The sequence below is a fragment of the Colletotrichum orchidophilum genome (genome assembly GCF_001831195.1).
Source record: "Colletotrichum orchidophilum strain IMI 309357 chromosome Unknown Scaffold_30.1, whole genome shotgun sequence".
NCBI classification, from domain to species: Eukaryota; Fungi; Ascomycota; class Sordariomycetes; order Glomerellales; family Glomerellaceae; genus Colletotrichum; species Colletotrichum orchidophilum.
The window spans coordinates 1-267687 of NW_019172986.1; the positions used below are offsets into that span (position 1 = coordinate 1).

The 267687-nt window shown below is 54.3% G+C and overlaps 79 protein-coding genes across 79 annotated transcripts in view; 42 read left to right on the top strand and 37 right to left on the bottom strand.

The window, feature by feature from the left end:
* Positions 1-349: 349 nt before the first annotated feature.
* On the top strand, positions 350-681 carry CORC01_04498 (uncharacterized protein; the record flags this gene model as incomplete). Its single annotated transcript, XM_022616145.1, has 2 exons — positions 350-435; positions 609-681. 2 exons carry the CDS (start codon positions 350-352, stop codon positions 679-681), a joined length of 159 nt encoding a protein of 52 aa, XP_022477234.1.
* A 5803-nt stretch (positions 682-6484) lies between these two features.
* On the top strand, positions 6485-8440 carry CORC01_04499 (uncharacterized protein; the record flags this gene model as incomplete). The annotated part of the gene is made up of 1 exon (XM_022616146.1): positions 6485-8440. One exon carries the CDS (start codon positions 6485-6487, stop codon positions 8438-8440), a length of 1956 nt encoding a protein of 651 aa, XP_022477235.1.
* A 1760-nt stretch (positions 8441-10200) lies between these two features.
* Positions 10201-12669, bottom strand: CORC01_04500 (transmembrane amino acid transporter; the record flags this gene model as incomplete). Its single annotated transcript, XM_022616147.1, has 7 exons — positions 10201-10354; positions 10431-10825; positions 10885-10950; positions 11006-11166; positions 11225-11637; positions 11700-12383; positions 12506-12669. The coding sequence occupies 7 exons, from the start codon at positions 12667-12669 to the stop codon at positions 10201-10203; spliced, it is 2037 nt and encodes a 678-aa protein (XP_022477236.1).
* A 2954-nt stretch (positions 12670-15623) lies between these two features.
* On the top strand, positions 15624-16539 carry CORC01_04501 (uncharacterized protein; the record flags this gene model as incomplete). The annotated part of the gene is made up of 2 exons (XM_022616148.1): positions 15624-16000; positions 16080-16539. 2 exons carry the CDS (start codon positions 15624-15626, stop codon positions 16537-16539), a joined length of 837 nt encoding a protein of 278 aa, XP_022477237.1.
* Positions 16540-16893: 354 nt separating this feature from the next.
* CORC01_04502 (WD domain-containing protein) lies at positions 16894-18921 on the bottom strand (the record flags this gene model as incomplete). Its single annotated transcript, XM_022616149.1, has 5 exons — positions 16894-17121; positions 17172-17639; positions 17696-18587; positions 18654-18735; positions 18789-18921. The coding sequence occupies 5 exons, from the start codon at positions 18919-18921 to the stop codon at positions 16894-16896; spliced, it is 1803 nt and encodes a 600-aa protein (XP_022477238.1).
* A 5390-nt stretch (positions 18922-24311) lies between these two features.
* Positions 24312-24686, top strand: CORC01_04503 (uncharacterized protein; the record flags this gene model as incomplete). The annotated part of the gene is made up of 1 exon (XM_022616150.1): positions 24312-24686. A coding segment is annotated over one exon (375 nt), but the record flags the coding sequence as incomplete, so codon positions are not given.
* Positions 24687-25379: 693 nt separating this feature from the next.
* Positions 25380-26555, top strand: CORC01_04504 (fatty acid hydroxylase superfamily protein; the record flags this gene model as incomplete). The annotated part of the gene is made up of 3 exons (XM_022616151.1): positions 25380-25627; positions 25699-26280; positions 26351-26555. The coding sequence occupies 3 exons, from the start codon at positions 25380-25382 to the stop codon at positions 26553-26555; spliced, it is 1035 nt and encodes a 344-aa protein (XP_022477240.1).
* Positions 26556-27531: 976 nt separating this feature from the next.
* On the bottom strand, positions 27532-27918 carry CORC01_04505 (uncharacterized protein; the record flags this gene model as incomplete). Its single annotated transcript, XM_022616152.1, has 1 exon — positions 27532-27918. The coding sequence occupies one exon, from the start codon at positions 27916-27918 to the stop codon at positions 27532-27534; it is 387 nt and encodes a 128-aa protein (XP_022477241.1).
* Positions 27919-30573: 2655 nt separating this feature from the next.
* CORC01_04506 (ribosomal L28e family protein) lies at positions 30574-31409 on the top strand (the record flags this gene model as incomplete). Its single annotated transcript, XM_022616153.1, has 5 exons — positions 30574-30625; positions 30712-30806; positions 30875-30898; positions 31003-31127; positions 31232-31409. The coding sequence occupies 5 exons, from the start codon at positions 30574-30576 to the stop codon at positions 31407-31409; spliced, it is 474 nt and encodes a 157-aa protein (XP_022477242.1).
* A 2252-nt stretch (positions 31410-33661) lies between these two features.
* On the top strand, positions 33662-35032 carry CORC01_04507 (malate dehydrogenase; the record flags this gene model as incomplete). Its single annotated transcript, XM_022616154.1, has 7 exons — positions 33662-33674; positions 33732-33763; positions 33839-33949; positions 34024-34111; positions 34170-34629; positions 34679-34823; positions 34892-35032. The coding sequence occupies 7 exons, from the start codon at positions 33662-33664 to the stop codon at positions 35030-35032; spliced, it is 990 nt and encodes a 329-aa protein (XP_022477243.1).
* Positions 35033-35476: 444 nt separating this feature from the next.
* On the bottom strand, positions 35477-36524 carry CORC01_04508 (transporter particle component; the record flags this gene model as incomplete). Its single annotated transcript, XM_022616155.1, has 4 exons — positions 35477-35608; positions 35676-35765; positions 35877-35994; positions 36139-36524. The coding sequence occupies 4 exons, from the start codon at positions 36522-36524 to the stop codon at positions 35477-35479; spliced, it is 726 nt and encodes a 241-aa protein (XP_022477244.1).
* Positions 36525-37381: 857 nt separating this feature from the next.
* CORC01_04509 (MIZ/SP-RING zinc finger) lies at positions 37382-39507 on the bottom strand (the record flags this gene model as incomplete). The annotated part of the gene is made up of 7 exons (XM_022616156.1): positions 37382-37826; positions 37878-38103; positions 38167-38272; positions 38353-38660; positions 38712-38780; positions 38830-39057; positions 39222-39507. Coding segments are annotated over 7 exons (1668 nt in total), but the record flags the coding sequence as incomplete, so codon positions are not given.
* A 1387-nt stretch (positions 39508-40894) lies between these two features.
* On the top strand, positions 40895-41400 carry CORC01_04510 (uncharacterized protein; the record flags this gene model as incomplete). Its single annotated transcript, XM_022616157.1, has 3 exons — positions 40895-41081; positions 41153-41203; positions 41261-41400. 3 exons carry the CDS (start codon positions 40895-40897, stop codon positions 41398-41400), a joined length of 378 nt encoding a protein of 125 aa, XP_022477246.1.
* Positions 41401-42336: 936 nt separating this feature from the next.
* CORC01_04511 (GPI ethanolamine phosphate transferase) lies at positions 42337-45314 on the top strand (the record flags this gene model as incomplete). Its single annotated transcript, XM_022616158.1, has 7 exons — positions 42337-42528; positions 42595-42647; positions 42702-42993; positions 43046-43173; positions 43226-43596; positions 43649-44207; positions 44267-45314. 7 exons carry the CDS (start codon positions 42337-42339, stop codon positions 45312-45314), a joined length of 2643 nt encoding a protein of 880 aa, XP_022477247.1.
* A 247-nt stretch (positions 45315-45561) lies between these two features.
* CORC01_04512 (uncharacterized protein) lies at positions 45562-48790 on the bottom strand (the record flags this gene model as incomplete). Its single annotated transcript, XM_022616159.1, has 2 exons — positions 45562-46016; positions 46078-48790. 2 exons carry the CDS (start codon positions 48788-48790, stop codon positions 45562-45564), a joined length of 3168 nt encoding a protein of 1055 aa, XP_022477248.1.
* A 507-nt stretch (positions 48791-49297) lies between these two features.
* CORC01_04513 (RNA recognition domain-containing protein) lies at positions 49298-51583 on the top strand (the record flags this gene model as incomplete). The annotated part of the gene is made up of 1 exon (XM_022616160.1): positions 49298-51583. The coding sequence occupies one exon, from the start codon at positions 49298-49300 to the stop codon at positions 51581-51583; it is 2286 nt and encodes a 761-aa protein (XP_022477249.1).
* A 654-nt stretch (positions 51584-52237) lies between these two features.
* On the bottom strand, positions 52238-54343 carry CORC01_04514 (uncharacterized protein; the record flags this gene model as incomplete). Its single annotated transcript, XM_022616161.1, has 2 exons — positions 52238-53454; positions 53518-54343. The coding sequence occupies 2 exons, from the start codon at positions 54341-54343 to the stop codon at positions 52238-52240; spliced, it is 2043 nt and encodes a 680-aa protein (XP_022477250.1).
* A 1605-nt stretch (positions 54344-55948) lies between these two features.
* CORC01_04515 (uncharacterized protein) lies at positions 55949-57118 on the top strand (the record flags this gene model as incomplete). Its single annotated transcript, XM_022616162.1, has 1 exon — positions 55949-57118. One exon carries the CDS (start codon positions 55949-55951, stop codon positions 57116-57118), a length of 1170 nt encoding a protein of 389 aa, XP_022477251.1.
* A 2814-nt stretch (positions 57119-59932) lies between these two features.
* CORC01_04516 (uncharacterized protein) lies at positions 59933-60388 on the bottom strand (the record flags this gene model as incomplete). Its single annotated transcript, XM_022616163.1, has 2 exons — positions 59933-60222; positions 60292-60388. Coding segments are annotated over 2 exons (387 nt in total), but the record flags the coding sequence as incomplete, so codon positions are not given.
* Positions 60389-64767: 4379 nt separating this feature from the next.
* CORC01_04517 (uncharacterized protein) lies at positions 64768-65205 on the bottom strand (the record flags this gene model as incomplete). The annotated part of the gene is made up of 1 exon (XM_022616164.1): positions 64768-65205. The coding sequence occupies one exon, from the start codon at positions 65203-65205 to the stop codon at positions 64768-64770; it is 438 nt and encodes a 145-aa protein (XP_022477253.1).
* Positions 65206-65914: 709 nt separating this feature from the next.
* Positions 65915-66178, top strand: CORC01_04518 (uncharacterized protein; the record flags this gene model as incomplete). Its single annotated transcript, XM_022616165.1, has 1 exon — positions 65915-66178. One exon carries the CDS (start codon positions 65915-65917, stop codon positions 66176-66178), a length of 264 nt encoding a protein of 87 aa, XP_022477254.1.
* Positions 66179-71831: 5653 nt separating this feature from the next.
* On the bottom strand, positions 71832-72050 carry CORC01_04519 (uncharacterized protein; the record flags this gene model as incomplete). The annotated part of the gene is made up of 1 exon (XM_022616166.1): positions 71832-72050. One exon carries the CDS (start codon positions 72048-72050, stop codon positions 71832-71834), a length of 219 nt encoding a protein of 72 aa, XP_022477255.1.
* An 883-nt stretch (positions 72051-72933) lies between these two features.
* Positions 72934-75576, top strand: CORC01_04520 (uncharacterized protein; the record flags this gene model as incomplete). Its single annotated transcript, XM_022616167.1, has 1 exon — positions 72934-75576. One exon carries the CDS (start codon positions 72934-72936, stop codon positions 75574-75576), a length of 2643 nt encoding a protein of 880 aa, XP_022477256.1.
* Positions 75577-78377: 2801 nt separating this feature from the next.
* On the bottom strand, positions 78378-80752 carry CORC01_04521 (helix-loop-helix DNA-binding domain-containing protein; the record flags this gene model as incomplete). Its single annotated transcript, XM_022616168.1, has 2 exons — positions 78378-80128; positions 80326-80752. The coding sequence occupies 2 exons, from the start codon at positions 80750-80752 to the stop codon at positions 78378-78380; spliced, it is 2178 nt and encodes a 725-aa protein (XP_022477257.1).
* A 638-nt stretch (positions 80753-81390) lies between these two features.
* CORC01_04522 (uncharacterized protein) lies at positions 81391-81663 on the top strand (the record flags this gene model as incomplete). The annotated part of the gene is made up of 1 exon (XM_022616169.1): positions 81391-81663. One exon carries the CDS (start codon positions 81391-81393, stop codon positions 81661-81663), a length of 273 nt encoding a protein of 90 aa, XP_022477258.1.
* Positions 81664-84115: 2452 nt separating this feature from the next.
* CORC01_04523 (AMP-binding enzyme) lies at positions 84116-86265 on the bottom strand (the record flags this gene model as incomplete). The annotated part of the gene is made up of 8 exons (XM_022616170.1): positions 84116-84420; positions 84476-84872; positions 84930-85046; positions 85108-85216; positions 85282-85302; positions 85353-85369; positions 85436-85491; positions 85563-86265. The coding sequence occupies 8 exons, from the start codon at positions 86263-86265 to the stop codon at positions 84116-84118; spliced, it is 1725 nt and encodes a 574-aa protein (XP_022477259.1).
* A 584-nt stretch (positions 86266-86849) lies between these two features.
* Positions 86850-89181, top strand: CORC01_04524 (FACT complex subunit pob-3; the record flags this gene model as incomplete). Its single annotated transcript, XM_022616171.1, has 5 exons — positions 86850-87145; positions 87312-87534; positions 87601-88103; positions 88160-88531; positions 88584-89181. Coding segments are annotated over 5 exons (1992 nt in total), but the record flags the coding sequence as incomplete, so codon positions are not given.
* A 447-nt stretch (positions 89182-89628) lies between these two features.
* On the top strand, positions 89629-90738 carry CORC01_04525 (uncharacterized protein; the record flags this gene model as incomplete). Its single annotated transcript, XM_022616172.1, has 2 exons — positions 89629-90204; positions 90331-90738. The coding sequence occupies 2 exons, from the start codon at positions 89629-89631 to the stop codon at positions 90736-90738; spliced, it is 984 nt and encodes a 327-aa protein (XP_022477261.1).
* Positions 90739-91350: 612 nt separating this feature from the next.
* CORC01_04526 (uncharacterized protein) lies at positions 91351-93422 on the top strand (the record flags this gene model as incomplete). The annotated part of the gene is made up of 3 exons (XM_022616173.1): positions 91351-91480; positions 91618-92204; positions 93372-93422. 3 exons carry the CDS (start codon positions 91351-91353, stop codon positions 93420-93422), a joined length of 768 nt encoding a protein of 255 aa, XP_022477262.1.
* Positions 93423-95076: 1654 nt separating this feature from the next.
* Positions 95077-96797, top strand: CORC01_04527 (glycosyl hydrolase family 1; the record flags this gene model as incomplete). The annotated part of the gene is made up of 2 exons (XM_022616174.1): positions 95077-95120; positions 95411-96797. 2 exons carry the CDS (start codon positions 95077-95079, stop codon positions 96795-96797), a joined length of 1431 nt encoding a protein of 476 aa, XP_022477263.1.
* A 1252-nt stretch (positions 96798-98049) lies between these two features.
* On the bottom strand, positions 98050-99279 carry CORC01_04528 (uncharacterized protein; the record flags this gene model as incomplete). Its single annotated transcript, XM_022616175.1, has 1 exon — positions 98050-99279. The coding sequence occupies one exon, from the start codon at positions 99277-99279 to the stop codon at positions 98050-98052; it is 1230 nt and encodes a 409-aa protein (XP_022477264.1).
* A 479-nt stretch (positions 99280-99758) lies between these two features.
* Positions 99759-101570, bottom strand: CORC01_04529 (sodium/bile acid cotransporter; the record flags this gene model as incomplete). Its single annotated transcript, XM_022616176.1, has 4 exons — positions 99759-100413; positions 100538-100976; positions 101071-101256; positions 101369-101570. The coding sequence occupies 4 exons, from the start codon at positions 101568-101570 to the stop codon at positions 99759-99761; spliced, it is 1482 nt and encodes a 493-aa protein (XP_022477265.1).
* Positions 101571-103209: 1639 nt separating this feature from the next.
* On the bottom strand, positions 103210-106647 carry CORC01_04530 (uncharacterized protein; the record flags this gene model as incomplete). Its single annotated transcript, XM_022616177.1, has 2 exons — positions 103210-106280; positions 106350-106647. The coding sequence occupies 2 exons, from the start codon at positions 106645-106647 to the stop codon at positions 103210-103212; spliced, it is 3369 nt and encodes a 1122-aa protein (XP_022477266.1).
* Positions 106648-107464: 817 nt separating this feature from the next.
* Positions 107465-107653, top strand: CORC01_04531 (uncharacterized protein; the record flags this gene model as incomplete). Its single annotated transcript, XM_022616178.1, has 1 exon — positions 107465-107653. One exon carries the CDS (start codon positions 107465-107467, stop codon positions 107651-107653), a length of 189 nt encoding a protein of 62 aa, XP_022477267.1.
* Positions 107654-113045: 5392 nt separating this feature from the next.
* Positions 113046-114655, bottom strand: CORC01_04532 (uncharacterized protein; the record flags this gene model as incomplete). Its single annotated transcript, XM_022616179.1, has 2 exons — positions 113046-114090; positions 114180-114655. The coding sequence occupies 2 exons, from the start codon at positions 114653-114655 to the stop codon at positions 113046-113048; spliced, it is 1521 nt and encodes a 506-aa protein (XP_022477268.1).
* Positions 114656-116437: 1782 nt separating this feature from the next.
* On the top strand, positions 116438-116563 carry CORC01_04533 (uncharacterized protein; the record flags this gene model as incomplete). The annotated part of the gene is made up of 1 exon (XM_022616180.1): positions 116438-116563. One exon carries the CDS (start codon positions 116438-116440, stop codon positions 116561-116563), a length of 126 nt encoding a protein of 41 aa, XP_022477269.1.
* Positions 116564-120626: 4063 nt separating this feature from the next.
* CORC01_04534 (uncharacterized protein) lies at positions 120627-123003 on the top strand (the record flags this gene model as incomplete). The annotated part of the gene is made up of 3 exons (XM_022616181.1): positions 120627-121427; positions 121529-122839; positions 122893-123003. The coding sequence occupies 3 exons, from the start codon at positions 120627-120629 to the stop codon at positions 123001-123003; spliced, it is 2223 nt and encodes a 740-aa protein (XP_022477270.1).
* A 1339-nt stretch (positions 123004-124342) lies between these two features.
* CORC01_04535 (pheromone receptor) lies at positions 124343-125518 on the bottom strand (the record flags this gene model as incomplete). Its single annotated transcript, XM_022616182.1, has 3 exons — positions 124343-124833; positions 124897-125014; positions 125084-125518. The coding sequence occupies 3 exons, from the start codon at positions 125516-125518 to the stop codon at positions 124343-124345; spliced, it is 1044 nt and encodes a 347-aa protein (XP_022477271.1).
* Positions 125519-126904: 1386 nt separating this feature from the next.
* Positions 126905-127498, top strand: CORC01_04536 (single-strand binding protein family; the record flags this gene model as incomplete). The annotated part of the gene is made up of 3 exons (XM_022616183.1): positions 126905-127185; positions 127282-127370; positions 127446-127498. The coding sequence occupies 3 exons, from the start codon at positions 126905-126907 to the stop codon at positions 127496-127498; spliced, it is 423 nt and encodes a 140-aa protein (XP_022477272.1).
* Positions 127499-127885: 387 nt separating this feature from the next.
* On the bottom strand, positions 127886-129633 carry CORC01_04537 (glutathione synthetase; the record flags this gene model as incomplete). The annotated part of the gene is made up of 4 exons (XM_022616184.1): positions 127886-128912; positions 128970-129118; positions 129166-129241; positions 129326-129633. The coding sequence occupies 4 exons, from the start codon at positions 129631-129633 to the stop codon at positions 127886-127888; spliced, it is 1560 nt and encodes a 519-aa protein (XP_022477273.1).
* A 1766-nt stretch (positions 129634-131399) lies between these two features.
* CORC01_04538 (SNF2 super family protein) lies at positions 131400-137212 on the top strand (the record flags this gene model as incomplete). The annotated part of the gene is made up of 3 exons (XM_022616185.1): positions 131400-136283; positions 136336-136839; positions 136943-137212. 3 exons carry the CDS (start codon positions 131400-131402, stop codon positions 137210-137212), a joined length of 5658 nt encoding a protein of 1885 aa, XP_022477274.1.
* A 1884-nt stretch (positions 137213-139096) lies between these two features.
* CORC01_04539 (5-aminolevulinate synthase) lies at positions 139097-141048 on the top strand (the record flags this gene model as incomplete). The annotated part of the gene is made up of 2 exons (XM_022616186.1): positions 139097-139463; positions 139520-141048. 2 exons carry the CDS (start codon positions 139097-139099, stop codon positions 141046-141048), a joined length of 1896 nt encoding a protein of 631 aa, XP_022477275.1.
* Positions 141049-141875: 827 nt separating this feature from the next.
* CORC01_04540 (uncharacterized protein) lies at positions 141876-144247 on the top strand (the record flags this gene model as incomplete). Its single annotated transcript, XM_022616187.1, has 5 exons — positions 141876-141979; positions 142060-142833; positions 142912-143148; positions 143219-143496; positions 143571-144247. 5 exons carry the CDS (start codon positions 141876-141878, stop codon positions 144245-144247), a joined length of 2070 nt encoding a protein of 689 aa, XP_022477276.1.
* Positions 144248-145120: 873 nt separating this feature from the next.
* Positions 145121-146994, top strand: CORC01_04541 (hydroxyethylthiazole kinase; the record flags this gene model as incomplete). The annotated part of the gene is made up of 3 exons (XM_022616188.1): positions 145121-145406; positions 145543-145678; positions 145803-146994. 3 exons carry the CDS (start codon positions 145121-145123, stop codon positions 146992-146994), a joined length of 1614 nt encoding a protein of 537 aa, XP_022477277.1.
* Positions 146995-147154: 160 nt separating this feature from the next.
* Positions 147155-147865, bottom strand: CORC01_04542 (isochorismatase; the record flags this gene model as incomplete). Its single annotated transcript, XM_022616189.1, has 2 exons — positions 147155-147725; positions 147822-147865. 2 exons carry the CDS (start codon positions 147863-147865, stop codon positions 147155-147157), a joined length of 615 nt encoding a protein of 204 aa, XP_022477278.1.
* An 857-nt stretch (positions 147866-148722) lies between these two features.
* On the bottom strand, positions 148723-150667 carry CORC01_04543 (uncharacterized protein; the record flags this gene model as incomplete). Its single annotated transcript, XM_022616190.1, has 2 exons — positions 148723-150413; positions 150472-150667. The coding sequence occupies 2 exons, from the start codon at positions 150665-150667 to the stop codon at positions 148723-148725; spliced, it is 1887 nt and encodes a 628-aa protein (XP_022477279.1).
* Positions 150668-152947: 2280 nt separating this feature from the next.
* Positions 152948-153907, bottom strand: CORC01_04544 (GDSL-like Lipase/Acylhydrolase; the record flags this gene model as incomplete). The annotated part of the gene is made up of 4 exons (XM_022616191.1): positions 152948-153505; positions 153565-153689; positions 153753-153849; positions 153902-153907. The coding sequence occupies 4 exons, from the start codon at positions 153905-153907 to the stop codon at positions 152948-152950; spliced, it is 786 nt and encodes a 261-aa protein (XP_022477280.1).
* An 834-nt stretch (positions 153908-154741) lies between these two features.
* CORC01_04545 (BP28CT domain-containing protein) lies at positions 154742-160250 on the top strand (the record flags this gene model as incomplete). The annotated part of the gene is made up of 3 exons (XM_022616192.1): positions 154742-155118; positions 155171-159296; positions 159348-160250. 3 exons carry the CDS (start codon positions 154742-154744, stop codon positions 160248-160250), a joined length of 5406 nt encoding a protein of 1801 aa, XP_022477281.1.
* Positions 160251-160424: 174 nt separating this feature from the next.
* Positions 160425-162773, top strand: CORC01_04546 (uncharacterized protein; the record flags this gene model as incomplete). The annotated part of the gene is made up of 5 exons (XM_022616193.1): positions 160425-160489; positions 160999-161066; positions 161224-161792; positions 161849-162587; positions 162655-162773. 5 exons carry the CDS (start codon positions 160425-160427, stop codon positions 162771-162773), a joined length of 1560 nt encoding a protein of 519 aa, XP_022477282.1.
* Positions 162774-163371: 598 nt separating this feature from the next.
* On the bottom strand, positions 163372-164456 carry CORC01_04547 (pyrroline-5-carboxylate reductase; the record flags this gene model as incomplete). Its single annotated transcript, XM_022616194.1, has 2 exons — positions 163372-164345; positions 164399-164456. The coding sequence occupies 2 exons, from the start codon at positions 164454-164456 to the stop codon at positions 163372-163374; spliced, it is 1032 nt and encodes a 343-aa protein (XP_022477283.1).
* Positions 164457-164869: 413 nt separating this feature from the next.
* CORC01_04548 (CTD kinase subunit gamma) lies at positions 164870-165989 on the top strand (the record flags this gene model as incomplete). The annotated part of the gene is made up of 3 exons (XM_022616195.1): positions 164870-165235; positions 165307-165483; positions 165540-165989. The coding sequence occupies 3 exons, from the start codon at positions 164870-164872 to the stop codon at positions 165987-165989; spliced, it is 993 nt and encodes a 330-aa protein (XP_022477284.1).
* Positions 165990-166382: 393 nt separating this feature from the next.
* CORC01_04549 (uncharacterized protein) lies at positions 166383-167026 on the bottom strand (the record flags this gene model as incomplete). The annotated part of the gene is made up of 2 exons (XM_022616196.1): positions 166383-166706; positions 166799-167026. The coding sequence occupies 2 exons, from the start codon at positions 167024-167026 to the stop codon at positions 166383-166385; spliced, it is 552 nt and encodes a 183-aa protein (XP_022477285.1).
* Positions 167027-167457: 431 nt separating this feature from the next.
* Positions 167458-182480, top strand: CORC01_04550 (ATPase; the record flags this gene model as incomplete). Its single annotated transcript, XM_022616197.1, has 2 exons — positions 167458-174732; positions 174789-182480. The coding sequence occupies 2 exons, from the start codon at positions 167458-167460 to the stop codon at positions 182478-182480; spliced, it is 14967 nt and encodes a 4988-aa protein (XP_022477286.1).
* Positions 182481-182857: 377 nt separating this feature from the next.
* On the bottom strand, positions 182858-184418 carry CORC01_04551 (histone acetyl transferase HAT1; the record flags this gene model as incomplete). The annotated part of the gene is made up of 3 exons (XM_022616198.1): positions 182858-184005; positions 184065-184340; positions 184400-184418. 3 exons carry the CDS (start codon positions 184416-184418, stop codon positions 182858-182860), a joined length of 1443 nt encoding a protein of 480 aa, XP_022477287.1.
* An 859-nt stretch (positions 184419-185277) lies between these two features.
* CORC01_04552 (ZIP Zinc transporter) lies at positions 185278-186728 on the top strand (the record flags this gene model as incomplete). Its single annotated transcript, XM_022616199.1, has 4 exons — positions 185278-185310; positions 185416-185432; positions 185505-186482; positions 186542-186728. 4 exons carry the CDS (start codon positions 185278-185280, stop codon positions 186726-186728), a joined length of 1215 nt encoding a protein of 404 aa, XP_022477288.1.
* Positions 186729-191739: 5011 nt separating this feature from the next.
* CORC01_04553 (WD domain-containing protein) lies at positions 191740-193993 on the top strand (the record flags this gene model as incomplete). Its single annotated transcript, XM_022616200.1, has 5 exons — positions 191740-192207; positions 192262-192857; positions 192908-193270; positions 193332-193680; positions 193748-193993. 5 exons carry the CDS (start codon positions 191740-191742, stop codon positions 193991-193993), a joined length of 2022 nt encoding a protein of 673 aa, XP_022477289.1.
* An 874-nt stretch (positions 193994-194867) lies between these two features.
* Positions 194868-196469, top strand: CORC01_04554 (pyruvate dehydrogenase E1 component; the record flags this gene model as incomplete). The annotated part of the gene is made up of 4 exons (XM_022616201.1): positions 194868-195122; positions 195253-195386; positions 195449-195903; positions 195961-196469. Coding segments are annotated over 4 exons (1353 nt in total), but the record flags the coding sequence as incomplete, so codon positions are not given.
* Positions 196470-196976: 507 nt separating this feature from the next.
* CORC01_04555 (DNA ligase I) lies at positions 196977-199915 on the top strand (the record flags this gene model as incomplete). Its single annotated transcript, XM_022616202.1, has 5 exons — positions 196977-197002; positions 197136-197278; positions 197341-198487; positions 198540-199308; positions 199379-199915. 5 exons carry the CDS (start codon positions 196977-196979, stop codon positions 199913-199915), a joined length of 2622 nt encoding a protein of 873 aa, XP_022477291.1.
* An 880-nt stretch (positions 199916-200795) lies between these two features.
* On the bottom strand, positions 200796-203294 carry CORC01_04556 (uncharacterized protein; the record flags this gene model as incomplete). The annotated part of the gene is made up of 1 exon (XM_022616203.1): positions 200796-203294. The coding sequence occupies one exon, from the start codon at positions 203292-203294 to the stop codon at positions 200796-200798; it is 2499 nt and encodes an 832-aa protein (XP_022477292.1).
* Positions 203295-205968: 2674 nt separating this feature from the next.
* Positions 205969-207575, top strand: CORC01_04557 (histidine acid phosphatase; the record flags this gene model as incomplete). The annotated part of the gene is made up of 2 exons (XM_022616204.1): positions 205969-207402; positions 207459-207575. 2 exons carry the CDS (start codon positions 205969-205971, stop codon positions 207573-207575), a joined length of 1551 nt encoding a protein of 516 aa, XP_022477293.1.
* Positions 207576-210639: 3064 nt separating this feature from the next.
* Positions 210640-211517, top strand: CORC01_04558 (mold-specific protein MS95; the record flags this gene model as incomplete). Its single annotated transcript, XM_022616205.1, has 2 exons — positions 210640-210663; positions 210720-211517. 2 exons carry the CDS (start codon positions 210640-210642, stop codon positions 211515-211517), a joined length of 822 nt encoding a protein of 273 aa, XP_022477294.1.
* Positions 211518-212007: 490 nt separating this feature from the next.
* On the bottom strand, positions 212008-214449 carry CORC01_04559 (phosphatidylinositol-specific phospholipase C; the record flags this gene model as incomplete). Its single annotated transcript, XM_022616206.1, has 2 exons — positions 212008-212525; positions 212808-214449. 2 exons carry the CDS (start codon positions 214447-214449, stop codon positions 212008-212010), a joined length of 2160 nt encoding a protein of 719 aa, XP_022477295.1.
* Positions 214450-215906: 1457 nt separating this feature from the next.
* Positions 215907-217829, bottom strand: CORC01_04560 (uncharacterized protein; the record flags this gene model as incomplete). Its single annotated transcript, XM_022616207.1, has 7 exons — positions 215907-216151; positions 216255-216444; positions 216509-217113; positions 217178-217359; positions 217416-217477; positions 217569-217640; positions 217743-217829. The coding sequence occupies 7 exons, from the start codon at positions 217827-217829 to the stop codon at positions 215907-215909; spliced, it is 1443 nt and encodes a 480-aa protein (XP_022477296.1).
* A 1343-nt stretch (positions 217830-219172) lies between these two features.
* Positions 219173-220892, bottom strand: CORC01_04561 (uncharacterized protein; the record flags this gene model as incomplete). Its single annotated transcript, XM_022616208.1, has 4 exons — positions 219173-219200; positions 219253-219627; positions 219687-219940; positions 220002-220892. 4 exons carry the CDS (start codon positions 220890-220892, stop codon positions 219173-219175), a joined length of 1548 nt encoding a protein of 515 aa, XP_022477297.1.
* A 4206-nt stretch (positions 220893-225098) lies between these two features.
* CORC01_04562 (legume-like lectin family protein) lies at positions 225099-226300 on the bottom strand (the record flags this gene model as incomplete). The annotated part of the gene is made up of 4 exons (XM_022616209.1): positions 225099-225876; positions 225962-226032; positions 226099-226122; positions 226208-226300. The coding sequence occupies 4 exons, from the start codon at positions 226298-226300 to the stop codon at positions 225099-225101; spliced, it is 966 nt and encodes a 321-aa protein (XP_022477298.1).
* Positions 226301-227016: 716 nt separating this feature from the next.
* CORC01_04563 (mitochondrial import inner membrane translocase subunit TIM13) lies at positions 227017-227349 on the top strand (the record flags this gene model as incomplete). Its single annotated transcript, XM_022616210.1, has 2 exons — positions 227017-227100; positions 227170-227349. The coding sequence occupies 2 exons, from the start codon at positions 227017-227019 to the stop codon at positions 227347-227349; spliced, it is 264 nt and encodes an 87-aa protein (XP_022477299.1).
* A 342-nt stretch (positions 227350-227691) lies between these two features.
* CORC01_04564 (coiled-coil domain-containing protein 55) lies at positions 227692-228915 on the bottom strand (the record flags this gene model as incomplete). The annotated part of the gene is made up of 1 exon (XM_022616211.1): positions 227692-228915. The coding sequence occupies one exon, from the start codon at positions 228913-228915 to the stop codon at positions 227692-227694; it is 1224 nt and encodes a 407-aa protein (XP_022477300.1).
* Positions 228916-229501: 586 nt separating this feature from the next.
* On the bottom strand, positions 229502-231657 carry CORC01_04565 (LMBR1 domain-containing protein; the record flags this gene model as incomplete). Its single annotated transcript, XM_022616212.1, has 2 exons — positions 229502-231290; positions 231347-231657. The coding sequence occupies 2 exons, from the start codon at positions 231655-231657 to the stop codon at positions 229502-229504; spliced, it is 2100 nt and encodes a 699-aa protein (XP_022477301.1).
* Positions 231658-234103: 2446 nt separating this feature from the next.
* CORC01_04566 (CAF1 family ribonuclease) lies at positions 234104-235671 on the bottom strand (the record flags this gene model as incomplete). Its single annotated transcript, XM_022616213.1, has 2 exons — positions 234104-235156; positions 235216-235671. The coding sequence occupies 2 exons, from the start codon at positions 235669-235671 to the stop codon at positions 234104-234106; spliced, it is 1509 nt and encodes a 502-aa protein (XP_022477302.1).
* A 635-nt stretch (positions 235672-236306) lies between these two features.
* CORC01_04567 (NADH-ubiquinone oxidoreductase B12 subunit) lies at positions 236307-236641 on the top strand (the record flags this gene model as incomplete). Its single annotated transcript, XM_022616214.1, has 2 exons — positions 236307-236407; positions 236473-236641. The coding sequence occupies 2 exons, from the start codon at positions 236307-236309 to the stop codon at positions 236639-236641; spliced, it is 270 nt and encodes an 89-aa protein (XP_022477303.1).
* Positions 236642-237696: 1055 nt separating this feature from the next.
* Positions 237697-238830, bottom strand: CORC01_04568 (uncharacterized protein; the record flags this gene model as incomplete). Its single annotated transcript, XM_022616215.1, has 1 exon — positions 237697-238830. The coding sequence occupies one exon, from the start codon at positions 238828-238830 to the stop codon at positions 237697-237699; it is 1134 nt and encodes a 377-aa protein (XP_022477304.1).
* Positions 238831-242450: 3620 nt separating this feature from the next.
* Positions 242451-243411, bottom strand: CORC01_04569 (eIF-6 family protein; the record flags this gene model as incomplete). Its single annotated transcript, XM_022616216.1, has 3 exons — positions 242451-242997; positions 243088-243246; positions 243377-243411. 3 exons carry the CDS (start codon positions 243409-243411, stop codon positions 242451-242453), a joined length of 741 nt encoding a protein of 246 aa, XP_022477305.1.
* A 786-nt stretch (positions 243412-244197) lies between these two features.
* On the bottom strand, positions 244198-247573 carry CORC01_04570 (uncharacterized protein; the record flags this gene model as incomplete). Its single annotated transcript, XM_022616217.1, has 3 exons — positions 244198-244720; positions 244771-245213; positions 245273-247573. 3 exons carry the CDS (start codon positions 247571-247573, stop codon positions 244198-244200), a joined length of 3267 nt encoding a protein of 1088 aa, XP_022477306.1.
* Positions 247574-249658: 2085 nt separating this feature from the next.
* On the top strand, positions 249659-252616 carry CORC01_04571 (voltage gated chloride channel; the record flags this gene model as incomplete). The annotated part of the gene is made up of 7 exons (XM_022616218.1): positions 249659-249878; positions 249958-250337; positions 250390-251526; positions 251576-251908; positions 251960-252340; positions 252394-252504; positions 252557-252616. The coding sequence occupies 7 exons, from the start codon at positions 249659-249661 to the stop codon at positions 252614-252616; spliced, it is 2622 nt and encodes an 873-aa protein (XP_022477307.1).
* A 2331-nt stretch (positions 252617-254947) lies between these two features.
* CORC01_04572 (4-aminobutyrate aminotransferase) lies at positions 254948-256534 on the top strand (the record flags this gene model as incomplete). Its single annotated transcript, XM_022616219.1, has 2 exons — positions 254948-255246; positions 255325-256534. 2 exons carry the CDS (start codon positions 254948-254950, stop codon positions 256532-256534), a joined length of 1509 nt encoding a protein of 502 aa, XP_022477308.1.
* Positions 256535-257188: 654 nt separating this feature from the next.
* Positions 257189-258263, bottom strand: CORC01_04573 (uncharacterized protein; the record flags this gene model as incomplete). Its single annotated transcript, XM_022616220.1, has 4 exons — positions 257189-257374; positions 257425-258008; positions 258061-258175; positions 258234-258263. 4 exons carry the CDS (start codon positions 258261-258263, stop codon positions 257189-257191), a joined length of 915 nt encoding a protein of 304 aa, XP_022477309.1.
* A 2297-nt stretch (positions 258264-260560) lies between these two features.
* Positions 260561-261132, top strand: CORC01_04574 (uncharacterized protein; the record flags this gene model as incomplete). The annotated part of the gene is made up of 2 exons (XM_022616221.1): positions 260561-260612; positions 260855-261132. 2 exons carry the CDS (start codon positions 260561-260563, stop codon positions 261130-261132), a joined length of 330 nt encoding a protein of 109 aa, XP_022477310.1.
* A 2439-nt stretch (positions 261133-263571) lies between these two features.
* CORC01_04575 (SET domain-containing protein) lies at positions 263572-266479 on the top strand (the record flags this gene model as incomplete). The annotated part of the gene is made up of 3 exons (XM_022616222.1): positions 263572-263965; positions 264043-265649; positions 265700-266479. 3 exons carry the CDS (start codon positions 263572-263574, stop codon positions 266477-266479), a joined length of 2781 nt encoding a protein of 926 aa, XP_022477311.1.
* A 957-nt stretch (positions 266480-267436) lies between these two features.
* The window catches only part of CORC01_04576 (uncharacterized protein), a gene marked incomplete at both ends in the record, with an annotated part of 1179 nt that continues 928 nt past the window's right edge, over positions 267437-267687 (bottom strand). Inside the window, one exon of the mRNA XM_022616223.1 lies at positions 267437-267687. This exon is cut by the window's right edge and continues 928 nt beyond it. Coding sequence (XP_022477312.1) covers positions 267437-267687 — 251 coding nt within the window.

The following is a 267687-nucleotide window of genomic DNA, read 5'->3' on the forward strand; positions in this document are numbered from 1 at the left end:
ATATATGTAAAGACCAGCTCTGGAGTTGACAATTGGTAGTTCGGAAACGACAAAGTTCACGAGCGCTACCGTAGAATCAAACAGGTCCTCGATCTCGGCATTCGACTTGTTCTTCTGCTCGTCGACATAGATACCTACCTCATCTATCCGTACAGATACCATGATGCAAGATAAAGCTCTCCGCAGGTAAAGAGCCCACCCGTTATCAACCGACGGGTCATCTGAGATAGTCCTCTCTGGGGTAAACCGTAAGAGAGGAAAGAGATTGGGGCCTTTGAAATAAGGAGGCAGGTGAGATCCCAATTGGGAAGGGACCCATGAAAGCCCGTTTTCTTGTTCTGGAAAGTTGATGGAGAAGGATTCGTGGCACAGGGCCAGTGACGCTTGGGGACCTCCCACGCTTTTGGGAAACTCTGGGGAACTCCTGGCCGTTCCGTGAGCAATTCTCTTTTCTTCCACGAGAGAGTTCAGAGAGGGATGGCGCCTCTGAACGCTGGTCAGACAAAAAAAGATACGGGACGGGATTGACAGTAAGGATACTTTGAACGGGTCCGCGACGCGATAGATGATGTCGAGCGGGCGCGATTATACTTCTGTCCCATCTGCAGGTCGAAAGGAGTGCAGAGAGATGCGGCCAATGAGACAAGAGCGAGTGAGCAAGTGAAACAGAACCCCAAGTGAATCAGTCGAGAGATTGTAGGAGGTAAACAGCTGGCGTTGTCGGCTGGAGTCTGAGTCTGAGTCTCTGGAGGCTTACCTGGAAGGAACTACCGTGCGCCTTCAGAAGACGGCACTGTAACTGAGGGGTTGAAGACCGTTGGGAAACGGTCGGTTGCTTACCTACTCTGCCTCTTTACTGTCCCGAATTCGTGAACTCTCAGCTCCAACTCCCTAAACTCTCCACAGTCGCCTCAAATTAGAAGGGGCAGGAGGAAGGAATGGCACTGGCAATGAACAACTGTCCTCACTACTCTGCCATATCCACAAGACATTTGTTGGGACAGGAGTCACAGGACTGACATGACGATTTGCAATCCTGCTGCTATTCTTGTTCAGGGGACCTGGGGATCGCGGCCGGTACCGTGGCAATGTGCTCCAATTTCGGTCCACGGCCAAATGACCAAATGACCAAATAATCATATTCTTCAGCCATGATCCAGGTCCACGTTTTCCGCGAATACTGGATCCCGCATTCTTTCCGAGCAAGAAGGAAATCGGGGGACCCGTTGCGCTGCCACTCTATCTTGGAAAGCTAAGCCATAACAGGCACGCCCACTCCTGTGAGATAGGTATCCAGATCTGCGAATCAGCAAGGGTAGCTTATGTAATAGGACACCCAATAGGAATAGCCGTAGTGGTGGCGTGGATGCTAGGCAGTCACGGGGTCTTCCGAATTCCAAGGACGGATAAGGCAAAGACGAGTTCACGATCAAATCCACTGGAAACGTGACATAACACATGGAGAAGGACCTCTTTTCCCCTAGGCGATATCCACTCGGTGGCTCATTCCGGACCGCATCCACTGCCCGAGGAAACGCCCTCGGCAGTTTGGTGTATTTGTGCAAAGTATGTGCGTATCCGTACGGGATACGTAAATGCAGTCGCAACTCAAGGAGGCCAGCGTCTGCTGGTACACGTACCTGGCAGGCGAGACTTGTGTTGGCGCCATGAGCGAATGAGAGCCTGTGGATGGTTTGATGGCACTATTAATTGCTAGTCTTGGATCCAAGGCCATCTGGACCCCGTCGATCGCCTTTCTTCTAGTATAGTAGTAGTAGAAGGTTGCGCGCTTCCCGCTGCGACCGCCCTGCACCACAGTGTATGTCCGTCGATGCTGCAGGCGACAGGCGATTTTGAGCCCGGGAGGGAGGCCTGGCACCCCGGGTTGTCGACGGACCTGACTGGCTGGCGACGGCTGCCGTGCCAGAAAGAAACATAATGGGAATGGAATAGGTAGCTTGGCTTTTCATGGCGGGTGGTAGCCTGCATGCATGCATTTCGCAGTACGCGGCAGTCAGGTCGAGGTTAGCGCTGGCGACGCCCAGACATCGATTAAGCTGTACTTGCTGACCACGTACCCTCAAGGTTGTGTGGCGACCAGCAACGCAGCCAAGTGGAGCCTACTTTCCTTGGATGGTTGTCGGTGGTCGCGGTGGATGTCAGGTACGTTGCCGGCAGTGCATGGAGTCCATGGACGACGGCCATGCAATAGGAACTCTGGGTTTTGGCGCGGGCTCTTAGTATACTTGCCTGGGTTTAACTTTCATGGCACTTCATGGCGTCGCGACCACGAGACATTCGCGCTCACGGGACGGTAGGCTCTCCGTCAGGACATACTTGCCGACCAAGATAGATCTACCGTGTACGAATACACACGTTAGAGCACGTTCCTTCTAACACGCAATACCTACCTTGGCTTCTTGATGCCATCTATCCGTGTTAGATTGCACGTCTCTCCTCCCAAGGCTACCTACTTATCTGTCTTCATTCGTACATCCACACGTGTACCTTCGTAACTAGGAACACGGCGTGGCACTGACAACGCCCAATCGGCAGAGAGACACAAAGTCACATCACTCGCACGCAATACTTTCGTTAAGGTCTTGCCATTCCCAGCACCAATTTCACACGAAGCGGCATAGCGATAGAGCTAACAAGAGCATCCAGAGAGGGGAAGATAGTTCGAGACCTCGAGTGTTCAACCCTAGACGGTCCCTTGCAGCCACTTCGCACATCACACACCTCCTTCATCACCAGCGAGTTTGCGAACATGCCCCCGGTCGAACAGCCTGCCAGCCATTCGCAGATTCATGCACTTCGCATGGGTTCGCCCGCTGTCTCAAGGAAACTTCCCACATTTCGAACCCAGTTTCCGAGAGGCCCTTGTCAATCGCACTGTCCCGCCGGCCATTGCCCCCCTCCCCTGGGACCGGGTTTGCAAGATACCTCTGACCCATCTGAAAATATGTGCCCATACCCGCTAGGTCTGTTCTCTGCTAGACGTATTTCGCTATCGAGCTTCGTCATAGTTACAGTGCTGCACGAGTTTAATTGCTCTGCAGGCACCCCTCCACGCCAACGTTCTTCGCAGGTTGTTGTTGTTATTGTTGCGGCGGCCGTATTGTTGATGTTTATGTTGATTTACAAAGTTATTCGGCTCCGGCATCTCTACACACCAACTACATACGTAGCGGCAACGCATTCTCGCCCTATGTATAAACACAGTGGTATAACCAGTTACCCAAAGATTGCGTATATTAGTCACTGCTTTCGTCTTGAATTCGCCATCCATCGAAGCCAATGGAAGACACGGCGGACGGTCTGATGCCGTGTACTCCGTTATGAGCAATCAAGTTTATCAATCAAAGCGGTCCCGTTCAATCACCCGCGCCGACAGTGACTAACAACCAAAGCCCCGTGTGAGATTCGCCGCAGCGGGCACGGAGTTAGCTCTTTACCCTCCCCTTTTTTCTCTGTGGACTATAGAGAGGATCCCGAGAGGTGTGACTCTTGCCTCCTCGCTGGCAGCTCCCAGGTCCAGCAAGCTACGGGACCCGGAGAGATGATGAAATGGCTCTCAAGACGGGGCGGACAGGTACATGTTGGGCGAGAATCACCGTGCCGGGACCCGTCGATTACCCACCGTGGGTTATGTCAGTAGTCAGCTGGGCGGGTACACCTGGCCTGGCCGCTGAGTGATGGGCCTCTGTGCTTGTGTGCTTTGGTACCAAAGTCGGTATTGGCTGGCAGCCCGTTCGGTACCTACATAACAGGTAACTCACACCAACTATTTGCACCAGGTTGACCACGGCGTCTACCTGGATGCCCGTCAGTGCGTCAGGCTTAGCCAGCACTGGGCACCGTGAACTGGCTATGACACTGCTGACAGCACAGTGTCGCAGTGTTTACACCCTCAGTTTTCGCCGTCCGAGGTCTGGACCTCCAGGCGCAGAGTTTCTTAACGGAGTCGTAAACGGAAGCTAAAGTATGGTCTCCTTGCGCCTCGAGAGAAGACACAAGCATCAGAACAGGCCATTCAGAGACAGCTAGCGGAGCATCTGGGCTGACACGGCCTTTCAATCACTGGCTGTCTCCTTCGTCTGTTCTCTGCTGCATAGGAATGGAGAGAGCTCCCCCCTACCCCCATCCACGGTCCAGACACCTGACTGCTGTCCACGTCTGAGGTAGGTCGTCGTGTGTCTGGGGAAGCAGCAGAGCATCCGCAAAGGGGCTGAGATCTGAACCGACGGGAGCGAGCAACCAAGTGTCGGTCTGTCGGTCTGCCAGTCTGGCTGACTGGAGCCATCCGGGCATGGCTGGGTTGCGTTGCATTGCGTCTCGTTGCCAGCCCAGCGAGAAAGAAAGCCCAGTCGTGTCCTGCAGGAGGATCAGGATAGCAAACTAAGTAGCTAGGTTTGCATACGGATAATATGCAGGAGACACTTGTCTGGCGCTGGGGATTGGTGAGGATTGAAGAGAGACAAGCAATCCTGCTTTGAATGCTTCTGCAAGTTGGTCAAGCGTGCGTTCCGGTCGTCCCAGTCGTCCCAGTCGTCCCACTTCCCTCCCCCCATCATTCCACGTAGCGCTCCATGCTTCCTGTGGACTTGTCCCAGTGCCTGTGCCAGATGCCAGCCCCGCAAGTGCAGAGGATACGTACTCTCCCCCACCGCCTTCTCGCCTTTCCCAAGGATACTACCTCAGTCTGCTCAGCGAAGGAACTTGCCTAGGTACCTCTCCCAGTCTCTCAGTCTGGCCCCGTCTGCTCGGTACGTATCGCCGTAAAGGTACTCGCACCTCACCGTCCCGGGACTGTCGCAATAAGATAGGTACACAGTCCTAGGTACGTACTCCCGCACTCGCCTTTCCACCCCCGGTCTGCGGTCTGCCTATCTCGCTCCTGTCCACCTCGCTCTCTGTCGCTCTGCCTCTCTCCCATCCCGTCCTTATCCAAGCCAATCCATCCTCGTCCATCCACCTCCATCCTCTTCTCTGGCCGTCTTTTGCTCCCACACTCGCTCATTCACCCTCACACCTCTCTTTCTCTCGCCTTGTCTTCCCTGTCCTGCACCACCTACCTACCACCACCCATCTGTTTCGTCCAACCTACTAGTAGTCCTCTCTACATCTGCCTGCACTTACCTACTTTACTCTAATACTCCCCCTTCCTCGCCATCGCCTTTTTTTGCGCTTGTCTACTTTGCTCTACCATCCTTCAACCTCATCGTCGTCAACGGCCTCTCTGCTTCTCCTTGCTTGTTAGCTCTCTCTCCCCGCCTCAACCTCCTCCCTTACCACCCTTTCCCTCTCCGACCTCCTTATCATCTATTCGCCCATCACCAACTACGCCGATACTCGCATCGCCAGCTCCCGCGTGCCCACCCGCGAGTCATACTGCAAGCAATCACGCAATCTCTCGTCACCCGCCCTGCCCTCGAGTTGACCAGTATATCAATCCGTCAACCCTTCGACAGAGATAGGAAAAGAGAGGCCTCAGGGACCACGATTCCGTACAGACTCCACCAGCCTCGGCTCTTGCTGTCATTGAACGTTGACTCATCCGTGTCCTTTGACTCACTTTGGCCCTCGCCTTGCCACTCAACACCGTCCGCGCTTTAGCAACAACACCTCACCCATCCATCGAGATAAGAGCTACCACCTCCCATCGACCGACTCGTCAACGATCTTCAGTCGATTCGTTGTTCCACTCTCCTCAACGCTCGAATGCTGCCGTAGCCACTACTCTTGCCGATCTCGGTAGTCAGCTTGCTTGCAAGCCGTTGCAATTCACACTTCAACGACAACTGCCTCCGGCCATCGACCATCACACCACCCGGCCTTTGTGCCTACCAGAGCCAGCAAACCAACGATCAACCACTCCAGCAGTTTGGTGCCTCTACGAAACATTGTCCGAATCCTCCAGCTAGGAATCGACGCCTTCATTTCTCCTGCGAATCAACTCCCAAACGTTGACATCGCAACCCCCTTCTTCGACCTCCGGGCGCCATTCTCTACACTTTTCCCAGCAAGCTTGCTCTATTTCAATGTCCTCATAACGATACTTCTTTGTCTTTTCCGGGCCCCAACGTCCAAATCCATCACGACCAATCAACCAACAACAGACTCTCGCTTTCATATGTCCGTCTACAGCCAAAAAATACCCTCAATGAGCCTCTGATAAGTCAACGAAAAGGAGTTAGAAATTCATCTTGTTTCCTGTTAGATTTGTTCTTTCAACCTTTGTACATTCTTGGTAACACCAAACCACCTCCTTCTCAAATCACGACAACCCTTCCGATTCCATCGCCACTTCCACACCCATCCTTCTCGATTCAGCAACTCCTGAATCCTCCTTCCGCCACAACGCCGAACATTCGAAACCCGGTGAAGAGCTTGCTTCAAGGTTGTAACATCACCTTCATTGCTATCTCGTTGTTTCCCAGCTCGATACCCCCAGCTCTACCACTTCTTTTCCAGTTTCGACATGGCATGCTTGAGAGACAACTTTCAGAATGGCGTGCTCCTTGGTGGTCGATATGAGACCATCTCTCCCCTCAACCATGGTTCCTTTGGAATGGTCTTCATGGCCAAGGACACAAAGACAAGCGATACCGTTGCCATCAAATGCTTGACTAAGAAGGAAGCTGCCGATGAATATGGGTTTGACTTCGCCATTGACGAGAAATCCGAGGAGCTAGTTCTACACAGCCGTCTTGGATCGCATCCCAATATCGTCAATCTTCTCGACACCTTCGAAACCGAAGCCCACCTTTACTTGGTTCTCGAGTTCTGTCCCCAGGGTGACTTGTACGAAGCTATCCGCAAGGGCCATGGGCCTCTCGAGACGGAGCATGTCCGACAGTTCATGCTGCAGCTTGTGGATGCTGTCGATTACATCCACTCCAAGGGCATCTTCCACCGCGACATCAAGCCGGAGAATATCTTCCTCACCAAGTCCGGTGACATGAAGCTTGGCGATTTTGGCCTCGCTACGACCGAGAATTGGACTTTGGAGAACACCGTTGGCAGCGACCGTTACATGTCCCCAGAGCAGTACGACTCTGCGGGTGCCGGCTACTCTCCTGCTCAAGCCGACATCTGGGCCATTGGTATCTGCCTCCTCAACATTCTCTTCTCGCGAAACCCTTTCACCACCCCGACCGAGGCGGATCCGTTGTTCTTGGATTTCTCCAGAGACAAGCAATCTCTTTTCGATGTTTTCCCCTCCATGTCGCTGGACACGTATGAGGTGATTGTTCAGTGCATGAGCTTGGATCCTAAGAAGAGATCTCTTGTTGGTGCCCGCGCTGCTCTCCAGCGTGTTATCAGCTTCACCACCTCCGAGGAGGATGACGACGACTTCTGCTCCGCCGACCGTCATGTCATGGCCAGCGCTAACCGCGAGCCTCTCCGCACCCCGTCCATCCAGAGTCCCCAGGTCGATCAGGGTGCCTTCCCATGGGCCAAGGCCCTGCATGCAAGCCCACCCCAGCCGATTCGCCAGCTCAGCGCCATTCCCGATGAGGACCTCTTCTCGAAGTCTGGTGAGACCCAGAATTCGGACTGGTTCAGTTCTGCCCAGGCACCTTCGATTTCATCTACGCTCAACTCCAGTCTCGGCATTTCCATGCAATCACTTCACATCGGCCGACAAATGAAGGCTGCTCCCCGTCCTATCCCTAAGGTTTCCCCCATGTCTGGCTCACTTCCCATTAACATGGCTAAGCCTCGAAGCAACTTGTCTTCCATGTCCTTGGTCTTCGGTCGTAAGGACGCCGTTTCCAAGAGCTGGAGCGACATGTGGGATGAGGATGAGGAGGAAGAAGAGGCTGAGCGCGAGAGAGAAATGCAATCCCGCAAGGATCTCAATTCGAGGACCTGGAGCCAGGATGGCAAGATTGATGACCAGGAAGACGACTGCGAGACAGTGGACGCTACGCCACTTGCGACCACACCTCAGCGCTCTTATCATGACACCCACAAACTGATTCACAACGACATCGATAGCGACCTCGCTGCCGATGGATTCTTCTTTCAACAGCCGTCCCCGCCCAAGGCAAGGCCCATGTTGCCCACGCATCAATCGTCGCCTCCTAAGCGTGACAATGTTGACAAGTGGGCTGCACTGGGTCAGCGTCGCCGTGGACTGACGGGATCTTCATATTCTCATATGTCACCAGACATTCCCCGACAACGACCAATCGGATTGGGATACAATTCCTATGCGGCTGGCGCGAATTCCCACATCACCGGAGCCTGGGATCATGGCGGACATCACATCAACCCCCTAAGTCACACGACGCAAAAACATTCACCGAAAGAAAAGGTTAAGGACTGCCCATGGAATAAGGGCAGAGATTGGAATTATTGGCGCAGGGAGAAGCGCAACGATCTCGCGGACGTCGAATGGGTTGGTGGCTGGCAGGAAGCACATTCCTAGCCATGCCACCTCTTGTGGTTGGGTTATCACCAGCAGGGCATCGCCACTTCCATCTGGCTTTCTAGTTGTGGCAGTAGTCACGGCTTGACTGTCGAGGTTCTACTTGGTCAAGACAAAACACCTGTTTGGATGAAGGAACTCAACTCGCTTTCTGTGTATTAGATATCTCCAGATTAATGAACTATACCAGAAGTTACCCACTCATATCAGTACATCTAAGCTACCTGTTGTGCCCTGTTATGCTAACTAATGAAACTCGATTCAACGTCATAATCAATTGTCAACCTATGAACCGACTGCGGGGTTCGTCGTCAGTGTCGTCCTTCCCAAGTATGGTACTAGGTAATGCGTCAAGTTACCCCTCACTTGACTCGACTCATGCGTGATCACTAACGCCGGGATAGCTAAAGATAACGAAGACTGGAATATACTATATGGACGAGAAATACAACTCCACAGGATCGGCAACTCCGGAATTGATCTAGCACTCCCCAGGTCCCCAGCTCAGCTATCGTCGGCAAACTCAGCAGTAAGGGGGCTTGGTTGATTATATCGGTGGTCTCCGGTCATGGCCGGCCGGACACCGTCGACTCCATTGTCCATGGAAATTCGCTTGTCCCCCTTCCTTGCTGTGGTATCGGGCGGTCCGAGGAGAGAATGACGGGGTTGCGGAACCTGTCGCGCATCGACACCCGTGGGCCGCAGGCGTAAATGAAGCCATATATCTATCTGCGGGCTGATCTTTTACTTTCTGACTGGTCCCTCTTTCTATTGTGTTGCCAAACTGACTCGATACGTTATCAATCCTATCCTCTGAAGACGGAGCGCTTTGCATTGGGATGCCACAACGGTTTTTCTCTAGTGTTCTCAGGAGATGGAAAGCGGGGTTGATAAGGTTTGCTGGGGGTTGGAACTGTGCTGAGTCGGTGTCATGGGCCGAGAGTTGAGAGATAGAGAGACAGGGAGACAGGGAGGGAAATAGAGAGAGAGAGAGAGAGAGAGAAAGCAATAGGATCTTTTCCTAGAGGACAGCGGTACTACCTACGTTACTATCGAATGGTCTGCAGTCCTACCGCTTACCTCTTGCTTCCGTCGAGCGGGTTGCCATTTTTGCTACCCGAGGCGGCTGTCGAGAAGCATAGGAACTTGAGGGTCGTCCTGTGAAGAGGCATCGCACACAGTACTCATTTTTCAGCATCTACCCTCGTCCATCCATCCTTCGGACGAGAGCTATACAGCGGCCCTTGAACAGGCAACAACTTTATCACGGGCTTTTGTGCTGTTGCGTTCGAGGGGGCTTTGGAGTGTGGTGGTTATGCTAGCAGCCGATTTGACTGACTGGCTGTTTGTACATACAGCTTTTCGACATTGTGACGAAGCCGTGCCCGGTACCTCTGGCCTATTCAATGCTAACCGCGGTGCTTGTTGAACAATACTTGGGTGTTAAAAGGCACCATAGAGCATGGTCGCCAATAGGCAAGAGATCATGTTTCCAGGTCCATACCATTCCATAAAGCATACGGCTTAGGATCGTTATACATGCATGCCATCATTGGATCGAGATTATATGTGTGCAATGTCATCAGAGACACGCAGCTCATCAATACATGCTATTGACACATCCTATGTACAGCAATGTACTAGCAAAGCATTATCCCACGCAGGCGTTTAAACCAGATGCCACTAGCGCCGTGCAATGAGAGCCAAACGACCACAGTATGGGACGCCAATTATGACAAAAGCTACAGCAAAACAGCCAACTATTCCGCACCGATGAGGCTCTTGGGCAAAAAGGCCCAGACCGTGCCAACGACGGAGAGGATCGTGGAGATGGTCATCAGGACGTAGCAAAGCAGCCTCTCTTGAGGCGAAATTTCCTTGCTGAAGAGCTTCACGTAGAACGCAAGGGGCAAACTGGAAGCATGGTCAGATTTGTCGTCTCAAGGGATCGACGTGGACGTCGTCAGACGTCAGATGGGGGTAAACTTACAGCACACAAATTGTGAAGCATAGGGCGCTTCCCATAAAGGCCATGATGCTGTCAAACGCTGGGAACAAGATGGAGATGACGAGGAACACCAGGACGGTGATCACACGGATGGCGATCTTCATGATGCCGCGGAAGGTCGCAGAGCGGCCGACCATGGCCGAGCTGTCGGCCACAGCCTGCTGGTGGATGCCCGTCAAGACTTCCAAAGTGGCAACAATAGGACGGGCGTTAAGCGGAATCTTGGTGAGGGGGATGATGGCTATGAAGATGCAAAGCAGAAAGTTGAGGGCACGGGGATAACCACTCGTCTGGAGGATGTTGGCGGTGATCTCATCCATGACACCGTCGCCGTACATCAGCAAACCAACCACAGCCGTGAAGGCGTCCAGGAGGTACTAATCAAAGGTCAGCAAGTGAGCATGAGGTGGCAAGTATGCTGTGTGTGGCCACTTACGACGGACGCAAAGACCGTCTTGATAGCCCGAGGGTACTTGTGAGGATGGCGCATGTCCCTGTAAATCTGGTCAAGGAGTTAGTATGCCATAGTTGCTCACCACATACAGATGAAAACTCACATTGGGGAATACACTGTGGCCACCCCACGGGCTCATCAATAGACCAAAACTCAGGGGTAGTGTACCCCAGTTCGCTGGGAACAGGTAGGTCGTGGCCGGCTCGATGAGGGAGCCCGGAGTTGTGGGCTTGATGAGTCCATCAACCACCAAAATCAGGACAACTAGTCGTACGTATCAGCAAGCAGACTTTGGTGTGAAAGGGAAGGAGGTGCCACCCACTGCTAAAACAACACACGATGCCAATGACACTGGTAAAACTCAATAGTCGTAGCGGGAGAAAGTTGAGGGGGATCATGATAATAGAGCACAGGAGCTTCCACATGTTGACGCTCAGGAAACCCGGGAACAACAGTGTCAGGGAATCGGCGAACAGGACAATCAAAGCCACGCAGGCAGCCAGCAATTCGAGGGTGAAGAGAATACTGGTGGCAATACGCGCATTACGACCGTAGGAGATGTAGGCCAGATCGGAGAACGTGATCAAGCTGGCATCGAGATCCATGCACTTGGCCAGGAGCTTCGCCGTATATGCGGTCACAGCCGCAGAGCCCGCCAAGACGATCATGCCACAAATCCAGCCTGCGTACTTGATACCCATAGGCAAACTCAACAGACCAACACCGATCAGGACACTTGCGCTGCGGGTTAGCTTTCATTCCCTTTGAATGCGCGCCAAAGCAGGGCTACTACTCACTTGATCGAGTTAAAGATGGTTTGGGGTAGCGTGGACTGTCCCTCCACAGCCAGAACAATCTTTCCGTCCTGTTCGACCTCCTTCACGAGAATGGGCATGTTCTCCCCATCAGGCACATTGCCCCCTGCCTCTTGCTGTTGGCGCCAAAGCTCGCCGGCCTGCGCCATTGACGGCTCGTCAACATCTGATATGGTGCCGTACGTCCTGTACGAGCTGAAACTTCCAACCAACGGCGGAGTCGCCAGGTGAGGCGGGACCGCAAAGATGGACTGCGATGGTCGGCGACCGCTACCAAAGCTGGAACCCTGGAAGGCTCCAGACAGCTCCGCCTCGACTGCCTTGCGCTCGCGGTCGCGGAAATCGTTCTGCGTGGAGGCGCCGTCCGCGCCGGAGGCGGAGGAGCCATTCTGGTGCGACGTGCTCGGTGCCGCCTCGGGGGTGGCCTCGAGGTGCTGCCTCAGCAGCGAGGTCCTCGGGTGGGAGCCGGACTCGACATGGCTGCGAGAATAGTCGAGGCCTTCGGTCGAGGCGATCGGGGCCTGGTCAGGCGCGAAAATAAAGGACGGCCGTTGGGGAATGACCTCTGCAAAGCCGGCCGCACGCGCCCAACTGCGCGTAAAGGAACGGATGCTGTTGACGCCGCCGATATCTGTGATGGCGGCGAGGTGCCGCGTTACTGAAGACCTGTAGGAGGTGCTGGTTAGCGGGGTGAACCGATTGTGTTGAATGCCGTGTCGCAGCGGCAGGGACAATGGCAGCAAGCTGACGTAAAGATGTGCTACTGGGTCTGGGTTGGAGTGAACAACCTTCTGCGACGAAGTCCATGAGAACTGCTGCCGTAGCCACCCTCGTCGTCTTCTCCCAGGAGTGACTGGTCCTCAGCCACGGCATTGGAGTCGATACTCACGGAGCGCTGGGGGGAGGCGCCCCGTTCGTATTCGTCCCAGGTGGACGGGTTTCTGGAGGGCATGAGGAAAAGCTCGTCGTTTCCAATAACAGCAAGAAGGGTTGATCAGAAACGCTTCAGCTTAGGCGTTCTCTTTAGAACGAGGATGTGAATGCAAGTAGAAGAGAGAGAAAAGAGAAGGGAGAGGGAAAGGAAAAAAAAAATCTGTAGTCGACTTGACGGCAGGGTAGACGGTCGCGACTGGGCTATTGCTCGCGCGGGCGTTTAGAGGTGGTATATAAGCCTGGTACGGAGTAGTTGCACACGGCGTGAGCGCGGTACCTTACTGAGTATGTACGGGATTTATTAGTGGCACATCCAAATGGCCGTGTATCGATAGAAGGCGAATCTACCTTGACGCACACAAAGCAAGCAAAGCACCCCTACAAAGGCCGGCCCCAAGTGGAGTAGTCGCGGGAGATGAGATGGGTTGCTAGGTAGTGCAGTGGGTTATCGGAAGCCCAGGTTGGGTTGGAACTTGTTGCAAGTGTCTGGTGAGGACCAACTGGGGTTTTTTTCACCCCTCCTGTCTGGCTCCAGTCTCCACGTCCAAGTGGATATGAAGGCAGAACAACAGAGATAACAGCAGTCGGAGCCAGTGATTGTTACGTCGTGGCGTTAGGAAGAGGTTCTATTAGTTTTGAGCAGGTCGAGTGGGTGCTAGCGTGTTGCTGTACCTCGGGTCGTAACACACGAGTGAGGCAGGAAAGAGCAAAGCGGGAGGAAAGCTGGAGAAAAGGCTGGAAGGAGGACGAAGGCAAGGTCAAGTTGTAAATGTTGGAAAGCCAAGGAATCCTGTCAACCAAGCCGGAAACCTCCACAAGCACCACGATCCTCAAGGTTAGAGTCAATGCTTCTTTCGCCTTTTCCCCTCCCTTTTAGATTTCCAAGTTCAGATGAGTAGGCAAAACAATCCCTTCCCTACCCCCCGGCATTGGGCTAGGGAGCGATGCCATTGGCATCTTGGATACATAGGTAGGTGACCATCTTACTCTCAGCCAAGGTGCGTCAAAATCTGGGTGGCTATCGGCGGCGATATCTGAAGATTGACATGCATTACGGAATCCGAGAACGCAACCCGAGATTGCGACGACGAATAGCAACATAGCAATGGTTCGATGCGGGTGAGGGAGAGGAGCCTGAGGAGGAAATGGGGAGGGGTACCTCTGCCGAGAAGCGGATGTGAGGCATCGAGCTAGGCCGACCAGGAGCAGGAAACGCAGGGGATAGGCCGAGAGAGTGATGGAATTGAAGAAAAGTCAGCTGGATATTCAACCTTGACTTTTCATGACGCCGTCTGCATCGTCAAAAGTTGGTCGGCTTATCGCGCCGGCGTCTCTGGTTGGACAATGGGACGGGCTCGCGCTGCACGTCTGCTGCAAGTTGCAGGGCCTTTGCAGGGCCTTTGCAGCAGCCAGAACTTGTGACTTGAACCAACCCCGGCCCCGCCCTCTCCACCCACTGAGACCCCCTTGGCCCCTCCCGGGTTGCAGCGGCGGTTGCTATTAAACGGAACCTGCGTGCGGCGTGCCTGCGCCTCTCCTGTGGCAGCCCATTTCCTTCCAGTTTGACCTCATATATCCGTACGTGTGCCTAAAGTAGGTCCTACCTACCTTACCTCCCAGTCCTACTCAGACCTGCTATTGTCGCTCTTCTGGCCCCACGACGTCTGTTGTACGTAATGTTGACCTGCAAGTCTTTTAACATCATCTACCACTGCGTCTTTTTGCTTTCTTATCATTCCCTGCATCCAAAATGTTTTGCCTGCTTGAGGAGCCATCGTGGGTTCCGTCATCAAACGGCTGACGGCGTTTCCTTAGCTAAGGAAGTTGTCAATATCCCGAGTGAGATGGCTCGACGTTCAGCGTCCGCCGGGTTGAAAACCTTGGATACTTTCTATCCTTTTCACATTATCCCACTACCTTGGCAAGATAACCGCCGAGTCCCCGTTCAGATCTCTCTGCATCCTACCTTACCTTGTTACTCACCGCTATTTTGCATACTTTCTCCCAAAAGGACCACATGACATGTCATCCAAATGTTCCTGAGACAGGTTCATGCATGCAAGTTCAGATGCAAATGATGCCCTCACCACCCGCCAAGTGGCTAGTTTAATAATGCAAGGTAGACTTTGTGGCTGCGCACTTGGAGAAGCTCTTGGAGAAACGGAAAGTCAAAGTATGAATCCTTGCAAGTAACGATCTGCTGCCGAGCCTCTTTTACCCCGGATGCTCGAGCCTCACTCTCACATGCCCTTACTTCCCGTCACCCAGAAAATCTCGCAATCTCGAATCCCATGACACACTCTCCAAAAACAGCGCAACCAGACCGTGTAAACCCCGGGCCTCGAACGGGTTGCGTCGCACAGACCCTGCTCCTTTCTTTATTCTCTCGCCCATCTTCACGAGATTGCCTGTTGCTCGGAATTCGCCCTACGTTACAGGGTAGATGTCTTTAGGCATTAGCAGACGCGGTAGCGCACGTTGACTGACTCTCTGTTACGTCAACTGCTGGCCGTCCTGTCCCACGTAACATGCGGCTCAAGCGGCCTCCAAGAAGAAATGGGAGAATATGACAGGGGGTATTTTTTTTCTTCAAAAAAAAAAAAACAGTCTACCTCGTCTCACTATGCTCGGCATACGTTAGAGCGTCAATTAACCTTCGTTACTTACGTTACTCGAGGCTAACCGCGCTCCGATCCGAACCAAGTCGATCAACATCCGGTCCGTCGTTGCTTCTTTTCAGCTTGAAAGTGCACGGTCCCTCTATCATATCCGTACATTTCACTCTCAACCAAGGGTAAGGTACCTGTTTATCAAACTTTTAGGTCGCGCATCATAGTTATCCGACGGCAGCCATCCACGCCTCACATCGTCGATTTTTAAAACTCTCTTTTCTTTTTCACATTTATTACTGGCAGTAGAAAAGGTCAATCCAGGGCCCACTGCCACGCAAAGAAGCACATGCAATCCTAGGACATGAAGACCGCCGCCGCTGCCGCCGCGCCTGACGAAGCCACCATCACAACCCTAATCCCCGTCCTCGCCATCCTCGACAGCTTCAACCACCGCAACAAGAACCAGCACCGCGTCGCCCACTGGTGGTCAACATTTGATATCCTCCGCCGCTCCGTCAGGCGCCTTCACGACGCTCTCGAAGCCCAGGCCCGTCACCGCCGCGCCTTGAGCTTCAAGTCCTCCTCCTCCTCCTCCTCCGCCTCTTCTTCTAAGTCGAAAAAGTCCGCCGTCGCAGGCAAACCCGTCAGCAGCGCGGAACGTCGCCAGAATGCGCTAGACGAAGACGTCGCTGCGAGGGTGCGGATGCTGCTGGATCCCACTATACCCTCGTCCTTCTCGTATGTAAACTCCCTTCATAATACAACGATCTGAAATTGCACGCAATCTTTGTCCGCCAGATATTGACACCAGAAGCAGATCATTCACACAAATTGCAGCAGACAACCAACACGCCGCTCTAGGTCTGGTGTTGCTAGGTCTCCTGGCACGCATCAACTCGGCCGTCGCACTCTTGGCGCCTCCTCGGCCCGAAAAGGTCACCCCAGTCGGCGACGCTGCGTCTTCGTCGTCGACCGGCCAAGTTGTAGTCGCCGTTGCGGATGAGAGGCAGCACCAGTCCGAATCAAAGGGGCTCGGCGTGGCCATCTCTCGGGACCAGCTCAAGTTGGCTGCCAAACCTTCAGATCACCGCTCATCATCACGTAATATCGATGAGGTGGTACCGGCTGTTCTCCCTCCAAAGAAGCGCAAATTGATCGCTGCTTCTGCCCTCGATACCAAACCTAACAAGCCAGCAAAGGAGGAAAACTCAGTAAAAAAGAAGAAGAAATCCAAAAAGGGAGACGACTTTTCGGACTTGTTCAGTTCCCTAATGTAGACGTTTGTTTCAATGTAATAGATGCCCAATTGGCAGCAAACAACGAAATTGATCGACGCATTTATGTAAAGCTTCAAATCTTTCATTAGCGACGGCTATTTGCTACGAGATTCCAACCTGTCCCTGCCTGTACGCCCCCTACCGGCCTGTGCGTCTCTCTATGAGAATATTCCAAGACATAGACAGGGACAACCTATTCCACCGCAAACGAACCCCTCCCTAGTAACAGAGCGACCCTACCTCTTCGACGACCGCTGTTTGGTATACATAACGAGCCACGAAACAAGCCTTCGCCAAGAAACATGAACTTCAGTCCTAGTACCAGAACCTGGGCCTTAATGGAGCGCCAGTTCCCTACTGAACGCTTCGGTAAGACCAGATACGCGCCCGCATGTCGCCGGAGCCGGTGGCGAAGTAGCCGCCTGTCGGGCTGGGGGCAACTGAAATGACCGAGTTCTTATGTCCCTGAAGCATCAACTGCGTAGCCCCAGTGCGGGGGTCCCAGAATTGCACTCCGCGGTCTTTGGAGCCAGACATGACCCAAGCGGCGTCAGGTGTAAGCGCAACGGAGAGAACAAAGTCCTAATTATATCAGCCAACCCGATTGTCAACTCTGCGGACGATTTACTTACCCTGTGACCCTCAAAAGTCTTGACGCAACGACCTCCCTTTGGTCCGGGGTTGGGCAAGCCGCGGGGCGTGCTAAGTTCCCACATCTTGATCGTCTTGTCCAGACTGCCACTGACGAGGTCTCTGCCATTGGGAGAGAAGGCAACACTGTAAACGCTGTCCTTGTGGCCATCGGGGCCTTCCAAGCGCTCGAGCAGATAGCCCTGGTGAATGTCCCATACGCGGACGCTCTTGTCAAGAGAACCGGCGGCAACGTACTTGGTATCGGGAGAAATGGCAACAGTCGTAACACCGTCCTCAATAGTCAAGGTGAGAGTATTGGTGCCTTGCTCGATGTCCCAGAGGCGGACGGTTCTGTCTCCACTACCGGATGCAATCGTGCGACCGTCGCGGGCAAAGTCGAGCGAATAGATATCTTGTTCGTGGCCGGAGAAGGTGTTGCGAATCGTTCTAGTCTGAATATCCCAGACCTGAAAATATATGTCAGCTTTTCCTCTGTGAATGTGCTTCTTCATCCAGCACTTACTCTGATCAATTTGTCCTCAGCACCAGTAGCAAGATACTTGCCATCAGGACTGAAACAAACGCTCCGAATGTACAGATCGCCGGTAATATCCACAGTGTCGTCCTGAAGGACACACAGCTTCTCGCCAGACTGAACGTCGTAGATCTGAGCGGAACGATTGCAGCCAGTGGCTACGTACTTGCCGTCGTGACTGAAGCGCACGCAGCAGACTACACTCTCATGCGCAAGAGTGTGGACAAGATCGACATCCAACATGCGAGGCACATGTTGATTGAAGATGACGAACCAGTCGTGACCCGATTTCTTTGAGTGAGGAGGCAGGCGATCAGGGTCAAGATCGCCAAGGGCGTTTCCCACAGGCGGAGCGTGGGGACCCCCCATCCGTGCGTGGTCGGGAGTAGGGTGACTGACTTGAGGCGACTGGGTGGCGCCCGGGAAAGGGATGGGAGTGTTGATCTGGGGTGTGGCCGGACCGACAGCCGCAGGTGGCCTTCCGATTCCGCGTCTGCCAGGACCCGGCGACGCGGTGGTCTGGGGGGGCTGAGAGCCGAGACCGTTGGATACGGGGCCGCCAGGACCCGGGGGGTATTGTTGGAAAGGCTGCTGCGACTGGGGCGGCGGTGGCGGCGGGACAGGCAGGCCTGGAGGTCCCTGAGCCATCTGATGCTGCGGGCCCATTTGCTGATCTTGAGGCGGAGGAGGGGGCGGAGGCGGGGCCAGCTGGCCCTGTCCACCGCCGGTCATGATGCCGTTAAAGAGACCGGTGCCGGGAGTGATGGAGGGGGGCTGTTGCGACGGGCCCGCATGAGGAGGGGGACCGCCGATGCTAGGAGGCGCGTTTCCACGAGCTCCCTCAAGCTGGCGGCGGAGCATGGCAATTTCCTCCTCGTATCTATTCGAGGCCTGCTGTTAGCTTCCTGCGGACTGCCTTGGCTCGAGGACGCATCGACCGACGTACTTTTGCTTGAGATTCATCTGCGCCTGCTCCATCGCGTACACCTTTTCTCTGACGAGCTGCATCTCCTGAACCTGGGCCTGAACTGCACAAGCCGTTAGCGAAAATGACGACAGGTATCGAGCGCAATCGTCTTACTTTGGTGCTCATAGCCCTCGGTCTGGCGCATCTGGGTGTCGAACTCGGATCTGATTTGGTCGAGGAGCTCATTGAGCCGGGCCGAGTTATTGGGGGGCACCGCGCCCATGGCGCGATGCGGATACATGGACATGGTTACCGTTGGAGGCGAGAATATTATTCAGGTCTGGAAACAAACAATTCGCGCCGGTGGGGTAAGTGGTGTTGATGGAAATAAGATAGCTGCGTTTATGAGAGTAGAGAAAATAGAAAGGAACCGCGGTTCCAGCGTCGATGATGAAAAGGATGCGTCGGGTCGGTGTTTGAGGTTGTCGTGGCTCGGAAAATTTGGCTGTTGCGGCTATGGGCCCCCTTCAATCGACGGGATGCACTGAGGCGAGGCGCGATTTGCCTTATGTAAGGTCTAGGGTGCTGGCGTTGACAGCGGCAGAGCCGTCCAGTCAGGAAAGACGCAGATGGGCGCTGCGCGATGCGGAGGGAATTCGGTTGGCGTAAGGGGATGATGAGATAGAAAGGTGATGGGCTCGATTGATGATGCTATGTGCGCGGCGCGCGTGTCGAGTTTGTCACGACGGAGATGGAGGAAAAGAGAGGAAGGGGGAAAAAGTTCGGGTTAGGCAAGCAGGTGGAAGGAGAGGAAGGACCCGTCCTGAAGAGGCTGGCGAGTGGAACGAGAGGAGACGGTGCAAGGTGCAAGGTGCACAGGCGAAAAAAGAAGACGGATGGGAGCCGCCTGGGGATTTGATCCAGAGGTGGATCCCATCAGAGGTGAGTGAACTGCTCTGTGCCGCCCCCCCTGGATCCAGGCGGACGCCAAGCTAAGGTGGATGACCGGAAGGTACCTTAGCTGGTGCTGTCGAGGTACCTGCTTGAGGTGCAGCGGTACGGCACTATGGGACTGTAAGCGAGCGTTGACGGGCACGGAACAGGCATTACGGGGGGGTGGCCATGTAGCATCAGGTACCTCTTCAAGTGGATACCGCTACGGACGTGGAGTCAGGTCTGTGCGCTCTAGCTTTTTGTATCTTTTATTCTCTTGGTGAGCTGGCTCCAAAGGGGTGTCTTCTCCATGTGGCGCTTGCTTGAATTGTTCTTCCCACAGGCTTTCAGCGGGTGTGGGTAGTTTCAATCTACCCAGGCTTGGGTTATGGTGCATAGGTACCTAGGCGGCGGCGACTGATTCGGTTTAGTAGGGCCAAGGGGGCCTTAGTGTTGACGCTAGCTACCGGGGTAGGGGTGTTCCTAGTGTGGTGGTGGGGTGCAGGTGCAGCCCGTACTCCGTACCTCGTTCGTACCTCATTCTCCCAAACCTTTGTCAACAGCCTCTATTTTGCTCCTACCCAGGATTGGAAGCAGCGCCTTTATATCATACCCCGAACTGATCACACCCTGGAATTTGATGTGATGTTACCTGTGCCTGCTTTTGTTAGCTGGTAGATGGGCACTTTGCATTTGTGAAATAGTTTTCGTGTCCTATCATTCCCTGTGCTCCGTGGCTTTCTTGGACACTATATAACCACCTCCTTTTTTCATCAATCCTCACCAGTACTGCAGCAAGGGCGCTACAGTATTACTGGCAAGAAGGTAGACGCCAGGTGGGCAATTGAGGCGATCAATTCCGCCGTAGACCAGGAAGTCAGAGATCTTGGCTCAACATCTATACAAAAGATGCGCGATATCAACACCTGATCATCCTCCGAAGGATGAAATCATTACGCCCCAGCCTTGTCATCGGAGAATTCTCGTGATGATCCACAGCAAAGAATCAGCCCAGGCCATGGTGAAGGTCCGTTGAAGCAGATTCTCTTGGGTAGAGAAAGCCCGATCAATCGTTCTCCCAAACATTGGCTGAGCTCCGTGCAAGCTCGCGGCCCCCAAATCCCCGGACTGTAAAGGCTGTATCTACGCACGTACGTTGTTATGGACGGATGTCACAACCCTGGCGGGAACGAAAAGCCCCCCCGGTCTATCATTACGTACCAGAGCAAGGCTGTTGGTGGCGGCACGCTGCGCCAGTCTCTCTCTCGAGTGGTGATGAGATTGGGAGACTTTGAGCAGAACCGGGTGTCGCCTGAATGCACTTGACACGGGCGGCAGCGGTCAGGAAGAAGCCGTCAGCCAGCAAAACCAACAGGCCAAACCCGGCATCTTCTTCAGGTTTGAGGAAACGAGATGAATGGGAGAGCGGGCGGGCAGGTAGGTGGCCAAGGTATGACAACAGGGTTGGGTATTGCGGAAGAAGTCACTTTGGGGAGTTATCGTGAGATGCAGCGATGCCGCATGGAGATGCGCAACATGGAGATGTGGCCGACGAGCGTGGCAGCGTGGCACCCACCATGACATGACACCCACTAAAGCACCAGAGCAAAACCTCCAAGCACCCACTGGGCCAGGGCAAGTCGCAACACACGGGGGGGGGAGGGGCGTGAGAGAGTGTGGATAACGCGTTGGTGGTGCAGGGTTGTATGGGTGGGCCATGGGTTGTGGTTGCGGGTGCGGTTGCAGATGCAGAATGTTCTGTTGGAAGACTTGATGGGATTGTTAGCCTTGAGGCTGCTAAGGAGCGAAGCAAGGGTTCGGCGAAAGGTGTGTGTGTGTAAGAGAGAGAGAGAGAGAGAGAGAGTATACGAAGCGTGGAACCTAAAGGGGGTCAAGGTACGAATAGAGGACAAGAGGCAGAGGCATGTGGGTGTGGTGAATGTGAGTGAGAGGGTTGTGTCCGTGGTGGATCGTCTGGTCTGGTATCCGCAGAGCAAAGATGGAAACGAGGGAGAGTTTGACGACGTCTGAGAACTGGGAGAACCTGGCCCAACCTTGCTAACTTATTAACAGCCTAGCGCCTGCGCCTGTTGTTATCGAAGCCTCCTTGTTCTCTCCTACATGCCTAGTAGCGGTTGGTGTGCAAGGTACGAAGAGGGAAGCCCTCTCTACATCGTCCTGTTTATATCCGTTCTATCATCAGCGTAAACGTCAATTGCTTGTACGGAATGTGACATGTCTACGGTGAGCCAAGGTGAGGAGGCGACACCTCACCTCACCTCACCTCATAGCCATCTTCGAGTTGTAGCCGCTGACCCAAAATATGAGAATCGCCTAAAAAGACGCGCTCCCTCATCTCATATTTGGGGCGGGCGGCGCGTACATGATGGGTGACGAGCCCCCGAAGACTGTAAGGTTGGGAGGGCGACCAAGCATGTTGCTTTCTTCGGCCATCCGCCCGCCGTGTCACACACCAAGAATCGTGGCCCTTGCCCTGTGCTGTGCCCATCCCATCCTCCTTTTTCTGACCATGGAAGCTGTCGAAATGTTCTATGCCCGTCGGGCTCACTTACCCTTGGGTCTTGTTAATTTCTACCTTTTCTATGACATATCCTACGCAAGAAGGGGAGACCGCCGAAAAAATGTGAAAATAATATCCGTAATCACAGAACAAGGTAAATTCCCCCCGCCTCTCGGCATCGCCAACACAATGTCATGGAGGCATTCCCGTTGTCGCATGCATGCGCCATGCAATGCCATTATTAGCGCAATTACGGTTGCCCCAAACAATCACGCGAGCACACACAGGCAAAATTCTGGGGACTTTGCTGCAGCTGTTATGGTAGCACAGGTCTTGCCCCATTCCACACCATCAGCTTGACGATGGTTTCTTTTGCCGCTGCGTTTCTTCCTTCTTCCTTTCTTGTACATATCTTGCCTGTTCCTGGTACGCGTGCAAAAGTACCTAATCCTATCGACATTGGTATGACCAAATTGATCAATGTGCAACACACTTTTCATAGACTTTGTCAGCGGCCATATCATACCACACGCCACACAGCTGCAGAGGGACTGCTGCGGCTGACACGGTGGCCAAAGTTGGGGACGAGGACGCCTCTCATGTCCTCGTGTTCGAACATTGGGAATACCTTAGACGCGTATACAGTAGATCTCGATGGGCGGGGAAATGCAATAATGAAACTCGACACAGTGCCTGCCATACTGGCAATACCAGAGCGAATGGAGCGGACTAGGATCCATGCGAGTCTAACTGGAACCGGTCATCCCATTTCGTCAATCTCCATCAATCTTTATTGTTCCGAAACGGCATTTCACGACCAAAGCCTACTCTATATACATCAGGCTTCGAGACGAGCTGTCGGGGCATATAAATCTTTTCTGAGCGAAGCACCAGGCTGAGATGCTCAGGAGTGTGCCTAGGTGAGAAGCGCGGTTGGCGATGGCCGCATAATTATGTAACCCCTCCCCCCCAAACATCGGCTGGCGGTCCCGGAACATAAAGGCGACGGTTCTGAGTGCCTTAGCATTGGGGTTGCAAAATCGGAAGGGTAAGGTGAGTTTGGGTAGCATTGAAAGCCTAAGCCGATTGAGCGGAGAAAAGGGTTCGCTGAGGTAAGCAGCGCTAGTAGGGCCTTGGTGTGAGGTGGCGAGGTCCGGTCGGTCAATGGACAGTTTTTGGGGTTCACCGAGGGCAGTACCTGTTTGCCTGTGTACGGCAATGCCGCATGTCCTCCCGTTACCATATTTCCAGTTTTTCATATCATACATGGGTCTGCAAGCATGCGCCAGAGATGTTGATGAAGCAGAACACAGAGACCGGCCGAAAACAGATTTGCTCCTCAGTCTCTATCAGTTCAAGATCGAGGCGTTGCGAATACATCCCGCCACAACCTCACGAGATGCTTTGCTCTCCAGGCTGTCTCTCCGCATCACGCGCCACGAACTCACCTTCGACAGAATGGCTTTAAGGGAAGACCCCAGTTACTTCGCCGAAGCGCCGGTGCTTAGTGCCCCACCTCCAGCAAACACGCTTCGTTTCAACAGCCACCGCAGACGTTCTAGACGCTCTTTGCGAATGTGCAACTGGCAGCAAGGGTGCTATGATCAGCGTTTGTGCAAGGGTGGCCTTACATAAGCTATTCTTCGTGCCAACATGCGTGATGGGTCAACGTACAGAACTCGTCGCATTATTGAGAACTCGCCCGTATTGTGATGCATCAAAGGGATATCTACGCAACCCTTCGCAATCCTCCGCCGTGTCTCGATCTCGAGAAGGCGGCACCAGCGATCTGCCTGGAGCACATCGTCATCCGGCAACATTTACATTTACATGGCTTTGACTGCGTCTAGCGGTGGCCTGGCAGTGGCTAGAAACAACCGATTGAACCGGCCCAGGATGTGATGGGTGGATTTGGATATTTCAGAAGACGCTGCTGCCAGGACGCAGAATCACCCCAGACCTGCTAGATCCCGAAGTACTGGCTGGCATCGGCGGTGATGCAGAATCTACCTTTGATGGAGGTTGAAGGTCGAGAGGCTAGAATCCGCCACTGCTACTTGACAAGCAATGATTACTCATTGTGCGTGCTGCAATGCTTGGTCGCCGTTACATGTGAAACAACCAGATGGCACACCCAGAGAGATGACGCTAACCAGACGTGCCAGAGCAGCAAGATCTCAGGGCACAAGTATCGTCAAATCAGACCACCACCCTAACCACAACGGCGGGACATTAGTGGGCGACTTGTCAGGAACCCGAATACGAGTCGGCCGTCTCTGATTCGCCAATGGGTTGCGCCAATAGGCTCCCTGGCCTTCCCACCTAAGCCAAAAGTCCAACATCAAAAACTGGTCAACGCGGGCCTGGGAACGCTCATCCCGCTGAATCATGCCATTTTCCAAGTGACGAACTGCCCACTGGGACATTACGTCGGACGACTCTCGAAGGACACGATGGGCTTGTGTACACCGAGTCGCCCGAGTTTCGCAGTTGCCCGCCCGCGACTAGAGATGAGTCGGATGGAATTAAAAGAAGTGCCATCCCGCCCAGGGACATCTTGTTGGCTTTTTGTTGAAAGGTTATTCGGCCTAGACTTACTGCAACATTTGCCATCCTGACGCCTTTTTGTGTTCGATTGTCATCTCAGCTGTACCCGTACCTTACCCTCAAACTCTAAGATCGGGTACGTGCCAGCGTCGAGGTCCCTCGACAGAACCGCTGCCAACCTTGACAGCCTGAACCTAAGTCTTCCGGTTCACTCTTCTTTTTAAGCCTCGCCGGGCAACCGACACATCCGTCCATTATCAAAGGAAAAGTCGTCGACGTTGGCTCAGCCGCTGGGCGTCCGTCGTGACACCCCATCACTCGTCTCTCGCCTCGAAAACGTCGGACAAGCCCAATCAGTTGTAGTCTGCTACAAAGCTCACAGCAATATCCCTGCCCAACTCTGCTGCTGGTGCAAGCTTCTACAGACGTGAAAGCGAAGGCTACCGATCCTGACCCTTGCTGGTCTCCTCGTCGCTCGGAAGCCAGGCCCATTAAACCAGAGGTAAACCTCATCTGCCCACCTTCGCGTGGCCCCAGGATTTCCATTAAACGTTCGATGATCTCAGGACCCCACCGAGTCATCCCGGCCGCGACCCTCCGCGACTTTGCGACCTCGAATCGCCTGCGACTCATAAGCCCGATTCGCACCGCTCTATTGCGTAACCACTAGTCCGTTTCTTACTCTCTCTCACGATCGCTTTGTTTAAGACTGCCGCGACACACGCACTGGTCATCCACCGATTAAGTCCTCGATTCAACCCGCCATGGACGTCGTTCTCGAGGTGGTCGACACCTTTGTCGGCGACCAGCTCTATGCCAAACTCCTACCGGCCGGCTCCGCGCCCTACGACTTCCCCCACCACGCGAACGCCACGGCGCAACCGCTCTCGACATGGCAGTATAGGCCGTCGACACAGATGTTCTACCTCGAGCCTTCTGAAGCCGCATACATGAGCGCCTGGCCAAGAGACAACATCCTCCGACAGTTCACATCCCTCTTCCTCGTCACTTGGTACGTTGTTGCTGCTACAGCTCCGCCCACCGTGTTCCTAGTCGGGCTTACCAATACTGCAATGATATCAGGTTCTTCGGCATCCTCAACTACTTTGTCTTCGCGACCCTGTCATACATCTTCATCTTTGACAAGAAGACGTTTAGCCACCCAAAGTTCCTCAAGGACCAGATCCGCCTCGAGATGAAACAAGCCAACATGGCCATGCCGGTCATGGCAATCTGCACCGCGCTCACCTTTGTCGCCGAGGTGCGCGGCTACTGCAAGCTCTACGATACCACCGAGGAGGGCCCCGGCCGTTGGTACGACTTTGCGCAGTTCCCGCTCTTCATCCTCTTCACCGACCTGTGCATCTACTGGGCTCACCGGTGGTTACACCTGCCGCTGGTTTACAAGCACCTTCACAAGCCTCACCACAAGTGGATCATGCCCTCGCCCTATGCCAGCCATGCATTCCACCCCCTCGACGGCTTCGCGCAGTCGGTCCCTTACCACCTCTACCCGATGCTGTTTCCCCTCAACAAGCTGGCGTACGTGGCCCTGTTCATGTTCATCAACTTTTGGACCATTCTTATCCACGACGGCGAGTACATTACCGACAACCCTATCATCAACGGCTCCGCGTGCCACACCGCCCACCACTTGTACTTTAAGTATGTTTTCCCTTGAATTCGCAGTTCCGACAACCCGAGAGAGGGTTTCAGATTCTGACAAACTTCGCAGCTACAACTACGGCCAGTTCACTACCTTCTGGGACCGTCTCGGCGGCACCTACCGCAAGCCTGACCTCGCCTGGTTCAACAAGAAGACCAAGATGGCCAAGGAGACTTGGGAATCCAACATGAAGGAGATGGAAGACATTCAAAAGGAGGTTGAGGGCGACGACGACCGCCAGTACGTTGCCGCTGAGGCGAAGAAGACGAATTGAGAGCCGGTCCAAAGTGTGCCGGACACGCTCAGTGCATGATGCCGCGAATGAACGTCCAAACAACCACTTTTTAGACTTTTGTAATACTTGGCTGCGGCCATACCTTTTACTGTATATATAGAATCGGTACCATTCATTGCTGGGAACAAGACGGACGGATGCTGATGGAATAATGGGAGCGAAGGCATCTGGCGGTTCGTTGTTGCAAATGGAGCCCCAAGTACAATAGTACATAGCATACCTGGACCCCTCGAAGGGTCCGGGACGACAACTCCAAAGGGTTGTGAGGTACAAATAAGAACGTCCTGGAAGATGCCGAGGAGAACCGGGGCCCGAATACTCGCTAGTCACCGGACCTCCCGGAACCCAGGAAACACACCCAGATTGACTCCATATCAAAAGTCAGTTCATGCATTCAGGAAAGAAATGACAATCAAAATTGGGAGTAAGAGTGAATAGGCATTGGAACCGCGTCACACGCAAACTCTACGTTGATAGGTGATACCAAAAAAGACGCCGTTCCATACCGGCGCAAAGGAGGCATTTCCACCAGACCTTCAGAAACGTCCGTCACAAAAAGGCAAGGACATAGAAAAAAACCCAAGAAGAAGAAAGAATCCGCTGCAACGCCTGATTCCTCCTATAGCTAGTGGAATATTATCATGTTGAAAAGCAAGGAAAGTTGTTGGGGCCTGTTTCGGCGTGGAATAAGTTTAGTGGTTGTTGTAGGAATAGCCAGGGAAATCGAGTAGTGATTTGCTGTGCAAGGTGGTCGTAGGTGGTGTATTTGGGCCCATGGATTCGTCGTGAATATTCCCTACCCTTATCGGAGCAGCCACGGGTTGTTCGCGTCGCAGTCTATTGCAAATGTATGCTGCAAATAACGTTTCCCACTTAGCCGATCTAAATAGGGTGCCCCCCTTCTCGTCTCTCCCCCTCTTTCTTTATTTCTTTCTCGCTGGCGCATGTATATCGCCTAGCTGAACGTCACAGCCTTGGGATCCAAAGGCCGACCGTCAGGTCCTATGCCGTTGGCCTTGAAGCGCTGCTCCATGTACACTTTGCGTGCGTCGTCAAACTTCATTCGGCGCTTCTTCATAATCTTGAGAATCTCCTTCTTGCTGCGGTCGTCCAGGCCCGCGCGGCTGTCGCCGGATTCGACGTTGCCCGCCAAGTCAAAGGTCGAGCTCGAGAGGCCGGCGTCTATGTCGCCGACGAAGGAGGAGGGCAGGCGGGAGTAGATGTAGTCGCGGCCGGGGATCGGGAGGTCGGGGAGGTGGGGGAGCCAGTGGGCACGGGTGAAGTAGAGGGCCGTTGCGATGATGAGGAGGAGGAAGGAGACTGAGTAGAGGAGGTACGACATTTTGGAGCGATTTCGGTTGGGAATTCGGGAGTGAAAGGTCGAGGTGAAATGACGTTTGGCCGGTTGTTGATGCGCCGGTGTGGTGCTTCGTGACCGTCGACTCACGTAGCTAGGCTCCAAAAAGCTAGTAGTGGTGGTGGTGGTGGTGGTTTGATGCGATTAGAACGGAGGAAAGAATATGAAGAGGGCGGGAAAGAAGTGACAAAGAGAATGATTTGTGCAAACGGTCAGGGACTGCCGTTCGGAAAGGTCAAACGATCATGTCGAGAGCTGCAAGGAGACGGTCGCGTTTGACTCCGGCAAAATGAGGCATGGGGAATGAAAGTGTAAGTAGTAAAGTTCAACGACCAGCCAGACGACCAACCGACGTACGATGATGTGGAGGTGCACTGGTGCGGCTGCGGAAGTGCGCTGCACTAGGTAACACAGGCCCTCTCCCAGTTGGCCTCTTTTGGGAACCATGGAAGAGTGTTCAACGCCGCTGAAAGTGGACTCGGACTGTCACTGCCCCCCGTAATCCCGTCTCATCCTGCAGCTTTTTGCTTTCCTTGGGGATCCACTTACTAAGGTCGGGCGGGCATAGAGCATTCGAGGGCGGACGTAAGGCTTGGGCGCAGGGCGCAGGGTACCGACAGCAGGGGTCAGGGCCGGCTGCAAGGGAGACCGCAACGGATGCCGATGGGCAAGCTTTGCATCACGTGAAATGTCCCACCCCGCCAGCTGGGTCCTGGGGTGGAAGGACGCAACCTGATACGGATACTTACCTACCAATCACCACACCACCTGCTCGTGCTGCAGGATACAAATGGAGACGACTGGATGACCGAAGGGGTCCGGCAGCCTCTTGTCCCTTAACCTATCTTTCATGCGAGCTAAGTGTGTCGAGAATCGTTGGTGACTATATACAAGTCGCTCCAACCTTCCTCAGACAGTGTGCTTTGCAAGATCCCCCGAGTTGAAAGGTAGTAGTTTGCGTGAAACGCGCAAACAACATTTTACATGGCGGACTATGTATCCGTACTGTGAGGGACCCCAAAGCTCAACCCCTGGTGACTTGGGAACCCTGGCAGTTGAGGCGTAGCGGCGCTCGCAGCTTGACAATCTTCATCCGGCCCGAGAAAGCCGGGTAGCATCCGACGACGGCTTGCCGAACGAGGTTTTGAGTCGGTTTGTTTGGCTTCGGCATCTACACCGTAGTAAGCTATCTTGGTTATAGTCTCACCTTTGATATTCGGGGCAGAGGGTCTGGTATATCTATGCCCAACCTCACCCCATCTGCTTTTCTCTGGTTTTCAATGCACAGGGTCGGCCTTCGGGAAAGCAATCAGCCGATTGCTGAGATACCGTCTGTGTAGCAGTCTAATTCTCTTGAGACAACCACTCGTTGGCTTAGATGCAGACACAATTAAACATTGACACATATCGTGGGTACAATCTAGATGAGGCGGCAACGTGCTCGTGTGGTACATTGCGAGGACACCACTATGATAGCATCTATGCTCAAGAAAATCATCGATGCGGGACGGCCTCCCAAATATGAAAGAAACCAGCTCTCGAGGCCAGTTCGACGTTGGACACATCTACGGCTTGGGGGCACAGCCTTTCAATAGTTTTACAGCACAGCAATCTTAGACGTGTTACATTCCGCTCACATGGCGGCCCTCAGTCCGTCCATGAGCGTATCATCGGCCAATCGAACGAGGCAACCTGAATGGGTAAGCCAAGGCCCGAATAAGCTAGCGTACTCAAAGTGGGAATGCGTAGACGTGGACAGTGTAGTGTGTGCTCGAAATCTAGTGCGTTGCACGAAGTGAAGCTGTAAGTAATTAAGATGGGACGACACGATTGATACGATCTTATTCATCGTATCGCCAGCGCCTATTACAACCAAGCGCATTGGAAAGGCTAGTATTGGGTATACAAAACTAGGCTCACAGATTTTCGTCGCCCGGCATCATGCGTATATACAACAGTGAGTCGACAATTGTTGTCTACAGTGGATGACTTGGGAGGTCGAATAGAGCATTAACTCTCACAGCCCGATTCAACCCAAGATCTTTTAAACTTTGTAAATCACATTCTTCCGAATGTAGGTTTTCTCTTGGGTTTAGACACGGATGCTAGGATACACGCAAAATGACTCCGACTGCTAGATACTTGTAACGAGAGAGCAAGTCCATCCCATGTTAGCATAGATCTATACGCACCTGGAAGCTCACAAAAATCCACTGGGCCTCGGAGCCCACGTTGTTGAACTTGGTCCATGACCACACTGTGTCGAAACATATCAGAAGCCGGAGGCGCTCTTGGCCTTGAAATAGCCAGCCACTTAAATGACTGGGGTTATAACCTATCAAACGGTGTAAGGTCGCATTTGAAGATCGCGTTGTCCGGCTCGGGGAGTCGGACGCACCGCCATCACCAGCCACATCCATACCGCGCCGCCGAGGAGGGCTTTTGTGCCCCGGAGGGGACTCGGGTGTGGCGTCGCCGACAGAATAAATGGGCCCTTCAGACGCTAGACCGCAAAGCGACTGCTAAGCGATAGCCCACACATTCAATTCTGGCCATTGAATTCTACGATCACGCAGACCGGCATCAGAGCAATCGTGAAGGTATTCATCAACCATTCCGTGATCCCTTAAATCAGTCAAAATGGCCGCCACTCTGCCCAACGTTTCCGCCGACCTGATCTGGGAGGTCGTCCGTAAGTTTCACCACGGCGCCTAGCCGCCAGCGATGCCGAACACGGTCAGATGCGCACTTGCTCACACTTTTTCTTTACGGACACAGGCGCCCAGAATGCGTTCCTGGTCAACCGCAACGATGCCGGCGGTCTCCAGCTCTCCCGCGACCCCCTTAACCTGGTCAACAAGCACTCCCGCAAAGTATGTTGCGATCGAAGCGTCAAATTACCGGCGGGGAGACGGGCATTTTTGGCTAACTTGCATTGCAGTACGCTGGTTTCGTCAACGACAAGGTACGATTACACCCCACGCTGAACGAACACGATATCCCTCCCGCGAACGATACGAGAATGCACAACATCATATAGCACAGGAATGACTGACAAGTAATGACTAGGCCATCGGCGTTGTCCCCAACGAGAAGGGTGGTGTCAAGGTGATCAGCAAGAACCAGAAGAACTTCAACAAGCCCTCCAAGGCCTACACCGAGGTTACCTTCGGCGGCAACAAGTCTTCCCGCAAGTGAGTCTGGACAGCACCACCATTGTGTCGCATTACGGCATATGGCAAGAAAAAGCACAGGGGTGTGCGTGGGAAACCAAGACACTGACGGTTCTCGAACCTAGGACCTACTCCGCCGTTGCCCGCCAGGCTGCCGCCGGCGGCTACCGTGGCGACCTCCGCGAGGCCGCCGTCCAGCGCGTCTCCGCCATCCGCCGCTCCCAGCGCCCCGTGAAGGCCACCCCCGAGAAGAAGGCCCGTGGCGTCAAGGCCAAGCAGGCCGCTGCCGAGGCTGAGGCATAAACGCGATATGCTGTTTTAGCGGAGGGGAAAAAGAAACAGGCTTGGTTTGGGCGTTACGTCGAGCAAATAGAATACCTTTTTGAGGGACACAGGCGAAACAAATCAAAAGCTTGAGTCAAAGGCCACAAAATAATGACTGGAACTGGGTTTTTCGTTGCTCCAAAGAGTGTCTCCCGTCCCGTCTGATGCCATGCACGTGAGGGAGTCATGAGGCTCTGGGCCAACGACTTGGTCGTGTGTCAAAGGTGTGAGCGACCTTAAGCCAAGACAAGCACTTCCACGGAGAGGAAAAGTTCGGAGCGGGAGTGGAGTGACCGTGGTTGACCAGGCCGATGTCAAGTGCACACAGTAGCCGGACTACGGGTCGTGGCTTTGTCGATGCCGTGGTCCTCAGCCATCACCCGGAGTTGCCCGACTCGAAGAGAGAGCGATTTCTTGCTGAACCTCGGGAACAGGGGCAAGCATCGGGATGTCGAGGGCCCGTTCGGCTTTGCCCATAACGTCTTTCCACCCAAAAACGACGAAGCGGGGCGTGATTTTTTTTTAAACGAGCCGTTGCCAGAGGATTGATCAGAGTTGACTGACAAAGACGCTTCTACGGTTTTCATGAAGCAAATCTTCGCCGACATTGACCTGGTTGAGGTACTCGTGCTCCTTAGAATGGGACATTTGCGCATATATGGCGGGGTAATTCTGCTAGGCCGGGTTATATAATTGCCTTACATAAGGCATTTTAGATACAAAGGCTCGTACTCTTCATATTGTGAATAATTCACGCCGCAAGGTGTGCAATTCTAAGAATATTTAAACGCCTCATAATAGATCAACGGCGAGAGACATGTAATTTTAGTGAGGTGCCGGGTCCGTCTCAAGACGACAGACAGGGCACGCATCCTACTGAGCTGTCTCATCGCCGAGGACAATCATATGAAGCATGTCACAGGCTTTCTATTGGATAACGGGGCGTCTTGCGTCTTGTTTCTACCGTGTTCGCACCCGAGTTTTGGCTATACATAGGAACAGCTACCCCTGGAGCTCGGGACGGGACCGTTCATCAACAGGAAAACATCGGAAGGCATTGGCCAGCTGGCCGGGAGTTGACGGGGGACGAGCTACCCACAGCCCGCCGTCTTTCCCATTGCCGTGTTAGCCTCGTCATTTCTCTCACATGCATCAGACCGAAGGTAAATGGCGAACGGGTTGGCAGCAGCGGTGGTCGGTGTCAATTGGTGGAGTGGGAAGGAGTAGTGGATTGGCGCAATCGGGGCCTAATGTAGGCACGTACTTAGGTAAGGTGGTGAGGTACCTTGTCTTTCCTTCAGCGCTATTTCCATGGCTGGGCGTGTCTCAGTGGCCGCCTTTGTTTGGGTTGAATGACGAGGTATCCGTATCTGCGACAGCTATTCCCTGGTGCGGCAAGCCCCCAGGTACCTTGCTTTCTCTTCGTCATAGGTATTCTGCAGCTCCCGATTCCCGAGACAGCAGCAAGCAGCAAGCAACAACTGGTCCGGCTAATATGCAAGCACCGCAACCGCGCAAGTACTGCTACGGGATCGGACTTGCTGGGTGCGGCGGCGCAGCGCATTACACCTGTAGTGCTTGCTGCGGTCGAGTCGCGGGCTCGCTGTCGCTCTTCTGCGCATCACTGGCGCCTGCCGTCGCTACCACGTCAGGAGCGAGCTACAAACTGGAACCCCCGTCGTGCCTCAGGAGCCCCCCCCCCGTCCCCAGGTCCCTTCGCACCCCTCCAAGTAACCCCTCTCTTGCCCCTCCATCCAATAATACAGACAATGCCACGGGACGAGGGGTGGGAACGCAGGCCGCAATTCTCCCCGCGGTTGAACCTACGTCCCCGCCGACAGCCTCCGGACTAGGTATCAGCTGGCTTAGACTACTTCTACGTAACCTTGGCTCTTCTGCTCTCCTCTCTTCTTTCTTGTCTCCCCTCAGTACTAAAACAAACGACTTCCCGCTCTCGAATTTGTTTACTCATTTACATCTTGCAAGCCAACTTCCGGTTACCTGACTTCAGTACGTCTGCCGATGACCTTCCCCCCCCCCCCAATCTTGACAAGCTTGGATGAAGCAGCGAAGCTCCCCACACTTCGCCCCATACCATGCGCCAGAGCTCGACGTGTTACGCAAGCAAGCTTCAAAGCTGAGATCTCCCCGCTAATCCGCGAGAACCCTTCAGGCTACCTCCTCCTTCATCCATCTGTTCCCCAAATCGAACCACCAGAAACACATTCAAAATGGTCAAGGCCGGTATGCTCCCCATCCGAGATCATCGTGCAGGCTTTCGTCAAACTAATCGTTCCTCAGTTGTTGCTGGCGCCTCCGGCGGTATTGGACAGGTACATAGTGAAAGCCGGACCCCGCGTGGTCAGCAAGTAACGTGCGCATTGGCTCACCAACATTTTTTATTCTAGCCTCTGTCTCTCCTCCTCAAGCTCTCTCCCCTCGTCGACGAGCTTGCTCTTTACGATGTTGTCAACACCCCTGGCGTTGCCACCGATCTCTCTCACATCTCTTCCAATGCGGTGCGTTGCATTGCAGTCTTTATTGCCATGTGGTGCTGTGGTATAGCTTGCTGAACAAAAGATGCCGCAAACAGAAGACAACCGGCTACCTGCCCAAGGATGACGGCGCAAAGGCCGCCTTCAAGGATGCCGACATCATCGTCATTCCTGCTGGCATTCCCCGTGAGTTACAGCTGCCGAACCCCGTCTGCCGCTTTCGTCTAATGTGAATTCCCTCCAGGCAAGCCCGGCATGACGCGTGATGATCTCTTCAACATCAACGCCGGTATCGTCAAGGGCCTTATCGAGGTCGCGGCCGAGGTTGCCCCCAAGGCCTTTATCCTCGTCATTTCCAACCCCGTCAACTCCACAGTCCCTATTTCCGCCGAGGTTCTCAAGGCTAAGGGTGTCTTCAACGCCCAGCGTCTCTTCGGTGTCACCACTCTCGACATCGTCAGAGCCGAGACATTCGTTGCCGAGATTTCCGGCAAGTCCACCAAGGAGCTCAACGTTCCCGTTATTGGCGGCCACTCCGGCGAGACAATTGTTCCCCTCTTCAGCAAGGTCAAGCCTTCCGTGTCCATTGCCGACGACAAATACGACGCTCTCGTCAACCGCGTCCAGTTCGGTGGTGACGAGGTTGTCAAGGCCAAGGACGGCGCTGGTTCCGCCACTCTATCCATGGCCTACGCTGGCTACAGGTACGAATGAAACCCCCACAACGCGGAGGTCGGGACTAACAGTTGGTAGATTCGCTGAAAAGGTCATCAAGGCTGTCAAGGGCGAGAAGGGTCTTGTTGAGCCTAGCTACGTCTACCTTCCCGGCGTTCCCGGCGGTAAGGAGATTGCTGAGAAGACCGGCGTCGACTTCTTCTCCGTTCCCATCGAGCTTGGCGTAAGTTGTGCAGCATCGCACTCGTCCCCTGTCCAATACCATACGGATTCTCACTGACATGTTCGCAGCCCAACGGTGCCGAGAAGGCCATCGACATCCTTGGCGACATCACGGAGAAGGAGCAAAAGCTGCTGCAGGCTGCGATTTCGGGATTGAAGGGCAACATTCAAAAGGGTGTCGAGTTCGCCCACAACCCCCCTCAAAAGTGATTCCCCCCTTTGTACACTTGTTTCAGTAACAGCCCCCGACCCCCTCTCGAGCAAGCCGCACAATGACAGCTTCCAACAATGTAGCCAAAATGGTGATAGATGAAATACAATCCGAGGGAGAATTATGGCTGATCGACTCTTCTTTTTCCTAGGCTGTGAGGTGTTGTTGGTCTCGCAAGTGTAAACGTGACCAGCGTATGACACCGGATGATCTCTTGTCTCCACGGTGCGTAGGGAAACGGCGTCGGTAGGTTTTGAATATGGCAATAATTGGTGCTGGTTTATAATTGGAGTTGGACACCTTGGACATCAGCTCGAATGACCAGATGCTTGGTCGATATTCTGTAAGAGTCTTATGTTTCAACGCTTGCATGCTGTGACTGCCCTCCCACGCGCTTTTGGCCCCGGAGAAGGCATCTCGTAAAACGTTAGTGAATTCGAGTGTTATGTGCTCGACGGCAGTGTCTTGATTTGGAAAATGGCGGCCGGAAGTTCGTTGGTCTCGGCCTGGACGGTGGCATTGATACCCAACGCCGCCAGTGCGCCGCGCACGATTCCGCACGGAAACCAGAGAAACTGTTATCAGAGAAGTCAACGACCCGTAAAGCGTGGCAATTACGAGGGAGCGTGTATTGGAACGTACCGGCTGTGCCCGAACAACAGCTTGCCCGCCAGCTTCTGTGCTCATCCTCGAGAACGGTTTAAATGAATTGTCCGTCAGGACGTAGACGCCCTAATCCCATGAACCGTATTAGCAAGCCAATTCTCAAGTCGCTCGTCTGTCACGTTGCCGCCAGCATAGATTATCATTATCGGTCGGAGGGGAGGAATGTTGCCAACGTACCCTGTGATTCGTCTTGAGGTTGTCAATCTGTTTCCTAAACACCAGTGACCAAAGATCTTTGCAGACGAACTTGATGACATCGAGCGTATCGTTGAACCGTGGTCGGTCTCTCGAGAACCTAAACAAGAGTCATGAACAGTCAGCCTCCAATTGTGGTAAAGCCCAATGTTGTGTCTTGCCCCGCCCTCCACGCCCTTTGCCATCGCCGCAGACGACGGGGATAGAGAGCGGGAGAACAAGGGGGAACATAAGCCGTTCTCACCTTTCAACTAGACCCTGCCCAACACGATAGCCCAGCGTCTCGAGCCGATAAAACACCGCATCCCGCTCCTCATCCTCATCCAGCTTCCTGCCTGTGCTACCCCCCGCGGCGCCTTCCGCGCTCGACGGCGCGGGACCTCCATCCGCGCCCGCTCCTCCGCCTTGGCTGCGGCTCACCGACGATAGCGCGTCAGCCGATGCGCCTCCTGCCACAGAATCACCGGCGCCGGTCCCGTTCGCGTCGGCCGGCGCGGCTTCCAGGTCCCTCGTCACGCGAAAGGCCATGGGCACCAGCTCGATGAGGAGGAAGTCTAGACAGGAGGAGTTGAGGAAGGAGGCCGACGGGTCCGTGGCGTTGTACGGCGGCATGACGCTGTCGAAGGACATGGCGTGCTGCGGATTCACCGTGGTGAAATGTGAATAATTGATGTCTTTCTCGTTCGTTGAGGAGGTTGTGCGGCGTTGCTTTCTTAAGGCTTGGTCGTTTGCTCTCTAGCCTTGATGGGATGGATATTTGGGGCTGTCGACGGTAAGGGAGATTATGCGACGACGTTTTGTAGAAATCGGCTCGGTAAGGGATGATGGACGGTGCGGGAACAATAGCGCTTGCAGAGAATCGCAGTAATGGCAATCTTTATGTGTCGTCGAGGTTGATGTGCGGTTCAAGTTAACACAGGTAGCTTGGCTGGTGGAGGACAGACGAACGTACGGCGTTACCGACGGAAGGTAACGAATGAGGTCAGGTACGTACCTGCTTTGACAATCCTGTGGGGCTCCGTCCAGAGCTTCCAGCTCCAACAGGGATTATAGTAGGTAGGCAACCTAAACGGCATGCCAGGCAAGGAAGGGGCGTTCAAGGACATAACAGAGAGTTTCCAGAGTGAGTGATATCTTATTGTGCGGATCTGACATCTGCAGCGCAATGTTTGGAATCTGTGCCCTTGCTTTCCTAGCTGGCAAAGTCTCTAAGGTACCTGCCTCACCATCGAAGTAGAGCTCTGCTCACACGCCCACTTTCGCTCGGCTTCATGCCATGTAATACAAGGCTGTTAAGGATGTCGATGTTTTGCCCCCTGAACGCCTGAACAACTATCCATCCGCCCTTTCCCACGCCAAAATGAAAAACACACATGAGCCAAAAATCCGCCTTCATTAGGTAGGGAGTATGTACGTGCTGGCTGAGGTGACTAATCTCATGCCCCGTATCCCATAGCTCATTGTTGGGAAATGCCAGGAAGGCTTCCTCAAAATAGGCTGCTGTTGTATCCGTTATGATGACTCGAACCCGGCCCCTGTAATTGCTGCCGCTTCGGAGGCGGTGCGACTGGTTCATCATCGTCGGATAGGGTCAGGTCTATTGTCACCCTGTCTGAATGCAGTCTCTTGGCACTTGTGGTGGCCACGCCCCGCGGCATCGTTGAGCTTTCTCGAGACATTGCCGTTGTCGTAGGGGTTGCCGTGCTAGCGACTGACCGGTTGGGAGTTTCGAAGTTTCGACTCCGAACGGGGTTGACCTCCACGATGCCCCAATCGTCGTCATCGTCATCGTCATCATCGTTAACTAGGCCGCTGCCGCCATTCGTAGGCTTGTTCTCGTCCTGCCCTGTGTTCACTCGCCATTGTCCGTCTGGTTCGATGGTGACCTGATCGAGGGATTTTGATGTGTTCGCCAATATGTCCCTTACGTACCTTTGACGACTGTTAGCTAGAGATCTAGAGGGCGTGAGACATGGAACCTACTCGTCAACAGCCAGCTGTGCAAATGGCGCCGATTTATTGCAAATCGGACATAGCCACTGAGGGCCCTGTTCTTGCAGTTGAAGGTACGACGTCGCGTCGAAACATTGAATGTGCGAGCAGTTGACAGAGCGGCACGGAACGTCTAGACGCATGTAGGACAGAGGACACTTGAGAGATAGGACTTGAGATGTCGTAACAATGTCTGTGTCCGCCGCCTTCTTGCTGACTAGAATATTTTAGTAAGCCGCTGAAGAGTCATACAAAACACATGTGAGATGACGAAACTTACTCTCTTCAATAACCTTGTTTTTGGGAATCTTTTGTCCAGTTTTGATCTTCTCGGCCAGGTCCTGCGCTGAGGTAATTTTGCAGACGTAGAGGACAAGATAGAATTTCTGCGGACAAAATGAATGTGAGCAAAAAAAAAAATGTGGTGCAACAGAACATTTTAATGCACATATTGGAGGCAACCTACCTTTTGAGTCAACGCATAAGTGAACTCAACGAGGTTTCTATTGTCATTTTTCAGACGCAAATAGCTCGTGACGTCGACTGGCCTCGTAGATCCTGGTTTGTTCTTCAAACCTCTGAGGTTTGCCTTGACCTCGTTGCCATTGATCTTGATCTCCGACTGGTGAGGGAACGCAATTTCTTGGGTGCCGCTGTTGTCTCCAGCGCAAAAGACCATGATACGTAGCGACTTGTCTTCGAGGACTCTGTTGACACCAGGGTTGTCGCTGATTCTGACTGGAATTGAGACCATGTTTCTATGCTGGCTCATGGCTACGCGGGAAATTAGCACTGGCCAATGTGAGGCGCGGAATGGTGACTTACCCTCGCAAGTGCGCACTTCGCCGACCCGGAACTGGATCTCGTAAAAGGGACTGTTCTTGAATGACGGTCCTGGATTCAAATTAGACGTCTGTTAACGAACTGTGGGCGAACCGCGTACCGCTTGATCCGTAACTGGGTAGCGCAGGGCCATTCGGACCGCCAAGACGAGCGTTGCGCCCCCAATATTGGTCTTGCCGCATTGTTGACACTGGCGGAGTCGCTGTGGCAGGGCGTCCGCCTTTCTGGGAGGCGGGCGAAGCAGAGGAACCGGTTCGCGTGGTCTCGATGCTTCTTTGTATTTGCTGAAAGCGTGTAGCATCGTTGTTCTTGAAAGCTTCTTCGATAGCTGACACGCGAGAGCTATTAGCTATGGGTAATTCCGAGAAAGAGCCCCGCAGCCCAGGACATTTCTTCGGCGTAGAAATGACCGTGGACCAGCAGAAGGCGAGGAAGGAGCGCAAGGGGCAGCGTGTGAGGCGGCCGGATGGGCTTGGGAGGGAAGGTGCTCACCACTAACGATGCGACTTTGCAGTGCCGCTTTAACGCCGCTGCTCGTGAGCCCGTTGAGCTGGCAAATGTTGGACAATTGGCGGTTAAGCAGCTGGTTGCTGTTAACCAGCTTGACCAGAGCCTGGAGCTCATGCCTCTGGATGGAGGTCATGGTTCCCGGGCGAGGTAGAAGGGTCGCAGTGGTATCTCCGGTGACAGCCTCATGAAGGTTCGCGGGTGCGACGTCGGATCGACTTCGGTCGTTGGTAAAGACGACGTCGATAGGCCGTGGGTGTACGTGGCGGTACTTTTTGTGTCAAGCTCGGCGGTGGAGTAATGGTTTGGAAACCGAGAAGAAAAGGAGAATGACGGGCCTCAAATGGAAAGAACAATCATGGGCGCGACCACACGAAGCAGGAGCGACGAGGCTCGTGGTGCGCGCCGACAGGCAAGAGCCAAAAGTGCGTGGGGAAGTTGCAGTCGGGTCGGTCGAGGAAGGCAAGGGCAGGGCAGCTCTGTGGTCTGGCTGGCTGGCTGTTGTTGGTGGCGGTGGTGCTGCTGCTGCAGCGACACTCTTTTTCTTCCTGTCCCGTCTTCCCTTTTTTTTTTTCACCCTCTGCTTTGCGACAAGAGAAAAATGTCCTCAACGGCGACCATAACAGTGATGTGTCCGAGATAATACAGATGTCTACCAGTACGAACTCTATTGCCTCGAGCAGATAGAGAGACAGCACGTCGGCATCCAAGGCAACAACGGCATTAGTCGAAGCGGAATGATGATGTGAGGTCAAACTGGGCCGTGGGCTATTTCTCGGGTCGGCAAAAGTTTGATGTCATTCGCGACCGGCGCCAACCTTTTGGGGCTCTGTGAGGAGGTACTGGACGGCCTGGAGTCTACAACACCTGAAATCCTAAGGTACCTTCTGAGTGCTGCGGATGTGAAGACGAGACTGGCTGCATCCAGGGTCGGGTGTGGGCCTAAAACAATCTACCTTAACCTGGAAGTGAAGGTGAGGCACCTAGGTATCTGTCAAGTGAACTGCTGAGGTGAGATTGGGAGTCGTCGAGACTAAGTGGACCAGAAAAAGATGGGAAGTATGGGTTTTAGGGGGGGCGTATGTATCCGTATGTTAGGTACCTAGGTAGGTAGATGAAGGTTCTATGAGCGCCCGAACCGATGAATCTTACAGCGGATGTGCGGCCGTTGTTTCAGCATCTGCATCCCCTAAGAAGGAAATCGAAAGTGCCTGGGCCTTCTCCCTTGCCGGGCACCGTGAGAACGACTGACAGTCAGAGGCACCTTATATTTGGACGAATGTGGGGGTGCCAATAGCCGGCAGCCCCCGCAACGGACCACTGACTGGTCTGGCCCATGTGAGACCCAAGGACTGCTGCCGTCCAAACCATCGTTACCTACCCTCCGTGCCTCCCTGAGTGGACGACTGGATTGGGAGGCGGGGCCCGGCTGCGACCGCCTGTGTAAAATTTCCTACCATCACTCAGTGAAGACCGTTCGCCTTCACATGGTCACTTTCACCGACTAGAAACCTCGACGTTTTTCAAGAACCGAAGGCATATCGCGATTGGTTCCCCCCCCCCCTAAACCTGCAGCTCATTTCTTGTCTGTGCATACTCATCGAGGCGCCACCTGAAAATCTTCACAAACACCACACCGCCGGCACATATCCGCAACAATGGCCAAAAGCGCAAGAGCCAGTGTCATCAAGAAGAACAACCAGAGACTCAAGGCAAATGTCTTTGGCCCTGTTGAGCAGGCGAGAGCTGAGCGTCTCTCGGCGAAGCTGCTAGAACTGGCAAAGGCCCCCAAGCCTGAGAGGGAGGCTGATATCAAGATGGATGTTGAGGAGCAGGACGACGAGGGTGAGCTCCCCGACCGGCTATTTGATGGTCTTTCCACGAGTTGATAAGTTCCGAAACTGACCTTCATACAGCGGCAATCAACGGTGAGGACGAGAAGAAGGAGGCCAAGGTGGATGATACCCGTAAGCTGAGTTCACATGGTAGTCTCTACGACTCACGAAAACTGACTCTCGCCACAGTCATGGACGTTGACTCGGCGAAACCCAAACGTCGCTCTGGCAGAATCCAGAAGCAAAGGAAGAAGACTTCCAAGGTCGTCTTCCCCAAGTACAGTGATCGTCGCGGAGGTTCCAAGGGCGGAGTTTCCAAGAGAAAGTAAAGGCTTGAAACCTCCACTGTTGGTTCCCCTGGCTTCTCGCAGTATCATGGGCGAAGAGCCGCTCATTGATAGGAAAGCCGCAGCGCACTCGCGCATTGAGTCTCGTGATAAGGGACTCGTTCCTGGCCATGTCCAATTCCTTTTCCGGCGTTCGTGTGAATAGTGGGAGACTAAAATTTTCATCGGTTATTTTGGGGGGTCATTTCACACTTTTCACCACATTGAGAGTATATTGGAGAGGCGGTCAAAAGTTGATAGACCGGTAGACATGGCACTGAGCATAGTTGTATAACTGCCAGACGAATAATGAAAAAAACTGTCAACCCCCAACCTCTTCATGTTGAAGATCACTTGGACTTACCTTAGTTTGGTCATTGATTCTCGGGTGAAGCGGAAGAATACTGCCCGTATCGGCCGGGGTCACTCTGCTACCGGGCTCGGACTCTCATATTAGGTATATTCTCGACCAATCACAGCCAGGGCGCGACTCCCTCCAGCTGGGTGCACCTCATCCCTGTGCAAGAGCTGTTACAGTGTCCTCTACCTTGAGCTCCTGTCGTGTCCATCATACCTACCTTACCGATATACCAGGGTAATCATCTTTCTACCTTGATACCTTACCATCCCTACGGATCCCTTACGGATCCCTCACAGCTGTTTACTCCGCCTGCCGGGCACTTGCTTTGCCCATTTGGAATCTAAACTGCCACCGTTGCCTGCAGATTGGCGATTCCAACCGTCTTCCAACTCACCGTGGCTCGCGCGCCGTTCATCCGTTGTCGCATTATGATCGAATAAGCCAATTGCTTTCTAAGAGTGATGACTTTGTTCTCCGGCCATCCAAAACCCGACAATCTCAATAATACCCACAAGTAAACGTGGCATTCCTCTTATGACCCTGCGGCCAATGGTCATCTTGATGGATACGCGGCGAACATGTCTTTTCGGTACGGCCCGGGCTTCCTGGCAACCCATCTCACAATCGCCAACATCCTGATCCCCCTGGCGGTTTTCATATTCGCTACCGGCTTCTTTCCCTATAAACCAGTTCTGCCAGGTTTGGCCCAGTATGAGGCCCTCGAATATGGTCCGCCGCCACCGGCACCCTTCAACCGCCTCATCTTCATGGTAGTCGATGCATTGCGAAGGTATACGCAGCTCATCATGCAGCTTTTATTATGGTGATATTGACAGAACCACAGCGATTTCGTGTACTTGAACGGTACCGGCTTCACATACACTCAAGAGTAAGCCGACGAGCACCCTACCGCTTTACCCTCGCTGTGTTAACAATCTTTCAGACTCATCCGCGATGGCGCCGCTCTGCCTTTCACTGCATACGCGCGGTCACCAACCGTCACCATGCCTAGAATCAAAGCCATCACCACTGGCTCAATCCCGTCTTTCCTGGACGTCATTTTGAATCTGGACGAGGCAGATTCGTCCTCGACTCTCGCTGCCCAGGACACCTGGCTTGCCCAGATGAAAGCCAAGCAGACCGGAAAAATGATCATGTACGGCGATGACACGTGGCTGAAGCTCTTCCCAGGCACATTTGATCGCGCCGATGGCACCGCGAGCTTCTTCGTAGCAGTCAGTCTTTATCATCCACCTCCATTTATCCTCCAACTGACTGGTGTCCCAGGATTTCACCGAGGTGGACAACAACGTCACCAGACACATAGATACCGAACTGCAGAATGATGATTGGAGCACGCTGGTCCTGCACTATCTCGGCGTCGATCACATCGGGCACAAAGCAGGGCCGCGAAGGTGAGACCGGCTTTGGACCGCACTCCTAGTTCCCCCTGTTAACTATAGTCAGCTCGCACATGGTACCAAAACAACAGGAAATGGACGATATCGTAAAGCGCATGTACAACGCCATGGAATCACGAGACCACATGGCTTCTACGTTGATGGTTCTCTGCGGCGATCACGGCATGAATGACGCCGGCAATCACGGAGCTTCTTCACCTGGAGAGACCTCCCCGGCCCTCGTTTTCATATCTCCCAAACTAAAGACCTTGCATCGAAACCTGGAAGCCCCTGTTCCGTTTCGAGAGGACTTTTCCTACTACACCAAGATTGAGCAGTCAGATCTGGCACCTACCCTCGGTGCTCTGCTGGGCTTTCCGGTGCCGCAAAACAACCTCGGCGCATTCATCTCCGACTTTCTTCCTTTCTGGCCAAACAGTGAGTTCGTCCGGCCTCCAAGTTCGACTGTGTAGTGATTCACACTGCGCAGAAAATGACCAGGTTCAATTGCTCGTCCGCAATGCTCGGCAGATATTGAACATTGTAACAGCAACTTTCGGCTCCGAGATGTTTGATTTAACGTCTAACATTGACCAAAAGGCTTGCTCAAACCCTCGGGATGATGCCCATGAGCTAGCGTGTGAATGGCACCGCGTCAACGAAGCACTTCAAACCATGGATGCCGAAGTAGACTTGGACCCAACTTGGCAAGAAGCCATGTCCAAGGTTCGCAAACCCTCTAACCCCGTTGATCTCAAACATGGATTTATACTGACACCCGGGCAGTGGCTTAGCAGAGCCCAGGATTTGATGAGCAGCATGGCCAGCAATTATGAAATGGGAAGGCTACATATCGGCGAAGCAATCGTCGGCCTCGTCACCGGCACCCTCGTCTTCGGTGCTCGGACCAGTCTCATACCGCTGCTAGTCATCTCGGTCACATATGGCATCATGATGTTCGCGAGCAGCTACGTGGAAGAAGAACACCACTTTTGGTACTGGGCTACGTCCATCTGGCTGGGTTCCATGGGCACCAAGAAGATGCAGTCGTGAGTGCCACGCAACTCACCAGCAACCACGGGCATCATGAAACTGACATGGGCTACAGCACTCGCAGCCTGTTCAAAACCCTCGTATCTCTCCTTATCGCCCTAACAGCGACCAGATTGATCCGAGGATGGAATCAAACAGGCCAAAAGCGTGCCGGCGAACCCGACATCGTCAAGACTTTCATCGTCACAAGCCCGTCCGTCCTCTGGGTCCTCGTCAGCGTAACCTACCTCTTGCTCTTTGTACAAATACTCAGAAAGCTCCGCGGCCTCCCTGGCACCGTCGCAACTGCCGCATCCGCCACTCTGGTCATCTCCGCCTTCACCTTCAAGCTCGCCTTCACCAGCGAAGACGCCCCCGAGCTCGTGACCGGCTGCCTAGCAACCCTGAACACCCTCATCCAAGGCGTCTCCCTTGTCACCCGAGCCCGCCTCGTCTTCGCCGGCATCGGCATCACGGCGCTCTATTCATCCTTCCTCGCCCTCTCCAAACCCAAGACCGAAGCAAGACACACGTCCCCTCTCCTCCACCACTTAGTAACCCTCCTCCTCGCGACCCAGTCCCGCGTCACAAACATCCCCCTCCTCTTCTTCTTCACCCTCCAACTCCCCTTCCTTGCCTCCCTCGACCTCTCCCTCCCCATCCTATCCACGACCTCCGTCCTACTCCAATACGCCTCCTTCTTCGCCTTTGGCGGCACAAATGCAATCTCCTCCGTCGACCTCTCGAGCGCCTACAACGGCGTGGGCGGCTTCAATGTCGTCGCCGTCGGCGCGCTGACCTTTGTGAGCAACTGGGTCGGGCCAATCTACTGGGCCTCGGCGACGAACCTGCTCCTTCTGCAGTATCGTAGCCGCAGGGCCGCCGAGGGTGGTAGCGGTGAGGGCAGACACGTGTTCCTGCGACATGTAGGGCACCTGACCCTGTTCACGGCGTGTAGCGTCGCGTTCGTCATGGTGGCGTGCGAGGCCCTGCGGACGCATCTCTTCGTGTGGACTGTCTTCTCGCCAAAGTATCTGTACTGCATGGCCTGGGCCATTGGGCAGCATCTCCTCGTCAATGTCGTGTTTGGCGGCCTATTATACCGATTGGGATCGGCTTGGTAGACGACCATTCACCTTTCACCAATTAGTAAACTTCAAGTTTCCATGCCAGGCAGGGTGTTAAAGAAGAATGATAGAAAGGGAAAAGGCATAGGCATTGTCAATCCTGCAAAAAGGTCATCATTACTAGTACATAGATCATCAATTCTTGTAGAGAAATCATTCCGCAATGCTCCCGAGACCCGGGAACAGGTATTCAAGCCAAAAGTACCACCCGAATTCAAGAATCCACCCATGCATAATCTGGTCATCACGCGACCTCCTCATCCGACAGCAGCTCGCTCACGATAGAGTTACCATCATCTTGCCGAGTGTTCTGGATCACAGTGTCATCACTGTTCTCGTCTTCCTCCTTGATATCAGGCTCCAAGGTGACAGTCTTGTCTTCGTCGGCGTCGTGCCTCTGAGATGAAGCGACAGAACCGGCAACGGACGGCGCGACGGAGCCAGCAACCGACGCGGCGACGGAGACGCTTCTGCTCATGCGGCGCGGCTCGCCTTCCTGCTGCTCGCCGAGGTTGGCGACAATCTTGCCCAGGCTGACGTGGATCTTGTTGAGGGCGTTGCGGCCCGTGGTGTCGGAGACGAGTTTGTCGTTGACGGCGATGGTGACCTCGTCATAGACTTCCCTGATTTTCTCCTCGGTACTCGTGGGCGAGATGTACAACTTTCCGAGGAGAGGAGCGACCACCTTCTTCTCTTCCTCTACAGATATGTGTTAGATTCAATTCTCTCAATGGTGGTAGGTGATGGCGTGGCAACTTACTGCTCAAGTTTGCGCCCAAGCGGTCCAGAATGTCCAGGGCGAATTCTAGGTGAATGTCACCATTGACAGTCTTTTTCTCCAAATCAAGCCCCGTAGCAGGGTTGAAGCACTTGCGAGGATCCGTCCAATCCACCAGGCAAGCACCAATGGTCGTCAGACTCTCCATCTCCTCATTTACATCAGCGTCATCGTCCTCCAAGTTCTCGCGGACGTTCAACAACGCGTGGAGGGCATCCAGAGCGACGGTACGCATGAGATCCTGGTTCTCCGCACGCGAGTAGCAGAATACAGGCAAGAAATAGTTGAGAGCCTGCCTGACACTTTGATTAGAAGCAGTGACGGGGTCGAAGTACTGAACAACCAGCGTCTTGAGCATTTCCGCCGAAGCTTCCGTGTCAGTGACGACACGTCCCAGCAGCAGCTTGGATACCGCTAGGGTTGCGGCAGCCTGGACTTCAGGTGACCGAACTCCCGACTTGAGAGCCTTGATGTAGACCTTGAGTAATGCTGGTGTTGAGCTGAGGAGTTGAGCGCCATGGACGTTGAGGATGTCAGTGAGAATTTGCAACGCGGTGATCTGGAGGGCAGTGTGGCCCTTGGTAAAGAAGTGCATGAAGAGCGTCAGGTTCTCCTCGGCCAGTGACCTGTCGAGCAAGGAGCAGAGGCCCAAGCAGACAAGACCCCTCTCACGAACCGGTGCCTCGTGACTCCGCACAGCTGGGACGACAAGATTGTTAAGCATCGACACCAGGTGGTCATTCTGTTGCAGGTCGCCGGCGACGTTTGACAACATACACTGCACAATGTGTAGGCACTTCATGTTGATCATGATCTCCTTAACCGCCTTTGCCCTGGCTTCTTCTTCACTGAGCTCAGGGCTCTTATTCCGGCTTCCACTCCTCGTGGGTGTGGTGTCGCCACTGACCTCGGACCTCGCCGAGTGAAAGCTATCATCGGTGCGGTCATCTGGTGCTGGGTCGTCGACGATAGTATCGTGAACGTCGGCAACGGCCTCCAGCACTACAGAACAGAATTCCTTCTCGCCGGCATTGTCCGGAGCACATATGTCTCGGAGAACATTGATCGTAAGCTTTGTTACGTCGTCGGGGAGCTCAGGGACTGAAAGGGATTGGCGGAGGAGAGCAAACATTTTGCGACGGCCAACCTCATCGGAGTAGTCAAGAGTGATGGCGATATGGAGCATCTGCTCGACGATGAACTCCTGCTCTACCGTGTCTTCCTCTTCGTCCTCCTCGCCCTCTGCTTGAGACACCCTCTTAATAGCCTCAATCAGGACGCCAAGGTATCTCTCGAGATAGAACGCGAGGGTGGTCACTTCCGGCAGCTTTTCCTCGACCAGAGACTCGAACTTGCCATTGCCCTCGGTTCTGCAAAAGTCGTTGAAACTGCGAGCCGTGAAGACAGACTCAGCAGAAAGCGTCTCCCAAAAGTTCTTATCAAATGTGACGGCTTCTCTGTAATCGGGTCTACCTTCCCAGAACCCCTTCATCGCCTCGAGCGCCACGCCGTTCTCCACGCCGGAGTTCACGACGTCGATACGCTCCAGGAGCTCATGGAGACCGTCAAAGTTTGGCGGCGAAGGTTCCGCAGGCGGCGCCCCCTCCTCGGGCGGCGGAACACCAGCGCAGTCTTCGATCCAACGTTCGCGGAAAAGCCTTCCCGCAGACTTGCGAACATTTTCGTCTCTGTCACGGAGACCCCATCTGAGGAGCTTCTCTCTCATTGAGAGTGAGAGATGTCGGAAATCGCCAAGGGCGGGTAGCAGTCGCGAGTATACCGCTCTACGAGTCAGAGCATCCTGATCTCTGGCGCGTTCGAGCAAGTATGGCAGAGTGGCAGGAAGAATGGGGAGATTGACGAGAAGTGACCTTCTCACATCTGCGCTTGGGTCGTTTTGTATAACTTCCAGCAGCTTCTCGAGCAGCCCGCTGGCCTCGTCGTCCTCGCTGCCGTCTTCGTTCGCGGCCGCATCAACCTGGTTGCCAGCCAAACGTCCCAGGCCCAGAACTGCCTGTGCACGAACCATTGCCTCTTTGTCACGAATGCGCTTAAGAAGTCCGTGACGAAGTTTTTGAAAAAGATCGTCGTCGATGGCGTCGAGGGAGTTGATGATGTGAGAAATCAGCTGGGTGGATCTGTATCGAACAAACTTGTCCTTGGCTGTCATCAGAGGCAAGATCGTGCTCATGAGATAGCTGGTAAGTCTGGTGCTGGGGGTCTCGGGCATGATGCTAGCATCCTCATCGACCTCTCCAAGAATCTCGTTGTCCTTGTCGTTCGCATGTCGTAGGAAGAATCCGACAAATCGAATCGTCTTCTCCCCAACACTCTCTGCCTTCTTGATGGGCATCACTCTCAAGACACATCGGACGAACTCGGAGTTGAAGGCTTCCTCATCGAAGTCGTTTGCTGCGGATTTCTTCAAGCTGGTTGGCTCGTATGCGCAAGCTTCCTGGATCTTGCGCAACGTGACGACCAATTTGCGGTGCGATGCCGTGTTTCTTTGCGCATCGCGGAATACAGCGCATACTTGGCCGCGAAGCTCATTGTCCGGTCTTTCGGTCGGGATATCTGCGGCGAGTGATGAGGAGCGGGATGCTGTTGATGCTCGAGAGCCAAGGGTCGCTGCGGACGATTTGTGCGACACTGCCGCGGAGGTCCTCGTAGACCTAGTTGATACTCGTGCGGGCATCTTGGGGTTTGTCGTCGTGTGTTGTCGTCAGATGGCGGCGGATCAGTCGAGACCGCATGAGACACAGGAAAAGGTGTCGTTGTGAATGAAGCCAAAAAATACTGTGTTTGTTGATTAGTCTGGGTGATGACAGGCGCCCCGTTCGCGAATTGGCTGCCAACGCACAATTACAGTGGGTGACCCCCCAGCGCGTTTTTGTTTTCATCCAGTCTGTAACAGGTAAGTCAATAGACTTCCAAAACAGGTATAGCGCGGGGTCGGTCAACTTCATCCCCGCTTCCCGACTCCAAGTACCCGCACGTGGTGATAAGCTCAGAAAAAAAATCCTTATCGAAGAATTTGGCAGCAGCGAATTGCCAGCCATCTCCTACCTACCACCTTATGCAGAGGACCAAACCTCTCCACAACCTCCCACGACAATTGAGGTTTTCAGTTTGTATCTTTGTTCTTCGTTTCATTAATACCCTCTGAAACCACTGTAGTGTATCGCCCTTCTCGCTACACAACATGTCGTCTCCCGGCAAGCCGTTGAAGCGGTCACGAGCGGAGGAGGACGAGCACGATGCTCTTGTTGCAGCCGCCGTCGCAGAGAACCTCGCCGCAGACGCTGTATCGGAACCGAAAGCCAAAAAGGCCCGAACGGAAGCAAATCGCTCTCTTTTCGTTCGGTCTCTTCCTGCAACCGCCACTAGCGAATCCCTGACCGATTTCTTCTCCGAACATTTTCCTGTCAAGCATGCGACGGTCGTTCTCGACAAGGCCACCAAAGCATCCCGAGGCTACGGCTTCGTTACTTTGACAGATGCTGAAGATGCCACGGAGGCCAAGAAGAAGCTCAACAATATCCTCTGGGAGGGACGCCGCATTAAGGTCGATGTTGCCGAAGCCAGATCTCGCGACGCAAAAGAGAGTGCCGTCGGCGCGGCCGCGTCTAGCTCGAAGCAGAAGCGTGCGGAAGATCTCGAAGAGGCCAGGAAAGCCCCGAAATTGATCATTCGCAACCTTCCTTGGTCTGTCAAGTCGTCTGCGCAGCTGGGTGCACTTTTCCGCGCCTACGGAATCGTCAAGTTCGCCGATCTTCCCCAAAACAAGGGCAAGCTCAAGGGTTTCGGTTTTGTCACTCTTCGCGGCAGGAAGAATGCCGAGAAGGCCTTGGAGATGAATGGAAAGGTCATTGACGGAAGAACCATTGCTGTTGATTGGGCTGTGGGCAAGGACGAATGGGAAAAGGTCAATGGCGCCAGAGAAGATGAAAGGGAGGAGAAGCCAAAGAAGGAGCAGCAGAAGGTGGAAGAGGATGAGGAGGAACCAGCCGAAGACGAAAATTCCGGCAAGGAACTCACTGGAGCCGACGCAGATCTGGAGAACTTCATGAAAAATCACATCATGAATCTCGAGGACGAGGAGGATAACGAGGACGAGGACGAGGATGAAGATGAGGATGAGGAGCTGTCTGACGGAGATGAGGCCAACGAAGACGAGGATGAGAAGAAGCCCGTCAAGAAGCCGCAAACATCAACCGACAACACATCAACACTTTTCATCAGAAACTTGCCTTTCACCGTCACCGACGACCAATTAAAGGAGCATTTTGTCAAGTTCGGTCCCGTCAGATACGCTCGCGTCGTCATGGATCGGGCAACTGATAGACCTGCGGGTACCGGATTTGTCTGCTTCGTCAACGAGGAAGACTCAAAAGCCTGCATCAAGGGCGCGCCACGTACACAAGCCAACACCCTACCTACAAAGCACTCTGTATTGCAGGACGAATCCGCAGATCATGACGGCCGCTATACTCTGGAGGGCCGTCTGCTGCAGGTTGCTCAGGCAGTCAGCAAAGATGATGCCGAGCGTCTGGCCGCCGACGGCAGTGCGAAGAGACGGGAGAAGGACAAGCGCCGTCTGTTCCTGCTCAACGAGGGTCAGCTCGACACTAGGTCTGCTCTTTACCACAAGCTCACGCCCAACGAGGTGAAGATGAGAGAGGACAGCGCCAAGCAGCGCAAGAAGCTCGTTCAAAGCAACCCCTCGCTGCACATCAGTCTCACCCGCCTGGCTGTCCGCAACATCCCCCGCAACATTGGCGCCAAGGAGCTCAAGGAGCTGGCCCGCAAGGCCTGCGTCGAGTTCGCCACGGATGTTAAGGAAGGTAGGCGCCAGCCCCTTTCCAAAGAGGAGAAGGTCAGAGGCGCAAAGGAGGACAAGGAGGCCGAGCATGACCGTAAGCTCAAGCGCAAGGGTATTGTCCGCCAGGCCAAGATCGAGTTTGAGAGTCGTGAGGGTACCAAGGTCCCAGAGACCAGCGGTGGCAAGTCCCGCGGTTATGGTTTCATCGAGTACTCTTCCCACCGCTGGGCGCTCATGGGCCTTCGTTTCCTCAACGGCTATCAGATGGAGAACGAGCAAGGCAAGAAGCAGCGCTTGATTGTCGAGTTTGCCATCGAGAACGCCTCGGTTGTCGCTCGTCGCAGGGCCAACGAGAAGAATCTTGACCGCAACAAGCCGAATGCGCAGGCTCCCCAGACCGCGCAGACCGGAAAGAAGGGCGGCAAGTTTGACAAGAAGGACAGCAAGGAGTTGCCCAACATGGCTTCCATAAAGGACCAGAAGAAGGGAAAGAAGGGCAAGAAGGGTAACATGAACAAGGGACCCAAGGTGGAGACCGAGGAGAAGGGGGAAAAGAAGTCTGGTGATAAGGCGCCAGCGGGCAAGGTTGATCGCGAAGACGTCAAGCCGCTGCTCATTGCGAGAAAGCGATTGATGAGGAAGAAGAAGGCCTCATCCCGAGGCTAGGCTTGATCGAAATGCAATCTTGTGTTGGAAGTAATTATGGGCGGCTGTATTTAGATGTGTTATGCATCAACCAAGGATATTCAAAAGTTTCAAATTTCACTTGACAACAAAACGCATCTGCCTAGTTGTGAGCCTGCCGTTTTCATGCTCGTCGTCGCTGAAAGTGGCCTTTCTCCTCGGTGCCTACTGCAGAAAAGGTCACTAGTGATTGCGTACAGCATACGAAAACAAGGTCATGTTGAAGCAGAGTTCGTCGCACAAGTAGTGCGCGAGTTTCTTATTAACAAAGTTGTCTATATACAAGAGTCAACCAAAAACGACCCAATTTCCTACCAGACGCGCCTCAAAACGATGGACAAGTGTGTTTGCGTGAGGGATGACACCGCAGTTTCCCTATTGCAAACTTTCTCTCTACCAGGAACGCCAATATGCAATGCTTGGTGAAAAATAATGACGCCTCCCACTCCAAAGCCCATTCGAAACCAGTCCGATAGCAATCCCAAGGCCCCCCCCCCCCCCCCCCCCCCCCCCCCCCCCCCCCCCCGCCTCCCCGAATTGCTGGTCACAAACAATGCCGCTCCCGCCTCCAACACCCCTCTGCACCCACTCAGCACTCAACCCCCAGGGCCCCCCCCCCCCTTCCTCTCTCCCACCTTATGCCTCCTCTTCCGGGTCCGTGTTGGTGTCCCTCCTCTTCTTTTTCACCTTGAAAAACTCGCCCAGCGTATCACTCAGACTCCGCGGTCTCCCGGGCAGTGGTTCGCGAGAGGCGCCCTCGCCCGCCGTGCGACTGCGCTCTGCGACGCCGCCATCTTGGTCGTTTCCCCTGCTCACCAGATCCTGCCTCTCGGCGTCGGCGTCTCCGCCCTCGCTGTTGTTGTCGGGCATGAAGAGGCTGGCTCTGATGCTGGAACGCAGCCGACGCACTGACGGCCTACGTAGAAGCGGACTCTCTGCGTTCCTCAGAAGAGTGTCCTTGACGACTGCGCTCACGGTAGAGGAGAGGGGGGATGGGGAGAAGAGGGGCCCCGGATAGTTGTGGCTGTGAGGTCGGGGCGGTAGTGAAGTGCGTGGTGTGACGGGCCTGTCTGTGGGGTTCGTGGGATACCTAGGTTGAATGTGCCCGTCGTAGAAGGGTGTTGTTGGCTCTGACGGCGAGAAGCCTAAGCCGGGGAACGAGTTGACAGACTCGTCTGATATGGTCCTCGTGCCAGGCGGGGGAAGCACTTCGTCCGCCGAATTGCTCCACGGGTTAGCCAATAGTGGTTCCGCCTCGGCGCCAGTAATGTTCCCCGTTGATGCGGCTGTAGGAACGCGAAGGGATGGAATGCCGGAGTCTCGCTGAAAACTGAACGGCTTCGACCCGTTATTCGTGTTGTTTCCGTTGGAGGCCCGAGACGACCGGCGTGAGATCGACGAGGGAATGGAGGTGGACGAAGGCGGGAGCGGTTGCGTCGGGCTGTAGCCGTCTTGCTCAGCTAGGCCAATTGTCTCCTCCACGCCGTCCACATCAGATATGCCATCATCCATGTCCTCCTCAACTCGACCGCTAGTAATGAGGAACACGCCGAAGAAGGTGAGTAAGCAACCGCCAATGAATTTGGCGGCCTGCTCAACTGACGTTCTCTCAAAGTCACGGTACAGAACGGCACTGCCAACGATGACGCTGAGGGTGAAGAGGACGAATTGGATCGGGATGACCTGGGTCGAGCTGAATCTCTGGAGCGACTTGTTGACGTAGCGCACTTGCATGACTGCTGTGAAAAGCAGAATGAAGATGAGTGCCCATGCGACAGGGGTCTTGAAGGCGGCCAAGAGAGTCGACGATAATATTGAAGACAAGCCCTTGGTCGAAAGAGCTGTGAAGCCGCCTATAGGAAACAAAGGTTAGTTCGTCTTCGTCTGTACGTCCGTCGGATGCAGGAAGCACATACCAAATAGCCCTACCAGGCCCAGATCGATCAAGATAGTCCGGTGGCCATACCTCGGGCTAGCCCACATGAGGATGACAATCAACGAAATCGTCACCGCCAAGTATATTTCAAATGCCAAAGTTGTAATCGCATCCCACACATCGTCAGGGTCGAGCTTTGTCTCTTCCTGCTTGGCGCTCAAAACCACAACGACGACCCCCGCCACGGCGATGATAACACCCCCGAAGTCGCGCCGCCTGAACTTCTCATTAAACAGTATCGGCGCAATGATGCAGTTTGAAATCAGGGCGACGACGCCTAGAGGCGACACGATGGAGGCGGGCGCGAAGCCGTACGCCAAAAAGTTGCCCAGCTCGCCTAACGTGATCAGGATCTGACCGGCCCACCAGTAAGGCGACTGGAGGTACGTGGAGGGGGCCTTCTCCTCGTCGCCGGAGTAGTCGGAGCCAGCGGAGTCCTCGGATCGGAAAGATGTTCTTAGAGGCTCGGATTCGTCGGCATGGTGGTCCGCATTCTGCCCGTTCTCTTGTTGGTCTCCATCTGTATCTCCTCCTCTTCCACCTCCGCCAACGGAACCGTAAGGTCCCGTCCGACCTCCGCTCGGCGCATGCTTCAGAGCCTCTTTCGCCCTCCGCCGAACCCGGATGCGTTCACGATGAAGTCGAAGGTGGGCGTAGCGCTGGACGTTAAGGGCAAGGGCGATGAGGACGTTACCGACGATGGCGGTGATGATGCCGATGAGGGATGACCAGTTCTGCAGGTCCTTGCCATCGTCACCCGGTCGTGCTGCGGGCTCAGCGGCGACGACCGCATCAGCTACCGTCATGACGGCTGGGTGGGTTGTATATATCGAGGCGAGGTAGAATGGGACAAGTCGTATCGCGGTCGGTCGGATCACGAGCTACTTTTCGACACAGCTGGGGATTTGTTGCTAGTTAGGCGCAGGCTGGAGATGATGACGACGGCGCGAATTGAGTCGCCTATCATCCAAGCGCGACGGATGGTTGGACACGGCCAAGATGCAGTATCATCTGGACGGTGCAAATGACGAGGGAAAGGGTACCTCAAGCTCTGCAGGAAAGCAAATCGTCGTAGCCGGCCATGAGGATTTGCGTCGAGAATACGGGAATTGAAGGTAAGGTTGAAAGAATAAAAGATAGCTTAGATTGGTAAGGTACTTAGGTACTCGACTGGACTGGACTGCGATAGATGGATCAATCAAGGATTTTAGTACAGGCGTTAGAACCAGCCGCTACGGTGTACTACTACTTGGGTGACGCTCCTGCTGCCGCGACTTTCTCCTCTTCTGGGTCCGACACTCAGTTTCGACACATCGGTCGACAATACAAGCCCAACCCGACCCTGACGCGCGGGTCTGGGCATTTTGGAGCATGAAAGCACGTTCCCACATTCAATCAGAGGGGAATCAGTCCCCCGGTCAAAGAGCCCCCAAACGACGTTCCTCAAAGGAGGTCCCTGAAAGGATGAAAGACAACTACCAGTAAAAGGTGGGGCCCGGACCGATGCTATTAAATGTCAAGTGTGGCTCAGGCGACATGTGGGGGCTCCCAGGCTTTCAACATTTGCTGCTCAATGCTGTCATTTCGTAGGTAGTGAAGTGAAAGAGCTCCGAGTAACAGGGGCAGATTGCATGTGAGAAAGAGAAATGTTCCAACTTCTTTGGTGTCTCTGGGCTGGTCTCATCTGTTCGCCTGGCAGCCACGCCGGCCGACCAAGTCAAATCTAGCCACAGCTTTACCTTAAGGTAGTGTAGTGGGTAGGTACGGACTACCTTTCCTCAGGTATCCGTACTCGCCAGCGACAGTGGCTCGCTTGGAACGCAGCCGGCTGGGGCAACCGGGCCAAGCCTCGGGGTCCATCCGCGTATCCGCATTCGCCGGGGTGGATGTTCTGTGTAGATTTATCGAGGTGTCGAGTACCCCGTTTGAACGATTGCGCCTTGGCCAGTTGTCAGAGTTCGCCACTACACGTGCGTGGAGCGAGGAGCGAGCTGTGGCTTGCGCGTTACTGAACCATCCCGGGCTCCCGCCGTGCGCCGTGCCGTCACTGTGCTCTCCACCAATCCCAGGTTGTTGGGAAATTGTCGGAACTTCAGAGTCTCCGACCCAAGGTACCTATCAATCAGCTGCACACCTGTTTGCAGACCCCGCGGTTCCCCGATCGCCACTGCCGGGTGAGCTGATGTTGCCAACGCCGTCCTTTTCATCACGATTCCTTTCTCAATTTGTTCCGATAAACAGCACCTCAACTCCCATGTAGGCCTTGAGCCTTTGACTGGCATTTGAGGACAAACTGCGAACTGCTTACGACAACCGATTCCATCCGACGCGTCTCATCAACTGAGACGCTCACGCGCAAAGTCATCGACTTATAGCCCCGAAACAAATCAAACACCCATCTCATTTTAATCATGTCGGACGGCAACTCTTCGGACAACGTTTTCGTCCGCTTCAAACAGAAAGTCGACGACCACATCGCCTCGGCCTTCCAGCGAGTCCTGGGCATTCCCACGGCCGTATCACGCCTCAACAGCCAATGGCCGGAACCGCCTCCGTCATCCAGTGACAAAGAGCTTGAGCAAAGAAGAGCAGTCAACGACGACAGTACCGGCCTGCAAACCCGTATGACATCTCCGCAGTACCCGCATCCCACAGTTTTCGATCTCTTCGGCTCCATGTCATCGATCTCCGCCCTCTTTAAAGCCGAAGAAGTCACCGAGTCTCTGTACCAGCTCATGTGCTTCTCATTCATCATTGACTCGCCCTACTCGCCGTTACGACTCCGCGATCTACCGCAGCCTGCACCCCGGGACCTCCCCAATGGTGAGGATCCGACCCTATTTGGGTTTGAAGATGCGTTTGAGGATCTGCTCATGGTGAGCAGCGGTCAAGGTCTGCCAGATATTCACGAACGTGTTCGCTTCAGGAAGGAGGTCCGCGATTCGTTTCCTCAAGGGCTACCTCCCATGCTTTGGCTTCACCAGCTCACTCGCCAAGGTCTGTGGGATGGCTGGGAACCCAGGCCAGAGGTGTTGGATAGGGCCGTGAGTGAGCGTTGGCAGCGGTGGCTGCAAGAACAAAACAATCCTTTCAACGAGCAACGGCCCCATCCTCCCCGGATCGACTCGGCGTTAGACGAGACTGGGAAGCCTTTGACACACGAGAACATGGAGCAAGAATCTTTAGGTCGTCCCGAGCAGGACCACAGAGAAACGGAGGAAGATTCATATTTTTCAATCATGGGGTCAGCCCGTTTGAACACCTCACGGGAGACATCCACGTCAACGTCACCAACCCCCAGAACCCACTCTTCGACAAAGGACCTGACACCACAAGGTCTCCCCCAAGGATGGCGCGTCATCGAAAAGGTACAGGAACGCGAGGACGGCAAGGGAAACGTACACATCACCAAGACCGTCACGACCTACAATGACAGAGGTGAGGAAGTTGGTAAGCAAACGGAGAGACACTCCAACTACACTTGGTCGGCGAGCTTCTCGACCGGCGGGTACAAGAATAGGGATCAGGACCAGCAAGAGAATGACAGAGTCAACGACAAGGGCAGCTGGTTCTGGAAGTGAACCAGGATTTTTTGATTTCAGTATGCTTTCCCATCATTGTTTAAGGAGTTTCATCGGGCTGTCATCGGGCTGGGAATTTGAACGAAATCTGTGAGGAAACACTGAACAAAGGGTTTTATTTGCGTAAAAGTCGGGCAAAAATTGAACAAAATTCTACGTCAAAGAAAAGGGAAATATGTTGAGAAAACCCGCGGCAAGAAGCCTTCTCTTGGAGCGTAAGACTTCCATTTTATCAGGACTAAAATGGCTAAGTGACTCGTGCCATCGCATTTGATGTCTTTGATGGCCATTATATCCGACTGGATTCCATATAAGCTCAGGTTTTCAGAGAATCAAGCCGTAAATTGATTGCCCAATTAAGACATAACGATAATGATTCTCCGTCCTGGGAAAGCATTAGCTCATACCACTTTCACCATAAATCATCCAGGCTATCTTACTGAGAGTGATGAACGTAGATTGTGCTGGACAGGACTAGGTAGATATGTACCAGAGGTCTTGCAACAAGCTGCTCTCTGGTCACGAAGCACTATCACCCTCGAGCGAGGGAAAAAACACGCCTCGCTGCCAACTAGATTAACCATGCCAGTGGGGTCTTTCCCAGCTTTCAACTGGTTACAAACGTGGCGGGTGTACCCCTTCGTTTCTGTTGTATGAGGCTCAGAATGACTGTTTGGTGCCAAAGTTGACTCCGTCGAGGCTATCTACTCCCAGTCCTGCGCTTCACGCCTCACAAAAAGGCAGGGCACATCTCGAACTCCCAGATTACTACGTCGCCGCAACGGAAACGAGGATTCAGGCAATGAGACCTCGGTCCCAACCTCGAGGGGCAGAGGGAGAGATTGGCCATTCAGCTTAGTCGGGGCGGCCCCTTGTTCGTCTGGAACTTTCTCAATTTTAAAGAAGCTTCAAGACTGATTTTTTCGTTTGTGGACATTGTTCTCGAGGGCACTTTGCTCGTAGTCTTGTCATTATGGTTTGGTAGCTTAAAATTCCAAAGCAGTCAAAGTTTCGACAGGGCTGGAATCGAACCATTTCGAAGAGGGAGAGTCTTTCCAGGCTTCAGTATGTACTCCTCCTCCTTCCAAATATCTCATGCTCAACCCCATGCGCTTCCGGCCCTTTCCCAACTCATCGTCCCAATCTAGGCCCTCCAAGCCTAAACAGCCGGTCCGAATACTAAGTCTGCAAAACAATCCCATCTCTGTCCTCATCCTTGGCGGGAAGGAAAACGGAAAATTCAAACCCGTATTAAGCCAGACCACCGATAAGTTTCGAAAATGGGATCGGCGAGGAATCCATATGTCCCTTTTTTCCATCATCGCGATATGCAAGGGGTCATACTTTACAAGCTTCCTTCGCCGTTGTCCCGTTGTCCCTTCCACACGCCCCCCCTTTGATGAAGCCCAATCACAATGAGCAAGTTTCTAGTAAACTGTAAATGTCTGGTCCCAAAACGGCCCCTTTTGAGAACCCGAATCAACGGCACAAGTGGCACACCGGAGGCCCTCTTAGCTGCCTTGACCCCTGTCGTCCCCGAGACTCTACCGGTCCTCCCCGTGACGATCTATTGAGAAGACAAACACCTCCACTACGAAGAGACAAAGACGCTCGCGCTACACGAGGTTGAGGGTTGCCAATAATCGCAACTTCCCGCTCACAAGTTCGGTTTCGTAGTTGATGGTGTGCGAATTCCGTCATCACACCGAGGTAGTTCCAACCCAGACTAACATCATCAACCAACAAAGCTCAGGGAATACGGAAGGGGAAGAACGAAGGCGGACGGGAGGAGCGCGTCAAATTGTCAACCGGTTCATTCTAATCCTTCTCCTCCTCAACAAGGACACCACCCCCCTTCTCCCCCTAGCCACCGCTCGGCATTAGCGTACTTGACTTCCTCCGTGAGCGGCCCCCAAGCACCAAGCAGTCGAGCGGCCTAAACCAAACTCAGGTATGCCCTCGGGGGCCTGGCGACATAGGATGATGACTTGCCCGTCAGAGGGGACGCGAGAAGCTCATGTCACTGTTTGGCCTTTAACCAATGGCTTAGGGACCTCGGGTGGTGCTGCAGGTCTTTACAGCATGTGAAGACACGGCTCAGTTCACAAGTCAAGTCCTTCTAGATGCAACCTGGCTCTCTGGTCATGGAAACAGCCAATATCAAGCAGGATTTTCAGAAGGCCAGTTACAATCCTCATCCCATCGACGTGCCGCGCCGCCCCCCCCCCCCTTCCTCTCCGCAGCTCCGTCACCCCTGAAGAAGATTGCGGTATGATACCACCAACTTCAGATCCACGAGAACAGGCGAACAGACACAGTCTACTTGACAGCGGTACGCGGACCCGCGGTCTACTTTAACTTTGGTCCAGCAGCTCGTTAGCGGCAGGGTAATGCGGCGGACTCCGTTAGTCACGAGGCTACGGACGCCTTAGCAAGCCCAACGAGAAGACGTCGGCTTGAGGGGGTGGGGGGGAGGGCGCCGTTAGGAAGCCACATTCTGCGGGAAATTCCCTCTCATCTCGTCGTCCCAACTGAGCTCTGCCAGACTTGGAATGGTTCATCAGTCACTTCTCATATCGTCCAAAGTGAAGCCCGGGAGAAGTGGCGGGCAAAGAGCTAAGAGCTACAACAACACTCTGTCACTTCGCCCCGTTGGTCGACTGGCAAGGACCCGTCCTCCGGCACGAGAGTCTCGACGGGCCCTCAATCCACAAGATTGTGGGCCAATTTCCATTGCGATACTTTGCCAAAAAAAAAAAAAAAAAAAAAACACGAAGATGAGAATCCTGGACAGTCTCGATGGTGGCTTGCTCACTAGAAAAGGGCCCCCTTTCTACCCCGGCATCTCCCGCACCAAGCCAATATCCTCCGAATTTGGGGCGGACGACGATCCCTCGAATTTGGCCGAAACAGGTCGATCCTTCGCATGGGGGGACGTGAAGGGGAATAGAAGGGCACGACTGTTCCGCCCAGGCCGCGCTCCAATAGTATTCCTTGACCCCGGCGACGAACGCCGGCAGTTGCACAAGCAACAAGACGGCGTCGGCCAACGTGCAAGCTCAACAGTCTTCTCTCCCTCAACGATACACTGGCTTCTTCATCGTCTGTGCGGGCCCGTATGCTGGCAGTCAGTCAGTCAGTCAGTGTGCCTACAAGCGGGTTTTGGGCATCAAGCTCGTCCCGGGACAATACGATTTGCCAGCACCAACGGGCCGGATGCGCACGGCCAGAGTTCGGGCAGTCAAGGGTGTCCGGGGGGCTGGAAGAGTCGGAGATCTCGTTGGTCGTATCCGACAAGCATGGCCCCAAGCAAGAGTGATATTGAATGAAATCAGATATCAAGATGACTCTGCAGGTCACTGCTCGACCCCATCACATTGATTGCGTGTAGTTATCCGTACGAATACGCTCAACCGCTCTCGCATCGGATTTGCTTTGGCGGCGTCCATAGGACAACCCAGGGAACAACGTTGGTTGCGTCGGGTCCAGATCAGGCGGTTTCGTTTCCCGCCTATCTGGAACACCAAACGCAGAGGTGAGGTATCATGAAGGCAGCATGTGAGACCAGAGAGACGAAAATCTGTCGTGGCTGGCTCGACCAGCGTCTGTCTTGACTTTCAACCTCATGGTCTGGCCCAGTCTGTCGACGAACGTGGTGGTTGCCCAAGCACAGTCGAGGACTGGCTGTGCTACTCTATTGACAAACTCGAGTCTGAGCGCTGGGCGGAGAAGAGTTTTCTCTCCATCCCACGGGCCACGGCTATCTCCTTCATATTTTCTGCTGATCACTACCGTCCGAGCGTTAGCGGGAGAAAGTTTGACAGGACTGCCTCTAGGCAACGTCACGCGCTGGTCTGTTGGAGATTGACAAAGAAACTCTGGGTTGTGCCTAGCTCGTTCGATGGACCATCCGAAAGGTGGGCGTTCGAGGCCATCAAGCCGCTCCCGGGACTGACGGCTTTGGGCCCGGAGGATACCCGGTTTGTTTGAAGCGTCGATGGGCCGGGAAATTCTTCCCAGGAACAAGACGATACCTTGGTTTCGTCGTCGTCGCATCGCTTACACGCTGCGTAGGCGATGTCTCCAACATCTGCACTCGATACGTCGGTAGTGTGTATATATGCCCTCTGTATAAGAAGAAAAAGGTGCGTATGCGTCGAGGCGATGAAACTCCAACGGGACAGTGGAACAGTGTGGGAAAGTTCGAGAGATGGATAAAGAAAGCGATAGGTGAAGCGCTATAATAGAAAAGCTACTATTGCAGTTGTGGACTCCCGAGAGCATGGGCAGAACTCTGGGTCCAAGTAACGCGGAGTTTGACAGGGAACATCGTTCGACCCCGTGATGCTACTTCAACGGTCGTTTGTTTCTGGAGAGGGATGGCTTGCCGGGCAGGGCCTCTCAACGCTCAACTAAGCAGAGCAGATGAAACGACGGTCCATTCTGGAGAGCTGGTCCGCCTGCCATCCAGTGGCAGCATGGACCCGGAGTTCTATCTGCTCAAGAGCGATATAGTGGATGTAGTCGGACACAGCAACACACGAACGAGACTGCAGACGGCACATGGGGAGCCGGCGCCGATTATGATTAAGCTATCGGGATTCTCCCTGCTCGGGGATGCGGTCGTACTGCCATTGAAACTCTAGATCGATGACACGATCCCTTATACTCTCCATGTAATGTTAGTGTACCTGTAACATCTCCACCCTTTGCGATAAGATCGGCCGTATTTCGAACGCGGCAGTCGAAGGAAAGTTAGTCACGGTTGGGTAATCCGAGGGCGGCGCTGCTGAGGCATGGGGGGGTGAGAAGTGAGCTGGTGACTGTGGCGTGATGAAGGAAGCATATTGGGAGTTGAGGAGCTGGGGAGATTGGAGTGACGGCACAACCAGTCGAGAGTCCAAGCCCTCTGCCAGAATGATGGCGAACCAGGAACACTAAAGGCGAGCGGTTGCTGCCTCGATCAAGAAACTTCATCCACACACACACACACACACACACACACACATGCACAGTAGGAGGGGCGCCATCAGGCCCCAACGAAATGCTGAGGCACAGACTTGGGTTGGTGTGCCTATTTCTCGGCGATTGTCTGTGACGATTTACCGTAGATAAAAGTTTGGCCCTTTTGCGACATGGTCATGCATGCACGACGTAGGCCGCGAAAATAGGCCATCTGGCCTTCTCTGGGGCTTCCATGTAAGCGTCGCGGGACCTTGCAGACTCGCAAGGCCGATCAGCGCTTCTTTGAGAGCATCGGCAGCACGCAGCTAGCAGTTGGACCGTCACACCGACTGACGAATCTGTTGTTAGACTGACGAATCTGTTGTTAGCCCAAGGTATGCTGGTTCCACGATGCACGAATCCTCGATGCCTCGCTGTGGCACAGTGCAGGGTTTATGTATCCTGGCGAATCCTCCAGGGTAGGCGGGGGTTGGAAGTTGGGTTGTAAAAGGTCGGCCATTAATAATCGCCGGTCCTCAGCAGAGGCTCTGTCGAGACACACCACAGCCGTTCGATTCCCGCGTTGAAGGAAGAAGAGAGTGGTCGGGCTGAGGTGGCCCGCCGCCCACCGCTCGCGTCGTGTGGAGCAATTTCAGTGGTCCTCCCGACCGACCGCTCATTGCCTTCCTTACCCTGCCTACCATGTAAGGTACCTTAGGGAAGCAAAGATGACAATTGCGGAAAAACCGCGGCGAATTGCAACCAACGCGACGCTGCACTCGTGGCGATCGATGGTGCTCCAACTGGCGCCTCGGGTCTAGAAAAGAGAAATACCTTCGTGTTGGCGCCTCTCCGGGGGCATAGGCGTGCTGTCGAGAAAGCGACAGTCGGTCGGCCCCTTGAAGATTGGTCCCTTGAAAGAGGATTTTGAAGACGTTGCTGCAGGCATATGTTCCCCGGGATCCAATCCTTCTCCGCATTCAAGGCCATACAGAGTACACCAAGACAGCCTATTCCGGATTTTGCTCGACGTGCATGGACGGCGCCAGCAATATTAAAAAAAAAAGTCTGCTTTTCGGTTACCAGTTTCTTTGCTACGCCCGAGATCTGGGATTGGAGCATCGGCCGATTTGCCTTCTCAGTGTCTCTTCAGCATCGTGTCATTATTCCTCTCTATGCTACGTCCCGTGTCCTTCGGACTGATCATTCAGTCTGATAGGAATCGTTGATCGTTGGGGAACCTGTGCGGATATCCGTGACGTTGAGTGCCGCGTCCGCTGTCCGCGGAAAGACGACTAATAACGACATGCACACTGCTGACGCTAGCTCACGAACGACGAAGTCGGAATCGGCCATCCTGGCCAACATTCCCAGAGACGAATCCTGAGAGGTAGAATGGACGAACGAGGCAACGCCCAACAACGTCTCGGGGCTTGTGTTCTGGAACTGACGGCATTGCAGTCGCCAAGGGTCAAACCGCGAGCCGCCTACCTACAGATGGAGTTGACTTTACCCGAGTGAGCGCTGAAGCAGTGAATATAGCTTTCTTTCCCAATGTCATCGGCCGAGGTGTCCGCAAGCTGCATTGGAAGCCTGGCGTCTGTCATGTATGGTTTGATGGAGAGCTGCACCTGGTATTCTACCACCCAACTGGTCTGGGACGCGTCCCTCCAACACGACATATCCAATTTCCCGGCCGCAGGGCAAAGGCTCTTGGATGTCCTGCGAGGCAGCAGGCGGGAGGATCAGCATAGCGAGAGATGTGTCAAGATGAGCGAATAGCAGCAAAGGTGGCGGCGGGTTGATCATGATGCCAATAAGAGGTCCTCATATCGGTCAGAAATAAATAACCCAGAGTTGGGTGGCCATGGAGATGGAGGGCGACGCGTGCGAATGATGGCTGGCTTTCCTGTCGTTTAGGTCATTGTTGATGGACTGGAATGAGCTTGGTAGTGAAGCTTGGTCGTGCCGAGTTTTCTTTAGTAGCAACTTAAAGGCGGCAGGGTGGGTAAAATACCTCAGAGTTGTTCCATCCATCCGGCGTCCAAAACGCGCTCATCGCGTGTCGTGATAGTTGACTGGTCCATTTCTGAATCCCACCAACTGTACGGAGGTAGAAAGCCTGGCTTCGCTTGACTCTCGCTAAAGGAACCTTCGCGCTCGCCTTGCAAAACGTCATGAACCTTATTGTTTCCAATTCTATCCTAGACCCTGGGCGGCTCGTCGACTTGCGGTGACATAGATTGCCACAAGAAATAGAGGGAGTGTTGCGTCAAGTAGAGAGCGGATAGGAGAAACGCCACGACTGACAACCGAGAGCATTTCAACCGTATCCGTACTGTACAGAGTTACAGTAGTCTTTTGCTGACAGCTTAGAGCAGCCTACATAGTACAGGCTATCCCGTACCGTGCGTTCGGTTGAGAAGTTGAGTAGCCAAAAAGAGACAAGGCAAGATGGTGCTGGAGGGGCGGGAGAGGGCGCCGTCTACTGCAGAACATGCTTGACGTCCAACGGTTGCAACGTTGACATGGCCAGTCCCGTTTCTTGAGTGGCAGACTTGCTCACACTGCCACAGTGCATTGAATTCCATAGCACCAGCCCACCCTTCTTGCCCGCGTCGCCCCAATCGAGGGGTCCGACATTCGAGCCAATGGTGGCCTGCCGTAGTATTTGGTGATATAGATGCCGGACTTGGCTCAACCTCTCAAGGAAAAGGGTCGCTTGCGAGAACCAGGGAGCTGTCTGACAGGCACAGGGACAGGCACATGCGCAAGCACAAGGGTTGGCGGGCCCCAACGTCGGGGAGCTTTCCATTGGAACCTTGGCCCGCCAAGGGAATGAGGATGAGGAGGATGCCGTTGCAGTTGTTCTGGGGTAAATGGACCTGTTTCTCTTCTGATTCGGGTGACTCGTCGTCCCGCTGTGATCCCAAAGTCCTACTCGTTATGGTAAGCTGCGACAGCCTTGACAATGGATGTGGAAGCCAGTCAAGAAGTTTGACAACCTCGAATTGTGGTGGACAACCAAGGCTCGCTCTCGGTATCTCCACTACCCACAGCCGTCCGCCATCGGCGCTCTGAAGGAAAGGCGCGGGAATCTCTCTGACGCTGCAATTCTGATTACTGAAATGGTTCTGTGCCATCCCAGCTCCCAGGTTCCGATTTGCAGCCTTGGGCCGAAGAGAGAGCCATAGCCTAGGCCTAGAACTCCGTGACCCAGAGATATCGCCGATTACCCCACCTCAGCCAACCGCCGCCTCTGCCGCCTTGGACTCGAGTCGAGTGTCGATAGTCGTGCTATGAGTTTGTGCCTGTGGACTCTGGCTGCTGTGGATTGAACAGAACCCCTGGTTGGGTCAAGTGGGCCGGACCATGGACTCATGGGCTCATGGAGTTCAGGGCATTTGCAGTTCGTCTCCATTCCCACCTTTGACTGCGTGCCTGCGGCCAGTGTCGCACTGTTGTGGGCTAAACTCGGGGTCGGTGGTGCTGCCGTGTGCTTGCTACAGCAGTTTACTTGGTACTAAGTATGTAGGTCTGAGTGCAGATGTGGAGACATGCGCTAGATCGAACTGGGACTCGTGGGAGGGAACGGTGTGGAGCCCCGGCTACCCTACGCAACGGCGGAAGGAGAGAGAACGGCAAGCACAGGCTGCTGGCAATGGAACTTGCAAGACACGCAAGTTGCGCCAGCCCGCCTTCCTCGACTCGACAAGCTCAATACGGATACACGTATCCGTGCCTAGGTACTGACAGGCACAGGCAGGACCACGCAAGGATATGCCATAAGGTAAGCTGGACATGCCTTCCTTGTGGCCCTCTCTGTCTCTCTGTTCACCTTCCCCGCCTTCAATGTGTCCTTACCACGCAATGGGTTTTGCTTTCCCGGACTGCGATGTTTCCCTTGTGTCCGTCGTCCTTCCGGAAACGACCACTTGCACCGACCAGTCAGAGTCATGGCCGGAGCCAGAGCCGGAGCGGAAGGCCATAATCAGATTGCCAGCTGCCGATCCGATAGAGCTGCGAAGCCTGCGATACCTAAGGAGGGGCACCTACGTGCCTGCCTACTACGTACACCTGACTAAGGTAAGGGTAGATAATGTCAGGTACGGATAGAGAAGGGGGAGGAGGAAAGAAAAACAAAAACGGCAGCAGCAATACGAGTACCTAGTCACACTCCCAGTGACAGAGAGTTCATCTCATTCTCAATTTCACGACTCCATAGCTGTCGTCCCTACTTCGTGCCTACCTATACTACGGATACTCCGTCCTTACCTTACAAAATGAATGGCAACCCTCTCAGGTACCGAGTCCCGCCTGCATCCCCCGGTCAGTTGCCATTTGCCAAATTCTACTCACTTTGCCCGGAAAGAATGCAATTTACCAGACAGCTGCCAGACAGGCCTGCCATGACATGCAATCCGACCGTCTGGAAATGTTCATCTCGTTTCTCCAATTCGCCCCCTTATCCCTCCATCACTGGACTCTGTCTGGTAAGCCCAATGGCAATCAATTCCCCAATCAGAATGCCTCATTACAACGGCACTGCCAACCCATAACACGACGCTCAGAATCAGTCTGCAGCAATTTTGAGTTCCCAATTCGACCCTCACCTGGCGGCAATCTTCCCAGGATACGGGATCCCACCAAAGCAGCCGCATATCTTGTCCCGAACTGAGGAATGAAGGCTCTCTTCACTTGTCGATACGCTACATCCCCGGAACCCTGGATTTCCTTCCCGTTCTCTCGGCCAATCCTGGTGGCCTCGTCTTCAGCCCGCTGCCCGCCTATACTATGTGGAAAATGACTGGGATCTTGGTCCTCTTCTCTTTCCAAAAGAGAGCACACCGCGTACGGTCATCTGTGGGCCACTGCACATTGCATCGCCCAGTTGCGTATAGCAGCCAAGGTACGTAATAAGGGCCTAGCAAACTTTCTTTCTCACCGGCTGGAAAGCCCCGTTCTGCAGAACCCAAGGTAGCAGTGGCCAGTAGCACCTTTCGGGCTCCGCAGAACCTGACTACCGCCAGTCCGGCCATCGCCAGTATCAGAAAGCCAGAACCCAATCGAAGCCACTTCCATCACTTTGCGCCTTTGGGACCTTGCCAGCCATGCCCATTGGATATCAAACCCGCACCTAATCCACTGCCCCTGCAGATGGCCTCGGCTTCGCTTGGCGGGCTTCACTACCATGTGCGCTTGCTTCGCTCTGCCGCACTGCTGCACCGTGCCGTCCCCGTCGCCGTCCCCCTTCGCCTCGAAAATGGGACTGGCGTACGTCCGTACCTACGCAGCTCTGGATATGCTGTCTTACTCGCCCTCGGTCCCGCGTTACGTATCCGCCATACTGCCAGACGGGACTTGGAAGCTGACCTGAATTGATATGCGAATTACGAAGCAGCATACGTACAGAGATCTACCCTGCACATCTCGCAGCCACAATCATGGATACCATCTGTACTGGTCCGCCATACGAGCTGTGAAAGAGCTCCTTCAGCCCACTAACACTACGTACACCATCCCCGGCCCCCGCCTGTCTAGTTAAGCCCGCCGCTTTGCTTCTCCATCGCTTCAACCTTCAACGAATAGGCAGCCGTCCCGCCTCTGTGGGACAGTGGAAACAGGAAAGGAAAAAAAAAAAAAAGGGCGCCGGCGCCGTCTGTGCGTTGGGTGTATGCAGGCACGCAACTCTGGTCTGCCTTCAGCAAACGCTCAATGAGTTGCCCAGCAAGGAAAATCGAGGGAAAGAAAAAGGCGCATTCTCGGATCACGTTCTGGGTAGCCAATGCCCGTCGAGAGTTCTGACGAGCTTTGGCAATACCCGGCGCCCGCAATGGGGAAGACACGAGCAACAAATGCAAGAGCTGACAGCATGGGGGGGAATAGAGGGTCCCAAAGCTCGGCTTGCTCTCGACTCAGTCCCTCATGGGATGTATCCGTATGCTCGACGGAATGCAAGACCCGGTCGGCGGGCTCGGAAATACCTAGCTTGCCGTTCACTTTACTCGGGCTACGGAAACTACTCTTCTCGACTGTGCGAAACTGTTGCTCACTCACTTTGCGCAGGCTTACGTGCTAGCGTATTCCGTATTGTGTATGTGAACTCTAGCTTTCCGCATATTTGGGCTTGTAGCTTGACAACACAATTCACATCATCTTGCAGCATGGTTTGAATTCCGGACCACCACTGCAACGGTCCTTCCTTTTTTCTTCTTGGTCGTTGCAAGTCGTCTCTCAATCCAAGCCAAGGCCAACCCCGCTGTCGTCATTTTCCCGTTTCCCGCCTCAAAGATGACATTTTTGACAAAAGGCCCTGTTCGGCCGACCTTACTATCTGGGAGATGGGTCACGCGTGGAGCACAAAATGTGTGTGATAGGGAATAATATCTGGATATCATTATGGCAGACATGCACCAGCTCCGGGGCCCCCGTGGAGCAAATGTGGCTGCTCATATTCAAGCCCCAGCTGGACCTAGCCCTGAGCTGGCTTGCCCTGGGCAAGGCTCGGCGTCGCCTTGCCTTGCCTTGTCCCATGGTACCCTCCCTGGCTGGTTTCTTCCGTCTACTTTGTACTGGCGTTTGGGCAACCTGGCTCGAACAGGGTCTGACGGGGAATTCCAGAACCGACCGACCGACAAATATCGACAGGGCAGAAGAGCTTACGAGAGAGAGCTTGTCAGTCGAGCTTGCCCTTCCTGCGCCTGGGAGCGCCAATCAATCGTGGATCTGAGGCTAGGGGTATCGGCCTTCGGGGGACGGGGAGTCTGGCACGCGGGCGAGGACGAGGCATGCCCGTCCCTTCGCACCCACCGATCGACCGCACTGCCATAATGCCAACAACGGTCGTTGTCTCAAGCTACGTAGAATGACTGGGCTGTCCCAGAGCCCCCATAACCACCGCAAACCTAACGGTCAGGTCAACGTCGGTCTTGACACTTGAGACACTCAGTTGTACAGCATTGACTATAGAGGCCGGGGGGCTGGCTCCGTCACGAGCTTGACCGCTTCGTTTCTCATACGCCGGACGGCGCCCTGCATCTGCCCGATTTCCAACCGATTTACTATTACCTGGATGGCGGATGCCGGATGATGGTGCACGGCAGCCCTCGGCACCTCGCAGCCTTGTCCAGGGATGGCCTCTCGCGCACGAAGAAGCAATACCGTACGGCCGGCAACCTGCAAAGCCCACAATTGCGTGGTCCCTTGTTCGCCCAGTCCACTCCAGTCTCCAGAGTCCAAGGACCCAGGCCTTTTCGCTATTCATGACACTGGGAAAGTCCTCTGGCGGGGACCACAGCCTTCTGGTAGTCGTCGATCATGATCTGTCATAAACTGGATCTAGCGCCGCTCAACGCGCTTTGGAAATCTTCAAACGCCTCATACAGATGAGTATCCACGGGCTAGCCACGTCAATGAGAAATAAGAAAATCAAATTTGTGCCATATCCCGCGGGTCTCGACTGCTTCCATACCTGACATCAACGACTTGCTGCTGTGTGGAGCTATTGCATGCAACTCACATCATCTTTGCATCGATACGAAATCAGCCTGGCAAGGAGCCATGCAGCGCAAAGAGACGCCGTGCTAGGCCGGCCAATTTGTTGGCTGGGCCCTCGGTAATCTTGCCAGAAATAGAAGCATCAGCAACAAATCCGTCGTCCTCTCAGTGCTGCTCGACGACGTACCACCATATTGGTGTACTTCCCTGGCGTATTGCAACATCTACATCCCGTGAGTACGCGTTGGCCAAAGCTCTCGAACCTCATGGCCACCTTAGATACCAAAGTTCAGACGAAAGCGATCAGCAATATTTGTTTTGGCTGAAGTAGGGATCCGAAGAGCGTCAGAGCTGCGGCCAGGGCATGGGTTGAAACAGGTGCTCAATAGAACTTCTATCCGTCCATCTCGACGCACGACTCAAGAACCTTATTCTGTCCCTGGTAGGCCGATCAAATGTTTGGCCAGTTCGGATGAAACTGGTCAAATTTTCAACATGTCAGGGTTTGAACGGTTCACCACCCATGAAATCAACTCGATCGAGGGTGTGTTGAGTTCGCTGGGCAGCTTGCCGTTACTGAAAGATGCAAGCTCGGCGGCCCATGGAGTTTGCTCGCCGTTTTCGAGCCTCTGAGATTGGTACGAATATCAATCAGAGGGCTTCGGAATAAAAGGCGGGACCTCGTTGGTAGAGAGATCAGCCTGTCCTCAGCAATCTCACCACAAACATGCGAGCGGTTTTTGCAAGCAACGCATTGAGAAATGGTTTGCTAGCTTTTGGCCAGGATTACCCTGTTCCAACCAACCAGACAGGCGGTAGTGCACAATCACGCAGATACACCTATACCACGCGCGCGTATCCGTACATGCATGGTAAGGTCCTGGTGGCTGCTGTGAATAGTGCATAGGAGCTGGTATCACAACATACAGAAGCGACACTATCCGTAGAAATATTGAAACTCTCTCGGCTGTTGAGTATTCCGCCGCCGTCGCCACATGATGGCTTCCTAGGCCAACCGCCAACCACCACCTGTCGTGACGACGGCCTGAAGTTGGGGACAAAATCGGTTCTGAGACCATCTGCTCATTGACCAACCACTAGCTTCAGGGGTAATCCTTTCAGTTTCGCGTACACCACATTGGTCCAAGATCAGTGTTGAAGAAAACAGGCGTGAGAGAAGTAGATGATAAGGAAAGGAAGAAGCAAGACTCTGGATAAACGCGTCACGTTAAACACGGCAACAAGAGTGACAATCCGATCCGCTCACTGAAAAGTATGGAAGTCTTCCAGACTTCCGCGCGGTGGACCTCGAAGGCGAAGCAAGCATCATGGCAAACTGCAACTAGAAACTTTGGTCAGTGGCCAGTCCACATACCACACTAGTGACTGACTACGCATCGTTTCTCTGTCACCGAGGAAGCTTTTGTATCGGAGCGCCATGCTTGCAACGTTATTGTACGTCGAGGCAAACGACCATCGACGACACGGCAAATTGGCGCCATTGACAAGAACATGTACGGCACGCACAGTGCATGACGGTCACCAGCTGGCATTTTTGACGCGCTCGATTTGTAGCTTTTTTCCAATCTACACTTGGCGCCATGCAGATGGTTGGGTGCATTGAAGTCTCATTTCCCTCCTTCATTTGGCGTTCCGGCTGAATCCAGGCCGTCTTCTTTCTCTTGCAGAGTGGAATAATCTCATCTACAATCATCCACTCGCCCATTTTCGTACTTTGGAAAGGCTTTTCCCATGCCCTTACATCCCCACCTGTCGCAGGAAGTCAGGCAGTCCTGGGGCTGCGAGACCTTGACCAGTCGCCAACCGCTTTGGCGGAATCTCATGGCCCAACAATCCTATCAGCGCATCAAAATTCACGGCGGCCGGAGTCTAAATATGACCGCAGTAAGGCAAGGATACGGATGCATTATTTGTCTATCCCGACTGACTGATCAGATACCGCTCAAGCGTCTGTCGGCCGGCTTTGGTCTCCAAAAAACCTTGCCGACCATATGCACGACTTCAGCCTGCTGATCGCGATATTTGCTGCTACTATCATTGCATATCCGTTCATACGCTCTACCTTTCATCCAATGAATTTAGGCACGCGACAGGGAAGCGACGCAAACGGCTGCTATGCAGTGCATTGTACGTGACCGGTATGTCTGCAGGTTGCAAGCCAAGTCTCAAGACTCGGGAAGAAGGATAATCAACACGGGGAGGGGGGGGTTCCCCCGGCCAGCATCACCCGGGCCGTCTGTGGCCAATCTGCTTAGGACCGCCGCATCCTGCATGCCGCCGCCGAACTCTCGCTGCCCAGGTTGTTGCTGTTGTCGTTGGTAGTGGTTGTGCCTAGTGCGTGGTGCGTGGTGCGTGGTGCGCGGTGCGTGGTGCTGCTGCTACCATCAACACTGGACTGCTTGCTTCTTTGCTTGCTGCTGTCCTGTCTCCTCTCTGCTCTCTTCAGACCACCAGATGTAGCTCGCTTCATGGGTGCGTGAGAGAGTTCGTTTGTACCCTACCTTACACCCACCCACCCACATCGGCCGACAGCCCCCCTCAATCCTCAGAGCAAGGCATCCTGGGCGACGGCACCACACCCCCGGCAGCACCTCCAGAGCCAGATCCCTCCATCCCCCCCCTAACCCCTTGTCCGCATCCTGGAAGAGGGGACAGACGGGGGGAGGGGGTAAGAGCTGCTGCGGCGTTGCATTCTAGGACTAGACTCTGCCAGAGACTGAGCATCGCACAGAGCAAGGTTGTGACGGGGTGCCGCTGGCATACCCCCGGTCTCTGGAGACTGGCCCTCCTCTCTGGTCTGGTCCATATCCATCTGCGTTGCGCGCCCAAAAAACGCATTGAAAACAGCACCATCTGAAATATATTACAGTCCCAAGCGCTTCCCCCACATTCTAGCTGGTTTCTTATCACCTGTCGCTCTCTCAGGACGAACAAAAGGACGCTGGACGGTTGATGCTGGTTGCTGGTTTCTTGTTGCGCGCGCGCTCATCCCTCCTTCTCGGCTCTCCTCGCTCTGTCTATCATTCAAACTTTTCCTACTCGGCGCAACGTAACGCAACGCCCACGAAATACATACCACAACCCAATCTATTACACAGACCACTCACTCACACACACTCACACACACGCAACTCGTATTCCCTCATAACATCTTCGATCCCAACCAGGACAAGATTCAGGTCCAGAGCGGCCCAGTTTTCTAAAAAAGTAACCTGGGAAAAAAACCATCAGCAGCAACGAAGAAGCCTCGACTTGCTCCAACCCTGTTCATAACACGCTGGAGAAGAAGGGGGATCCCTTGAGAGGGGGCGCGCCTGGCTTGACGTCGCCCTCTGCATTAAGTCGAAAACAAGATGTGGGCTACCGCTCCACAGCCGTACTACTCGGCCTACAAGCCAACCGGAAGGAAAGAGAGGGCAAGCATCAGCAACAAAGGTGGCACATCGCCGTCTGCTGTCAGCATCTCGCAACTTCCCCTCCCTCGTCTCTCAACCCAAGATCATCCCGACAACATCACAGATTTGTTCGAGCCTGCTCTTGATGGACCGCCTTCACCGGAAAGGATTCGTGCCTTGAGCAAGCAGATGCAGAGGGCCTCGGCCTTGGACAAACACCAGAGCCACGCCACCACCTCCTCTGGCTCGACGTCCTCGCTGCGCTCACTCAACTCGGACCGATCGTGGGAACACACCCTGGAAACCATCACTCTGTCTAGACGTTCTTCTGGCCGGTCAACTTCGAGCAGCATGCCTTCCAGAGACCGCCCCGAGAGCGTGCAGCTCTTTGGTAAAACCATTTTCAACCGGAGGGCCAAAATGAAGCGGGAAAGCAGTGGTAACCACAGTTCCTCTGGGAGTTCTCTTTACTCTGGTGAGCTTGCCCTGGATGGCCCGGCCTCGACAAACAAGGACCATTTCATCCCATCAATCTTCAGCCGCCGCAGAACTCTAAGACAAGACGGCTTAGGTGAAGACCCAGTCCCGGGACGCAAGTTGCAAATATCGGGCCCTTACAACTTCCAACATGTTACCCACACCAAGCGGGATCACCTACCGGACCTTCAGCGGGGCAGCCGCGCCGAATTGGTCTCCGAATTCTCAGCCATCCGCGCTGGCCAACGCCCGACCACCGGCCAGCTCAAGGGAATCAACGTCGAAGATTTGCACTTTTCCAACTTTTCATCCGAAGCGTTGCACATGCAGCAGGAGAACGCGTTGACGTCCGAAAACCAGCCAGACCTCTTTTCGAATCGCCCACCTGCCATCGCCCGGCATACAGGCCCGACTTCTGCGCCTCAACGATTGGTCAAGCACACACGATCTCAAGAACAACTCCGGTCGAGCCCGCCGCGCCCAGCACCTCCACGGCCGCCGCGGTCGCCCATTTATGAGGAGATTGTCTCACCAACACTGCCTGGCTCGCCTGTTTCTGTTCCTGCTCCTGTTCCTCCTCCAAGATCGTCGAGCCGCATCATGAAGCATTACACCGTTTCACAAGACTCACTCGCGACTATTGACATGTTCCCAGAGCGCCCCCAGACCAGCAGCGGTTTCCACTTGCCTGGTACTCTCGAGGCGCCGATCGAATTCGCCGAACCTACCATTTCGGAAGAAACAGAAGCTTTTACGGATCCGAGATTCTCTCACGCAATCACCACCCCTGACGATGCTGCGTGGCCACTTACAGCCAGTTCCACCGTCACTTATGAGATGGCATTGCCTGATGTGCCTGAAGAAGAGGAGCAATTTGTTTTGTCTCGGCAGTCTGGTAGTAGCTTGGCCAGCATTCGTTCGTCGCTTCGCGGAAGCCAGTCCGTGCCTGCTCTGCGTCAGGTCGTGCCTCAAACGCCAGAGGACGAGTCTCGACGGCCATCAAGCGGCGCATCGGACACGCTTGGCAGCGTCGACATGCTTGCCGCGCATAACGCTCTCAAGGAAGCTTTGGAGGTTGAGGGGCCGACTGCAGTTTCTCACCGAGCCAGCTGGGAGGACGACATCGACTACTGCTACGAGCACGAAGCTGAAGCTGATTGCGACTACGCATGGGACCGGCCGTCATTGGATCTCGTGAGGGACGACGCCGTACATACTCCCTTCGACAACGACGGCATCTTTGTGGCGCCGCTGTCAGCTGGTCTGAAGCCAGCATCGACAACGGGACACTCGGATATCCCAGCCCTCAGCCCCGTCAGCCAGACTTCCGTAAGTCAGACTTCCGTCAACGGCCACGAAGCGATCACGCCTACCATCACAGCGCTGCCAGTGAAGTCCAACTTCTCTCATCCCAGGAAGGAGACAAATTATCGAGGCACCTCCCATCTCCACGTGCGAACAGCATCGCGCGCCTCGAGCTTCAAGGAATCCCACGGCTTCAACCTCTCGCCCTCTCTTCTTATTCCAACGGACTTCCGCCAGCAAATGTTGGCAGACTCGGATATAGACGTCTACCCCATGGATGTATCGAGACATGACACTAGCCACTTCGCCTTTGACGAGGAGCCTGTCCTCACGATTGAAACCCCTGGACTGTTTGCCAGAGACCGTGCCAGCACCTCCACCACCGGCAGCGACTCCTCGAGCCAAACTAGCCTGACTGAGGCTCGCCATACATCGACCAACTCGACATGGACGGCGCTCACCAGGTACACGGGAAGCACGACTTTTGAGGGATGGAACCCCAAGTTTGAGGGCAGCGACCACTCGCGCTCCTTCAGCGTCGACGAATTTGCGGAGCTAGGATCCCCCAAAGGACGAAAGTCCACCATGACCCCGCTGCCCGAGTCTGAGGAGGTTCTGACCATGTCGCGTTCTACGGGCGATATCCGCGCCATCTCTGGATGTCTTGACGCCAGCATGTCCCAGGACTCTCTCCCGCTTGCCAAGATGAAGGAGCCGGTCAAGCAACACCGACGCCAACGTGCGCAGACACTCAGCGCACCGCCCCCACCTGGGCAGTACGCCCTTTTCCCGCCAATCTATGCCAGCGGCCGCGTCTGAACGACTGCTCGCCTCCCTCTGGACATCTCGAACCCACAACACCAAATCACGATCTCACATCACATCTCATGTATCTTGTTCCATAGACATGCGCGCGCTCGCATGTTCCCTCTCACCCTCGGCAGAGCGACGTACTACACACTACCAACCCCCTACATCTCATTGTTTGTTTCTCGACATATCACGGCGTTTCAAGACGGTCGTGATTTGTATAGACTTTCTTGGTATATCTTGGAGGAGTTTCACCTGCGCTCTCATCATTTCATTCACACATAGAACAAAATCCGGCTTGGTCATTCCGATCTCGACCACCAACTACCACTCGCTCAACACACTCACACGCCCGCTCGCGCAACGCACACACGAACAACTTTTCTTTATCTCTACAATCCGCTTCGAATGGGCGACACGACTCATACAGCCGCACTTCCACAAGTGACTAACTCTACTATTACTACCACCACCACCACCACCACCACCACCACCAACACTACCAGCAATACCCGCTGGTACTGATACTGTTATTTTGTTGTACAAAAAAAAAAAGGGCGCGAGCACTAAACCTACCAGCCGGAATTTACCTCCGCGGGGGTATGATTTGATGGATTATGACAACCTTTTTTCCAGGAAAAGGCAATGGAACAGAAAAGCAAAAAACACTTGTAAAAAATATCGGGAGGAAAGGGGGAATTTTCCTCGGTGCAGACTACAAAAGGAGCACCAAGGGGGGATTATGCATCTGTGCGATCACGAGGGGATTACTTGCGTCCCTTGGGGCCTCTTGGAGAGGCGGAGGACGGCGCGGAGGAGAGAGGAGAGAGAGAGGAAGCCCCCCCAGCTTTGGAGCTTGAGTTTTGGGGGGCTGGGCTTAAAAAAAAAGGAGGTGGTACTATTTCATCGCGGTTCGGAAGCATCTTTGTCGCTGCCGAACAAGATTCAACCAAAAAAGAGACTCCATTACTTGGTCCCATGATCCTGCTGCTATCGAATCCTGATTCCCTCAAGACTCTGTGATGAATATGTGCCGAGGACCGTCTCCGTAGCGTCGTAGCGTCGTGTATTTGCGTGGAAACATCAACTTTTGTTGTTTGCTATATGACCAGCTACCTACCTACCTTGCGTACGGCATTAAGGTGGCAAGAGGCGGGGTTTGAGAATAGGTAGCAACAACAACACACACCTCAACCGGTTCACACGATTACCTGTTGTGCCGAGGGTTTTTGTTTTGTTTTGTCCCCCATTCCCCCCCCCCCCCTCTTCTCTATTGACTTTTGAGGCATAAAAGTGACACAGCCCGAGATGCATGCACTCTTGCAACCACCAGGTCGGGTACGGCAGAGATGCTAGTCGAGCGTGTATCATGCAAATCGGAAAAGCTAAGGAAGCTGAGGTAGGTAGGTAAGTACCTTGGGTATCTCGACGAGGAGGCGAATGAGGAGGAGGATGAAGGGAACCGCTGGGTCTAGACTTTTTTTTTTTGGTTTTTGGTATTTTTGTGTTTTCTCCCGCATCCTTTTCTGCATAACGAACACGTCAAACGTTGGGATGGCATGGACACCCCCCAAAAAAGAGCCGAGTGACAAGACTCATGCAGCACCACCCTTCCATTTCTTCCGCGATGAATCAGTCCAAGGGAATGATACGCCTGAAAAGTCGACCGTGTGCCGCTGCAGTTCCAGCGCGTCGTGATATTGCTCTCTCTCTATATTTCGTCTGCCGAATGAACTATACCCTCATCAAGCTGGCTCCCTTTAGGTTTTTTTTCTTTTCTTTTTTCTCTTGCAGTTGCAAATTGGCCTTGGAACCAAACCGCCATCGTTTCCGAGTCCCTTTGCCCGTCCACCCTCATCCTGACGGGAAGACAGATATCCCTTACCCTACCCATCCTTCCGTCCTCCCATCCTTCCGAAGCACCTTGTTCATCCCTCTGTCCGTCACTCACGTACATGTACACCAACTGACATCCACACCACCTCCCTTCTCTTCCTACCCAAGTGGCATCTCTGCTAAACCCCCCCCTCCTCCACTTGCAATCCCCTCCCCGTCTGTCCTTCGGCCATCTTTGCCCACTCCCTTGGTCCACCATCTATTCTACCCCCGACATGCGGGGTGCCGGTATCCCGGTGGTCACCATCTGCGTCCAATCAAGCTGCCTCTCCCCGCCTTCATGAAACTGATTTCACCATCATCATAATTTGTCTGCGGGGGAAAAAAAACTTGAAAAAAAAAAAAACCATACCCGGGAGAATCTGACACCAAAAGCAAAACTCGATGGGACCAAGGCGATCGGCGGGACCGAGGGGAGAGAAGAGCAAAAAGAAGAAGAAGAAAAACCTGAATCGAGAAGCATGGCACCAGACCCTTCGTCGACTAGTGTCGATATCTGAGACGGGGAAAACAGGGCCGACCGGCCATTGGATGTCCTGACGTTCGCCCCCCCCCCCCCCCCCCCCCCCGGCGAGCACGCGCGGCCGCCGGGCCGCGCGCAACGCCACCCCCCCCCCCACCCCCCCCCCCCCCCCCGCCACCCCCCCCCCCGCCCCCCCCCCCCCCCCCCCCCCCCCCCCCCCCCCCCCCCCCCCCCCCGCGCGGCATGTACCGGACGGTCGGCGACGCTCCGAAAGAACCCTCCCCCCCGCGCCCCCCACCATCCCCGGGACCCTTGCCTCCGAGAGTTTGAAGCTCACGCGCTCCCCCCTTTCCAGACGTGCACTGCATTGGCTTCACACCCTGACACCCACTACCAAAGAATAGGCTCGCCGGCAGGCAGAGCGTCGCGGGGATGTCGCCATCAATGCACTTCAGGCATTTCTCCACGCCGACGACGCGCCTCTCTCATCCGAGGCCCCTTCGACGTCGAGGAACTCGTCCAGCCGGCCACCGCTGCCCCCGTTCACAGCCGCCTCCCGCTCCAGCGTCTCCAAGTTGCGCAGCAGCTCCCCCCTTTCGCGGTGGAGCGTCTCCCGTTCCCGCTCCAGGTTCTGGATGTGGCGGCGGGCCATGTCCAGCACCTCGGCCTTGCTGACCCGCCTTTCCTCATTCGCCGCCGCCGCCGCAGCCTGCGGGTCCGATTCGTCACCGTCTCCGGTGCCGGCCGGGCCGCGGACCTGCTCCGGTAGGGCATTGAGGAGACCTTCAAATTGAGCGTTGAGTCGATTGCGGTACTGCTTCTCGACTAGGTTGTGGGATGCGCGTGTTCGTCGCTCTTCGAGGGACTCGGTGGGCTTTTGCAATGCGTTCTTGGAGGTGCGGGAGGCACTGCGCAGTCGTGGCGCTGGCGCCGTCTTGGTGCTCGACCCGGCAGATGAGGCGACGGATGCCGACTTGACCGATCGGCCGCTGACGCTAGTTCGGCCCGCTGGGCTGGTGGGTTCGTCATCGTCGTCGATACCGCCGGCTCCGGGATCGGCTACGGCACGGCGCTTGCCCTTTCGCTGCGGCTTCCGGTTCCCAGGCGATGACGATGACGACGTCTGCTTTGCTCCAGCTCCGCCCCTTTTGTCTTGGGGCTCATTCTCGTCGTCATCCCACGAAGGGTCCTTGACGTCGCTATCGGTCTCCATGCTGCTTTTGCTGTGCTTGCGGACGTCGTGGTTCAATTCGACCGCAGCGACGGCTGCAATGTTTGGTGTCAGGGTGACGGAGCTGCTGTCTTGAAGCCGAGGCCGCCATGGTGAAGCATGGAAATCAAAAGTGGTCGTTGGTGGTTGCGGGTGAGCTGTTACAGCTAACGTGGTGGAAAGTGGCGTGATGTCGGCATAGACTCCGCCGCCCAGGAACGGCTGCTCACTCGGCGGTGGTGGAGGTGCTGCGAACCCGAAATCGAATAAGTGACCACCGCCAACACCAATGCTCTGGCTATTGCCATCAGTACTTAGGCTGCCTGCTGCAGAAAGAGTGACGGATGGGTTGACACCTGCTGCTGATGTGGAGGAGGACGTTGCATCGACATGCTGTTGCGGGTTGTCGTGGTACACCGGGATTCCATATCCGGGCGGAAGCCATGCGGCGGGTACTCTCTGATGGCCCTGCAAATGGAGCTGCGGCGACAATGTCCCCTGTTGATCAGCAATATTAGGCGCAGGCGCTGCCGCTGGACCGAATTGGTGCTGGAGACCCTGTCTGCCCTCTGCATGTGTCAACCCCAGAGTGCCCAGACCAAGACCCAGACCCAGGGTTGAAGGATGGAGCTGAGGCTGCAGCAGCTGCTGCTGAGTGTGGTTTTGCTGGTGTTGCCGATCCAGGTGATGGAGTCCTCCCAGACCGTGAACTTGCGGGAATTGCGCCGTCGGTACGGATAGTTCAGGAACACCCGCAATGGCCTGGGCCTGATTAAGTGGTGTCGCTGTGGTCGATTCATTGACGGTGTTGGGCCGATTATGGCCTGGGCTTAGCAGGGTGGTCTGATTACCGGGCCGAGTGGCGTGGTGTTGGCGGTCGCCGACGTCGAAAGCCCCTCCGAAAACTTCGGGAGAGAAGTGCGGGGACAACGGCGTCGAAGCTATCATCTGCTGATAGAAGAAACAATGGTCAGACTTTTTTTCTCTCTTCTCTTCTTTTTGTTTTTTTGAAAGAACCTGTGATCCTCGAACACGGCCATCTCTACTCTTTTGCGCCTCATTGCCGTCTGTCTCATCATTTTGCCGAACGCTTGTTCAGAGAACATCACCTTTGTCATCGCCCCATTCCGTGTGGCACACAGCCTTTCAGCTCCTTGATACTCCGCCGCCTCCCGTCCACATCCCATACCAAGCATCGGAGGCGACCATCGACAGACAAAATAGTGTAGAAAGTTTTGCACGGTCATTGGATCGTGGTTTGACTTCTCATCGGGGAGGTCCTTGAGGGGAGGGGGGATCTGGCTCGGCTTGGTGCTACCGAGTGGCATCATGTACTCACTCGCGCCTTCGATCGCTTGGTCCAGCGCTTGTCTTGTCACATTCATATGCCGCCCTGGTCGGCAGATGGAGAAAGTTGTAACGAGGCATTGTGCAGAATGAGCTGGTCGTTGGATTCGAGACTCGACCGCCAGAAAAGCGAGCCACTGAAGAGCCGCGCTCCGGGGAGAAGGACACCGAACGGAAAAGTGGAATGCAACGCCGGGTGAGATACTTACTTCTGGGTCATCCACGAGATACTCGTAGAAGGGAGTGTTTTCGTTTGGCGTGTGCGCCATCGTATCGTCTTGCCGGGGGTGGCGAGGGGTCTTGGTTCGATTGGAGAACCCCCTTTTTGAATCCCACCGTCCGACCTAAAGTAACGCAAAGCCGTTGGTGATTTATACAGGTTTTGTTTGAGTTTTCGAATCTTCGACCTTGTTCCCGTATCTGCTTTCCAATCCCGGGACCGAGGAAAGGACTCCTATCCCGCAAAGGGCCAAGATCGGGCGAGGAAGACAAAACCAGCCACGATTGGGAGACTCCGAATTAGGCGTGCGGCCAGACAATCCCAGTGGACGCAGGCCGCCGTTAGAAACGACCAGACGAGCGTCTGGCCAGCAGTTCCGGAGCGGAAGCCACGGCCTTCTCAGGGATAGCCCAAGAACAGTGGGCAATCGGGAGACAACTTGTGGCGCGGGATTCGCCCATATACCGTCCCCGTGGAGTGACTTTGGTCTCTAGGCGGACCACACCTTCCCAGGTCTAGGGGTCCGACAGAGTCAGCCGACCACGATAGCTGCTCGAGTGAATCGACTTCGTCGTAATGTTCAAGTTAGACTCGGGTGTTTAGTACGTACGGCGGCGGAAAGCGTTTGCAATGCGGCCGGCGCCCAGGACGCCGGCAATCGGGGGGGGATCGGGGTGGCCTGGCTTTATGCCAGAGTCACTCCACTCCAGGGCTGTCGCCAAAAAATCTTTGCTGCTGTGGCGCAGGGCATGCAGGATACACCGAACGAGCTCCGGACGACGTTGCCTCTTTCCTCAGCTTCGCCTACTCGTGTTGGTGACAGACCAATTTATAAATGACCTGTCGACGATGTTGTTTGTTCCTTCGAGATCTCGATCTATATATCTGGACAGGGCAGTCAGTCTCTTTTCATCTTCTTACTTGTACGGCAAGCTAGCCGTGGCTTGTCCGGGGTGCTGAGTATCCTCATCCACTGTCTTCTTTCCCATCGGGCCACTCTTCGTACCGAGCCCATGCCCATTGCCAGTCAGTTGTAGGACCTCTCATCTCCTTCTGTTCTTCTCAGTTTCCCTCTCTTCTTTCCTTGTGTCATCTGATAGTCGACTGCTTATGCGACTCAACTTACCAGCTGGAGCAAGTCTAGTAACTCGCTGCCTGAATGGGCTTTCCGCGTCCTCTAAGGTCTGTCAGCTATCACATTCGCAGTATCATCACTGACATTGTCGATGGTGCCTTTGAGACTTGGTTTTCTCAGAGAGGGGTTTAGGTGGGCTTTATGAGGACCCGGCGCGACAGGTTAATATTCGATAGGGCAATTTCCATGTGAGCTCGGCTTCGGATAACGCAGTCCCCAGACCGCTCGAAAGGATCCGCGGCGGTTGCTGGCGGACATGAACGGCATGGGGCGTGGAAGGCCCCCAAAGGTATGTGCAGCGCCTACATGGATTCTGTCACCCAATCCTGAGCAAGGACTTGCCCGCGCGCCCAATCTTTCTTGGTTGTAGAAGCAGCCATATCCACAGTGGCCTGCATGATGCAGCTGTTCAGGTCGGGTCTGCGTCCTTTGCATTCTCGTCCGAGAAAGCCATTCTGCTTGACTAGGCCTTGGGTTTCACCAGACCCGGAAAGCTGCTGCCTCCCTCTCTTTAGGGGCCTACAAAGAAAGGTAGAGGTAGAAAGAGCTGAGGTTTGTTGGTTCTCTAATGGTGGCGGAAAGAGATTATTGCTTGACAGAAACTAGTGGAGGTCTGACTCAAGTGGTCCTGAATCTCGGATGCTCGTATCAGGGGCGGTTAGGTTGGCAACACGTGCCAAGGTTGGGAGTGGACTGACAAGCGTCAGAAGAATCTTCTTGCCACTACCCTCGTCGGTCAAGCCATTGTATGACGCCTTTGCTCGGGTTCGAGAGAGAAAGGGCATTAGAGCCAGCTACACCGTTGATTATGTGGCTGAACCAGACGACTGTGAAGCTGGGGTCTCCTCTGCCGTCTTCCCGCACTCTGTAGCCACAAGGGGAACTTGGTTGGATAAGGGGGGAAATCTTGATCTACATCTGTCGGTGAGGATGCAGCCAAGAGCCTGATGATCTCGGGTCCCGATGAAAAGAAGCCTTTCTTCCGGGGTAAACAGCCGCAGCGTCATCAGGTAATGGCCTCCGGGAGTTGACTCGATGTATCAGGCTTCGCAAATTCTAGGATGCCCTTTACTGTTTCCGGGTGTTGTCCCGCCAAACCCTCATTCTGTTCATGGGATGATTGGGGGCCAGTGCCTCACTCACAGCTCCAGGGCCCGAAAACATTCGGAGATGAGACCATTGCCCTACGGCGGATGAGGGACTCTAATGTAATCCGTAATGGTCAGAATCTTACTGGGCTCCGTTTGGATTAACTCGAGTTGGCCGAGTGGTTCCGTCGAGCTCCCCGTCTGATGTTCAGGGGATATCCTCGTGGCGTGTTCCCGCCGCTTCGCTTCACGGAGTTTCGGATGTCTTTTGCTTGACGACAGAATCTTTGAGTCGTCTATGTTTGTGTCCCGGTCTCGGGACCAGGTGTGTCTGGTCACGCTCGCTCTCGAGCATTGCCAAATCGACCGTTGTCTGGTGCTTTAACGTTTGCTCCCAAAGTGTGGAAGCAGACCATGTGACCAGTCCTCCTGATCTCCGTTCGTGTGGTCTGTGGCTGCCTGTCTAAGCGAGGGTCGGGTTGCTTCTCGAGTACCGTGTAAACCTCACCTCAGTCAAGCAAGCCTGCTTTGCGTAGGGGTGTGGGTTGCCCCTTGCCCTAAGGTAACGTAGGGAGCAACAAGTTAAGAAAAGCGACCTTTCTAGAGGCAAGATGCACCTACCGTATCTTACCTCACTTGGGCACATCGCCTTACGGTCAGGTGCGATGGCGTTGAAGATTCCGTTCCGTTCTTTCCCCGTCCTGTCAAAACATCAACCCCTGTTTCTCCTTCCCTCCCCTTCAGGCAGTTGCCCATACGGTGTCTACCACCCTCGTCCGCTTACTGGCCCGCTACCGCCGGGTCCTAGGATCAGGGATGATGTAGGCGACTGCCACTTGCCTTAGGTCGGTACGTGGCCATGCACGAACTTCGTCACAGTATGACAGACTATCTCGAAACGGAGGCTGCGGGAAGGTGCCTCGGCCGTTGGAACCGTTGACCGTTGCAAGTGGCTTTTTGTCAGGGCCACCGTCCGCATTTGGCAAGGCTTGAATCTAATCATCCATTCGGGCGAACCACCTCACGTAAAGACCCATAGCATAGTCGTACGGAAGGGCACATGACTTTGCTTCTATCTGACTCGGCAAGGCTAAACTTCTCCTTCTCTTTCGTTCCGATTTGTCTCATTCTACTTCCTCTAGCTGCAGCGTCTTTGATGAAAAAACAACACTCATCTTATTTGTTTTGTCTACTCCCTGTGTCCCTTGGCCCATTCTCTAAGTACGTTCTTCTTCAGCTTGCCCGTGCTAGTCTTGGGAAGCTCATCAACTACTTCAACCTCCCGAGGCACCATGAACTTGGATATGTTACTCTGGTGCTTCGCCCACGAAATCAGGTCCTCCCCCTTCAAGCTCTTGCCTTCTTTGACAGTCACGTAGGCTTTCGGACGCTCACCCCAGTGAGAATCAGGCACCGCCACTACGGCCGCTTCCAAGAGATTGGGGTGTTGCACGAGCATGCCCTCGAGAGCCACCGAAGAGATATTCTCGCCGCCTGGTCCTTCGTCAGTACAATGATAAGCGCGACAGCTCGAAAGGCAAACGCGTACCTGAAATGATAATATCCTTTGCTCTGTCGAGAATTTGAGCCGATCCGTCGGGATGCCAGACTGCCAGATCCCCAGAATGCAGCGCACCGCCATCAAACAATTTCTTGGTAGCTTCGGCATCCTTCAAATACTCCTTAGCACAGATGTTTCCGAAGAACACAATCTCGCCGATTTCTTTGCCGTCCTTTGCGACATCAATGAGAACCCCTTCCGGTTGGTCTATCTTGATGATGCGAATGAGAAGGCTCGTCACGAAGCCATGACCTTGTCGAGCCATTCTGGCGTATTTTTCATTCGTTGGGAGGGTCTCCCATGATGGCATATGATAGCCTTTGGTGATGGGACCATAGGTCTCCGTCATGCCATATACGTGGACGGGAAAGAGGTTGAGGTTTGTCTAATTACGTCAACAACGTTTCGACAAGCCTCGGGAAACAGCATCAGCGGCACTCACCATCTGCTCAAATAAGTGTGCACTTGGTGGACTAGCAGCCACAGTCACCCGTACTTCCTGAGGCAATTTCTCGGCCTCTTTCGCTGAGCACAACATGGTGTTGACTGTCGGAGCTGCCTGCATGCGAAGCACCTTGTCAGCGAACCGCTTTCCCCGAGCTGCAAGAGAGACAACTGACGTTGAAGTGTGTGATGCCTTCTTCCTTGAGAAGTTTCCAGATGAGAGGATAGTCGATCTTTCTCAAACACACATGCGTGCCACGAACGGCCGTCACTGCCCAGGGGAACCTACGGTGTGTCAGTAGGTTCGAAAAAGACCGAAGAACACGATACTAAGGGTCAGGGGTTCTTACGTCCAACCAACGGCGTGGAACCTTGACAGAGTTAGCAGATCACCCTAAACAACCTATAACAATATACCTACATTGGTAAGGTCCACAACTAGATGGTTGGAATCCATAATCAGCGATGGCTAGCAGGCAAGGGTAGCTCTTGCTCGTCACGTACATATTTACAACGGCCGCTGTGATAGTTCAGTCCTGATTCGATGACGTTTCCGACAGCTACAGACAAGGATGCTCAGCGCGATTTCATAGGTAGACAAAGGTGTCAGATCAGTTTACGGGTCACTTACCGGCTAGATAGGCTCCCCGGTGTGTGTAGATCACGCCCTTGGGCCGACTCGTAGTTCCTGAGGTGAACGGGATCGCAAGAACGTCATCTTCATTACCGCACTGTGAGTGAAGGCCAGCCCAACCCTCACCGTGTTGCTGGTCATACTGCAGGCCCTCCAAGACAGCATCATCAAAGGGGCCACTTAAAGCGCCCTCCGTGAAGTCGGTATCGGTGTCAATAATCAGGGGAACTTTGGGGTGCTTTGCCTTGAATTCATCAAGGAGGTGGACAAACTCCTGGTCCACGATGATGGAGTCGACCTCGGCAAAGTCGAATATGTAGGTGATGTCATCCGGCTTCAATCTGTAATTGACACCCACATTAACCCCACCGGCGGCTGCAATGCCAAAGATGGACTCGAGAAAGGCGGGAGTATTGGGCGCGAGGATTCCAACCCTCTTGAAGCCATGTTTCTTGAGGTAATAAGCAAGGCCGCGCGCTCTGTCTGCAAACTCTATGTAAGACCGTCGCAGTGTTCGGCCGTTGGCTGTGACGTGGAAGATGGCTTCAGCATCGGGCTCTATCGCGGCGGCACGCTCGAGAAAGAAGGTTGGGGAAAGCTGATGTATGTGGTGCTTCGGACGAGGCTCATCTTTTTGGGCCGTGGAGGACGAGAGGAGGTGTCCGAGGATGTTCTTGAGACGAGATGGAGGGCTCGACATGACTACTGGTGACTGGAAGAGCTTTTTCTTCTACAGAATCGGGGGCAGAGACGCAGAAGTCAAGGTCAAAATTGTCAAAGTTTGCGACCCGGGTATGATGTTTATGCCTTGTACGAGGGTTGGCGGTCACGGGACATGTATGTAGATGAGGAGGAAATAGTGAGTGAGAGGAAGACGGCTTTAATCCTGCAATTGGAAGCCAGCCATTCTGTCTACCAGCCACATTCCCCTTCCACTTACCCGATCCCCGAGCCTGGCCCAGCTGTCCTTGCTGGCATACCCCAATTGTCCAGCTTTTTTGAGACACTTGAGGGACCGAACCCGACAGCTCCAGCTCCAGCTCCTGGTTAAGCCCGGCTGTCCTCGGTACCTTAGGAAATTACCCCACACTTGGCGACTGTGCTCCACGTCAGGTTCAAGCTCCCAGGCAAGTTGGGGTACCCGCGCTAGACTGCGATAGGTCGATGTACTATTGTATAAGCAGATCTCACAGAGAGGCAAATAGGCCCACGCCGTGGCGTGAAAGGAGCACGCCGTAAGGTCAGGTAAGGTACTACGAGGAAGGGACCCACTGCACTTAACAGAAAGTCGCGTCGCTGTGCCACCGTGCTGTAAGGCAAGGTAGCCTTGCGCGACCAAGAAAGTGCAGCGCGAAGTGCCAACGCCCGAAATTTTATCACCGACAACAACGGGACCTCCTCGAAGCACCACCGTCTCAATCCTTCCCACCTACCCATCTCGAGCATCAGTCATTCGAGTCGCACGTCACCTCCTCACATCTTCCGTCTCGAGGAGACCTTTCTCTGCGACGGTCTTACGACGACACCAACCGATATTTGTCTCGACGTTTCGACCTCTCGCGAGCAATCATGGCAGCTATGTGAGTGCCCGCCCACCCCCAGCTCCTTCTTTCGCACAAATCCCACACCCATCGAGTCGCCCAGAAATCATGCATTGCTTACGATAGATCCATTCTGTCATCGCGCGCACTTGTTTCCTCCCTGACGTTCCCATCATGCAATAACTGACGAGATACCCCCTCAAAGAGAGAGCTTCGACAGCATCTACTTGGACCTCTCCAAGGAGAGCGGCAAGTGCAGATTTGCTGAGAGCGGTCTCGGTTGGAAGCCGTCTGGCGGCGGCGACACTTTCACTCTCGATCACAGCACAATTGCTTCGGCGCAGTGGAGTCGAGCTGCCAAGGGCTACGAGATCAAGATCCTAAACCGAGACTCGCGCATAATCCAGCTCGATGGGTTCCAACAAGAGGTAATGAAGCGCGCGCAAGTCGACCGATTACAAAAGAATGGAAGCTGACCTTTTGTCTGGGTGAAGGACTACGAGCGTCTTGCCAAACTCTTCAAGAACTGGTACAGCACCGCCCTCGAGAACAGGGAGCACGCCTTGAGGGGATGGAACTGGGGCAAGGCCGACTTCGGAAAGGCTGAGTTGTCTTTCAACGTCCAAAACCGCCCTGCGTTCGAAATTCCCTACTCCGAAATCTCAAACACCAACTTGGCGGGTCGTAACGAAGTCGCGGTCGAATTCTCAGCTCCAACGGACAAGAACGACACCGGCACCAATGGCCACTTGGGCGGTGCGCGTGGAAAGGGCAAGAAGGCGGGTGCCGGCAAGGATCAGCTTGTCGAGATGCGCTTCTACATTCCCGGAACCGTCAAGAAGGAAGTGGAGGGCGACGAGGCTGGCAGCGACGCCGGCGAAGAGGAGAAGAACGCTGTCACCCTGTTCTACGATACCCTGATGGAGAAGGCCGAAATTGGCGAGACCGCGGGCGATACTATCGCCACGTTCCTGGACATTCTCCATCTCACACCCAGGTATGTACACAAAGCCACGGCTAGTCATAGCTCGGTAGCTTCTGACACCTCCACAGAGGTCGCTTCGACATCGATATGTACGATGCGTCTTTCCGTCTCCGTGGTAAGACGTACGACTACAAGATCCAGTACGACGCCATCAAGAAGTTCATGGTGCTTCCCAAGCCAGACGAAACCCATGTGCTTCTTTGCGTTGGCCTGGACCCGCCCCTGCGCCAGGGTCAGACAAGATACCCGTTCATCGTCATGCAGTTCAAGAAGGACGAGGAGGTGACGATCGATCTTAATCTCACCGAAGAGCAAATAGACGAGCGGTACAAGGACAGACTCCAGCCTCACTACGAGCAGCCTCTTCACCAAGTCATCACCTACATCTTCCGCGGACTTGCTAACAAGAAGATTACAACACCCGCCAAGGACTTCCAGACGTAAGTGTCTCTCGCCACCGATGCGACAGAACCTGTGCTAACATCTTCCCAGCCACCGTAACCAGTTCGGTATCAAATGCTCCATCAAGGCCAGCGAAGGTTTCCTGTACTGTTTGGAGAAGGCCTTCATGTTCGTACCCAAACCTGCGACGTACATTGCCTACGAGCAAACAGCATCCATCACATTCTCTCGTGTCGGCGGTGCCGTTTCTGCGCTGTCAACTTTTGATATCACCGTGCAGATGAAGAACGGCGCTGGCTCATCACAATTCAGCAACATCAACCGCGAGGATCTCAAGGGACTTGAGGAGTTCTTCAGACTGAAGGGTCTGCGCGTTAAGAACGAGATCGACGAAGAGTCCAACTTGATTGCCGCAGCCATGCGTGACCAAGCCATGGACGACTCGGAAGAAGAGGTCGTTGGCGCCGCCAAGGCGGACCGTGGTTCGGCCGACGAAGACGAAGAGAGCGTCGACGAGGATTTCAACGCCGAGAGCGAGAGTGACGTTGCTGAAGAGTTTGACAGTGACCATGAGAGTTCGGGTTCAGGCAGCCAGGAGAGTGACGTGGACAACGACGACGGTGATGATGGCGGGGATGACGAAGAAGAGGAAGAGGAGAGGCCCAAGAAGAAGAAGAAGACGGGCTGACCGCCCTCTCCCGACTTTTGGGTTTGTGTATCGCATGGGGTGAGAGGCTGTTGGGCGTTTTTACTTTGGGCGTCGGATGAAATGTAACACTACGATTATCTACTTCGACATTGGCCGACAGGGCGTCGCGGAGCCGAAGCAAAAGAGGTTAATTTTTTTTTTGGAAGAGACCTCGAGAGTTGTCTTTTTGCAATACCACAAATCTGCAGTGCGCTTGCAACACAGGATCGCGTGACTTTTACCCAACCTACCTAGGCGCCTTACCATGTGCGAGTGGGGTCCCTGTAAGCTTGCCCAAACGCCAATGAGTCAACAGATGCCACACGAAGACGCATACACACCATTTTTGCAGTCCGCAGCCGTCCACTCCAAGTCGTTTTCAGTACCTTACCTTGGCGCAGCGTTAACGAGCAACACCTGGCCCCACCACCCCTACGTACAAAAACCATGGACGAACCAGTCTCCGTACCAGGCTCGACAGCGACGATGCCCCGTCTCGGCCTCGGCGTCTACCAACTCAGGGGGGAAGAGTGCTTCGCGGCCTGCCTGGCGGGGTTGGAGGCCGGGTACCGGCACGTCGACACCGCGCAGCTGTATGGGAACGAGGCGGAGGTTGGTAGGGCGGTTGGGGTGTATTTGCGACGACAGCGGCAGCGGGAATCATCTCGATGCGATGACGCCCGTGCTGAAGGGGTCGGGAGGCAGGACGTGTTCTTGACGACCAAGGTTGGAAGGTGGGAGGGCAGCGCGGAGAAGATGTATAGGATTGCTTTACGGAGCGTGTTGAAGGTCGCTGGTGATGGTGGTGCCGGGGCTGGAGACGGGGAGGGGGAGGGGTACGTTGACCTGGTTCTCGTGCATCGTCCCGTCGAGCGGTGGAGGGAGATTTGGAGCGTGTTGAAGAGATTGGGGAGTGAAGGGCGGGCGAGGGCGATTGGGGTGAGTAATTTTGGGATCGAGGCGTTGGAGGAGATGAAGCGTGATGGTGGTGGTGGGGGGTTGCCGTGTGTGAATCAGATTGAGGTGAGTTCTTTCCCGCCCGGTCGGTGTCTTGGTTATGTGTGTGATTCGGAGGATTGCGTTTGCTGGATGGGACGGTAGAAGTGTGAGGCCAGTGACAGACGCTGACCGAGTGTGGGGTGAGGACAGCTTCATCCGTGGTGTCAGCAGCGCCGGCTAGTCGGCTACTGTCAGAGAAACGGCATCGTCGTGCAGGCGTACAGTCCGCTGGCGCGGGGCCGACGGATGGCGGATCCGGTGTTGATAAAAGTTGTGGAGCGGGTCCGGCGCCGTGTACTTGTACGGGCGGCGGCGGACAACCACCACTACGACCCACATGAGACGGCAGAAGCGGGTTCGGAGGTCACGGCGGCGCAGGTGCTGATCCGCTGGTCTCTGCAAAGGGGTTTCGTGCCGCTTCCCAAGAGCGGTGGCGCGGACCGGGTCAGAGAGAACGCAGATGTCTTTTGGTTCCGGCTTGACGGGGTGGAGATGGACATGTTGGATGGGTTGGATTTAGGGGCCGCCGGGGCGCTGTTTCCTGCGAATCTGAGTTGACCAAGCTGCTTTGCCCACGTTGGGAACTACCTTGGATTGAGGTAGCATGTAGAGACTAGTTGTCGGCGAAATGTTACTAATGCAGTGGCCATTGAGTTCTGGATATGTGACAGGGCAGTTGGTTTGCTTAGCTGCAAAAAATTGTTTCCTCTTTCTTATCACCATTGAACAGACATCCAAAGAGTCTGTCCCATCCATGACGAAGGGTGCCCGCCCCATGCGAACAGCGCCTCCCAGCGGCCGGGTCAGCGCGGAAGGTTCGCCGAGACCCGAACAGGGACCTTGTTCAGTCGCGGCTGGTGGCGCCTGAGGTGAGTGGTGGGTGGTGGGTGGTGGAACCACTGCAATTCCAGGGCAGCCAGTTGCCAGCTTCACCTGGAATCTTCGATGCCATCCCACCTCGCACTGGGGGCCAGTTAAAGCAGTGACCTGCCTGCTTGCAGCTGGGGTAAAAGATCGTTAACAAACAAAACCATCGACAAACGTCTCTGTCCATCGCCCTGCAAGCGCTTGATTTTGTTTTCAATGACTTAAAATTCCTTCGCTTCCGCCCCTCACCATCGTCCATTCAGATTTCAATTTCGTCGTATCCAACTTCGAGAGACGGCAACCATGAGCGATGGCAGCTTTCACCGTCCCTTGCGAGGCGGCTGCCACTGTGGGCGCAACCGTTACATCATCGACGTCCCGGAAGGCACCACCGAGAAAGCGCAGGTGCTCTTCTACACAGACTCAAAGCACAGTAAGTCGCTTCGTCTCGCCAATTTCTTGCGATGTGCATGGCTAGATCTTCTCAAACAAGCCCGCCATGCATATCAACGGCCATGACTTACCTTGCAAAGAGCGGGAGCTCCGCTAACACAATGGTCTGATGCGCAGGAGTCCCTCTCGCAACCCCACTAGCCGCCATGATCCGAGTGCCACTCTCGTGCTATCACAGCTCAACCCATGCCCTCCACCCGGACGAGAGGCACTCCATGATCCGCCACGTCTACGAATCACTCTCCCACCACCCCTCGAAACGAAACTTTTGCGGCTTCTGCGGCACCCCGCTGTCCTACTGGACCGAAAGGCCCCCAACCGAGGCGAACTTCATCCACCTGACCCTTGCGAGCCTGCGAGACGAAGACCTACGAGATCTGGAAGAATGGGGGTTGATTCCAGAGTTTGAAGAGCCGGAAGGGCAGCCCGCTTTTCCGACAACAACTACGGTAGTTGGAAGGGAAACCCGAGGCGTACCTTGGTTCGAGGGCATGATCGAGGGCACCCGTTTGGGCAACCTGCGTCACAGCCAGGTTGTTGATCACGGCAAGGACGTAAAGATTAGAGTTGAGTGGGAAATTACGGAGTGGACCGATGGAGACGATGCCAGCGACGTCGCTCCAGCAGCGGATGGCGATGTTGACATGACGACGAATCATCCCGGAAAACGCAAAATGAACGACCGAGAAGATGAGGATGCGGCCGTCGACGGCATGCATTGAGCATTGCCCATGTCGTGCATTACAGCGGCGGGATCGGTCGTAACGAGTCCAGGGTTGCCTTGAGCTGGGCCGGCTCACCTTCGTCCCGGCTTCCGTACACCTCAGTGAGGCTGTGGATAGAGTCTCCAAGACATTGACTTTGTTTCTGGCGCGGACTTTGTAACATCAGCCTTGAGTAAGATACCGCAACGCCGTGGTAACCCAAAAGGACGATACTTTTGAATGTGCGTGTGTGAGAGCATGTGTTCTGTGGCAGGCATGACAGGAAATGGGTCATGGTTCGGAGGAGACGCGCAAGCATGGGCTATACTGACTGCGGCGCCCACGATGATTACAGTCAAGTAGCCATAAAAGCGACAATTTGCGTCACATGCCCTAGTACCTTGATGAAAGATGATAAAGCTCCGATGATTTCCCAGGAGTCGTGTTCTTGTGCCTGGTGAGCTTCCGGTGCCTGGGCCGAAGGGTCGTTGGCTCGAAATTAAGGCCCCGCCAGCCGGGCAGACGGCTTCGTGAACCGAAAATGAGTAGACGTAAAAGCATCGCATCATGATCACCTTGACAGCCCAAATAAGACACCTGTCTTTCAAGCAGCGACGACAAGTCGGTGGTTCTTCATGTGATACGGCGGGTTGTAAGCCGCGCAAACTAAGACGATTACACTGGGGCTGGCGGTCTTGGAGGGGCGCAATTGGATTTCGAGCCAGACGCAGCTGTTCGCAATGTCGTATCTGTACATAGACTGCGTGAGAGTAGCGCTAGAGGGAGCAAGACATACCGGGAAAAGGCTCCAGGTAATAACAGGTCTTCTGAAGTCAAGATGTCGTCTATATCAGAGTCCTGTTATGAAGCTGAGGACAAGAATGCGCTTGAACGGTGCGGAGATGATGGGACGATAGCCGGAGTTGGAGAAGCTTACTATAGCGACATTGGACGAGCCTGATGCAGAGGGAGGTGGGAGGGAGGCTCTCCCGTCCGACATCCGCTCAACCAAAGCGACGGGGGTATATTAACAATTGAGACTGGAGGTGGCCAAAGCAGGGGGAATCGTGGTGGTAGCAGTTGGTTACCCGTCATCTGGAAGGCGAGAAGACCTCGGGAGGATTCCTCGTGGCCATCGTCGGTCGCCTTATGCTAACGATTGCGTAGGACGAGACCTTGCAGAGTGTGTCAAGCACGTCTGCTGCCAGCCGGCCTTGAGGGAGCAATCGAGTCGAGCTAACGGCCGGCGGAATTGAGCCGTCACCGAAGTTTTGGCGACAGCGTTTGGTGATATGCATGCCGCCGCCACCCAGTGTGCGCATGTGTATCCAGACAAGTATGTTTACGCAATTTCTGTGTGGTATGGAAGGACAGGGTCGTGCGCGGGCTCCAGAAGTTGTGACTACTCCACGATTGCGCTTGTACCGAATACAGACAAGTGCCCAATCAGATGGGCTCGGAGATCGTCAGGTGAGGGATCGAGGTTTGTTTGTGTTTCGAATTGGCTCTTGGAGCTGGTAAGATGAGCTGGGCAGAAGAAAGGGCATGTTTTGACGGAAAGACGGGCCGTCGTGTGCTCTCCGGGAAGCGGCGGAGGGGAGGGAAATGGGGGGACTTGGGAAAAAGGGGACCCCACGGCGGGGTAATGGAAGGCGCCCCTGGCCTACACGTGTAGGGGTAGGTGGCAGATGCACGTTGTGAGGTCCCCCCTTGTTGGGTCACTTGGGTGTAACTGGTGTGTCGGGTCGAAGAAACCGCAAGAAGCAGATAGTTAGCTTACTTGCCCACCTTATTTTACCTCTAAACTCTCAGAAGGAGGCATCATGACGAGAGCGCACCTACACAACTGTACATCTTCTCTCCTGCGTGCTATGTCTGAGGGCTGGGTCACACAATGTCACTTTTTTAGCGGCAGCTGCCGTGAACTTACCTCAGACCTCTCCAATTCCACCTGCTGCTGACTCCAGCGAATGGATCCTGACGATGCGCTTCTTTTCGGTATCCCATGCACGCTCTGCTGCGGAATAAATCCCCGCGCCATCTGGGTGACGGGATACATCGCACGAGTTAGAGGCTCTCGGCGGCCAAAGATACCTCACGTCGGACGCCTCACCTCTGCCAGCTTGTCAGATCACGCCTCCGACCCAACCCTCCAACGCCGACGCCAATGCCAGTGCCAACCCCAACCCCAACACCATCCATCTTCGGGCCTTGTTCTAGTCAGTCCTAGCTTTTCGGTCACGACGGTCCGATATTGGAGGCGTCCTGGGTGCCAGATTGACGCAGGCACTACTACCAGGACGTCCTCTCGTCCCGTGTCGTTGTCTAATGTGGTCTGTACCTTGGACACGATGCGGGTGTTTGTCCCATAATTTTTCTTCCCTGTACGGTCCGTATCTTGAGGTAGTTTACGGAGTACTATACTCGAGTAATCCTTGCAGCTGGTTACCTTCATTTTTGCCTAAACCTACCAAGGACAACCGAGTACCCCGTCCATCCCAGAGTCACAATGCCATTGTAATTGCACCGCTCTGCTTCCTTCCGTCTTTTGGCATCTTATAAGTATCACGGTAGCACCTTACTTCCCGTCTGTACGATCCCCTCTTGCTCTCTCTCCTCTCTCTGTCGCCTTCTTCCACATCTCAACTCGATCTTGAACCTCTTCCGACTATTATCAAGTAGTTCGTCTTTTATCGGGGTAAAACACCCACTCTCCGCCCGGCCCATCACCATCCCACCGTCAAGCCCGTCGAGTCCCCTCCATCCGTCAGTCTTCACATAGCTAGCTACCTTACCTGACAATACCGCCAATTCTGGGATTCGCAATACCAGTTCTCTCTACGGCAGCACACCACTTTTCAAACCGCCCATCATGTCTCTTCCAAACGACTTCCTCTGGGGCTTTGCCACCGCATCGTACGTATTCCATCCCATCATCAAACCGGCTCGGCCCATCCCCAAAACCCTGGCTGTTATCACCATGCATACTCGCGCCCTCTTCCGCCGACATCCCGATTCGGACGACTAACAAGCATCCTCCCACCACACTTCGCCCTCCTCCCTCCGTCTTTCCCGTCCAGCCTACAAATTCCACTTCCCCTCCAACCTGCCCCCACTCTCACCTTTCCCTTCTCCCCTCACCCATTAGCGAGCACGACAACACGGCATGCGAGACCCCTGCTGACCCTATCTGTCCACCGCTACAGTTACCAGGTTGAGGGTGCCGCCGAAAAGGACGGCCGTGGCCCTTCCATCTGGGACACATTCTGTGCCATTCCCGGCAAGATTGCCGATGGCAGCTCCGGTGTCGTTGCCTGCGATTCCTACAACCGCACTGCCGAGGACATTGCTCTGCTCAAGTCCGTCGGCGCAAATACCTACCGCTTTTCCCTTGCCTGGTCGAGAATCATCCCTGTCGGTGGTCGCAATGACCCCATCAACCAGGCCGGACTTGATCATTACATCAAATTCGTCGACGACCTCCTCGAGGCTGGCATCACCCCCTTCATCACCCTCTTCCACTGGGATCTTCCCGATGGACTCGACAAGCGCTACGGCGGTCTCCTGAACCGTGACGAGTTCCCTCTCGACTTTGAACACTACGCTCGCATCGTCTTCAAGGCTATTCCCAAGTGCAAGAATTGGATCACCTTCAACGAGCCTTGGTGTTCCTCCATTCTCGGCTACAGCAGCGGCTTTTTCGCCCCCGGTCACACCTCGGACCGCAGCAAATCTGCCGTTGGTGACTCTGCCCGCGAGCCCTGGATCGTCGGCCACAACCTGCTGGTCGCCCACGGCCGCGCAGTCAAGGTCTACCGCGATGAGTTCAAGCCCACCAATGGTGGCCAGATCGGCATCACTCTCAATGGCGACGCCACTTACCCATGGGATCCTGAGGACCCTGAGGACGTCGAGGCCTCCGACCGCAAGATCGAGTTCGCCATCTCCTGGTTTGCTGACCCAATCTACTTTGGCAAGTACCCTGACTCCATGCTCAAGCAGCTTGGCGACCGACTGCCCGAGTTTACAACCGAGGAGCTCGCCCTTGTCAAGGGATCCAACGACTTCTATGGCATGAACCACTACACGGCCAATTATATCAAGCACAAGACCACCCCTCCCGAAGAGGACGACTTCCTCGGCAACCTAGAGACCCTCTTCGAATCCAAGAGCGGCGAAAACATTGGTGAAGAGACTCAGTCCTTCTGGCTGCGCCCCAACCCCCAGGGCTTCCACAACCTCCTTGTCTGGCTCTCCAAGCGCTACGGGTACCCGCCCATCTACGTCACAGAAAACGGCACCTCCCTCAAGGGCGAGAACGACATGCCACTCGAGCAGATTCTCGAGGATGACTTCCGTGTCAAGTACTTTGACGGCTACGTCAAGGCCATGGCCGACGCCCATGAGAAGGACGGTGTCAACGTCAAGGGCTACATGGCGTGGTCCCTGATGGACAATTTTGAGTGGGCCGAAGGCTATGAGACCCGTTTCGGCGTCACCTTTGTCGACTACGAGAACGATCAGAAGAGATATCCCAAGAAGAGCGCCAAGAGCCTCAAGCCTCTCTTCGATAGCCTCATCAAGAAGGCCTAAGCATCTTTCTCTTTGGTTGATTGACGATGCATAGAAAGAGGAGGTTGAACTACGAGGGTATCCATTTGGATTGGATATGCATATCATTTATGAAAATGTACAGAGAGCACTGAGCTGCCAACGATGATATATGAAGTTGCTTTTGTTACGATCCGCCATATAGTTCGGACATGAATTACCGAAATGAGAAGGACTTGAAACCCTGTCATTGTTTATGACGTGAACCTGTTATCACTAGGCATGAGCATGGTCCCGTGGAAGGGTCCTTGCCTTATCCTATGACTGCCGGCTAAAGTTCATGTTGCCGGTGACAAGACCTTTGCCTACTATACATATTATCCATAGTTGCTGTGGATAGCCACTGTATCAGCGGGCTTGCTGAGATCGCACTTTAAAGCCTTGTTCTTTTCGACGCGACTCTCGTAAGAAGGGTCTGCGCGCGCTAGGAGTTTTTTTTCATAAGGGCGTAAGGCATTGCCGTAGTCGCAACTAGCTAAGCCTGCGTGTAAAAGAAGTCACAGAAGGAGCAGGCCGAAACCTTTTGTACAGGCCATTTGGACTAGGTCGGGTCGAGCAAGAAGCGCTGGCCATATTGAACGTTCAAGTAAGCCGGAACATGATGGGGACGAAGAAGAGGGAGACTGGATATGGGGAAGAAGGAAACTTGAGACGGAAAATAAGGCGACAAGACATTGAGAATGGCGGGAGTGCGGCGAAGAATTGTCTAGATCCTAGTGTCTCACGACGAGAAGAGGTTGAAGGTACCCTCACTCGGACTACGCAAAGGCTCCCATGTTCTCTCACAACACTTGCCAGAATTGAAAGTGATCAAGAACTGCTCCCCATTGCTTTCATCATGCAGATAGATGAACCGGCACCTGGATGTAGGTTGCCTCCGTCTTATGCCAGGGGTTGTAGAATCTTAGGATCACATCCTTGCCACTTCTTCCTCAGACGTGTGTGATACAACGTGCCCACATCTTCACGTGGACTATTTTGCACAACCCCGGAAAGATACGTCATTGATAGTAAAAATGGACTCGAGTCCAAATCGCAGTCATGACCTTATTCGTTCTTCGAGGTTGAAGGCCAAAAGTGTCCTGGGGGCCTAAACTCGACGAGTCGACGTGCTCCTCTGGCCTACATCTTGAGTTCTCATGTTCTTGACTACAATTTCCTGTAGCTTTAGTTGGATTTCTCTTCCAGGCTCTGCTTGAACCCATGCCATCGTGAAATTCAAACCAAGACTCTCTCACATGTCCGGGTTTCCACGGTTCAATGAAAACCCATTCTTCTGGCAGTCCTCTTCCATGTCCATCTGTAGCTTGGCTATAAGCTCCGGGCTCAAGAGGCTTCTCCAGGTGAAGACTTGGTCGCCCGACGATGTCGGCCTCTTACCTCCCCTGGAAGCATATGGCTTATACGATAGTTCCAGGGCTTCTAGCTTCTCTTCTTCCCAAATAGCCAGTCCCAGCTGACGGTACGGCCAGAACGGCACTCCACGGACGGGTGAATACGGATTCTTCAAGAGTCTGACCACGTAGAACGTCCAACATGGTGGTTGGTGCTTTGAAAGCTCCTCTTGTGACCATCTGGGGTCTATTACTCCTAGCAAAACTGGGTCTTGCCACTTCTCTGCGGAATCGTAGCCTGGAGGAGGGGCCGGGAGCCGCCGAAGGTCTGGCGAGAAAACGGGGCCGCCTTGGACACGTTCGACAAAGTCTGCAACGGTGAGAAACTCCTCCCTCTGCCAGGTCCAGCCTTCAAAGAGAGCGTCGGGAGTAATTTCTCGTTGGCTGTCTTCCAGGGTACAGTCCAAGCGGCCATCGGAAGCTGCGACCTTTACGTCGAACAGCAGCTGTAATCTCCAGAACCCGCGCATCACGCGCTGCTCCTCCATCCAGCAAGACGGTCCGATGGGCTGTAGCTCGTACGGCTTTCCGCTGGGATTCTGGCGCCATGGCTTTTCACGACCAGCGCCCCAAGCGAAGGGGCATTCGAGGTGAGCCGGGGTGACTGAGGACCATCGGCTACGGTAGTATTCCAGGCATGCCCACGCCAGGCAGCAGATGCGTCTTGCGGTCAATAGAATGCCCCGAAAGAGCTGAGGATGTTGGCCTCGAAGCGAGCTCGCGAGATTCGGTGCGGCTGAGGTGACAGACGGAGCCGAGCCGCCTTGGCAGTTGGTGTACTTTCTAACAAAGTCCTGGAGCGACGATGCCGGTGGGTGTCTCTGGGTTGAGGTGCGGATGAGGCTGACAAGACGGATCAGCTCGACCACGTGGGGTGACATGGTCCCTGAAAATACATAATCAAGAGCCTTCGGTCCTACTTCTGAGGACGCAAAGACGCGAGACGCAGCCGGGCTAGCCACGACGAGGTGGTAGATTGATCGGAGGTCAGTGATGGAGAAAATAATCCGTTCGAGGATCTCAGCTGGGAGGTGGTCGAGATTGGCAGTTGCCGTTGATCGAGATGACATGGCGAGAATAAGTCAGAGTCTCTATGTTGAAGAAGCCAAGACTGCAATGCAGGTTGAATGGGATCGACCTCGAACTCAGTTGCCAGGATTCGGGTTTAAACCAATTATGAGTATTTTGTTGATAGGGTTGCGACACCAGAAAGGGTCTGATCATCTGATAAGGTCCAAATTTCACCTGCGGCACAGCACTCCAGCTCAGCAGCGCTGAGTGCGTCCCGAGATGGACCGGCTCACAATCTCGACGATCCAAGTATGGAAAGCACAAAGTAGTATACGAGGTTAGTACATGTCAGGGTAGCGTATGGGGTAACATCATGACCTACATTAACGGGAAGTGGAGCTTTTATGAGAGGGGGTCAAGAGACGTCGTGAGTACGTCGAGTCTTTAAACGAGACAGACCACCTTTTCCTCTCCTCTATTCACATTTCTGGTTCACGTTGACCTTTGACTACACTCTAGGCCACTATGTGACAAGATATCATGCCCCAGAAATAGTCTTGACAAGCACCGGATCACTCCCGTCCCTGCCCTCGGCGCCCTTCTTCTCGTGGTCTCTCTCGCCAATCGACGTATCAGACGACCGATCCCCCTCTTCCTCTTCCCTCCGTTGCCCCGTCCCACTCGCCACATCTGGCCCGACACTACGATCCTCCTCCTCATCCCCCGTCCCATCGCCCTCAGCCTTCGCGGCCCGCCTCAAGTACCACTTGAAGACATACACCAAAATCTGCGCCATAAAGACCTGCTCAATAGTGTACAACAACACCGGGATCTGAATCAGCGCCCTGGTCAAGTCGTCCGACTGCGTCCACATGGCCGTCGCGAGGGGGATGCCCAACGACGTTGTCTTGGCCGCGCCGCAGAAGCAAACGGCGATCATCTGCTCCCTCGGCAGCTGCCGCACCGTCACGGCGTGCCGCAGGAACCGCGGGGCGTAGCGGGCCCGGAGGAGGCGGGAGTCGGCGAGGCGGCGATTCACCGCGTTGCAGACTGCCAGGGGGGGCCGGGCGGCGTAGAAGCAGATGACGGTGAAGAGCGCGTAGAGCGCGACGTTCATGAAGACGTTGAAGATGATGGAAGGGTGGGGGGTCACGAAAAGGGCGCCTGTTTTGAAGGCTGCTGAGAAGGTTGTCCTACACATACGAGTCTCGTCAGTCGTACGGATCACAGAGGGCGGAGGGGGGTTGGGGTTGGGGTGAGGGGAGGGGGAAGGTAGTGAAAAAGGGGTAGGTAGCCGCCCTGGGAGAGGCAACTCACCAGACCAGCAAAATGAGACAAAACGTCGACACCTTGGCGAGGTAAAACGTTCTCAGCGCCCAATCGACCCTCTTTTCCCAAAACCACCTCACGAGCTGCCCCACGGCCAGCGGCAACAGCACGCTCAGCCCCAGTTGTTTCAGGACGTTGGCGTACATGGCGCCCAAGGTGCTCGGGTTAGCGGGCTGCCAGTCGGCGAACTCTGGCGTCTTGGGGATGAAGCCGTAGATGAGCCCCGGGGAGATGAAGCTGCCCAGGACGTTTCCGATGACGACCTCGATGATGGCGGCGGCGTCGTCGCCGCCCGAGGCGCGCGTCATGACCACGTTGGAGGCGATTGTCGTGGGCAGGCAGGAGGCGACGACCATGCCTACGATGATTGGGGTCGAGAGGGCGTTGTTGCGGAGGCCGCCGGCGGCGATGATGATGCGGACGATGACTTTTTGGGTTTCCGTGTTAGCCGCGTCAAGGTACAAATTGCATTTCTCTGTGCCCTAGCCCTGCGGTGCGCAGGTGAGTGGGCGGCGACGTACTTAGGAGTATCACGGGTATGACGATGAAGCTGATGCCCTGTACGATGATGTGCAGGCGCCAGTTGGCCACGTTCTGCCTCAGCTTCGCGTGGGAGAGCTGCAGCCCGCTAACGAGGAAGATGATGGCGATGCCGCCGTAGATGATGGAGTACTCGGACCGAATCGGTCCACCTCTAGCCGCGACATCTGTGGGATATCAGTCGTTAGTCAAAATATTCATCTTTCATCTTTACACACTCTCTCTCAGAGTCTCTCTCTCAGCGAGATACAAAGAGATTGTCATTATCCGCCAACTTACTCGGGAAGAAGTACGCAAACACGCAGCTGAGAGCGAACCCGATAACGAGCCATTGCGCCACGATGAGTTTAAAGATTTTGACCGCTTTTACCCTGACGCGGGCCCATCTTGTTGTTGCCGTCGTTGTCGTCGTCGTCATCGTCGTCGTCGGCGCAGACTGAAGCTTTGCGCTCTCGTCGCGGCCGTCCACGGGGCCGGCCATGGTTCCAAAACTCGCTCCCGAGGTTCAGGCCGAATGAGACATCGGAGTTTGTGCGACGAACGGCGCAAAAAGGGTGGAGTCTCTTTGGTCGTTTGTTTGAACGCCCCTCCCGTATCTTTGGCTCCAAGTTACCTACCTAAGCGAAGAAGATTGACAAGACTTGTAGTGACCGAGGGCAAGTTGTATTGGATCAAGGTTTGAATCAACTTCACGTCCAAAAACGCAGTTGACTACGATTCCCTGGACCCCATCGTCCCTTAACGGCATGCCCAACGTTTTGGCCGTCACGCACACACAACTTTTTCAACCACCCGGACAAGTCTTCCTCCGCAGACAGGATTAGGTGGACTGCCAATGCGCGGGAAGAGAATGGATGACGCCAGCGCCCGGGTCACTTGTTCTGAGTCGTTGCTCGCGTCGCGAGGGCGGGGCCGGGTTATTACCGGCCGGCCAGAATCCCGACATCGGGATCGTCCGAAAGGTCCAACTCACTATCCGTACCTAGCACGTAGTTTGGAGTGGTGGAAAGGATGACTTGGCACTTGTAGGGATGGTCACAGTTCCTCACGTTAAGTACTTGGCAACTTGAGCCATCTAGGTATCATTTCTGTCAAAGTTTTCTTATCTTGGTATACACAGGCCATTGAGGTTATTATGAGCCTCGATGAGGAGGAGGTTTAATCATAAACCTTGATATCCCGACTTTTATTTTGAAAAGGATATATCAGCATTTAATGGATGCTGTAAGTGTGTTATATGTGAATGTGCAATACGATCATTTGGCCCTTATGAGGGATAAGAGTAGGCGCAGAGATACTACCCAGCACGCAAGACAATTACTGTCTATTTGATAGATCTGCGTGAGTGCGGGCAGAACTTGAAGGAGGTGAGTGTCTAGAGGCTTTGAGAACGACATTGTCCTTCGTGAGTATGCTCAAAAAGCAAGACAAAAGCCCCCAAGCATTTCGGGATTCTCCGCTTCGGCGCCGTGCCGGTTAGGCCGAAACGTGTCCCCGGCATGTGATCGGTGAGCCGGGGCAGCACCATCGCCGTACAAATTTGAACTCTCGGCCGACGTTTCCTTTCATCTCGGCTCCGCGGCTTTGGTGTACACCATCCAAGAGCACTCGAAAGTCATCCCTTCCGCCCGGTTCCCCAAAATAATTAGTGACGTGAACTCATTGTCGGCAACTGCGTCCCGTGTAAATGCCTTATGTAGTCGATGTTTGCTGCCAATAGTTTGTAACCCACCACGGGCAGAATAGTTCCGGATATTGAGATCATGACTTGTAAATAGGGTTTTCAAAAATCTTGGTTTACTAATTACGTTTACGACTAATAATAGCGGTAAAGCTGTCCCATTCTCGTCCGTTTTGTACGGACAACACCGCATTCATTTGCCATTTCCCGTCTCTCTTGAACCTCGTATCCCGTCGTCCAGGGAAATTACCTACCATTCTCTGTATCATGATCTTTTCTTGAACCGTTGTCCGACGTGCTGTTGTCCATGTTTTCCCCATCATCTGTAATCTAACCGTATTTTCCAAACCAGGGTATCTACCAATGTTGTATGAGTGAAAGCAAAGAAAAAGATGAAAAAAGAAATCCAGTCACATGCACCACTACCCGACGCCACCTCTCAGGCATCTCTGGCACTTTTCTGCATCTTCCGCATCGCCTCGCGGTGTAATTCAAACATCTCGCCGCTCTGCATACTCCTCGTAAACGCCTGATCGGACCTCTCCTTGTCGATCCTCGCCTTCTCCTTGCGCTTCGCCTCCGCCTCCTTCTGGCTCATCATGAAGCTCCGCTGCAGGTCAATGTTCCTCTGCATCTCGGCCTCGCGCGCGGCGGCCTGGCTGGCGGCCAGGTTCGAGGCGCTCGGCGCACGGCACATGCTCAGTGCCATGTCGCGGCCGTTGACAGCGGGGGCGGGGGAGGCCATACCCGCACGTAGATCGGCTCGAACAGAGTCCCGGAAGCTTGCGAGCCTGGCGTCGCGGGCGTCTTGCGAGGGGATGTTGGAGTAGCGCATTGGCTGGTGGGAGTCAAAGGCGACGTTCTCGGCGGACATACCGGGCTGCGGGTACGACCCGCTGGCTGATCTGGATCCTTCGGGAGAAGACCTCATTGTTCCAAAGCTACTCTGGCGGCGGATCATCTCCTTGCGCTGGCTCAACGGAAGGTCGTCCAGAGAAGCTGGCGGCATTTGCGACGGGTAGACGGGGTAGTTGTACGTGGAGCCTGTTTCGCTATGGGTCCGGTAGGGCGCGGCAGGGATCTCGGGCATGTTGTTGGCGCCAGTCAGGATTCCGTAGGTCTTGTTCCGCAGAGCAATGCTTCTCTGCGCAATCAAGCTCTGAGGGCTGTCGTAAGACATGATACCGGGTGGCGGCGGCGGCGGGATAAAGACAGCTGAGGCTGTTGCTGAAGAAACAATGCCGGGCACGAGGCCGGAGCTGCTGCTCTTTGTACTTGGGGCTCGGGAGAGCGCTCGTTGTTCTTCCTCTGCAATGGGATCGAACCGAGTCTTGCTTGATGCGCGGCGATGTGACTGGTAAGAGTTGTTTCTTGAGTGGCCGCGGCTTGCCGACTGGGTCGACTTTGGTCGGGTCAGCGTAGGTGAGGGTGTGGCGATGGGGCCAGGAGATATTGACGGAGTTGGCGCAGGCGTGGCGGATAGGGCCGTTTGCTGAAGTTCTTCGACATGTACAGGAGCTGGAGCTTCCCGCGTCTGCGGTCTGTCGTCTCCAGTCCTCAAGGTTTCAGGCTCGGGTGCCTCGGCGTGGCTCAGGTGCTTGGCCCATTCGTTCGTGCGATAGTGTAGCGCAACATTGGAGAAGCTGGGCGGGAGACGCTCTTGTGTCAGGTTCAGGGGCGTGGAATGGAGCGATGGTGTTGATTTGGCTTCCTGGGGTTGTTGGCTTTCATCTGACTCCGTTTGCTCTGGCTGCTTGAGGTTGTCTTCTTTGGCGACGTCGCCGACGGGAGTGACCGTCTCCGGTTCCATCCCTTCAACAGCAGAGGGGAGAGTGACTTCCTTGGTCGGAGACTGAATTGGCATGTCAGTGACGGCTGTCAAGGCTGACACTCGTCTAATAGAGTCTCCATCGGTGATACTTTGTCGAGGAACTGAAACTGATGAGGCCTCCGGCTTGTTGCTTGTCTGTTGCTCTCCTGAAAACTGAGCGTTGATCTCGATGCTGCGCCGGCATTCACCGTCTACGGTCCCCGCGCCGCTGTCGCTTTGAGTATCAATAGTTGCTGCAAGAGAAACGGCGTCGTCATCTCTCGGGCATTGAAGGGCCACCAACTCCTCATCGCCGTCTTCTTTACGAAGCGACATCGACGTCCTCTGGGAAACCCTCCGCATCAGCTGTGCCGAACTTTGGGAAAGACGCTTCGCAAAGGAACTCCGCTTGCTGCCGACACCTGCCTGGACCTCCTCATCATCATCGGCAAATGTTGCAATCGTAGATCGTTCCTCCTTGTCTCTGGCCATTGCCTCCTCATCAGGGAATCTGAATGGCAAAGGTACCACTTCAGGAACCGGGGCCACTTCTTGCACGCTCTGTACAACGGCTGTGTCTTTGGGGTCTTCCTTCTGATCAACCGCCTTATCCGCAGCATCGGCTTCTGTGGGGGTCTCATCCGTAGCAACGCGCACTGTTACGACGACGTCCTTCTCCTGTCCGGAAATTATCAAACCTTGAGACGTTGGCTTTGGGGGAACAGTGGGAGGGACGTCTGATCCTGGCATTTCAGCCACGGGAGGTGCGTGTGATCGAGGCGTAGCGGTGCTCTGACTGTATCGAATGGCCTTCTCACTCTCGCTGTCGCGAGCAAAGCCGGAATCATGATCATCGCTGTCTGGCACGTAATCCCCATGGGCTCTTTCCCATGCCCGTCGTTCCCGAGCGTTACGAGCCTCAAGCTCTCTTCCAATGTTGGCCTCTTCGTCGTCACGAGCTCGCTGAGCCTCGGCCAGTTCTTCTTCTCGCTTCCTGCGTCGATCCTTGATGACGTTCCACAACCTCTTCTGAGAAATGATGCCGATGAAGAAAATTACAAGTATGGCGCCGACCTCGACGCGAATGCCCTTGGTCAGCGGGTATGTATTGGTGTCTTGAGGAAAAAGGTTGTTGTTCAAATCCCAAATGTATGCCCAAAACTCCTTCAGTCCAGCGCGGCTGAAGCAGTCAATTCCAAGCACAGTTGCCGTGGCGCCACTGAAGGAGATTGTAGCCATGAGCGCCCAGTCCCGGGTCCATCGGGTAAAGTACGACGCGAATCCCACTAGTGAGAAGGCAATGATGAAGATGACTTTGCCGATTCCCGAGAGCAGTCCGCCCTCGTGGAGGCAAAGGATCCACATTGACAGGCAGAATCCGCCAAGAGCACATCCAAGGCACTCCGTGATCTCTTTGAAGAACCAAGAAGCAAGGGCGCCAACTGCAATGGCCGGTAGGATTGCCGCAACGACATAAGCCCCTTGAGATCCATTGGATACTGGGATGACCATGACGTAGACGACCAAGACCGTTATGCCCAAGCCGACGACGTACGCAACGGAGAAGGCATTGTGCAAGATTGTGTTCTTTATACCAATCAGACTGTAAATGACCCCGGTGCAAAGCAGGATGACGCCAGCTACGGCCCAACCTGGTGTGACCTTTGGCTCGATGGGTAGCTCTCCTTCCGGAATGGTAGCTGTGTTAAAGGTTAGCTTTTCCAAGTTTTGACCCGGGTATTAGACGCGTGAACCAGAAGCCCGCTTACCGGTGTCAAGGCTTGAGTTGCCAGAGGTGCTGCCTCCAGTTGGGGTGATCGGAGGACTAGAGACGGTGGCAGAAACAGAGGGTGAATCAGTGGTAGTAACTACCGTTGACATTGTTGAAGAAGCCGACGATGCAGTAGTTTCGGCATCTTGTACGCTTTGGGATAGAGCAGAAGAGGCAACCGCAGTCGTTGAGGTTCCGCTCTCTTGACGTCTCGCGGGCACGAAGGCTTGAGCAACAGCAACCTGAAGTAAGATTAAGAGAAGGCCCCAAGTGATCAGACTGTTCCACCTCGCCATGATGACGGAATGGCCACCGGGTTTCGAAAAAATTATGAGTCCGGTACTATCGTTTGGTGTTGTCACAATGGTTTCTTGACATTGATGGTGTACATCCACCTGGAGCACATGCGACGTAAAGAGGAGAGGGGATGCCAGCAAGGAGAAAGGAGTCGGTGAGGGACACGAGCGAGCTGAAGGGAGGAGCTGGGAGGAAGGCGGTATTATTAGATGAACGAACAACGTCCAGTAAGTGTCGACTCGAACCCCAGAGACCAGTGGGGTAGAAAGACAAGACAGCTCCAGGGCTGACAGCAGAGAAGGGGAGGAGAGAATGAAAGAAGAAGCAAAGGGTAGAGACAGGGGCAGGGAACAGCCCAGATGTCATGGGGTGGAGTCGAGGCCTGAGGTGATCAAACTATATAGAACAAGGAGGACAGCTTTAATGCCGGAGGGGGAAGATCCATATGGGGGGCGCTGCGGATCTGGCTGGTGACACCGAGCAGGGCACCCACAATTGGTGTACAAATACACGCGGATTTGCATCAGCTGCGATGGACTCGTCACAGTGAAGTGTGCAGTCCTGCTCACATGACGGAACAGACTCGGGACTGAGGCAACGCATGGAGGTCTTGGAGATGGTCAAAGACTATAAAGTGCTTCCTTTCTAGCCACCATCCAATGGACAACAGTGAGATCAGACCAAGGTTGAAGCTGCATTGCATGTTCGATAGCCAATTTGCAGCAACGACTTCCCAGCCTAGCTGGCATGACAAGAACGGTAGCGGGATCGTATTGGAAGAGGAAGTACAAACAGGACGGCGCGCGGGTACGGGAGATGAATACCACGGACGTTCGGAGAAAAAGAAACGTAGGTAGGCAAAAAGAGGGTGGCCAACCAAGAGGGCGAGGTCCTCCTTGGCAGCATCGGATACAAGCGAGTGACCTGCGGCTCTCGGCCAGGAACGGACAAGAGGACCAAGTCGAGGGTCCACGGCGTCGAGACGGATTGCGGACAACTACCTAGTCCTCTGACGATACCGACATCACCAGGCCTTGTAGCGGATAACAAGAATCTTGGCCTGCTTGCTAGCTATGCCACGGAGTCCAAGGGCGACACAAATAGCAGAGGGCAAGGTAGCAAACGCAGATGTATTCGTAGCCAAAGGCGACTTGGATTGAGAAGAATTGTGACGAAGAAGCTGTTGGCAAGTGGAAAGCAGTCGTCGGAAGTTGAGGCGCGTCCATCCTAAATTACAGGGACAGGGGACGACCCCGGCATACCGCACATTAGCGTTTGACTCGGGTGGGAACATCTGTAAGACAATCAGGAACAGCAAGGAATAATAGTCCGGCAAAATGGAGGGGGGAGGGGGCCTCTGGAGGCACAGGAGGGGTGGAAGGGCCTGCGGGGCTTGGGTTGGCCGTGAGGAAGGAATGCGGATGGATTGGATGGACGGACGGAAGGGATGACACGATGAAATGGACGAGATGAGAAAGACGGGATGGTCGTGAGAACTCGACATCTGGGCCCTCGACAGGGCTCCTCAACACCTCCAGGCTCCACAACCTCTTTGGTGCCAAAAGTCTGTCCTCACAGAAACGCCCGAGACGGGCGCGCGAACGATTTGCACTGGCCGAGCCACAGGTGCAGTGCGCAGCACGTCGCAGCACATCGCAGCGCTGAGTGAGCTGGCATGGGCAGGGCATGGTTTTGCATCTTGTGTACGGATGCGGATACTGGGTCCCCATTCGCAGCCACACTCTGTATCATGGCCATAAGGTAGGCATCCATCCATCTGTACAATGGTAGCAGCGTGGTGGTTCGTACCTTACCCATCATCAAGATGTGGATTTCCACATTGGTACATGACGCTTCTTTTCCCACAGCCACGTCGTCTGCATTACCGGAATGGGAGAGTCGAGTTGGGGATTTTCAATAGTCTTCTGCTACCCGCATGAATTCGTGTCCAGATGCGGACGCGTATGTCGACCGCGACCGCATCGTTGTAGGGAGTGCGATAAATTACTTTTTTCCCGCAGCGTTGGATGGGCGGCGGTTCGGCCGAGGTCGTTCATCAGCTGAGCTCCGAATAGAGGAAAAAGGAGATTATTGTAAAGTGCGTCAGGTTCGCCACAAGATCGGTGGCGCACCCCGAGGCAAGACAAGGCCGGTAGCCGCACAAGACGAACATTGGCGTGTCTTCTCTTCCTTGACTAGGTAAGTGGCCATGAAGGTGAGGTGGTATTGGGAAGCAATGGTGTGAGCTGCAGCCAACCACCACAGTCCGCAGCTGCAACCTGCACGTCTCCGGTCAAACGCGGGACGTGGACAGTCGTGATGCGAAATGAAAGAGTTGCACCGACGCAGCGGGACGAGGACGATCCAAGGTACGAAGTAAGGTAAGGTCCCTTGCCTGGCGGGGATACCCAGCCGGCGCTTTTCGATGGCCAGGGCCGAAGAGCAGGTGCAACCCTCGCTAGGCCCTCTCCAGATGCGCTAGCTGATCACGTCTTAGTCGGTTCCTGCTTTAGCTTAACGGCGCATCGAGGGAAGAAGGAAGCTGAGCACCAAGAAAGGCAAGAAAGAGAAAAGACACCAACGAGCACCTGCCTTGCCTATAGGTACGAAAAGAGCAAACGATAGATAGGTTACCTACGCATAACTCCGACCCGTGGAATTGATACTGAACCTTTTCCAAACAATGGAAGGGAATTTTCACCGCACCGCGCCTTACCCTCGCCCCACCTCTCCCGTCCTCACCACCACAGCAACATCGCTCATCCTTGATACCATCGAACCACCAACCCCCCACCTGGGTCCCTCCTAGCGTTTTGCAAGCCTGGACCACGGGATACCCATGTTTGCAATGGCAGGCTGTGCGTCATTAAGTTCCGATCACGCGCTTGCTCGGCAATAGACCTGACAGTCGGCCTAGTCTTCCTACATTGCCATTGATTGTATTCCAGCTGGTTTTTTCCCTCCCTTGGTCTCAAATCTTTTCTGTCTCTGCTACATGGCGCAACAATCTACTGAACCGATCGAGATTACGAGGGACGGTCCCAACAAGTTCCACCGAAAACCATCATGATCCGGCGTGATCGGATTGCGGCTACGTAGTCTAGGCCTACCTACCTGTTGTTTTGGATTTCCGTGCCCGTCCTTAATTATTGAACTCTCTTGCCGACTAACACGCCCACTCGAAATCCACTTAGGCTTGAGAGGAAACTCTGCTCCTCCACATGGACGGCCCAGTCATGGGTGCTCTCCACGGCATTGGGCCCGGATATGGGGCATGCAGATCCATTGTTACAAGACGGCCTTGCTGACATTGACGAGTTTGGCATACGGGCCCCTGAGTCTGCCTAGGGTAGGAGAGACTGATTCTGACTCTGAGTAGCATGGAACAGCTGGCTAGCACGTCGACACGGCCACATACATCGTGACGTTGACAGTTCTGTTTTCATCTCATCAGATGATGCCTCCTACACGCTTTACAATATGGCATTGTTTCGAGATTTGCCTCTGGAAACAATGGCTTTCGGACTGCTTTGACTGGCACCAAGCCAGAATTCTATTTTTTCTTTTCAACACAATCGCGATGACATGTCGGAAGCAAAGCACGTTCGTCCATTACCTGCGGCTATCGCATCACTGATCTGGGTCGAAATCGGGCTGCCGGCGCCACTATTCCCCAAGCTAGGCGCGTGTGAAATTGAAGGGTCCACACATGCCTTGGCCCGATCCAACAAGCCAAGGGAGAAGAAATTTCTTTGAGCTTCGACTCTTGCCATGTGCTTGATGGCAGCAGGTCAATCAACAGCGGAAGCTTACGGAGCGTCGTTCTCCTCAGCTTCTTGTTAGCTGTTGTTGAATGCCCTTATTCGACAGTCCGACCGCAGACGGTACACTTGCCCCATGTTCTGCGCCTCATCGCATAAAGGGGTCCTCGAATCCCTGCTCGCTCTGATACGAGCAAAGCCTCACTGCATGAGCGTCCCCCATACTAGTGACCTTGAGATTGCTTTCTAAATCAGACTGTCTTTCACCTCGATATTCCGAGTACCATCTCAGATACTGGGCTGAACACCCATGTCGACAGCTGCTCATGTAACCCAAGAAAAGAAACTGCTTCATCTGGGCGCCGCGACGCCATACCGCCAATACCGCCAACGCCGGAACCCTTGCGCCTTCCCGCTGGTGTCCGACACAAAGTATTGGCGTTTTCATCCCATAGACCCCGTCGTGTCTGCGGAACCCCGTGAACCACTAACTGATCGGCCCTTGAGGGCCCCCTTGGCATTACAATTTTCCGGTCATCGTGGGACAATCTCACTGAATCACAAACTCATGCTTGGGACGGTTGGTGGAATGGCCCGGCCGGCTGAACTGGTTCCCCTGAACGGTTCGTCCGACAATTGTGGGGAGAGGGGCAGATTCATGCCGTGGCCCGGGGAATGGCCTCCCCCCGGTTCAAGACTTTGTCTCTTTTGAAAGTCAAGCACTGACAAGCCGTCAATCAACACCATCCATGTCATCTGTAGCAGCGGCTGATTGGCATGGTTTGTCTGGGCTATCGACTCTGAGCCGCACTCTTGCGATCTGTGTTCGTTCGCTTGTCTGTGGCTTCGAGTCATTGTGAAAACGATCCTCCTCGTCTCGCCCTCACAGTCCGGACCTCGTCTGCCCATGACACATTCCTCGCACATGGCCCTGACATCTGCCAGTCCTCGTTCGCCGTCTGGAACACCCGTTTCCCTCATCCTCCGGTCATCCACATCCCGGCTAGCAAATCAGTCACTGTACCGCGACTATGGCCACGACCACAATCACATTGTCAGCTCTCTCGCGACCTAAGCGTCTACAACCTACCGGATCGTCACTGGACTTCCCCAGCTTTCCCAGGGAAACTCAAAATACTCTTGGACCGTTTCCCCTTCCTCTCGCGGAAGGGTTGGTCAGGGCGAGGCAGAAAAAGTTCCATGAAACCTTCTAGGACGTGGCGACATGACCGCACGTGGATGGGCACGGATGTGTGTATACATGAATGTCTATCCCCAACCTCCTCCTGCCTTGTATTGGATGAATATTCAAGGATCTAGTACGAAGGCACTACGCGTCATCGAAGCCTCGGAGACGATGGTGGCGAGACCAGATACTAGGCGGCCGTATAGCCTCTCACCTCGGCGTGTCATGGCATTCGTGATCGAGTCATAGAACCCGTCGCGGAATATTTGACTTGGGACTCTTCCCCGAGGGCGACATTGCGATGCAGCAACAGCTCAACAGCAATCTGTTGGAAAGTGATGGCCAATTGTGGACAGTATAAGAACTCTCCAAGCGGAAGACTCTACTTTTGTTCTTTCTGAACAAGCGGTCTACGGACGTTGCGTTGCTCCTCTCCCTGTCCCATGAAACACTTCGTTCCGCCCGTCCGCTGGTATGCTTGTATATATATATAAGCCTGCATGCATATCCCCTTCTTTCCCCAACCGGAATCACTTCACGCTCCGGAATTGGACTAGACGTTCTTCGCCTGCTGTGATACCAGCCAACTGATACTCCAGCCGAAGTGCTGCCATCAGCCGGGCAGCCAGCTCGGATGAGATCCTACTTGGAAATCTTTGCAATTCTGAATGCACGTACTGATACGCTCGCTGGCCTTGACAGAGACCAAGCTCATGCAGAAAAGCCCCCCCGATTTAATGACTTGGCGGAGTCAAATGACCCTCATACAACTGAACAGTCCATGTCAGTCTTGCTTGACGAGGCAGATCATACACCGCGTACCTTGCACATATCCGTCACTCACATGACAGTTGAATAAAAGACTCTAGATGCCCATGATGAGACGGTCTCTCAGGAACAATCATTTACTCGCAACAAACGACCGTATCACAAGTCATCTGTCGGTTTGAAATATCCACACGCCTGAAGGCAATTTTCTTCTTATTGCATACAAGACGAGATCTCGTTCGGGTCTTTGCTCATTTCTCGTGTCTCCGATGTCGGGATTATTTCCAATGAATGCGGAGTGAGTGACCTGATTCAGACATATTCATTGCTCTTGGAACCCAACGTATCCGTTGAATGATGGGACCATTAAACGTTGGCTGATCAAGTTAGTCTGTCAATGGTTGAGAAAGGCAAGGCAAGTTAATTCTCATACAAGACCTTGATGAGAAGATAATTCGAGACTAACAGTACAGTGTAGGTGATGTTTCTCCAAACACGTCGAACCAGTATTTTGACTGGTTTCGGAAACCACATTACAACGCCGCTTCATTCAAAGCCCTTTTCTTTTTGTCCCATGGATGGTATTCGTGCCTGAAACCACAGCCTGTTTCTGATTGTGAAGAGAATATCTTGCAACTCCAACCCCTTTCGCGCCAGCCTACACCCTCGATACCTCTGCTGATCATCTCTTTGAGACGCGGCTCGGTTGCCTGTCTGCAGCCATCCTCCCGTGACCCATGCCCTTCCCGTTGCGACTGGACTTTGACGTTCTTTCCGGAAGGGACTTCTTCTTACGCTTGAGCAAACCACGAACCGTCTTGAACGGTAGCACCAACAGAGCAACCACGGCAAAAAAGGGCATCATGATAATGGCCCACACGGACTCGACTAGCCACTGCATGAAGCCCGGCCGGGCAACACTGTTCTTGGCTGCTGCTGCCGCGAGTGCGATGGCATCATTCAGGCGGGTATCGACTGCCGCGAAGCGTGATTCGGTCTGGAATGCGAGTACCGTTGCCTTCTTCTCGTATCGTCGCACAGCCCTATTCAGCGCATCCAGATCGGGCTGGATGGCGTTGCGAACATCGCGGGCAATGGCGGCCTCTTGCTTGACCTTGGAACTGTCCGAGTTCCCGTTGTGCTTCATCGGTATCGGCTCAGGCCGTGACTCCAACATTTCCAACCGTGCCTTGAGCACTCTCATCTGATCTGACGTGGCGCCGTCGTCCTTGTACGGGTTCACGTGGACGTCCCGCTGCAGTTGAATAGTCCTGCACTGCACGAGTTTCATAAGGTGTGAAATTGGCCGTACCTCCGCCGCCAAGAGGAAGATGGTCAAATTGTAGTTGGAAACCAGTCCCTCCGAGGGCCGGCTAAGCTGGGCGCGGATGGCATGCAGCAAATACGCACCCAGCATGGGAAACATGAAGCAAGATACCAAAGCCAGTATCTCGTGCACCCAGAGCTCAGCCATTGCGTCCTCCTTTTTGTTTCTTGGCGTCGTCGTCGTCGGCGTCTTCCGTACTCGTTCCTGTACGAAGGAAGTGGGCGTTGTGGGTACTTCGGACGCTTCGTCCACATTCCCGTTCCCCGTGTGGCCGTTAGCCGTCGATGCTGTCGGCGAGGGACTTCCGACTGCCTGCTCCGTCTCGCTCTCATCGTCAATTACGGCGCTCGTGCTGATCTCTGCCCGAACACGCACTGCTTGCGCCGAGTGATACCAATTCCTGGCGGCTGGTGTCAGCGCTCGGATAGTTCTGTTCTCCCGCAAAAACGAGCCGGTCGCGATATGCCGCAAAACAAGGCGTCGACTTACCATGGATGTGTCACGGACCAGTGCAGGAACACGGCCGACAAGCCCAACAACATGACGTCCGTCACAACGGCGCTGCCATTCTTAAAAAGTAGACCACCGACGGCTGGTAAGAGGGCAAATGCCAAAGGAACCGAGGCCCAGTTGGACATGTCGTCCATTGATGTTGACGGTGTACCATCTCCAGGCCTAGGGTTCAGCAAGTCTCTCGCATCGCCAAAGCTGTAGTCCGACAAGGTCGAACTTCTCCTCCTCCCAAGGCCTCTCTCGGCGAACGAGTTCTCTGTAGGAATATGGCTGAAAGGTGGCCGTCGCCGCATCTGAGATGTCTCGTCTACCGTCACAGCGCGCTTAAAGGAATGTCCCGAGGGTGCTGGTGAAGTCGTGGTCCCTGGTGACGATACTGTCTGCTTCCTACTGGTGTTGCTTGTTGTTGTGAGCGGCGAAGTTGGACTTCGCGGACTGTTCTCGTCCGACATGATGGGCGGAGCGAAAGGTATCAGCTCGAATATTTGGACGTATTACAATTTTTTCTCGCTTTCTATCGTTTCTGCTGGCGAGCTTTTCTATTATTTCTCTTAGGTTGTTGGTGACTGGAAGGTCGTAGCGAGACGTGCAAGTCCGAGCTTGGGACAGGCAGTCAAGGGGTTTTGAAGGCTCCTCATCCGACACACGCCACGTCCTGATAATAATCCTTGCGGGATCGTCTTACACAACGCGCTCTTGAGCCCAAGGAAAGGAGAGGGAAGGGAAAAGGAGGAAAGGAGGAAGAGGGGCGGAGAGGGAAGAATGGCCGCTAGGCACAAATGAGGAGCTGCGTGTCTTGCAGTAGGCGTACACACTGCAGCATGTGCGTGTACGTGTACGTGCGACAGAGCCAGTCAGATCAGGGTGTACCAAGGGCGAGAAGGGCGAGAAGTGAAGCGCCACGAGCTGAGGATTCGGGCTGGCGTCAATGGTATGTCGCTGGCGGGAATGGACGTGGTTTTAGCCTCTGGGCTTGGTGGCGACTTGGATCGTCCCTGCCTGCCTTAGCTAGGCAAGGTACCGCGAGGTGATTGGGTGGGGAGGAAACGTCCGGCGACTTTTCTCAGTCGGAACGAATGGCCGAGGTACCGTGTCCCTGCTAGGCGTCGCGAGTGTCGCGAGGTGGAATGGAGGGACGGGGGTCGGGGACGATGGGCAGATGGTTGAAAAGGACGAGAGCACGAGGTTCGAGTAGAGGAATAAGAAATGTCGGGGAGATGGGTGGGGATGGATGGAAATGGAAGGAGAGGGGGGTTTTGCGAGATGAACTGTACGGAGTACTGCACTGGCAAATTGTCTCGTGGGAAGGGAAGATGAGGTAAGGTAAGGATGCAGACGGATGCACGGCAGAGTCAGGTACCTCAAGATAGGTAGCCAAGGCAGGAAGTAGCGAAGGTAGGTAACTCTGTCAGTCTGCCCGGAGGGATGGATGGCAGGTACTCGGGCTTGCATCTGGGGCCTGTCTCTTTCTTGATGGAGGTAGGTACTCAATTCTAGTTCTAGGTACCCGGGCTCGGTCAAGTAAGATGAGTGCCGGCGTGCCTTTGTACATACGGATACAACCTGGAAGCAACAAGAAAGCAGCCACAAGCTGCCTTGAGTATTACCTACAGAGCTGTTCCTAGCTGGATTACATGTCCGGTGCAAAAGGAGGTCGCTGCTTGCCAATGTATGGCTGCTTCTTGCTCATGCTGATGGATGCTGACGACAGGGATGATGATGCAGTGATGCAACCTATCCGCGGGTCCCCTCACCCTTTCCCCCGCTCCCGCTCTGCCCGCATCACATCCCTATCCGCATCCAGCCCTGAGGACCCTGTTAAGATCCACAGTAGACGCCGGACTGGGCCGGGGGTGGGAGGGGAGGATGGAGGCCTTCCACTTACAACTTCAACCTCATCCACTCTACACATCGCGTGCGCTCGTGCCACAACTAGTTGCGTCTCCTCAGTGGTTTCGTTGCACATGTTTTTTGAGAAGCACTGAAATTTCAGCAATATGATCGAGAAGTCAAGATTGCTGCCCTCGTCCTACCGCATCGCCTCGGTCCATCGCCGTGGGCTAGCGGTACGTGAAACGGCCATCCCATCCCACCACTTCGCCCCTCCTCGGCGAGCTCATCTACGCAGTATTAGTGCCGCCGTATGGCCCCTACATCGATATCCCCGTCATCTTTGTTGGTGAGGGTTCAAAGATAAAGGGACAGCCAGAGGCTAGATTGCCCGTCATTTGCCGATGCCAATTTCACCTTATAACCTTATCTGGTCTTCCACCACGACCCTCTTACCCGGCTCGTCATCTCGCCGCACCATACCGGCCCAGGTTCGCATACTACGCAGCAAGACAGGCATCAACAGATGAACGTCTACTCCAAGAGACCAATTATGTCTCGGCCACGCCCCATGCTCCCCGTCCTTGCCTCATAGCATTCCGAGTTCCGTCGACGAGCAGTATGGTATTGGACCAGGTATCGGCAAAAGCAGCAAACTTTTTTGAACGTCTGTATGTCTTCCAGCCTGCCGCCCCAACAAAACGAATGTGCGGGTTGGGTTATCCCAGTAGCACATGTGCTACATCTGCGAGCTGTTGATTGTTGCCTCCACTCCGATGCGGATGTTGCGTGTAGGACAGAGTATAGATCGAACGAGAGCACACAACCCGGTCTCGGCGTTTGATCACTGCCAGTATCCATACTCTGCCTACTATTTCTATGCCACAGAGAAGCGGCTGGCGAACAGACGTTGCGGCCTCTTCGTCATGGATTGCTTTCTGGAGCCGCGCGTGCCACGGGACCTCTGCTTTTTTCTGTGCCATCGTCTAATTCTCGCTGCATCAAATGTCATTGGGGAAGTAGGAGGAAAGCCTCCCTGGCTGTGTTGATGTATCGTTGTAATTGCCCCGCCGTTGATCTCGGTCGAGCATGCGAGCATTTGGTTCAGCCACATCGCCAAGGTTTGCCATCGCTGGGTGCCATACAGAACGGTGCCAAAAGTCTGCGTTCAACTAGCAGTGCGCCACACAAAACCCACTAACCTACTATTTACATAAGCTTAATTATCTTAAGGAACCTAAGTATTAATATAATAATATCAATTTCTAAAACTTATTTATTTATAAAATATATTATAGATATTTTTTATATATTTGAATAAGTTATTTTGAGTAAGTTATAATAATATAAAATATTGAAAATAAAATAAGTAAAAACGCCTCTACGTAGTACAGTGTGATTAGCACTCAAAGTGCTCTATAACCTACTGTATTAAAAACTAATATTAAGACGTTTATTATAATCTTACATAACTCCATTATAATTTAATAAAAATAATTAAAAACTTCTCAATATATATAATATTAACTAAAATATTTTTCTTTATTTTTATTTTTTTAATTAGAGTTATATTCATGTTTTTATTTACTATTATAATTAGGGGATTTTCGGTGGGATACTGTGCATTGAACGCAAACTTGTGGCACCCCACTGTACAGCCCTGCCCGTTCCCGTAGCCAAGTATCGCGTCCTGGTCCCCAAAATGTTGAATCTCGGCTCCGCAAATTTAAAGATTGACTGACAGACACGTAGCAGCCGATTGATTGTTTCGAGCGAGCCGGGACCGCCGCGTGCCGCATGCATTTCTATCCCTCGAATACGTGGCACAGCCCAATTAAGACGCATGATTCGATGTCGTTAGATTCAATCCAACGGAGCCAACCGAGGCATGCCGGTCCAAGTTACGCACGAGCAGTTTCTGTATTGAGAAACAAAAAAGCAGGCCGATTTCGTACCAGATTGGCATGCCACGAGCTAACTCAACAGGCGCGGTTGCACAAAAGGAGACGCGGGCTGGCTGAAAACATGTCTGAGAGACCAGTGTCAGACGGAACCCCGCAATTCCCCATGTTGGTCTTGACGCATGTCTTGTCGATGTATCCGTATGTTGCCAGCCACCGAAGTCGAATGAGACTATCCCCAGGACCGCGAAATCCCCTTGGCCCGAAGCAGATTGCCAGATGAATCAAACTTTGTGATCGTGTTTGTTCGGAGTCTTTCTCCGGTTGAGCTTTCCCATGACATCAATTCCCATCAATGACCGTAAGACTGTCGGGGAGAGAGCTGCACGCGATTGACTCTCTTGGTTGGGCAATAAGGCCGCTCAATGACATAACCTGCTTGTTCCGTTTCAATTCCATATCAAGCCGAGACCATTGAAATGCCTGTTTCTTTATCCCGCGAGTGGGATGGTGCTTTCATATTCCAACAGTCTAAGTCATACAACCAGATCTGTGTCAGGCAGAATAACATTGCGAATCTAAAGAGTGCGAAAGGATGCGAGTCGTTTCATACCAACCTCCCAATATCCGCGAGCACTGCTGAGGGAATTCGTGCCAGACAAGTATGCGCCCTGCATTATGTGATCATTTCAAAATGGCGAGTTAGCGAGTCGCTTGTAGCAATCCATTGAAGAATAATGTTGCGAAAGGCGGCTCTCCCGGAAACTGCAAGATCATCGTGAGCATTCAACCATTGTCCACTAAACCGGGATTAGCAATAGGTAGCTAGCCCTTCAGGCGTACCGCAACTAAGGTTCCTTGGTGCTGGATAATAAGGGGTAAATAGATTGGCTGTATTGACGCCCCGCTTTCCGAACCCGACTCTTCAACAGAAGTCCAACCTGTGAATCTCTGAGCATCCGAATTTGGCTGCTTCGTTGATCGGCATTCCCCTTTGATGCTTATTTGCCTGATGATATTGGCTTGTCTTGGGTCGACTGGAGAGGCCAGTGCAACACGATGGGAACGCAGGGTTGCGCTGGAGGCTGGAGCGCTAGAGCACTACCGCAATGTGGACAGTTTTTAATAGAAGTTTCTAGCTGTCCAGAAACTACATGCTTTGGTTTGTTTGTCATCGGCAGAGTCGAAGAGTCGTCACGCACAGGCAGACCGGGTGCGACGGTAGCCGCTTGTTCATCGTGCAGAGACAAGACGACGGGCGCGCGATCAGGTGGCTTGAGACCATTTGGCGATACGACAGCACCGCTCCGCCGTTGAAAGTTTACTGGAGACTGAGGGCATGGCACACTGCTGCTTACGAAGCAGGAGCCAACTTGCTACTCTGGAGTCTGGACTTTTTCCCGAATGGGATGGCGGGCTGTTGTCTCCCTCATCCCGACTTTGCGTTGATTCGACGCGCCGGGGCAGTAGGGCCACAAATGCTTTTACGCAGTTGCGCTGCAATGTGCCATTCGGCGAGAGAGCAAGGCGCAAATTGGTGTCTGCCGACGCGGACAACCCCGTCTGAACCCTGTTTTTTGGTGGCCTCGGCGAGCAAGGACAACCAGGATGGTTTGATGGGTCCTGGAGGTACATAGTGCATCGCCCGGGTCCAAAATTGATTGAGTACAGCGTCGCCGTCAGGACAAAGGTAAGCCTGTTTGAAAATCTCTGCACGATCCAAAATAGACAATTTAAAGCACCTTGGAGGTTGGCCAGCAAGACAGGGAGGCACCTGCCAGGCTGAACGCCATCGAGGTCAGGTGAGAGTTGTGTACGAGGCAGGCCGTCGTCATATATTGACGGGCTGGGAACGGGTTGTTGGCGAGAAATCTCGTGTCGTATCTGGATTTTCTTTTTCTTCTTGCTGTTGGTGCGAGACCCAAGTATCCGAGACCCTCCACAAAACGACGGGTGAAGCACCGGCGGAATCCTCTAGTCCTGTATCTGTAACAGGAACCGCCTTGCAGGGCCACCGGTTGTCGTATAACCTGCGTCGCTGCGCTGGCAAATGCTGACGGGAGACTCTGGTTTTCGATTTCATTGATTGTCTCTCTTCAACCCTCGATCCTTTCTGCGACAGATCCTGCGGCCGACGATAAGCAGCCCTGCTGCTTGTTAAAGGGCGAGCCGCAAGAGCACTCGGCCAACGACGACGAAACGCGGTTGGCCGGTCTCCTTCTCTTGCAGAAGAGGTCTCGGCTTACCGGCGAATGAGCGAACAGACATTGACGTAGCTTGGACGGCAAAGCAGTAACGAGAAGAGACGACGAGAAGAAGAGCAATCGACGACATCGAATACACGACGACTCGACAGCAACAACGACGCCGCTACCTTCGAAGGCTTCCGTTGGTTTGGTTTGAGTGAGTAAAGTGGGCATTGAGCTGCAGGAACGTTCATCCCGGGCCAGCTGGATCCGAACCACACAATTCGAGCAGCAGGAACAGTGAACCCAACGCAAGAGCCACAGAGAAGGACCATCCTGCCTTCCGTTCCTGCGCATTGCGGCAACCAACAGGCAGAAGCTACAGGCTAGAGCCTACCTAGCCCAACTTCCAAGCAGAGAAAAAGGCGGGCGGGCTTCTCGGGCCCAGTGGAGGAACCTTGGGAAGGATCCCCCCCCTGCCTCCCACCAACGAGCGGCTTCCCAAAATGCTGGGACTGAGAGCCAGAGCCTCTAACCCAATCTCGGCCATCTCCTCCCCCCTGATCGCGCGCTCCACTTTTCACGACTCCACGGCCGCCTCACTGTCGCCGCCCAGCTGCAACTTCTGGACGACTTGGACGCTCATTCGGGCGCAATTATTCACCACCTACGGATCCAGTTGCACTTGCAGCAATTATTCATTGCCGCCAGTCACCAACGCTACGCCGTCTTCTCCTCGGTCCAAACCGAAGAACACCACCACCTCTTCCACCACCACCACCGTTGCATCCACACGGGCATCCACATCCGCAAACACCTCGGCCTTCGAGGCTGCTGCCAATCACGCTCCTCGTCCGCTTCTCCCACTGCCATTCACCATTGGCCGCTTTGCCCACGCTTGCATTGAAATCAGCACCACCACTACCACCACCGTTCAAGCGAAAGCCAAAGCTGCAGTCCGAGCCACTCCCTGCACGTCGTCGCCTTCGCATTTCTTTGTCCGGGTCTCCACATATCTAGCTGCAAACCTAATCGTTTTGCACCTGCGACTGCTGCTGCACCTGCGCGACTCTTCCTTTGGACGTCTTTTCCCCAATTCCATCCCGTCAACTTCCCCTCTAACCCGGCGACCAATTCAATCACTTCGTCCGCCGTCGACATCACAGTTGACGTTTCTGCCGCCGCCGCTTAAAGAGGCCCTGGCGACCTCCACGAGCCTGGCCCAGGCGCTGCTGCAAACTCCTCGACAACCAAAAGACCCGTTCTCCACCGTACCCCGTAAGGCCGTCGTCCTCACGGCGGCCTTCGTCGAACCATTCTCCCCACGGCTTCATACGCGAGAAACAAGTCTCCATCACCGGCCACCGTAGATGCGTCCGCAAATCCTCGCATCACAACGCTTTCACAGCAGCCCACATATCCCGGCGCTTCGCCTGACCTGCAAACTCCAGTAGCCGCCGCCGCCGCCCTACCCCAAGCTCGCAGTCCATCCTTGCTACGCCAATACGACCCCAAAGAGTACTTTTTGCAGTCTCCCTTCCGCAATCGTGCCGCCGCTTCTGCTCCCCATCGACTTCCTCACCTTTCGCCTGCTCGTCTGTGGAACCCAACCAACTCTACACCAAGACTTCCCGAAAAGCCTGTCCGCAAACGACGCCCCTCGACACCGCCTCCTCCTGCCGTCCCTCTATCGCATCCGACTCTCGATCGGTTATCTGTCGACCCTGCCGACCCCCTCGGCATCGGCGCTGGCGACTACCCGCTGCTAACTCTTCCGGAACAGCGCCAGACGCGACATCCGACATCGAATCGAAACAGCCTCCAATTTGATCGGAGTGGGAGTGGTGCCGAGCATCGCATCAATCTTCCAACATCACTGCGCCATTCATACGACGGACGAAGGTCCGCTGATCCTTCGCCAACATTTTTGGATCCTGACGCCAGCTCCGCCAACGAGGAAGAAGAAACACCCGCAGAGCCTCCTCCCGAACCCCGAGTAACTGGTCTGAGGAAACGCGGACAGAGTGTTTCCGACCCAGTCATACGAGACTTCGCAATAACCCTCAACGACAAGGGAAAAGGGAAGGCAGCCATGGAGCAAGGCACTGAAAATCAGGGGCGAGGGTCTTCGAAGGACTTGGAACGCGGGCCAGACGTGCTCCCGCGCCACTCGAATGTGTCGGCCGGCGATGCTATCGGTATTGGGTCGGCCATATCATCTTCCAACTCGTCGATTATGGGAGAGGAACTGCCGCCAGATATGGGCGAGGAATGGGGACCGCAACACCCGTGCTTTCCCCATATGAACCCTCATGTTCCCCTGGACTCGCCAGAGTACCACAATACTCGAATCATTCGCATACGTCGAGATTGGTTGATCGAGGGAGATTTGGCTCCGACGTTTTCCAACTTGTACCCTGAAATTTTGGATCCAGCCGGTTTGTCCGAACAAGAATTCCGGAGGATCATCGACAAGCTCAACGGCGAACTCATTCCAATATTCAGCCCGTACAGCTGGAGGAACGTGGTCGATGGCGTGCTGGGCCTCGTGACGGGTTGGCTATGGGATGACTTGGGTTTTACTGGCGTCAAGGCTCGGTTGAAGCGCCTGGAACGTTGGATTGACCAGTGGAACAACGAAATGGAAAAGACGATCGGCAATGAGGACAGCTCAATGGCTCCGCGAATCATCTCGCTGAGAAAGACGGGCTACATGACAGTAAGTTAACCTTATCAAAATCACATGAAATCCCGTACTCATCGAGATGAAAGCTGGACATACAGATCCCAGATCCGGAAATCGCACCTGCTCCTAGCACACCTGGCGGTTCTAGATCTGGAAGTATACCAATGGAGCCGCCAACCGCCATAATGGCACAATAATCTGGCGAGGCTGCTCCCCTGTCTGCCTTTGCCAACCTACCTTCTTCCCTTCGATTTCGTATTTCACCATACACTCTTTCTAATCACGGATCGGCCGCGGCCTGTGGGACGAACCGGCATGAGCTTATACGACCGTAGCCTCACTTCTTCACGAGGCACTCGATATCCATTTACTACTACCCGGGGTTATTTTACTCTTTTTTTCCGTCCCCACCCCCTACTACTACTATTACCTTATACCAAGACATGGCGCGGAGTTTTAGGATCCCTTGGCTGGGACAGTCACGAAATGTGAAGCAAATGATTTCTTACGCGTCTTTTTCAGGGTTCACGTTTTGGGTGACCAACGTGTTTTTCATGCCAGAATGTACGAAATGGGAGCGATCCTGATGTTGGGGGAACCCGTCTGTATGCGGGATGACGAAGGAGGAGCAGCTAAGCTCCGGAGGCCCCTATAATTTGTTTAGATACCTGATGTGCCATTAAAAACTCGTTTCTTCTCTACGCAGGCCTGTCTCTGACCTCATGAGGTGTACCTAGGAGGCACCCTCTCTTGATTCGCTCAAAAATTTGCCAACTCTTTTATCATGAACATGGCCGCTACATGACTGACTTGTGCGGATTGTGCCCGAAATAGCTAGCATTACGCCCGCAACGTCTCTCACTGGAAGGGAGGGGACGGAGGGAGAGGTTATTAGAAGCCATCCTGGTGTAGATTCCTATCAGTCGAATGGAAAAAGTGGCCGAGATGCCTGAGTATTTTGAAAGACCAATCCTCGGATCATGTTCCCGCCGAATTCACGATGATAGCTCCCACATGTTGTTGGATGTCCCTTGAGAATGTTGTCGGATCATTGTACCAAGGCTCGACTGCGGAGTTAAACACGGTAGCCAGGATCTCCGACTTGCGTGGTCAAACTCACGTTCATCAGGGCTCCCATCCAGCCATGATCGATCGTACAGGTGAGTCACTGCCGGCGTGGCGATTGTGGGTTCTTCATTGTCACAGGCTGACTGATCCAGAGGGGAGTGTCGAGGCACGCAGGACCAGCTATGCCGAATCGTGATATGGCTTCGGGGCGGCGGAAGAAGACTTGCTCCCTGCTCGATGGTATGCCGTGCCATTGGATCCGAGTTGCTTTCCGCGGCAGGACTATATGATCCCTGGGACCACATATAGGACGATGGTGAAGATATCGAGTCCCGTGTGGTTGAAACATGGCTGATCTGTGTGTCCTTCTGAGAAGTCTCACCGTTGACTTTGAACGACGCAGAGCTGCGGAAAGAAAAGCACGCACAGTCAGAATCTAGGCCCTCTGAACTTGGAAGGGTCGGGCACTCACACTCTTTGAACGACCGACTCTCCTTGCAGACCCTTTGGTCTTACCCCTGAAGCACCAGCATCTTTCCGGAGTCCGCGGAAGATTCCACCGCAGCCCAGCTTCAGCAATATACTGCGATAGGTCCTCATGATGTCCTCCGTCATACCGGAGAAGAAAAAGATGGGTACCGCCGACGCGATGACTAGATATTGGTGGTTGAGCTGAAAGAAACTAAGGCCGCTGTGGGGGTATAGAAGGACCGTATCCCACGGCAGGGGGTCATTCTTCTTTCGAATGTTGTCAAAGTCAAAGGTCTGGAACATGAAGGTGGTCCTCAGTTGGATTATGATTTGGTAGCAGTATAGGGGAATGTAAAGGACGAGGACGCAGATCATCACGGAGAAGATTCGCCATCTCGTCCGGCTTGCTCTTGCGGCGGCGGAGCTGTTTGACATGAGTGTTGACCGGGTGAGCAGCTCGATACGTGTGTAGCGCTTCCAAGTGAGGACTGTATGTTGGAGTGAGTAGAAATGATTTCCAGTGGGTGGGGGGGTGTCTGTCCGTAACTCACCCGCGTAGAAGCCCGCCGCAAGAGCCAGAATGGGATTTGGAAGCAGAAAGAAGACAAAGACGACCCAGTCGCCATGACCGCTCCATATACAGCCGCTCAGCGTAGCGATGGAATACCTCTGCGATGAAGTAGGTTACAGCAGACCCATCTGTAGCAACGGAATAGGGAAGATGATGAGCGCCTGCACGAGCATCTTCCTGCGTTTCTCCTGGGTAGATAAAGGCGTGGCCCGGGACAACCCCATCTGCTGCGCCAGATTCCGCGTGATAGCGAGGCACGAGGTCGAGTAGAGGGGGATCAGGGGCTGGTAGACGTAGGCGTGGATGTCGCACCAGATCTGTCCCTGGAGCCACTCGTACACATTGTCATTGCGCCAGACGAGGGCATTGATGGCGGTAGAGAAGTTCATGAGTATGACTGTGCCGACGAAGACGGCTGGGGCGAACTCGCCGTGGCGGTAGAGGTTTTTGAGGGGCACGAGACAGCCGATGTTGGAGAGGATGCCAAGGACTACCCGGCAGATGAGGTTGGCCGTCAGAGATGGGGTGGTGTAGGGCGCTGTTGGCGGGTAGGGTATTGCGAGTGTGCTGCGCGTTGATAGTATGTTTGGGATCGGTGACATCTCGATGGGCTGAGTACTTGGGGGATCTCGCAAGATACGCTACTCATCGTCGTCAGTGCTTAGGTGATTACTTGTGAGTGACCGGACCTGCTACAAGATGAGTTTCTTACTGCGGCCTTTCGTCCCAGATCATGAAGAGCAGCGCCTACGTAGTAGATGTAGAATTGATGGCCAGCAGCTTGCGTATCTTGAGAAAGTCACGGATGAATAATGAGAGATTAGTAAGTGTCAGGTAAGATGTTAAAGAGCAAACAGGAAATCTGGAGTGTACCCGGAGCCAGCTCCTCAAAAATTCTGTGATAGAGATGGAGGATGAAGACGTTTAGTCAATGAGAACCCAATGGGAAACGAATCAGAAGTGAGAGCGGGATGTAGGGAGACATGGAAAACAAGTGGTTCTTATGGGAAGTGCCAGAGATGGCCGAGTCTTGGTCCAAGAAGGAAAATTGATGGACAAGAGGAATGGCAGAACAGAAGAAGGAGCTGGCGCACCACCTCGATATCAAGTCGCGATTGCCAAGCTCACTCTAATGCATGGGAGACAGCCCTTCCTGAAGATCTCCCTGGCCGTCCTCGATGCTTGAGGTCCTCATATTTACTCGGTGTAAGCCGCAAATGGGCACCCGTTTCGACACATGGGTTACGTCTTTGAGCAATGACCTGTGTGCTTCTCTTTCGTCGTGGTCACGGCTATGGCCAAACATGACAGATATAAGCCACAACATGATATTCAGAAGCAAGTCTCAAATTAGCAACAGATATTTTCATCTCGTAATAGCGTTTGATTCAGACATGAGTAAGCAGAGATAATAGCCTCAAGAGTCATCTGGGTACATTGACTTGAGCAACCAAAGTGAAGGGGGCCAAGCCAGAAGCGATTTCATTTCAGGATCCCTCGAGGTTCTTGAAGAAAAAGTAAAGAGTTAACAAATAAATAGAAGCTTTGAAGATTGGTGAAGATGGATATGAGAAGCGAACTACCTAGGTAAGGGGGTCCCTACTGCTGTTACCTTATCCTTACTAGCTGCTTCCGGTTAGCGAATATTCCGAACTGGTATAAGGTAGCTTCGATATAGGAATGAGAGGACATCCAATTTCAGGGGTCAATGCGAAAAGTCAAGGGACCTGAGGTGGCATGCACGAGCCACTTTGTAGCCCAGCAAGCTGCGGTAGCGCCCCTGGACCGCGTCGACGCAACGCGCCCACCGCGAACGAAATCGATAGGTCCCATACCAGCCCATAAGCTCCCCCCCCCCGAAACGAACATCTCGTCAAGTTCGACACATCATCAACCACCCATTCGCTACACCTTTTTGTCCTCCGTCTCACCTTTTCGCCGCTCCTTCAATCAAAACGTCCCTTTTGCTACACACCCAAAACCGAAACATGTCTGCCTCCGCCCTCTTCCGCCGCGCCGCCGTCGCCCCGCGCATCGCCGCCCGCGCATTCAGCACCACCCCCTCCAACAACTTCGCCCGCATCACCATCGTCGGCAACCTCGCCGACACCCCCGAGCTCGTCCCCACCAGCACCGGCCGCGAGATCATCAGATACGCCGTCGCCAGCAACAGCGGCTCCAAGGAAAACCGCCAGACCAGCTGGTTCCGCGTCACTAGCTTCGAACCCGAAGGTCCCCGTCGCGACTTCCTCCAGTCCTTGCCCAAGGGGTACGCACGCACGATAAACCTGATGATACCTTGGAGAGAGAAAGAGAAACGAGTGATAAAAGAGCCTAGAGTGCTAATGTGTGTCTTTACATATAGAGCTACAGTCTATGTCGAGGGCGATGCTACCATCGGCACCTACCAAGATGCCGAGGGCAAGACCCGTAACTCCCTGAGAGTTATCCACCGTACGTCTCCTTCTTCTCTAGCACACGTTTGTTTTTATATAAGGGGGTTCGGAGGCGTCCTAACATCAACTACAGGCAGCATTGAAGTCCTCAAGCGCCCGTTTACTGGCACCAACGCCAGCGAGTAAATGTTCGCTCTATTGCTATCAATACGACAAACGGAGTTCTCTGCCATCTACGAACGACGCAAGACGAGTGTACTCTTTAGAGATCCTGACCTGACTGGCCATTCTCTCTCTCCACTCTATCGAGATCTTTGTTTTCTTTTTTGTGTAAAATGACCTGATAAATGGGCTGGTTGAGGCGTGCTGTACGAAAACTCTTTCTAGGACGATAATTGATACCATGGGTTGCTCCTCTCACTTGCGCCTCAAACGCATCTTGCGCCACGTGGTCTCCTGCTGCTTAGTCCTTTTGCCCAATCGAACGGTTGCATACAATATGCACGGGAACCGGCTTGTCGAATTTCAACGGCTCTATAAACTCGTAACCCTCAATGGGCCAAATTGCCCTCCTCAGACGAGCGTACAGCTATCCATGCATCCAAAGCCCGCAGCCACACCCCCCTCATTGCTGGTGTCACCCTTGGTGCGGAGCAAATAGCCAGCCTCCTCATTGTGAATCACCTTCCCGGTGCCCTGATTCCACACCGTAGTGCCGTAAATGCCAAGCTCGCAGATGACGCCGCCTTCTTCGAGGTTGCCGTTCCGGAGGATGATGTTGTCTTGCTTGGGCGGTGTGATCAACTCCATCAAAATATACGAGCCCCAGTGCGTCTCGGGAGTCTTCTTCAAGAATTCGGGAATGTCCTCGCGGTAGTGGTTGTTCCCGCCGCCTTCTCTCTGCGGCTTGAGGACGTAGCTCTTGCACAGCTCGGGATCCTGCGCAATCTTGCGCGCCTTGAGCCCGGCCTCGGAGGTGTCCATCGGGAAAATGTTGGTAAAGGTCTCGAAAACCTCGGCAGTGCTGGGAGAATCGTCGGGGATGAAGCGCCCGAGAACCGAAGGCGAGGATCCTGCTGCTCTCGGCGTGGCCAGAACCTGTTGGATCTTCTTGCTGCCGGCCAGCTGGGTCAGGACGGTGGGGCACTTGATGGCAGACGACCTCTCGAGGTGGTAGCGGGCCTCCCAGGCGCTCTCGTCCGGGTAGTCTGACGGGTCGTACCAGCATCTCAGGTACGCGACGGCGACCTCGAAGACCTTGGAGGGGTCCCGGGGCAGCTTGTACAGCAGCTGACGCTTGGGGGTGTCGGCAACCTCGGTGTGCTGCAGGAGCTCAGAGACGGGGACGCGGAAGACGTTGACGGGGTCGGCGGAGTTGACGAGGGCGTACTCAAGGTGGCGCTGATCAAAGATGTTCCTTTCGCCGCCCTGGACGACGAAGATGACGCACTTCTTGTGGCCGAGCTCCGACGGGCCGTAGGCATTGAACGCGGCGCGAATACCGCTTGAGAGACCCTGGACGCTCTTGTTCTCGGGCAGGTCGAGTGACGCGGATTCGATGGGACGATCCAGCAGTGGGTATTCTGCCACGGAAAGGAATCTATCGTCATAAGTTTCCTGAGCTTCTCTTCTATATCAGGTAGGAGATTGTGATTACTTATGGAGCAGCGAGGTTCGGGATGAAAGACCACCAAAGGATGAAGCTATCGTATTGAATTCGACCTGCTTGACCTGGCGTTTAGGTTCACCTGACGAGATATCCTGATGGACAAGATAGTCTGATCTGAACAATCCCAAGGAGAGGCTCTGTTCATCATTAGTCTCATTCTCTTCCACGTTGATAAATCACTTACTTGAGTATATCCTTCCTTCTTCACACGCACATGGGTATCCCATAACTTGCTGATGAAGTCGTCGCCTCCCTTGACCCTACGCACTGTTAGAATCAATTTTCATAGTTCTGCAGGCTTCACCAGGTGCGTGACCAGGTGTCAGGCGGGATTGAAAACGTACTCATCCACCATGGCACTCAGAAACTCCTCGTCCCTACTGATGGCGGCATAGAGCTCATTATACGTCTTTTGCACGGATCTCGCCTGCTCGAAGCATCCCTTGGGGAAAGGACTAGGGAACAGCGTAACGGGCACGTTGACAGCAAGAATACCTTTGGGGTCTGACTCTGGCGTCACGACGGCGGGAGGCGGCCTGACTGACAAGCCGTTGCCAATAGCCCAGTCCTTGACGGTCTGCACGAGGGCGTTTTGCTCCGACTGGGACAGTCGGGGCGGGTACTGCTCCTTTGTCAGCGTTGTAGTCGCCATGTTGTTGAGGAAGCTTTCCAGGCGAGACTGGCAAGTCTGAAGCTCCGGTAGCAACTACAGTAGGCTACTATGGTCCTAAATTGGGCGGTTTTAGTGTTGCGCCTTGGTGATTAATAATTGTTGGCCAAGCTAGGTGGATGAACTGGGTTGCGGACAGAAACAGTAATAGATGGCCTTGAAAGATAGGTCTTCGGCCGGGGAAAGAAGACAGGTCTGAATCAAATTTGAGACAAGAAAAAATTCGAATGAATTGTTGAGTCTATTGAGGGTTTTGTGAGAGTGAGATATCACCAGATGAGGAGCGAGTGTTGACCTTGGTGAGGTATGTTCGGCGGGGGAGGGACGAGAAATCGGCTGCCCCACCACGAGCTTCTGGGTCTGGATTCAAATTGTCCAGTACCCTCACTGTACCTTTAGCTGGTAAGGTAAGGTAGGTGCGACGCAGACAAGACGTGATCAGTCTAAGTGGGGAGAATACTTCAAGCATTAACTTTTGGCTGCGATAGGATTGAAGGATCTTCACAATCATCGGTATGTGACGTTCAAATATTCATGGTGGGCTTTAGCTGCCACAATGCCGAAGTCTTCTCTACTTGGTTTCTCTAGAGGCAAGATATGTCGTGAATTGCAAACAAAATATTCTGACGGCGGGGTTAGCAGGTAGGTAGTCTGGAGGAGCCGGGCCTGGGTCAACTATGTTCTACCTTACGCCTGCCATTTATTACCCCTCCATCCCGGGCTCTGGCTGCTCCAGCCAGAGGCGACCTACGTTATCTTAAATCCGAAAACGCGGTCACGTGTCGACTACCTAAGGTAGCGACTCGAATTTTTATTACCTAGGCGCCATAGGTACCTTACCTTATCTGTACTAAGGTAACCTAGAGGTACGGAAAGATACATTGCATTAATCCCAGCGTCTAAGTTAAAGTCAGCTCAGGTAAGGCGTCCTGCCTGATCATGGAAGGTGGGGCTTCCATTGCGACTTCCGCGACTTCTCTAACTTACGCGCCGTGATTCTGCAGAGAAAACCCGGCGGCAATGCCTACGCTCACTCTTCGATTTCAGTATATTCCCTACACTAAAACCGCCTATTTCCAGGCGCTTGCACATGACCTGAGTCAAATCACAACCCCATTTCGACTGATCATTCCGTTCCTCTTCTCCCTACAACGGCTTTCTTCACGGCTTTCTTCACTACACAGCTGGAAAGCCCTCCCCAGCAGGTGGTTTTGTTCACAGTCATCAAGTTTTTGTTTGCTGGAACAAGGACGTTCACATCTTTGTTGAGGCCCCTCGAACAGTCTAGGCTTCAAAGACACACCTCGATTTTCGGAAAAAGGCAACCATCTCGGCTTTGTTGTCTTCTCTGTGGTCCTCGATTCGTTTGAACACGGAATCAAGGGTTGAGAATACTCATGCACTTTGGGGCAAAAGTTAGCAGCCCTAAACTCCATCGTAAGTCGGTCACTACTTGGTACTCCCCCCAAAGTCTCAACCTGGCACCTTTCACTCAGCATCTTTCGCCAGCGGGCTGTACTTTCTGGGTGACTCCATAGTATCGCAAGTCCTCTCGAGCTTCCCGCTTTTTTCTCACACAATCTATCTTCCTACACATATTGCTTCAAATTCCATTGAACCTCACTCATCCTATCTGGTCTGTCTTTGTTCCACATGGCTAAGATCCTGTGTTTTCAACATGTACTTATGTTTAGTGCTGATCCATCCCTGGTCTTCTAGCCATTCTCATGTCCTAAGCGGCAGGCATCATGGAGGGCAATGAGGATGATCCCTTTACCTGGGACGTCGAACAGCTGGTGCATGAGCTATGCACCGCTGAAAACCGGCCATGGCATCCGAAGCTCGTGAGCAAGAGACCCAACCCGGTGGCCCTCGCAAATGCACTACGTGAGCATGACATCGACGGTGAAACGCTTCTTACCTACGAAGATGTCATGCCACCCCTCGATGGTCTCCTCAGGGACCTCGGTGTCGTCAAGATCGTCCACAAGATGACGATGGTCAAAGCTATTAACCATCTCAAGTCGAATAGCCGTGGTTATCGTCAGCAAAAGGCCGAAATGGCGAAAGAGGAGGCAGACAGCCAAGAAAGCTCGCAGGAGGTGCAAATGAACAGCAAACCGGAACGTGGAGCCCCGGATGTTAGTGCTACGGAGCATCCCTCAACGATCACCACGGTCCAAGATGTCCCAATGCAGGCCATCACGGATCAAAATGTATTAGTCTCCGGTGTTGACGATGCGGACAAACCGACGAGTGAACCTCCTCAGAAGAAGAGGAAGATGGCGCCGACTTTGATCACGACCGCTGTCACCGGAATTGGCAACGCACCCATCCGTACTGCAGCTGACGATGTTGTTCTTTCCCGGAACCCTGTTACCGCAAATGCATGGCCTCCTACATCCAGTGCGATTCCCAGCAGAAGCCGTGGGAAGACACTACCAGTGGAAAAAGAGCTCATCTCAAGATACGGCACTGCGAGGGCTTACTTTGGACCCGATGCGCTCATTATCGGCCGTGAAATCCCCAAGTCGAGTCTTGTACCAAGTGGAAGCGCCGCAGATGAAGATGGCAGAAGTTTTCTCTTCAGTTCTAAGGATTTTGTCCCTGCTGGACACAGTCGGCAAGTCCACCGAGCGTTACAACGACTTTTGCGCACGAACAGCCAGTCTCTGAGGTTGATGCAGAACGGTGAATCTCCTTTTGTGGAGCCTGAAGAGGAAGATGAGGTTCTCCCTCTATTTGGCGACTCCGACGTTGATGACGGTTATGACACGGAGACAAGGGACGCGATCGAGGATGAAGAAGAAGAGAGACACCAAGAAATGAAACGCAAGTCTCATCACTTGACGCCAGATGATGTTGAACGTGTATTAGAGGAGGAGATCCAGCGGATAGAAGATTCTTGGAAAGAGAGAAAGCTCCTCAAAAAAGAGTGGAAGGCCAATACCCTCTGGAACAAGGCTCGCCGTCATGGTCTGGTCCGACAAATAGCGAGTGCTACGTCTCGGCTCGAGGCTCTCAATAGCCGCATAGACAAACTTTGTCGAGAGATCAAGCGAGATGAATGGCCCACTGAAGATCAGCTGCGCAGACAAGCACGGTGCCTTGAGTGTAGCGTGGAGGACCGGAAAGCTGAGAAGTGGCTTCTCGAAACCTTGCGAGGCCCCGAACCTATCCGGCCGCTGACGATGCCTAAGCCCCGGCCGATGAGAGTTACAAGACCCGATCTCTCTGACGAAGATGGAGAGCTCATCACCAGTGGCGACGATGAAGACGATTTTGTCGTTGACGACATGATGAGCATTGCGGGTTCGCCCGTGCTGGTCGCGTCACGATCAGCAAGCCTAATGAATCTGGACAACCCCAAAGATGTCTCAACACGGGAAAGCAAGACTCCTCCGCGATTGCGCAAGGACGAATATTCAGCCGATGCTCTAATCGACACGAAATCCGACGATGGCATTATCGATTTGACAATGGTCGACTCCGAACTTGAGACTGAGCTTGCGCTTCCTGAGAGGGATATCATATCTCTGGTCACGCCTGACACGCCAAATGCTTGGGCATTTGCATCACCAGCTCCTGAAAGCGATGATAATGAGCAGCCACCGCTAACCCAGGAACAGCTTGAGACTCCATACGACCAGCCTGGAAAGATTGGGGACATTGCACCAAAGATGTGGAGACTTCACGGAGACAACAAACGACTTCTGATCTGTGTCATATCGCGGCTAGCCCTACGATGGAGAGAGGCTTTCTTCCTCATCATCCAGGCCCTGACCCCCGCTGATATCTGGACTGACTTCGTAATCACAGCCCTAGAAGACTCCCCTGGAAGTCATGGCCCAGAGAGTGCGGTCGAGCTCGGCACCGTAATTGCCCGCCTATTCAGAGTCTTCGCACTCTGCAAGCCGGCGGCCGCCAATACCATCACCAGAAGGCTCAACAACAAATTAAAGGTCAAGAAAATAAAGGCAAAAGTAGATCAGTTTGGAAATTTCTGCGATTTCGTGAAAACTGGTATCCTACCCAACTTTTCAGAGGGCACCCGAGCCAGCGGCTCCGACCGGCGCGGAAGCGTTGATGACAGACGCTCCTGGGCAGATCACAGCGACGACGATATTGAAGATTCTCTGTCTAAGAAACGGAAGACTTTGGTAGCGATGGATCAGACCGCCAAAGATCTTCGCGAAAGCGACCGACGCCGGAGAGAAGAGCAGGAGCAGCGACGGAAAGAATTGCGCAGGAAGCTAGCCGCATCCGACACCATTTCGAGCGACAAGTCACGTCTCATTATCAACGAAACCAAGGAAGATGACGAAGGGCTGATTTACGTTAACGGCGAAATCGGCCAACGCATCAAGGACCACCAGATTGAAGGTGTTCGTTTCCTGTGGAATCAGATCGTCTACGACGCCAAAGTGCGGCAGGGATGTCTTCTGGCTCACACTATGGGACTCGGCAAGACCATGCAGGTCATCACTTTGCTTGTTGCTATCGCCGAGGCCGCGCGATCGAAAGATGAATCTATTCGGTCACAGATTCCAAAGGACCTGAGGCGGTCTAAGACTCTCGTACTATGTCCGGCCTTGCTTGTGGACAACTGGATGGATGAGTTGTTGATGTGGGCTCCTGAAGGGCTTCTCGGCCACTTCTACAAACTGGAAGCCGTCGTCAATGTGCTGGAGCGGGCCCCCATAATCCGCGATTGGGACAAAACCGGCGGCGTGATGATCATTGGTTACGACATGTTCAAGAGATTGGCCGATCCATCAGGGGACGAGATGCTCACGCCCGTGGAGGCCAAGTCGATTGCGCAAATCCTTACAGAAAGCCCTAACCTCGTTGTTGCGGATGAGGCTCACAAAATGAAGAACCCCGACTCGAAAATAGCTTTGGCAGCCGCCAAGTTCAGAACTCAACGACGAATCGCACTCACTGGTTCTCCCCTGGCAAACAACGTGATAGAGTTCTATTGCATGATCAACTGGGTTGCACCCAACTATTTGGGTCCTCTAACAGAATTCAAGGACTACTATGCCGAACCAATCCAGTCTGGTCTCTACGAGGACAGCACTGCAGGTCAATATCGAAAGGCAAAGAAACAACTTGCTGTGTTGGAGGCTACCGTAGCACCAAAGACGAACAGAGCAACAGTCAAATCCTGTCTCAAAAATGACCTTCCGCCAAAGATGGAATTCGTACTCACTGTACCTGTGACGCCGCTCCAGGCTAAGCTCTACGACACTTTTTCTGCCGCCCTCCAGAACGACGCGAACGTTCCAGGCATCAAGACTCTTGGTGCCAACGTTAACTTTGGACTCATCGTCAACCACCCTCGTTGTTGGCAAAGGAGACTTATGGATGAGCGTTTGGAACTGGAAAAGAAGGAGTCGACCAGCCTGACTCTGACCAGCACAATCATCAGTGAGGGCCTGAAAATCTTGCAGCGAGAAAAGGATGTGCCTGCGCCTGCCTTATCGTGGAAGGTGCAGCTTCTTGTCGCCATTCTGGACCAGTGCGAGAAGATAAACGAGAAAGTTCTCATCTTTTCACAATCGATCCCAACACTAGATTACCTGGACAATCTTTTCCGGCAACAGCGAAGAAAGGTTTCTCGGCTGGATGGAACTACACCGATCCATCGAAGACAGCAACAAGTAAAGAACTTCAACAGTGGAGATACTCAATTGTATCTCATTTCAACAACAGCCGGAGGAGTCGGCCTCAACATTCACGGCGCCAGTCGCGTAGTCATATTTGACTTCAAGTACAACCCCATTCACGAGCAGCAAGCGGTCGGTCGAGCATACCGCATTGGTCAGCGAAGGCCGGTATATGTCTACAAGTTCATATCTGGTGGAACGTACGAACAGGCGCTTCACAACAGAGCTGTATTCAAAACTCAATTGGCATCACGCGTTGTGGACAACGAAAACCCAAGACGATGGTCTAAGAAGGATAACGAATACACGAAATCCCGCGAAGAGCCCCCTCAGGAAGACCTCAGTCCATTCGCTGGCAAGGACATTGTTCTCGACAGCCTGTTGACCCACCCGGACATGTCCCAGGGCATCCGCTCGATTGTCATGACGGACACCTTTGAAGAAGAAGACACGTCCGAAATCTTAACGCCTGAGGACTTGAAAGATGTGAAGGACCAGGTCTATATGAACTCTATCCGCAACACCGACCCAGAGAAGTATCGCGAAATGGAGCTGGCACGAATTGCTAGACTTGGCGCTCCAGCCTTAGTTGGTGCAACATCATTTGTACCGCAAATTGTCAACCAGGCATTCGGTATAGTCAAGAGCAGTGTCGCTCCAACATCAAGACCACTCGAAACACCGATTCCACTTCCAAACATCCCTCATGTGCCTACCGTCAAAGCAGGACAGGCATCTAACCCACTGAAGGGTATCAAGAACGTCTTGGCCGACCCAATGAACCCGCCGCAGATCACGCCTGTGCCTGCACCGAGTATTGGTGCTCTTACAAGCAAGGTGGACGCTGCAGTGACACAACAGGCTGCCCCTTCTTCACAGCCAACCCAGCCTGCCAGTATCGGTTCCAGTGTTCAAACTGCTGAGCAGCCGACTGAGCAGCCGACCGAGCAGAAATCAGTAGAGGTACAGTCAATTCCATAGTTGGGTGAATAGTGCTAACCTGACCGAACACCAGTCTCGAGTAGCTCCCCCCATGCCCATGGCTGGTGCCAATACCTTCTTCAGATCTCCGCAGGCACAAGTCACTCTCCCGCCTGGAGAAAATTCACTTTCATCCCCTGCGGTGAAAAGGCCCAAGAGGCCCGGAATTGATTGGGAACAGCATTTCAAGCAGAAAATCCTCGAGTCACTCGATACGATAACGGACTCGGTGGTATCTAATGCGATCAAAGAGGACAAGAACATACTGTCTGATCAAATCGCAAGCTCGACATGGCTCGTGAGATTGGAAATGAAGGAAGGAGACTTACCCAACTTATCGCACATGAAGAAACTGTGCACCTTGATGGGAAATTCCAGATTTGCAGCCGCAGTCCTCACAGGGCATTTCCCTCCGTCCCAGCTTGCGCACGCATCAATCGACGGACTCGATAACCTCTTGAGCGAGTTGATGGCGCTGGAGGAACACCAATTCCGCGACAAACTCAAACTTGTTCAAGGCATAACTGAGGAGCCTAAAGTATGAGCCCGACGCCTCTCATTACGTTGCTCTGGAATTGTGTTTTCGTCTTTCAGCACTCACTTGTTCAGCAACTTTTTGCAGCTAACGACTTGATCCACAGCACCCGCAGACAGTTTTCGACCTACCCAAACCCTTACCAATGGTTCGCCGAACGAATCCTTTCCGGGAAGACGACGACGATTTGGATTTGCTCAAGGAAGTCGCAGAAGCAAGGCGACATCGTGCGCCTAGGCTTCCCACCTGGGCAAGCAAAGCTGTTGAGGAAGGGAAATGGGGGGACCAGCGGCGGACACGGGAGTCCTCGTCATCGGCATCAGCACCAGCATCAGCACCAGCATCAGCATCGGCATCGGCAGCGCCAGGTTTGTGAGTGCGCAAGTAGGCGTTTGCGATAAGGCATTCAGGTCGTTCTTTTTTCAGGGAGCATTTTCAGGCATCTTGGCAGGCATGGGCGTTTGACGGCATTGCAACGCTGGCTTTATGATACCCTTTTTGAGGCGTTCATTTCGAGGTTGTTTGTTTTTCTCGTGGAGGACTCTCTTAACGACAGTATAAGAGTCATATGAGCATCGACGTTTAGGCCAAAAAGCAGGCAAATGAACACGGAGATTTCGTACACCAAGCTGTTCGCCCTCAAGGTTCCTCGGGGGAATCAGACTCAGAGGCTGTGGCTTACGCGGAGTGGTAGATGCAACTAGTGATGGTCAAACGACTAGTTGTTGAGCCCGCAGAGTTCCGTGTCTCACTTCCTGTGGCTGACTGTATACCTCGTATTAATGATGTCGGATGGGACAAGCTGAGGTGACTGCAAGTAAACTCGGCGAATGATGACAGCGTACCCTAAAGGCTCCTCTTGGCCCCATACTCCATATTGCATATTCCGCTGACAGCCCATTATCAGAGGCGTACAGTTGAGACACGGGCGATGTGACAAGTGACCAAAGGTAACAACAGCTGCAAATCTGAAACCAAGAGAATAAAAGTCAAGTGCGCTACAAATTTGTCTCGTCGCTTACTTGGCTTTGCTTCCATGTCACCTGGGACTCTACTTTGCATGCCTTGTTTTAGACCCTCGTACACACTGCTGCACCTTTTGATCTTGGAAGCAACGCGTCCCGGAAGCGGAAGCTACCAGGTACCTACACGGAACGGACTCTGTCATGTTCGGTCTCGGAAGACCCCGGCGAAATGTTCGTACGATTTTGCAGGATCCACAGCGGTGTTTCCAGAAGAGCAGGGGCCCTGAAGAAGACCATGTGGATGTTTTCAAAGAAGACAATTGACATTTTCATAGGACCATTCTGCGGATCTCGAGCCAGGCGATGGGAAAAAGGACAGACAACAAACACCGAACTGGGGCATTATTACCAAGAGAATTAAATAAGAAGGGGACACAAGGGATCTGACCAGACTGACCTCAGGTCACTTTCACATTTGCGCAGGGCTTTTGGCAAGCCTACCAATCAGATGTTATGAGAAATTGGCTATAGACGAGCGATGATTGGTCGCAACACCGATTTTCGGTATTCGGAGACCCCACTTGCAGACTTAGGTGCCCCACCATCAACGCCCTACAACCCCGGCCCCAGGGATGGGATTGGATGTACCTGAGTACAGCAACTCTCTCTGGCCCGAGGGGCGCTGAGGATGGAATTGCATGCAGCGGCACCCGCCATCCTACCGCCTAGAGCACATTGGATCTCGGGGCGGGCTGCCGGCCTGAACCCGCCCACCACTCACGACAGTCCCAAACTTGCGCAGGCTGCACCTACCACACCTGTGCCGAGTCGCTGGTGCAGTAGGGTGTCCTGGGGTCAGCCAGATGGCGGGGCGGCCGGTTGTACTAGGTACCTTACCCTCCAGTGCGCCCTTCAGGTTGGAATTGGTGTCATGGCGACTCTTCACCGGAGACACTAAAATAAAGGACTTGTCCGGGAATCTGCTCGTTTTTCGCTTCCCTCCTGTTTCTCCTCATCTGCTTAGCCTCTCCCCTTCCCCTTCTTTCTGCTCTTGCCAGCAGGATCCCGTCATTGTCGATCCAGAGTCGACCGCTTCTTCTACCAATTGACCTGTGTTCAGTCCCTCAGCGCTGACCACTTTTCACTGGCAACCCGCTGACCTCACATGTACGTCGCGCTTTGAATCGCCACACCGAATTCTACAACGCACAACAAATCGAGAGTCGCACCGTCTGCTCCGAACAAACCCTCAACAACACGAAAACGCCGTTCGAATACCTGCCGCCGTCAATAAAATGGAGGCTGCTCTTCGTCAGTCCAAGGCCATGTGCCCTTTCCTGAAGTCGGCCTCGCCCGCCAAACTGCGCGCGCTGTCTACCTCGGCCCGCCCTCATGCCATTCAGGCGGCGCCCCAGACGGCTGTCTCTCCTTGCGGCGGGACCATGTCCAAGTTGCAGCTCCTCGCCCACCGCTGCCCCGTCATGGGCAAGGCTCTGACAGTCCAATCTGCTCAGTACGGCCATGGACGCCCGGCCAAGATGGGAAACTCCTCTGTCGCTGGTATCCGCGCTCTCAGCACCAATTCCAAGCCTGGTCGCGCGAATATCCACACCAGCCGCAGCAAGGATGCCCGGGCCGTCGATGCTCCCTTGCTGAATAAAGGTACGGAAACCACAGTGTGAAGAAGAGGAACCTCCCTCGGCTGACCCTCGACGTAGCTCAAGTCCCTCCCGGCATGCCAGCCGTTCGTCAGAGCGCTACTTCCCATGTCGGCATGGGCAATTCGGACGCCTCCAAGGCCAAGTTCAACTATGAGGCCTACTACAACGCCGAGCTGGAGAAGAAGCACAAGGACAAGTCATACCGCTACTTCAACAACATCAACCGTCTTGCCAAGGAGTTCCCCCGCGCTCATATGGCTGGAAAGGAAGAGAAGGTGACAGTCTGGTGTGCTAACGATTACCTCGGAATGGGCCGCAACTCCCACGTCCTCAAATCGATGCACGAGACCCTGGACGAGTATGGCGCCGGTGCTGGTGGCACGAGAAATATCTCTGGACACAACAAGCACGCTGTCGAGTTAGAAGGCACCGTTGCCAAACTTCATGCCAAGGAGGCCGCTCTCGTCTTCAGCTCATGCTATGTGGCGAACGATGCCACTCTGGCAACTTTGGGTAGCAAGATGCCCGAGTGTGTCATTTTGTCTGATAGTCTGAACCACGCGTCCATGATTCAGGGTATTCGTCATTCCGGAACGAAGAAGATTGTCTTCAAGCACAATGATGTTGCGGACCTCGAGGCCAAGCTGGCTTCGCTGCCGCTTCACGTGCCCAAGCTGATTGCTTTTGAGTCGGTATACAGCATGTGCGGATCGATTGGTCCCATCGAGGAGATTTGCGATTTGGCCGAGAAGTACGGCGCCATCACATTCCTCGACGAAGTCCATGCTGTGGGCATGTATGGCCCGCACGGCGCTGGTGTCGCAGAGCACTTGGACTTTGAAGCGCATCAGCAGGGCCGCCCCAAGGGCAGCATCATGGATCGTATTGACATCATCACTGGTACCCTTGGAAAAGCTTACGGATGCGTTGGCGGCTACATTGCCGGTAGCGCCAAGCTCGTCGACATGATCCGCTCCCTCGCCCCTGGATTCATTTTCACCACGTCACTCCCACCCGCGACCATGGCCGGCGCAAAGACGGCCATTGAGTACCAGATGGAGTATGACGGTGACCGCCGCCTTCAGCAGCTCCACACCCGCGCGGTGAAGGAGGCTCTGAACGACCGCGATATTCCCGTCATTCCCAACCCCTCCCACATCATCCCTATCCTGGTTGGCAACGCCGAGCTTGCTAAGCAGGCATCGGATATGTTGCTCCAGGACTACCAGATCTACGTGCAGTCGATTAACTACCCCACAGTCCCCGTTGGGCAGGAGAGACTGCGCGTCACGCCTACCCCTGGCCACAAGAAGGAGTACCGCGACCAGCTGGTCCAAGCCCTCGACGAGATCTGGACCAAGCTTGGCATCAAGCGCACTTCCGAGTGGGCTGCCGAGGGCGGCTTCATTGGCGTCGGGGAGGCTGACGCCGCGCCTGAGGAGCCCCTGTGGACCGACAACCAGCTTGGCATCGAGCAGGCTGCGAAGGAGATCAAGGCCGCGGGAAACATCAGCAACGGCTTCGTCGAGGCCCTGCTGGAGCGTGAGTCCAAGGCGACCGGTCAGGCCGTGAGCTCTGCCATCTGATTTACGTTCTCTGGCTGGTTATTTGACCTAGCACCATTTGACGTTGATATCTGAAAGGGGGGCTCATCGGACCTAGACCACGTTCTTTGGAGCGATCAACAGTTTATTGATTTTTACCACGCCCGTGGCCAGCTGTTCTCTTTCGATTTGAGATCTTTTGTCTACACGATGACCTGATCTCAGTGTTGGTCGCAATACCAATAGTTTACAATATGAATGTCGTCTACTGACGTACTTACTCAAACACCTAAAGTTACTAGTTAATGCGTAACAATGTGATGTGTGATTGCAACCTCAAAAAGCCGTCCGATGTAGAAGGCCGAAAACATGATGCATGATTGACACTCGGTATCGCATAGGTAGTTTTGCGAATGCGACGTTCCGCGTCGGCAAGAATGGCGCAGCCCGACTTTCACCCGGCAGGCGAGGCGGGTCTGCGCGGTGTCCGTTAGCTGGGGGAAGGCACACCGTATGAACACAGCATCCGGTGTGTCGCGCCACCACACCTCTGCCGGATCCAGCCCAAAGAGCGTCTTGCTTGTCTGACTAAGCAACTCCGACGGAGGCGGACACAGAGAGTTGCTCCGTCTCCGTTCGAGAAAGCCTTCTTTAGGCTATGCCATTGGTGGGAGGGTGTGTCCACCGTGACTTACACGAACCCAGGAGATCCGTCATGAAGCAATAACTCAAATGACGGCTTACGACGCGAATTGAATCCCGGAAAGAAAAAGGGTTGTTTCATGTCATTGATTTACTCTTTGGATTTGGCTCTTCTCTTCTTCCCAACCTTTCGTCCCGTATGAGCAAGGTTGGTAGAAACGTGCCAAATGGACATTGACCACAAGACCAAAGGCCCGCGAGCCTGTACTACCTGCGCCAAGGCCAAGGCGAGATGCATCTCGGGACCGGATGGAAGTAACAAGTGTGAACGGTATGTCGTCGTCTTCGTATCCGCGAATCGCCAACTCTCTTTTTCCGTACGAGACGGGATCTGACAAGACATTTATTTAGATGCCACCGGCTCCGGAAGCCGTGCGGTTTGCAGACCCCTGCGCCGCCTAGGGTGAAGAAGGAACCTAAGCCCACCAAGGTCGCTGAGCTGGAGAAGAGGCTGAGTGAGTTGACGACGCAGCTGAGCGCGACGCAGCATGGTGGAGGTGGCGGCGTTGGTGTTGGTGGTAGTGGTGGTGTTGGCGGGAGCGGCGGGAGCGGCGGCAACGGCACCGTGGCAGCAAGCACTGTTGCCAATGGGACCGTCGTGGGAAGCGCCAACTCTCCGCTCCCGCCGAGCGGCAGTATTGCACCGGCATCGGCCAAGATCCCGATCAACTGCGACCACCTCTTCCCACCGGAGGAGGCAGTTACCAGCGACGGAGGGGTTTGGTCGGACACGTCCCCGGCGCCGAGCACCTCGACGGCGGACGACCACCACACGGTCGGGAGCAGCCAGGCCGACGGCCCGGCGAAGACGGGGACGGGGACCAGGACGAGGACGGAGTCGCCCTGGCCGTTGAATAATGAGCATAGTAAAATGCTCCGGACCTTCTTGGACGACATGCAGCCGCTGTACCCCTTTGTGATTGTCCCTCCCAACATGAACGCGGCGCAGTTGGCAGCGGAGAGACCGTTCCTGTGGAAGGGCATCATGATGGCGGCGTCCCACTTGGACGCAACGAAGCAGGTTTTGTTGGGAGAGGAACTGTTGCAGGCAATCGTGCAGGCTGCGTTTATGAAGGCCAAGAAGAGTTTGGATGTGCTGCAGGGCTTGCAGCTTTTGATTGCCTGGTAAATGGACTTTGCTTGCCCTGAGTGAATATTGATGACGAGAGGGATTTGATGGCTAACCTGAGAGGGCGGGCGCAGGTATCACTACAACATCAACAGCTATCAGCTTACGAATTTCCTCTTTCTGGCGAGGTCAATGTGCATCAGTCTGGGATTCAAGGACAGCCCGATGCAACTGGGCGAAAGGGGCAAGGGGATTTCCATCAGCTTCCGGAACCCGGAGAACGAAGCCAAAAAGGTGCAGACCAAGGAGCAGATTTCGGCGCAGCTGGAGCTGATGAGGGCTTTTGCCGGGTGTTACTACCTGAACACGCTGTGAGTGACTTTTTTTTTTGGCTATTTCAATTCAGAGAGATGAACTAGAGATTGGCTGACTATAAGGAAGCGTCTTCACGACGAATAAGCGGCCTGACGCATTCATGAACACGACCTATCTGGAGTCCTGCTGCAGACAAATCGAGGAGGTCGCAGAATACCATAGTGATGCGCTTCTGGTTCACCTTTTCAAGATTCAGCAGCTCGCGCAGACAATTTCACTTACGCTCGGGGCGGAGAGCACGAGTTTCCAGTCGCTGCAGCTGCCCCTGACAATGGTCGTGCAGTCGTTCCAGCAGCAGCTTGATATTTTCAAGACGTCGCTGCCGCAGCATCTCAAGGATAATGGTAAGTCGTTACAGCCTCGCAACCGTGAAGAGCCACGTGCAGTTTTTAATTGACGGATGCGTGACGGAAAATAGTTGGCCTTCTCGCCCACATCAGCATCGCCGAAGTCCTCCTCTACGAAATCGGCATACCAGAACCCCAGGGCCCGGCGTCCTTCATCTCGCTGACGGAACGCCTCGAGCTCCTATGGGGCTGCTGCAGCGCCGTAAAGTACTTTTTAGAGATTCGCTTCCCGCGGAATCACCTCAGCCTGCAGCCGCGCTTTACTTGTCTGAGCTCCTCGGATTTTCTCTACGTCTTCATCGTGTGCCTCAAGCTCATGACGCTGGACCAGGTGCCCGGCTGGGACTTGCCGCTGGTGCAGAAGCACCTGGACCTCGGCGGGGTTGTCGAGAGCCAGGTCGCGCATCTGGAGGTATTTGTGGCGCATCGAAGCGGGAAGTTTAGGAGGGCGACGGCAGCGGCAGGAGAAGAGGCGACGGATGTGCCGGGCCCAAAAGTCACTGACCCATTTCTGAGACTCACGGAGATGCTGCGGTATTTCAAGGATATTGTCAAGGGCGAGCTCTGCGGGTTAAAATCGAAACCGGCGATCCAGGAGCCGATCCAGCTTCCCGCCAACTTGTCGGACGGCACGCAGGCCATGATAAGGGATCTGGATGCGTCGTTTTGGGCCGGTGTGCCTGGCGAAGATCCCGAGACCTGGGATATCGGGAGTATGTTCCCGTCCATGGACTGGACTGCTACTTGAGGGCTTGTTGGTGTAAGAGGACTGCGGGCCTATTTCGTTTCTGCAGACGACCGTTGGGGAGATGATGTGTGCCACCACCGGCGGAGGACCGTAAAGGACTGACGCATATGAATGTGATGAATGAATGACATGGACAGGAAGGAACTCTCTTTGAATGAGTGTGGTGCCAGATCAACGGGCCATCTCTTGACTACTATCTATCCGAGAGGAGGGAATGCGGGAAGGGGTTGCCCACTACTTGGAGGTCAAGTCGAGAGGCAGGTTTCAAATTTGGCCTGCGGAGTTTAGCTGGTTCACCCGGGATTTGAATCTTCTTGTTGTTGTATACTTAGGACATATGGTAATTTTTTATTTGAAATCTCTCAAGCAATTGTACAAACTTTGGGACGATGCCAAGAACTGCGAAGACTTGTCTTGATAAGGAATCACAATCGTGTTCTATTCCCTTTCGGAAACCCGTTAGGGTGTTTGCGAGCGAAGCAGTCTCTTGAAGCGTGGTGTGTTTATATGTAATCTTTGATGCAACGGACCCCAAATCAGATGGCATCATGAACGCCAATTCTTCTGCCATAGGTCAAATAAACTAGTTGATGTCATCACCGACCCCCACCGCAACCCGCGTCCCGCAGCGCCATCGGCGCCATCGGATCGCGGCCGTCCGTCCTCGGCCGCTTGTATCCGCATTTACACGCTGGAAAAAAACCGGCGCCGATCCAAGGAACCTCATCCGCAGTCCATCCCACCACCCCCGGTCTAATATTCCCTCAACCGGCCCTGATCCGATCTCTGGCTTGCTTTTTTTGTGCCCTTTCCCTTCGACGCAAACCCCCCTTCCCCCCAAACGAGAGGTCATATTACTCCCCAAGCCCAACAATGCCGAAACCAACAGTGGACTATTCCCTCTACCTCGTCACCGACTCCACCCCCGCCATCCTCGGCGACCGTGACCTGTCCTCCGTCGTCGCGGCCGCCGTCCGGGGCGGCGTCACCGTCGTGCAGTACCGCGACAAGACGAGCGACACGGGCGAGCTCGTCGCCAACGCGAATAAGCTGCACGGCATCTGCCGCGCCGCCGGCGTGCCGCTGCTCATCAACGATCGTGTGGACGTCGCCCTCGCTGTTGGGTGTGAGGGCGTGCACATCGGCCAGGATGATATGGGTGCGTTGCTTTTTTCAATCCTTTCTTCGTCTTATTTCTCTCTTCACTCAACACTCGATTGCCCCCTTGTGTATACACATATTATGTGTAGATATCTATAACGCTTCAAGACATGGCCTGACTGACGTCCAACTAGAACTCACCGCCGCGAGAAAGATCCTTGGCCCCGACGCCATCATCGGGGTAACGGCCAGCACCGTTGACGAGGCCCTCAAGGCTTGCGAGGATGGAGCAGATTATCTTGGCATCGGCACCGTCTTTGCTACCTCGACGTATGTTCTCTTCTCAGTCTCTCAATTCTACAAAGTCACCACCCCGTGTTGTAGCCAACTGCTCACCCCATGGTCCTTGTTTCCTCACTACCCATCTGAACTAACACCACCCTCACCCATCCAGCAAAGAAAACACAAAACACATCATCGGCACCGCGGGTCTCCGCACCATCCTCACCCAGCTCTCCTGGGCAGGCCACCTCCCCCGCGTCAAGACCGTCTGCATCGGCGGCATCAAGCCCGACAACATCCAGCGCGTCCTCTACCAGTCCGCCGTCACCTCAGCGTCCCCCGCAGCAGCCCTCGACGGCGTCGCCCTCGTCAGCGCCATCGTCGCCGCCCCGGACCCGGAAAGCGAGTCCCGCCGCCTCCTCGAGCTCGTCAAGACCAGCGCGTCGTATCAAACAACCCCCAAACCCTCCTCCTCCTCCAGCGATGCCGCTCTCGGAGCCGTCGAGCCGCTCCTCGCCCTCGTACCCGACGTCATCAAGTCCGTCGCGGAAACCTCCCCGCTCTCCCACAACATGACCAACCTCGTCGTCCAAAACTTTGCCGCAAACGTCGCCCTCGCCGTCGGCGCCTCCCCCATCATGGCAAACTACGGCGAGGAAGCCCCCGACCTCGCCCGCCTGGGCGGCAGCCTCGTCATCAACATGGGCACCGTCACCCCCGACGGCATCCAAAACTACCTCAAGGCCCTGGCGGCCTACAACGCCGCCCGCAGGCCCGTCGTCTTTGACCCCGTCGGCGCGGGCGCCACCTCGATCCGCCGAAACGCCGTCAAGACGATCCTGGCGGGCGGGTACCTGGACCTGATCAAGGGCAACGAGGGCGAGATCGCCACCGTCTACGGCGGGGGGGAGGTGCAGGAGCAGCAAAAGGGGGTCGACTCGTCGTCGACGCTGGGCCCCGCGCAAAAGGCCGCGCTGGTGCGAGACCTGGCGAGGCGGGAGAGGAACGTGGTGCTGATGACGGGCAAGACGGATTACGTCTCGGACGGGACCCGCACGTTTTCCGTGGACAACGGGCACGAGCTGCTGGGCCAGGTCACGGGGACCGGGTGCGTGCTGGGCACGACGGTGTCGGCTATGCTGGCGGTGTCGGCGTCGGGGCACGATAAGCTGCTCGCTGTCGTGGCGGGGTTGTTGCACTTTGAGATTGCGGCCGAGTGGGCTGCTGTTCGCCCAGATGTCCAGGGTCCTGGAACGTTTGTGCCGGCGTTTCTTGATGAGCTTGCGAGGGTAAGGCGGTTGACGGTTGAGGGGGATTTGAAGTGGTTGCAAGGGGCCAAAGTCAAGGCCGTGGACGTTGCGTAAAGGGACTCGATCAGACCATTTAGTCTGCCTCGCTGAATCTGGGATATGGACATAAAAAAGAAAAGGCTTGTATTTAAACCAACATTCAAGGCTCCCAAATCTTTGTAGAGGTATGTGTCTATAACCAGACTCTGTCGAACCAAACCCCCCCCCCCCGACTCTAAATCTTGGGCGCCAAGGCCTGCAAAACCTCCTTGGTATCCTTCCCCGTATCCTTGACCAGCCCAACAATACTCTTAAACTCGGGCCTCGCCGCATCCCCCATCATCTCGTAAATAATGCTCTCACTCGTCGTGACAACAACACCCTCGTGCCTCAACCTCGCCAGCGCAATCGGCACCTCCTCGCGGTTACAGCTGCTCACCCCGTCCGCCAGCACATACACCCTGTGACCCCCGGCCAACAGATCCAGCGCCGTCTGCGTGACGCAAATGTGCGATTCAATCCCCACAATCAGCACCTCGTGTCCGCCCTTTCCCTCAAACTGCGCTGCGATCTCGGGAACCCACATGCTGAACTTGGTCTTGTCCACGGGCGGGCGCACGCGCTCCGATTCTTGGAGGAAGGGCGCGAGCTCCGTGACCGTGTCGCCGAGGCGGGCGCGGTTCTGGGTCGTCGTGTAGACGGGGATCTCGAGAGTCTCGGCGGCGCGGAGGAGCTTGGAGATTGTCTTGACGACCTTGTCGAACTCAAAGATTGCGTTGCGGAACTTGTCTTGGAGATCGCAGACGCTGGGAAACAGGGAGAAACAACTCTTTTGTTAACGGAAAATCTTCTTTGCATAAAGTGTAGGGATATCTAGGGGCAGGAGGGAAGCATCGACGCACAAAATGACCGGCCGTTGCAGGCGGCGATTCGCTGTGCCGGGCATGATCGCGGTCGTCAAGAAGCGGGGTCGGAGCAAGAGCCAGGTCGGTCGAGGTTGGGACAATTGGACAAAGGGCATATATATCTGAACAGTTCTCGCAATCAACATGTCTTTTGGGGAAAAGGAAGTTCAATCCAGGTCATCAATAGATCCAAAGGTCAGTTCATTACAAAGGTTTCGTTCATTCCGCGACTCGGAGCTTAGGACTCGGCATGTCACCCTCGGCGTTGGAGCAGTGCGGGGAACCGGATCGTGGAGCGCATCGAAGTGGGGTACCTAGCGCCGGACGGGGCCTCCTTAGACACTGCAATGAGAACTAGGGAGGTATATGACCTCGAAGCGCGCTGCTCATGGCGAGCGCAAACCAACAAACCTGCGTTTCTGCTTGCAACATAGGAATGGTACTGGCAATCATCGTCTGGTTGGTCGAATAACTGCAAAATGGAGAACTGCAGAGCCGGCATCAACTTTAATCACTTTCTGGACTTTGGCCCACAGAGGTGGAACAAAGAAGATCCTCGATGCAGCTAACGCTTTGGGCTTCCTGATTGCTGATCAAGTTTTGGCATGGCCAGAGAACATTGCACACCGTTATGTGAACTCATAGATTTTTGTTATTTAATTTCCGCCGCGGGGCGGACTTTTCTAGCCTTTGTGTCGTGAGACCCATCTGTCCTGCGCCACTGCCTGGCTACCTAATAGTCGGCCTAACTTACGTTGTTTTGAAGCCTTCCATCTCACCTCTTCATGCTGGAGGGAGCCATCTTGTAAAAGCAAAGGAAAAGAAGATTAATGCTCTGGCCATGTTCGGCCACATTCACGTCCAGTGCCGCCGGGGCTGTGCGTTCTCTCCACTTCATTCACTCTGCCGTTGCCGTGGGCTTCGCCTTGCCGGCCGGGTTCATCCAGGAGAAAGCCGAGGCACCACCGATGGGATTCGCCGACCGCGGCAAAGCTGGCCCCGCGTTCTTCGTCTCGCGTTGGGCCTTGGCTTCCGTGGCGCTGCCGATCGTGGTGTTGCTGATTGACCTCTTGGGTTCCCAGCGGACGTTGGTCGGCGGGTTGCTCTCTGCCACTGCGTTGACCTGGCTTTTGCGTCGATGCTCTCCACTCGTTCTGGGTGCTGGCGGCGGCTCGTAAGCTGCTCCAGTTCGGGCAGAGGATGATGAACCCGATTTCAGGGGCTTCAACACCTTCATGTTCCGGCTTCCGCGCCCGGCGGGCTGATATCCGCTGAGCGGGCCATTTGCTTCCCGTTGCCCGTTCTCGGCGCCATTTGCTGAAGTACCCTGGCGCCAAGAGCCCCAGATGCCGCCGGCAGACTCACGCCGATTTCCCTCTCCGCTGACCGAGCTGTTTTGCGCCGTGGAATACTCCCTTGCCCCAGATTCGGACCCGCTGGCGTTGTCCTTGCCATGCCTTTCACTCTCCCCGCCACTTTCAGACAGGTTGCTTGCTCCAATCGACTTGTTGGGTACAGAGTGATTGTCCATGGGTGAGAGTGGCCCTTGTGACTCGGCATCTTCATGCTGCATGCTAGATATGCTGCTCTCCAATGCACTTTGCGTTGCGGGGGCTTGAGGTCGTGGGTCTCCAGACACAAAAGGCGCTGCGTTGGCGTTGAGTCGGGGCTTCTCGGGGATGAAGTTGATTGTACTTATGTGCTTGAAAGCAGCTTCGTCCTCTGGGCGCACGAAAGGAACAGATAACTTCTCACGCTCGCTGCCATAGAGACACATGCGGTTCTGGGATAGGAGAATGTCGGCCTGATGAGCTCTGAGGGTGTCGCTGCCAATGAAGATCTGGATGCCCCTTTTAGGTTCGGCGCCTTCAGATTGCTCCATGCCGGATACCTCAAAGGTTGCGATGAGGCAGGGCATTGAATGTCCCGGACTCGACGATCGGCTGCTGCGTTCGGAAACAGTGGCTTCGACCAGGTATACAGGGAGTCGAACTTTGTAGATGCCATCCATGTCATGTTGAATGTCGTCCAACAAGTCGAGCTCCTTGAGGACAGAATAATCCACCACAGATTTCTGAGAGCCCGTACACAGATCAGCGTATAAGACTGTGTCGTGCGCGAAGCTCGTTGTAAGCCAACATCGGATGATGGTCGGGACGGAACCCAGGAAGAAGAGGCCCGGCGGAGGCTCCGGCATGTCTATCGGAGAGTCGTCTTCATGACTGCTGACCATGAAGTTGGTATCCAGCCCCAAGCTGCTCGCCCTGCCAGATGCCACAGAGTGAAATGAGTGAACGGAGTGGCCGGCAGAACTGTGGCGTCCATCCGACTTGTGGGACAAAGATCGCTCCATCATCAACCCGCTAGTTGGTCGGGGAGGTCCGAATTCCCCAGAGTGGCGATTGCTCTGACTAGACCAATCTGCTCCTCGCAATGCACTTTCGTCGAAACGTACGCTGTTGGCTCGGGAAGCAGCGCCCCGACGAGTAGGCTCTTCCTCAGCAGGTCCTAGATGAAGGGAGCTCAGCAGATGCTGGCCTTGCTCATCAAAATCATCAAACATGTCGTTGGGTGAGACGTGAGTCGGCCCTTCGAAGTGGAACGTTAGCAAAAGGCAATCATACACACAGAGAGAACCTAGAATTACCTTGCTGCGGAGTTCCGGCTAGGACGCCAGGAAAAGGGTGCTGTTGCCACACGGACTTGAGGCTCGCATCTTGTTCCTGGCGCCTTTCGAGTCTTATAAGTCTCTCACCCTGATTACTCTGAACCAGTTGGATTTGCTTCAAATCCATCTGGATGTTGAAGAGGTCGTCGCGGGTGATTGGGAACCGTTGATCCATTCCCGAGGGCAACCGCGTGGAGCTCAGTGTAGTGCTCGCGAACCGAATAAACTCAAGGGAAGTTGGGTGCGTAGGTCGGCAGAGTGTATGAGCGACAGACAACGGCAAGCGAGTGTATACGGATCAAAGGGTGATCGAATTGGAGCGCCAGTGGGGCTATCGACAAAGCCGTTGGAAGGATCGTTCAGGTAGGTGTTCACGCCCATGGGTTTCTGTGTCGAGTCCAGGCGCGTTTGAATGACGGGTCGAGGAAGGCTGTGGGCTCTTCCGACCTCGATCCCTACGATATCAGTTCACGAGGTCCTCCTCCCCCGCCACATCGCACGGTGAGACCAAACAGGTCGTCAACGGCAGCGGCAGCAGGTACAAATGTGAAATCTCTTCGTATCGCAGAAGCTTGGTCTTCCAGAGTCCAGTCGAACTGATCGACTGCGGCAGCTAATGATCGATGGTGGTGCTATGCTGGTTTTGCACGATGGTCTACAGAGGCGGCTCTGCCCCAGGGACGATGGCTTGGAAAGGTTACGTGTATGATCGAAGATTCTCGACACCAAGGTGCAGTCAAATGACGACTTTGGAGACACGTATATGGGTCGCAGATTGTGTGTATATAGGGCGTAGACCCGAAAGGCTTTTCGTTTAATCGTCGAAGGATATATATCGTGACGGGTGAAGCGCTAGAGACGATCCCGAATGGTAGATGCTTTGGTTCGACAGAAGACTTGCAGAGGACTCGATTGATCGGGATGGGGTGTGGCGGCTGTTCCGATTTGAAGGTGTACGTTGAGATAGAGAGGCCTTTGAGAGGGGCAGGGTGTCGAGCGTTCCGTAGAGGAATATGAAGAGAGAAGGGAGGTAGACAGGACGGGGAGTAGACAAACGAAGCCCCCAGGTTAATTTGGACCGGCACGTTGAATTAGTGAAGCGGGCAGGACATGAACAGAGACAGACGGGCTTGATAGAGGTGAAGTGAACGGGCAGCAACGGGAGAGAGGTGTGGTCCCGGGGGTTTGGCGCATGGGTGAAGGTATCGCAGAAGTACTCCAAGCCTATCGCTGCCAGGAAGCTGCACTATCCAGGCCGGTACGTAGGGGGGACGAGAGCAATGGAAGAACGGGGCCCGGCTGATGATTTGTGGATTCAGGGTGTTGGACCCAGCTTCGGACCATCCAGTATACTTGAAAGGTACAAAGTGGGCTGCCTGGCGGCCGAATACTTAAGGAGCATACTACGTATTTAGGTAGACACCACACGCTGTGGGAATTCGAGTGCAGTTCGGTGCAGTGCGCCTCACCTGGTTGCTTGCCAGGTCCAGTCGTCGCCCTCCCGCCTATTCACTCGTTGGAACTCGCAACGGGGTGTGAGTCGTGACGCCGTAGGAGGTGCTGATTGGGGGGGCACCACCCCAACCCCTATGCCAGGGACGTGCTGAAGACTTCCAGCGTCATTCCACCCGACCCGACCTCCCTCATACCTTACTCCGTGGCCCCCGCCATGACAAAGTGACTTCCATTTCTTCACCTTCCTGCACACATTCAAACTCTAAAGCAGCCGAGATGCCAGTGCAGAAACGACCAAAACCTGCCTGGACTACAGATTGCTAGGATGGTGTCACCATCTCCGCATCTCAGCTGGCTTGCCCTACCCCTACCCCTACCTTGCCTCTGTTCTTACTTGGACAGGGAAACCTCGCCGTGGCCAGCGGCGCATTTCGTTGGGTGCATTAGGTACGCGGGGTTGGCCTCAAAGGTAGACGTGTAGATCTTCAAGAGATCACGTAATTGAAGGCAAATTAAGAAACTCTCCCATCTTACTCTAATCTTACACAAAGTAATGGGACGCAGTTATACAAGGTAGTTAGGGAGCACATGTGGTTAAGCATCCGTCATCAATTCTCCAACGCCATATACGTCGTTGAATAGCCCATAGCGTGGGCGTCGCAGATTCTTACCGAGACCAGCAGAGGCTTTGATATCTCCTGTCCCTTGGCGATTCCCGGTGATGTCTCAGAAGGGCCGGATTTCTACCTGTGGCTCGGCGCGAAGCGACACGCAGACATAAGGTAGGCCAGGCTAATAGTGAGATAAGTAGAGACATGTACGGTGCTATCTTCACATGCTTGCTATTTTAGAACCATCATCTTGAAGTGCTGGAACTCGGGCAGTTTTTTCGAGATTCAGTTGATTTGAAATGCTACTGCAGTGCTCCTGCAGAATGCATGCAGCATCGCATGGGCCGCTCTATTAGCTTCTCTCGCCATGTCAAAGTCACCTACCTCACCTACGCCGGAGGGTTGAGATCCCGCCAGTCTGGGAAAACGTAGTCCGTACGATCGTCCTCAGGCAAACCCACGTACTCTTGACCAATGTGAGGCAGCACCGTCTGGTAAAAAACCCTATACGCTTCTCCGCTCAAGTGGAGGCCGTCCGGCAGGAGGTCCGCGAGCCCGCCCTGCTCGCCGAGCTCTGGCGTGCCGAGCAAGGGCCCTCCGGACTTGAAGCCGGGCGTCTTGGAGACGGCGTGGTCCATCAAAGCCTGCCACAGGTCGATCAAAATCACGCCCGGCACCTCGGCGGCAACGTCACGAGCCGCTTGGGTATATCCCGCACTGATCTTGGCAGTCCGGGTCGGCTTTGGATGGCCCCAGGCCAGGTCCAGCTTGGTGATGCGAATCTCGTCAATTGGAGGCGGCGTGACGAGGAGAATCTTGGGTTTGTGAGCTGTGATATTGGGGTGCGTGACAATCTTGGTGAGATTCTGCTTGTAGTCTTCTAGGGGTATATGCTGGGTTGTTGTATGCATGGGTTGAACAGCATCGTTTGCACCAAGAAGAATCAACTAGAAGAAGCATGTTTAGCATGTAGGTTCCAGTGGGATACAAACAACTGGGTACTCACCAGGTATTTCAGTTGCGGTCCTGAAGATGAAGGGGAAGGAAACATCTCAGGGAGATATTTCAGAGCATTCGCCGAATTCCAACCGGAAAATCCGCGGTTCACAACATCATAACGGCGATTCACATCTAAGAGATGGCTTGTAAGTGTCTGAGCCCGACTCGACACGACTTTGGCTTCGTCAAACTCACGGCATTGAAGCTCAGCCTGGAAGCAGAAGCCTTCGAAGGTCACCACAGACCCCTGGAACAGAGAATCTCCAAAGAGCACAACTTGGGGGTATGGTTTCTTGCACAGAGGGTAAGCAAGATGTAGCATCTGAATCACCAATGCCACTTACAGCCATGCTGGATGGTAATTTCTAGGCCGAACTCTTTCGCTGCGCCGAGGGAAATGTATACCTGGGTTCGGGGTGTTGAGTGGCTTGCTCGGCCTTATAAGCGTCTGCGTAACCTTATTGCGTGCGGGGAGCCCGAAACAGCCTTCTCCTCAATTTGCAGATACACCTACGGAGCCACTTGCACGGCATAGTAGCCCGCAAAGCCGAAAGCACGATACCCTCACTGGTTAGGCTGTGTGAGAGCACCTGTAGCCTGCGGTTATCGGCCTATCTATTGCACGAGATGACCGTACCGCCAACACCAAGCTTCCAGGTTTGGAGAAGCACTTTGGGTTCCACTCTTTAGACTACCAGCGGTGGCAACACAATGTTCTGAAATGTCCAGCGTTCAGTGGCCCGTTACGGGCGACCACCCGAACCGGGAGACCACCGAACCGGGAGAAGTTAATGAATTCTATGGATCAAGAATAGAGTATTTTGATATTCCATGTCCCTCACCTCCAAGCCCAGCTCATTACAGCATGTTTCCAAGAGCTAGGCGCATCAGTGACATAAGGTAGAGCAATGTACCAGACTGGTGCCACAGCAGCGTACACAAAAGTTGACGAAGGGGACTGGCGGGGCTCGATACGTACTTTATTGAGCCCACTTTCTTATCTAAGAAGCCAGCGATTCGCTCAATGGCTTATCGGCAGGAAAAAGTCGGTGGAACTAATCCCCGTAAGAAAAAAAAAATCCAGAACTCCAGGAAAATGCTCCAAGAGAAAATAACCCCAGTCTCGTTGCTCTCCCCGCCATTGAGCATTCAATCACTGCGGAATGCCGCAAATTCTCTGAACAATGGCGTCCTCTCTTGCTGCGCAGTTAGCGCAGATCGCCGCCAACTCAAAGGCATCTTTGGATGTAAGGGCGCAAAAGGCTGCCCACTCCAAGTCACTTCTCTTCGAGCCGAGGGTTGCCACGACACAGAGCTACCAGGCCCTTTACACGATATGTTTGGAAGGCTTCGAGGAGCTGTGCGAGCTCGATGGCCGTTTCAAACCGTTCGCCCTGACGCTCTTCAGCGAGCAGAGCATGAGCGAAGACCGCACCCAGATGACCGCTGCTGAGAATGCCGAGTTGGACAAGAAAGTCGAGTCCTTTTTGCGCCTCATTGGCAGCAGGCTGAGACTGATGCCTTCGCTTCGTGCCCTCGAATGGCTTGTACGGAGGTTCAGGTATGTCGAACCTCACTCCTCGCTAATCTCGCTCAGTCTAACGCGGTCACAGAATTCACGAGAACAACACCAAGTCTCTCATCACGACCTTCCTCCCGTACCACTCGATTCCCGCCTTCGTCACCTTGCTCTCGATCCTACCGTCAAGAATCCCCCACGAATACCGATTTTTGAGCCCCTACATCAAGTCCCTCACTTCGCCCCCGCGATCTGTGTTGGTCCACGAAGCGATCCACAAGGCCGACTTCCTCAACACCCTCTCCGAATACACCCTCGAGGCCTGCAGGAATCAGCAGCAATACCCGACCTTGATCTCTTTCTGGGGCGGAATCATGACGGAAGCCGTGAACGGTCTCCTCGAGAATATGCGCTCGGGTCGCCAGGCTGTTCAGCAGGACAATAACGAAGCGTTCCTGCACCGCGTTGGCCCTACCCTCGCCGAGGCAATGACTATGAAGAAAGTCCCCAACATGCAGATCGCTTCTTACATGGCCGTCACCATCGTTGCGGCGAAGGGAAGCTTCGATGACGCAACATTGTCGGCTTTCATGGAGCAGATTGTCCACGGTTGGACCAGCGAAACCGTGCGCCCCGGTCTGGTTTGCTTGTGCATTCTGGCGCAGTATCGATCCGCGAAACAGCTTTCAGGAAAGGTCACCAAGGCCTTGTTGAAGGTGCAGAACCTTGGCGAAATTCTCGTTGAGCTAGGCCAGGAACGGAGGGTTGATAAGCTCACTAACGGACTGTGCATCGCTTTTATCGAAAGACTTTGCAAGAAGGGTGATGCTCGGGGATTGCCAATCATTCGGGCCATCTTGATGAGCAAGATCTTGAAGGGGAAGCAGATTGCCGTTATCTTCAAGTCTCTGGTTCTTGCTGCCCACAGACTTGACGATGAGGTCGACAAGGATGGCGAAATCCGCAAGGAGCTTGGCTCGACATTGATTGACCTCTCGCGCTTCTCTGGAGACACTAGTGAGATCATCCGGACGGTTCTCGAGGAGGTCGATTTCGATGTGGAGGAGCTGGAAATGAAACTCGACGTCTCGATTCGCCAGAGAAAGGCCCTGCCCGGAAGCCAGGAGGATATCGAGATGGACAAATCCCAGCCCGCTGCGCCGACCAAGGAAAACCTGAGAGAGACTATCCAGGAGCTCTCGGGCCAGACGCGTGCGCTACCCGCATGCCTCTCAACCAGCACTGGCGAGGTCTACGACGAGTTCAGTCGCCTTTTCCTCCGGGTTGTTTCACAGCAGTCCGAGGACCCGACTCTGCTTGCCGATTTCGACCAGCTGCCGTCCCTGAGCCGACGAACGGCAGTCAGCGACCACACCTACATCACCTTCTTCGTTCGCATTTGGTCCGGCCCTTACCCAACCCTGGCTCGCGCTGCTGCTATCGACACAGTCAGGAGACGTTTGAGCGACGGCGATGGCAATGATCTCGACTTTCAAGCGCTTATCCCCTACTGCCTCGTGGCCCTGGTTGACTCCTCGAAGAAGGTCCGTCGTGCTGCGGCTGAGCTCCTCATCCAAATAGGCCACTTCTTCCCTCACCAGTCCAAGGCCGCGAAGGCTTCTGTCTGGGGTGGCAAGAAGCTTTACGATGACAGCGACAAGGTGCAGTGGCTGGATGCCGATACCGTTTCTCGTCTCCTTCACGGCGTTATCCTCCCCGCTCTGGAAGAATGCATCATGCATGAGGACCACATCCGTGCAGTCCTTCACTCTACCCTCGATAGCAGCGCCAAGGGTGAGAACAGCGAAGGAAAGAAGGCACTGAGCTCATCGGGCCGAGCATCAATCCTCTCATTCCTTGCCAGTCACGTTGTTGCAACGCCGCTCCTCAGGGTCAAGTCCAACCTACTTTCAATCCTCAACCGCATCAGAGGAGTGTCATCTACCTCAAGAACAAAGGTCCTGCTGCCGGCTTTCCGATGGTGGGCATCACTGTCTGCCGATGAAGCGGACCGTCTCTCCGAGGCTGAGGAAGTAGACCAGTCGCTGCTGCACACTACATTTGCCGAGATTGTCGTACCGAACGACAGCGAAGGCCTCGATTGCCTCCTCTCTATTATGAAGGATTCTGCTTCCGCCAAGCGTCCGGAGCTCGTTAGATCTATTTCTGCGCGCATCCGCGCTATCTGGGGCTCCATGAAGGCCGATACGAAATTCGATGTGGCCCAGACGATGTTGGAGCTTTCTCAGGCCCGACAAGCATCCCAGGACGAGGAGGACATCATTGCTGACGAAGCTGCCGATTTCCTGAGGAACGTTGAGCTCACCACAGAAATCCTGGCCTACTTCCTCGAGTCCATCCAGACCGGCACCAAGCTCATTACCGAACCCCCTGCCAACAAGCGGCGCAGAACTAGCTCGTCTGAGGCCAACCGGGGCGTCAGCGCCCAAGCCAGTGCTGAGCTCAGCGCAACCCTGAGATCAGTCACTTTTGTTCTCCAGCTTGTTGACGGTTCACAGCCTGCTGCCCATCCCGAGTTGTTGGACAGCCTCTTTGGCACGCTCTCCGAGCTTCAGCACTTCCGTACTGTCATCGGATCGGAGCTTGGATACCTGCAAAATCTGGTGCTCACAAGCCTGATTGCTATGGTCCCTGCCTACAGAGACAACAAGAACCTGAAGATCGACAGCTCAGGAGGCCACGGCGACTTGCTTGTGAACTGCATCCAAAAGTCTTCCAGCCCTATCGTGCAAAACTCGGCTCTCCTCCTGATTGCGAGCCTCGCCACTGCTGCGCCTGATCTTGTGCTTCACAGCGTGATGCCCATCTTCACCTTCATGGGTGCCTCGGTCCTCCGCCAGAACGATGATCACTCAGCTCACGTCGTCAACCAGACCATTAAGGAAGTTGTTCCACCTCTGATGGCGTCGCTCAAAAAGGGCAAGAGAAACCCTATCGCGGGTGCCACAGAGTTGCTGCAGAGCTTCGTCACTGCCTACGAGCATATCCCTGCACACCGCAAGCAAGGCTTGTTTGTCGCGCTCATCAATACACTCGGACCCGAAGAGTTCATGTTTGCCCTGTTGGCTATGTTGGTCGATAGATACGGCCCCAACGACAGCCTTATGGCGTTTGCCTCTGAGCTTCTCGGCGTTTACAGCGCCGAGGTTCAGCTTCAGACCCTGGCTAAGCTCCTGGACTTGATCAGTGACATTTTCAAGCCCAAGCCAGGCCTTTCTGTCACCCTTTTGGGAGTTGGCGAGGATTTGTCAGAGAAGAAGCCCGAGGCTATTGCCATCCAGCAGCTGACAGTGTTCCCGGCTCTCCTCTCCAGCAGGAAATTGCGGAAGGAGATCACCATCCTCACCGAGAGAGACGACATGGATTCTTCCAAGATTCGGGACCTGTACGCAATTCTTCTTCGAGACGTCCTGGCTCTTGCGGAGACGGTCAAGCAGCAGAAGGCTCTGCACGAGTGCTGCGGCAATGCCTTGGCCAATCTCCTCAACCTCCTCTCTATCGGCGAGTTCATCAAGTCGGTCGAGAACCTCCTGGATCGCACCGAGATCGACCTCCGTCGCAAGGTCCTCCGTGCTCTTGAGGTCCGTGTGGATCAGGAGGGTGTCGCAGATGTTGCCTCGAGAACGGCTCTGCTTGCTTTCCTTCCGCAGCTCACCGCCGCAATCCGGGACACAGACGATCTCAAGTACAAGCACACTGCGGTGGCGTGTATTGACAAGATCGCGGAGAAGTACGGCAAGAAGGACATCGAAGCCGTCGCGGGTGCCGCAGCGACCATCGCCGGACCCCACTGCCTTGGCCAGCCCGATGTTCGTCTCCGCGTCATGGCATTGCTTTGCCTTGCCTCTTTGGTTGATGTTCTCCAAGATGGTATTCTGCCCATTGTCAACATTGCCATTTCCCAGGCAATTCTCTACATCGAGCAGAGCGTAAAGAACGATGAGGCCGCCACCGAATTGCACAATGCGGCGTTTGCATTCATCACTGCTCTCGCGCAACACCTGCCTTACATGATTTCGGAGAAGCACCTGGATAACATCTTGCTCGCCTCCAACAAGTCAGCTGAAGCCAACCTGGACGATGAGGCTGACGATGAGCGCATCAACTGTCTCAGATTCCTTGCCAGAAAGGTTGAGGCCAAGACGATGTTGGCCAGCCTGCAGAAGAACTGGATCCCGGCTGCTGAGGCTGGTTTCGACGTAAGTTGCCTGCCAAGAGAGAGTTACAGACCCATACTGACAGTTAAACAGGCCACCGACGAATGGGTCGATATCTTTGGTGTTGTGGTTGATAGCCAACCCAAGACGGTTGTCACAAAGAACGTCACTACCTTGTCTACGATCCTCCTCAACTCTTTGGACCTTCGGAGACGGGAACAGATCAAGGGCAAGCTTACAAACGCGACGGCCCAACATGTGGCCAAGATCGAGGCCTCCATCAATGACGTTACGCTCAAGATGATTTACAAGCTGAATGATGCGGCGTTCAGGCCCGTCTTCACCCAGATCGTTGAATGGTCTACGCAGCTGCCCAAGCAAGACGTCGCAGGACGCGCTCTGCGTCGCTACAGCGTCTACGGGTTCCTCCAGGTCTTCTTTGAGGGCCTGAAATCCATCGTCACCAACTACGCGACTTACATCGTGGACGACGCCGTTGAGATTATCAATGCCGCCGACTTAAAGTTGCCCGAGCAAAAGGAGCTCTGGCAACGCGTACTGTCTACACTGGCGAGGTGCTTTGAGCACGACCAGGACGATTTCTGGCAGGCGCCTGCCCACTTTGGCAAGGTCGCTCCTGTTCTGACTGCGCAGTTCCTCCACGCCTCGTCTGTTGACCTGTCTGGCGAGCTCATCCCCGCGATGGTCGAGCTGGCCTCTGCGGCGGACTCTCAGGAGCATCAGAAGGAGCTCAACACCGCCATCCTGCGCCACCTTCGTTCCGAGCAGGCATCCGTCCGTCTGGCGGCGGTCAAGTGTCAGCAGCAACTTGCCGAGAAGCTTGGCGAGGAGTGGCTGTCGGCGCTGCCTGAGATGCTCCCTTACATCAGTGAGCTCCAGGACGATGATGACGAGACCGTCGAGCGGGAGACGCACCAGTGGATCGTCAAGATCGAGGGAGTCCTTGGTGAAAGCTTGGACTCTATGTTGCAGTAAAAGTCTAGACACAAAAAATGGAGACAGCGATGGCTGCGTGTGGGATCGTAACGGACGGAGATTTGTGCGGACAATTAATCCCGTGTACCTTATTCAATGCGTGCAGAGAAAGTAAAAAAGTAAAATCTTGAGACGTCATTTGGATATCAAAGCAAAGGAAAAAGCGGGAACGCCATGCCGGAGCCGCCGGACGAAAAGAGTGGAGACAGAGGACGTCACTTGTCCGTTGACGCCGTGCAGTGAGTCGCCTGTCAGCTTGGTGACGCAGACCTGAGGAAAAATGTAATTGAGTTTGACAAATAGCATCCTTAATTAAAGGATCAACAACTTGCCCTTGACCAACTTATCCTATCTACTTTTCAAATCTCCCCCCGCTTGTCTCGCGAGCAAAAAATAAGAGCATTGACTCACAGGCCAGGCCCCCAAGATTTTCTGATGTCAGCGCCCCGGTCCCGTCCCGTCCCGTCCCGTAGTAGTCGCGCTCTTTGACAACTCCCCGATAGACCGAGGGCCTCTACCTCCGGACCATTATCGTGCCCGCTTCCCAACCGCCCAAACGCCTAGGTTGAGCCATCGGTTTTAACCCACCGCCGTGGAACGGCCGTATAACAGGTTCGGAGGACTGCTTAATCAGAGAAAGGGAAGGGGGGGGAGGGCCTTTGCGGGTTTTATATAGCCAACTGCCCGACCCGTTTCTTGTCTGCAGGTTGGTGGTGTGATTTTGACCACATCATGGCCTCATCGAAAGTTGCACACCAATATTGGAGAAGGTTGGCTCGGCCCGGACGCCGGGGGCCGGCCGGAACGGCATTGCAGGTCGAGGCTCTGACTAATACGAGTCTTGTGAACCATTGCTACAGCACGAGTTCGAGCTCGCCGACAGGTATATTTTCCTCACTCGATCTACCAACCCTGGCATTTGATATTTCCGTCGCGACGTAAACACACAAACTCCCACTAATACACCTCCTAGAAACAAAACGTGAGAGAGTCGTCGTTTTAGGCTCGGGATGGGCGGGCTACGCCTTTGCCCGCGAACTCGACCCCAAAAAGTACGAGCGCATCCTCATCTCCCCGCGCTCCTACTTCGTCTTCACCCCCTTGCTCGCATCCACCTCTGTCGGCACCCTCGAGTTCCGCTCCGTCCTCGAGCCCGTCCGCCGCCTGAGTCTGGACTCGTTCCACCAGGCCTGGGCCGACGACATTGACTTTACAAAGAAGCTCATCCGCATCGAAAAGGTCACCTCCGAGGACGCCACGTCCAAGACGGTTCCCGCCAGGGATCCGCACGCGCCCAAGGGCGAGGTGGTTGACGTGGCCTACGATAAGCTGGTCGTCGCCGTGGGGTCGTATTCGCAGACGTTTGGAATCGAGGGCGTGAAGGAGTATGCTAATTTCTTGAGGGATATCGGGGACGCGAGGAGTATCCGGTTGAGGGTCCTCCAGTGCTTTGAAAAGGCGGACTGGCCGACTACTACCGATGAGCAGCGAAGGAAGTTGCTGCACTTCGCCGTCGTCGGCGGAGGGCCGACGGGTATCGAGGTCAGTCGGCTACCCCCTATTCGACTAGCAATACCCTCGCAACTAACTCTTTGCAGTTCGCTGCTGAGCTCCACGACCTGATCCACGAAGATCTGTCCAAGCTCTATCCCCACCTCATGAAGTTCGTCGGCATCACAATCTACGACATCGCCTCCAAGGTCCTGCCCATGTTCGACCAGCAGTTGGCCTCCTACGCCGAGGACCTCTTCCGCCGCCAGGGAATTAATGTGAAAACCAACCACCACCTGCAGCGCATCCGCCCAGACGAGGACGACTCGCGCGGCGCGCTGAAGCTCAAGATCCAGGAGAACGGCGAGGAGGAGGTCGGTGCGGGAATCGTGGTCTGGAGCACCGGGCTGATGCAGAACCCGCTCATCCAGACGCTGATGAAGAAGGAGCTAAGGAACCCGAATGCCGCAGCTCCTGCGGCGGAAGGAGAAGAAGGGCAGCAGAGCGGCGGTGGTGAGATGGTGAAGATTCTCAAGGGGGAGCGGAGCGGCGGCATCGTCACGGATTCGCATCTGAGGGTGCGCCTGGACGACCCGAACAACGAGGGCGCCGTGCTGCCGGACGTGTACTCCATGGGCGACTGTTCGGTCCTCGAGAACGAGACCCTGCCCGCCACGGCGCAGGTCGCGAGCCAGCAGGCAAAGTATCTCGCCAAGGCGCTCAATAAGGCCGCGGCTGGCCCGGAGAGCAAGCCCTTCAAGTTTCGGAATCTCGGCGCCATGGCGTACTTGGGTAGCTGGCGCGCGATCCACCAGAGTTCTGCGGATGAGATCAAGGGGCGAGCCGGTACGTTGTCTCAATTTTTTGCACGTTTTTTGTGGGAGGGACCGGATGAGCTAACGCGATGTGCCAGCGTGGATTCTGTGGCGGTGTGCGTATTTGACCAAGTCGATGAGTATCCGGAACAAGATTCTGGTTCCGGTGTATTGGTTCATCACGTGGGTTTTTGGAAGAGATATTTCTCGATTTTGAGCGGTGTTGAATAATGGATACCTGGGCGAGAGAGAAAGGAAAAACTAGTCTGAGAGGTGTCGTTATGGACTTCTCAGACATGGGCGGCGATTGTACGAGGGTAGCGATCTTGGACAGGACAGGCTGAGGCAATTTGCCTATACGGTGATTGGCGATAGACATAGACGGGGGAGGCCAAGAACCTGGCAATGATAGATCAGAGGGGGCAACCTTGGTGTCTCGTCTGAATGTAAAATATAATGGCTACGTGCTTCTCTATTCAAAATCAAGTGTGCCAACATGCCAGAGACATGTGAAAGATTAAGTATTAGTAGATGTAATTGTTTACTAATACTGACTGCTTTCAGTTCTTAATCAATTAGGGTAATGCTTGACAAGACCTAAATCTCACAACCATACCTCCATATTCACGGCGCCTTCTTTGAAACCTATACCACCTGCAATAATGATTAACGGACAGCAGCTAAATGAACACTGGGAAGGCAAATGCAGGGTCAGCCGCTCATATCGAGATAGATAACAAATGTTTATTCATTATTCATGAGTATAGTACACTATGTACTTTTGTGCAGAGATCTCCATCACTATACGTCCCTTTCTAGAAATTAGGGTATCCTGACTGCGGAGGGAAACGAATGCCGTTTACTCCCTGAATGCCCTGGCCCTGCTGGCTGGCAACAACAGTGGCCTCACGCACGGCGCGCGAAACGGTGCCTCTCACACGACCCTCCTCAAGCACCAACAGACCGCCGATGGTGCACCCACCAGGTGTAGTAACCTTGTCGCGAAGGAGAGCGGGATGATCACCGTTCTGGACTAAGCCCGCGGCGCCCTTCATAGTCTGGGCAGCCATTCTCGTGGCCTCGACGCGGGGGAGACCCATGGCAACGGCGCCGTCAATGGCGGCCTCGAGGACCAAGGAGAAGAAGGCCGGGCCGGCACCGCAGAGGGCGGTGCTGACGTCCATGTTGTTGGCGGGCAGGTAGACAACGTCGCCGATGCGCTTGAAGATCCAGGTGACGAGGTTGGCGGCATCGCGGGGCAAGGGGTAGGTCGGCGCGCCGATGACGGTCATGCTCTCGCGGATGAGAGAGGCGGTGTTGGGGAGAGCACGGATGATGCGGCATCGGCCGTCTTCCTCGGGGTCCTTGGTCGGCACGGCGCCGTGGAGGATCTCTTCCAGGTGTTCCTCGGTGAGGCCGGCGCAGATGCTGATGAGGAGTTTGCCGTGCAGGGCGCGGGTCATGCCGGCCTCGCTGAGGACGTCCTTGACCATGTAGGGCTTGCAGGCGAGGATGACGACGTCCGACTGGTGGACCGAGTTGACGTTGTCGTTTTGGACGACTTTGAGTATGGAGGAGTGCTCCCACAGGGCCTTCTTCACCTTCTTAGCGCTCTCGGGACGACGGACGCAGGCAATGAAGCGCGAAGGCAGGCGAGAGGGGACCTCCTCGTTCAGAGGGGTGGAAGTGCCCGATGCCGAAGGGGTGTGGAGTATCTGGAGAGGCTTGGGAGCCTGCATCTCCAGCAGGGAAGTGAAGATGCCGTTGAGGATGGCAATGCCCATGGTTCCTATTCAGCGTCAGAATGTTTTCTTCATTCTGAGCACGAGTACTTCTGCTTACCGCAACCGAGGACGGTAATGGTGAGCTCCGAAGAGCTGTAATCTCCCATGACAGACATAATGAAGTGGCGGTATGAGTATGAGAGAGGATGAGATTGCGGTGTAAGTGATGAATTTCTACTGCGCCAACGTTGTGGCTTCTAATCAGACACTTATAGTCCAAAAAACACCAGAAACACAGGGTGAGTTGCACAAACAAGTTCAGCTGTTCAGTTTCGGAGACAGGTTCTTTGAGTGCAAGAACAAAGTTTATCAGACAGAGATACGAAATGAAGGCCGAATTACCTTAAAAGAGTCCCCTGGCCAATATTATCCACCTCCTTTGGCAGAAAAAGAAGCTCTCCACTGTTCTGATAGGTACCGTCCATTCTCAACCACTAAACTGCCTTTTCTTTCACGCTAAACCAAACTCTGCTTAGCGTGTTTCCTCCCTCATTCGCACCGTGCTGACCATACCAAAACACCACTCAATATGGAGGCAACATCACAGGGATTCCCTGTGGGAAACTCTCCAGCGATTTCAGTTGGAAAGAGTGACAGCTCGGATTCGGATGCTCAGCGGCCTCAACTCAGCCCCAGCATCACCAGCGATTTTCATCATCATCCCGGACTCTCGCCCCAGACTCCGTCGCCCGATTCGAATTTGAACCAGGACTGGGACGGACAGTCCGTTGAATCCACCATGGCGGACCCTTTCGAGGTTCGAATGCGCTTCACGGGCCAGCTGCAGCATTTGAATGCGTCAGTCACTTCTGCCCAGAAGGCGGCTCAGTATGCCCTCAAGTACAAGGACATGGACGAGGATCTGCACTCGTGTATTCTGGAGCAGTTGGAGCGCGTGAGTCTTACTGATGAGAATCGATGAGACGGACCATGGCTGATTTTTATTTTTTCCCCCCTTTTGCGCAGAACAACATGAACACGCGCGCCAACATCATGTACTTCATTGAGCATTTCCTTGAGATGGCTCAGAAGGACAAGCACATGGACTACATCCGCATGATGCAGCGCGACATCATCCGCATCGTCGACGCCGTCGCCCCCGACGATGGATCCGGCGCTGCCAATGTCAAGGTCGTCCGAAGAGTAAGTTTTCTCTCATTCCAAGTCGTACATCGTGTGTAACTGACATGAGGGAACAGGTCCTTCGAGGCCTCCAGGACAAGGATTTCCTCGAGGCTCGTACAGTCACGGAGATTGAAGAGGTCCTCAAGGAGCGCGAGACGAGCGCGCACGATGCGGGCCTCTCGTCCCCCGTCAACGGCGACGTCGAGATGGGCGACGCGCCCCCCAGCCACGCGATCCCGACTAACGGCCGGGCCCCGCGCCTGGAGAAGCGCCAGATTGAGCAGCGCATCGAAGAGGACCGCGAGCGGCACAAGCGGCTGCGCGAGAGCATCTGGGCCATCTCGTCGCACGCAAACGCCGAGATCGACAAGATCTGGGATGAGACGAGCGACTTTGGCGATGACGACCACATTCTGGGCGAGGAGGAGTCTGCCGAGTTCACCCAGGCCATGAAACACTCGTGCCCTCCCAAGCCGCCTGCCGGTCCTGCTAGCACTCGCATCACCAATGGGAAGAAGAACTGAGGGTTTGCGGGTTCTCTTGCAAGCTACGAGCATATCTTGGCGTTTCGGGGAACAGGGAAAAAAAAAAAAGGCGTTCGACGGGGGTCAGGTTTCGCGACAGATACCACAGGTAGCACTGGGTTCAAGGGTTCATAAAGGTTAGCTCAAGTACACTGGGTAGCTTGAGGCAAAGTCAAGAAATTCCAAAAGGTTCATTCAGCTTGGCAATACAAAAAAGGTGGTGTATGTCTTTGTGATAATATTGTTACATGGGTGTTTATACACTCATACATGTCCGTCTGGACTAATCCAATCCAGATGTCCGACAACACAATGCCCCTCCGAGTTTTACATCTCCTCCCAAGGAGAGGGTGCCCTTCGCCTACATCAGCCTGCCAGCCATCGTTATGACATTTACTCCATGGTGACGGTGGCGCCAAGCTCCTTCATCGCGGCGATAATCTTCTCGGCCTCGTCCTTGGCCACGTTCTCCTTCATCAGCTTCGGCGCGCTCTCGACGAACTTCTTGCTGTCCACCAAGCTCAGACCCAACAGGTTCTTGATCTCCTTGATGACCTTGGGCTTCGAGCCGGCGTCAAAGGCCTGAAGCTTGATGTTGAAGACGCTCTTCTCGGCGGCCGCCGGTGCGGCCTCCTCCGCCTCCTCAACAGCAGCGGGGGCCGCTGCGGGGGCAGCGGCGAAGCCACCGACGGGGAGATCGGGAATATTCAGCTTGGACTGCGATTGAGGAAAAGACGGTCAGCATCAGGCCATTCCCCCCCCATGACGAGTCCATTTGGGTGCTGCGCTCGTCACTGCTCTTAACTAACCTTCAAGCTTGAAACGAGGTCTGCCGTCTCGAGAAGGGTAAGGGTGCTAATCTGGTCGACAATGGCGGCGATCTTGGGGTTTGTGGGGGCAGCGGCCTCGGTCGAGTTGTATCTTCGTGCGGTTGCGGGAGTTCGGGTCTGGAAGAGGGCTGTCGAGGCACGGAGCGAGCCGGAGACACGGAGCTGACGGGCGCAGCTCTGGGCTGCGTATCTGCAAGAGAGGGCCATTGTGTTTTGTGGGATGGGAAGAAATTGGGAGGAGCGAGGCCAATTGGCGTTGTTGAGGAGAGCGGAGCGGAGCCGATTGTCGTCGAGTTTCAAGTCGGCCTCAAGCAACAGGGAGGTTCTAGCTCGGGATATCTCTGGCTTGAAGTTTTTCGAGCTCCTGCGAATGGTTCCAGTCGCGTGAATGGTGCAGAGTCGTCTCCACTTTGATTGGTTCGGGGGCTCTGTAGCGCCGCCTTCCGCCCGTGGGTAGCTGCAGCCCAGGGACCCCTGCCACCGCCGGGCCCATCAGAAAAAAAGTTGCCTTTGGCTGGCGCGCTGGGAAAGGGTCCTCTTGGAGTACGGGCCAAAAAAAAAAAAAGTTCATAGTCGGCCGGTTTGCATGTACGTCGAACACCACCGCCGCCGACATATCTCATAATTGAGCCACGACCATGGCCTCCATAGACGTGTCGACGCAGAGGACTGCTCTCCTGAACGATGCGACCGTTCTGGAGTACTTACCCACCGAAATACTAGAGGTCATCAGAAATCACACAACCTCACACCTCCTCGATGCTGTTGCCGAGGCGGCTCTCATTCCCCAACTTACAGATCGAATTTTCCTTCATTTTGAGAATGTCTTTCCCGACATCTGCGCCCGTTGGCTCCTCAACCTCGACAACCAAGCCGTCAATGGCAAGAACAGACAAATACTTGCGTCTATTGCAAGGATATTAACCTTTGCTCCGTATTTATCGGAATTTTTGCAGCATGTCATGAGAGACGACTTGACGAAAACGACGTCGGATAACATCCAGACGCTCAACCTCCGATTCCCAAAACTCACAACTTTTTCTCCCACACAAGACTCCGACCTCCTAACGCTGTTGCTGGCAGCATGGCGGCTGGTCTGTTTCGACCAAAGGACCTATGGCGTCCTGGTCTCACCAACACACATGCAAGCTCTCTTCTCACATGAGAGCCGCGCCATCCGATACTTGGCGATCCGGATTTTCACCCAGCTCCTCCGCGCCGCCGACTCGAAGCTGGAAGCTCTCATTACCGAGCATGTCGGAACGACGGAGGTCATTCTCGCTGAATTCGATGGGCGCGAGATAGACTACGGGTTTCTGAGTCTGTATGAAGATTCACGGATCAAGAAGGTATCGGCGCTGCGCCGTGAGCTTTGCGATGCTTCGCAGAGCAATGAAATCCACTCTTTCCCACCGCAGTCCCTGACTCCTTACGTTGCGTGCTACGGCAAGACAATACTGCCGAGACCGTCGGGCCCGGTTGAGAAGAACTCATCCCTCGTGCTGACGTCCACCACCACCAAAAACCTTGAGAGTCTGGCTGGCCTCTTGAAGAACCCAAGCCCAATTCTCCTTCATGGCCTTCCCGGCTCTGGAAAGACCTCCTTGGTCCATGAAGTTGCAAAGGAGTTTGGAAAGCATTCCGAGATGGTGACATTACACATCAATGAGCAAACAGATGCAAAGATGCTCATTGGACTCTATTCGACCGACTCAAAACCGGGAACTTTCTCATGGAGAGCCGGTGTACTGACAACCGCGGTCAGAGAAGGTCGTTGGGTCCTCATCGAAGACCTGGACAGAGCGCCGAACGAAGTCATCAGCACACTTCTTCCCCTGATCGAGCGAGGTGAGCTCCTCATCCCGAGTAGGGGTGAGCGAATCAAGGCTGCCAACGGATTCCGTCTCTTTGGCACGGTGAGAAGCTCCCGCGGCATGCATGGTCGCGAGACGCTTCCTAATCTCCTAGGCATGCGGTTCTGGCAACTTCTCTCGGTGCAGACCCCCACAGAGCCCGAACTACAGGATATCATTGTTGGATCCCACCCCATCTTACACAAGTTTGCCCCTGGCATCCTTGCCGTATATAAGCGGTTGTCAAAGCCAATATCTGGCAACATTCCCTTGTCGTCCAGCCGCGGCATGGCCGATCGCCAAACCAGCTTGCGAGACCTATTGCGGTGGTGCAGACGCCTCGGAGCCACGCTGTCCGAGGCAGGCTGCAAAACTGGCGAAGAACCCGTCACTGACACTATCCGGATGAACATGTTCAAGGAGGCCATTGACTGCTTCGTTGCTGGTATTCCGGACGTTCAAGCCAAACAACACTTGATTTTCGGCATCGCTGAGGAGATGCATATACCCAGGGAGCTAGTCGAGCATCACCTGGGAAACTACACCCCTGAACTCGAGCAAACCGACAGCCTCTTCAAGATTGGCCGATGTACACTGCGCAAGCGCAAGGAGCGCGTGAACAAGGCTGCCCTAGCCAAAAAGCCTTTTGCCAGTACAACGCACGCAAAAAAGTTGTTGGAGCAGACCGCAGTGGCCGTGAACCTGGGCGAGCCGATCCTCCTCGTCGGTGAGACCGGCATCGGAAAGACGACAGTCGTTCAACAGTTGGCCGACACGTTGGGCCACAAGCTAGTTGCCATCAACTTGTCTCAGCAGAGTGAAACTGGAGATCTTCTCGGAGGCTTCAAGCCAGTCAACGTGAGGAGTCTGGCTGTTCCTTTGAAGGAGGAGTTTGAGGACCTATTTTCGGCAACTGGCATCTCGACAACGAAGAACCAGCGATATCTCGAGCAGCTGGGAAAGTCATTCGCCAAGGGACAATGGGCCAAGGCGGCCAAGTTGTGGCGCGAAGCACCCAAGATGTTCAAGAAGATCATCGACGAGCTGGCCCGGCGAGAGAGGGAGCAAGGCCAAGCTCGCGACGAAGCAGGCCAGCCCACGAAGCGTCGCAAGACTGAGTCCAAACTTCAGACCCTTGTCGAACTCAGTCCTCGTTGGGAAAAGTTCTCCAACAGCCTGGATCAGTTCGAGGTCCAGCTGTCTGGAGGCTCGACGGCGTTCGCGTTCTCTTTCGTGGAGGGCAACATTATCAAGGCCGCTCGGAATGGTGACTGGGTACTTCTTGACGAGATCAACTTGGCATCGCCCGATACTTTGGAGAGCGTTGCAGATCTCCTGACGGGACCCGTTGATACACCCTCCATTCTCCTATCTGAAACGGGAGAGATCGAGAGGATCAAAGCACACCCGAACTTCCGCATCTTTGGTGCCATGAACCCGGCAACAGATGTGGGCAAGCGCGATCTTCCTATTGGCATCCGGTCTCGATTCACTGAGCTTTACGTAGACAGTCCGGACAAGGACGTCAAGGACTTGGTCACCATCGTCAAGACATACCTGAGAAACAGCAGCATCAAGGATGAACACGCAGCAGACGACATTGCGGCGTTGTACATGAACACCAAGAGACACGCCGAGGAGAAGAGGATTGTGGATGGAGCCAACGAGGTGCCGCATTTCAGTCTTCGTACTCTTACCCGCGTCTTGACATTTGTCAATTACATTGCCCCCTTTTACGGTATTCGAAGAGCCTTGTACGAGGGATTCTCCATGGGATTCCTTACACTTCTCGACAGGAACTCGGAAAAGATGGTAATGCCGTTGATCGACCTCCACCTATTTGGCCGAGTCTCAAATCCACAGTCCTTGCTTTCACAGCCGCCAAGACAGCCTGACGATGGTAAGCAGTATGTCCGCTTCCGTAATAAGGCAAAGGACCGTCACTACTGGCTTGCTCAGGGAGAAGAAAAGACTCTGGAGCGGACTGACTACATCATCACACCCTACGTGGAGCGCAATCTTCTCAATCTCGTTCGAGCGACATCCACGCGACGATTCCCCATCCTCATCCAGGGCCCGACATCAGCAGGAAAGACGAGTATGATCGAGTATCTGGCCAACTTCACGGGTAACAAGTTTGTGCGTATCAACAACCACGAACACACGGATCTGCAAGAATACCTGGGAACGTATGTGTCGGACTCATCAGGAAGGCTTCGTTTCCAAGAAGGTCTCCTTGTTCAAGCCATGCGACAGGGACATTGGATCGTTCTGGACGAACTGAATCTTGCTCCCACCGACGTTCTCGAAGCACTGAATCGTCTGCTTGACGACAACCGAGAGCTCCTGATCCCCGAGACACAAGAAATCGTGCGACCGCACGAGAACTTCATGTTATTCTCCACGCAGAACCCTCCTGGCTTGTACGGTGGCCGCAAGGTGCTGTCGCGCGCGTTCCGTAATCGTTTCTTGGAGCTGCACTTCGACGACATCCCCGAGGACGAGTTGGAGTACATCCTTCAAAACAGAAGCATCAATACTGCACCCTCAGACTGTAAGCGAATTGTCACAGTCTACAAGGAGCTCTCCCGTCTGCGCCAAACGAGTCGACTGTTTGAGCAGAAGGACAGTTTCGCCACGCTCCGTGACCTGTTCCGATGGGCCCTGCGAAAGGCAGACACGCGAGAACAAATCGCCGTCAATGGATTCATGCTTCTTGCCGAGCGAGTCCGAGTCGAGGAGGAGCGAACTGCGGTCAGAGAGGTCATCGAGAACGTGTTCAAGGTCAAGATTGACCCAGACGTTCTATACACTGCCAACTCATCACCAATCTTGACCGAGGTTCTGGGCAAGTCCAACAACCATGGCGTAGTGTGGACTCGTGCCATGCGTCGTCTCTATGTTTTGGTGCATGCTGCTATCCTCAACAATGAGCCAGTTCTTCTCGTGGGCGAGACTGGATGTGGCAAAACCACTGTCTGCCAGATTCTAGGTGATGTACTTGGAAAGGAGCTGCACATTGTCAACGCTCACCAGAACACCGAAACGGGAGATCTCATCGGCTCCCAGAGGCCCGTGAGAAACCGCGGGGCCATCTCAGAGGCTCTGAAGAGCGATCTGAGTGCTCTCCTCGGAGCGCTTGGCGAAGATGCAACAGGCCCTCTGGACGTTCTGCTGCAACAATACCACGGCATTCCGGCGGACAAATTGGCTAGGGTCGACGCTGCCACACAGGACAAGATTGCGTTGCTTGAGGCCAAGAGCAAAGCTTTGTTCGAGTGGTCTGACGGAAGTCTCGTTCACGCAATGAAGTCTGGTCAATATTTCCTGCTCGACGAGATTTCTCTTGCTGATGACTCTGTCCTGGAACGTCTGAACTCGGTTCTCGAGCCTCAGCGGTCCCTTCTTCTGGCAGAAAAGGGCATTGATAACTCTTTCGTCACCGCAGCTGATGGCTTCCAGTTCTTCGCCACCATGAACCCAGGCGGCGATTTCGGCAAGAAAGAACTGTCGCCAGCGCTGAGGAACCGCTTCACCGAGATCTGGGTTCCCGCCATGTCTGAGATGGACGATATGCTCGACATCGTCGTCTCGAAACTGGACCCGTCCTTCCAGGCCTTCGGCAAGCCAGTGGTGCAATTTGCCCATTGGTTTGGCCAGACTTTTAGATCGTCGTCCTCCACCGCGTTTTCAATCCGTGACATCCTCATCTGGGTAAACTTTATCAATTTGTGCGGTCCTGCTGCACCCCAGTTTGCCATTGTTCATGGTGCGGCGACCGTCTTCATCGACAGCTTAGGTGCCAATCCCTCGGCGTTGCTGGCAATGGATCCCAAGGCTCTCGATTCACAACGGCAGAAGTGCCTCGACAAGCTCAGCGAACTTCTTGGGTACGATACTACAGCAATTTACCGCGCACAGCCCGAGGTAGTCTTGACCGACGACAGACTGTCCATCGGCGACTTTGGTCTACCCCGTGAAGCAGGCCGTTCCACAGACCCAAGCTTTGCGTTCAACGCCCCGACTACAAGACTCAACGCCATGCGAGTGATGCGTTCCCTTCAAATGCGAAAGCCCATCCTGCTCGAGGGTAGCCCAGGTGTCGGCAAGACGACCCTTGTGGCTGCATTGGCTCGTGTTTGCGGTCGCCCTCTGACTCGTATCAACTTGTCAGATCAAACTGACCTGATGGACCTTTTCGGTACGGACATGCCTGTCGAGGGCGCCGAAGCGGGCAACTTTGCTTGGCGTGATGCTCCTTTCCTCCAGGCTATGCAGAACGGCGAATGGGTATTGCTTGATGAGATGAACTTGGCCTCTCAGTCTGTGCTGGAAGGTCTCAACGCCTGTCTCGACCATCGTGGCGAGGTGTACATCTCCGAACTGGACCAGGTCTTCAGGAGGCATCCTGATTTCAGGCTATTCGCTGCACAGAATCCCCATCATCAGGGAGGTGGGAGAAAGGGTCTTCCCAGCTCTTTCGTGAACAGATTCATCGTCGTTTACGCCGACGTCTTCACGGCGGAAGACCTCTTACTTATTGCTCAACACAACTTCCCCGCTATCCCCACCGATGTTGTCAGCGGCGTCATACAGTTCATTTCTCGTCTGGATCATCAGGTCGCGATCGAGAAGGCATTTGGGTCACACGGTAGCCCCTGGGAGTTCAATTTGAGAGATATTTTGAGATGGCTGCATCTCGTAGCCACAAAGGATCCCCTGCTCGCTACTGGCAAGCCAGACGACTTCCTCGACCTCATCATCCGTCAACGGTTCCGATCTTCCACGGATCGTGAGGAGGTGAACAAGCTCTTCACCGAGGTGTTTTCCAGAGACCCAGAAAGCCACAGTCTTTACCACGATACCAACGCTGCCTTCTCTCAGGTCGGAAATGCACTACTGCCCAGAAACCAGACTTCCCAGCCTTTGGAACTGCCTGGCATCGACATTGTACCGCGACTTCCCGAGATTGAGTCCCTGATGATCTGCATCAAACAAGATATCCCATGCATTCTCAGTGGCCCCTCCGGTAGCGGAAAGTCGGTGCTCCTCGAGCATGTCGCTGCTCTCGTCGGCAAGCCCCTGATTGTGTTTCCCCTCAATGCGGACATTGACACGATGGACTTGGTCGGTGGGTTTGAGCAGTCAGACCCTCTTCGCGAAGTCAACGCTACTTTGCGAGAGCTTTATGAGGGCCTTCAGACCACAGTTCTGAGCAGAGTACCAAGTCAAGTTCCGCCGTCAGCGTTGGCTCTGCTGTACCTTTTGGAGACTTATCGTGGAGACACCGATGACCTACCCGCCCTCAGAAGTGCAGTCGAACAAGTACTCACCGAGGTATCGAGCGAGTCGGATATTGGAGCTCTTCTTTTCACGGCTCATTCAGTTCTGCGAAGCCCGTTGGTTGTCAGCAATCCCCGTTTCGAGTGGCTTGATGGAGTCATAGTCAAGGCCTTGGAAACTGGACAGTGGCTGGTGCTGGACAATGCCAACCTGTGTAACGCGTCCGTGCTGGACAGACTCAACTCGCTCCTTGAGCCCAACGGCTTTTTGAGTATCAACGAACACTGCGGACCCAACGGAGAGCCTCGTATCATTAGACCACATCCAGAGTTCCGCATCTTCCTCACAGTGGATCCTCGATATGGAGAGTTGTCGCGAGCCATGAGAAACAGAGCCGTTGAGATCCATCTCAGCGAGAGGAAGACGCAGCATTTCAACAGCTCCAGTTCCCAAGTTCATGTGGAGAGCAGCCTTCAACGATTCTCTTCCTCAAAGGACATCTCCTTTTCTACCTTGAGTGCGAACGACTCCTCCGATGTGAGCCACGCCACCTTTGGAAACCTGTCGCTCAGAGACACAGCGCTCATGGAGAGATTCTCTCACTCTCTGCGCCGTGGCTTGGCTGATCCTAACTGGCCTGGACTCGACAAATACGAAGGTTCCCTGAATGAGCAACTTGGGTTCCTGGGTGCTGCCGATACAGCTAGCATCCGCGGCGCGATTTCCCAACTCTATACCAAATTGCCTGGCTCCGACTCAGGCCTCAAAGAAGCTCAGGTAGGACTACACTTCACTCCCCTAGAGGTTATATTTACTGATAACAAACTGCATAGCCTCTTAACCCTCTCCACAATGCTTCCATGGTGAGAGTCCTGGGCCGCAATCACGACGAATTGCCGTTCTGGCTTTCTGCCTGCTACGAATTCCTATTGGAAGTCCAACGCTGCCAATCTGCCATTTCCGCGCAAGCTACCAAGGCCAAGGCGGTGAAGCTCGCCTCCCTGAACCGACTCCAGCGATCCATCGTCTCGGACCGCATCGCAGCCGTAGCGAAGGATTCGACGGTCAGGGTGTCGAAGTTCCTGTCAAGAACTCTCCAGGTCATCAAAACCTTCATCCAGTCCAACCTCGGGACAGCTCAAGGCTGGAAAGAACGGGCCCAAGTCATCCGGAACATGCTCGATTTCTGGTGGCGAACCCTCAATTTGACCACTGGGGACATGTTTGAGGAAGCGCGATTCCAGGCTCACTTGGTCCATGGCACCGAGTCCGTCCAAAAGCTTCTCTCGCCAGCAACGCAATCCATCAATCGACAGCTTGCCGATCGCTACCTTCAGACTGTGGAAGAGGACTTCACCACTGGTTTCCGCCTTACCACTGGTTTGAGCATGGAGATCATGTGGAAGCGGATCAAGCCGCTTCCCATCATGAGCGAGGAAACCCTCAAGAAAAGCCAGGAGGTTGAGCGTTTGGGTATTCGACTTGACGAGCTCAAGTGGAAGGTCAAGGCATCCGTCTCCGATCTTGCCAGAGCCATGACAACACTCGTCAAAGCCGATCAAATTGTTCGGAGCACCGATCTCGATGCCACCGAGCTCATTCAGGACCTGTCCAAGGAGATTGAACTTTTGGAATCCAAGGTTGCCTCGGGAACCAGCGAAGTGAAACCGTTCTTCGCGGCAGAGTTTGAAACTCTCCGGCAGGCCTCCGTCTTGAAGTCTCACGCCAGCCAATACTTCGAAGCCGTGCCATATGGAGCCAATGTGACTGATCTTACAGTCTTGTCGAACCAGAATACTATCGACCAAATCCGCCTGGGCAGCTTTCAAGCCAAGGAAGCGCATTCATTGACGATTGGCCTGCTTGCGTCCCAAGACCCAGCCACGTATGTATGGAACGGCAGACTTACAACATCGCTCTTGTCAAGGCTCAACTCCATTCAGTCGACCAGCCTGCGTTCCCTGGGTCTCCTAGAGACCGAACTTCCCGCTATGGGCCGGTCCGTTGCCGCTTTGGCTCCGGTGCTGCAGAAGAACCACCTCGTTGCTTTCAACAGAGTAATCAAGTCACTTCTCGCAGACATCTTCAGTCTCTATGGCAACAAAGGAGACGTCTACTGTGAGGCGCTATATAACAGCATCAACCAGATGTTCGAGGACACCAAGGCAGAGACAACTTTGGAGGCTTTGGCAATGGTCTTGAGTCTAAAGTTTGAGAAGACACTTGACTGCAGCGACTGGCCCAAACATATGCAGCAACTTATCGTGGACCACTTCAGCAAGGCGGTGCTTTACCTTGTAGCATCTGACAGGATGCATCAACACCACGGAGAATTTGAATCTATCGAAGCCTCACTGATGCCCGGTCTTACTGCTACGGCATGGTTTGAGTTTGCCAACGGCGCCATCAAGCTCTACGTGCCCGATAAATCCTTCGACCCGCAACTTCGGCCGCAATTCGAAAAGGACGTCCATGACGAGTTGACCAAGAACCTACAGCATAAGATCTCATCTTTGTTGGACTTTGAAACTCAATTTACGGGCCAGCAAACGTCTCTTCGCATTCAGCTTGCGCAAGAGGAAATCACCGCACTGGGACCTGCGCCGGCACCTGCACAGCTACTCCACCGACCTGTTCGATCAGAACTCAACTATGTCCAGACGGACTTCAACAACGTCCTGAAAATGGTCAGAGACCAGGATATCTCCAGACTCCATCTCGAGTTTATAGCGCAACAACCCGACCACCCAACGCCGGAAATTGATCTCCTCAAGCAGAACCTAGCTCTGATGTACGACCGTCTTGCAAACCGATTTCATGCCTACCAAGACATGACTCGGCCTCTCGTCAATATTCTAGGCTGTCTCCAAATAGGTCTGTCAATGAGCACAGCGACTGTCCACTTGAGTAAGCATGCTCGGGGAGCCGTAGGAGCGGAGGAAAGCCTAATGTACCTCACGCCTTTCCTTGGCGGCGAGCCCATGCACCATGTGGTCAAAAAGCTCCCGAACAAGAGTTTGGAGTTCCTCGACTACGTTGGTCTGGTCGCGTCAGTCGAGGGCTTGTCAAAGTTGAACGCTCGTGTCCGCGAAGCGCTTTTTGAATGCGTGCACAGGTTCTATCAAGAATGGGTCAAGAAACTCGAAGAAGATCGCAAGGCTGAGGAGGCCAGAACGAATCTTTACCGGCACAAGGGAAGTTGGGAGGACGAAGAGGAGGTTGATGAGGAAGAGTTCAATGAGCTTTTCCCCACATATGATCAGGAAGAAGAAGAGAAGCCCGCCATTGGCCACCAGAAGGTTCGCGACGTGTCGGTTCGTCTCGCAGAATCTCATCGCAAGGTCTTCCTGGAGCAAGCCACCCCCTCCGAAGCACTGAAGAACGTCTGCCAGAAGGTCGGGAACAGCGTTGTGACGGACCTCAAGGAAATGTACGCTGTTTTCCCAGGCATGAACCGTCGACTCCTCCCCCTGTCTCTCTGGTCACTCGATGAGCAGATGATCACGCTCACCGCGAACGGCGTCAGCGCCACGTACAACTTTTATACCGAAGCCAACCTTCCCGAGGTTCGTCGCCTGATTGCGCTGATTGACAAGGTGGAGGCCCGTTTCCGAGATCTGCAACAAGTCGATGAGATCGGTCACATGCAGCCTTTGGCAGATGTGCGAGCAGCTTGCGAGCAGCTCCTCGAGCTCACCCACTCGGAGCCTCTGGCCAAGATCCTCCCCAAGCTGGAGCACTTGCACGGCATCGTTTACGAGTGGCAACACGGAGGCTACGCTCCCGCCATCTATGGAGCTCCTACACTCTACACGTCCCTAACGGATACCATCATTAGCTGGCGTCGCCTGGAACTCTCAACTTGGGCGAAGCTCTTCGACATGGAAGCCCAGAAGTGCACGGCAGACGCCGACTCGTGGTTCTTCGTCGCCTACCAGGTCCTCATTGCCGTTCCCCTGTCTCTCGTCGACTCCCCCGAGCTCAAGGACTACGCCGTCAATCTCGTCAGAGAGCTTGAGACCTACTTCTCAACCGCAATCATTGGTCAGTTCTCTGCTCGCCTCAGACTTCTGAGACAGCTGCAAAAGCACCTTGAGCTGCTCTCGGTCGATTACCCCTCCTTGGCTGTGGTCTCCGACGCAGCCATCAACTTCATCGGTTTCTATTCTCGCTTTGAGAAGGTCGTCCACCAAACGATTGTCAAGGGACGGGCGCCATTCGAAAAGACTATGAAGGAGGTCGTGCTGTTGGCCAGCTGGAAGGACACAAACATCAACGCCCTCCGTGAGAGCGCACGTAAGTCTCATTTGAAGCTCTTCCGGCTCGTTCGCAAATTCCGCGCTCTTCTCGGTCAGCCGATGAAGCCCATCCTGGACCAAGGTATCCCCGATGAGGAGGTTCCCATTCTCCAAAATGCGGTGGCCGCGGACGCGATTGATATCAAGGTCGATCCCGCAGCCATTAGCACCTGCAATCAAGGCTTGCCAGGCTGGCTCGCTCAACATAAGCGTCTCTCGAATGCCTCAAAGACGCTTTCCATCATGGCCAGCGTTTCTGCACATGCCAACGAAAGCCCCCTCGACGCCACCCAGGAGATCGTTTCGTACGTCAAAGAACTCAACACCTCCATCGCCGAACTGCGCAAGGAGACGCCCAGCACCTTGACCGATGAGACCAAGGATCAGGTCAAGCACCTCAAGACGCGCAAGCGCAACCTCTTTGCCGACGTACTCAAGATGATGAGGCAAATGGGCTTCCGATACAACCTCGGAACCGACGAGTTGGCCCGTCAAGAGTCTGCTGCTGTTATTCTGGCTGGCTCGCCAGCCTCTGCACTTTGGGAGGACAGCATCGATGACGCCTCCGAGTTTTACTTCCATAAGGTCGTCGATATCGCACCCAAGGTCAGAGCCTCCATCCACGAGTACTCGGGCGACCTTACCGGTGCCGAGATGCAACGAAGCACCGGCTTCATGGAGGGTATGATGGCCGTTCTACTGGGTCAACACAGCTCCCTGTCTTCTGCTCGTAAGGCGATTACCTCGCTTGACCGCGTCATCGCCACCGTTCAAAGCTTGAATGGCACAACCATCAGACACGACACCACGCCCGTCCACCCAGGCCTCTCTATGAGCTGGGTGAAGCCAGTTCTGGACTTTGGTATCAAGATTGTGGACATTCACGGCAATTTAGCATCCGTCGACAATCAGCCCATCTCGAATATCCTGAAAACTGTGCTGCAGGAAGTCGAAACGCTGTCGGAGAGCTGGTCTACCTCCGCTTCAAAGCACGACAAGTTCACCAACGAATGGCACAGCAATCTGCTGACAAAATTCCGGTCTGTGGCGCAGACCTTGAACGGCCAGCTTCCTTCAAGTCGCCGCGATCTTGACTTCGTCTTGGAGCAGATCAAGATATGGGCTAGCACCCCGATTCACTTCGGCCGCGAGATGCCGAGCCTCGATGCCACCGCCCAGAAGTTCAAGCACGCGATATCCAGTCTCTGTGATGCCGTCCTCGTCGCGGTCCAAGGTTACAAGAAAGCTATGGCTGATCTGCCAAGCTCATCCGACGATGCAGGCTGGCTGGCAAAGACGTCCACTGTTCGCAGTTCTGGACTCAACGCACTTCATATCAACGCAATCGTGAACAAGGTCGAGGATTGCTTTGCTGCCTTGGAGGTTGTCGATTTGGACAAGAACCACATGGATACAGTTGCTTCGTCACTCTTCTCCATCGTACTCCCGATTCTTCAGCAGTATTCCCTCACTTGTCGCCAGAGTCTGTCCCAGCTTCAAAGCTTGCAGGCGGCAACTGGCCACATGACCTATAACCTGGCACAGACCTTCACTCAGCTTGCCGCCAAGGGATTCTGCTCCCCTCAGGAAAAGTCCAACGAGCAGTCTGGAGACTCTGGAAAGATGGAATCCGGAACAGGTCTAGGAGACGGAGATGGCGCAGAGGACATCAGCAAAGACATCCAGCCTGACGAGGACCTCTCTGAGCTCGCTCAAGAACCCAACAAGGAGAAGGACGGAGAAATGGAAGACGAAAAGGATGCGGTCGACATGGCGGACGAGGAGATGGAGGGAGAAATGGGCAGTGTCGGAGGCGGAGATGATGAGGAAGACAAGTCTGACGGAGAAGGCGAAGACGGTGAAAAGGACGACATGGAGGAAGAGGTTGGCGATGTTGATGATTTTGATCCCACTGCTGTCGACGAGAAGATGTGGGATGGAGACAATGAGGAGGAAGCAGAGAAAGACCAGCAGGGCGAGAAGGCCAAGGGTCAGAAGAAGGACGAGCAGATGGCTGCCGATGCCGAAGCCAATGCTGACGAGAACGACGCCGAAGATGACGATAACAAGATGGACCAAGGCGATGACGAGGAAGCGGAGGATGAAGAGCCTGGTCCGGAGCAGGAGGACGCCAAGTTTGAAGACGACCAAGTCAAGCAAGACCAGAACGTTGAAGAGAACGATGCTCTTGAGATGCCTGAAGAGATGGACTTTGACTTTGAGGATGAAGGAGAAGACGCAAAATCCGAGGACGATGAGCTTGACAAGCTGTCCGACGTTGACAAGGAAGACGCTAAAGAACAGCATGATTCCGACATTGAGGATGGAGAAGAGGAGACTCAGCGGCCGGACGACAAGGATCCTGAAGAGGAGGACGAGGATGGCAAGGAGGAGGAGGAGGAGGCGCCCGAGGAAGATCTTGCAGGCGAGCCTGAGCTCGACATGGAGCCCAAGGCCGAGGATGAGGAAGAAGAGGCCGCTCAGCCTGAGCAGCCCGATGCTCTCGCGGAGCCGCCCAAGGACAATGCCAACGCCGACGCGAACGCTGCGCCGAGTGATGTCAAGGGTGGCGGCCAAGACCAAGACGTCGACCAAATGGACGTTGAAAACGACTTTAACAACAACGCGGCCCAGAAAGACGACGGAGACGCGGGAGAAGGGTCTGCTGAGCAACAGACGAGTGCCGGCAAGAAGGGACAACTCTCCCGGTCCGATGACCAAGCCCAGCCTACCGAACAGGACCAGGACGATTCAGCCGAGGAGAAGAGTCGCCAGGACCCCTTCAAGAAGCTCGGCGATGCCCTGGAACGCTGGCATCGCCAGCAAAGCGACATCAAGGACCCCGAGAAGCAGGAGCAGGAAGAGGGTGAGCAGAAGCAGAAGCAGCCGCACGACACCAGTGCAGACCTCGGCGCCCGCGAGTTCCAGCACCTCGAGGACGACGAGACCGCGGTCGACGCTCAGGCCATGGGCGCCGCCTCGGAGGACCAGGTACAGCCCATTGACGAGGCCATGGCCATTGACGAGGAGAAGGAGGACCCGCAGAGCCGCGTGATGCCCGAGACGGAGGACGTGGAGATGGAGCAGGATGCCGATCAGATGGATACCGCGGAGGAAGCCGCCCCCGAGACGCAGGAGAAGGACGGCAGCGCCGACAAGGACGACGGTCGTTCCGGAGTCAAGACGCGACAGGGCAACTTTGACCGCGAGCCCTCGCCCTCGGAAGACGAAGTCCAAAGAGCAGACGAAGACTCGGACGAGGAGGAGCAGGTCATTGATGAAGCGTCGACGCAGCTCTCCACGACCCACATCAGCGAGGACAATAGCCTCCCCCTCCGCGACTTCTCCGAATCCCTCTCGTCGTGGACGGCCTTCCAGACAAAGACGCACCCCTTGTCCCTCTCCCTGACCTCCCAGCTCCGCCTCATCCTTACGCCCTCACAGTCCACAAAACTATCGGGCTCCTACCGCACGGGCAAGCGCCTCAACATCAAAAAGATCATCCCCTACATTGCGTCGAGCTACAAGCGCGACAAGATCTGGATGCGCCGCGCCGTCCCCACGAAACGCTCCTACCAGATCCTCTTGGCTGTCGACGACTCCCGCAGCATGGGCGAGTCCTCCTCCGGGAACCTCGCCCTCGAGTCCCTCGTCATGGTCTCCCGCGCCCTGACGATGCTCGAGGTGGGCCAAGTCGGCGTCCTCGGCTTCGGCGCAGACACCTTTATGGCGCACGACTTTTCCTCCCCCTTTGCCTCCCACGACGCCGGCGCAAAAGTCCTGCAGCACTTCAACTTCAAGCAGGACCGCACCGATATCGCCCTCCTCGTCCGCCGCACAATCGACCACTTCCGCACCGCGCGGCTGCAGAACCCGGCCCGCGGCGGCGCAGAGGACCTGTGGCAGCTGGCCCTCATCCTGTCCGACGGCCTGACGCCGTCCAACCAGCACGAGCCGATCCGCCGCCTCCTCCGCGAGGCCATGGAAGAGCGCATCATGGTCGTCTTCATCGTCATGGATGACACGGGCAACAAGAAGGGCGATAGCGTGCTGGACCTCAAGGAGGCGAAATTCGTAAAGGACGAGCACGGCGGCAGCCGCGTCGTCATTGAGAGGTATCTCGATACCTTCCCCTTCCAGTACTACCTCATCGTGCACAACCTCGAGGACCTGCCCGGCGCGCTGGCTGGACTGCTGAGAACATGGTTTGCCGAGGTCAATTCGTGAAGCAGATAGAGAAACGGGGAGGAGGGAGAGAAAAGTTTTTGGTGTTTTGGTCAATTTCGTGAGAAACAGGAGTTTGGGATGGGTTTCATCATTGTTGGCCTACTATCTCCGAGATTAGGACGGCGTAAATAATATGTTTTTCACAAAAAAGTTTAGATAGATTTAGACAGAAATCGAGCAACGCATTGCTAATCACGTTCCATTGTATTGTGAAGCTAGCCGTGACCTTCTTATGTGGTATCAACCGGGCCGTAGCCGCCATAGCCAGCGCGTAGAATTGCAGAGAGGAAATACACTCCAAGACCACCGTTAACTCCATACCCCAACCGGCCCGCCCACACAAACGTGCTCTCGGGCATCTAAGTAAATGCCACGTGCTAGGCGCCCTCAACCCTGACCTTCTTGGTCGCACCCTGCTCCTCGCCGTCATCCACAGTTTTGCGCTTGCTGCCCGAGTCCTCGGCAGACGAGGCAGCCATATTCTTCACCCAGCGAGCGTGCCAGTCAAGGATTCTGGCATACTCGAGCTCGACACTGACGAGAGCTTCGTTGAGCTTCTCTGACCGCTCAGACTGGTCCAGTTGACCGAGTACATCGGCGTTCTGTCGATACAAGCGCTGCTTGACAAACAGCTGCCACAGACGGTACTGGTGCTTCGCCTCCTTTGTAGGCGTGGGCTTCTTCTCGTCGCCGAATCCGACCCGGACAGACTCGGGTAGCTGGGACATTGTCTGTATCTCAATCAGGCGCTTAAACTGACGCTCTACGATCTTGGTCTTCTGTCGGAGGTCTCTGAGAAGGTCTTGGTCCACCAGGTCCTTGGGGACGGTGCCGCTAGGTGGGTTGGGGAGGGCGATGCTTGTGTTGATCTTGACCTTGTCGAACTCTGGCAGCGACCGCAGGAAGGTCAGGTCGGCCAAGTCGCGCATGTCGTCGAAAGCTTCGTTGGGGTCCTCTACAGTCAGCTCGAGGGTCTGCGGGTTGTTGTAGTAGTGCATAAAGATGGTCTTGTAGAGGCGAGCACCGATGCCCTTGCCTTGGAAAGGTGGCAAGATTAAGAATTGAGAGAGCCGAGACCGACAGGGAAGCTCTTCCAGCAGGTTAAACTCCTCTTTTGGCAGATCCCACTCGGACGACGGCGGCGTAGGCGGCCGGAAACAGAAGAATTTGTAAACGGTCGAGTAGCCGACGAAGGTGTAGGAAGGCTTATCGCTAGTTTCCGGGGATAGTTGCTTTCGGTACAGGAAGAATGTGGTCCAGCGGTTGGCGTCCTCAAGGTCCTTCCACGGGTCGTCCTCGTTGTGCGGATCACGAGAGACGTACGAGCCTCCTTCGATGAACATGGGAACCATAACCTCGACTCGGGTGACGATCTGACGGACACCAGGGTCCGCGAGGCTTCCCTTCCACACCTCGTATGTTCCATCATGGGCCTCAAAGCTCGAGTGGAGGGTGCCGGGAGGAGTCCAGTCGGTGGGTTGGCTCTGGGAACTTGTGTTGAATTCGCGCGCGGGTTGGAAGGCAACTATGATAGGACCCTGATTAACGAAGCACTTTCATTGCGACAAGAGCAGCATGACTTACCTAGCGGTAGGTGCTCTTTGAGGATGGCATCGACATCTGCCGCCTCGGTCTCTCCAACGGACTGGAACTTCCTGCCGTAGAAGATCTGAACATTGGGGCGCATGTCGAATGTGCGGTAGCGCAGGTTGATCTTGAGATCCTTGTACCCAAAGATGCGCTCATCATCTCCGAAGATAGAGTATGTGAACTTTGGATTGAAAGAGGCAATAGTCTTTGTAGCTCCTGCTGCTGGTGCGATCAAGCTGATGTTCAGCGATTCAGTGGCATTGGCCGACCCTTTTTAGCATGTTAGTAATCATTGCGACGATGGGCCATGAGGAAGTTGAGGTTCATACATTCGTCCGTCTCGGCCATGATATCGATGGAGGTCTGATTCTGAGACACAGATCCGTGGCAGTAGTTTCTTCTGCGATTTTTTAATGTGATGCAAAACGCCAAAAATCGCGATTGAGAGCCCGTTATCCTGTAATCAAACGAACGGCGGTTGGGTCTTGTTTGCTTGTCGATGTTGACGTTAAGGTCGATTAGTCGAGAGCTCTATTTTTTTCTTTGCGGCGAAGTCAGTCTTGGGGGGACGCGCAGTCTAGAGCCGTCGCGACGAGACGCGCCTGTGAGTTAATTGAGCCCCGCTGCAGTCGGATCGGGTGGCTCCTGGAGGTGCCTCTCAAATCAATCGGCTGTCAGCGTTTCGGGGGACGCTAATACTGGAACGCCTTAGCTCTGGTCCATCCTCGCAGCAGCCGCACAAGCAGCGAGCAGGAGCTGCAACGGGAAGGACCCACCAGATTACGACATGGGGTGACAAGGCTCAGAAAGGGGGGCGGGGGAGGTTCAAGGGGACGGGAGTACACCTCTGTCAAGCTTGGAAGGCCAATGGATTTGCGTACCTAGTGTCCAATGGTTTGCGCCCGCTGCCCGGTGCACCTCGGGAGCCAGCTCAGCTCCCCCAACCTCGATGATATTCTCCCTGTGCACTCCAAACTTGAAATCCAAAAAATAAGTCGAGGCAGGAGTTGAGCAAGCTCAGTCTCTTTTCCGCCGCCCTGCCATTTTCATCCAGTCACGCCAGAGCTGCCGACGACAATTGAACCTCAGACATGCTGGCATGATCCAACAAAGTCTCGATAAACCCTCTTCCTTTCTCTCTCTTTCATCATCCACGCCACAATAACGCGCACGCCGAAACGCATCGATTGATGATCTCTACCCAATTATGGGAGGATTACTGTTGCTGCTCTTGCTGAGCGTATGTACACTATCCCCTTACACCTGCCTTAGCTTGACTCCCGGCCAGACGATACACTTTGACGGCTATGCACGATGGAAAGCTAACAAATCATCTCCATGATAGACGGTCATGGCCTTGGCGTAGGTTGCACAAGCGATGCCCCCAGCCTTCCGAACCCTCCGTAAAACTGACGAGGTATCCCGCGATCCCAGGTCCTTCTTCGCCGGCTCACTACCACTCGCAATAACCCTCACACAGTCGCAGCTCCGATTGATATCAAGCGTAGGCGTCGGTATCTTGGTTGGGACATCTATGATTGTGATTATACCTGAAGGCATCGAAGCCGTCGCAACGACCGGCGGGCACTCGCACGGCAAGAGGAGTTTGATGGATGCGGCTAGCAAGCAAGGGAGGCTGGCCATTCGGTGGACGACAGACAAAGATATACCCCAGTTGGCGGATGCTACCAACTTTGTGCGGACAGTGGAGGAGGAAATCCACGTCCTCGGCAGCGATGTGGAATACACTGCAAAGCTGCATAGACGGGAGGAGCAGGACGAGCATGGCCACGAGCAACCCCCAGCAGCCGCCCCTGGCCCCGAGCCTCATCATGACAACGAGATGCACCAGAATGAGGTCCCGACGTTCTATATCGGCCTGTCTATGATTCTCGGCTTCGTCCTCATGTACCTCATTGACAGGCTGCCCCGTCACGCGGCAGGTCGCAGTGGATCCGAGCCGCAGATGCGTCACGTTAGCTTGGATAATCTCGGGGGTTCGTCAAGCGTTGGTGACGAGGAAACGGAAGGCTTCCTCGGTCCTCTTGCGCCCCCGCCGAAGCAATCCCGAAGCCTAGCCACCACCATCGGGTTGGTGATCCATGCCGCAGCTGACGGCATCGCAATGGGCGCGTCCACATCCACATCCAACACAAAGTTGGGCCTTATAATATTCGTCGCCATCATGGTTCACAAGGCGCCAGCAGCATTTGGCCTCACATCGGTGCTTCTGAAGCAGGGATTGTCCAAACGAACGGCGCGAGGACATCTAATCGTCTTCAGCCTCGCCGCCCCTTTTGGAGCTATTAGTACATGGGCGATCATTCGAATATTGGGCGGTGGAAATTTTGAGGGCGAATCCGGCCAGTGGTGGACGGGTATGCTTCTACTGTTCTCCGCAGGAACTTTTTTGTAAGTTGAACGATGGCCCAAGGATGAAGAAGCGTGATTACTTGCTAACGACCTACGAGGTTTGTTGCGATGCACGCCATGCAGGAAGACGCCAGTTCTCCAAAGCACGAACACGGCGGCATGAATGGCTATTCGGACGGGAATGGCACACAAAGGGGTCCGCAGCGGCCGCAGATGCGTGATACTTTTGCGACAGTGGCAGGCATGCTTCTGCCGCTGCTCACTCAGTTTGGACATCACCACTGAACGTTTGCCAGCGCAAGTGGCGAGAGTTTCCATGCCCCTGGGATGAGAAGATGTAATGTTGGGATTTCTTGTACGAATAAATCGTGGCACCGACAGGGCTGGGGATCCTCCTGACACATGACGATGATGATTGTATAGACTTCGAAAAAAAGGTTGGGTTCATCTCTGAATCTGGAGGAAATAAGCCCGGATGATATATTATAGGTATCTGTACTATTATGCCGAATAGGACCGCTTTCGAACCGCCATAGAATGCATACCAATCCCAAAATTTCGCCTGGACGCGTTCCAGAAGCTGCGGTGGAGTTGCCCAGAAGCAATTCGTTAGTGACTCGGTGGTCCATTGATCGGGGCCGAGAACTCCTATGCTGGCGCAAGGGTAGGAGGGGCCGGCTCGACGGGGGCGCCAGGGAAGCCCTTGTCGAACGAGCGTCCAAAGTCGAGCTAGGTTTCTGGTTGGGGTGTTTCAAGTTCGTACGATGACCTTGGCTCCAATGAGGCGCTCATGGCACCGCCTCCTGGCCACGGGTTGGCTTGAGAGGATTGCCCGGCCCTTGATATCACGTTTGCTTGTCCTTGTCGGCGCAGCAAGGGCGCGGAATATCCTCAGCGACAGGAAGCGGCTGATAATCCTGTTTCGTAGGTCAATCAAGGCCCCGGGGAGTCTGCAGTCGAGAGTCAAAAGGGAGAGAGGTGTCCGCAGCGTCGTGCCTCTGCCGTGGAAATAGTACCCCGGCCGCCCGGCGAAGAAAGAGTCTGCAAGGCTAAACACTGCATTTGGACAACTGCACATTGCTGGTTTGGTGTGTTTCTTCAGACACAGATCATCTCATGAGTAAGCTGACATTGCCTACCCTCTTATTATTGAACAATCCGATTTGTGAGAAGCAAGGAGGACTCGAGTTTCGAGAAAGTCAGCCCCTGTGGGCCTGAGCGCAGCAGGATAACTACACCCCTGCACTGTAACGTTGAGGTACATCTGAGCCATCCGAGCCGCCAGTGTCGCAAGTGGTTGTTGGCCTTTGACTTTTTATGGAGCTGCACAGTTGAAGGCCACACCTGACTAATTCGTATGGCGCGTTCTCCCAGCCGCATTCAGCGAACAGTTCAGACGCAGATTTGCTTTTCGGTCCCATCGCACATATCTAGTGTACGCAGTGGGTAAAAGTAGGAACGTGGGACCAACCATGGGGCAGCTCCCTCACAGGCAAGGAGGTGTGGTGGATTCGACAGCGACCGGTACTTGCCTAGACTTACCGTTCAGGATCTGCAGTCCGACTTGACTCGGACACAACCATGGGTTTTCTACTCGAGACAGGCGGCGATATACAGTTCGAAAAGCCGTGATAGTCGTGTTTTGAAGACCTGGCAATTCAATGATCCGTAAGCCAAGACGTGCTTTTGGTGACTTTCGTATAAGCAAGTGAATCGGGGTAAGGTATCTTGCCGGCGGGGCCTACAGCATAGCACAATCTGCTAGGCCAAACCGACAGATTGACAGGGCACCGTAGAAATCCCCAAGAGTACACATAGTTCAGCGGTTTCTTATGCTGGCGAGCCAACCGTGTACCGTGCGCTGTCGCAAAGGCCAAGTCCCTGTTCGCGAACGAACGTGAGTAAACATGCTTGTGCGGTAGCTGCAATGCTATGGTATTGTTCACCAATGACCAAAGACCTGGGAGGGGCGGGAGTCTTCTCTTTCCTAATCGCAGAAGCAGCTATTCGTAGGCTAGAGCGTGCTGTTGCATGGCTGCGGTGGAACCTGGGCCGAATTATGAGTCGATAGTTGCAAAGGACGTTGGATGTGCGAAATTGGCTATTCCTGCGAGACCTTGAAAGACAACATCCCGGATAATAGCGCCGACTCTCAGGGCTCAAAGATGGGAGGGCGGCTGTGGCCGTCCTCCAAGACCGGGGAAAGACGCTGCTGGGTCCTTTTCGGGCGCAGATGCTAGACTGTCCATTGCGCCATCATGCTTTATTACCCATCGTAGACTGAGGTGCGGAAACTTCAAAGGCCAGAGGACAATCCAATAGCCGAGTGCGCAAGACGACTCGGACCTGAAGCCAGACTCGGTCGCGACATTGGCGTGAAAGAATCGATCGACGTCACGGATACCCACTACTGTGCCTACCAAGTGCAGACGGGGTGGGCACTAGTGGAGGCATGTAAGCGCCGCTAACTCGGACCCTGCAGGCCACCCCGGAGGCCCAAGGAAGGCAGAGATGTGTGGTTTATTGTTTGCGGCGACTCCAAAGAATGTGAGACGTGCTCTCTCTCAGCTGGTCTTGGTTAGCTTGTGAAAGACAATAGACCCTAGAGTTGCTCATGCGTAGGTAGGTTCGGACAGCAATGGTGTTTGGAATCTGGGGAAGCAGTGACAGCGTTTATGCCCGATCGCGGCCAGCGTTGAAGCATGACATTGTTCGCTGCGTGACATCCGCATTCGGAATCTTCTGCGGCGACAACGGTATGACAGAATCTGCGAGCCAACCGCCAAGACCTACGCGAGAGAGTTATCAATCACCGAGAATGCTCACACCTTCAAATTTCTCTCTCGCTCGTAGAACGATCACAGGTGGAGACCCGAACGGTTGCGGAGCCCGTAAAGACTGCCGTTCCAGAGCCGGAGGTATTCTCGGGACCACCAATGCAGGAATGCCCCGAAAGCCGATGTCCCATTCATCACGAGCGGCTGGTGATGATATTCCCGGGAATGAAGCTGAGGTAGTGCGTACGCCAGTCGTTCGCCGGTAATGCAAAGATTCGATGTGTGTATGTCTCCATAGCTTATACGTAGGTATTAGTTCGTAGGTTAGGTGTGCCGGGGTAGTGTCTTGGACGATGCGCGCTTTGGGTAGATTGCCAGGCCGGCTCTACGGTGTCAAATGTCAGAGCTGTGAAGGAGGGTGGGTGTCAGTAATAAAGAGATGGGCAGCTGGAACGAAACAACGCTAGAGAAAGACCCAGAATAAAATTCTGTTTTGTTTGGGAATCATGACCTGAGCCTGAGCCTGAGCCTGTGCCGGTGTCTGAATAGGAAGAAATCCAAGGCGACGCTGGTTGTGTTGGTGTGAGGTGGGAGGCGGTGTGAGAATAGGTAGGCAATGTCTTTGTGTGATTCAACATGAGACGGCATTTCCCTCCCCTCTAATAGAGGCTTGCTCCATCGATGGTTGGTCAAGTCGAAGAGGTGTTGTTGCAGTTCCTATCTGTCTGGAAGGTCAGAACTCCTTGTACCCTCCTGTTGGTGTAAGCCATGGAGTACTCCGTACAGGGTACAGATGCTTTACTCTGTATTACTGGCAGTGCCAAGATCAATCGACTTCAATGCGTCTTCCATTAATTCTTCGCTGGCCCTTCTCTCCCTCCCCCGTCCAGTGTGTGTGTCTATTTCTCGCTCTTTCGCGGTCAGCATGCCAGGCCCATATTGTGACACCTACCTAATCAGGATAGTACCCGTCACTGTATACTTTTCCTTGGGATTGTCGGGTTCGAGTGGTGAAAGAAATCTTGAAGACAAAGAAAGACGAATGCACCGTGACCTGGGTGGCACCCGTCCCACAGTCTGCTCCTTCCCTCTCAAAAGGCACTCAACCGGGCTACCTACCCACATCGTCTCGAGCCCAGGCCTTCTTCGGCGCACCTCCTCCTAGCGCACTCCCGTCGTGCCCCCCTTGCCCTTCCCGTCCCGTCCTCACTGCATCCTTTCCTTCCTCCCCGAAAACCAGGGCCACCTACCTAAGGTATACCACCCACCGCCTCCGCCTTCGCCTCTGCGTTGCTTCCAGCTTGGTTTACCTTGCCTTACTACCTGCCCAGTGCCAGGCGCTGTTCCTTCCAACTTGCCTCTGCGTCCGTCTTGAGCCTTGACTCTCTCGACCTCTTTTCACCACTCTCTCTCTGCCTTGGTCTTGTTCGTCCCGGCCTGGTTCCTTTGCCATTTTCCTCTTCCCATCTCTACCCTGCCCACAACACACACCCGTCCTCCCACACCCACACCTACACACGCAGAGGCGTAGGCGTGCTCAGAGTCAGTCTGTCTTACCTCAAAGTGCCTGGGCCTATCTCGTCTCTCTCTCTTCCTTCACTCCCCCTTCCCCAAGATCCCCAATCCCGGCCAACAAACACTCCCGTCTGCAGCTGGATTTCTCCTCTCCAATCCAATCCCATCCCTTCTCCTCTCCTTTTTCCCCTCCAACACATCTTTACTTTCGCTCCCTACGACGACGACGACCGAAAAAAAAAAGACGAGAGACACTACATTGCAGGGAGGTGCGAAAGGCATTTGGGCGTCAATCAAGTGAAATCCTCCGATACCACCGAACAATCCACTTTCTATTGAGTCGCCCTGTAGCATTCCACACTACAAGGCCCAAGACGACCCACGCTTTCCGCCTGACACCTCCGATTGTTAAGCTTCCCGTCTCCCGCTGGCCCCATACACATACGGCACGCACGCTATTCTGTACCGCTGCCAGACAGAACCTCTCATCGTCCAAGTCGACTCCCGATCCAGGAACCGACCACCATCTTCTGCTTTCCCATCCGACGCCGCCAATTCCCCATGGGAGACGTCCCGTCGCCTTGCCCTGTCGCATTCGCACTCTGCATCACATATCGTCGCCTCACCGAATCATTGTCGTCATCCGAGTTGCTCGAGTCTGTGAGACTTGCGCATTGATTACCAACGTGCAACAATTTGCCATCACCCTCTCATACTGCCGAACAGCCCTCGCCTCGGATACCGCATCGTCTTCACGCTGAGCTGAATTCTTGCACTTGTGCCTTTGTGCCTACTGCGACATTTTCGAGAGCTTGTCACTGATCTTCGATAATAAATGCACCCTCAGTAACGACTCCGCATACTACGAAGCGACCCCCGAATTCACCACCGCTCAACGACTGCATTCCAGTCTTCAAGGGACTCCTGTCATTGAGCCGTTGTGCACTCACGATACCACAATCGGGCAGCGCTTCGAGCACGATCGTTTCATACCGCAAATCATCATGGCTGGCTACAATAATAGACCACTGAGTTTCTCCGAGAGAAGAGGGAGCATGCTCAGCGACGACATGACGCTCAACACCGGAAGCAGTCCAAGCAGCTCAAGACTCGAGAAGATGCCTCAACGGCCGGGACACATCAGAGGTCCTCCCACACCTAGCATGACCACACCTGCTGCAGACTTCGATCAGCAGTTGACAGGCTCGCCACCTCCACCGCCCACACCAGCCGCCTCTCCAGGCCCCTCACATCATCAACTTGACTGGAGCGATGCTGCTGATGACGAAGATTTCTTTCTGGCCAAAGTGCGCCATCATTTCAAAAATTCTGGCGGCCCTCACCGAACCCGCCTTCTGGCCGATCTCTTGAACATGTGCACAAGTCAACAGCTGAGCTTTGTTCACCAGTTTGTCAGCCCCCTTCTCAAGAAGGATCCGTTCACAAGTCTTCCAGATGAGTTGTGCTTACGCGTAAGGAGTGCTCAATGCCCACTAAGTTTGCCATACTAACATTTTCTACCCAAGATCCTCTCCTTCATAGATGACCCAAAGGTCTTGGCTCGTGCCTCGCAGGTGTCCCGAAGATGGCGAGACTTGTTGAGTGATGATATGACGTGGAAGAACCTTTGCGTCAAGCACGACTACGGCAGACGCCTGCCCGAAGTGGCTTCATCGATGGGGAGCGCATCTCGACCTGGTGCCCTGCCTCTGTGGGGAGATGACTATGTCAGCAGTAGTTTCCCGGGTGCCCTGCCTATGACAGCCCACGCCTCTGGGTCCCGCAGTCTAGATGGATCCGGTAATCCCAGGCCCAAAATGAGGTCTTACAAATCGCACTTCAAGCAGCGGTATCTCGTTGAGGCAGCCTGGAGATCCGGTGGCACCAGCACCACTAGGAACATTACTCAGGAGGGCGGCGTAGTTACGAGCTTGCACTTGACGCCCAAGTACATTATCGTGGCCCTTGATAATGCCAAGATCCACGTCTTTGACACAAAGGGCAATCAGCAGCGCACTTTACAGGGACATGTCATGGGTGTATGGGCGATGGTCCCTTGGGATGATATCCTCGTCAGTGGTGGGTGTGATCGTGATGTGCGGGTATGGAACCTGGCTACAGGGTATGTTGAATTCGAACGCTATACCAACTCAGGTGAGCTAACATTGCCAGTGCCTGTCTCCACACGCTCCGCGGACATACGTCAACGGTACGATGTCTGAAAATGTCTGACGCAAACACGGCGATATCGGGCTCGCGCGATACGACGCTTCGAGTATGGGATATACGCACCGGTTTATGCAGAAACGTTCTCGTCGGCCACGGTGCCAGTGTTCGATGCCTAGAGATCAAGGGAGACATCGTTGTTTCTGGCAGTTACGATACCATGGCGAAGGTCTGGAGCATCTCCGAGGGTAGATGCATACAAACGCTTCAGGGTCACTTCAGCCAGATCTACGCCATCGCCTTCGACGGCAAGAGAGTAGTCACTGGAAGCCTAGACACCAATGTCCGCATTTGGGACCCCAGAACAGCGTAAGTTCATTGCACACCATGTATGTGCCTCTACCTTTATTTGCGTGCTAACCAGTCTCAGTGAGTGCTTGGCTATCCTGCAGGGTCACACGTCGCTCGTTGGCCAGCTACAGATGCGCGGAGATACCCTCGTGACAGGCGGCTCAGATGGCTCAGTGCGAGTCTGGTCACTGGAGAAGATGTGCCCCATTCATCGACTTGCGGCGCACGATAACAGCGTGACCAGCTTGCAGTTTGATGACACCAGGGTCGTCAGTGGTGGAAGTGATGGCCGGGTTAAAATCTGGGATTTGAAAACAGGTCACCTGGTCCGAGAGCTCATTGCTCAAGGAGAGGCTGTCTGGAGGGTGGCTTTCGAGGATGAGAAGTGCGTCGCTCTGGCTTTGCGGCAGAACCGTACCGTCATGGAGGTAAGAGTTATTGCATTATCTTGTTCAGGAAAACGAATTTTACGCATTGCTAACCAACTTTATAAAGGTATGGTCTTTCTCTCCTCCGGAGGATGTCCTATATGATCGTCCGCTCTCCCTTCAACAGCGAGTTCTACAAGAGGCGCCAACTCGACCCTTGAGCGCCATGCAGCTCGATTATAGACAAACCCAGCCGACTATCGCTGGGTCTAGTCGAGAAGCTACCGGAAGTCAAGACGTTGATATGAGGGACGCTGGTCCTTCTACAGCCCCACTTCAGGGTGGCAACAAGACTTTCTTCCATGACGATTAGACGCGGTCGTACCTTGAAGCCATCCGCATGTCGAGGTGTTACGGTTTACGTGGTGATTGGCGAGTCCATACACTTCATGGTATGGCCATCTTCGAAATGCTTCCGAGCCGAGAATGGGGCGGCCAGCGAGAAAAGGGTGTCGTCTTTCGGCGTTGGTCAGGAAGCATCAAATGCATTTCAAAGGACGGCCGGCATGGTTTTGATAGCATTGGGAACTTCATTTCAGTGGTTTAAAGGGTGTCAATTGAAGGATTAGGGGTTCGGGACGCGAAGTCATGCAGCTTTGTAGTGCGGTTGGCCTAGCCGCACCTTAATATACCCCGAGGTAGCGTATTGTAGAACTATACACCATCTCAGAACGAGTGCGACAGACCGTCTCTCGGATTTCCGGTTTGATCAATGACAAGTAGCCTGACAGCCAGCCATGTTTACATTACAAGATGTAACGGCCAGACCCGAAGCCGCTTTCACTGTGGTCTTTTACTCCTTCCTACCTGACCACTAGAGATGTGGCATACAACACGATTGGGAAGAATTGCCTCGTCGGACTTGACTATCTGGAGCGCAAAACCCATTCGCGCGGCTTTGTTATTTGTTTTAATTAACCCTGTACGGACGGAGTAGGGGTTTGGGTATTTGCGGCGATTGGCCCCTGGTGCTGGCACTGTTTCCTTGTTATCTCCGAAGGCCGCTCTCGCTGTCCACTGAATGAGAACTCAATGGGACCCGTGCGAAAATATGGCCGACCGTTGGAAGCCGGGCCCGCCAAAGTCACAGCACATCGAGGTGCACGCCTCGCAGATCCCGTTGAGATAGAGTCACGTGAAAGAAAGCTAGCCTCAAACGGACTAGTAGTTTTCAACAAGCAGCAGCTCCCTTCCCAACCAACGCCGCGATTTTTCGGAGCTCCAGCGATCAAATAATTTGTTATCACCCTCCTTCCCCCGAACCCTTCTCATCCTCATCGTCCGGAGGCTCCATCATCAACACCCCCACGATGTTCTCCCGCGCAATCAGGTTAAACAGAGCGGTGCCTCTGCGCACTCGCGCCCCCGCCACTTTTGCTGCTGCGTCCCGGTCCGTCACCACCAACGCTGCATCGGCAACTTTGGAGAAGGGAGTTCCGCAGGTTAGTTTGCGCTCTTTTCCCGCCGTCACAGTCGTCAAATATCCTGCGGCAACAACACAACAACAACAACACTCTCTCGTATATATAGACATGATCAATTGCATCGTGCTAACTTACCGCGCTATCCCAGTCCGACGATGAGCCTTTCCAGATCACCCTGAGCGATGAGAGCTTCGAGACCTACCAGCTCGACCCCCCGCCGTACACACTCGATGTTACGAAGAAGGAACTGAAGCAGATGTACAAGGATATGGTTGTTGTCAGGTACGGGCTATCCTGTCTCTGCAAAAGTGCTACGTTATCTTCGTTACTCACCGTCTGCATAGACAACTCGAGATGGCCGCCGATCGTCTGTACAAGGAGAAGAAGATCCGCGGTTTCTGCCACTTGTCTACCGGTCAGGAGGCTGTCGCTGTCGGCATTGAGCACGCTCTCACCCGCGAGGACGATTTGATCACTGCTTACCGTTGCCACGGCTTCGCTTACATGCGTGGCGGTACCGTTCGCTCCATTATCGGCGAGCTCTTGGGCCGCCGCGAAGGTATCGCGTACGGCAAGGGAGGTTCCATGCACATGTTCACCAAGGGCTTCTATGGTGGTAACGGTATCGTCGGTGCACAGGTGCCCGTCGGTGCCGGTCTCGCTTTTGCTCACCAGTACACTGGCCGGAAGAACGCCTCCGTTATCCTGTACGGTGACGGTGCCTCCAACCAGGGTCAGGTCTTTGAGGCTTTCAACATGGCCAAGCTCTGGAACTTGCCCGCTCTGTTCGGCTGCGAGAGTGAGTTCTGGGACCTGTGAAAAGCTCATTAGTTCGTCTCACTAACCATTTCACCAGACAACAAGTACGGTATGGGTACCGCTGCTGCCCGTTCCTCCGCCCTTACGGATTACTACAAGCGCGGCCAGTACATCCCTGGTCTCAAGGTCAACGGCATGGACGTCCTTGCTGTCAAGGCCGCCGTCAAGTACGGAAAGGACTACACTGTCGCCGAGAACGGACCCCTCGTCCTCGAGTACGTCACCTACCGGTACGGTGGTCACTCCATGTCCGACCCCGGTACCACCTACCGTACCCGTGAGGAGATCCAGCGCATGCGTTCCACCAACGACCCCATTGCTGGCCTCAAGCAGAAGATCATGGACTGGGAGGTCGTCACCGAGGACGAGCTCAAGACCATTGACAAGGAGGCCCGCAGCTTCGTCAACGAGGAGGTTGCCGCCGCTGAGGCCATGGCCGTCCCCGACACCACCCCCAAGATCCTCTACGAGGACATCTACGTCCCCGGTACCGAGCCGCAGTTCATCCGTGGCCGCACCCCTGATGAGACCTACTACTTCCACTAAATTCCTGCGCATGACGAATAATTGTTTCCTAACCTTTCTGTCCTATTGTACAATACCTACTAGCTAGAGAGGGTGAAGTGGTCACAATCTGAACATGGCCAGGGTCTGCAGATATCCTCCTGGTTCGACAAAATATTTTTGCCCAAAGTGAAAGGTGGCGCACTGTGATGTTGTCTGGCTGTGGAAATAAAAAGCTCCTTGGACCAGTGCATTAAGCCCAATCGGGGCGGTTAAGAAAACTTGCCCGAAGCGGCACAGCGATGGCCACTGCCTGGAAAGTTTATATGGGTCCGTGCAGTTACGGGCCCTTTTCGCGTCACCAGGCAGGAGCTCTTAACGCGATTATTCTGCTCCCAGCGCGTCGAGTGTCCCCAAAGTCCTCCTCCAACCTTCATGTCCGTCCTTCCCCGCCTTCTGAGCAGCTCAATTGGTCAAAGAAACGCATATCGGGCAGCGTTTCACAACAGCTTTCGACTCTTCGCTGTATACACTCGACCAGACGTCAAAATGGCGCCGAAGCAGGCGACGCTGGGGTACGTCAAGCCATCTCAGACAACGTTGGGGTGTGTAAAGGACAATGTTTCTAGGACTACCACAGACGTAACGGAGCTTTGGACCTCCAGCTTTCGTGTGGTTGCAAGGATATCTGCTGACAGAGTTGTATAGAAAGTTCTTCGGAGCGAAGGGATCCAAGCCTGAGCCTCAGCAGAGCAAGCTGAGCTTCGCCACCAAGGCGGCCCCGAAGAAAGATGTCAAAAAGGAGGACGATCCCGTGGATGTCGCCATTACGACACGGCATTCCCCTAGCAGTAGATTTTGAACTCATACACCAGATGTCTTTCGTTTCAATTGACTAATAAATTGACTACAGAGCCACGGAAACGTACCAGAAGCCCGAGCCCAAAGGTCAAGAATGAGGTCGTCGAGGAGGAGGAAGATGATGAACCTGCCACAAAGAGGCCGCGCAGAGGCCGCAAACGTGTCATCGAGGACGAAGACGAAGATGAAGTGATGGATGAAGCTCCGACCAAGTCACCTTCAACGTCACCGAATACTTCCAAGGCCAGGAAGAACAGTCCAGTGAAGTCCGCGAAGGCTGCAAAGCCTAACTCTGACGCACCAAAGACGTCCCGATCGAGGAGAGTAACCAAGTCTCCTATACCTGCACCTGCCGTCGAGTACGAAAAGGGGGATACAACGGAGTCTGCGTCCGAAGACGACGTTGTTGAAGATGACGAAGAGGAGGCCAAGCCTACGGTAGCGAAAAAGACCTTGGAAAAGGTGCAGATGAAACTGAAGACCCAAACAAAGAACCCATATCCCGACTGGAAGGCGGGCGAACCAGTTCCCTACGCCGCACTCTGTACGACGTTCTCCCTCATCGAGCTCACGACCAAGCGGCTAGAGATCATGGCTCATTGCTCTCTGTTCCTTCGGCAAGTTCTGCGTTTGACCCCCGACGATCTTCTTCCCACTGTTCTGCTCATGATCAATAAGCTGGCTCCTGACTATGCTGGCATTGAGCTGGGCATTGGGGAGTCGCTCATCATGAAGGCCATTGGCGAATCTACGGGACGAAGTCTCGCAGTCATCAAGCAGGACCAAAAGGAGATTGGAGATCTTGGTCTTGTTGCCGTCAAGAGTAGATCAACGCAGCCAACCATGTTCAAGCCCAAAGCTTTGACAATACGAGGAGTTCACAAGGGTCTCATGGGCATCGCTACTGTTTCCGGGAATGGTGCCCAAGGCCGGAAGGTGGACGCCATCAAGAAGCTACTGTCAGCAGCCGACTCTCATTCCTCCGGAAGGGTGGACATCACTAAGGATAAAGGCGGTCCCAGCGAAGCCAAGTATCTTGTCCGGTTCCTCGAGGGCAAGCTTCGATTGGGACTGGCTGAGAGGTCTGTTTTGGTATCTTTGGCTCAAGCTGTGATATTCCACGAGGCCGACGTCAAAGGTCAGGCACCCAAGACGACAGACGTAGAGCAAGCCGAATCCGTTCTCAAGACAGTCTACAGGTTTGTGGTTCGCTCCCGTATTCCTCAACAGCGTTGTGCTAATCATCAACAGCGAACTCCCGAGCTACGATGTCATCATCCCCGCCATGGTGGAACACGGCATCATGAACTTGCGCGATCATTGCAAGCTGCAGCCCGGCATACCCCTGAAGCCCATGTTGGCGAAACCGACGAAAGCTATCACTGAAGTTCTTGACCGCTTTGAAAACCAGACCTTCACCTGCGAGTACAAGTACGACGGTGAACGAGCGCAGATCCATTACGTTGCGAAGTCTGCGGATGAGGAGATTTGTCAATCTTTACCGGGGGCTACGACAGCTGCGGCAGACGGTGTTGCCGCCATCTTTTCCCGTAACTCGGAAGATCTGTCCAAGAAATACCCAGACATTCTTGCCAAACTTCACACTTGGGTCAAGGCGGATACGAAGAGCTTCGTCCTTGACTGTGAGACAGTTGCGTGGGATATCGACGAGAAGAAGGTCCTGCCTTTTCAGCAGCTGATGACGCGGAAGAAAAAGGACGTCAAAATCGAAGATGTCAAGGTCAAGGTCTGCGTTTTTGCGTTCGACCTCCTCTACCTCAACGGCGAGGCCATTGTCGAAAAGTCACTCAGGGAGCGTCGTGAGCTCCTGTTGAATGCGTTTACACCGGTGGAAGGTGAATTCGCCCTTGCTACACACATGGATGGACAGGAACTGGAGCAGATCCAAGTGTTCCTCGATGAGAGCGTCAAGGCGTCCTGCGAGGGTCTGATGGTGAAGATGTTGGACGGCTCGGAGAGCGGGTATGAGCCCAGCAAGAGGAGCCGAAACTGGCTCAAGGTAAGCCGCTTGGATCCCCTACAGATATTTATTGCGCCGACGATTTTTCGTGCTGACTGCATATTCGTAGATCAAAAAGGATTACTTAAGCGGCATCGGCGACTCGCTCGATCTCGTAGTATTAGGTGCATACTACGGTAAAGGGAAGCGTACATCTGTCTATGGCGCGTTCCTCTTGGCATGCTATAACCCGTCGTCCGAATCGTATGAAACTGTCTGCAATATCGGCACGGGATTCTCCGAGGCCGTTCTCGAGGAGCTGCACAAGCAGCTCTCGGACATTGTCATTGACCGGCCAAAGCCGTTCTACGCACACTCCTCGGGCGGGCAACATCAGCCCGACGTGTGGTTCGAGCCTCGTTACGTCTGGGAGGTCAAGACGGCCGATTTGACGCTCAGCCCGCGCTACAAGGCCGGGTGCAAAGAAGGAGTCGACCCTGGCGGCGAGAAGGGAATCAGCCTGCGCTTCCCGCGCTTTATCAAGGTGCGCGACGACAAGAAGGCCGACGAGGCTACATCCAGTCGCCAGGTGGCCGAGATGTATCGCAAGCAGGAGAGCGTAACCAAGAGCAAAGGCCCCGCGGTGGATGATGATTTTGAGTATTAATCAACAAACATTTTGAGGTTTAAACCTGCACTAAGAGAATCGGCGAATCATGGCGTTCTTACATGGCTCTGGGAGGTATTGCAATGTACGTGGATGCTTCCGCTCATCATGACGACAGAGGGGTCGGGTTGAGGAATATTGCAAGCATGGCTTTTACTTAGCAACTCGCATACATGACTCTTTAAGTAGGTTTCAATATTTGCGTCGGATGGAGGCGCAAATACACGCCCCAATATCTCTCTGAATACCTCTCTTAGCGCCGAACATGTGCATGTGTATTCGTCCAGTCTTTCTTTTGGCTCGGTTCTCTTCTCTAATCTTGCATGTCTCACGGAGAAGAAGCGTAAACCTGCGGGATATGTAAGCGTCGATCGAAAAGTTCTTGTAAAAGATTTGCTTTGCGTGTGCATGCGGCCGGCCGCGCCGGCCGCTGCATGTGCGGTCATTGTCATTGAGCATTTGATTTTCTCACTTCGTAAAAATAAGAAAAAAATTTAGTGCCTCTTGTTCTCGAGGTCAATGCCTCGGATAATTTGCATCGGAGTTTTCTTCGTGTGCACTGGGAAACGTGCATAGAGGAACATGTGTTGATGACTCTTTTGTCCTCGAGGTAGTTTTACTATTCTGGAGAGTCAAGTCAACCACTATGCCTCTGGTCAACCGCGGAAGTCACCTCACGAAGAGCAATAAGAATGTTTGATATATTGAATGTGATATGTCCATGCTTGTAACCATAAAAGTGTCGTCGCACTCTAGTGTACAACTAGCTATACAAACATTTGGCCCTGGGCCCCCCCGTGTCAAGTTCTGCTCAATACCAATACAGTTCGATTTAACATAATCCGCTGTACATAACCCGAAGGGACCGGACGAAAACCCTCTAGGCTTTAGTGACACCCCCCTTTTGGTCCGTCTCGACACCTTCTTTCGCGACGTTTCCCATGCCGATTCCTTTCCTTCGCCCCCGAATCACAGCCTCCAACGCCTTGCCTATGGCGGGCATGTCACCGAGCATGGTCAAGTGTCCGCGCTCGGTGCTAACACGCCCGCCACGCACCAGCTCGTACCCCTCTGGCAGCTGCGCCTCACGTGCGAGAACCACACCGTCGCCGGCACGGAAGATGAGGTCGTCGTAGGCTTGTGCATGAGCGATGGCCTCGCGGCTGCTGACCTTGACAGCGTAAACGGTGGGGACTTCCTTGCCGTAGATGATTCCGAGAGGAGGATATGCGTTGGCCTCTGATAGAACTGGGTTGAATTGTGTTTCTTGACGGAACCGCTTGATCTCGGCCAAGGTACGCTCTAGGTAGGCGATGTTTCTGGCGCGGTTGGGGGGCGTTGGTGCGTTGAGTGCTCCCTTGGTGAATGGTGACGGTTTGTTGCCGTCTATTTGTGGGTTGATGCTTCCTTCACGAACCTGTTCTACTCTCCGGGCTGCGTCGGCTATTGATGGCGGCAAAACGTGACTCTGTTTCTTCTCGCTTGAGCTGCGACTGCGAACCGAGAGAAGAGAGCTCAACGTTGTCGACTTCTCCTTTGGTACCAGCGGGGGCAAAGGAGGCTCAATGCATGGCGAGAGGCGATATTTGATCCATTCATTCACGTCGTGGAAGTCGACTTTGTACTCCTCCTTCGTGTCCTTGTTGACGAAGCAGAAGCCGTCGTCGGGCAGAAAGACGAAGGACGTCCTTAATGAGAAATTGACCTGTGCAGTCAATATTTTCTCGTTGAGGAGGACTGCATCGCCGTCTCTCAGAGGTCCTAGGACGTTGATGCACCGCTGAGGTGTACCAACGTAGACGACACCCGAGAAAAGATCCGGTCTCTGGTTGACGACGTGGCGGGTGATGAGACCGCCGAGACTGTGGGCTAAAACAAGAGCGCCTCTGGGCTCTTTCGAATCCCCCTGATTGCACGGCAACTTTTCCAAGAACTCCACCATCTTGCGTGACAGTAGATGAGGACTCAGTCTCCAGTCGTAGCCGTAATCATGCAGACGTAATTTTCCTTTCCGAACGTTTTCGCAGGCGGCAATTTTCTTGAACAGCTTCCTGGAGATATCAATGGGGCCAATATTTTGGAGCATGCCTGATGGAATAATGCGCTCTTCCATAGACTCTTCGTCTTCGGGATCGAGGCCGACCTCCAAATCCGCCTTCCTCATATTGAGGCCGATTTTGACTGGAGCCCATAGTTGGTGGTGCGGAGGCTCTGCTGATCGTAAAATCGAACCGCGGTAACCGCCGAGAATCACAATATCCCCGGTCAACGTCTCCAGCACTCTGTCTAGAGTTGAGAGTCCATCGTTGTCAGATTTTGGTGCCGGAGCCTCGGGGATAGCCTTGCCCGTTGCGTCTTCGTTCAGTCTGAGTGACGACCCGAGTTTGGGTAAGCTCGGCATTTTAAACGTCGGTCTTTCGGGTAGACTGTCTTTAATTGCCTTCATTCTTACATTGGCCATTTCTCTGACATGGTCAAACCTACCATCATCATCCCCGATAGACGATGTGCGGGAGAGAGAGTGGTATAGCAGCGAGTCGTCAGATGTGACTCTCCTCAAAACGCGGGGCCTTGTGGTAGAAGGTCTTCCCGATGATACGGAAGGGCGGTTACCGGATGCCTCATGGGCCATTGTTTGCGCACGAGGAAGCCCGTTGGCACCGCTGGACATGGCAGGCGTGTTGTTGTACGGCCTCCCATTCTGAACCAGTTGGGATTTCCGCTGATCAGTCGACCTCGGATCCGCCTTCTCTGCAGCCGCAGTGAAGAAGGATAAGGAGTTGAAAATTGCTGAAGGGGCCGGGAATGAAGAGAACGCATTCGAAAACTTCTTCAGCGCATCAGCACCCGCCGAGGATGAGCGTTTATGCCGGGATTGACCGAAGGACACAGATTCGAGGGCGCTCTTGGGCGCTTCACCGTCCCCACCACCGAATATCATGCTCCTTGGACTTGACTGCCATGGCGAGGGTAGGTCCTTCGGTGCCGGCCTTGTTTTTTGGAGCTTTTGAGATTCTCGTCTGCGAGGCGGCGCTGGCGAAATGGGGATATCCGACTCAGTCTCGAAATTGGTAGGGATCTCGTCGGGAAAGGGCGTTAGTTCTGGCGAGCTAGCCGAATCGTCACTGCTGGCAAGACCAGGCAGAAAGAGTCCGGATGACTTCCTCTCCCTTTCCAACGCAGCAGCCTTCTCGGCTTTGGATGTTTGGGGTAGTGTGAGTCGAGTGGCAGCAACACTCAGTGCGGGCTGCATGACGGACTGGGCGCCATCCTGGTCATCATCGCCATAAACTGGATCTTCAAACGGGACCTTTTCCAGAGTCGGGGACGGAGAACTCCTCCTCTCAGTGACGCCTTCCTTTTGAGACATGGCCACCATCGTGAACTTTTTCCGTCAAACAGGCTGAGGAATCGAGTAATTGAGTCGCGGGGTGTATAAGAGTAATAAAGTCGCAATTTGCAGCCGGGCGTTCCGGGTGTTATGTTAGCTCAATGGCACATGCTCAGCCTTTTTGGGAAGAGTGAGAGTGGACACCAGTCGGTGCTGCACCGAGGTCAGGACGGGAGATTGACCTGAATAAGAGGCAAGAACCGAAAAGGTGAAGCAAAAGAGGATCTCAAAAGCCTGGGGAAAAGCTGGGTCAAGGGGTTTGTGGCCCAATAAACGGAAAAGAATAGAAATGTGTATGTCTGAGGTGTAGGACCGTTAGGCTGTGTATTGAGGTATTGGGTTTAGGAAGGATGATGCAGTACAACGCTCCGATCTGAGAAAACGTAGAATTGGCTATGACGAAGCAGATCAATGGGACAGGGGTAGGGAAGCACCGAGTAGGTAATATATAAAAGAGAAGCTAGCAGTAGTACGGATAGAGTGCGGACCTTTCTACTCTCTACTTGAAAAAGCAGTGCACCTGAACGCGTATCTGTACCAAGCAAGGAGGGCAACACACGTGTGCCCACATGTTGCTGTCCTGCCAATCCATATGGTATGTACCTGACGTTTGACGTGCGTGCGTGCCTTGCCTTGACAGAAAAACGATGAAGGAAAGGCAAGGTACCACCCTCAACTCAGTCCAGGGTGTGGGTAGGTAGCCAACCACCCAACACACACACCAAGACTGGAGCACTGAAGGAGCACTGAAGGGAAGCTTGCTGATGTTCTTCCCGCTGCGCACCGTGGTGCGTAGAGAGACCAGAAGTCTGATATGCAGAGAGCTGCGCCCCCCCCCTCGCCCGAGAACAAGGGGTATCCTCTTTCGGTCGTACATCGTATGGATCTCCGGTAGGTAGAACTTTTAGAAACGGGCTCATGCGTCACGCTGCCATATGTCGAATGCGGCTAGACTGGGGATCGCTGTGTGTTCATCTCACTGCTGTTTCTTCCGCGCTCGACCGATATTTGGTATGCCATACCGGACCGTCCTTTCTGTCAGAGAGGCACGGATAGCGGCAGCGAGTAAAGGTTGTTGCGCGGGCGGGCAGCTGTGCTTTTGCTCTTTCAAAGCCAGTGTGCGGGCCGTGGGAGAAGCCTTGGGCAAATTCTTCTCCTTCTCCTTCTCCCTCCACTTTGTTTTGTTCTTCAACGCTGCGCTGTTTTGTATCAGAGGCGCTCTGGCCGATCCAATCGCATGGGTGACCCTTCCCCGCCCCCAGGTTGAGGTTGCGATTCATTGACTGATGAGTGGTATTGAAGATTGTTTCTAGGTGTAGTCAGCGGGCGTGTCATTTTTCCATGGTTCCTATTTCTGCTCTCCCTACGGATATGCCACTGACATAATCACATGCGCCGTCTGAGTGCTAGCTTCTGCCCCACTGTATCTTAGCCACCAATGGAATTGGAAGTAGCGTCATTGGCCAATGCCCACTTGGTCGTCCGGCAGCTACGGGCCCTGCGGCACCCGATGATCCGGCATTACTATGTCGATCGGTCCAAGTCAGTATGTCAGACTTTCCTGTCGATTTTCCTGGTTGACTCTGATGCCTACAATTGTGGAGGGGATATGGGGAGATATTCTCTTACGCCAACGGAAACAGGGAGGATGCCAGATCACATGTCTATGCCAACATAAAAAACATCGTTGATTCATGACGCATGCATAAATGGGAACTAGGTAGATGGATATCTGTATCTGTACCTCAATGAGGTACGGATACCCAGTACTTGGAAAGCTTACCTCCGGCACCTCAGGTTATCTGAGAGCATCGAAATATAAGGTGTTATCGGCAAAGTAAGCTCGGGCAAGTGGCCTGATGGTAACCTCAAACTTGCAAGCCTCGAGGCTCTTGGATCCAGATTGGCCTGCTCGGACGTTCCATGATGATTCCAGATTCCAGATTCTTGCTTGAGCTGATGTGCGGCGCGCCCGGTGCAGCAATCTACCGATGCCGAGCCAGCCAGCACAAAGCACGTTTCCACGCTCCCACGGACCGACTTGGAGCCTCAACCTCAATGCTGTTTTTGGACTTCCATTTGGCCATCCAGATAAGAAATCTTATCGCCCCACTAATTGCTGGAGACATTTGCAGGCGCAGCTACCTCTCCTACCTTATTACGTGCTTACCTAGCTACCTTAGCACCTTAGGTAGCTACACCTGCCGCTTGCCGCCTGCGTCCTTGAGGTAATTAAGTTTGTGCCTAAGCACGTTGGACGTCATTGCCTGGCAAACCCGCCAACCCAAACAAAGCGTCTCCCGCCCGCGACCGCGACGCTGCCAAGTTGGCCCGGCTTCAACGTCGAATCCCTGCCCCGCGAAACCAGTGCATCGTCCTGCAGTTTGCATGTACCTACTTTCCCTCCAGCATCCAGGTAAGGTCGCTCAAGGGGGCTTAGACCAAACCGCCTTGCCAAACAGTCCTCAACGTCTTGTCACAAACACAAACAGCTCTCGAGCTTCGTTTCCCACCCTCCGTCACTGCTGTCGTCGTCCCATGTATAACCCTGTTTGTTGAGCTTACTCATTCTCCTCCCCTCGCCGGCCTCGTCCCGCAAACATTCCTCCGGTCTCCCTGATCACCTCCATCCATCCCGAGCCGTAAAATAATCTCCGTAGCTATGACTACCCTTGAACCTCGCCAACCTTACAGCGACGCCGAGCTGCGCCAGCTGTACCCTCCACAGCTCAAGCTTCAGCTCGTGCAGATCCTCCTCCGTCATGGCGAACGAACTCCCGTCACGCCTCGTTTCCAGAACACCGGCCTTCCAGCATATTGGCCTTACTGCCGTGCTGTCCGCCACCTCCGATCTGCCGTTCTCGATCCGGATACCGGTGAATACTCTTACCTTGACTGGAAGCGTCGTCTCGAGATATTCAGTTCAAACGATGACAGTCCCATGATCGCTACCGGCCCCAATGCCGAGCTTGACGACATCTGTGACCAGGGCATGCTTACGGACCGCGGCCGAGAAACCACGCGCAACCTAGGACGCCGCTTTCGTGACCTCTACGTCGAACGACTCGGATTCTTGCCCACCGATCTCATCGACGCCGATTCTATGTACCTCAGGTCTACGCCAGTCCCGCGAGCTCTGGAGTCTCTCCAACAAGCTCTCTCTGGTCTATATCCAGCCAAGCACCGGGCTCCCGATCTACCCGCACTCACGCTTCTGACCAGGGCGCCTCAAGATGAAACTCTCTTCCCCAACGATTCAAATTGCCGCCGATTTGCAGCTCTCTCTCGTGCTTTTGCCCAGCGGACCGCCGAGCGATGGAACAATACGCCGGAGATGGACTACGTCAACAAGAAGCTTGGGAAATGGATGCCCGATAACGCTCGCATCGCCGTCGATTCCAAGCCCAGGTTGAGCGGTGTTATGGACACGATCAACGCAACGCGCGCACATGGTCCGAAGACCAAGCTGCCCTCGGAGTTCTATGATCCCAAGGTAATTGCCATCATAGAGAGAATTGGCGTAGAAGAATGGTACAGCGGTTACACAGAGAGCCAGGAGTATCGCACCCTCGGCATCGGTGGCTTGATGGGCGATGTTGTGGCTCGTATGGTCGGAAGCGTCGAGCACAGCCCGGCAGACGGAGACTATGAGATCAAGCAGCCCAGTGCAGTTCCTCAGCCCATCAGGTTTGGTATGAGCGGCTGCCATGATACCACCTTGGCAGGTGTGCTAGCGAGCCTGGGGGCCTTTGGTCCGGACAAGTGGCCTCCTTTCACAAGTCACATCGCTGTTGAAATGTTCCGCGACTCCCAAATTCCAGCTATTGAAACGTCGACCGAATTGCCCGTTGTGCCAGCCCCCAAGAGTCGTGGGTGGTTCGGCTCGTGGTTCTCCTTCGGTCGCGCTAGTACACCGTCGCCGGGTACGGCTCCCCCAGGCATTGGCCGCAAGCCCACCCCTGCGTTGACAGATGCCGAGAAGAAGCAGCTGGACGGCTACTACGTGAGACTTCGGTATAATGATGAGCCGGTGACTATCCCCGGCTGCAAGGCTGCTGGCAACCACCTCCAGGGTGATGAGTCCTTCTGCACTTTGGTAAGGTTCCAGACCGCGGTTTTTAACTTGATCATTTTAAGCTGACGTGAACCCAGGCCGCTTTCAAGTCTATTGTGGACAAGTACACACCTGTCGACTGGAGAAATCAGTGCCGTACGAACGCCAACGAGCCCGTCTTCCCATCCAAGCCCGAGCCGGCAGGATATTGTTGATTTCTAGAACCACTGAGAGCTATCAAACTTGTTCCGGAAAAAGAACACGTGATGATTACAACACAGAATAGAATAGGAAGAGTTATGTCCATAGACTAGTGGCGCTGGGTAGTGTCACAACTTACATATGACCAATGTTTCTGTTGAAAAGCGTTTGCTTTGTCATTTTTCGTGGTATGCGTGTCAAAGATCGTCCCTCGTTGGGCCAGGATATGTTTTTCATGTTACATGTCTGTCTAGAACTGGAGATTATGAAGGCATGTGTCTCGCGCGCTCGGAATATCTATCTTAGTCCGCGAGGACCCAAAGGCTTTTATGGTAAAAGATATAGAGATATCTGTTGATAATACGTTATGTACTCATAGATTGATCTTCCATACGAAGTGGCATTTCCTGTCTCTTAGAGCAGCCTCGTGCTTTGGAAAATTGGGCTGCGGTGTCCAATGTATCCTGAAGAGCTGCCAGGGAAAAGATGTTTCTCGGTGCCTGAGATGCAGCCTCGACACGGGTGCTCGGATAATGGGCAACTAACGTCTGCACGCTGTGCCCCGATTAGGTCGTTGAGCTATACCCCGATAGCGCTTAATGTGAGGCTATAGTGCAATTGCTGTGAAGCTACAATGTTGAGGTTTCTCAACCGCTTCTTTCTCCCCTTCTCTCTTCCTCGCTCCCTCTTTTGGAACACGGGATGTGGTCATACCTGTAAGTTGCTGGAAGACTTGGAAACGCGTCACAATCTCCAGGTAATTGAATTGCTCCTTGGCAAATAAAAGTTCTTTCACACGCCACACATCCACATGATCCTCGCTCACCCATAGCCCTGTATAGGTAGCTCACAAAATTCGCAGATTGATGGTGATTAACGGTAGCGTGTTGTAACTATGAGCCGTCGGGCGGACGTCGGGCGTACGCCATCTAATAGTGTGCATTCATTGCTAATGTCGAAGCCAGAAGAGGGTGGACGAATCTTACGATCGTTTCCGATATTTTCACACTGGCAACGACCGAGTTGATCCGTTGATAGATGATTCCAATGGATTGTAGTAGTCAATGGAGATCAATGTAGATGACAAAGACGTCGTTGCCATAAGAGATCTTCAAGCTTGGTAAACATCAATACTGCTTGGCCTCCCCGCAACGTCTTCACTCTTGCCTCGTCTAAGGCCGTCTGCCAAGTTTACCCTACCAGAACAGATTAAGGGAGATTTAAAAAGAAGATGGCGAGACAACGATATGTGTTGTTGGCTCGCGGAAGGCCGCCAGAAGCGCTCAAGGTGGGGTATCTTAGGTCATAGCTCCAGCTATCGCGGGGTAAATTGCCGACGAAAGTCTCGAAAGAGCCAAGCTCCAGAGGCGACGTTGAACTACGAGTCTACAATGCCACTTCTTGGTTCATCATTGGACAACACGACAAATCACCATCTCATCCACAAGAGGGAAAAAAGGTAAGACACCATCGCACCGGGAGCTCTCCTGCCTGCGGGGTCCGTCGACTCGCCGGCGCACGTGGATACGCAGTTGGACCAGCTAACAGTAGCCAGCTGCAGGTAATATGGCAAAACTCAGCTGGTGATGGTTCGCTAGAATGGAACTTTGCAGTGTCTGCCACCGTGAAAGCGCGCAATCACCCCTGTCGAGCTGTGTGGGTGGGGTTACCGGAGCCCAGGCCGATCCACCGTCTCCATCCAACCATTGGATGCATGGGGCCCAGTTGACGTCGCCGGCGGCGCCGAATCCGTGGTAGGAAGTCCCAGTCTTTTCCATGACATTCGGAAGGAAGAACAGCGACAAAGGGAAGGGGGGAGAGGGCGCCGGATTCGTCCTATTCACACCCACCTCGCGCTTCTCAGTTGTACTGCAGCAGGAAAGACGCCAGCTTGGCGTGCTTGGCCCAGCTCCCTCTTGGTACCGTCCCATGTTGCCCAAATCAAGTTTTCTTGGCAGAGCTAGCGCGCGACGGGCGAACCTCCACCCAAAGCTTGAGTCCCAAGCTCGACACCTTGAGTACCCGTGGCGGGGTATCCGTACGACGACCAGAGACACCAAGAAACTGGCACCATAGCGTAGTGTCACCAGCTTGCCTGCGGATGAGACTTTCGCGTGCCTCGCTCGCACATCATTGCTGGCACATTGGCGCTGCCAACACGTCAACTGGCTCTCGATCCCACCTCGATCCTGGGGGATGCGTAAATGGTCTCCGGAATGACGACATGGTGTTGGACCAGGTGCCATTTACCCGTGTAACCACTCCGTCCCAACGTCGACATGGCAACGCCTTGGTCACTTTGGATTCTCGCTCACGACAAGACGCAAAAGACGGCATCTACTTCGTACTTTCACTCATGACGATGCTTGCCGGGCTGGCCGTAGCCGCATCTCCGATGCTCTCCGACGCCCGCACGTCTCCTTGGGAGGAGAACCAAGGATCTCGTAGTCCACTTTCATACAGTTTTGTCCCGCAGCCTGGTTTGCCCGCTTGGTCGTCATCTAAGACACCCCTTCATAGCTGAAGGTCAACGTCTTTGCCTAGTCCAACTCGGTCCTAGGACACACATACACAAGCGTATCCCCAATTGACGTGCCAAGTGGCGCGACATGGTCCAACGTCTCCCAGATACCACCCCATCCCTTCAGCTAGACAAGGCAAGGACCGGGTCTCTGAGCGACCAAATCAAGCTTCCTCCTACACCTCTCGTCCATTTCCCCCGCCCCCAACTCCCAACAGCGGATGACGGGATCCCAGGTATGGCGTAAACGTGCGTCTTTTTAGCGTGCGACCCTCAATCGATGGACCACTGCCTTGTCGATCGAGGAGGATCCGGGAGTCCTACGGGCATGGGGAATGGGATACTTGGAAGAACAGGGTCCAACGCATGTGAGAGTGTACTGTGTAATTGGCATCATGGCGCAGCATGAAGTCGATCGGGACCCTTAAATACCCGCCAGTCCCTCGATCTCGTCAAGTGTGACCACAACTTAGTATCATCTCATCTCATCATCATCCCAATCCAACTCACCTACAAACTACAAACTACAACCACCCCACATTCTTCACTCAGCAACCATGTCTTACGGCGGCAACGACGACGTGAGTATTGCTTCCAGTACATAATACCCAAGCCGCCCTCACTAACAATGTCCCAGTCCAACTACGGTTCCTCCCGCAGGGACAACGATGATAGCTACGGCACCTCAGGAACCACTGGCGGCTTTGGCTCCTCCACCCGCGACAGCGACAACGACAACAGCTTCGGCTCGTCGACCCGTCGCGACAATGACGACTCGTACGGCTCGTCCAACCTAGGCCGCAGCGGTAACGACTCGACCTACGGCTCCTCCCGTGACGACAACGACAACAGCTATGGCTCGTCCGGCAACACGGGCTCCTATGGCTCCTCCCGCAACGACACCTCCGACAGTTACGGATCCTCCAACACCCGTGGCAACAACGACGACAGCTACGGCTCCGGCAACAAGTCGTCTTCCTACGGAAACGACTCCACCTCCTCCAACCTCGCCGGCGGTGACTCTCTGTCCTACGGCAACAACAGCTCCAGCCGTCGTGACAACGACAACTCGGACAGCTACGGCTCATCCGGCAACACTGGGTCCTACGGCTCCTCCCGCAACGACACCTCCGACAGTTACGGATCATCCACCACCCGCGGCGACAATGACAACAGCTACGGTTCTTCCGGTAACACGGGCTCCTACGGATCCTCCCGCAACGATAACGACAACGACAACAGCTACGGCTCGTCGAACCGCACAGACAACGACACGTCCGACTCGTACGGAAGCAGCGGCAACAACAAGAGCGGCGACAGCAAGGTCGGCAAGTTCCTCGAGAAGGCGGGCGACCTGCTCAACAGCGACAAGCTCGAGTCCAGGGGCCAGGCTAAGCGGGAGAACGCTGGATACGGTAACAATGATGACTACTAGATGCCATCTTTTGTTTCGTATCGCGTTGTGGTGGCAAAATATGATGTCCTCGGAGGGGCTTTTTCGTGTAGAACCCCTCTCTCATCTTTGACGATGATTATGTACTAGCGGGCTCTGAATGCGATATTAATACCAATTAAACACAATCCTTGTCTACTGCTCCATTGTACGCGGGTTAGGTTCTTGTCTACGGTGCTCAATCAATCGCTTTGAGAATATGGTTTTCAAGTTCTTTACTTCCTCACCCACTTAACTTGGGAAACGAGTCGTATCATCATACCAGTTGACACCGAATCCTACCAGCAACTACATATTTGACGCCTTGCCAGCGTTACAGTGAGGGGCTGTTGAGACCGCAATCACATGCTAAAGATGTTGGAATTTGAATGCTCATTATGCTGCGCTATGAAATTCAAACCTCCTCCTCGAATTGGAAAACTGCACCTCACCCGACCGTCCAATGCCTCACCAACAAAGGAGACTGAACACTTCAGGTCAACTTCTTGGTAACCCTCACAAGCACAACCCCATCCGTCAACCGCCCCTCGCAATCCATGAGATGCACGAACCGATACCCGGCCCGCAACCGATCCAACCGCACCGCCGCCCACGCAGCAAGATCGTCCCGTCCAATCTCGTCGTCCCGCACGGTAAACCGGACAAACGTCAACGCCTCCACCACGCCCGGCACCCCCGAAAACTGCAGCGCCTCCCCCTTGAAATCCGGGTCGACGCCGCGGTTCGATTTGGTCTTTGCCTTGTGCTCGCTCTCCCGCTCGCGGCCGTCGTCCTTGATGTGCGCGCCGGGCAGGCGCTCCTCGGGGGACTCGACGTGGATCTCGACCTTGACGTAGGGCTTGAAGCCCGCGATGCGGGTGTCGCCCGGCGGGAGGGGGAGGTTCTGCGCCGCGAGGACGTCGATTTGGAGGTCTAGGGTCTTGTAGGCTATTTGGGGGATGTCGGTATGGGATGGTTCCGGGGATGAGCCGGTTTGTAGGCATCGGTATCCTGTGGGGTTTTTTTTTTCCACGGTCAGCTTCAAATGCTCTTTGGGGGGGGCGTGGGGCCGGGGGCGGTGGGGGGGGGGGGGGGGGGGGGGGGGGGGGGTGTGTGGGGGGTGGGAGGGAGGGGTGTGGTTTTGTTTTTTTTGTGGGGGGGTGGGTGAGGGTGGTGTGGGGGGTATAATTAAAAAAAAAAAAAAAAAAAAAAAAAAAAAAAAAAAAAAAAAAAAAAAAAAAAAAAAAAAAAAAAAAAAAAAAAAGAGGGGGGGGGGGGGGGGGGGAGACCAACCCTCAGGTTTCAAAACGTAACCCTTTGTGCCCGCAAACATGCCCTCGTTGAGCATCATCCCCTCATCCCAGTTCTGCCAGTTGAGCGCCACGATCTGGATGCCCCTGCGCCAAAAGACCGGCGCGTCAAGGTTGGAAGACCGGATGCGCAGGCCCGACGGGTACGCGCGCATCAGGTAGTGCCGGTTGTGGTGGAATAGAGCGGCCCCTTCCTTCTCGTGCACCTCCATCACGCCCTTCTCCGACAGAGAAAAGACGTGCGTCGGCATCGAGGCCTCGGGCTGCGTGAGGGACTTGAAGGACACGCCGCGCGTGTAGACGCCCAGCCTGCTCAGCGTCTGGATGATTTTGGAGGGTTTCTTCTTGGCCGCCGCCGCCGCCGCCGCCGCCGCCGCCGGGGCCTTGTTGCTGGGAGCCGCCGCGACATTTGCGTCCGGTGGCGTGGTTGACGCCTTGCCGTCTTCCTCCGAGTCGTCGTCGTCCTGCGCGTCAGTCACACCGGCGCCCGGCGGCGGCGCGTACTTGACCTTGACCAGAATCTTGCCCAGTAGGTCCGCGGGGCGGGGCAGCTCGGGGGCGTCGATGTCGGGCGTCGGCACGAGCAAGCCCGCCCAGGTGTCCTCCATGATCCGCACCATGACCTCCTGCTGCTCCGCGCTGCAGTGCACCTCGAGGCTGACGATGAGGGGCGTGTCGGCCGAATGGAAGCCGTAGTCGCGGATCGTCTCGCAGACGTGCCGGAAGGGCACCTCCTTGGTGAGGGTGTAGCCGTGGAAGACTTGTGGTTCGATGGGGAATGTCCTCGGCGAGGGCGTCTTTTGCAGCGGCGGTTGCTCCGTTCCGGTACTAATCCCGGCCCCGGCCCCCTTCTCAGTGGTGGTGGTGGCCGTCTCCGCCGGCGGACTCGTAGACTTCTCAATCCTCTGGTCCATCTTCTTCCCCAGCGACGTCTTCTCCAGCCTGCTCGCCAGCGACCCGGGCATCTTATCCTTGAGCATCGCAAGCCTGCTCCTCTTCTCCTTCTTAGGCTTGGGATGTCCTGAAGTAGCAGCAGCGGCGACGGCCTCCTCATCGCTACTACTGACAGACGTATCGTCCTCATTGTCCGAGTCGTCGCCGTCCCAGACGTCGATCTCGATGCACCGGCATCCCCTCAACAGCACGTTCCTATACGCGTCGGTGCTTGACTCGCTGTAGAGCTGGTTCCCCGTCAGGTACGTGTTGTGGCTGGAGCTGATGAAGTAGCTCGAGAGCGGGTACGTCAGGTCCTCCTCATGGACGGGGCGGGTGATGGCCGAGGCCGACGAGGTCATGTAGTTGAGGAAGCCGTTGAAATCGAGTTCCTCGAGGGTAGCTGCTCCCGACGTGTTGGCTACCAGGCTCTCGGGCGTCTCCTCGGCCTGGACGTTCTTCAGAAACGAGGCAATCTGCTCCTTGTGCCACTTCTTGTCGTCCTGGCCGGCGTGGACGTTGAAGATCTTTGTCAGGTGCGGTATGACCGAGTCGCCAAGCGTCTTGACGGAGCGCTCCGTCTCGCTGGCGCCGCCGCCGGCCTGGTACCGTAGCGAGGGCTTGGAAGGATCCGACGTTGCGGACACGATGGTGCCCTTAGGCGGAGGAGGAGCTGCTGCTGTGTCCGCCATGGTCTGTTTTTCATGTGGTGGTGATACCTTTGATGAGGCGGTGAAGAGAAGAGAGAATGGCGGAGAGAAGACGCCAAAAAAACAAGATGATTAGGACAATATTTGTGATGAACGATGGGAAAGTAAAATAGTGAGACGACGGGCTGATGCAAGCTGAACCACGAGATACAATTCACGTCTCGTGTGCTGGTATCAATCAGCCACTAGGCAGAAGTAGCTTGAGCTTGTGATACTGCAAAAGCATAAAAGGTTCCAGGTCGGAGAGCTACGTAGGTCAAGCAAAAAAAGCCAAGCTACTCAACGCGGCTCGCTGTCCCAAAGGTCCTCTATGTGGGGAGTACGTCAACCCGCGCCCCAAGCTCCCTTCCCCGGTAAAAATGAGGTCCTTGCTTTCGTAGGTGGTAAACGGCATCAGAGGAGGATAATCTTGTTTTTGACCCGCTGCGCCGTTTGGCAAAACTAGACACACCTTAACGACAATCCAGTTACGTTTCAGCTTGGCATGGGTGGGAACGCGGGCGCGCTGAGTGGTTCAGTGGTTCTCCTTGTCTCCAGGGGGCCGGTATAAAGCTCGCTCAACTGGGCATCAAATCGTGGCAGTTTGTAAGGAACGGTCAGGGGGGGGAACGCCTCAGCTCAACACCTGAGGACGATGTGCCACCCCCCCCTCATTATGTGGGATGTCGTCACAGGGTCTTTGTAGCGGTAAAGAAAAAGAGCAAAAGCCCAGACCTGACCCGGGACCGCAACGAACCTGACCCCTGGGAATGTCCACACCTCACCGGGCTCCCCCCCCCCCCCTTCTCTTATCGATAGTGTGTCAACCCCGCCAAATTCGACCCCTCATTTTAGCGCTGGTTCTTTCCGTCTGTACACCACCCCTGCATCCTTCAGCTCTCAAATGCCTTTTCTGCGATCTGTTGTTGCCATTGATGATAATGGTAAAGCACACATCCAATGAATGTCAATTTACCACTCCCCAATTGCAGCTAAATCCTTCATCATCGTATTGAGATTTCGTAACCAGTACTCAATACGCTTTGAGCATAAGAACCAGGGACGGGCCGCACCCGCTCGGGTCGGGCCAAAATCATGCTCGTACTCGCACTGATCCTGGCTCACCTCACTTTTCAGACTCATCTTGCATTGACGAGAAAATTATCGTGTCAGCCCATGCTCACTTTAGCTTCCAAATCCAACACACGTATTACATGTAGCTCAATTTTATATATGTAGCTCGCTCATAAATGTCGTAAGGTCATAAGGCGTGATAGCGATAGTTTACACAAATCCATCCACCGTCTATATACCCACCTTTTCTGAATGTGCAATCTTTCTTTCTCAGAGTCCCTTTTCTTGTTCCCTTCACAGGCGATATTTTGAGTCTTCTCACTTGCCCCCGCCTACCGTATGCTCGTCCTCCTCTTCAGCACCGGATCCCAGCATCGGTTCGAGACTCACGGCCGAATGGGCGACGTGACCGAAGTCCAGGTGTTGGCCTTGCTCATCGTCCGCTTCCTCATCATGGCCATGATATCAGCTTCCATGTGCTCAATGTTCTTCTCCAGATCGGCGTCCTCGACGGCGAACTTGCCCTCGCGACGCCTGTCAAACACTATCCACCCGCCAACAATGAAGATCGTCAGGGGCACGGTGATGGCAAAATACACCCACAGCTCCTTGGAAATGACGGGGTCCGCGTCTACTCTGAGAGTCAGCAAACAAAATTTCCCAGAAAAATAAAATTAACAAACTCGATCCCACGATCGCGGCGCTCATACAACAAGGAACACTGCACCACGAACCTTTGGCAAAGTCGAAAAACGTCATGCTAAAGACGGACGCGAGAAAAGTGCCTGGAAGGAAAACGGCGCCAAGCAGCGAAATCGTCTTCATCGCTGTGCTATCCCGCTTGCTGGCATGCGCCAGCCGCCGCTGCTCACCGGCCATCTGGAACTGAATCTTGGACTCTCGCTGGGAGAGCAGGTTATACAGCTGTCTCAACCGTCAGCATTCCACATGCGAGATTACAAGCTGGTCAGGTATCGAGACAACGTACCGCACTACGCTGAATGTGCAACCTCTCCAACGTCGTCGCTTGGTAGTTCTTAATCCCCGTCAACTTTATGCTGTAAAATTGCAACCGCGCAACCATGCTCCGGTGCAGCTTGTCAATTAGCGGCGTATTGTGCTCCGGGGGCACCTTCTCCTTGAACTTGACCAGGCCGGCCTCGATCTCCTTGACAATGGCTTGGTAGGCCTGCGGCCGCTTCCAGAGGACCTGACTGTGACATTCGACGAGGTCGCGGCTGATGGCGTCGACCTCGAGGTGCCCGTCTTGGCTGACGTACCCTTCCTCGTCCTCAATCTCGTTGCGCATGCTGACGGCGTGCTCCAGTTTCCGCAGCCAGTCTCGCGCGTCGCGCTGCTTCTGGTCCGTCGTCGACGACAGGTCGTGCGAAAGGATGATGATGGGGAGGAGCATCGGGTGGCCGACCTGCTTGGCGCAAAAGGTGAGGTGCTGGATGGCGGCGACAATGTCGGAGCTCGAGGTGCCCTTGACGTAGCCCGAAGTGATGCCGCTGCTGAAGCAGTGGGAGAGCATGAGCTCCCACCCGCGCGTCTTGCCCTTTTTTCGGACGTCAGACTTGCGGAAAATGATTTCTGGACAATTGTATCAGTCGAAACGGTCCATTTTTTCAACTCGGCGGAATAGGACATCACCAACGCAGCGTGGGGTCTTCATCGTCCTGGTCGTAGGCGCACCAGAAAAAGGGGCCGACGACGCTGGTGCCCTCGATAGCTCTGAAGGGCAACCGCATCGCCCGGACCATGGACTCGTATGCATCTGCGGTGAAGGAGATGGTATGAGGTGTGAATGTGTCCTTATTCTTGGCATTCTTTTGAAGCCTGAGTGAGGTCAGTTCGAAGCTCTAATCTGGCTGGACGAGTGGGGAGTCGCGAACACCAATCGAATGCCATTGAGCAATTTGACACCCTCCCTTAGCTTCGGTGGCTCAAAAGCGCCCTGCCAAAGTTGCGTTGTCAGTTGATCACAGCTCTCATGACGGCCAATCTCACTAAACGTGAGTGGCGATTACACGGGGTCCCGTCCATACCCGGCGATTGAGGAAGTTGTCAAACTCATCCATGGTCAGGGGGTGCTCCTCGCACGAATTGTAAAAAGGATCCTGTGAATTGGAATCAGTCCACGTTCCTCGACCGCACAGCCGTGCCAGGGAGTTCCATCCTGTCTTCTCTGTCGTTGGATGGGCGCGTGACTGGCAACTCACCGAGTAGTTGAGAATCTCAACATAGTGCGTTGCCTCCGCGACTTGGCGGCACTTGCTGACATGCTCTCGGAACATGTAGTCGTCCATCTTGAACCAATTGAGTCGTCAACCAGGCACGCTTCAGTACAATTATTCCACGTGTAAAACAAGACAAAAAAACAGCAAGGCTACTCCCAAGAGACGGAAAGAGGGAAACAAAAAAAAAAACAAGAGGTCTGGAGGCTGCTGCAGGACAGATTCATGGCTCCAGACCGGGCTCCTCTCATAAGCCGCGCCCAGCCCCGTGACTTTGCACCATGTCTGCAGCAAAAACAGCAGCATCGGTGGTCCCTTTCGGGGCCAGGTCCAGTCCGGCCCATGCAATCTGCACCTCACTCCAAAGTAAGGTAACCCACCTTGTAAGTGGCCCAGTACCACAACCTCATCCTCAGTCCCCCGGCGAAATCGCTCACTGGACATTCACCTTGCCACAGCTTGACAGCTCATGTTAGCAAGGGGTGTGAACTTCGGGGATTCAAGCGGTTTTTCTTATGTCGCCTAAGGTACCAAAGCTTGAAGCCTCTGGGGCCCTCTCTGGAAATCAGCATCTTAGGTAGACTAGGTCCCCTTGAGCGATGGAGCCGACGACACCTACTTCCACACTTCGTCCCGCGGCCCCTGGCACAATCCCCGCACCTCCACTCTGTCACCGCCAGAACGAACCGCTGTTTCTCTCTGCATTAATAGGCCCGGATAAGGCGCTCATTGGAGCTTGTTTGGACGCTTAGCTCACACAAGCGTGGGGGGAAGGAAAATGGGCGATTTCGTCGACTCGGGACGCTCTTCTCACCCGCACGACCGTCCAAATCATCGATATCTGTAGCATCACGCGCTTCAGACGGGAATGCAGACATGCAGATCATAGACGCAAGATGCAGCAGCAAACGCACCAGCTACCCCGGAAAGGCATCGCCATGTTTCCGTCTCACAAGTTCGTTGCACATGTTCCGGTCACTCTCCACCCCAACAACGCCCTGCACATCTCTTCGTCTAGGCCCAGCTTATTTGCCAAGGGTTGTATCCGGCGGCCTCCGCACATGGTCGCGCGACATACCAAAGTCATCAGCTCTGCCGCCTGGTCACTTGGAATATAATCGCTGTTAGGTATTGATGTAGCCAAGTGATACGGTGACAAGTCTGCTCTTGTTGCACTTTTCCATCTTCCAGGACCGTTCGAGCATTCAACCCAATGCCCCCCCTCTCCCATCGTTGCTATCCTTACCTTAAATTTTTTTTTTCCAAAACCGTCGACCGAGCGCCCAAAGCATTGCAGACATCTTTCTCGAGACTCTGGCGTCTGTCAGGTACCCTATATTATTCAAACACTACTCGTCGACCAAAGGCCACGAGTACACCTTTGGTAGCAACTCAACTCTTGCTTAGGCGAGACATTAGAAGTCGGTGAAAAGATGGCCGTATCTGAAGCACGGCGTTAGCAACATCTCATTTCACCCGCGCAAGAGAAACCTACTCGTCATGCCCGGCTGAACCGTATCGCTCGGGATCCTCGGGGTATCTGTCAAATTGGCTGGCATCACCGGCGCCGGCCTTGACCGGGGGAGTATACGGCGCATCAATGTCCTTGCGGGCCAGCCTGTCCCACGTAACCTCGGTGAACCACGGGTGGTTTTTGACATCGTTTGGACCAGCATACAGGTTACCCAACCGCTTGGTGAGATCCGCTGTAATCAGCTTCTCCAATAGGTCCTGTGCATCCGGGTTGATATAGGCAGGATATTTCACCTTGCCCTTGAGGATGTTTTCATAAATCTTCATTGGCGACCCGCTGTCCCAAAACGGCGTGTACCCGCACAGCATCTCGTATATCAAAATCCCGAGAGACCACCTGGGACAGGGGTTAGCAATTGTGAAGGGACTGCAGCCTCGAGTGACAGGCCACCTTACCAATCTACGGATTTGTTGTAGCCCTTATTCGAGACTACCTCGGGAGCCAAATAGTCTGGAGTGCCGCAAAGCGTCCACGTCTTGTCCGGCACTCGCTTGGCGAAACCAAAATCTGTTATTTTAAGGTGTCCATGCCGGTCGAGCAGCAGGTTCTCTGGCTTGAGATCTCTGTAGATGATGTTCCTCGAGTGCATATACTCAAGTGCCAACGTGACTTCCGCGGCGTAAAATTTCGCGACAGGGTTGGGGAAGCGCTGCGAAGGGGCCAAGTTAGCTCGGGCCAGTAGGAAAGAAATCGCTTGTGATTGAACATACCCCGGATTTCCTCAGCAGCGAAAACAGCTCACCACCTTCAACAAAGTCCATCACCATGTACAGGTTTTTAGAATCCTGGAACGTTCCCCATAACGTGATCAGGAACGGGTGTTTGACCTCGCCCAACATTTTCCTCTCGTCGTTGGTGTGTTCGACCTGCTTCATCTTGACGACCTGCGCCTTCTTTAGCACCTTGACGGCATAGAAGCGCTGGTTGTGCTTGGACTGCACCAAGTGCACTCGTCCGAAACTGCCAGTTCCCAATGTTCGCAAGATGTCAAAGTCGGTCAACGTATATTTCCCCTTGGTCTGACGGACCTGCTGGTCCGAGACCTGTTGTGGCATGCCGTGTTGCTGTTGCTGCTGTTGCTGTTGCTGCTGATGTTGTGGCGGCTGCGGCGGGTGTAGCATCGACTGAGCTTGCTGCTGTTGAAGTCGCGCGGGATCGGTTCCGGGGCTCGGGTTCGGCTGGGAGGATTGGGTCGGCTGAGCTAGGTAGCCGTTATTGCTACTGTGGCCGTTGCTCGAACCGTCATGCTGAGTCGGATTGATTAGGTTGTTGATGCTTGGGAGGTTCTGTTGCGATCCACCTTGTTGATTGTAGTGCGGTTGCTGAGGGCCCGACTGGTTGGGTGGGTGGACAGTGACAGGATACATCTGTTGCTGCTTCGCCCCGTCGGACGAGGTCAAATCCAAATCGTCCTGCTGCTTCAGTGCGGGCAGGGAAGGCGGCTGAGAGCTGGAGGACAGGGACGACAAGGTAGTCGAGATGGAACTGTCGAAAGGCTTGGAGGAGGTAGGCGTTACCGGGCTGGTAGGTAGACTGGAGCCTTGAGAGTCTTGATTGCCCTCCCTCGTCCGTTTTTTCTTGAGGAACCCGAGGGTAGGCATATGAAAGTCGGGGAAGGAGAGAAGGGCTGCGTGCCCCGTAAGGAAATGGCGTAGGAGCGCAGGTCAAGGGCCCACGACGTTTGCAGTTGTATGTTGGGGGAGGAACGGTCGCAAAGTACTTCGTCGCTTCCAGGGACAGCCCGGTTGCGCTGGTTGTCCTCTTTGGGGGTGAGTTGAGCAACGAATTGGCCGAAAGAGGAGCGCGGGGAAGCGCTTTCAAGTGGAAAAAGCCGCGCCTATTGTCGTTAGGAACAATGGAGCCAGATTTGGCGCATACTTTTGACTAAGGAAAAGTAAGGTAGGCGAGATGGGAGGGCAGAAGCTCTAATAGCACTCTGTTCGGGGAGAAGACGTACAAATCCGAGAGGTAGAGGTACTACGAGCAGGGAGCAAGGGAGCAAGCAGAGCAAACCCGGTCCGGCTGGCAGCGGAATCGCAACGGTGCTTTGTCGACTTAGAAGCGGGAAAATCGGGAGCTCTCTATTTTCTTGGGATGCTGCACCCAGAAAAAAAAAAGTGTGTAAGTTTACGCCGCAGAGGAGAAGTTTAACCAATAAGCAGCAGAGTGCAGGGTCAAAGGACGGGACAACGCGGCACAGATCCAAGGGTAGAGGTTGTGTGAGAGAAGTGAGCAACAACAAAGGAGGGATGCAAGAGGGCAGATTTGAGGAATTGGAGACAACTGGAATGGAGAGGGAAGAGAGGGGAGACGAACAGATGATTCAAGCTGGCACGTCTTCCTCCAGGGATCTTGTTGGAAAAGGTGGACAAGACTCAAGAGACAAGGCAAGGCCTGGCAATGGGGCATCTATCTGGCCAGATTTGATCTGGGATCTAGTCCGGTCAGGTCAGGTTACGTGTGGTTGCTTTTTTCCTGGTCGGAAGCGACAGATGGGCTTGAGTGATAGCTGCGGCGGCTGCGTCCGCGTCTGAAGGTTTCGGGGATGAGGGCCCGCTGGATGAGTGAGCAAGTGCAAAATCTCTTGCTTCGTCTGGGCGGATGGGTGGGCGGAGTACGTGGTGACTGAGTCGTTGTGCGCACTGATAAATGGAGACAAGATGGGACCAAAAGATTAAATGACGGCTTGTGGTGATCAATTGGGTTGTATTGGGGGCACCGAGCAGCTCGACGAGAGATGGTGTTTGTTTGGCGTCTCGAGGAGAAGCTAGGATTGAAATGACAGGGAGAGGGATGGGTAGAGGTAGAGATAGAGAGAGGAAGAGAGGAAGAGCAGGACAAGGAAGGCAAGAGAAGAAGGAGAAAAAGGAAGAGCCAGAGAGGAGACGGGCGGCCAGTAGAAGCTGAGGTCGATGATGATGTAGTAGCACGAGGGTTAATTGGGAAGAGCAGAGAGCTACTGCAAGCTGTTGCGTACGGATGCCGGAGGGGGTACATGGTAGAGCTTCTGGCCGCAGCCGTGAAGGTGGGAGGAGGTGGGCGTGGAAGTGGGCGGAGGCGGAAGTGGTTCAGTCTGGTTGACGCCCGCGTTTAGACGGGAACGGCGTGGGTAGGGAAGGGCAGCGTAATTGGCAGGCCGAGTACGGCACCGTCCAATCGGTATCGAGATGGGAAGGCCGAGGGCAGCACTCCTCCATACTCGAGAGAGGGTCGAGAACAAGTACTCTGTACGGCCGATCCTGTTCCCAGTTCAGCGCATTTCGCAAAAAGCCTGGCTGGGTTACAGTAGGAAGGGAAGAGAGACACAGAGAGAGACAAGCGGGAGGCAGCGTGCATGCGCCAGAGCTGATCTTGGACTCGGTTGAACGCGGGGCATGTCAGGTCTGTCAGTGGTCTGTACGGATAGACGGGACGGGTGACGGCTACCTTGGTCACTTGGTTTCTTCTGTATCTGTGTCCGTAGATATCCATGGTTTGTTTGTCGCGTCAGCTGGGCCGGGAGAGGAAAGGTGAAAGGAACCCGACAGCATTGCATGCTTTCATTATCTAGCACTCCATCACCGTTCGACCTGTTGCTCTGATGCCACAAATAAGGTCGAGGGTGCAGTGCAAATGCTGAGTCTCGCCTGTCCCCCACCAAGATCGAGCAAGCAAGGCCTACGCAGTACCGCAGCAATCGAGCAAGCCCAGCAGAGGTGGGGTAGGGGCAGGCCAAACCTGAATCTCGACGGGGTCGCAGTGGCAGCAAACAGAGGCACGCTGGAGGGGCCGCTAGCGCGCTCGACATTGGATTGGATTCCAACTTGGATCGAGAGAGCAATTCTACCCAGCAACTAGGTACCTCGAAGTGCGCGGAAATATAAGTGCCAGCGCCCGTACCTCGCAAGGTGATGTACACAAGGTACATTCCTGCAGGTGCCTTGGCTGAGTAAGGTAAGGTAGCTAAAGTGCCTAGGTACCTAGTGAGGCGGGCTGGCGGGGTGATATTCTGCCCTGGAGCTACTCCGTACCTACCTACCTTGGTGTCATTACCCCCATCCGGCCAGAGCAGCTGCCAGGCATGTAGCTATCTTAGAGCGGACGACCCCTCACTCGAGGCACTCAGGGCGAATTCAAGGACCAGTGACGTGCCTTTGCCGACGACCTCACCTGAAATAGTGGGATGGCCAGACGCAAGGCACCTTCCAAGCCGACCCAGGCACGCCCGCACTCATTCACTCCCAACTACGAATACTTCCGCACTCGATATTGATCAATCATCCTTCCAAAGGAACGCTCCGCCCCGTAACCGCCCATAATCACATTCGCATTTCTCTCCTGCTGCAATACCGCGATCCGCGCCAACTGGAAACCCCCGACTGGCCGCCGCTACCGTCGTTCCAATCTTTCACACACCCCTCCTTTCAGCAGGCACCTGTCTTGTCCAAACCTTAACCAACTTGAACCCCCAGTCCAGAATCAACACACAGACTCCCTCTCCTGTCCCCGTCAGGCTAGAGCTTATCCGCTTACACACAACCCAGCCACCGAACCAGAAAGTTTATAACTCCTTATCTCACCATGCGCAACATTGGAATTGGAACTGGGCGGATCTGGATCTGGATCTGGAACCTCTCGTCATCCCGTCGACTACTTGCTTTCCTTGTCTCGTCTCCCCCGGTCAACCACCACCATCTCGAATGAAACATAATTGAGGAACGCTCGCGCCTCGTTGTGGCGGGAGGGAAGAACTTATTTGTATAGGCTAGAGAGCGGCATGTCTCCCTTTCTCTCTCTCCCTCTCCCTCGTGCGGTTACCAATTTCCATCCAAGCCCAGTCTATCAAATGGTTTTCTTTCCCGGATCCTGGGTCAACGCCCATTCCAGTGGCAACCTCTCCATGTACCCTCAGGCCGGGAACGGCAGTGAAGCTGGAGGCAGATCAAACACGCGCCACCCCACTCTACCATCCTTACTCACATCAAGCATCAAATTCCGACCGGCTTTGTTCCCTAGACACACACACAATGACAGCCCATCTCTTTCTTGGCTGCTTCTCATACTCGGTCACAGATATCCCTTGGCGTACATTCAAATAACCGTTCAAGTCGATGGATACATCAGTCATATCCGAAGCACGTCGCAAACCATCACCTTCATATGGGAATCCCCAGAAACTGAAAATCAATGATCCACTCCCCAACACTCTGTACAATGTAGTGCACTCTGACATGTTGGCAAGCCCATGGCACGCCCCTACCTTACACTCTGTATTAGAGCTCGGTGGAATTTCGACCTTGTCGTCCGGACTCTGTATAGTATTTAAGTTCTCACCTCCGGCGGCCGAGCCAAGTAAACACCTCCCGCAGCTTTTGCCGAATTATATCTAGCTCGGTTTTTGACACAGAGCATCACAACGTTAAACCCGTGGGTTTGTGTCTCTGGTCGGCTCGATCTGCCAGCCCGTCAGTCATCTTCTTCGGGAGATCCGGACATACATTCATTCCTTGGGCCTCACACGTGAACTGTCAGCCTGCAACCGTCATATAATACACTTGAATTCATCTCAGACTGAGTTATTCGTAACGAGAAACATGATTGAGATAGAGAGAGAGAGTTGACCCCACAGAGACTGGGTTTTTTTTATCCCCCGCCTTCGACCGGCCCATGCAAAAGCCATGACTTTGTTGCGTTGTTGGTATGTACGATGTCAGTCATCTTCCCCGATCCAATCAACAGCTGCTGCCCCTTTCCATCATTCTCTCCCCAAATAATAAAAGTATCCCGTTCCCTGGGGGGCCCCCTTTTTTTCCCCTTCTTCATCACGCTTAGAAACGATGTCTCTTGTCGTTCTTTGCTCTCCAGGCAGTGTAACCGACGTAGCCGCCACCGAGGACGCCAAAGAAGAGGAAGATCTTGAAGAAAGTCCACGTCCAACTGCCGCCGCTGCTATCCTTCTTGATCGAAGATCCCTTCTTGCCCTTGCCGCTTCCGGGGGTCGTCTTAGTGGTACCCTTGCCGGTCTGCGTCGTGTAGAGGTTCTTGGCCTGCACCGAGATAATGTCGTGGTTGTCGCTGAGCTCGCCCGTCTCGGCGCTGAAGCCGAGGTAGGCGATCTGGGGGATGGCGGGGGGCTCGCTGGTCTCGAAGCAGAGGGTCCAGTCGCCCTCGCTCTTGTACTGCAGCTCCAGCTTGAGCAGCTTGTCCTGGAAGTACGTGACCTTGGCCTTGGTGGGCACGCTGGCGTGGCGGATGCCGCGCGCGGAGCAGCCGGCGAGCTCCGTGTTCTTGCCGTCATTGTCCTTGTCGTACGAGGTCTTGCCGTCGCCAAACATGGCCATCACGTAGGGGAAAACGGTGCCAGGCCGGTTATTCTTGTATGTATCGAAGAAGATGCCGAGGCCGTCAAAGTTGTTAGGGCTGCCAAAGACGGGGCCCGCCTGGCCGCGGTTCTTGGTGATCCACATGGCGAAGCCATCGCCGTAGAGCTGGTTCTTGCCGTGGATCTTGAACTCGAACTCAATCTCCCAATTGGTCGCCGTCAGAGGCACTCTCGAGAAGAGCCAGCCGGTCTGCGACGGGCGGTCGGACGTCAATCGGATATAGCTGTAAATTTGACCCTATGCCTTAGCTTCGTTTCCCTCTCCTGCCACATCTCCTGCCGTTCGAAGAAAGTGAGGGTAAAACGTACGAGTCCGTCCGGATAATGGTGTCTCCGCCAAAATCGTACCACCGACTTGCCATGTCGGAATCGAGATAGGGCTGTCGTAAATAGTTTCAGTAAAGTGCACTCAGGGGGTGTGGCGCATGAAAGCGGAAGTCGCGAACCTGGTTCAGGGAGTGCGTTCGGAGCTAAACACGATACAAAAGAAGTCAGCTTCATCATTGTATTCCATTGAGCGCACAATCATTCATGCTGGGGCAAAGATTGACGAACAGCAATGCTCTTGACTTCTCCATCGTCCGCCTTTGCGGTGCCCAGGGCGATTGCGGCCAGCCACAGGGCCGAAAGGGACTGCTTGAACCACATGGCTGGGGTTGCTAGCTTGAAGCGAAAAGAGGAAACCCAAAGAGAAAGATAGAAAGGAGGGCGGAAGGGGGGGAATTCGACAGTGGTGCGCGTCGCAAAGGAAGGGGAGGGAAAGGGCCGCCGGGTAGAGCAAAATGGTAGAGCCGCAATGTCCAGCGACGGTGAGGCGTCGTCGTTCGGCAAAAGGTCGAAGAGGTGGTGGTGGTGGTGGTGGTGGTGGGTTTTACTGGTTGCTCGTGTGTCTCCTTCCCAGGCCGTTAGCTGTCCTCTTTTTTTGGCTGATGGATCCTGATTCCTGGGGTTAGCACGTTTTGGAGCTCCTACCCCTGCTGTACGCTAGGACTGCTCAGGCCAGGCACCTTGCCACGCTTGCTTTGCCAACTACAGCGCACCTCTTACCAGGCTACCACTGCCTTACAGTAATAGGTTGGCATATGTTCCTTCTCCCGCTGCGTCACTCCCCAAGAAGGCTGGAACATCGAACCTTGCCTCAGGCTTTGACACTTGCGCCACAGCAGCCTTGCAACACTAGCCACACCAACTTTTTCAGAATCGGCTTCGATGCGAAGCTAGCCGGGCATATGGTATCAATTTCGGTGCAACAATCGCATGTCAAGATCGGCATTATTCTGGTCAATTAATCGCAGTTTCTCCTCTTCCCAAGATTCAACCCGAAGAATTTCATAGTACCCGACCTCAAAGAAACAGACGAAAAAATGGACTCCACGACTGTCAAAAATGCTGTCATGAAGCAGGTCCTCCAGGAGGCAAACCTGGCCAACGCCCGCGTCCTCATCGAGGTAGGTCATCAAGGCACGAGAAAGCAGTGCGAAGACTATAAGACTAATCGGGCAACGATTGCAAAATAGAAACTCCAGGAGAACTGTTTCGAGAAGTGCGTGCCCAAACCCGGCAGCTCGCTGTCCAGCGGCGAGACGACCTGCATGACCTCGTGCATGGAGAAATACATGTCGGCGTGGAACCAGGTCAACCAAGCATACATTAGCCGGATAAAGCAAGAGTCCAGCAACCCCAGCAACCTTCTGTAGTTGGCTCAGGCAAATGAGGTCATCATATGAGAGGGTTGGGAGGTGTTCATTCATGTACTACCACTGTACAACATTATCGTAAAGGGGGAATTGGAAAATCCAGTGGAGGCATCCATTGCGGGAGGAAATTTCAGAAATAGGGAAGCTTCCTGATGTGGGAGTGATGCATCATACAGCGTCAGGAGATCAGGCATCAACGAAATGTACACAAGATTTGCATCAAAGAGCAGAACGAATGAAGGGGTTGCGCTTAGACACGCTGCTGTGCCACCAGGACAGCAAAGATGCGCATAGAGAGATAGAGCCGTTTTGTGGTTCTCAGGGTATCTTGTATAGAAATCTTTACTCCGCCAGGCCCTTCTTCTTCGCCTCTTCCGCCTCACGCTTTCTGGCAAGGTACCGCTCCTTGGCGCTCGAAATCTCCCCGTCCGTCTTCCTCGTCTTGGTAACCCGCTCGACCTTTTCGCGCTCCGCCTCCTCCTCCTCGCGGGACCGCTTGAGGGCCGCCTCCAGCTGCGCCTCGAGCATTCGGGTCTGCCGCTCCCGCATCGCGCCTTTGCCGCCAGAGCCAACGAAGCCGGTGCCGGCGCCGCGCTCCGGCCTGCTCTCCCTCGGCCGCGCAGCCTCCTCCCTGACCTGCGCTTCCTTCTTGGCCCCGACATTGAGACCACCCCTGAGCAGCTGCCGCTTGTCCACCACCTGCCCATCCTCGTTGACAACGACGGCACCGCCTTTCTGGTTAATCTCCTGCGCAAGATCGGCCTCGGACTTCTCTTTTGATGCATCGTCCTCTTCCGGCACCGTCGGACCGGCCTTGGCTTTGTCCTCCGCCGCTTTTACAACCTCAGCATGCCTCTCCTCGCCCTTGTTGAGAAGATTCTTGTAGAAAGCGCTCATACCACCCGTCTTGTTCTTCTTGGCCTCCTCTTCCTCCCGTCTCCTCTCCTCCTCCTCGATCCGCCGGTTCTCCTCTTGCTGCTTCTTGTATGCCTCTGTGACAAATTTCTCCTTGTCGGCATACTCTTCACCTTCGGCCTCTCGCTCCCTCGCAATCTTCTTCTCTTCCGCAATCAGCGCATCACGTTTCCGTACATCAGCCGCCGCGAGCAGACTCTTCATGTACTTGGGCTTCCTCTCCACATCCTCCTTGGTCGTCTTCTTCTGCGGTTTGAAAGATTCGTAAACGCCGTCGTAGTCGTATACACTCGGATCGAGCTCTTCCGCCGCCTCGGCGTGTTTTTTGGATGCGAGCGAGCCGGAGAGGTCACCAAACATGGTGCTTTCTTGCTTCTTGGCCCTACTCGTGGGTGGTTGTGTCGGTAGCGCATTCTTGCTCTTGCTCCTCTTCCCTCCATTTTCTTGTCTACTGGACGAGGAGTCGACTTCGAAACCGCCTAGCTCGTCCAGCGACTCAATCTTGGTTCCCGAATTGGGCGCATCGTTGTCGGAGTCGTCGTCGCCGCCAAACGCTTTAGCACCGAATGGTTTCCGTTTTCCGGGGGCCGGTTTTGATGCGCCTGGCTTTTTGCCTAGGCTGAGACCGAATGACAAGCCTGGTTTACTCATCGTGTAGTGTGGTGATGGTAAGTTGAAAGCTTGAAGTAAAGGCAAATAAAAGATGCGACGCGCAGGTGATAGCATACCTTACTGTGCACGGTCCACCTGCAGCTCCACTATTGCATTCGGCTGCTGTACCCCGGCCTCCAGCCGAAGCCGGAGTGGGGCCGACATCCTCTCTTAAATCCCCTTCAACGACACAGCAAAGAAGGCTCGCACCTGGTCAGCTTCGGTATCGAAGTGTCCTTCTAACCGATTAGATACCTGGCCCCTAGTACTGGATACAGAATAACTCTTGCAGCCCATGCGTCATATTTTGATTATTAGATTGTATTCGTATGGGGGAATCTATGGAACGTAAGTCTATCTCATGGACAGGCGCTGGATCTCGCACCGCTATTAAACCATTCTATGTACCCCTGACATTTGGGTGTGCTGTTCACGACTGCTTCCCAAAGCCCCAGGCGCGGGAACACCAAGCCAAAACTCCTAACGATGCGCTCTCCCCAGCTCTTGGTAGAGACTCCAAATTCGTGCAAGGCGGTGGTACTCTCAAGCAATAAAAGAAAAAAGCATCTGTCGTCCATAGCAGAAATCATAGCCGCACCCGTCCTTCGCCGCCGAACCAGCGTCGGATATCAGACTCGACGCCACCACCGTTACCGTTGCCGTTACCGCTACCGCTACCGTTTCGTGGCTCGTCATCGTCGCCTCCCATCCATTTCGGTTTCTTGATGTCTTGGAACCATTGCGGAGGCTCAAAAGTATCCATCGTGTTCTTCATCCGATGACCCAGAGACTCGAAAAAGTTCTGGTCCTCCTCGGGTTCATCACCGTGCGGCCTGTTCCGAGACGATTGGTCCGGTTGACGGTTGATGGTGGCCCGTACTGGAGACCTTGCGGGGGATGCTACGAGGCCGTTGCGTCCATCAGGTATCGTGAGGACAGGGGCGGACCTTCCACCCGACTCCAGCCTAGCGAAAGCCTCTTCGCGACGACGCAAGGCAGAATTGCCGCCCAGTTCACGTTCAATAAGATCGCGACCTTCCCTCCATGATCCCGTGCCAAAGACCCGTCCATCGACATTTGCATCGTCGTCGTCAATGAACTCGCCGTCGAAGCCAAACAAGCGCTTGACTTTCCCGTACAGACCGAACAGAGTGGCTGCCACTGGGAGCAGGACAAAAACGGGGAAAAGGTAGTCTGCCCAGCGGCCCAGGGGAGTAAAGTTGACGAGCGTTCCGAGGAAGCCATAGAATCGCGTCTTCTTGTAAATTTCGCCAGACAGGAAGGTCATGAAGTTGTATGATAGAGGAACGCTGAGCTTCGCAACTTGCCCAGAATACCAAAATGCCGATTCATATGCTGTATTACGCTTCACGAGCGCACGCCCGCGCCAAGTCTTCACCTCTGTCATGGTAATGAAGGTTGCCGTACACATGTAGAGAAGCCAAAGAACCGAGATGAGTTGACCGGCGAAACCAACCTGGCCCTTCTCTCCGACCCAGTGATGGACAACTGTCAGACGAATGACGGACAGCTGAGGGAATGCGGCCTTGACCAGTTCGGACCATATGATCAGAACCGAAGCTGCTGCCAGAAACACACCCAGGGCGATGCAGGCATAGGGCTCGAAATAGTAGTAGTAAATATATCTGGTGTATGGCGTGTGAATGGTGAATCGATCCCAGAATCCGGCGTGGGGTGAAGGGGCGGTGAATTCCAGCTTCTTGGAGGCGGCCGAGTCCAGAATGGCCTGTGTGTCAGAGGCGTCCTTCAGCAAATCGTTCCACTCGTTCACATAACGGGACCGTGTGTGCCGGGCTCGCATCAACTTTCTTGATAAGTCTGCCATGAACTTTTCCGTGATAACGGTCGGCAGGGCACGAGTGTCGCCCACTACTGTCCGCGGTTGCGACTCAGGCATGTTGGCGCTTTCGACAAGCTCGTCGATCCACTCGGTGAACTTGACTGCGCTGCCAGTCTTCCGACGCCCTAGCTCGGATACTTGGAGTTCCACATCCTCCAGGTTCAGTAGTGAATCCTCCATCTTCTCGTGTAATTTCGGCGCACGGATCTGTAGCCTGCGGAGTCTGCCACTAATAGACGCATACCGAAGCAGTCGACGGGGAACAGAGACCAACCCGTGTCCCATGAGGTAGATCGCAAACACTAAACCGTAGAAATATGCGAGTGCCATGAAGGAGGCTTTGAATTCCAAGGCACCAATTCCATATCTGGCAAAAAGGTACGTGAGGCCGATGGCGGCACTTCCAAACACCATCGCGTGGTATTGTGCATTTTGACGGAGCGAGTACTTTAGACAATCTTGTGGTTCGCGGTAGCCGGAGTCGGAGTATTCGCCGAGGATGGGAAGAATGAACCTGTAGCGAGCGATCAGCAAAATGGCAAAGCAGGACAAGTCCAGCGAGCCACATACCATGTCAAGGCGAAGGTAAGCCAGTACGTTATCCTCCATGATACCAGAAGCAATCGCTGGGGGAGCCAGACACCGCGCGTAGCCTCATCGTCGGTCCTAGCGCTTGAAGCCAAATCAATCGGTACAAGCAATACCATACATGCAGGCAGCCATAATGCGAAGAAAATCGGAACCAAGTAGAAAGCGGGAGTGGTTCGTAGAGGTAGGAAATGGCGTAGAATCAGGAGGACGATGACGGAAATGACGAGGAGCGCAAGAAGCGCAAAGATTTCCGATGGCACCGGCGACGAGGCGCTCACTACGTGAATCATTTTGTCGTTGTCGGGACAGCGTCCATGAGGCGCTGTGCTTCCAGTTTTGTCAGTCTTTGGTATTTGTCGTCGCAGATGTTGTAGAATGCTTTGTCGTTTGAGAGAAATATTTCGCTGGGTGGGAGGCTTCGTAATGCGCACCGGAAGACGAGGGAAGATCCGTAGGCTTCCGGAAGTCTGTATCGGAAGCGCCTGCACACCTGTAGGAATGTTTTGACACAGGAGATCAGACTGCGAGGACTAGGTCATGTGCACGGGCCCGGACTGTTGGAAGGTCCGCAAACGAGCGGGTCTACGTCATCTGCACGGCACTCGCAAGTGTCCACCTTGTATTGTCCCCTCCAGTTTAGTTGATGAAGACCTTCCGGACCGGCGGACCCAAACGCTCGTTCCCGGCAGATCCGCTTTTTCTCCTGAAGCGGCCCGTCGTTCAGGGCGTGGATTTGCACCTCAGCTCAGGCTGCATCCACTGTTCTTCAAATCACAGAAGCGAGCGGTTGAGGTCCCGTTTTCGTCAATCTGCTGCGATGCCATTCTACACCATGGAGACCCCTGACCGGTGTCGATCGGAATCATATGTGCTCAACAAATGACACAGTCCCCGAAAACCTGCCGAGTTGGCCAGCATCGTAGTTGATCCCACAGAGGCGACCAATATCGACGGGGCCATTCCATGTTTGCCATTGGGATGAGCCATCTTGTAGACAACTTGCCTCGTTGTACATACCAAAGACCATGTGCCAGGAGGATGACTGAGACTAGCAATGCTGAATTTGACTTACCTTATTTTCCTAATAAGACATTGTTCATGATATACAGATCCAGAGAATGGGGTTTGGAATCGAATAATTTGTACTCGATCGTCTTCATTATCGGGTCACAGAAGGTCGGCCTCTAAAAAAATGTTCATGTTCTGTCCCCGCCCTCTTCCGGGTATCACAGCATGTGCCAAGGTACACATATCATCAGATGCTCAAGTTAGGCGCCTATAACCCACTGGAGTTTCTTCAGTTCCTCATTCAAGACCAGCAGCAACAGTAACCGTGATGGAGTTGTTTCTTTCCAAATTCAGGTCAACAGAAAATTTCCATAACGATGATGTAGAATAGCCAAGGGTCAATCTACTGAGTCCATCAGTGCCTCACATTAGACTTTTGGACAACATAATACACCGTCACTACATCCTGATGTAATAACCTAAAGCCCCCCAATGTTTCAACAACTTAGCAGATTACCATTCACAAGCGACATTTCGAAACTCATCTCTGGATTCAATCATCAGAGTACTAACCTCAATCAAAGCGACGGGACATGAAACTGGAGAGCTGAATCAAACGACAGAGCTAACTTCTTCATTACCGCTTGCTGTTAAGTCTCCACGAGAATTATAAGAAAATGGGGAATAAAAACACCCCGCTGCCACTTACTTATCAACCTAGCATTTCTCAACACGGAACAAACCACAAGGAGGGAATGACAAGACTACAGCATCATCCCGTGAGAGAGGGCCGTCCAACATGAAGGGGCTCGCTCAACACCTGTTAAGCGGTTGGGCGTCTCCAAGGGAGTTGTCAAAGAGTCATTAATTCTCACTCGTGTCGCCAGCCCGCCTGGTCGAGGCCCATCTCATATCAAACAAGTCTACTTTCAGAAAACTGAGGACACCTTGAAACTGGGCAAATCACTTCACTTCTTCGAAACGACGTCACCCTGAAAACCAAAGTCAAAAGTAAAAGAAAAAAAACCAACTAAACTCGCGTTGAATTCCAGTCGTTCCCCCGTCCTCCCTGATCCAGGATAATCACAATAACAATACATGTGTAAGAGGAAGTTTTCATGCGCTCGTCCTCTCTTACTTCGACCCAGTGTCCTTCACACACACACCTTCCCGCTCGCTGCGTCGCTCCCTCTACATACCGTTCCTTTTTGACTCCTTTTAGTGAGTCCCCTTACTCCCAACTGAGGCGTTAGCAGGTCGCCTGTGCAAGTCAATTCGTCTTCCACCCCGATCCTTTAACCCAACCGTCGTCCAGATGAAAAGTCCCGACCCGTCGCCGCCACCGTCCTAGCTTAGCGCCGCTACGTAATGTGATGCTGGAACCAAGGGGACCTTCCCGAATCCCAACTCCAGAACGCAATCACCGCACAAATAGACAGGAGAGAAACAAGTAAAAAAAAAGTCTTCTTTTTGGTCGTGAAAAACGAACTCGGTTTTAACTCCCAGCGACTATGAGCTTTTCCACTGAAAGAATAAGGAAAGGGGGGGAGGGGAAGTCTTTCTGAGTTCCCGCCGATGTATAGACCAAGTATGCAAAACCAAAGCCGACATCACATTGGGCCACTTCGGGAAGCTAGTCACCATGGCCAGCCCCCCAAAGAATCCGATGTGCGCAGATGGCTTCTTACCCGCGCAACCCCAGCCAGGAGTCCAAGGGGGGCTGGAAGCTTATCTGGTGCCTCCAAAGGCAAAATTGCCGAAGACCCCGCCTCCCCCGCCTGGGGTCATCGGCCCCATGGAGATGCCATTGGTGTTATGTGCTTGCGCGGCAGGTGTGCTCACGAGACCAACACTCCCGGTATTGGGCGTACTCGGCGTTCCGTTGTGCTGGCCATTGGGACCCTGATTTTGCGCCGTGTCTTGGTTGCCGCCGTTGTTACCGAACGGCAACCTCTCTAGGACCAGGAGCTCCGGGATACCCAACCCCCAGACCTTGCCTACATGCTCTTCGGGGATCTCCCCATTAAAGATCTTATCCCGCATCTGGAAGAAGACCTTGCCCGTGAGCAGGGAGTCAGAACCGGCCTGGTGCGCATTGCCCACGCGCTTAATCTTCAGGGAATCGGCAATGTTCTCGAGGCCGGATTTGTGTTCAAACTTCTGGAGGATATCCGCGCTACTGGGATCGCTGGGAGTAAGGAGCCCAGAGTTGTGAAGTCGGATGGCGTGCTTCATGAGGTGCTTGACATCATAAGCCGATGGGAAGTACAGCTTCATGACTTGATCGAAATCCGCTTCGTCGTTAGGAAGGTCGTTGCAGGTTAACAACTTTGTGAGGTAGCCAAAGTCGTAGCCGCCGTGGAAGGAGATCCATTTCACATTGTCAAAGCATACGAGACCGGATGGAATGAGGAGGGAGGCGAATTCATGAGGGTCGATGCCATCTCTCTCGAGAGATGCAAAGTCAATTCCGGCGCTCGATAATGACTCGATCGACTTCTCGTTGTACATGTCGTCTTTGACAGAGAACTTGAAGTTGAACTGCCATGCGTAGGGGAACGGCCCTTGCGACGCCGCTCTTCGTTGAGCAGCACTCAGTTCGATGTCTTGCTGCGAGTTTGGCCTTGCTGGCGGGGTCTCGCCGTCTTCGTTGAAAAGAGTCAGTCCGATTTGGATGACCTTGAGCATGTCGACGTTGGTGCGCAGACACTGGTAGTGGTAGTCGCTCTTTCCCCTAAAAGAGCCCATTGGCCGTGATACGACGCCTGGAAATTCGGTGTCCTGTGATGTAGCCTGTCAGCCCCGTTTCATGAACCCAGATGCTTTGCATATCTGCTAACCATGGCGATGTACGGATACTTGTCGACGAGCTCCCTTAGTACCGCCATCTCCTCGTGGAGGTTGTGCTTCCACACCTCCCTTATCCTCCCCTTGTTCTGCGTCGTCCGTGTCGGCGCCGCGCCGTGATCGAGCCCAAAGTTGTGTTGCGGCTGCCCGTGCTGCTGCTGTTGTTGAAGGCTTGCCGCGTGCGCAAAGCCCATCCGCGCAGCATGGCTTCCGAGCCCGGTGTCGGCGCCGAGGGGGAAGCCGCCATTCAGGCCGGGGGTACCGCCGAGGACGTTTCCGTTCGTGGAGAAGGGGCTGATCTGAGCGGTGTTCGCGTTGAGGTAGGAAGGGTTTCCGCCTAGAGGGGGTCCATGATTCGGGCCGTGGCCTTGGGCATGCGAGGGGAACTGCTGGTGGTATGGCGATATGGTGTTTGGTCCGCCAGGGAACCTAGGTAGCTGTGGCGGCATAACAGACTATGCCTCTCAAGAGGTTCGTACGAGGGGTACGAGATTCACCGCGTCGCCGAGCAAGGTCGTGTCGGTTTCTGAGGGGTTGTGGATGATCCACGGCCCTGCATTTGGGTCTGGAGATGCGAGTGAGGGACCGGGGAATGGGCAGTAGAGAAGCACCTTTGTTCTTCCCCACCGGTCGTCGGATTGCTTTGTCTCGGCTATGTCAGTGAGAGGAAGAGAGAGCTTCGAGGTGGGAGAATTCGTCGCGTCGAGTGATGTCGTTCTTCGTCCTGGAGTCGTGCGGAGCTAAAGCGCTGGCGAGAACGTCTAGTTATCTCTGATTTGGACAGAATGTGTGGATGAGGCCTGAAGGCTTGCTGTGGTTGACCGTGGAGGACGAGGGGTGGTCTGTGCGACGCCCGAACCAGCCAGGTACGTACCACGGTACTTTCCGCCGACAACATCTCAAAGATCTCCAATCAGCTTCGCCCCAACTCGCCTGACCACCACCGAAGCGTCCATTGTTGTACGGCAAGAAGACACTCACACAGCAATTATGCAGCCAACGAGGTGATTTCTTTCTGAAGAGCTCAATTGATCTAGAGTGGTAGAGAGTAGACGGCTAATGCACCTTCGACACCAGGTTAGCGATGGCGGCCGCCCGCGGCCAGAAGCCCAACATCACCGGCTTCGACATGAGAGCCTTCAAGGAGGCGGCCGGCCAGCCCAGATACGACCCCTGGGAGAGAGCGTGAGTGGCACCTGTTCGCCTGGCCCCGACGACACCGCGAAATCCGCTGACGATGGAGATCACAGAGAGTCCTGGAGATACAAGGGCCCCTTCACGCGATTCAACCGGTTCAAGGGATCCTTCCCCGGCCTCGGCATCGCTACCGTCGCCTTTGCCGGCTACTGCGCGTTCGAGTACTTCTTCTTGACCGAAGACCACCACCACGGCGATGCGCACGGAAAGGATCACCACTAGAGTGTCGAACGGATTGGTTGGGGAGACGGAGAGGGGAAATGCTCCGCTGTACATGTACCTCTCGAACCGGTAGACCGGCTCGCTGGAAGGATTTAGATGAGGACGAAATTGTTTTTCCGCTACCAAGATATTGCGTGGCTCTACGACGTGTTGTGAAGTGCCATGTGGTCCTTCTGCTGGAGGCTGCGTGTGAACATGCTTGCAGGGCGTCTTCTCCTTCGATGGTCGCTTAACCACTGCTGGGCCCAGTTCGTTAGGTGATGAGCAAAACAAGGCCATCGAGTCCCAAAAGCAAGATACGAATGGTAGGTTCTCAGTGGGCTTACTGGTGATGACGGAAGCCACTCGCCCCTTCGAATCTGATGGACGAAATGCAGTGGCCTACAGGAACGGTCGCCTCCATAGGTCCCTGCAACAAGACGAGTGCTGTACTGTATTCTTCTTTTCATCAAGTTACATACGGATTTGACGCCGGTCACCTATTTGAGGAGGCAGCAAGCTCGTCCAAAGGTAAACTAATTCATAAACTCGATCAAGAAGTCTACACCCCTAAAAGTCGATTGGCAACAGCCTTCGAAATCTTGTCTTTCCTCTCAGGGACAACTCGTCGTGGCACAGACGTCCGTTTCAACCCATCATCCCATAATTCTCACCTACCTCACCCGTCCAAGCTTCCTTGGCTTCTTCCTTCAACGTCAGCTTCCTGATCCGATCTGAGATTGCGTGCTTACATTCTCTTACGTTTGAAACAACCTTCTTTCTGCTGAGGATTCGACATCATTCAACAATGTCATCTCTAGTGCTGGAGCAAGAAGACAGTCTAGGGCAGTAGCCAGACAGATTTCTTCATTCTCTACCAAATTAAGTAAAAGTGACGAGGTATATGCTCCTATGTTCGCTCAAGATTTCAACAATGCCAGCTCATTGGTATCGCCTTGTCCGTAAATGTCCAAAAACTCCCAACAGGAGAAAAGAATCCCAGAGAACGCCAGTCATGCCGCGGGAGAGTCCCTCGCGCGGTTGGGAGGGTATACGTGTCATACATGATGACACAGTCAGTCAAGTCTAAGCCCGTTGACCACGTCCAGCGCACTATCAACACAATTCTCCAGCTCCTCAACACGATGCTTTAACCCACGATTCTCGTCCCTCAATAGACTGACGGTGTTCCACGCCGCCCGCTCGTCCTGCCCGCGGCAGTTCGAGCACGATGCCGCGCTTCCCTCCTCTTTCGCGGCGTCGCCTGTTACCCCTCTCATGAGTTTCTGGAAAACGCTCGCCTGCTGTGGCGACGGTTTTGACGTGGGCGGCGGCCGTGACGTCCTCGGGGGGCCGAGTGTATTCGATTTTGGCGGCGGTGTTACTGATGTTTCCGCTATGCTGCCCTCGAATACGCTAGGGGCGGCGGTTGTAGGGCTCCGCGACCTCGAGAAGACGCTGGCATCCTCGACACTCTCCTCGTCTGTGTCGAAGCCCGCGCTCTTTCTCCACTTCCTCCTGGCCTGGTCCTCTTCGGCGCCGAGATCTTCGGATATTGACGACCCCTCGGAAATCGGACGGTTCCGTTCACGCATAGCCCGCTCCTCTTGCCTAGCCTTCTTCTCCGCATTCAGCTCAGTCATGAGCTGTCGCATCGACTGCTCCTGCTCGGCGACCTTGGTCGCCATGTTTTCCAGTTGGACCTTGAGGTGTTGGATCCGTGTCTCCGCCTCATCGTTTTCGTCATTCTGAGCGTCCTTTTCCACACGTAATTCTATCAGGGCGGCGTTCTGTCTTTGGTAGGCTATTTGGAACTTTGTTAATAGGCCGACGGCTGTGGACTCGAGGTTTTTAAAGGCTGCAGGCGAGAAGACGTCCCGGTGAGCCGGAGATGTAGGAGGGAACAGCGCCTCCTGGATGTTCATAGACAGCAACTCTTCATCCTGCTTTGGGCTGACTTGTGTCTGAGTGTTCTTAGAGAAGGGTGGGCTGAAGAAGGCGAACCGTGATGTACCCGGCGAAGTTCCCTTCGTTGTCGTCTCAGTTGAACCGGTTTGCCTTCTCCGTAGCCTGTTCGCGGGCGTCCCTTCCATTGCTTCGTCATTCGGCTTGGCTTCCTCTGTATTGTTGCGAGATCCACCCAACCAGCCGCTCAGTATACCTCCTCGCGTGGCATCTGATGGCTTCCTGCTGTCCCCGGTGAGAGGCATGTTGACCGATAAGGGTCGGCCAGTCCCTCGCTCAAGGGATGGCGAGAAGGTGACTTGATGGACGGATTTGCTGGTAGAAGGGAAGTTTGGAACTGATTGCTGTCTCTGGTGATTTGAGTGTAGTCGAGGAAAGCCTCGATCGTCTCCAGATGAGCTAATGCGACACGGCTCGGGCTGGACAGGCGGGTTGATGTTTAAGGCAGCACCGGGGGTAACGCTCGGGGAAGCAGGATCGTCTTCTAGATCAACGCTCTCAGGCCCATGTGCACGGCGTAAAGTTTGAGTCCTGTCCATTCCAGAGGATTTGGTTGGGCATGGAAAAGACATCGGGGATTCGGGTGTGGAGGCGGCGGCGTGACGGCTTAGCATGATGGGTTAATGTTTCGTGTGGGACTGGCAATATGTATCTCCCAGCTTGAGCCTAGCTGTTCGGCCGGGGGTATCGCGGGCTTGCTCGCAGCCAGACCAGGAACGCAAATGGATCAACTCAGGCCACAAACAACGGATGGGGAGGGGCGGTCTTCGCGAGCTAGGAGCAACCTAGAGTCAAGACGGACTTTTTCGAGGGAAGAGCGTTGGAACTTTAGGGTGGGAGGCTGCTGGTCCTCGCCCGCTCGGTAGGGATGGGTTAAGCTGGGACAAAGGGGACGGAGAGACTTTTGGCGTGATGAGATGCCAGGTCCCCCTGCAAGCGAGAATGAAGAGCGCCGGTCGGACTAGGGAAACTTGACAGGCGACGGACGGCCAAGCACAACTCGCATGAACCTCTTGTTGAATCGATGAAGACGGCCCCGCGGTGCCCGGTCCTTGCAGATTTGCAGAGTAGTATGGTCGCACAAGATGGTCGCACAGCAAGCTAAAGGTGCGCAAGCAGCCACAGATTGTAGACAAAGTGACGAGAGCGTTCGGCTTGGAAGGCGTCGGCGGCGCGGGCTGCTGTAAGCCGTCGCAGCTGTCAAAGTCGCAGGTGAGTACACGACTGCGCTTGTGGCTGAGGGCTAGTCGCAATTATTCCGATCCAAGGCTTGTTAATGTTCAGCCGCTGCCTCCAATGTTGTGACTATGCAAAAAGGATCGAGGGTGCTGTGTACGGAGTAGAGTGTAGGCATAAAAGAGCGGAGAAATAGCTATCCTGCTCAAGACTTCAATGTCGAAAATCGGCCAGAGGAAATGTGATAATAAGAGTGGATGGACGAGGCCCCGAGTCAGGATGGGCGTACAGACAGGCAAACGTCGTTTCGTTTCGATTTGTGCGTATGAATGGATAACAGGCGGCGAGTATCCATCAGTGTTGAGCCAGGCGTGTCGGGCAGGTATTCGTGACTATCAGTGCGGCCTAGGAGTCGTGAGGCTGCATAAGGTAGCCGGTACAACGTATCCGTGGTGCAGATGTCGAAGAAACGGGGAAGACCCCAGGTTTCACGCAGAAAAGGCGTGTGTGTCTGTTCCCACGAGGCCGGCGCTGCAGGGGGCGTCGACGTTATGACGACGAGTGACGGAGAGTGATAAAAAAGCCTTGGTTTTTCCTTCGATGTGCGCGGGTGAGAGAAGGGGGGAAAAGGTTCAAGCCGACAGCCACCGGACGAGAAAACAAACGCCAGGAGGTCCCTGATAAACAAACAGTAGAACCGGGCAGAAGGCGACGACGTGGGCGACGTCAACATGCAGCAATTGGCGGTGGTTGGGCTTCTCCATCCCGTCTCCAGCAACCTGGCCGTGGACCCCTGTGGCCATTTGGGGCCTTGGGCAGTGAAAAGCGGACCAGCAGCGTGGTGCAGCACTGCAGTTTGACCAGTCCCAGTCCCAGTTCCAGACTCCGAAATGGCCCAGCAATTGCCATTCAGTCTGTCATCACTTGTTATCACTTGCCGTCACTTGCACATGCAAACGGACAACCCTCTCTCGCCTTCCCCCTTCCTTGCAGTGAGTGTCCAACGCACCGCCGAGCGCTCTTGCCCAATTGATGGGCACTTCCTCCTCTCCCTCTTCATTAATGGAGCACGCACCACACGTCGTCGTGGTCCGTGCATGCTCTCTCGTGGACCCTGAAATCACATTGCAACTTCAACAGCCTGACCACCAGATGATTCCTCACCACTGAGTCGTGTCTTTGGCTTGTGCTTTTGCTCGTGCTCATACCCGTGCCCGAGAGGTTTGACATCTGAAAGTCGGACCCACAAACAAAAAGTCCCGATGAGATGGTAGACAGGCACGAACATAGCATTACCCTTACACAATAGATACATTCCACAAGCCGGCTTCGTAGCTGCGAACGTTTGGTACCTCGAGGTAGGAAAAGCAGCGCCGACGGGAACCTGTTTCATCTACCGGAAGATCGGCGTCTGGAGGCCGTTCACGGCTCACGCAGATCTTCGACACTGATCTGGAATGCAGTCCCAACTACGGATGGCAGACGTCCAACCGTACCTAGCTCCCGAGTTCCAGCGTCGGCAGCCGGCACAGTCCTAAACATATAAACTATTGCTGAAGCTTCAAAAGGATTGAATTAGGCGAACCAATCCCGTTCCCCGCTAGAATCACAAAATGCACAGGTATTCGTAGAAAACACCAACAGCCTGAGCCGCCCTTCCTTCTTCCATCCGCCACGCTCAGGCATGCATCTAAAAAGGCCACCACTGCATTCCACGAGAACGCCTCAATCGCCATGGTCTATAACTTGTTGCCGCTCACGCGCTTCACATGCTCCCTGTCTAGTTAGACAGAACTGGCGCACGACGGCACCACAGCCTAATTTTTTGCGCCCCTAGTGAAATCCCTTGTCTCGTCTATACAAAGAAACATTTGGAACGTCGAACCGATAGGAAATCCCAAGACGGAACACGATACTCACGCTAGGAGGAAACTTTCCTCGCCCATGCCTTCTGAATGGGTAGCTGGTCGCGTTGTAATAATTCCTCGTAGTCAAGACCAGAATTCCTCCAACACGCACACTCTCCCCTCCTCACTACAAACCTTCCTCTCAGCCCTCCGCACGCGCCATCATCCTTAGTCACTTCCTCTCCCCTTAGCTGGTCAGAGCTTGTCCTTTCCAGAAACTTGGGAAGAATCCTTCGACGGGCTGGTGCTTTGCCGAGGAGGCGGATGGGCACTGCGAAAACGTGATAGGCAATTCGTTAGAAGGCTGGGGTCGGCCAAAAAAGGTAAGAGCGTCATGACATCGGACCCCCTTCTCGGCAAATAATACTTGCACGGAATGGCTTTCGCTGTTTGGGTTTTCAACATTCGAAACCAAGGTTTACGGTTAGCTTTGTTTCCTCTCCGGGAGATAGATCTCATCTGAGTTACACATACTTCCAACCTGTCCGCTAGAGTTCTCAAGGCATTGGTGGATTTTCATAATCACAGCCTCGATGAATCGAGATGCCGGCCTGACATAGCAAGATTGGGTTCCAAGTGCCCACGTGGGCTTTTATTCATGCTGGCCATACAGATACGCCTGCAATGTACTGAACCCAAAACCTGGCTCACGAGAAGAGCCTACCAAACCAGTGCTCAACCCATTAAGTGGTATCCCAAACCAACGAAAAACCCGACCCAGAAAATACTCCTGTAGCCAACCGCCAAACATGCAGCTCCCACCCTCCCACTGCCATCCTTCTTTAATAGAAAGACTCGACCATGGTGTCCTTGAGCTTTGTGTTGACGTTGTCCGGGCCCAGGCCTTCACCCAGTCTGAATACGCTCTCAATAACACTGAGTTCCGTCGCCGTCGTGTCCAGGCCAGTGACGGCCATCCAGTCGTTGACGACCATGCCCGAACCGACAACGTTGCTACCACGGTTGACACTGCCGGCCACTAGGGGCACCTGCAGCAAACTCGACAGTTCGTCCTGATCTTGAATCGACGTCTTGGGGTGCACGAGGCCGCCCTGGTTCGTGAGGGACATGTACGAGCCGACGAGCACGTTGTCGGCAATGGTCTGACGGAACACCTCGACGCCGAGGACGTCGGCGATAATCTCCTCCGTCTCGCGCTCCAGGTCCGGGTGGATCAGAGCGATATGATCGTTGGCAACGATGACGTTGCCGAGAGCGGACAGGCGCTCCTCTATTCTCTGAATGCGGACTTCATCTGGCAAGCTGTTCCGGAGGTGTTGGAGCTCCTGATCTGACGTTGTGTTTGGAACCAAAAGACCCTTGCGGTTACTAGAAGCAAGGCAGTCAGCAACTTGTGCTCACGTGGGTGTGAGGCCGTACGCCGAACACGACCCCAAGGCTCCATCGCTTATTGCTTACCCAGCTGTTAACCGACCGATGATGCGAACGCCGGCGATGCTTGCCCTGCAGATGGGGATGACGCCCTGCAACTCGGCCTCGAATACGCTGTAAAAGTTCTCGCTGGCACCCGGAGCCACGAGGGCGTAGGAGTTGGTAAGAGTTGCAAAGCAGCCGATTCTAAAAGAAAGAAAAAAGTTTTGCGTCAGCATATCCTGGATCGACAGAAAAAGAGCATCGCGGTGTGGTTGTCGAAGCAAGCACGCAGCACGTAGACAATGGCGGGGTCGATCCGGCGGGGTTCTCTTACTCGTTGGAATTCTCGAATTGCGCGCGCACCGCCATGATTGTAGATGTTTCGGGGGATACTCGATTACTAGCTGTCGGAATTTTTGAGGTGATGGGAATTTTACGGCAATTAGAGCTCGTAAGAGTTGCTTCGTTCGTAAAAGAGAAAAACCCTTGCGGCGGTCGTGTGGAAAAATTGTCGTCGTCAAGGATCCTGTCGTCAGGGTGTTGTTGATGATGGAATTTTTGCAGTGGCGGAAGTCGCAATTAATAAAAAGCGACAATCGATAGAGAGCGAGGTGGGGCAATTACCTTGCTACCCGCCGCTGCCAGTTCTTCACTTGGTTCGCATGCTCTGCGGGGCACACCGAGCGAGCTGTGTGGACCCTGATTCGCCTCAAGCCGCCCGGGCTGCACAAAAAGAGTCAATTGTCGCTGTATGGTTGATGAGTCACTCCGCATCAGAATCGCACTACCTCACTTTCTCCAGATCCTATCACAAACAAAGCCAAATATGCCCTTGCAAGGTTCCTTTCCGCTGCGGCTGCATTGCCACTGTGACTCTTTACCCCATTTCTGTAATCTTGCGTTCCAGAGCCGGAATAGTCTCTACCCGAGTTGACACAGCTAGCTATCCCGTACTGGACCACTGAAACCCTGCAGCAGCAATGTACAACTAGAGGAATAGCAGGTTCATCAACGGTCACCGTTCGAATCACCGTTTGAATCACCTCATCAGTCACAGTCATAGCCATCGATTGATTCATTGTCTTATAGCTGTGTTAGGCCGGCTTCTTTGGGCACCTTGCTATTCGCTGGGGAATGTCAATTATTATCTCTTGCCTACTTGTGCGTGGCCAAGAACTCGTCTAAATCGACGTGTATCCGCAGCCCCTTGGATGACATCGTGTTGAAGACAGACCGCAGCTCAAACTCGTCCATCACGCTAATAAGCGTCGTATAGGCCTCGAGTGCCAACTCCTTTGACCAGGGACAATGGCGCAGACCTCGGAAAAACACATCCTTTGCCTTGTGTCTAAGCTGCGACCTCGCGTAGCTGAACTTGATGTAGCATCGCCATAGATCGGGATTGGACTTGCATGTCCGGCTGTCCAGTGCCCGCTCAAACGCTGCTTGCGTGGAATACACGTTGCCTCTCTGCAACTCATATCGTATCGCGAAGACACGGTTGCTGATACTATCGTTGACGTTCGTAAGGGCGACTTTTCGGAGTATGTCACGAACAGGGTCATCGATGCCAAACGTGGTCGATGCCCAGGAAAACAGGCTAAGGAAAAGCGTGTTGCGTGGAAACAGCTCAATGCACTGACTGAGCTGATCTTTCAGATACGCACGTCGGAATGGTCTGGTACCACGTTAGCCTTGTGACAATAGGAGAATATAGGACCTGCTTACCCTCGACTTGCATGGTGGTAAAGTAGCCTTGCAGCGACTTGGAGAAGTCTTTCGTGCGTCGAAGACTTGGCGCGACCTTGAGCACACAATTCTGAAGATACGGTCCATATTCTCTCCATCGCAGCCGAGATACTGCCTTGTGCCTCTGACGTAGGCTCGGATCCCTCGTGCGCCGTGAGATAGGCCAGCATTGCCAAGCTCTCGGCGGTAGTAGTTGCTTCATCCAGCTGTTTCATAGATATTTGATGCTCAAGGCTAGCTGACAATGATTGATATGCCTGGAGGAGTTGGGAAGGAGAAGGCGTGGTTGCAGGTGAATTTCTCCAGGACTGATCCGCTGCAGCACATAGACGCACAATAGCTTGTGTATTATTCCCACCATGGAGTTCTAACCAAGCCCATGTGTTCCATAACATCGATCCACCAGTACTGTTGGAGGTCTGCTGGATGATTGTTAGAGACCGAACCTAAGTAGATACAGTGAGTCGTTGGGAGCACTTACAGTAATTAGGCTGGCCGCTGAACGAACAACTTGGAGACCTATTCCTACGTTTCCATTGGAGGCCTCGGCGAGAGCATAAGCGTTGTACAGCCTGAGATTCGTTGGATCTTGCTTGATGAAAGCCTTTGCGCGTTTCTTGGTGTTGCTGGGATCATTGACGACTTCGATGGCCAGCGAGTATTCGGCCAGCTCCTGACGACTTCTTGACTTCAGCAATAACCCAAGAGTGTTGGAGACTACGGATAGGGTGACGGGTCCGTTAGAATCTTTGGATGTACTGATCCATCCGCAAAATGGCGAAAACCACCCGCAGCCGGCAAACAGCAGATCAGCCGACAACGCGTACCGAGATGCATCTTGCTTGAATATTGGGACTCTCTTGGTCTCATCCAGCACATCAGGTTCGTTGGGCTTTTGAAGCACATCCTTTTCAAGTAGTCTCATGTCGCTCACAACCATAGTGTCGTTTTCTGCAGCTTCTATCCACTCGCTGGTCCGAAACGCAGTGGGTAAACCGCAGAAGAGCAAGAAAGCGTCAACCAGTGGTTTCCAAAGTGAGAGCATGACCTCCGACGGTATTACAAACAGTAACTCCTCGATGTCAGAAAACATAACGACACGATACGGATCATCCTCGAGGACATCGTCCGTAGCTCTCGCTGGGATCCTAGAGTTCATTGCCCGCAGCCTCTCCGTTGCGCCCCATGACTTGTATACGTCTCGCGACTTGGGGACGCTGTCATCGTCTGTTTGTGGTTCCGGAGGGTCGACAACGCCGTCCATCTGAACATAGTGACTCCAGCCAAGAGCGTGGTCTTCTCCTATTCTCGGTGCTTCGTCTTCCCAGAAGTCTTTGAACGAACTGATTATCTGTAGTTCTGCCATAGTGTCGCAAACCGCCGGTCGTTGCAAGTTGAGTTCGAGAAGCGCCTGCCACGATGCGACTGCAAGTTCGCGGAAGCCAGCATCGTACATGAATCTGGTTGCCCTGAGGAAAACATAAACCATCTGCTCATAGCGCTGGGTCTCTGCGCTACTCGCCAGGCAGCTCGGCCCGGGCGACATCGACACCATGGCTTGCTTGTAGACGGTCTGCAATCGGTCGACTAGCAAATCTTTGATATCGTTGTATTGGAAGGCAGCCAGATTCGTAAGTTTGTAGTCAACTCTGGCCTTCCACAGACAAAAGCTGTCGTCATGCTTCTTTGCCAATTCCGCCCAGCGGCTCTCAAGCTTCGAGGGAGACCAAACATGTGCAGCTTCCAGCATCAAGCCAAGTAGGAGCCTTTCTTCGTCTTCCGGCTTCTTTGCTTGAGACAGCGCGGACTCGAACATTGAGATCTTGATCTCTGCAAAGCTGTGGACCTCAGCTTTCGTGGCCTCGCGATCTAGACTGCCACCTGCGTTGAGCAGCACATTTTGGTGATTGATGAGCTCGAGCCACGCTTCGATGTCTCCAGGATACTCCTTGACTCGCCGTGAAAGCTGAATCGATCGTTGCCTCAGAGGATCCTCGGATCCGACGTCGAGCTCGCCATCTTCGGCATCTGAATTGAAGTCGATATCGCTATCTGAAAATTCATGGGCTTTGGCCTTGCCATTGATCGATCTGTACGCCGTATTCTCATCCCCTGATGATCCCGGCTCCTCGGCACGCCGTCGGTCCGAGGATTTGCTTAGAGGTACAAAATCCTCCTCGACGAGATGGGCATCGTTACTGGCAGGGTTGCTCCGTACGCGGATACGAAACGGCTTAGCAAGACGAGTCTTGGATTGGAAGAGCGCTCTATCCCTCAATGTCGAGCTTCCTTCTCCCGGCTGTCGAATACTGAAGCGCTCCTGCGGGCCATCTCGATGGATGTGCAAGTATCCACCGGAGCCGAGGACTCGCCCACGACCGCTGCGGCGGTACAGGGGAACGCGAGAACGATCATTACCGCCATATCTTCTGATTAAGGGGTCGCCCTTTTTGTCAATGAAGAAAATGCCATCGATAGGCTTTTCCTTCAGAAACTGTGCCACCTCGACTCTCTTGACAAGAGCTCGTTCTTGGCTACGACTGCGACCGTGATCGCGACTCCGACTCCGTTTGCGACGTTGGCGGCGATGCTCAGAGTCGGTTTTTGAAAAGTCATCATGGCGCAGAGATTCATGGCGGGCCCGTTCCTCCTTGGGCCTCTCATCTCTCTCCCCCTTCCGGTCGCGGGCTCTTTCACTGGAAGGAGGTGGTGCAGCCGGGGCCTTGGGCTTGAACGATGAGAACTTCGGTATCGTCAACTTTTTATCCCCTGGTTTCGACATGTCTACGACGCCGGTCCGCAGCTCACCGGATCATATTTAGCACCAAGGGAAACCTCGGCGCCGTGGCTGCCTGCTAATGTATGCGGCCGGCTGAACGCACGCCCTCACGTCAAAATGCGCAAAATGGGTCTTCGTAGTTTGCCTTGACAGTAGTTGCCTACCGTGGTGAGCTAGAACGACGTCGAGTATACAGTGGCGCGCGTCGCGTCGTTGGCTCGACGGTGGCGGAAACGGGCAATTGTCGGTACTGGAAGGGCCAAGAAGGAAACGTGGGGGTCTAGGAATCTGTGGCAGTGATCGACCTCACGCATAAGGTAGAGTTCAGAGTACAACCTTATTCGAACGGTAGCGCCGTCGCACCGTTAGAGATGCCCGAGCACGTGCGGTTTACGGAGCCACTGCTGGCTGGCCTTCAGCGCTTTTAGGTAGTGGCAAGGAAAACCGGACACCCTACCTTACATGTGATTGGCCTGTCCGTCTTGTGTAAGGCTTCTCGGGTTCGCTCTGCAAAGTGGAAAACACAAGACCAGGCCCAGAATCTTGGTTCCAACGGGCCTCGGTTCTGTTTCTGGATCCAATTATTCGGAAACGAGGACTGAACGGATCGACCGGTCTGGGGACGGCAAGAACGGTAATAGCGAAGGCTTTGATGTCGTTGTTGTTGAGGGTGTCACGTTTTAATCTGTCCGATACTGGCTGACTGCTCTTGGGACTAGCATAGTGTCAGTCAACATAGGATTAACGCCAAAGCAGCCGAAGCACAACCCCCAGTTGTAGTGGAGGGTTGGATGAAGGATGGGCAGAGTTCGGGACATTCCAGGATGGGGACGTGGAGAGTGAGTGAGCGACCTGTGACTGAAGGAAGGCTCGAGGCGCTGGAACGGGGCAAGGGTGGGATTCGGGATTGGACTGTCGCTTGACTCACACACCTTGCACTGGATAGGTACGGATTGCACTCAAGGAGACCTGGAGGAGTGAGGCAGGAAGGCGGTAGGCACCTTGGTAAACACGCACGCACGGTAAAATTCCTTGGAGTGGGACGAGAAAGAAGGACGGTCGCAATGGTGCAATCTCAGGGTCCTCGGTCGATCTGACCGTTTCGGCAGGAAATGCGCTAGGTATCAGCCAATTACTGCGTCCAAATGTCTTACAGAGGCATCCACCCTAAGGGTCACCCGGTGCAAATGACCTCACAGCCAAGAACGCCCTCCCACCGCTACGGATTATTTACACACTTTGCGGCACTGCCAAACTACTCAGGGTGGATCACGCTCTTTCAACTTACCGCGCGTGCCCCCCGGCGCAACACGGTGCACAGCCCAACCTGGAGGCATTCGGGAAAGTGGATGGGCGACAGCTCCATCTCGAGGCCTGCCGCACCTTCTAGCACCCGTTTGGGTATCCGTAGGACTACCACAGTATTGGGCACATTTTCTTACCCTGCGGCTCTCTCCAGCTTCCAGGTTCTTTTTCAAGTAGATGGCTACCTTTCTTCTTCTTCTTCCTTAGCCATCCCCATCCTCATCCTCCTTCTCCTTTCCTCCCACCCTCCACCGCTCTCCCCCGGCCCCGCCGTGTACTCACACTTCCCCAGCCGGCGACGCAGTATACACGCCAAGGAACATGTCTCGCCCGCGATAGTCATCCGCCTACACGTTTCGTCGCATCTGACACCGGACCCCACGTCGTGATCCTATCTCCCGCCTCCCCGAACCTTGCGCTCGAGGTTGTCTGCAGCCTTGGAACTTGCAGTACAAGTTCACTGGGTCCACGTGCTGAACCCCAGGTTGCTTCAATCTAAAACCATCCAGCTTGCTTGTCAGGATAGCCTTTCCTTCAAGGCTTCCGCTGCTACCCCTGATCGTCGCTTTTCCACGCCCAGAGTATAGACTACTTGACTGCGTCGAGTGCTGTCCCATCTTGCTAGAAGCTGCAAGCTTCCGTTCTTTCCAACGCACAGTAACCTTGCCTGTCCCGCCGCCAAAAGTTGTTGGTTGAGCCGAAACAACCAAGACTCGAAACACGCTCGAGAACTCAAACGGTTCGAGCCGCTTTCACACACCTACTGCGTAGTCAGCCCAAATTATGGCGGAATTACCGGACGACAACGCGCCTTCGGGACCTCCCTCGCCGACGAGCACGCGACGACCGCGATTCGACTCTCGGAGAAGCTCGGTCGGGGGAGAGCCGGATGAGCGCTCCCCTCTACTCCTAGGTCCGAGGTCGAGGAGGCGTCTTCAACAAGCCGGACCAGAAAGCCCAAAGTATCTCACTCCGGGTCTGTCGAGGAACCAAAGCACTGCTGGTATGTTGACCCGATATTTTTCACATGCTGCGCCTGTACCAAGTAATATAAAAAGCTAACCTATACCCTCGCTACCCAGGAAGCATCAGAAGTCTACACCACAGTCGCAACCCATCCTTGGGCCAGCGTCTTTCACATACCTTCTCCGACTTCCCTGACTCGATGAGCGAGTCGAAACGATCTATACAACCTAACGAGCGCGTATGGTACGACCAATTTACGTCCACCGACTGGGTCCATGATAATATCATCGATGCCCACCGAGTCAAGGCTCTGAAGATGCGCAAGGACTTTCGGGGAAGGTTATACGCCATCTTCGACGCCTCTCAAGGATGGATTCTGAGTGCGCTATGTGGCTTCGTCGTCGCGCTCGTCGCCTACGTAGTCAACTTATCGGAAGCCACCGTCTTCGATTACAAGTACGGATATTGTGCGCGGGGTTGGTACATCAGCGAGAGAGTATGTTTCCTTGTAATCAAAGAATTCCAGACAAAGCTAATTCTGTGTTCAGAATTGTTGTCCAAAGCAAGGCCCCTGCGAAGATTGGCGGACCTGGTCCGAGGTCCTGAGATTTTGGCCATTCGGTGATGTGGGCACCGAGTTCACCATCTACTTGGTAGGGTGTGTTGTCTTGGCAGGCGTCTCCTGTGCCATGACTTTGACCACAAAGACCGTGGTGCCCTCGGCATATCGGATGACAACGTTCGACGAGAACCTCGCAGCAGAGTTTACGCCCTACGCAGACGAACCGACGAGCGACGAAAGTCCAACTCCTCCAGAAGTCGTTGAGGCGATTGAGGCCGCTGTACCTCCTCCCATGGTGTACTATTCTGCTGCTGGAAGTGGAGTGGCCGAAGTTCGTGTCATCCTCAGTGGTTTCGTCTTGCATGGTTTCCTCGGTGTGAAAACCTTGGTCATCAAGTCTGCCGCACTCATTCTCAGCGTGTCGTCTGGCCTCAGTCTCGGCAAAGAAGGCCCATACGTGCACATTGCCACCTGTATTGGCAACATTGCTTGCCGTCTTTTTTCCAAGTACGACAAGAACGATGCCAAGAGGCGCGAAGTGTTGTCTGCAGCTGCAGCTGCAGGTGTGGCCGTCGCTTTTGGCGCCCCTTTGGGAGGTGTTCTCTTCGGCCTTGAGGAGGTCTCATACTTCTTCCCAGCTAAGACGCTCTTCCGCACCTTTTTCTGCTGCATCGTCGCCGCACTATCGCTCAAGTTCCTTAACCCCTACGGCACACACAAGATTGTAATGTTTCAAGTCAAGTATGTGGCTGATTGGCACTACTTTGAAATCGTCTTCTATATTGTCATCGGCATCCTGGGTGGTGCCGCCGGTGCCCTGTTCATCAAAGCCTCCAAGCACTGGGCCAAATCCTTCCGGAGGATCACCTTCATTAAGACGTACCCGATGCTTGAGGTATTACTGGTTGCCGTCGTTACCGGTATCATGAGTTACTGGAACGTCCACACGAAACAGCCGGTTGCTAAATTGATGCTCAACCTCGCGGCCCCCTGTCACGACGGCTCCGATCGCGAAGACTATGGCCTCTGCCCAACCGCTATGAACGACATCCCACCTGTGCTCCTAAGCCTCTTCACCGCATTCCTCATCAAAGGGTTTTTGACGATCATCACATTTGGCATTGTAGGTATTGCTAGCGCGCGACATGATCAATACGCTAATGTCTTGACAGAAAGTTCCTGCAGGTATCTATGTTCCTTCTATGGTAGTAGGCGGTCTCATGGGCAGACTCGTCGGCCACGTTGTGCAGTACATGGTCATGCTTTGGCCAGACTTTGGATTATGGGGTGCGTGTGCCGCGAAGGAGGCGGGTTCCTGCATTCAGCCCGGAGTGTATGGCCTGATTGCTGCTGGATCAACCATGTGTGGTGTGACCCGACTTTCGGTGACACTTGCAGTCATTCTGTTCGAGCTTACCGGCAGTTTGGAACACGTTCTCCCATTCTCCCTGGCCATTCTTGTGGCTAAGTGGACTGCCGACGCCATTGAGCCAAACAGCATCTATGTAAGCTATATAAACGATCCGGGTTTGGGTGGCTTTTACTGATTGTAGTAGGATCTCTTGACGAGCATGAACTCGTATCCCTTCCTCGACAACAAACACAAGCCCATTTTCACGTCGGACCTGGCCGACATTGTTCCTCGTGTCCGGCGAGAACGCGTCATTGACATCAGCGCCTCTCCGGTAGTTTCTGCAGTCAGCCTTCGCAGCAAGTTGCAGACTCTCCACAGGGCTGGGGAGATCGATGGAGGTCTCCCCATTATTCGGGATGGAATCCTCGTCGGCTTGATCCCCGCTCCTGACTTGGAATTTGCCCTCGATAACCTGGACGACGAAGCGTCAAGCATGTGCTTGATGGCCCAAGTCTCAAGCATCGAGGACTCCGACGATGATGGTGAGATGGACAAAACTGACTTCACCCCTTACATTGACCCGGTAAGTAGCCCCCCGATCTGGCGAGCAGGATTTCAACTAATTACTGCCAACAGGCACCTGTGGCATTAGACATGCGATCCCCCATGGACCTCGTTTACGAATGTTTCGTCAAGCTTGGTCTGCGCTTCGTGTGTGTCCTGAAGAATGGCCGTTACGCAGGAATGGTACGTCGAATCTTGATCTTTTGACTAGTCCTGCTAGCTAACTGTATCTCAGGTACATAAGAAGAGCTTCGTGAGATACATGCGGGATCTCGAGGAGAAGGAGGGGCACTGACACAGTGTTCATTCCTGGAGGAGAGAATATTCCTTCTATCACCACCTCCAGGCCGAATCATTTTCGCATCATATTTCCTACGCCTTGTCAGCATGTTCACCTCTGACATGTTTGAACACATTGTCGATAAGGAGGAAGTCTGTTTTAGTTTTGCATACCGCCCATGTTGCGATACCTGCGGCTTAGCGTATCTGGGAATGGCGTTCGCATAATGTTTTTCTTTCAAATCCTGGCACCGAGAGCATTCCTGGGTGGTCGGCTGTTGTCGAATCTGTATATATAGCATTTTGTTGTTTGACGGGGAAAGAAGTGCCAAATACTTGGGAAAGGCTAGATTGATTATTGTGTATATCAAGAGCAGCGTCGCGATGACTACGAGATATCAATAGCGGACAAAGTCCCGTTTTCTGACTTGACACCACCGGTTCAATCAAATTTCTTCAGATGGGACGGAGCCGTGTATAGCTCCGGTTACCAGGCGATGGTCCCCGCAGCGGTCACACAAACCGACGACTCTCGGCATCCGGCGCGCACCCTTCCCGGACGCCGAAGTGGGGTTCCTAAGGTAGGTAATCGGCTTACTGGTTGAATCCTGGCTTTGGCCACGAGCTATAATAATGGCGTCAAAAGATTGGATCGCGTTGGTTGTCATGACTGCTCTGACCAATACTTTTCTCTTCTCATCAGTACTCCTGAACAAAGGCAACTTCCAACGGAGGCGAGTGGGTGGTGATTTTATCTCCTTGTAGTGTGAGACCGGCAACGTTTCCCGGTTCCGGTCCGCCGGTCCCGTCATCGGCTGGGAGAGCCAAATGGATTTTCGGCGGAGCGCTAAGGGTAGTCCCCAGATGTTGCCCCTGGCGGTGGAGATGTTCGTTTCCACTTGGGGGGGGTACCGGTAGGTTATTCCCATTTTTATCACGTTATCAATGGAGTAGGTGCTTATCACCTGTTGTGGGTAATTGATTCAACGGAGTGACACCGAACTTTGAAGGAAGTGCCAAGGGGAGAATGTGACGAGTGATCGGGGAGGCTGGGTTTGATGCGGCAAAAGTGACGGCGTATTAGTTGTTGCTGCGAAGGAGCTATACAGTTACGCAAGGCAAGTCTGAGGCTGAAGACGCGGCAAAGACGGCATGGAGAAAGCGTCAGCGTCCAAGGCCTAACCGAGAGGCGCAAAGGGAACCGATTGGGCGAATCTGGGGTGCGTTGGTGACAGTAGCCCACTTCCAGAGCCAAGCTCCAGTCGGCAGAGATGGAGGAGCCAGGTTCGCACTACGATACTTTGGTGGTACACGAAAGCTGTACCCAAGCTGTAGCAAAGCTTTTGCCGTATCAGCACGAGCAGGGCCGAGCTTCCTGCAACGGCCTTGCAGAGTGTTTGACTCCAGGTCGAACTAGAGTGCTTGCTGATATGCCCGCCTTGCGTGCAAGGTTCCTGACTTGAATAGTGAAGTACTTGAGGTATTTGCCTGTTGACGCCGTTTACGCGAGCCGCTGCTGGCTTCCCGCATGTACCTGGCAAGCCTGGGAATCGAGAAAAGAGAAGGGCGGTGGCGGCGTAAACGGCGTAAACTACCCCTCCAAACCAAGGCCCGTGTGTACCTACCAAGGCAGTGTGTCACTGTCGGGTTGTGTGTGAGCCTGTGAGGTCAGGACTTGGGGACCCCCAGCTTTTCAATCTGCCCCGCATTTCCCTCAACTGGGACGTAATCTTGGCAGGTCTCCCCTTCATCGTATTCGCAGGGAGCTCCTCCTTCTCCCGGCCAGCAAAGATACCTATCTCAGATAGGTAACGAGCTAAGGCAGAAAGAGACGCGGGTGCCCGGTCTGATCGTTGCGGTCAGTACAGATAGAAGTACCTTGACTCAACACCAGACTAGGGGACCAAAGCTCAAAACAAAGTGACGGCAAACCCGTACTACATACCTACGCTACTGCTGCCGCTACTACCTATCTACTTCTCTCCGCCACCGGCAACGGCAACGCGGCGTGAGTAGATTGTCAAGGTGATAAGCCGCAGCCACCCGTAATCTATAAACTAGACCCCTTCCCCCGCCTCGCAAAACATCCTCTTTCTCTCTTGCTTCTTTTTGCTCATCTTTCTTTTGCCGTTTGCCATTGACCAATTGATAACCCCCCTTCCACCCCCTCCTCCGATATCGCATAAAGCTCCCAATTGCCATTGCCCCTCCTTACCAAAGGGAAGCCGTGTCACCACGAGAGTGGGACGGTGAGAGCGAGCTTCAGTACTACTTGACCGTTTGAGGGAGAGAGAGAGAGAGAGATCGAAAGGAGTCACACACACACACACACCCCATAATATACACAATGGCTCTCCTCAGAGCCTCCGCGTCCCTGGCGCGTCCCGCCGCCCGCGCGGCCCGCACACCCGTCGCGCGCAGAGCGTTCTGCGTATCCGCTCCACGCATGGCCGCCGCCCCGAGCCTCTTCGCCGGCGAACCCTCCGGCCCGGCCCTCAAGACCGACATCCCCGGCCCCGCGTCCAAGAAGGCCACCGAGGACCTGCACAAGGTCTTTGACACCCGGAGCTTGAACATGCTCACGGACTACAAGAAGAGCTTGGGCAACTACATTGCCGATGCCGACGGCAACGTCCTCCTCGATGTGTAAGTTTGTGGAGACTGGAAGAAAGGCGCTATTACGTCGGAACAACAAAAGCTTACGCGCGCTTGCCCCTCTCACAGCTATGCTCAAATCGCCTCCATCCCCCTGGGCTACAATAACCCGGCCCTCGCAAAGGTCGCCCAGACCCCGGAGATGGTCAACGCCATCATCAACCGACCGGCGCTTGGCAACTTCCCCCCCGAAGACTGGGCCGAGGTCCTCCGCAGCGGCATCCTCAAGGTGGCGCCCAAGGGCCTCGACCAGGTCTTCACCGCCATGGCCGGCTCCGACGCCAACGAGACGGCCTACAAGGCCGCCTTCATGTGGCGCCGCCAGCAGGAGCGCGGCGGTCCCGACGTCGAGTTCACCGCCGAGGAGACCTCCTCCGCCATGAACAACCAGTCCCCCGGCGCCTCCGACCTCTCCATCCTCTCCTTCAAGACGGGCTTCCACGGCCGCCTCTTTGGCTCCCTCTCCACCACCCGCTCCAAGCCCATCCACAAGCTCGACATCCCCGCCTTTGACTGGCCCCAGGCCACTTTCCCCTTGCTCAAGTACCCGCTCGAGGAGCACGTCGAGGAAAACGCCGCCGCCGAGCAAGCCGCCCTCGACGAGGTGGAGCACCTCATCAAAACCTACCACATCCCCCCCGCCGCCGTCATCGTCGAGCCCATCCAGTCCGAGGGCGGCGACAACCACGCCTCCCCGGCCTTCTTCCGCGGCCTCCGCGAGGTCACCAAGAAGCACAATATCCTCCTCATCGTCGACGAGGTCCAGACCGGCGTCGGCGCCACGGGCAAGTTCTGGGCCCACGACCACTGGGACCTCCCCTCCCCGCCCGACATGGTCACCTTCAGCAAAAAGGCCCAGACGGCCGGCTACTACTTTGGCAACCCGGAGCTGCGCCCCAACAAGCCCTACCGCCAGTTCAACACCTGGATGGGCGACCCGGCGCGCGCGATCCTCTTCCGCGCCATCGTCGACGAGATTGAGCGCCTCGACCTCGTCAACAACACGGCCCGCGTGGGCGACTACCTCTTTGGCAAGCTCGAGGCGCTGGCTGCAAAGTACCCGGGCCAGTTTGCCAACCTCCGCGGAAAGGGCCAGGGCACCTTCATCGCCTTTGACAACCCGCGCCGCGACGAGTTCCTCAAGAAGGCAAAGGGGCTGGGCATCAATATTGGCGGCTCTGGCGAGAGCGCCGTCCGTCTGCGGCCCATGCTCATCTTCCAGGAGCACCACGCCGATATCCTCACCGAGGCCCTGGAAAAGATTGTCAAATCTTGGTAAAGAAAAGGAGGAAAAGAAAAAAAAGGGGGAAAATGATGACATGAGGTGAACTGTGTTTATTGCCTGGGTGTTTCTTGGAAGCATTGTCTGCCGTGGGGTTCATCTTTTGGGGTTTGATATCATGATTTAGCGCATGGGACAAAATTATAAGAATGGCTCCCAATCAACCCCGAATCCACATCGTCTCACTAGTATACCTAATCTTTGATGCTCAGCAACAAGTGTCTCATTTCGTAAAAACATGCATGCCCATGCTGTACTTGTGGACATGTCTTTGGCATCATTACACCTGTGCCCTATCATATCGTACACGTCGTTACACGTCCAGATCTGGCACGTGTTCCTGGACTCCCTGGACCGGGTAAAAAAAAAAAGCAACTCTAACCGCCCTGTTCTGTCCGTAGCCGGTATATGCAAAATAATCAAACAGTCCGACAACGCCATGAGATCTAGAAGTACGCAACCCTTATAGCAAATAACTGCTGCCATCCGGGGTAATATTGTCGACTCCAAAGTGTTCCGCACTGAAAAGCGTACCCTTATGTGGTCAGCCAAGGCCGCGCAACTCCGCTCGTCCAAGTCTTTGTAGTTGTAACGGTGTAGCAGTGGATGACCTGCCTATGCGGGCCATCGTTTCGAGTCCGTTGCATCCTGCTACCTCGCTAGTTCCTCTTGCTGCAAGTGGCCAATATGTGGGATGGCCTTGTCCTTTTGCGAATCTGATACCTGTTCGTCCTCGTTATAAGGGTCTTGTGGTATCTCATCAGACTGCTGGCGTGACGATTCGCTAGGTGTTGATCGGCCAGAGTCTGTCTTGGGATGATCGTCTGTGAAAGTGCCCTAGGGACCCGATCAGGATTGTATCGACTCGCAAGACCATGTTCACTCACTAGCTGCGTCCTACCAAATGACTTTGGCCGACCTCGCTTTCGCCTTGTCGGCTCGTTGGCCGCCTCCGAAGCTGCACCAGGCGACAATTTGTACATGGAAAACTCTCCCGGCGTTGTCGGGCTTTCCCTAGCTATCGGTCGGGGTGCTGGTGCCAAAGGCGTAAGACGCTGCGGAAGCAAAGGTCGCAGTTGTCTCGCCTTGTCCGCCCGTGATGGTCGACCTCGTTTCCTGGGTGGAAGCGAAGGTTGCTGTTGTTGGCCAGGGCTCCGAGAGCCTTTGGCCCTGCCGACATTTCCCATGCCGGCCGGTCGCGGCTGTATGTTGGCGAGTTGCTGATTATGCAGCTGCGGAGGCGCTGGCAAAAGCGAGGATGCGGACATCGAGCTTGAGTACGATGCAAGGCCCTGAGTTGCCGAGGCCAAGGGCGGTAGTTGCGCTGGTGGTTCCATAGGGGATGCGGCAGCTAATCGCTTTGGGGGTTGCTCGAGAAGGTCGTTCATGGACTTCCGCTTGAGGTCTGGAATCCTCATGGGACCCTGAAACATATGCTCTGTAACTGCGAGGCATTGTCCCATGGTGCGGCCTGTGTCGCAACCGTTAGCACAAATCCTCGAGTTAATGTAGATCACCTGTACCGCTGGGTAGCTGCATCTTAAGCCAGTCTGGCTCGACGTTGTGCGTTTTCAGAAACCCTACTAAGAGGCTGACATCTAGACTGCTGTTCTTGATAGATTCCGCGAGGATGAACCTCTGCCGCCGAACTTCGCGTCAGTGTCGATGGTCCGTGAACGAACGGAGTCTTGCTTACCTTTTCCTCCTCTGTAAAAGAGTAAGCCATCGCGAGAAGGACTGATTACTACCCGTACGAGTTTCATAAAAGAGAGATATCTTTATCCGAAAAGGCGAAGGGATAGGCATCTGCGACGCGGGTTTCTGGCAAACGAGCGGATCGGCTGTGCTAGCCGGTGGTGACGAGCAACGAGTGGAAGAAGAGTGACTTGGAAACAAGCTTGGGTGAGAGGCAGGACGGAAAGCGCGCGATCGAAGTCGACGGAGCCGGCACCGTCGACTAGAGAAGTCCTGTGACCAAGCAATCACTCTTTATGACAGGCAAGCGCGGTAGCAGAGAACAAAAGCTCGTTGCAAAGACCGTGAGCAAGCGACGCCAGTAAGCCTTCGTTTGGCACCGCCAGAAGAGAACGTCGAAAGTTGCGCCTGTAAAGGCAAGACCTAGCAATAAGAGGAACGGGTAAGGGAGAGGGAAGCGATCAGGCCGGCGCAAGCGTGCGTTCTCAACCTGAAGCCACCGTGAAGAAGGCCTCGCACCACGACGAAGTCGACGGGATGTTGGACGAGGCGCAATGAGGGGGGTAACACAGCCTAGACAGGCCGTGTAGGAGGAAGTGGAGGCTTTGATTGTTTCGTTTGCTTCTGGGACCTGAACCACTTTGCGACGAGGGCCTGCACGGCGCGCACTCTGGGACTTGCTGGTGCGACTAGGGTCGGGGTCGCATTTATAAGGCGTGTTTTGCGCGCGAGAGACTCTGGGGGGAAACAAGCGAGACAAGTTTGCCGAGAAGTCAGTTACGCGTTAGGCCTGTCTAGGAGACCTTCCAGGGTGCCGGTTCAGTTGAAGTCTGGTGCGGTACGTTGGTACGGCTGCTCGCAGCAAGGGTGGGAGTTTGGAGAGATGGAAGTTGTTCCAGTTAGCCCCAGACTCGAACAACGGGCGAGGTGGTGACGAGAGGGAAGGAGATTCCGGTCTGTCGTAATTGCTAGCAGGTCTCTCTACATTAGGCAGGAATTGTATGCGTAAAATGGATAAATTAGTGGCATCTCCAAAAAAAAAAAATGCCTCTGCCTTGTTGGATGACCCTAGTGTACGAAGCAGAGTTGCAGTGTCCGAGCGAGGGTGGCTGGGGAATGCCCGCAGATCTATCGACTGATGGCGATGACTGTCAAAAGATAGGCAGGCTGCGGCTCGTGAGGGCCCCGTCTGGAATGAGCAACGCCTAGACCGGAGGAGAGAAGTGCCTGTTAAGGTCACGATTTCGAAGCTGAGATGGACTGTCAAAGACCGAATAGGAACATAGGCCGATTCAGCGTTGCCGGGAGGATTGTCGAGGTTGCTCCGTTGTCGATGACAGACAAGTTCTTTTTCGCTCGCTGATGGTTGGGGATGGACTGAGGCACTACCAATCTGGGCACCAATCTGATCACAAGTAGAGAGGTGGGTTGAGTTGGTGTGTGGTATGGATGCCGAAATTTGGTCCAAGCTGCTCGTAGGCGGACCTGAACAATCGAGAACCCAGAGGCTAGAACCAGGTTGAGGACGCAGCAACGAGGTGTGTGGTGTCTGGTGTGGTGTGGGAGTGATGAGTGATGAGTGATGAGTGTGTTTGACTGGCGCCGTAGTCATCATCCGCGTCGGCCGTTCTCTGGATGCGTCTGCGTCTTCCATGTTAGGATAAGGAAGTTTAGAGGCTCTCTGACTTTGTCGTTGTCGCCGTTGCTGCCGCTGATGCCTCTAGAAATCCCATGCCGCCCTATCTCGTCAGAGTTCCCGTCCCTGGGCTGTCACTTGCGGCACGCTTCTTTCGTTTTCCCCGGTAGTGGCTTTGTCTCACGCGCCTCTCGCGCCTCCCATTCCGTCTTCGCTTTCTTGCTTTTTTGTCGGCAACCAACCGCATCCTTCTTTGCCATTTTCCCTGCGCATGTCTCACCAGTCACCCAAAAGGGAAGAGGTCCCTTTTGGTTGGCCGACAGCCACACGAGGAAGGCCTCAACTGGGCCTCTTTCGATCGCATTCGAGTTCGAGAATGGGGCCCGTCTCTCGTAATAGCTTGCAGGTTGATTCTCACTGGAGGTATCCGTAGCCACCCATCATATCACATATGACTGCATAAGCTGTAGCTCTGCACTGCGCTTGCGCTGCTCTCCTCCCCTCTGTTCTGGTCTTCGATATGCAATCGACAGAGGATCCATCCCTGTCTCCCGCCCGTCCTGCACACATGCGTCGCTGCAGCACGGTCCCTCTGCCAGGCTGCTAGTGGCCCGGAACTGGGCTGAGATGAGCCAGATGCAGCAGCGGTTCTCTGCGCGGAATGGGAGAGCGGCGTGCAGACGCACAAGCAGATGCAGTGCGATTCAAGGCTCTCCCTGGGGGTTGCGTCCGCTGGCCAATCCGGTGGATCGACATGGTCCGCCTGACTTGGGTTGCTGCCACTTGCAGGACGTCAATGTCGTGGTGTTTGCCGAAAGCATGATGCTCCCTGCTCGTTCACCAGATGAGACGTAAGCTTAAATGAGAAAAGAAGTAGGCCGTGAGGATACCCGTCAGCACTAGCCAACAGTTGTGATTGTGTCTTGAGTGTAAGGTAGGTTGACTGAGGTGTAGAAAACCATAGGAAATGCCGCTGCCATCGCCAGTGACCGACTTCGGTCCAGCGTATAATGGGCAGGAAGGTGTGCTCGGATTGGAATGCGCCGGCCCCTCCTTCTCCCTCCCCACCAACTTCGGCGAGTGTCCCGTCAGCAAGCGCCGCTTCTTTTCCTTCCTTCCCTCCCTTAGGTGCCTTACTCCCCTCCTTGCAGTCTCCGCCTCGAGTGTCGGCAGTGCGTCATCCCATTCTCCTCTCACAGATTGCGCGCCGTTTGCTCCAGCATCGGACGTCTTTTTCAAAGACAAAGACAACAAAGAAAACTGATCGACGTAAGACCGAATAAGGATATATGAGCATTCTAGTGCCTGCGACAAAGTCGTAAGTCGTCGCCCTCATTGGCCACGGCATACCTAGCCCCAGTCCTCTGCCGGCTCTGGCAGGAAATCACTGGATTCTCTCTGCGCCAATCATGGACCAAAACCGGCATCCGAGCCAGCACAGGGCACGGGTTCGTCACATTGTCCTGCTTGCCAGAGAAAGCCGCAGTGAAGGCAGCGCCGCATCTGAGTGGGCAATGGACTGAAGGCTGGATCTCCCTCCCGCTCATTCCTGCGCGCGGGGCGGCGGCCCAGTCTGTGACCCCAATGGAAGGCGAAGAACATTGATGGAGTGGGGCTGAAGCAGTGAGATCTCATGGCACCTCAACTCCTCGACGACAGCGACAACGACGACGACGACGATAATGAGACCAAGTCGAATGAGAGTCGGATTGGACGAGTCGACGGGTTGACTTTTACTTTACTGGGTCGCCGCGTTCGTCCACCGCCTCTTTATACTTACTGCCTACCTTGGCCACTTCATCCGGCTTCAGCGACGTCTTTGCTGCACAATGAGCTGGCAGCCTCCAACTGGAAGGCCCCACTCATGTACAACGCGTCCATGTAAATGGCTCCGCCGGTTCCAGATGCCAGCAAATAACCCAGCTGGCCGTGACTAGCAGTCGAGCATATCGATAGTTGGGTACGGCTAGGTACTACATGCTGGTTCTCCCATGCGACGGCGTCGTTGCTACACGGTGAAATCTGCAACCCATCGCTAGGTGCATCATTCTCCTTCAAACTACCCTTACCCTTTGGCTCTTGCTCGCTTGCTCCCACCCGACAGCTAATATTGGGTACACTAGCAACCCCGTCTGGCTGCACAGGCTGCACTCGATTAGCTGACCATCAGATGAACATGGCTCGGTGGCATTGCTTTAACAGAACGACAAAAGTCGGAGTTCGACAGTAGACCAAAGTCGCTGATTCTACGACTTGTCCACGATGCTTTCACTTTGACTCTCGACTGACGCTCGATTCCATGTGGTGGTTAAAAAGCATGCACGGATTTTTCCCGTCTCACCGTCTCCGCATGCCACCATGCCCAGATCAGCCTCCGATCTAAACTGGAACTCTTAATGTTCAGGGGTGTTTCTTATGTAGGATACAATGGAGGCCAGGTGGATGCAAAGTGTCGGTGAGGGACAACCCAAAACTGAGTTTCCTGATTGCGATGAACCCCAGCTTACACACAAATTGCCGATTGGTGCGCCTTTTTCGACTATGTTATCTCAGCTTTAAATTTGTTGATGAAGGTATGGCTCTTGCACTCTTTCGGCCGCATCCCGGGAAACATCAGGGTCGTTGCCATGGCTTGCTAAAGTGCCTCCCTCAGTTTGCTTATATGAACAGCATTGCGCTTTTCAGGACGAGAAAGAATTCGAAATGAATACAACTCGCAATGCTTCGAGTATGGGAGCGAACAATAGCAGAGATCTCTGCGGGAGAGTATCAAGACAACTGAGGGGATCTGGAGTTGCGTTCGATTATGAAGCCAGGCCAGCTTTTCCACAGAACGACATTGGGCAATTGGGCAACTTATCTTGCTCTGTAAAATGCCTGGGCTTCAGTGACGTGGGATTCAGCAGCAGAGGTACGTATAAGTACCCTTGTCGGGGCTGGGGTCCGATGGTGGGGTTCATTTAGACACAGCCATTGGGCAGATCTCCCGCATGCTATTCCTGGGGAAGTTGCGATCGGATTTTGAAAGGCCAGACCTCGGGGCCCGGCAGTAGATATGATCCGAACAATTTGCACCGTCGGTCGGATCGGGGTGGTGGCCGTGACTGACAATGGCTCACAGCTGTTAGCGGTGCTCCCAGGCTCAACCACAGGGAAGTGGCTTGGTAAGGTAGGCTCTTAGTCCAGGCCCAAGCGCGACGAGCTGAGTGGCTGCGCAGGTCGGAAACTGCTGTGAGATAATCCTCGCCAGTGTCCGCCATTCTTTGCGACTTCGTTCTGGATTCACTTCACACCTGTTTTTTTTTCTTGGGTGCTCTCCCAGCCGAACCTACAGACCTTCTCTAGCATACCCTACCTTACGCAGGACCGCAATAGCCACAATTCCATCTCGGCAAGTCGAGCGACTGTCTGCAATGCCGAGAACCTCTGGCTCCAAATAGTAATCGCTTCACCACCCAACGCGCCGTCGCCGCCTCTCGCAACTCCCCCCGTTTTCTCTCTCGCCTTCCCGTTCCTTCTTTCCTTCCCCACCCAACACAACAGCTCTTGCCCCTACATGCGCACCGACGTGACCGAATCGCAAATTATTCCCTTTCCGCTTCTCGATTTTCTCTGAGCCACCGCGGCAGCTCGAGGCTTTGGACGACACGAACCGCGATACCGTTACACATCCCTCGTCTCGCGCACTCGCCCTACTTGCTTGATGGAGGATGAAGCGCTGGCGACGGTGAAGATGGAGGAGGTAAAGATTGAGGATGGCGTCGCGCCAAACGGAGTCAACATGGAGCGGGACCCCAGCAGAACATCGGCGGAGAAGAAGAGCAACCAGGGGTCCCGCGCCGCTAGCATGTCGCCCGGTGATGGCATGGTCAACGGCGAAGGCATCTCGACGCCAGGAGGCGCACAGCGACCGAAGCTCTCGCGCAAAGCATCTCAGAAGCCCGTTAAGCGCGAGTCACCTCTCTTCCACGACCTGCCAGACGTCACGGAGCAATCGTGTAGTACCTTCCAGGTCATACCCGATTGCCTCTACGGATCCAAGCACATGGGTTCGACCGACAACGATGCTCTCGACTGCGACTGCCGTTCCGAGTGGCGTAAGTTTCCCCGCCCTCCCTCGCTGCTGCGCGGCACCATCGCGAGCGGCCCCTAACTGAATATTGCGTGTCTACAGATGAAGGAAAAAATTTGTCATGTGGCGAAGACTCCGACTGCATCAACAGGGCGACGAAGATGGAGTGCCTTGCGGGCGCCGGAAACTGCGGCGACGGCTGCCAGAATCAGAGATTTCAGCGGAAGCAGTACGCCAACGTTTCAGTCATCAAGACAGAGAAGAAGGGGTTCGGCCTCCGCGCCAACATCGATATGCAGGCCAACGACTTCATTTTTGAGTACATTGGTGAGGTCATTAACGAGCCAACCTTTCGACGACGGATGATGCAGTACGATGACGAGGGTATCAAGCATTTCTACTTCATGTCGCTGACCAAGCACGAATTCGTCGATGCGACGAAGAAGGGCAACCTGGGGCGCTTTTGCAATCACTCATGCAACCCGAACTGCTACGTCGACAAATGGGTCGTTGGGGAAAAGCTGCGTATGGGCATTTTCTCCTCACGCAAAATTAGAGCCGGCGAGGAGTTGGTTTTCAACTACAATGTTGACCGCTATGGAGCTGACCCCCAACCCTGTTACTGTGGCGAGGCGAATTGCACTGGATTCATTGGTGGCAAGACCCAGACCGAGCGGGCGACCAAATTGCCCCTTACCACAGTGGAGGCGCTCGGCATTGACGACGGCGACGCTTGGGACACAGTGGTGGCCAAGAAGCCGCGCAAAAAGAAGCCCGAGGAAGACGACGAGGAGTACGTCAATAGTGTGCAGGCTAGAAGCCTCGATGATGATGGCGCGCGGAAGGTCATGGCGACTCTGATGCAGTGCAAGGAGAAATGGATTGCCGTCAAGCTGTTGCAGCGGATTCAGCAGTGTCAGGATGAGCGGGTGATCCACTCCGTCATGCGCATGCACGCCTATCAGATCCTCAAGACAACGCTCAACACCTTCATCGACGACCACAACGTCGTTCTTCAGGCTCTCGATATTCTCGACAAATTTCCGCGACTGACCCGAAACAAGATCGAGGGCTCCAAGATTGAAGCCACCATTGATGGACTCACTCGGTCAGAACATGAAGAGGTCAGCTCAAAGTCGAGGAGACTGCTGGAGGAATGGTCCAAATTGGAGCTCGGTTACCGCATTGGGAAGCGAAAGTTTGACCCCAACGCGTCTGCAACAAATTCCTTCCAAGAAAGGCGCAATATGGACCGCGAAGAGGACGTGACTGCGAAATCGACCCCTGACCCGCTCCAAAATGTCGAGATACCCAAAGGACCTCGAAGCAACGTTCCGCAGCGGAACACACATTTCTTCAATGGTCCTCCGCGCCAACGCAGACACCAGAACTTCAATGGTCACGGAGCACTACCAGCGGGATGGTTTACAGCGACGGATCAGCGCGGAAACACGTACTTTTACAGCAAGAACGGTGCTACGACCTGGCAACGTCCCACCAAACCCGCAGACGCCCAAAAATCGACCCCCAAGGCGTTGCAGGAGCAGCAGCTGCTCAAGAATATAATCGACCAGGTCACGAAGGAGCAAACCCCCAGACCTTCGGCATCACAGACACCTCAGCGAGCAGTAACTCCCGTCCAGGAGAACAAGCAGGAAAAGTGGCGCTCTCTCAGCATCGACAAGCAGATGAAGATCTATGAGAACACGGTACGTGAATCTAGTGAGCGCTTCTGAGCACCTGCTAACTTACTTTGCAGCTTTTCCCCCACGTCAAGTACGTCGTCGATAAGTACAGACATAAGCTTCCCAAGGACGATCTTAAGCGACTCGGCAAGGATGTCTGCAAGAAACTCGTCTCATCAGACTACAAGCGCAATCGAATCCAGGATCCTACGACTCCACTTGACCCGAAGCAAGCCAGGAAGGTCAAGGCCTATGTTAAGGACTTCTTGGACAAGGCCATTGTGAAGTTCAGGCATCTCGAGAAGGAGAAGGCGACTGCTGAGGGCGACGTGGACAAGTCAAAGGACGCTGCTGCCTTGGCAAACAAGGAGATTGATTCCCCGGCTGACGACGTTGTGCTGTCTGACAACGAAGAAGGTGGATCAATGGGTAGTCCTGAACGTAAACGCAAGCGTGAGGAGGAGGTGGCTGAGTCACAAAGCCTAACTCCCTCGGAGGAGCCATCTGTGAAGCGCTTGAGAGAGTTTGATGCGGACGGTGCAACGCCGCCGCCGCCGCCGCCACCACCTCCTGCTGATCCAGCACCTATTGCTACCCCTGAGGAGTCGTTGTCAGAGGAGCAAAGAGCCCTTAGGGAGCAGGAAGAGGCTCTGATGCGAGAGAATGAGGAGTCAGAACGGCTGGAAGAGGAAGAGCTCACCAAGGCTATGGACATTGGGAGCATGCCCCAAGAGATAAATGAAGCGTCGCTGAACGGTTACCCCCGGACTAACGGGGCAGAGGCTGTCGATGTGTCCACGCTCGCCAATACGAGCAACAAACTGGCTGGGCAGCAAGAGGTCCTGGGCCACTGATCACGACCACAACACAACGCTTAGGACGCAACACTTGAGAGATGTGGAAAATCAGAGTGTGCGATATCCAATGAAGGGAGGGAGTGCGTCAGCAGAGTAAACAAGCCGGACGTGGGGACTCTCGGCTTTGTATGTATAAGCAAGCATATTGCATCTCTTTTCTGGAAGGGAATCAGCAGACCCCAGCCCAAGCAAACAAGCACATCGGAATGCTTGGTTTTGTTTAGGTTGTTTTGTTACGATTATAATGTGGATATTTCTCGGTCATGGAAAAGCTGGTCGTGGCCAAGTGAAGCTGTACCTACCTTTAACTATCTTACCTTACCACTGGGCGATGCTCCCATCTTTTTCTTTCTTTCTATCTTTGGAGTGGGCGGCATCGGCATGGCATCCCCACGGGCGGGCACTGGGTTCTTTCATGTAATCTGGGCAACATGACGCAAAAGTCACAGAACAAGCAAAGGCGTGTTTTTTTCTTGTAAAAAAAAGGCAAAGAAATAGCATAGGTTAAAATACCTGGGAATTTTGAATGTGAAGAAAGACACTGAATCATTTTCTGTCTACCTTCCGCTTGATAAGGGTCACAAGGTGCAAGGTGGGGGAGGGTTGGATACAGGATCAGCATGTACCATTTTCCCTTTTCTCTACTTGTGATCCCTACAAAGTGCCTTGAGGCTTTCCATCTTGCTTTTCCAAACCAAATAAACTTTTTTTTCTGTCGAGGACCGACTTGACCATCCCATGATGAACGCCGTGCTGCCTATGCCAGATGCGAAATGCCTTTAAGGAAAAAGTGGCAGAGCTGATACCACATGTCCATCTATCGTTGGTCCCGAGCTGTACGCTCCAACAGGGAAGTATGAAGAACGCTCACCAAACTTCCATTCCCCCTTCCCCTCCTTTTCAGATCCCAACACACACACCACACACCATACACTCGTCGGTAAACCGGCTCTCCTAATCGTCATAGTCGAAGTCCTCTACCTCAGACACCTCATCCTCACTACTACTGCTCTCGTCCCCGCCGCGCTTCCTCTTCTTTTTGGCCGGGAGTTCCTCAGGCGCCTCGTCCTTGCGCATAAACACAAAGCTCCTCGCGGGCCTCTCCTCGCCCTTCCACGCCGCCCCGCTCGCCTCTCCTGACTTCTTTTCCCGTATCACACCAATTGTCCTCGCGTGCTTATACCCGGGGTACGCCCTCGCGTGGA